We start from the raw sequence: 288,358 nt of genomic DNA, 5'->3' as shown, positions 1-288,358 counted from the left end.
AACTTCATGTCAAAGACATTAACTTTTTCTCCTTTGTAAAAGTGATAGAGCTTGATTTAAGATATTCTCTACTCCCTCAGGATTATTTTTGTCTGTATCTATTTAGATAAACTGTTACTGAGCCAAACTCAGGTCTGTTCACCCACATGCAGTAAAGCCAATCTACTGACACTGGGCTGTGTTGAAGGAAAATGCAGTATTTATTGTAAAGGCCCCAATACAAGAAGGACAGGTGGCTCATGCTCTAAAACCCCCAACTCCCCAAGGGGTTTCAACAAAGCAATTCTAAAGTCCAGGTGAGGGAAGTGGGGTCACAGGATATGTGATCTTCTTGTGCACAATTCTCTGATTGGTTGAGGTTTTGGTATCAGTCCTTAGGCACCAGTAGTTCTGAGGGTTCATGGTCATCAAGTAGTTAATTTCTTCCATTTGGTGGTGGTTTCAGCATCTGTAAAATAACTCAGGAAGTGTACATCAGATACTATTATCTGGGTACTTCAGAAAGGAGCTACAGCAGAGGATATAGGGGAGGGGTCTGTCCCTGTAGGATCCAATAGGGTTCTGCTCAGTTACAAAACAAGAATTGACATGATTTCTGTTCATTCATACCTGCCCACTTTATTCCTTACTGGTCTACCAGGAGTGAGTGAAAGAGGCTGCTTGCCACGAGGTGAGAGAAATAAGAGGAGAGTGGTAATGCAATGAGTTCTGGGTTTCAAATGCCAAACCTGGGACAGCCAAAATTTCCCTGAGTGATTTAACTATCAGTAATATTGATTGGTAGGTGAATTGAGGGGGATGGGACTAGATCTCAAATCCTGGCCTGTAGATATCTATGACATTTAGTATTGGTTCCCTTCAAGTAACTACTGGGCATTTCCTAGAATAGTTCTCAAAGTAATACACCTTATATTATGACCTAGGGCACATACATACATACATGACTGAATCAACACTTAGCCTGACATCATACAGTGCATTCTGTTATTTTCTATTCTATTGTGTTTGTTTCTTCTTTGTTTTTTATTTTTTATTTATTTATTTTTATTTATTTTATTTTTTTTTTTTGCGGTACGCGGGCTTCTCACTGCTGTGGCCTCTCCCGTTGCGGAGCACAGGCTCCGGATGCGCAGGCTCAGCGGCCATGGCTCACGGGCCCAGCCGCTCCGCGGCATGTGGGATCTTCCCAGACCGGGGCACGAACCCGCGTCCCCTGCATCGGCAGGCGGACTCGCAACCACTGCGCCACCAGGGAAGCCCTGTTTCTTCTTTGTTTTTTAATTCTTGGCATCCAACAGCAATTTAAAAGCATTCTTGAGGTAGAGGGAATATGGCTAGCAGCTGTCTCCTTCTTGGATCTGGGTTATGGATTTTAGAACAGATGTTTGTTATTCACTTCCAATCTTCCTAGGCAATTTGCCAGTGCGGTTGTCCTGCTGTTGGCCTTTGAGTTGATGGCCCATCTGTCCTGGATCTTGATGAGTGTGGGGGTAGAAGTGGGGGACTCAGACAGAAAGCTCATTAAACATGACCTTGTTCTAGGATTCAGAATATGGTGGGTCTGCACTAAATCACCCTGTCAGATAGGTAGTTATTTAAAAGAACTTTGGGGGAATTCCCTGACAGTCTCGTGGCTAGGACACCGTGCTCTTGCTGCTGAGGGCCCGGGTTCAATCTCTGGTTGGGGAACAAAGATCCCACAAGCCATGTGGCTCAGCCAAAAAAAAAGAAAGAAAGAAATTTAGATCTATGATTTTTAAAAATTCTTTTAAAAAATTAAACAATTTAGAAATGTAGTCATCTCCTGCTGTGTATCAGTAATCTGTTACTGAAAGTTAGTTGTTCTGCACAAAAATGCTAATCTGGAGCCTGTGTACATTTATTTTAAGTAGGAAAAATTATGTTACTATGTCAACCCCAAGCCCTCAGCCAATTTCTTAAACAGGTTGCTAAAGGGTGGTAATGCACCTATACATAATTAAAAATCCAAACCATCTTGTTAACTGTCAAGTGCTTAGAACTTTGTTTCTTTCTCACCAAATAATTAATACAGTTGATAACAAACAGCAGGCTTTGTGCAGGAGAAGGCCACTGACCAAGATGGCTTTAATGTTCCCCTCAGTCTGACTAAACTTAAACTGTCTTCTTTATGACTTGAGGCCCCTGAGCTCCCTTTACTTTAGAACACTTGTAATTATAAATTTTTTCTCTGCCCCTTTGAGATGTAAATCTTTTTAACAGCTTCTTATCAGTTTTACAACCAGGAAAGTCTTCCTCAAGAACCTGGGAGCCCTCGTTGAAATGTAATCAGCAAAGGAGATGCACCCCTATATCACAGCTTCTGAGGGAGGGTAGGCGCCAACTCCAAGGCTCCTTGCTCCAGGTTGCAAAACTATCTCTTGTCATAAAGACATGAGAAAATTATTTTTCCTTTGGATAAAGTCAATTAGCAAACATAGATGGCCTGTGACCTCCCCATAACGTCCTCCAGTACTTTTCTACTAGCTCACCCCAGCCATTAAAAAGCATTACCTCTCCGCTGCCATGGATTTGAGTTCAGACTTAGTTCTGGCCTCTTCTTCCCATTGCAGTAGCATTGGATAAAATCTTCTTCATCTGTTTAACTTTGTCCAGTGTAATTTTTGTTTTAACACTGCCAATGGTCCTGTACTTCATCCTTTTTGTGGACACTCAATTTCACAATTTTCAAAAAATTTTTACAGGGACTCTATATTAGTTTTCTGGGGCTGTCAAAACAAAGCACAAGAAACTGGATGGCTTAAAAAAAAATTTATTGCCTTACGAATTTGGAGGACCAAGCCCAAAAGCAAAGGGGTTGACAGGACCATGCTCTTTCTGAAGGCTCTAGGAAAGAATCTGCTCCATGTGTTTCTCTTAGCTTCTGATGTTGCCAGTAATCCTTGGTGCTCCTTGACTTGTAGATGCATTATTCCAGTCACTGCCTCCATGGTCACATGGCATTCTCCCTGTGCATGTCTCTCTCTGTGTCTCTTCTCTTTTTATAAGGATACCAGTCATATTGAATCAAGGGCCCACACTACTTGACTATGACCTCATCTTAACTTACGTTTTAATTATGTCTTCAAAGACCCTATTTCCAAATAAGGTCACATTCACAAGTACCAGGGATTAGGACTTCAACATATCTTTTTCAGAGGACACAAAGCAACCCACAACTCACTCTGAAGAAACATCAATAATATTTAGAATGAAAGGCTTTTCCTGCATTTCATTTTGTTAAAATATTGTATTATGCTTAAATGTAAACAAAAGATTTGTCTATATACATGTTGGCTGAAATGTTATATTGAGAAATGCATATGTCTATGAAGTTTGGGTATTAAAAATGAAGAGGTGTCTATGTCTTTGGGGAGGTTTACCCAGAAGACATTGTGCAGGGTAGGTAGTACTCTGTCTGCCTGGATGACAGGCTTAGTTCTCATGAGGGTGAAGCTTCTTTAAGGAGGAATCAAGGAATATGTCACAGACAAAACAAAGTAAGTAAGGAGATTGACTTTATTCAGGCTGACCTTGAGTGGCCTCAGCCTGCAGTGACTTGAAGCAGGATTTTGGTTCCCTGCCAGAGATTGAAGCCAGGCCACTGCAGTGAGAGTGCCAAATCCTAACCACTAGACCACAAGAGGCCAGTGGCCAGTGACAAAGCCCTGGCCTGTCAGCTGTGCAGAAATGAATTTCCACATAGAGATGGAAAGTAGTGAAACAAGTAAAGCATTTACCAGGAGGAAAAAGAGTACGTGTGAATAGACACATGGGTGGGCTCAGAGAGAGTGCCCTCAAGCACCCCCGTGGTAGTTTGAATCACTTTTATGGTGCATTTTTTTCTGGGTTTCCTTTGGCCAATCATCTTGCTTTGCGTGGTTCTGAATCCGTATTTGGTTTATCTCAGGGTCCTCCCATGTATGTGTGTGCATCTCTTAGCCAAGATGGTTTCTAGTGAAGAGGCCTATGGGTAGGTTGACATCACTTACTATGAGGTGATACCCCCTCCCTTTTGACCTCTGAGGAGCCTTTCTGCACATGTGTAGTTGGGAAGGTCTCCTTGACTTCGAGAATGAGGAATATGTGGTCTTTTATCTCTTATCTGGGCAGAACTTAGCTTCTCCTCCCTCCTGCTATTTTGGAGTATCCGTCCACAGGGGACAACTCCAGCTGCCCAGCCTAGGGCCCATCTATCTCCTGCCTCAAGACTATTGTGGTAAGGAGAGCCCCCAGATCTGACATCAGAGTGCCTCTGCAGGGTGGTTTTGCCTTTGACTTACATAGGGAGGGGACATAAACAGGCCATAGGTGGAGGGTTTTACAGTTAGGGTTGTTCTGTAAGCAGGAGAAATCTCAGTCAGGTAGCTGAACAGAAAATGTTTTTCTCTGTGGTTAACTAGTTTCAGGGGAACAAAAAATAGCTAATCGATTATAACAAAGAATGGGAAGTTGGAGGATCTGTGTCTGGACTTGTCAGCAGGTTCTGGCAAAAGGGGAAGGAAAGATCTGTGTTTGGCCTTGTCACAGGTAAACAGAGGAGTCATCTGCAAGGATTATGGGAGTCATGAGAAAGAGTAGACAGTGGGTTTTATGAGTCAAATGGGGGAAGAGTGATTCTTTGAGTAAGCCCTTTCCTAGAATACAAAAGAATGGGGGGGATTTTGGAAAACAAAAGGTTGGAGGAGGTGTTCTTTACCATTGCTGCTTTCCAGAAGCACAGGGTAAAATTCAACAATGTCAGTTGTCAGGAGGAAGGACCCATGGGTGTCTGACTGCATCTTGTCATTGCCTGCCTTTAACTATTTACAGTTCTCTTTTAAGAAGCCGCTTACTTATCCCTGCAAAATGGATCCCACAGTTGCAGGCTGCTGCTGCCACCAAGTGGTGGTACCCACCTACTGACTGCCAAACCTCAGACTCCAGTGGGCTGGGTGTGCCCCAGGAGTGTGCAAGAAAAAACACTGGGATGCAGAGTTTTACTTTATTTTTATCAAAAAAGCAAGCAAGAATTTAAAATTTAGTACCGAAATTTAACATACCAGTTTGTGCTGGGTTCCTCACTCTGTATCTGTCATAAGTCACCTTCCCGGGAAAGAGATGAAGCTTCACATTGTGGTAACTTCCCTTTCTGAACCTCTTCAGAGTGTAGTAACATATTGCAGACTGTAAGTGCCTGATTAAGTGCAGATAATATATTATCTAGTTTCAACTAAACCTATCCTTACACAATGGACAAGTAGCTTTAAGAGACTCCTGCAGAGAAACTGTTGGTTTAAAAAATAGCACAAATAGTGCATATACCAGCAAACAGGAATCCTACAACAGTAGAAGCTCTTAGACAGCTACTTGACAAAAAAAAAAGTCTAGCATATTTTTACAAGAAGTTGATCAAAACATTCAAAATTGTCAATACTGTTTGAAATATGGCTTTAATTGTTAATCTGAGCCTCATCCTAATTGTTGTGTATGAAGAGGTTTCATGAGATACCTGTTTTGGTTATTACAGCCACTTGCCCACCAAGATTTGAAATTAACTGAATTTACAACTCTATTTCATAGTGCTAACCTAGCCTTTTCAAAATTCGTGAAATGCAACATATATAATCACTGGTCCTTTTCCTGTTTTAGTGGAGAGGACCTGTGACTAGAGTCTATGTTTGCACACTTAGGAGATATAAGTATAAACTGTAGGTAAAGCAAAATTTTCAAAAACTTAAAATCATGAATCTCCGGCAAATATAAAGTGAACACATGCCAGAGATTTAATTAACTCATTGATTAATAAAGGAACCAATAAAGATTCTATGACCAATTCAAAGAGCATATTAGAAGCAAGGATATTTATAGGATAAGATTTATAGAATATAAAACTGATTAATGCCCAATCGGCCACAAATCTTTGGAGTTGTATTTTCTACCAACAGAGTTATTTGCAGCCCTACCAGACAAAAATCTCCAAGTTAACAAGTAACTTCACTAATTCTGAGACTTTTAATCAATAGTAAATAATGGGATAAACTTTATGTTACCATGACCATCTGGCCAAATCCACTCCATGTATTTTGTAAATAAATTTTTATTGGAACTCAGTCATTTCCTTAGTGGAAGGTCTGAGTACTCAGAGTCCTAAAGCCAACAAAACCCGTAATATTTACTATCTGGACCTTTACTATCTTGTCCCTTGCCCTGGACAATCCTTGGGTGGGCTTTGCCTCCACATGGTATTGAAAGGATGTTCTACTCATCTTTTTTGCCTTATTTCCAAGTTTTGGATAATTTTCTTGGCAGCTACTTGAGAACCCTTAATATGTAATTTATCTGTTTACACTATCTTCAGATAGGTCCTTTGGTTCAAGTTCCCTATGTTTTATTTTTTTAAATATTTTTCCCCTCAAAATGTTTCAGATATTTGTTTTCTTTTATGCTCTTTTATTTACAAGTAATTTACTTTTATCTTTTTAAAAGAACTGCAACATTTCTTTAAATATAAAATTTTGCATTTTTTTACTATGAAGTTTGACCACATCATGATAAATATTGTTGTAGTTGTTAATTTCCTTTTCTTGGGGCACAATGAGACTCCCCATCTGCACATCTAATAGCATTCAATAACATTTCATTTGGTATGTTTTCTTGAATTTACATACCCATCATTGTTCTGTAAGTATTCCATTGTCTATCTTCCATTTCTCTCATTTTCCTTTTATGTCACTTCAATCACCTTGTGCATTTTCTTTACAACTGATGTTGTTTCCACAAGCCTCTCCCCCAGGTTATTGCTTTACATTTGTTACAATGTCACATTTATTTGTATAATCAAAACGATTTCAGCAATAGCATTAACTTTACCTTAATTTATATACTTAGCTCCACCAGCTCCTTGTTTTTTTTTCTGGTTTCGTGTTGTTTTCTTAACTCATTCTTAATCAAATATTTAATTGTGTCCATGTATTCTTTAATTTTCCAGATCACTGGTTCATTATAAAGGGATATAATTCAGAACCAGCCAGAAGGAAGAGATGCACAAGGCAAGGCATGTGGGAAAGTGTGCGGAGCTTCCATGCTCTCTGAGTGCACACCTCTCCCCAAATCTCCACATGTTTACCAACCTGAAAACTCCAAATTCCCTAAGTCATTATTCAACAAATGTTTATGGAACACATACTATGAGCCAGATGGATACTGCAATGAATAGAACCTATCCCCATCACTTTCACAGTATAGTGAGGAAGTCAGGCAATGGGAAGCTAGGTTGTTTTGCTCAGTACCTTAAAATGCCTTTTCATGTGCCTCCTTTCAGTAATAAATATGTTGTAACACCCATTCTACTACACATCTACCTATATACACAGTTTTAACAAAAATCAGTATAATGCTTAAATTGAAACACACGGGGACTTCCCTGGCAGTCCAGGGGTTAAGACTCCACGCTTCCAATGCAGGGGTCATGGGTTTGATCCCTGGTTGGGGAACTAAGATCCCTCATGCCTCTATGTGTGGTCAAAAATAAATAAATATATATTTTTAGAAAATTATTATAAAAATAATATATAGTTAATATGTAAATGTTTGCTATGATTACACTAGAAGGCATAATGAATAGTGAGATGCTTGGGCCTCTATGTAGAATAATGAAAACACAATGAATACAAATGCATACAGAAACAGTTATGATATGTCACCAACTCAAATATCATAACTGGAGTTTCCTTCAGAAGAAATAATTTTCCAAATTGGTGAGTAACACAGTAAAATCCTTGGCCAAGTAAAGTACAATCTTTCCTAGATTTGCACAGTGGTTTCATTCCTGGAAAATTCAGTGTCTACTAAAAACATGCAAAAATAATTTGATATATGTAAAGCAAAGTTAGGTTTAGGGACTTCCCTGGTGGCACAATGGTTAAGAATCTGCCTGCCAATGCAGGGGGCATGGGTTCGAGCCCTGGTCCGGGATGATCCCACATGCTGTGGAGCACCTAAGCCCATTTGCCACAACTACTGAGCCTGTGCTCTAGAGCCTGCAAGCCACAACTACTGAGCCTGCGTGCCACAACTACTGAGCCTGCACACCTAGAGCCCATGCTCTACAACAAGAGAAGCCACTGCAACAAGCCTGCGCACCGCAACAAAGAGTAGCCCCCACTCGCCCCAACTAGAGAAAGCCCGTGCACAGCAACAAAGACCTGAAGCAGCCAAAAGTAAAAGTAAATTAATTAATTAATTAATTTAAAAAAATTTAAAAAAAAGAAAGATGAACATGAAACATGCAAATTTAGGTTTAAGCTCAGATAATTATAAACAGACTTTTAACCTCCATAAATACGTGGAAGGATATTAGATGTTCATGCTGGCTGAGGAACAGGTTTTCATTGTGAGACTATTCTACACATTGTATAGTGTCCTTGGCCCCACTTACTAAATGACAGAAGTGCCCATTCAAATACCTTCACCCTCAAATTCCATTCATTGGGACAATCTGAAAGACCTCCCCAAATTTCCAAATTGCCCTCTAGGGAGCAGTACAGTTCCTGTGGAAAATCACTGAAAACAGAACAAAAGATCTCCTGCAGGCTAAAACTGCCTTGCCTCTGGGGTTTGGGTAGGGCAGCATTATTCTGTTGCCTGGGAGGCTGGCTTGGGCTGAAGGTGAGTGGTCAGATCAAAGGTATATGTTTTCTTCTGGCTAGCCCCCAGGGAAGGCTGGAGTGTTGGGGCTTCTACAAAAACGAAAGGCAAAGGTAACATTTGACACCTTTCTCCTGCATTTTAAGTTTTCCTTGATCAGTTTGCCTGGCATAGAAAGCTAGGGTCAGAAACCTCTCCCTACAAAAAAAGATGGAATAAATGTGGAGATATCTATCTATATCTATATCCATATCTATATGTGTGTATACATATATGTATATTGTATATGTATACTCACATGTTTATTGTGTCGTTGTGGAAAAAGTGAAGGCAATCTAAATGTCTACATACAGGAGAGTTGATTTAAAAAAGAAAAAACAGGGACTTCCCTGGTGGCTCAGTGGTTAAGAATCCACCTGCCAACGCAGGGGACACAGGTTCGAGCCCTGGTCCAGGAAGATCCCACATGCCGCGGAGCAACTAAGCCCGTGCGCCACAACTACTGAGCCTGCACTCTAGAGCCAGTGCGCCACAACTACTGAAGCCCGCGTGCCTGGAGCCCGTGCTCCACAACAAGAGAAGCCACTGCACTAAGAAGGCTGCGCACCACAACGAAGACGAAACACAGCGCAAATTAAATAAATAAATAAATTTTAAAAATGAAAAAAGAAAAAAAAACCTATGGCACATCTGTAAAATGAAATTCAGGCATACACTGAAAATATTTCAAGTACTGTAACTGAAAGTGGGGGTCTGGCCACTCGCTGCTCAAAAGCCAATAAAGAGGGAAGGTTGGTGGAAAGTGCTTTATTTAGGAGGCCAGCAACCTGCAGGGGAGGGCGGACCAAAGGCCAACTCCCCCTCGCCACCAACAATCAGTGGGCAAGAACTTTTATAGATAGAGGGAGGGGGCTACATGCAGAAACAGCGCAGTCAGCTCTGACAGTCATTTTGAAAGTAGTCATGCAGTGGCCTGATCAGCGTCATCTTGACTGTTCTAAGTACAGTTAGTCTTCAGTTCCAGGGTCGGTTTGTTCACATTTATCTGAGGCCAGTTCTCGGAATTGTGGCAGCTTATGACATGGCTGCAGTCTGGTTATCATGTAGTTAACTTCTTCCACCTGGTGGAGGTTTCAGTATCTATAAGACAGCTCAAAGGGTATGACTCAGAATATTATCTATAGCCCTCAAGGAGGAAATAAAGGCCCTTGACTTTGCTTAATGACTGAACTATTATTATTGTCTCCTTTGACTGTTTTCTTTTGTTTCTGCATTTTCTCACTTCTCTGATTAAATTTATTCTTTGGCTAAAGTTTTTCTACAGACAAAAGGCAGGCTGAGGGCATGAGGGGCAAGGACCATAGGGTCCTGCTCTGTTTCAGTACCGTTCCAGACCACTGCAATAAAGCAAGTCACATGAATTTTTTGGTTTCTCAGTGTATATAAAAACAATGTTTACACTATACTGTAGTCTATTAACTGTGGATTGGCACTATGTCTAAAAAACCAATGTACATACTTTATTTTAAAAATACTTCATTGCTAAATATGAACAGACCAATCACAAGTAATGAAATTGAAACTGTGATTAAAAATCTTCCAGCAAACAAAAGTCCAGGACCACATGCCTTCACAGGTGAATTCTATCAAACATTTAGAGAAGAGCTAACACCTATCCTTCTCAAACCCTTCCAAAAAATTGCAGAGGAAGGAACACTCCCAAACTCATTCTATGAGGCCACCATCACTCTGACACCAGAACCAGACAAAGATACTACAAAAAAAGAAAATTACAGACCAATATCACTCATGAATATAGATGCAAAAATCCTCAACAAAATACTAGCAAACAGAATCCAACAACACATTAAAAGGATCAGACACCATGATCAAGTGGGATTTATCCCAGGGACACAAGGATTCTTCAATATATGCAAATCAATCAATGTGATACACCATATTAACTAATTGAACAAGAAAAATCATATGATCATCTCAATAGATGCAGAAAAAATTTTGACAAAATTCAACACCCACTTATGATAAAAACTCTCCAGAAAGTGGGCATAGAGGGAACCTTCCTCAACATAATAAAGGCCATATATGGCAAACCCACAGCAAACATCATTCTCAATGGTGAAAAACTGAAAGCATTTCCTCTAAGATCAGGAACAAGAGAAGGATGTCCACTCTCACCACTATTATTCAACATAGTTTTGGAAGTCCTAGCCACAGTAATCAGAGAAGATAAAGAAATAAAAGGAATACAAGTTGGAAAAAAAGAAGTAAAACAGTCACTGTTTGCAGATGACATGATACTATACATAGAGAATCCTAAAGATGCCACCAGAAAACTACTAGAGCTAATCAATGAATTTGGTAAAGTTGCAGGATACAAAATTAATGCACAGAAATCTCTTGTATTCCTATACACTAATGATGAAAATTCTGAAAGAGAAATTAAGGAAACACACCCATTTACCATTACAACAAAAAGAATAAAATACCTAGGAATAAATCTACCTAGGGAGACAAAAGACCTGTATGCAGAAAACTATAAGACACCGATGAAAGAAATTAAAGATGATACCAACAGATGGAGAGATATAACATGTTCTTAGATTGGAAGAATCAATATTGTGAAAATGACTATACTACCCAAAGCAATCTACAGTTTCAATGCAATCCCTATCAATTGCCAATGGCATTTTTTACAGAACTAGAACAAAAAATCTTAAAATTTGTATGGAGACACAAAAGGCCCCGAATAACCAAAGCAGTCTTGAGGGAAAAAAATGGAGCTGGAGGAATCAGACTCCCTGACTTCAGACTATACTACAAAGCTACAGTAATCAAGACAATATGGTACTGGCACACAAACAGAAATATAGATCAATGGAACAGGACAGAAAGCCCATAGACAAACCCACACTGCTATGATCAACTAATCTATGACAAAGGAGGCAGGGATATACAATGGAGAAAAGACAGTCTCTTCAATAAATGGTGCTGGGAAAACTGGACAGCTACATGTAAAAGAATGAATTGAGAACACTCCCTAACACCATACACAAAAGTAAACTCAAAATGGATTAGAGACCTAAATCTAAGACTGGACACGATAAAACTCTTAGAGGAAAACATAGGAAGAACACTCTTTGACATAAATCACAGCACGATCTTTTTTGATTCACCTCCTAGAGTAATGGAAATAAAAACAAAAGTAAACAAATGGGACCTAATGAAACTTAAAAGCTTTTGCAAAGCAAAGGAAACTATGAACTAGATGAAAAGACAACCCTCAGAATGGGAGAAAATATTTGCAAACGAATCAACAGACAAAGGATTAATCTCCAAAATATATAAACAGCTCATGCAGCTCAATATTAAAAAACAAACAACCCAATCCAAAAATGGGCAGAAGATCTAAATAGACATTTCTCCAAAGACATACAGATGTCCAAGAAGCACATGAAAATCTGCTCAACATCACTAATTATTAGAGAAATGCAAATCAAAAGTACAATGAGGGGCTTCCCTGGTGGTGCAGTGGTTGAGAGTCCGCCTGCCCATGCAGAGGACATGGGTTTGTGCCCCGGTCTGGGAAGATCCCACATGCCACGGAGCAGCTGGGTCCGTGAGCCATGGCCGCTGAGCCTGTGTGTCCGGAGCCTGTGCTCCGCAACGGGAGAGGCCACAACAGTGAGAGGCCCGCGTACCGCAAAAAAAAAAAAAAAAAAGTACAATGAGGTATCACCTCACACCAGTTAGAATGGGCATCATCAGAAAATCTACAAGCAACAAGTGCTGGAGAGGGTGTGGAGAAAAGGGAACCCTCCTGCACTGTTGGTGGGAATGTAAATTGATACAGCCACTATGGAGAACAGTATGGAGGTTCCTTAAAAAAGTAAAAATAGAATTACCATATGACCCAGCAATCCCACTACTGGGCATATACCCAGAGAAAACCACAATTCAAAAAGACACATGCGCCCCAATGTTCATTGCAGCACTATTTACAATAACCAGGTCATGGAAACAACCTAAATGCCTATCGACAGACAAATGGATAAAGAAGATGTGCTACATATATACAATGGAACATTACTCAGCCATAAAAAGGAACGAAACTGGGTCATTTGTAGAGACATGGATGGATCTATAGACTGTCATACAGAATGAAGTAAGTCAGAAAGAGAAAAACAAATATCGTATATTAACGCATATATGTGGAACCTAGAAAAATGGTACAGATGAACCGGTTTGCAGGATAGAAATTGAGACACAAATGTAGTGAACAAACACATGGACACCAAGGGGGGAAAGTGGTGGGGCTTGGGGGTGGGGGTGTGATGAACTGGGAGATTGGGATTGACATGTATACACTGATGTGTATAAAATTGATGACTAATAAGAACCTGCTGTATAATAAAATAAAATAAAATAAAATTCAAAAAAAAAAACCGTCATTGCTGGGTGTTCCCTGGTCGTCTAGTGGTTAGGATTTAGCGCTTTCACTGTTGTGACCTGGGTTCAATCCTTGGTCAGGAAGCTGAGATTCCACAAGCCGTGCAGTGTGGCAAAAAAAAAAAAAAAAGAAAAGAATAAAATGTTCATTGGCTACATTAAAAAAAAACACAAAAAACTTCATTGCTAAAAAATGCTACCCATCATCTGAGCCTTCAGTGAGTCATAATCTTTTGGTTGGTGGAGAGTCTTGCTTGTTGATGGCTGCTGACTGATCAGGCTGGTGGGTAGTGAAGGCTGGGGGTGGCCATGACAGTTTCTTAAAATAAGACAACAATGAAGTTTGCCACATCAATGGCCCCTTCCTTTCATGAACAATTTCTCTGTAGCAGGCGATGCTGTTCGATAATAGTTTACCCATGATAGAACTTCTTTCAAAATTTGAATCAATCCTCTCAAACCCTGACACTGCTTTATCAACTCAGTTTATGTAATATTCTAAATCCTTTGTTGTCATTTCAACAATTTTCACAGCATCTTCACCAGGAGAGACTCCATCTCAAGAACCCACTTTCTTTGCTCATCCATAAGAAACAACTCCTCATCCATCTGAGTTTTGTCATGAGATGGCAGCAATTCAGTCACATCTTCGGGCTCGGCTTCTAATTCTAGTTCTCTTGCTATTTTCACCACATCTGCTGCTACTTCCTCCACTGAAATCATGAACCCTTCAAAGTCATCCCTGAAGCTTTGAATCAACTTCTTCCAAATTTTTGTTAATGTTGATATTTTGACCTCTTCCCATGAATCACGAATGTGCTTCTTTTTTTTAAACATAAGCAGTCAGTCTCAAGCACCAGCTCATCTAGATAAATTACTAGATAAATTACTAGTAGGACTGAAGCTGTCATTCTTTTTTATTTATTTTTTATTTTTATTTATTTATTTATTTATTTATTTATTTTTGGCTGTGTTGGGTCTTCGTTTCTGTGCGAGGGCTTTCTCTAGTTGCGGCAAGCAGGGGCCACTCTTCATCACGGTGCGTGGGCCTCTCACTATCGCAGCCTCTCTTGTTGTGGAGCACCGGCTCCAGATGCGCAGGCTCAGTAGTTGTGGCTCATGGGCCTAGTTGCTCCACGGCATGTGGGATCTTCCCAGACCAGGGCTTGAACCCGTGTCCCCTGCATTGGCAGGCAGATTCTCAACCACTGCGCCACCAGGGAAGCCCACGAATGTTCTTAATGACATCTAGAATGGTGAATCCTTTCCAGAAGGCTTTTAATTTATTTTGCCCAGATTCATTAGAGGTATCACTACCTATGGCGGCTACAGTCTTACAAAATGTATTTCTTAAATACTAAGACTTGAAATTTGAAATGACTCCTTGATCCATGGGCTGCAGAATGGATGCTGTGTTAGCAGACATGAAAATAACATTAATCTGGTTGTAATACAGCTCCATCAGAGCTTTTGGGTGACCAGATGCATTGTCAGTGAACAATTATATTTTGAATGGAGTCTTTTTTTCTGAGCAGTAGGTTTCAACAGTGGGCTGAAAATATTTAGTAAACCATGTTGTAAACAGATGTGCTGTCATCAGGCTTTGTTGTTCCATTTATAGAGTACAAACAGAGTAGATTTAGCATAATTCTAAAGGACCGTAGGACTTTCAGAATGGTAAATGAGCATTAGCTTCAACTTAAAATCACCAGCTTCATTAGCCCCTAACAAGAGAGTCAGCCTGTCTTTTGAAGATTTGAAGCCAGACATTGACTTCTTTCTAGTCATGAAAGTCTTAGATGGCATATTCTTCCCACAGAAGGCTGTTTCATCTACAATGAAAATCTGTTGTGTAGTGTAGCCACTTTTGTTAATGATCTTAGCTACTTCATCTGGATAACTTACTGCAGCTTCTGCATCAGCACTTGCTGCTTCACCTTGCACTTTGATGTTATGGAGAGGGCTTCTTTCCTCAAACCTCATGAACCAACGTCTGCTAGCTTCAAACTTTTCTTCTGTAGCTTCCTCACCTCTCTCAGCCTTCACAGAACTGAAGATAGGGCCTTGCTCTGGATCAGGCTTTGGTTTAAGGGAATGTTGTGGTTGGTTTGATCTTCTATCCAAACCACTACAATTTTCTCCATATCAGCAATAAGCCTGTTTTGTTTTCATACCATTGGTGTGTTCATTGCAGTAGCACTTATAATTTTCTTCAGGAACTTTCCCTTTGCATTCGCAACTTGCTAAATGTTTGGCACAAGAGCCCTAACTTTCTGCCTGTCTCAGTTTTTGACATGCCTTCCTCACTAAGCTTAATCATTTTTAGTTTTTGATTTAAAGTGAGAGACCTGTGACTTTTCACTTGCACACTTAGAGGTCATTGTAGGGTTATTAACTGGCCTAATTTCAATATTGCTGTGGTTCAGAGAATAAGGAGGCCCAAGGAGAGGGAGAGAGACAGGAACGGCTGGTCCATGGAGCAGTCAGAACAAACACATTTATTGATTAAGTTCACCATCTTATATGGACGAGGTTCATGGTGTGCCAAAACAATTACAGTAGTAACATCAAAGGTTACTGATCACAGATCACCATAAAAAATATAATAATAATGAAAAGTTTTGAAATATCACCAGAATTACCAAAATGTGATATAGAGACACAAAGTGAGCAAATGCTGTTGGAAAAATGGTACCAATAGATTTGCTGGATGCAGGGTTGCCACAAACCTTCAATTTGTAAAAAAATGCAGTATCTGCAAAGTGCAATAAAGTGAAGCACAATAAAATGAGGTATGACTGTATCATAGTAGCCATTTTTTTTTTTTTTTTTTTTTTTGCGGTACGCAGGCCTCTCACTGTTGTGGTCTCTCCCGTTGCGGAGCACAGGCTCCGGACGCGCAGGCTCAGAGGCCATGGCTCACGGGCCCAGCCGCTCCACGGCATGTGGGATCTTCCCGGACCGGGGCACGAACCCGTGTCCCCTGCATCGGCAGGCGGACTCTCAACCACTGCGCCACCAGGGAAGCCCCATAGTAGCCATTTTTTAAAAAAGTTATGTAGATCAATTCTCCTGCCTTGAAGAAATTTCTCAATAACAACAAAACTATAAATTTAATGTGTATAGAAATAGAAGTGAAACATTACAAACTAACATATTATTAGTGGTTATTCTGGAATCTGAAAAATTGCAACAAGTGTTAGGAGTTTTACAGCAGAACGACTCCCTAAGTCATGACTGCAAGCTACGAAAGCCGTGTGTGATATCCTGATTTCAATCAGGTCTCTATTTCTCTCTCTCTCTCTCTTTTTTTTTCTTTTTCCAGTGTTTCTCAAGTTTATGTGACTGTGAAACCCTATTTTCATGTGAAATATTTTGGAAACTACTTTGCTACACCTTTCAGAGAAAGCAGTATTTGGAGAAACTGATAGATAGTGTGATAAACATGTGCATGAGTTTTCTTGTGAAATAATACTGTAAGTACACAGTTCTAATTTTGTGCCAGGTATCATTCTAGTGCTTCACAAGTATTCACTCATTTAATATTCATGACAAGCCTATGAGATGAGTTACTCTTATGGTCTTAGATAGATCCAATTTCATAAATCTTACTAAAACTATTAAGTGGTAGAGCTGGGAGTTGCACCTGAACAGTCTGGCTCCAGAATCTACCCCACCTGGTCTCACCTTTTTTATGGTTGAGTAGTATTCCATTGTGTGTGTGTGTGTGTGTGTGTGTGTGTGTGTGTGTGTGTAACTCTGGTATATATATATATATATATATACCAGAGTTTGTCCATTCATCCATCAGTGGACACTTAGGATATTTCCATGTCTTGGCTATTGTAAATAATGCTGCAATAAACATAGAGATACAGATATCTTTTTGAGATAGTGGTTTCATTTCCATCGGATAAGTACCATGAAGTAAAATTGCTGGATTTATGGTAGCTCTACTTTTAATTTTTTGAGGAATCTCCATACTGTTTTCCATAGAGGCTGCACCAATTTACATTTACAAGGGTTCCCTTTTCTCCACATCCTTGCCAACATCATTTTCTGTTGTCTTTTTGATAAAAGCCATCTTAACAAGTGTGAGGCGATAGCTCATTATGGTTTTGATTTGCATTTCCCTGAAGATTAGTGATGCTGAGCACTTTTTCATGTAGCTGTTGGCCATTTGTATGTTTTGTCTGGCAAAATGTCTAGTCAGATTCTCTGCCCATTTTTTATTTCTATTGAGTTGTATGAATTCTTTTTGTATTTTAGATATTAACTCCTTATCAGATATATGATTTGCAAATATTTTCTTCCATTCTATAGGTTGCATTTTCATTTTCTTGATGATTTCCTTTGCTGTACAGAAGGTTTTAAGTTTGATGTAGCCCATTTGTTTATTTTTGCTTTTGTTGCCTTTGCTTTTGGTGTCAAATCCAAAATAAATATTACCAAGATGTCAAAGAGCTTACCCCCTATGTTTTCTTCTAGGAGTTTTATGGTTTCAGGTCTTACATTAAAGTCTTTAATCCATTTTGAGTTGATTTTTATGTATGGTGTAAAATAGTGGTTCAGTTTTTTGCAAGTGGCTGTCCAGTTTTCCCCAACACCATTTACTGAAGAGACTGTACTTTCCCCATTGTATATTCTTGGCTCCTTTGTCATAAATGAACAGACCGTATATGTGTGGGTTTACTTCTGGACTCTCTATTCTGTTCCACTGATCTATGTGTTTATTTTTATGCCAATACCATACTGTCTTGATTACTAAAGCTTTGTAATATAGTTTGAAATCAGGAAATGTGATGCCTCCAGCTTCGCTCTTCTTTCTCAAGATTGCCTTGGCCATGGATTTCAGTGTCCAGATATCATTTTTTATTCATTTTTCCTTTTTTACAATGGAGATAAATCCAACTTATTTCTTCTATTTCATTTATCAACTTTTTTTCTGTTAAGAAAACTTACCTACAACCTGAAGGTAAAGCAAAATTATGACTGTGTACTTTCAAAGTTATACTAGAAGAAGCTCTGCCAAGTATCACCTAATATTCTGGGGCAATGGTTTTCAAACTTGTTGGCCTTACACCTCCCATAAATTCTAAAAATTATTGAGAACCTCAAAAACTTTTGTTTATGTGGACTATGTCAATCAATATTTAATGCATTATTTAAAAACAATAATAAACTCATTCCATATTAGCATAAATAACATACATTATTAACAGATAACTCTATTTTACAAAAGTAACATAATTAGTGAGTAGAACGGCATTGTTTTACATTTTTTTCAAATCTCATTAATGTCTGGCTTTATAGAAGGCAGATGGGTTCTCACAACTGCTTCTTATACAATCTGCAGCCAATATCACATGTAAAAACTCCACTACACACTTATAAAAGAAGGAGAGAGCAAAAGGCAAATAATGTCTTAGTATTATTACAAAAATAATTTGACCCTGCTGACCTCTTTAAAGGATTCTGTGGCTCCCCCCCAGCAAAAGTCTACAAGACCACACTTGGAGCCCCTGCTCTAGGGGAATGCACAATTAGGACTGAGACTCTGTGAAGTTAAATGTTAAGTGGGTGGAAAATTTCCAAACGATATTTTTTCTAGTACGTATTTAAATGATTTCTGTGCAGTAGAAAAGATAACCCCAAAGGTTTCAATGTTCATTTTAATTAAGTAGTTTTGTATCTAATTTAGTAATCATATATTGCATTTTTTCCCTTAGTGGTTGTGTGTGTGTGTGTATATATATATATACAGTCCCTCAAATTCTCCTTTAACCAGTTTTTCCACCCAGCTGCTCCCCTTCATTAATGAGTTAATTAAACTTTTAACCTAGATTCACCTTTGGCACTTTCTCACCTTATATTTCTGAAAGTCATGTTTTTAAGTTTTTGAAAGTTATACTTTGATATTTCTCAACTTTTTATCTTGAAAAATTTCAAACCTTTAGAAAAGTTTCAAGAATACTGCAGTGAGCACTCTTATACCACTTAGATTCAATCATGAAATTTTTACCACATTTGCTTTAATTAATTCTCTCTCTTTCTTTCCATTCATCCATTATTCTATTGTAAAGATAATTTAAAAGATGAATTTTCCCAGTTGCCAAGAAGGAAAGGAAAGAAATTTGTCCCTATTCCCCTTCTTAGAGCATTTCTGTGAGAAAGCTTAGTGGTTGTGAATCCTTTCTCTAACTTTTTTTTTTAAATAAACATTTTACTTTAGATGCTAAATGTAAGGGCATTCTCCTACGCATCCAAATACAATGATCTCACTCAGAAAGTTTAGAATTTATATAGTAAGCCATCCTCTTATCTAACATATAGTTCATATTCCAATTTTCCCAATAGTTCTAATAATGTTCTTTATAGTTTTCTTTTGTTTCTTTTTGCTTCAGGATCCAACCAGCATTACACATTCCTTCCTTAGGAATTTAAACCCTCCATTGGCTTGGTAAGAGCTTACAATTTTAACCTTTCCTCAGTCAGAGTTCCTGCTTCTTTTCTGTATGTAAGAAAGAAACAGGTAGATAATAGCTTGATGTACTAGATTCAAATCTTTATATTTGCAAATTATTTAATTTCACTAAGCCTCAGTAAATCAGTTAGATGCTTTTGGTTGCAAGTAACAGAAAATCCAAAATAAAAATGACTTAGTTACACATAATATTTCACATAAAATAATTCTAGAATTAGAGTAGCTGCTCAGTGATATCATGTAGAAACCGGGTTTCATCCATCTTTCCATTGTGCCATTCTCAGCATATTGGTTTGGCTGGCTCCCCTAATGGTTCCAAGATGGCTGCCACAATTTCTTAGTCACATAGGAATAATAATGTTCAGAGGCAGAAAAAAATGATATACCTCTACCTGACTCTCTTTTTAAGAGCTAAGAAAAGCTTACTAAAATTTCCCCCTAGCAGATTGCATCGGCTAGAATTTCATTCCACACCCTTGCTCAAATCAGTCTCTGGGCAAGCATCATGAGTGCTCAGGCCAGTCAAGATTTATCTCTTATAGCTAGTGGGAAGCAGCTGCATAGCACAGGGAGATCAGCTCGGTGCTTTGTGACCGCCTGGAGGGGTGTGATAGGGAGGGTGGGAGGGAAGGAGACTCAAGAGGGAAGAGATATGGGAACATATGTATATGTATAACTGATTTTCACTTTGTTATAAAGCAGAAACTAACACACCATTGTAAAGCAATTATACTCCAATAAAGATGTAAAAAAATAAATAAATAAATAAAATCGATGCAAAAAGAAAAAAAAAAAGATTTATCTCCTAGTCTCCGGGGGGGCAGGGGAGGCAGTCAGACATCCACGAAGGATTTGTCTGCATGATGAACAATATCAGGCTTAGGAAACCTGACAACAGTGTCTGCTACACTCAGTTTTCTCCCTTATCAAAAGGAGGATGATAATATCTACAGAAGGTTGCTATGAGTATAAAATGAAATAATATATGTGAAATTCCCTCAGCTAGTGCATGGCATAAAATATGTGTAATCAACAATAAAATTTCTTTCCTTAATTTCTTCTTAATATTTTCCACTGTTGTTCAGTCAAAAGGTGGCAGCAAAGGGGAAAATATTCAATTGAATAGTTTCTGCCAGCAGTTACCTAGAAGAGAATATTAGTTCATCTAGTTCAGTGGTCCAAAACATTTTTGGCACCACGGAGTCGTTTCGTGGAAGACAATTTTTCCACGGCCGTGGGTGGTGGGGGCAGGGGATGGTTCAGGCGGTAATGCGAGCAATGGGGAGCGGCAGATGAAGCTTCACTCACTCATCCACCTCTCACCACCTCCTGCTGTGAGGCCCGGTTCCTAACAGGCCAAGGACTGGTATCAGTCGGCGGCCTGGGGGTTGGGGACCCCGATCTAGTTCATTACAGTATCTATGTTAGAATTTATCTGAATCTTTAAGCACTCTGAATTTTAATATTGCTAGCAGAACAATCTTTAACAGGTCATGACTTGCATTTTTAATGTTATAATAACTATTCTTGAAATCACATAATGTTTCCACATACATCAATCACTTTAGAAGAAGAAAATACATTGCAGTTACAATTCTTAGCTAGGTGAACAATTAAATAGACTGGAAAACATGCAGCTAAAACCACCCAATTCTCCAATTACCTATATTTGAGGGACAAATCACTTAATAATTTCACAATGCCTATATCAACATATATTAATCAACCACCAACTGATTAATACTTATATCTTCCAGTGGAATTTGCTATAATGACTTCAGTTCAGAAAACATTTTTAAAGCACCTGTATAAACTCTGCTCCGTGCTTCCTTGGAAGAGTCTACTGATTTGGGCAAAGGCGTGAATAGATATTCCAACAAGTAAGGTAAGTGCTAAGGTAAATTTTTGTACCTGGCACCATTAGAGCAATGTGAAGGGTACTAAACCAAGCCTGGGAGATCAGGGAAGTTTTTCTAGAGCAGATGAGATCTGAGCTGCTGTTCAGTAAATGGGCTGGGTTTAGAAGAGCAAGAGTTGGCTGAGCAAAGAAAATTGGGAAGACATTGCAAGGGGAGAGCAATCACAAGCCATACCATGAATCTCAAGCTTACAGTGGCATGTTGGAAGAGGGAGAGCTATGAGCAGCTCCTGCAATAGTACCTGCAAATAAAGTTTATTATAGGAAGAAGAAGGAAACGAAACTGGGGACCTGGGGAGCTCAGTTCATTGAAGGCTTTGCAGACTTACTGAGGAGAATTATTTTTAATTAGTAAACAGTGAGTGAGTGTCTAAAGGGTTTTAGGCAAAGAAGTAATATGGTGAAAATTTCCACTTTAGGTAGATCAATCTGACACATGTGGCAGATGGGCTTAAGGAAGATAAGAGAAGCAGAGACATCAGTCATCAGGCTATGGCTATTTTCTAGGTGAGAGGTTACTTGAGCTTGAACATAGGGATGGTAAATGGAAAGGAGTGTTTTAATGATTGGAGAGAGTTAAAAATTTTTGGTTAACTGAAGAGGATGAACCAACAGATATGGAGAAGTTGAGGATATAAATGAATGAGGAACAATTAATGCATAAGGGTCCTGAAGGAGACGTTTCATGTCACCGTTCCTACCCATAGCTGTACATAGCTACGACTACTCATTCAATTCTTCTTGCAGAATGCTTGCAAGGAGGCTCTGGGTGGTAGGTTTGTCCATTTTTTTGGTCCACCCAGCAACTGAGCTGCTTGATATATTTGGGAGAAATTCTCCAATGAGTCTTAGTTGGAGGCAGAGATGACCTTCCACAACAACATGACAGATACTAGATTTTCCCATCCTGTGTTACCTCTAGTGCACAAACATGTCACTGACATGTCTGGCAATGTTCCAGTTTGACTTTTGATTTTTTTTCATAACTTCATTTTTATTTATGAAAAATTCAATATGTGAATTTTTAGAAAATGTTGATCTGCATTTTAAAATCCCCCTAAAATCTTCCAAAACTAGCTGCAATAATTTCTTTATTTTTCTTTAATTTATTTATTTTTGGTTGTGTTGGGTCTTCATTGCTGTGCGCGGGCTTTTCTCTAGTTGGGGTGAGTGGGGGCTACTCTTTGTTGTGGTGTGCGGGCTTCTCATTGTGGTGGCTTCTCTTGTTGCGGAGCACAGGCTCTAGGCACGTGGGCTTCAGTAGTTGTGGCTCATGGGCTCTAGAGTGCAAGCTCAGTAGTTGTGGCACATGGGCTTGGTTGCTCCAAGACAAGTGAGATCTTCCTGGACCAGGGCTCGAACCTGCATTGGCAGGTGGATTCTTAACCACTGCGCCTCCAGGGAAGCCCAATAATTTCTCATTCTACACATCCTTCTTAGAATGTGACTTAGAAATTCTCTCCATTCAGAGGTGAGGTCAATATTTCCTCTCCTTAAATCTGGACAGGGCTGTAAGTATGAAAGATATGATGCTGTGTGACTTTTGAGGTAAGATCAAAAAAGGCTGGTACATCTTGTTCCTACTTCTCTTGGACTTTTGTTCTTAGAATCCTGCCTCTGTGCAGTGAGGAAGACGAAGCAGCCTCTGGAGGGCTGTGAAGAGGACCCAATGGAGCAGGGACACACTGCTCTGCGCCAGTTCTAGAGGCTGGAAGTCTGGGGTCAAGGTGCCAGCGTGGTTGGGCTCTGGTGAGAGCTCTCTTCTTGGCTTGCAGATGGTTGCTTTCTTGTTGTGTCCTTGCATAGCAGAGAACGAGAAAGAGAAAGAGGAAGAGGAAGAGGAGTAAGAGACAAAGAGAGAGAGAGCTGACTTTTGATTTTAGAGTCAGAGGAAACAGGTATGATGAACTCTCTCTAGCGCCTGCTGGCTGCATGGTTCTCTAGCCCTCCAAACAATTATCTGAGAAATGTAATATCGGTTGAATAAACTTTTTTACCTGCTTAAATCAGCCAGAATTGACTACTGTGGCTTGCAAAAGGAATGCCAGGTGAGCAAAAACTCTCTCCAATGTCCTTGGAGCCCTTACTAGTCACTTGCTGAGAAAACCACTCTTCCTCACTTTGTTCAGCCAAGGGCTTATCTGAGAATCCTATCTCCTGTGTGTTCTGTCCCCAGTCGCCCCCAAAATGGAGATGGTTCACCCATGGAAAAGCCTCTGAGAACAAAGTCAACACTAGAGAGCAGGAAAAAGTAAGTGGAGATGCCTGGTCTATGGTGTCAAATGAAAATAATATTCTTAAGCATTTATGGCGCTCTGAGCATAGGCCAATCTGTATCAAACATTACCTTATTTAATCCTCCAACACTGTGAGGCAGGAGCCTAATTTACAGACCAGGAAAGTAAGTCTTATAAAATATGAAGAGGTGGGACTGGGATTTCAATCCAGACTGTGTTTCTGGAAACGATTGACCATAATTTGAAACCCTACAACCTCCAAAAAGAGTATGACAGAACAGTGTTTGAGGGATTTTTACCAGGTTAGTGTGAAGAGAGGAACTGTATGTGAAAGATAGGCTGTGTTGAGGTGTGTACTGAAAGGAGCCAGAAGCACAGGGACAGAAAGAATATCTCCCCGTGTATTTTGTTGTGCTTCAGAGATAATCTTCCTGTACTTTGCTATATACTCTGCTTAAAAGTTGTGTGATCAGCGTGGAAAAAGAGTAGCTTGGACTTAAATGCCTGCCTATGTTAGAGGGGCTGTTCAAATGCACAATAAGTGGATTATTTGAATGGGAAGGCCTAGCGCTAAAGTTGGGTGTCTCTTGGCTGCCTGACGCCTGGTTCTTACAGGCACAGCAGGCATAAGATTTTGTCATATGCAAGGTACTTGAATAAACCAATTTCCACGGCTTGAATTTGTTCCAGCCCAAATCTGTCCTGTTGATATTCAAAAACCCAAGCTGATGGATGCTGGGGCATCTCGTGTACATCAGCTGGAAGAGAGATACTTGCACATTTGCTTCCTGCTTCATATCTTAAATCCAGGTAAATTCAACTGTCCTCAAGGATGAGTTGGGGGGATGTTACAAAGACACAAGTGGAAGGAGATGTGGAAGTAATAGAAAAAAACCAACATAGGCATGTGAAGCAGGATTGAGCATATACTATTGCATATTAGCCTGGCTCCTCTGAGATGCAAATGTCAAGATGGGATTAAACATGAAGTATTTTATTAGAGAAAATGCTAGTGTGAAAGGAAATAGGGAAGGAGTTGAGGAAGACAGAGTGATCAGAACCATCAGATTGATGCAAGACTGACCCGGAGTGAAGGAGAGGGAGAGAAAAGTTTTGATGGAAGCATCTTAGTCTGCAGCATAAGTATGGTTCAGCCAAGCCTTTGAAGAGTCCTTGAGCTAAAATTAACAATAATCTTTTAATATCAATACCCATACTCAAATTTCTACTAGTAAGTCTTTATTCAAGTTTTTCCAGGGGTCTAAAAATATCTTTATATTATTTTTTTTTGAATTATGGTACAAAAAAATGTCCACTTATCACTTTTTTTTTTTTTTTTTTTTTTTTTTTTTTGCGGTACGCGGACCTCTCACCGTTGTGGCCTCTCCCTTTGCGGAGCACAGGCTCCGGACACGCAGGCTCAGCGGCCATGGCTCATGGGCCCAGCCGCTCCACGGCATGTGGGATCCTCCCGGACTGGGGCACAAACCTGCGTCCCCTGCATCGGCAGGTGGACTCTCAACCACTGCGCCACCAGGGAAGCCCTCACATTTGTTTTTTGTCTCTTAAAAATGTTTTGAAACTTGTTGGGGAAACAAGAAATTTAGACCCAAAGGAAGATACACATTCATAAACATAGAATTAGCTACGTTTATCATTTTTTAAAAATTAAAAAAAATTTAGTCATCTTTTTTCAGCTTTATTGAGGTATAATTCACAAATAAATCTGTAAGATATCTAAAGTGTATGTGATAGTTTGATATACGTATACATTGTAAAAGGATTTTCCCCATCAAGTTAATTAACACACACATCACCTCACTTTTTTTCTTGGCATGAGAGGTCTTACTTTTTTTTATTGAAGTATAGTTGATTTACAATATTGTGTTAGTTTCAGATGTACAGCAAAGTGATTCAGTTATATGTATTATATTTTTTCAGATTATTTTCCATTATAGGTTATTACAAGATGTTAAATGTAGTTCCCTGTGTTATACATTGAATCTTTGTTTCTTTATCTATTTTATGTATGGTGGTTTGTATCTGTTTGTCCCATACTCATAAATTATCCCACTCCCCCCCACACACAACCCGCCACTGTTAAGACTATTATTGATCAAAAAAAAAAAATTCATGCATTCAGGTAGCACACAAGTGATTATAAACCTTGGTGGATTTTCAGCTATGTTTACCTGGAATTAAAGTTGTTATACATCATCCTACTATTGGTGAACAGTCAGTAGTTACTCAGTTTACAATGTTGCATTAACATTGTAACATTGGACGTTACTTTGATGTCCTATTTTTATAATTTTTTACCAATGCTTCCTACAGTTGCCCCTGAAAGTGCATCTACTTGACAGTATATGTGGTCAGTCACATTATTCAACATTCCTCAGTGAAATTAGATTGCATTCAGTTTCCCACAGACTCTTTTGATCTATCATAGCCCATCACTTAAAAAAAAAGATGCCATTGACTTGATTACAAAGCCAGGTAAGTTGTTCTGCAGAATGTCCTAAATTCTTGTTTTGACCCAAGGTTCATCCTTAACTTTCTCCACTATACTCCATGTTTCTTGTAGACATCAGGCTTGATTAGATTCAGGTTCAAGAGTTTTGTTTTGTTAAGACCATTTCATAGGTGATGCTGTGTACTTCATATATATATATATATTTTTAATAAATTTATTTTTTTTTTATTTTTGGCTGCATTGGGTCTTTGTTGCTGTCTGTGGGCTTTCTCTAGTTGCGGTCAGCCAGGGCTACTCTTCATTGCAGTGCATGGCCTTCTCATTGCGGTGGCTTCTCTTGTTGTGCAGCACAGGCTCTAGGCACATGGGCTTCAGTAGTGGTGGCACGCGGGCTCAGTAGTTTTGGCTCACGGGCTTAGTTGCTCCGCGGCATGTGGGATCATCCAGACAAGGACTCAGACCCGTGTCCCCTGCATTGGCAGACGGATTCTTAACCACTGAGCCACCAGAGAAGTCCATGTGTGCTTCATATTGCATTATACTCGAAAGCATGTACTATCTGATTATTTCACTTTTAGTGGATGATAAGATTGATCAGTAAATTCAAGTAGGGGCAATCTGATCCCTTTATTGTAGTTTTCCATTTACCTTTTACCTAATGATTTTATCCGTTGTTAACCACTGTTTGAGTCATTGCATTAGGAATTGCAAAATGTTGATTTTCTAATTCTAGTATAACTCTTATCCAGTAGAGCTATTTGATTTCCAGGAAATACTATTCATGCTGCAAAGGCAATATAAATTCTCAGTTCTTTCCCTCTAATTAGAAATTTTTTAAATAATGCGTTGGTGCCCAGCAACCTTTAACTTTGTCCATGAAATCTTATTTTTTTTCCTTTCTCCACTTTTTATGTTTTTAACTCATTTTAATCACTTGGAATAATAATGCTTTTTGATCATCAAATCATCTCATCTTTGACCAATGTGAGCCTTCTCAATCTGGCTCATTGGTTTTGTTTCTGTTTTTGTTTTTGATAGAATCTTATCAAAACATTATTATTAGCCTTTGATAGAATCTTTGCTTTCTGGTATAACAATCTGTTCCAAGCTCATCTTGTACATTTTCTGCCCCACACATGGATCAAACTTGGTGCTTTTTAGTGAAAAATTGTATTTAATTTTAGCTATTCAAACGGGTGTATAGTGGTATTTCATTTTGGCTTTAATTTGCATTTCACTGATGACTTATGATTTTGCACAGCTTTTTGTGTGCTGATTGACCACTCATATATCTTCTTTGGTGAAAGTGTTCAAATCAATCACCCATTTAAAAAAAAATTGGGTTGTATTTTTATTATTAGGTTGTAAGAATTCCTTTTTAAAAAATGTATATTCTGAATACAAGTCCTTTGACAGATATATGTATTATGAATACTTCCCCCAGTCTGTGGCTTGCCATTTAATTTCCTTAATTGTATCTTCCTTTTTTTTTCAAATTTTTGAATTTTATTTTATTTTTTTTATACAGCAGGTTCTTATTAGTTATCCATTTTATACATATTAGTGTATATATATCAATCCCAATCCCCCAATTCATCACACCACCACCACCATGCCCCGTCACTTTCCCCCCTTGGTGTCCATACGTTTGTTCTCTACATCTGTGTCTTCATTCCTGCCCTGCAAACCGGTTCATCTGTACCATTTTTCTAGGTTCCACATGTATGCGTTAATATACGATATTGTTTTTCTCTTTCTGACTTACTTCACTCTGTATGACAGTCTATAGATCCAACCACATCTCTACAAATGAGCCAATTTCATTCCTTTTTATGGCTGAGTAATATTGCATTGTATATATGTACCACATCTTCTTTACCCATTCGTCTGTCGATGAGCATTTAGGTTGCTTCCATGACCTGGTTATTGTAAATAGTGCTGCAATGAACACTGGGGTGCATGTGTCTTTTTGAATTATGGTTTTCTCTGGGTATATGCCCAGCAGTGGGATTGCTGGGTCATATGGTAATTCTATTTTTCATTTTTTAAAGAACCTCCATACTGTTCTCCATAGTGGCTGTATCAATTTACATTCCCACCAACAGTGCAAGACGGTCCGCTTTTCTCCACACCCTCTCCAGCACTTGTTGCTTGTAGATTTTCTGATGATGTCCATTCTAACTGGTGTGAGGTGATACCTCATTGTACTTTTGATTTGCATTTCTCTAATAATTAGTGATGTTGAGCAGTTTTTCATGTGCTTATTGGCCATCTGTATGTTTTCTTTGGAGAAATGTCTATTTAGGTCTTCTGCCAATTTTTGGATTGGGTTGTTTGTTTTTTAATATTGAGTTGCATGAGCTGTTTATATATTTTGAGATTAATCCTTTGTCTGTTGATTCATTTGAAAATATTTTCTCTCATTCTGAGGGTGTCTCTTCATCTGGTTTATGGTTTCATTTGCTGTGCAAAAGTTTTTAAGTTTCATTAGGTCCCATTTGTTTCTTTTTGTTTTTATTTCCATTACTCTAGGAGGTGGATCAAAAAAGATCTTGCTGTGATTTATGTCAAAGAGTGTTCTTCCTATGTTTTCCTGTAAGAGTTTTACAGTGTCTGGTCTTACATTTAGCTCTCTAATCCATTTTGAGTTTACTTTTGTGTATGGTGTTAGGGAGTGTTCTCATTTCATTCGTTTACATGTAGCTGTCCAGTTTTCCCAGCACCACTTATTGAAGAGACTGTCTTTTCTCCATTGTATATCCTTGCCTCCTTTGTCATAGATTAGTTGACCATAGGTGTATGGGTTTATCTCTGGACTTTCTATCTCGTTCCATTGATCTATGTTTCTGTTTCTGTGCCAGTACCACATTGTCTTGATTACTGTAGCTTTGTAGTATAGTCTGAAGTCAGGGAGTCTGATTCCTCCAGCTCCATTTTTTTTCCTCAAGACTGCTTTGGCTATTCAGAGTCTTTTGTGTCTCCATACAAATTTTAAGATTTTTTGTTCTAGTTCTGTGAAAAATGCCGTTGGTAAGTTGATAGGGATTGCATTGAATCTGTAGATTGCTTTGGGTAGTATAGTCATTTTCACAATATTGATTCTTCCAATCCAAGAACATGGTCTATCTCTCCCTCTGCTGGTATCACCTTTAATTTCTTTCATCAGTGTCTTATAATTTTCTGCATACAGGTCTTTTGTCTCCCTACGTAGGTTTATTCCTAGGTATTTTATTCTTTTTGTTGCAGTGGTAAATGGGAGTGCTTCCTTAATTTCTCTTTCAGGATTTTCATCATTAGTGTATAGGAATGCAAGAGATTTCTGTGCATTAACTTTGTATCCTGCAACTTTACCAAATTCCTTAATTAGTTCTAGTAGTTTTCTGGTAGCATCTTTAAGATTCTGTATGTATAGTATCATGTCATCTGCAAACAGTGACAGTTTTCTTCTTCTTTTCTGATTTGGATTCCTTTTATTTCTTTTCCATCTCTGATTGCTGTGGCTAAAACTTCCAAAACTATGTTGAATAATAATGGTGAGAGTGGGCATCCTTCTCTTGTTCCTGATGTTAGGAAATGTTTTCAGTTTTTCACCATTGAGAATGATGTTTGCTGTGGGTTTGTCATATATGGCCTTTATGATGTTGAGGAAGGTTCCCTCTATGCCCACTTTCTGGAGAGTTTTTATTATAAATGAGGGTTGAACTTTGTCAAAAGCATTTTCTGCATCTATTGAGATGATCATATGGTTTTTCTTCTTCAATTTCTTAATATGGTGTATCACATTGATTGATTTGCATATATTGAAGATTGATTGCATCCCTGGGATAAATCCCAATTGATCATGATGTCTGATCCTTTTAATGTGTTCTTGAATTCTGTTTGCTAGTATTTCATTAAGTATTTTTTCATTTATATTCATCAGTGATACTGTTCTGTAATTTTCTTTTTTTTTAGTGTCTTTGGTTTTGCTATCAGGGTGATGGTGGCCTCACGGAATGGGTCTGGGTGTGTTCCTTCCTCTCCAATTTTTTGGAAGACTTTGAGAAGGATGAGTGTTAGCTCTTCGCTAAATATTTGATAGAATTCACCGTTGAGGCCTTCTGGTCCTGGACATCTGTTTGTTGGAAGATTTTTAATCACAGTTTCAATTTCATTACTTGTGATTGGTCTGTTCATATTTTCTGTTTCTTCCTGGTTCAGTCTTGGAAGGTTATACCTTTTTAAGAATTTGTCCATTTCTTCCAGGTTGTCCTTTTTATTGACACAGAGTTTCTTGTAGTAGTCTCTTAGGATGCTTTGTATTTCTGCGGTGTCTGTTGTAACTTCTCCTTTTTCATTTCTAATTTTATTGATTTGAGTCCTCTCCCTCTTTTTCTTGATGAGTCTGGCTAATGGTTTATCAATTTTGTTTATCTTCTCAAAGAACCAGCTTTTAGTTTTATTGATCTTTGCTATTGTTTTCTTTGTTTCTATTTCATTTATTTCTGCTCAGATCTTTATGATTTCTTTCCTTCTACTAACTTTGGGTTTTGTTTGTTGTTCTTTCTCTAGTTCCTTTAGGTGTAAGGTTAGATTGTTTATTTGGGATTTTTCTTATTTCTTGAGGTAGGCTTGTATTGCTATAAACTTCCCTCTTAGAACTGCTCTTACTGCATCCTATAGGTTTTGGATTGTCATGTTTTCATTGTCATTTGTCTCTAGGTATTTTTTTATTTCCTCTTTGATTTCTTCAGTGACCTCTTGGTTATTTAGTAACATATTGTTTAGCCTCCATGTTTATGTGTTTTTTACATTTTTTTCCCTTAATTGATTTATAATCTCATAGCATTGGGTCAGAAAAGATGCTTGATATAATTTCAATTTTCTTAAATTTACTGAGGCTTGATTTGTGACCCAAGATGTGATCTATCCTGGAGAATGTTCCGTGTGCACTTGAGAAGAAAGTGTAATCTGCTGCTTTTGGAAGGAATGCCCTATAAATATCTAATTGTATCTTTCAAAGAGCAAACCTTTTAAGTTTTGACGAAGTCCCATTTATTAATTTTTTTTGCGGTACGCTGGCCTCTCACTGCTGTGGCTTCTCCCGTTGCAGAGCACAGGCTCCAGATGCGCAGTCTCAGCAGCCATAGCTCACAGGCCAGCCGTTCCATGGCATGTGGGATCTTCCTGGACCGGGACACGAACCCGTGTCCCCTGCATCGGCAGGCGGACTCTCAACCACTGCACCACCAGGGAAGCCCTAGTTATTAATTTTTTTTAATTAACTAAATAATTTTTGGCTGCATTAGGTCTTTGTTGCTGTGCATGGGCTTTCTCTAGCTGTGGAGAGAGGGGGCTACTAGTGCACAGGTTTCTCATTGCAGTGGCTTGTCTTTGTTGTGGAGCACCAGCTCTAGTTGCATGGGCTTCAGTAGTTGTGGCACGCAGGCTCAGTAGTTGTGGCTTGCGGGCTGTAGAGTGCAGGCTCAGTAGTTGTGATGCACAGGCTTAGTTGTTCCATGGCATCTGGGGTCTTCCCAGACCAGGGCTCAAACCTGTGTCCCCTGTATTGGCAGGCAGATCCTTAAGCATTGCGCCACCATGGATGTCCCTCCTCACTTATTAATTATTTCTATTATGGTTTCTGCTTTTTTATGTCCTAAGATATTTTTCACTACCCTAAGATTCTAAATATTTTTCTCTCTCTGTTTTCTAGAAATGTTATAGTTTTAGCTATTATCTTTAGTTCTATGATCCATTTGGAGTTAATTTTTGTGTATGGTATGAGGTAAAATATTGAGGTTTCATAAAAAGAAACGAAATTGTGTTATTTGTAGTGAGGTGGATGGACTTAAAGTCTGTCATACAGAGTGAAGTAAGTCAGAAAGAGAAAAACAAATACCATATTCTAACACATATATATGGAATCTTAATTTAAAAAATGGTTCTGATGAACCTAGGGGCAGGACAGGACTAAAGACGCAGACGTAGAGAATGGACTTGAGGACACAGGGAGAAGGAAGGGTAAGCTGGGACTAAGTGAGAGAGTAACATTGACATATATACACTACCAAATGTAAAATAGATAGATAGTGGGAAGCAGCTGCATAGCACAGGGAGATCATCTCTGTGCTTTGTGACCACCTAGAGGGGTGTGATAGGGAGAGTGGTAGGGAGACGCAAGAAGGAGGGGATATGGGGATATATGTATACACATAGCTGATTCACTTTGTTATACAGCAGAAACTAACACACCATTGTAAAGCAATTATACTGCAATAAAGATGTTAAAAAAAATTTTTTTTAAAAGATTGAGGTTTATATTTTTCCTGTATGGATATGCTGCTGTCCCCACATCACTTGTTGAAAAGACTCTTCTTCCCTCATTGAATTACCTTAGCATCATTTTTGAAAATCTATACACCACATACATATAGCTCTTTCTCTAGACTCTCTATTCTGTTCCATTGTCCTATATGTCTACCTTTACGCTAATATAAAATTGTCTTGATTACTTTAGCTTTATGGTAAGTCTTGAAATCAAGTAGTATAAGTCTTTGAACTTTGTTTTTCTTTTTCAAAATTGTTAGGTTCTTTGAATTTCCATATTAGTTGTAGTTTGTTAATATCTACAAAAGAGACTCTTGGAATTTTTATTGGAATTGCATTGAATCTATTGATCAACTAGGGAGCACTGACATTTTAATAATATTGATTGTTCTCGTCTATGAACATAGTGTACATTTCCATTTATTTAGATCTTTAATTTCTCTCAGAAACGTTTTACAATTTTTAGTGTACAGGTCTCATACATATTTTGTTAAGATTTTTTCTAAGTATTTCATGTTTTGGTTGTTACTGTAAATGGTATTTTAAATTTCAGTTTCCAGTTATTTGTTGCTAATACATAGAAATAAAATTGATTGTTATATAATAACCTTGTATCCTGTAACTTTGCCAAATTCACTTATTAGCTTTAGTTGCTTTTTTGCAGATGAGGAATGATATTTAAAGACTGCAATCTAGATTTTAGCAATGTTCATTGCTACTGCCATTGTTTCTAGGGCTTTTCATTGGATAGCACCAGAAAGAAATTATGATATTTCCAAGTGAAGTTTTAGATTACTGTGTTCTTACTTAAAATGTTTGATTTAATTTACTTGTATCTCATGTTGAAAACTCTGGTTCCAAACAACATTAGCGTAATTATTTGTTTTAGCCTACAATATATGTATATGTGTACAAAAGTATCAATACAAATATCATTACTAACAATAAGAATATTGAATGAAGTTCAAGATTTTTTTTTTCAGTTTTTTTTATTCTTAGAATATATCTCATTGAAGTTGCTCAAAGATACTGTGCAATATAGATTCATTTGTTTTGACTTATTTTCAATTTCTGGACCTTGTTATTTTTTAAATAAATTTATTTAATTATTATTTTATTTATTTTTGACTGTGTTGGGTCTTTGTTGCTGCGCATGGACTTTCTTTAGTTGTGGAGGGAGGGGGCTACTCTTTGTTTCTTTGTTGCGGTGCATGGGCTTCTCATTGCAGTGGCTTCTCTTGTTGCAGAGCACAGGCTCTAGGGGCACAGGCTTCAGTAGTTGTGTCACGTGGGATCAGTAGTTGTGGCTCACGGGCTCTAGAGTGTAGGCTCAGTAGTTGCAGCACATGGGTTTAGTTGCTCTGTGGCATGTGGGATCTTCCCGGACCCGGGCTCTAGAGTGTAGGCTCAGTAGTTGCAGCACATGGGTTTAGTTGCTCTGTGGCATGTGAGATCTTCCTGGACCCGGGCTCATTTCCCTTGTATTGGCAGGCAGATTCCTAACCTCTGTGCCACCAGGGTAGTCCTCTGTTTATATTTTTAATTGAGGTTATCACATTAGCAAGGCAAACAATCACTAGCAGAAAGAGTTTTCAGTCACATGGTAGGTAACATGGACAAAAAGCAAAGCCGCAATCACAACTGTTAGAAGTATAGACATCTGCATGACAGTTTACTATTAATGACATATGTTGCCAGCTCTCTTGTTCTCGATGTATACTGATTACCAGTTAACCAGGAAATGCCCATATTTGCCAGAAGAATATCAAACTCTGAAAACCTAACTGGTAAGATGCAAAGGTTGGGGACAGGAGGCATATGTAGGATGCTCCAGCTGACTCTCCTGGTACTAGAGTAAGAGTAGCTCTAGTTGTAGCCCTTGCCCTTTGTGAGATGGTGGGCACACTCTCTGAGAGGCAGGGGCACTAGTTTCCTGAAGTTGTCATGGTCTTAATGTGAGTGGTTCTGTCTCCTTAGAAATCTCCTGGAACAGTCTCCTGACTGAAACTTTCCCTTTAGACTATCAGGTCTTTGAAGACAGGGCTTATGTCTTGCACACCTTTAATCCCTACATGAGACTCCTTTCCTCCCATATCAGGGGTTGCTGAAGCCTTGGTAAGTTGTGGCCTTGGTCAGTAGTTATTGTTCAAGGGAAACCAGTGAACTCCATGAGGGCAGGGATTATATCTGTTTTGCCTTCTACTGTATCTCTAGCACGTAGAACAGTGTTTGGAGCTTAATGGATGTTCAGTTTGCTGAAGGAACAAATTTCCCTCCTTCAACAGCTGAGTATCACAACCTTGCTCTACAGTTGCACAGTCTCCAAGTCCATGAAAAATAAATCTGACTAGATTAGGACCCCCCAGTATCTCACACGGGTAGGATCTGGAGTTGATTTGCTTAACTGAGCCCAGGGTAAAGTTCAGATGTACAGCTTTCCTCTTTTCCCTTCCTCACTCCATATTCTATGTGTCTAATTTGATTGAATGGGATTCTTCTTAAATGCCTACTGGGATTTGAGTCCTACCATTAGCCAGTCCATTTGGTGATGGAACAGATCCCCTGCATAGCTCTACTTAGCTTTCCTCTTTTCTTCCTAGTAGAATTGGCCTCAGCTCCCAGATAACCCAGCTTTGTCCTGTGTCTTGGCTATTCTTGTGTCCACAATGGTGCTGTAATTTTGACAGCAATTTTTGCCAGTACCCATTGACTCTTTTTTTTTTTTATGTTGGGGGTAGGAGTTTATTAATTAATTAATTTATTTTTGCTGTGTTGGTTCTCTGTTTCTGTGCGAGGACTTTCTCTAGTTGTGGCAAGCAGGGTCCACTCTTCATCGTGGTGCGTGGGCCTCTCACTATTGCGGCCTCTCTTGTTGCGGAGCACGGGCTCCAGACGCGCAGGCTCAGTAGTTGTGGCTCATGGGCCTAGTTGCTCCACGGCATGTGGGATCCTCCCAGACGAGGGCTCGAACCTATGTACCCTGCATTAGCAGACAGATTCTCAACCACTGCGCCACCTGGGAAGCCCCCCATTGACTCTTATACTGAGGTCCCTGTCTATCAGAAGGGATTCCTTAGCTACTGATTCCAACGTGGATCAGACATGAATCCATCCCTACCCCCACAACACACACACACACAAACACACACATACACACATACACACATACACACACACACATACATACACACACACACAACTTTGGACTTCTTAAATTTAAGATACTGTCAATATTTTGGGGAGTGGTTCTATTATCAGTATGCTTCCTAGTCACAATTCATTAGTTCCTGGAGCTTATATTCATCTCTCTGCCAGTTCATGCTGGATTCCCAGCTGATCTCAAGGCCAGGGCTATGTATGGTTATAAGAAACACTCCTCTCCTTGGCACTGCACAAGAACTTCCAGAGATACGTAGAAAAAAAACCAACCCTGCTTTTATTGCTTCAATTCACCCTTATTTGTCCACTTCTTTGAAACAAGAATGTCTTGCTTTCCCTTTCTAAACCACACAGCTAACATGATATTTTTATTTTATTTATTTATTTATTTGGCTGCACTGGGTCTTGGTTGCGGCACTCAGGATCTTGATTGTCACGTGCAGAATCTTTAGTTGCAGCATGAGGGATCTAGTTCCCTGATCAGGGATGGAACCTGGGTCCCCTGCATTGAAAGCCTGGAGTCTTAACCGCTGGACCACCAGGGACGTCTGAGCATGATATATATTTTTTTAAGGGCATAAGCGGTGTGTATTAGTTTGCTACAGCTACCAAAACAAAATACAACAGATGGGGTGGTTTAAACAACCGAAACGTATTTTCTCACAGTCTGGGGGCTAGAAGTGCAAGATCAAGGTGTCAGCAGGTTTGGTTTCTCCTGAGGCCTTTTCCCTGGACTTGCCATGGCCACCTTCTCACTGTGTCCTCAAGTGGTCTTTCTTCTGTGCAAAGGCATCCATGGTGTCTGTGTGTCCTAATCTTTTCTTTTTTTTTTTCTTCACACACACACACTGTATTTTATTTTTACAAGAGATAAATAGACTGACACCAAGCATTGTAAATGGATGACCACAACAAAAGTGACAATGATTGCAATTACCAAACACGAAACACACTCACACTATGTCATAATATTGACATTCAGTCCAGTAATCCTCCACGGTAACAGCTCCTTTACTTTGCAGTGAAAATCGATTTGTATATTTTTTGCCTCTGAGTCCTTCTGGGATTTTGTTTTTATTATTCAGACAGAAAGTCATAAAAATTATAATCATCCTCATCAGTTCACTCAGTTAACTCAATTAATTTTTTTTCATCTTGATCTTTTGTTAGCACTTTTATGAGTTCATCAGTTTTCCATTAGAGTTCTGAAAATGCTTATTCATTCAGTTCAGCAGTATACTCAGTTATCAGAAACCTGTACTTGTCAGAGTCTTTTCCATGAATTCCTTGAAGATGAAACCCTTTTATATAGGAACATATTTGCAAAAGCATCAGAGTACACCCAAAACTGTCTGTAAATGACAAAAGACTTAAAAATGACCACAGTTAAAGATTTGATGAAAGTTCATAATAATACAATTGACAAGGAAATTTAGTTATTTCTGAGATATACATTTTAAAGTAATAACTAGAATTATGACTTATAACATTATACCAGAACATATAAGATTTTTAGAAATTTCATGTAATGTCTGAAACATTTATATTAACATATTTCCATACAAATAACCCAAAGAAAGTTTAGTATTAGTTGTTTTGTTTGTTTGGTTGGTTTTTTATACTGCAGGTTCTTTTTAGTCATCAATTTTATACACATCAGTGTATACTGGAACATAATATTTTTAAAAATTAAAGTGCTCCTATGATTTTGTTCCCTTGGCTAATAATTTATTTAAAGTGGATACATGAGCCAATTCTGGCAAGTGAGATGGAAGTAGAGCTGACCTGGGAGGGATGCGTTTCCTGAAAAATAAAACAAAGATACAAAAGGAAAATTCTCTTGCCACCTCCCCCTTTTACTGGCTTGAATTTAGGGAATGCCTGGAGCAGCAGAAGCAGCCCTCCTTCAACATTTTGGTGACAAGCCTGAGGACAAAAGCCAATGATAAGCACAGCAGAGTGAATCCCAGATGGCATCATTTTGCAGCTGAACTGATGCCAGCAGCAACCTACCTCTGGTCATGTTTTGTAAGAAAATTTATGTTATTTGTTTAAATGTGAAATTATATTTTCTTTTACTAGCAAAAGCATGCATTCCTAACTTATAGTTCACTTTCTCTTTTTAGCACATCAGTCTGGTCTTATTTCTAAGCATTATCTCATCTGACACTGTGACCCCACATTCACAAATTCCTGGCCCAACCCTCCCCTGGAATTTTATTTTTCCTTTTGTCCTAGTTTGAGCTTTTTCAGCTTTTTCAACTTTTTTGAAATTTATACTTTTCCCTGCCCACCACTGTATGTCTTTAAACAGTTTGGTAGTCTACTCCAATAGAAACACCATATGGTTAACATGTAGGACACAATGATGTAGGGAGGACCTACTATGTGTCAGCCTTCCCTCATCCCCAGCCTCCCACACCAGTTATGTTATAGACATCACCTCACTGACTCTTCACAGCAGCCCAGTGTGGTAGGTATTAGCCTCCTTCCTTACCCCGTTTTATAACAGAGGAACTTAAGCACAGAAAGTTTAGGGAACTTGCCCAAGGCCTCTCAGCTATCAAGTCGTAGAGCCAGTTTTCACATCTAGGTCTACTGGACCCTCAAAATGCCCTTGCACTTAGGGCCCAGGCTTGTATTTGTCAGGGTTCTTAGTTGAAACAAAGTAGTACACTGTTCCTATTTATTTCAGGGTATAGAGTAGCTTATAGAATTTCCAAGAGTGCCAGGGACCAAGCTTGAATGCTGCACAGCTCAAAGAAATACCCCACCACACCACGGACTGTCAACACTGCAACCCCACTGCTACTTGTACGAGTAAGCACTGGGTGTCCAGGACTCTAGGAGTTGGTCAGCAGAATCTCTGCCACAGCAGCTCAGGAAGAATCAAATGCCTCTGCAACAAGGGCCAGTCAGCCTCTGTGCAGTTGCCTCCTCGTCGGACTTTTGTCACCTTCGAGTCTCCCAGGCTTGCTTGACAAAACCTGGGTCGTATATGTAACTGTGGCCTCAAGGGAGTCTAGAAGACTGAGTTCTTAGTTTCCCAGCATCTACAGTGCAGGATGGAAAGCTAGAAGGGGTTGGAACTGGCACTGAATGAGCCAACAGGAGGATCTCCCACAGGATTCCCTAAAAAAGGATCTTTCTTTACAGGAGATACTTCCTCAATTTAGTGACTGCCACAAGGCAGAGAGAGCAAATGGACTGCAATTCAGTAGCATCTCTGAAAAACCAGTAGTGTTAGAATGACTGAGATAGAATTTCAGTAATGTCGGCCATGATGAATGGATGATAACTTCCCTGGGCTGAGGAGGAGGAAACGTGGATTCTTGCCGTAGGTTAAGGAGTTAGTTATTCCTGAGAAATTTCCTTTACGTAGCTCAGTATATAAACTTATTAAAATATTTATATATTTTAAAATAATTGTAATATAATTATATAAATATAATATATAAAATATAAATATAATTAATATAGTATTTTTAAAATAAGATGATCTACTTCAAAGAAGTTAAATACTTACAAATTTTGTTTTAACTTGTTTTAAATTTACTTCTGAAGCAATATGGCCAAATAAAGCCTTTCTTCTGCTCCTACATTGAGTATATGGAAAATCCAGCCTGTGGACATCCCTATTGTGTTGCTGTGATCTTGTATGAGGTGTTAAATAAAAGGTGTTCGAACTGGTTGGTTATGGGAAGAATGCTTTCCCACACTCAACACCTTAGTAATGGACACATTTTAACACCTAAAAAAACCACAAAAAAACTGGAAGTTTCTTCATTGATTATTCTGTGCTAAACTGTTAGTTCTGTGTGTGTTTCTTTCAAGGGCAATGTTCATTAATTTAGTGCCACCAGCTATCTGACAGGTTGTCCTACAACCTGTCAAGGGCATTGACAAGTGACAAAGATATCCTTTTCCTGAAGGATTCTGGGGGGCTTTTCACCCCCATGCACAGAGTACTGACAGCAAAGAATGTCAGTCCACTGATGAGGAGTCTCCAAGTGGCAGATTGAACATTTCCTGCTGCTGCCAGAAGGCAGATACCACAGAGTGAAGCTCTTCTTTGCATTCAGTACCTCCCCTGTTCATTCATTTTCAGAGCCTGTTTTTCCTTTGACAACACTTCTCAGAGAGAACTGTGACAAGTGTACAAATGAACTTATTCCTGCTTTGCAGTACAACAACATGTCTACTATCTTAAATCCTCAAATTTAGCAGCTTCTAGTTCATTTTCTTCTTGTATTCATACATTCATTATGTTTCAAATAAATTGCACAACCATTTATTTATGGCTGCATTGGGTCTTCGTTGCTGTGCACGTGCTTTTTCTCTAGTTGCCGCGAGCAGGGGCCACTCTTCATTGCGGTGCGTGGGCTTCTCACTGCGGTGGCTTCTCTAGTTGCGGAGCACGGGCTCTAGGTGCGTGGGCTTCAGTAGTTGTAGCACGCGGGCTCAGTACTTGTGGCTCATGGGCTCTAGAGCGCAGGCTCAGTAGTTGTGACACACGGGCTTGGTTGCTCCGCGGCAGGTGGGATCTTCCCGGACCAGGGTTCGAACCCATGTCCCCTGCATTGGCAAGCAGATTCTTAGCCACTGCGCCACCAGGGAAGTCCCCCAATCAAATTTTCTTTAGTGAATATCTCAGAAGATAAAGTGTGTCTCTCTGCAGGATCGTGTAGCTTTCATAGAGTTTACTATGAACTTACTTGAAACTGAATCATGCTTTTCTTATTAACATCATCTTACAAAGGAAGAATTTTGTGTTTATAAAAAGACCAGTTTCAATATACAAATAGAAATACCCAACAGACACAGCAAAGTATGAAAAAGATTTTTAAAGGAAAAATGAAGAACACCAATTATAACAATTTTAGCACATTTCGACAGATAATCAGATTCAGTGTGTGTTGAACTCAAATCATATTATTTGAACGTTAATCCCTCTTGTTTATTAGGCCTAGTTAATAATGTCAACAGGGCTTCCCTGGTGGCGCAGTGGTTGAGAGTCCGCCTGCCGATGCAGGGGAAACGGGTTCGTGCCCCGGTCTGGGAAGATCCCACATGCCGCGGAGCGGCTGGGCCCGTGAGCCATGGCCGCTGGGTCTGTGCGTCCGGAGCCTGTGCTCCGCAACGGGAGAGGCCACAACAGTGGGAGGCCCACATACCGCAAAAAAAAAAAAAAAAAAAAAAAAATGTCAACAAAATTTAATCAATAGTCTAAGAAAGAAATGGGAATTTTTTTTTTTTTTTTTTTTTTTGCCGTACACAGGCCTCTCACTGTTGTGGCCTCTCCCGTTGCGGAGCACAGGCTCCGGACACGCAGGCTCAGTGGCCATGGCTCACGGGCCCAGCTGCTCCGCGGCATGTGGGATCTTCCCGGACTGGGGCACAAACCCGTGTCCCCTGCATCGGCAGGCGGACTCTCAACCACTGCGCCACCAGGGAAGCCCAGAAATGGAAAATTTTATTTCAGCCAAACTGAGGATTATAACGTGGGAGACGGTCTCTGAGACAGCTCTGAGAACTGTTCCAAAGAGGGATTGGAGAGGTCAGTATATATGTGATTTTTGTGAAGGGGTATGTGCAACTAAGCACACGTCTCAGTGGAAGGTTGCTGCTAGCAATCAGGAACAGATATCTTAGTTAATGGTTTTAGTGCTTTTCTAAGTATGGGAAGATACAAGAGTCCAAGTTTACAAAAAATTTCTCCTGAAATATTTCTACCTACCTAAGGGCCTCTTCTTCTGTTTTCCCAGAGCAGAAAGTGCCTCATCCTTATCTTTGCCCTGAATTCCTTTTAGGGTGTGTATTGCAGGTCACTGACTGCAGTGGCTAATGACTTAATTCTTGTAGAACTGGATGGTGGGCAACATCCTTTATTTTACAATCCCTTCCCCTTCAGTCTTAATATTGACCAAGGTTTGGGAAGCATTTCATGACCAATTTGGCCCACGGTGCTAGGAATGCTTATTCCCAGGTCAGGTGAAGATTTCATTGATAAGCCACTCAGTGTGCTTATTGCTGGACTAGGCCCTGTTAACAGTAGCCAAAAGCCTCTGGACCACCTGCTTTACTAGTCTGTATGGTCCTGGAAATGGTTCCCTTTTGTTGCTTCTTCCCATATGTAGAATTGCAGTGTTACAATCAATCTTATAGAACTACATATTTGATCAATCATTTCGAGTAACCTTATCATCATTAATTTTATCTGAAGCTCAGTCACACATTTGGCAATGCAAGAAACAATAATCTTGTAAAGTAGGCAGAATACAAGTAATATAGCTAGTAACATTTATAAGGTCACAAGTAACTATTTAAGCTAAGAACTTCCATTAGGTGTGGCCCAGTGTCTCCCCAGGCCGTCTGACCAGTCTGCTCTGCACCAGAACTGCTATCTTTAAGCGAAATGATATATTGACATTCTTCATAAAGTTCACCAAAGATGTCTGCACATACAAGGCAAGTGTTGGGTCACTGTGACCTCTCACAGAATTCAGAAAGGAATGTTATCTTCTATCGAGTTACACGGCTGGTGTCAGAAAAAAAACTTTTGTGAACTTTATGTTTGAGCGGGTATTTCTGCCATTGGGGAGGGCTGGTTAACACACAAGGCAGATGTACAATTCATACTAGAGGGAGGGAGGAGGCCCAAATGGGCAGAGGAAAATTTCATGTTTAAATTTTTCTTGCCTGGCCTTAAAATGTGAATTTTTACTTCATCAATAAGTAACCCTTTTGGGACTTCCCTGGTGGTCCAGTGGTTAAGACTCCACACTCCCAATGCAGGGGGGACCAGGTTCAATCCCTGGTCAGGGAACTAGATCCCACATCCGCAACTAAGAGCCCGCATGCCGCAACTAAAAAGATCCCACGTGCTGCAAATAAGACCCGGCGAAGCCAAATAAATAAATAAATATTGTTTAAAAAAGTAACCCTTTTAAAATCTCAGATCTATTGTTCTTAGACATTTTGTTGCAAAGGAGTTTGTGTTTTGCTGTTTGCTCATCAATTTGATTTATTTTGTTAAAGGCTCTGTTTGTACAACAGGTCTCACTACTTTCAGAATATCTAATAGAAAAAAATGCTCCACTAGTGGTGTCTTTTGTAAAAGTTTTATGCTATTTTTGGTAAGACTGAAACTTATCTCCAGAACCAGGCCTGCTGCCTGTGCCATAATACATTGTTATTGCTGTGAAAATAATCACTTCCTTAATTGTTTTTATTTCCATAAGTTTGTATGTCAGCATAGGAGGCTTTATTTAAATGGAGTAACAGTAAAAGATGAGGTAAAAGTGAGGAAAAAGAAGAAAGCAGATCACTGAGAAGAAAGAAACTCATAAAATGTTTAATTGATAAGTTACTGGTTGAGGACTGGTTTAGTCCAGAGCAAGGGTTGGCAACTATGGGTTTTTAGCCAAATCTGGCCCAATGCCTATTTTTGTTTAGCCCATGAACCAAGAATGGTTTTTATATTTTTAAATGATTGAAAAAAAAGGTCTATTTTGTAACATGTGAAAATTATAAAAAATTCAAATTTCAGTGTCCATAAATAAAGTTTTATTTGAACACAGCTGCTCTGTTTGTGTAAGCATTGTCTACGGCTGCTTTCACACTATAATGGCTGAGTTCAGGAGTTGTGACAGAGATCATGTAGCCTGCAAAACCTAAAATGTTTACTATATTTGGCCTTTTATGGCAAAAGTTTGTTGACCCCTGGACTAGACTTCTGAATTTAAATTTTGATACTTCTCTCTTCTTCACTTCTCCTTCCCTACATTCCTCCTTTTCTAAGTACTTCTTGGAAAGCCCCAATCTGATCTCAGAGGTGGCAATCTGGTTAAAGTGAGGGTCTGGGTTTAGACCTAAGTCTGAAGAAGAAGAGGCTCAGAAACAGCAGAGAACTTGATAGAAGACAAACCTGGGTTTGGATTCTGGCTCTGCTGGTTGTATATCTTTACTTAATGAACATCAGTTTTGTCATCCGTAAAGCAGTAAAATACTTCATAGATGTGTACTGTGTAGTCAAAAAACTTGAATATGTACAGCCTGATATACACTATGTTCTCAAAAAAACACTAACTTCCATTCTGTTTCCCTGTGCTCCATGCTCGTGGTTGTTTGCCTAAATTTGTGGAGATGGTCTGGGGGCCAAGAATTCCTTACATGGAGTAGGTTTTTCCTCTGGTTCCTCTCCTGATGGGTTGATTAAAGCAGCCTTCCTGGCTTAAGTGGAATTTCTCTCAATACTGCATTAGGGCACCTTCAGCCTAAGGTCTCAGAAGGTCTGCCTTGCGAAGTAATATTGTGGCTGGTGTAAAGAATCTGTGCTTTTAATGAATTTTCATTGTTTTACTGAAGTTTATCAACTTTGCTTTCATATCTATTTAGCTCTCTTTTAAAAAAATAAACAAACAGTGTATGTCTAGATTTACATTTATAATGAATCTCACTATCCTATACTATTTCTTTTTTTGTGGAGATCCCTAAAACAAGATCCTGGTCACTCTGTACACATTTTTTTACCAAAATGCTCTGAAATTCTTTGACCATATGCTCTTAAAAATATACTGCAAACATTAAGCAATTTGCCGTGTTTTTTAAGTGTTACTCTTTTTTGTTATGCAAAATGTAAGTATCTATTAAAGTTCTTGCTATTAAAATGCTTCCATGATTATTGTTATATCTCAACTTTGTTTTTGTTCTGGATAGAAGCCACAGTGATGAGTTAGTTCATTCCATCAACCCTGAGTCTATTTTGCTAAAATAGACAACAGCTGAGCCATATTTATGTCATAATCTAATGAACTAACAGTGTATAAAATAACATTATAAATCTGATTCCTTCTTTTGAGAAGGAAATTTACTTAAAATACAATTTCCTTTTATACTATCAAAAGCTTGCACCGTATGATTTATATATATATATATATTTTTTCATACTTGATCTCTAGAGGTAAATATTAAATTTTGGAGAAGCTTAGAGTTTTTGCTAAATAGACTCAGTTCTGGTGTCAAATCTAGGCTTTGACAATTAAGACAAGCCTCCCTTTTTCATCTTTATAAAGTGGGAATGAATTTAATTTCACATTCTTAGTCCCGGGTTCATGACTGCATAAAGGAAGTGCCAAGAGCAGAAGGAGGGAGCCCTTTACGTTTGGAAGGAGCAGAGAGTGAGTGTTCCTTCACAGCTGGCACAGAACATAAATCTCCTCCCTGCAACACCGTGGAGGTGGCAGTGCTGTTGATGGGGCTGGTCATGGGTAGCTGGGTATTGTGCCTTGAGTGCCATGGTGTGGGACTGTGGGGAGGTCACTGGAGAGCAGCTGATTCTTGTTCTTTGCCTACTTTTGGTCCAAGGACCTGAGAGGATGATGATCTTATGACAGAAAACCAGGTACAGAATTTATTGATATATTTTTTTCTTAACACTAAGTGTGTTAAGGTAAGGCCACTTGCTTCATCCCTTATATTCTTTATGTGGATTGGGTGTGTTGCCTGACTGGTGAGCAACAGCCAATGAGCCTCATTTCTTAACCAGGTGAAGTTCAATTATCCAAGGTCCTAAACATGGGAATTTTGGTCTCTTTCTTCCTCCCTCTTTTTCCAGCCCAATGTGTGTCTGCTCTGCTGTCCCAAACTTTCCCTCAGGGGCCTATTCTAAGGTCTAGACTGGAAGATGAAGAGTTAACAAATTATTTTGTCTTCCACACAAAGCTTCATTTTCCAAATTACACTTAATCAGCACTAAAAGTAATATTTGGGTTTCTATCTGCCTTATTCCTTTGTTATATTTCTCAGTTGGTCCAGAACCCAGGTGGGAATAGAAGGACTCTTCATGTGTTCCCTTCAAAGATTTAATCAAAAGCGACCCCCTGGAGTAATCAATCTCCCCAAAATATCATGACTTTTACACAAAGGAAGAGGAGTAAAATGAATATTGGACATAGTTGTTAATTGATGTACAATAATTTGGACTTAATTTTTAGGTTATTTCTTTTTTAAAAAAATTTTATTTATTTATTTATTTTTGGGTGTGTTGTGTCTTCGTTGCTGTGTGCGGGCTTTCTCTAGTTGTGGCTAGCAGGGGCGCTACTCTTCGTTGCTGTGCGTGGGCTTCTCATTGTGATGGCTTCTCTTGTTGTGGAGCATGGGCTCTAGGCACGCGGGCTTCAGTAGCTGTGGCACGCGGGCTCAGTAGTTGTGACGCATGGGCTTAGTTGCTCCGTGGCATGTGGGATCTTCCTGGACCAGGGCTCGAACCCATGTCCCCTGAATTGGCAGGCAGATTCTTAACTACTGTGCCACCAGGGAAGTCCTTTAGTTTATTTCTTGATAGACATTGGTTCACTGCCCTTAGTTAGAGGTGGGTCAGGGTTAACTACTCCCTATCCCTCACTATCAGATTATAACGAAAGCAAGTTTCAGACAAAATTAGACCACGCACACAGATGTTATGGAGCAAGAACTTAACAGCAAACAGGCACGCAAAGTTCATACAGTCGGTCCTACTTGGTTAGATGAAGGCCCAATCTGCTTCCTCAGGTGCTGAAGCACTTCTCACATGAAAGTTTCATACTGAGGCGAGGTGTCAGTATTCTGGAGGCAGGATGTGGGTAACTTCATCATTGCCCTCAGGCAACTGAATCCTCTGAATCAATGGCTGAACACAGGAAACAGAGTCAACAACTGGGCGGCATCCCTTAGGCACAGGCTTCAGAACATCCTAGATTCATTTTTAATTTTTAAAATTCTCTAAAAATTTTTTAATTTTTATTTTTTTACTGAAGGATAGTTGATTTACTATATTGTGTTAGTTTCAGGTGTACAGCAAAGTGATTCAGTTATATATATATATATTTTTTCAGATTATTTTCCATTATAGATTATTACAAGATATTGAATATTGTTCCCTGTGTTATACAGTAAATCTTTGTTGCATATCTACTTTATGTATAGTAGTTTGCATCTGTTAATTCCATACTCCTAATTAACTCCCCCTTCCCCCCACCCCCGGTCCCAGCTTTCCCCTTTGGTAACCATAAGTTTGTCTTCTATGTCTGTGGTCTGTTTCTGTTTTGTATATAGATTCATTTGTATTATTTTTTTAGATTCTACATATAAGTGATATCATATAATGTTTGTCTTTCTCTCTCTGACTTACTTCACTTAATATGATATTCTCTAGGTCCATCCATGTAGCTTAAAATGGCATTATTTCATTCTTTTTCATGGCTGAGTAATATTTCATGGCATATATATATATATATATATATATATATATATATATATATACCCCACATCTTCTTTATCCATTCATCTGTTGATGGGCATTTAGGTTGTTTCCATGTCTTGGCTATTGTAAGTAGTGCTGCTATGAGCATCGGGGAGCATGTGTCTTTTTTTTTTTTCCAGCCAAGCCATGTGGCATGCAGGATCTTAGTTCCCTGACCAGGGGTGGAACTTCTGCCCCCTGCAATGGAAGCACAGAGTCTTAAGCCAGGAAAGTGGAAGCCAGGGAAGTCCCCTGCATGTGTCTTTTTGAATTAGAGTTTTTGTATTTTCTGGAGGTATGCCTAGGAGTAGGACTGCTCTATCAGATGAGAATTCTATTTTTAGTTTTTAAGGAACTTCCATACTATTTTTCATAATGACTGCACCAATTTACATTCCCACCAACAGGGTTCCCTTTTCTCCACACCTTCTCCAGCGTTTATTGTTTGTAGACTTTTTTTTTTTTACATCTTTATTGGAGTATAATTGCTTTACAATGGTGTGTTAGTTTCTGCTTTATAACAAAGTGAATCAGTTATGTTTGTAGACTTTTAGATGATAGCCATTCTGACCAGTGTGAGGTGATAGATCATTGTTGTTTTGATTTGCATTTCTCTAATAATTAGCAAGAACATCCTAGATTCTTATACTCTGTTCTAGCCAAGAGTGACTAAAACACTTTAGCCACTCCACATTTCTTGACTGCCATCAATTCTACCAGTGAGAACTCTTCTAACATGAAGATGCTAATTAACAAAGTCTCCTGCTTATTAAAGATAAAGAATTTGCAGGGTGTACTTTCTGACTAGCATGCTGGCAAGGCCCTCTGAGGGGGTGAGGGAGTTCCAGAGAAGGGCATCTGACCTGCATCCATCTCGTTCTGTAGAGCACACAGCCTCTGCAAATGGCTGGTTCAATGTCTTTGCAGCTTCAATTATAAAAGTGAAGGACTTCACAGAAACTAACACAACACTGTAAAGCAATTATACTCCAATAAAGATGTTAAAGAAAAAAGTGAAGGACTTCAAAAATATGCCGATTTGGGTTATTGACTATTTTGAGCTGAAGGCACTTGAAAAACAGAAAATGTTAGAAGAGGCTTTCTTTGAACTCCCCTTATCTGCCTAAAGACAGATCCTCCCAAAGGAATACAATGGTCTTAGATTCTCCTCCCCCTAGTTTCATCAACCAGAGAAGACTTGAAGTCGACACCACACCCAGACACATTTGTCACAAACTATCATATCTCCCATCTGTTCTAAGGCCCATTCATCTTTCCTAAAAATCACTTACTCTTTCCTAAGTGGCTTACGTCCCTTTCCCCTTGCCCTGTAAAGACTGTATATAAGCTCTCAGATTGCACAGCTTTTGGGGGTATTTACTTTTTTCTCCCGGTGAGGCCCCTGTGTCTGTAATATTAAAAATTAATAAATCTGTGTACCTTTTGTTAACCTGCCTGCTGTCAGTTTATTTTATAGACCCAGATATAATACCTAGAAGGGTAAAGAGAAAGTCTTTCTTCCCCTACAAAGGTTTGTAAGCTTGCATTTGCCCACATATAGAAGAGAAACACAATAACGAGTTTTCTATTTTCATACATATTTGAACTCTCCAATAAAGAGAAAGTATAAAATTTATAAACAATTACATTTTTAAATTTATTATTTGATCACAAATTATGTTATTCTTTTTTTTTTCCTTCCCTTTCAGTATTTGAACATATTCCTTATTATCTGCTGTAAACTGAATGATTTAGGATTTACTTAATGCCGCCCCCTGCCTGCCCCGGACCTTTTATAATTTTTCCTCAGGCCAACTAGTGGTCATAGTTCAATTTTCCACTGTAGACTTGGTTGGATATCATTATTATCATAACTATCATTTCATGGGTTCCCCTAACTCAAATTATTCCGTGTTCCATCTTTTTTCAAAAATTATAACATTCTGGGCTTCCCTGGTGACACAGTGGTTGAGAGTCCGCCTGCCGATGCAGGGGACACGGGTTCGTGCCCCGGTCTGGGAAGATCCCACATGCCACAGAGTGGCTGGGCGCATGAGCCATGGCCGCTGAGCCTGCGCGTCTGGAGCCTGTGCTCCGCAACAGGAGAGGCCACAACAGTGAGAGGCCTGCGTACCGCAAAAAAAAAAAAAAAAATTATAATATTCTGCACAGGTTTTAAAAGTGGTAAGTTGTGTCCCCCAAAATGAGTGATCTACAGGAGCCCAAGTTGTGAACTGCTGAGCTCAATGAAGACATAATTAAAATAATTCCCTTTAGGGACTTGTTGTATCTACAATGTTTATTTGTCAGTATCCATCCAGAAGAGCCAAATATGGCACAGGCCAAACACTATGAAGTAAACAGCTGTAGACATGGTTTGGTGGATTAATAATCACTCAACATCCTTCATTACAGGCTGTGGATATATTTGGAAAGATTGCTAACAGAATTCTTTTTAGGGTAAAAGGAGAAAGTAGTGTGGCCTGGTACAGGGACCATCCTGGTGACTAAAATTTCTTCTGCTCACCTCCCTTGTTCTCTACTAGGAGTCCTTCTTAGCCCACACCCTGGCTCTGATAGAAAGACAAGCTTTGAGTGCTCCTCTACCTCTGTCTGTTCAAAGCCACATTTGAAAAGTACAACAATTATATTATGGAGAATGCTTTTCATGGAGTAAGATGGGTCCTGAAAGCATCAGCCTTGCCTGAGCCACATGTGAGATGAAGCCAACCTCACTCAACTCATCTCATGAGAATTCTGCCTGTCACATTCAGGTAAACAATCAAAAGAGTTTGGGATTTCTTTATTTTTGTCTTGGAGATAAGTGACAGAATTTCTGGTCCTGAAGTGAAAAAAATGATTTTTAAAAATTAATTTGGGGCTTCCCTGGTGGTGCAGTGGTTAAGAATCTGCCTGCCAATGCAGGGAACATGGGTTTGAGCCCTTGGTCCAGGAAGATCCCACATGCCACGGAGCAACTAAACCCGTGCGCCACAACTACTGAGCCCACGTGCTACAGCTACTGAAGCCCGTGCACCTAGAGCCCGTGCTCCGCAACAAGAGAAGCCACCGTGATAAGAAGCCCACACCCCGCAACGAAGAGTAGCCCCTGCTCGCCGCAACTAGAGAAAGACCGTGCGCACCAACAAAGACCCAACGCAGCCAAAAATAAATAAATAAAATAAATAAGTTTATTAAAAATAATCAATTTGATGTGTTGTGATATGAACCACATACTTCAACTAGTTGTCCTTTCTTGGGGCCCTACATGTTCAGCTTCATTATATGTTTCCATAGTCTGGAAAGCCTGCCCCTCATGCCATTGCTACCTCCTGTTTTCTGTAACAATTGCTTTAATGGTCCATTTCACTTTTTAGTTGTATTAACTGCTTCAGAAGTGATATTTGGAAACATGAACAAAAATCATCAGTGATATTTCACTTGACTCATTCTTCATTGCTTAAAATGTATTTCCTAATTTGTGGTTATATAAGTTAGGGGTCTGGTTTTTGGACAATCCACATTTCTAGTCTTTTCATTGGGGTCTCTTATTATGCCCTTGGTCTGACTGAGCAGGCAAAGCTTAAACCAGAACGATTGTCAAAACTAGTTAAGAAAAGACTCCTGTGAGCCGTGGCCACTGAGCCAGCGCGTCTGGAGCCTGTGCTCCGCAATGGGAGAGGCCACAACTGTGAGAGGCCCGCGTACGGGAAAAAAAAAAAAAGAAAAGACTCCCAAGTCTCCCAATGCAATGGGAAAAGCCAGTTATGTCTCAGGATGTGTCCATTGACCAAAGCAAATTATTCTCACCAGGCCATGGCTTGGGACACATGTTGCCACCTTCAAGGCCTGTGCAGTTTGTTGTTCCAACCACCAGCACTTCTCTCTTTGGACTGTGACTAGTGGACAACAGCATGACAGATCCATTCTTGAATCATGCCAACAGGTATTTATATGAGCGGGGTGGGTAGGACCTACCTGAATGACCTCAGAGAGTTGTTGTAAGGATTAAATGAGATAATGCATATAAAACTCTTAGCACAGAGCCTAGAACATAGTAATTGCTCAGTAAATGTTATCAGTGATTATATTAGGACACACATACATCTTTCAAAACTTAACTCCAATATCGCCTCTTCTGTGAAATCTCCTTGACAATTCCTAAGAGCACGGATATAAAAAGTCATTGGAGGGCTTCCCTGGTGGCGCAGTGGTTGAGAGTCCGCCTGCAGATGCAGGGGACACGGGTTCGTGCCCCGGTCCGGGAGGATCCCACATGCCGTGGAGCGGCTAGGCCCGTGAGCCATGGCCGCTGAGCCTGTGCGTCCGGAGCCTGCGCTCCGCAAGGGGAGAGGCCACAACAGTGAGAGGCCCGCGTAACGCAAAAAAAAAAAAAAAAAGAAAAAAAAAAAGTCAGTGGAGGGACTTCCCTGGTGGCACAGTGGTTAAGAATCTGCCTGCCAATGCATGGGACACGGGTTCGAGCCCTGGTCCAGGAAGATCCCACATGCCACGGAGCAACTAAGCCTGTGTGCCACAACTACTGAGCCCGCACCACAACTACTGAAGCCCACACACCTAGAGCCCGTGCTCCACAACAAGAGAAGCCACCGCAGTGAAAAGCCCGCGCACCTGAGCAAAGAGTAGCCCTCCCTCGCTGCAACTAGAGAAAGCCCGCGTGCAGCAACGAAGACCCAATGAAGCCAAAAATAAAAATAAATAAATAAATAAATAAATAAATGTGTATTAAAAAAAAAAAAGTCATTGGAGTTGCTCAGGACTTTTCACCTTACAAAGACCTTTCATCTCCATCATGTCATTTGATTTTTATGACTGCCATGGGAGGTTATGCAGGTATTATTATTATTCCCATCTGACAGATGGTAAAACCAAAGCCCAGCAGGATTTAATGACTTTACTAAAGCCACATAGGACATGAATCCAAGTCTTGTGACTACCAGTCTACTGTTTTGTCCAAATGTTTGCATTTTGGTAGAGAACATGATGTGTAATTCTTAATTGCTCCTTGGGGATAGAGGAGGAAGTGGTAGAAAGTTCAGTGGGAGAGGAGTACATGGCTTAAGAGAGAGGTTTATATGAACAGTTGATGAACATCATTTGTCAGTTGTGAGACTTTGAGCAAGGTACGTAATCTTTCTGTGCCTTCATTGCCTCATCTGTAAAATAGGAATAGTATCATTATCATTATAATTACCCTCAATCTCCTGGGGTTGTTGTAAGGGGTGAATTAGTTAATATATGTAAAACACTTAGAACAGGGCTTGGCATAGAGTGGTGTTCAAGACGTGCTACTTTTTAAAAAAATTTGAAGAAAAAAAATGAGTTAGGAAGGAATCAACCTTTATATCTGTTTACCAAACTGGACATCAAGAGCTTGTAAATGCGTTTTCCTTAAGTACCCAAAGACTGTATTTGTGCATGAAATAAATTGTCAATGAGGTTTGTGTAGCTCTGTCCAGTATGTGGCCATGGACTGGGCATAACATCTTTTGTCTCTCAGAATTCTCAGTATATATACAGGGACTTTATTAGGAGATATCAGAAGACAGATGAGAGAACTATTATAGCATGTGCTTTGTACTCATTAAGAATTTTTAGGAAAAACAGAAAAAGCTAAAATGTCACAAAAGAGAAGTTAAAAAGTTGAGTTGGGTGTCCAAACAATGCCAAACCATTTAGCTTGCCTCCACTGGCAATGAGAGAAAGCATTTCTAAGATGAAATTATTTTAGGGGAATTCCATGGCAGTTTAGTAGTTAGGACTCTGTGCTTTCACTGCCCTGGTCAGGGAACTAAGATCCTGCAAGCCGTGAGGCCAAAAATTAAAAAATAAAATGAAATGATTTTAGTAGATATAGTGATTTGTTTGACTTGGTTACTAAAAATTGTCTGTGCAAGCTGGTTATGTAGCCATGGCATCAGTTGTGTTTCCATGGTTACAAAAAATAATTAATCTCCTACAGTTTTTGCAACAGAGAAGTGTTTGTTTATGATCTTACAATTGCTTTGTAATTCAAGGAATTTTATTTCAACTTAAAGAATAAAACTTAATGTTTGACTATTTTTTTCTGGAATTGGTCATGTTTTAAAAGGAAAAGAGGAGAGAGATTATGGAGATGTTCTATTACCTGTGTGTAGTGCGTTTTGCTTTTAGAACGATACACATCCATCCTCAATTAATAAGATGGCAGTTTACTCTGCAGGACCCACATGCTGACCCAGAAATCCATTTATGTGTTCCTGGTTGCCCCTTTTCCATTCCCTGTGATTATTACTTCCCTCAAGTCCCTCTACTCCCCTACTTTCCCCTCTCTCGGCAGATGACTGGAGACAGAGAAAATAGAGTCCCTCATCTTATTTATTTATTTATTTATTTATTTTAAAATACATTCTCTTTTAAATTAATTAATTGATTTATTTGCTTATTTTTGGCTGCGTTGGGTCTTCGTTGTTGTGTGCGGGCTTTCTCTAGTTGTGACAAGCAGGGGTTACTCTTCCTTGAGGTACATGGGTTTCTCAGTGCGGTGCTTCTCTTGTTGCGGAACACGGGGTCTAGGCTTGCGGGCTTCCGTAGTTGTGGCACGTGGGCTCAGTAGTCGTGGCTTGTGGGCTCTAGAGCTCAGGCTCAGTAGTTGTAGCACATGGCCTTAGTTGCTCCACGGCATGTGGGATCTTCCCTGACCAGGGCTCGAACCCGTGTCCCTGAATTGGCAGGTGGATTCTTAACCACTGCGCCATCAGGGAAGTCCCCTTATCTTATTTAAATAGAAAAAAAGACAAATACAAAGACCTCAATAAGAAACTTGCAAAAGATGAAAAGAGAGAGAAGAAATATAAATGATAAATAAATAAACGTAGTAGTTTTGGTCAAAAGGTTCATTATCATTAGTTATCAACAAATTGTAGATTGAAATGACAATAAGATGATACTCTTTCTTTGCCTGTTAAATCAGCAAGGATTTTTTAAAATAATAGTACTCAGCACTGATAAAAGTATGGTAAAATTGAAGCTTCTTCCACTTCAATTGATGTGAAATTTAGCACACAACCTTCAAAACATGCATGCTCTTTGACCCAGTAATTTCACTTGGAATAAGTTCTGTATAAGGTAAAACTCCAAAAATAGGAGAATGATTATAATAATTTTTCTTCAGTTGTTTACAATTTCTTTTAAGCACTTGACTGTGAGCTAAGGACAAATCTGAGGTCTTTGCATTTATTTTGTCATTTAGTCTTCATCAGAGCCCTACAAGGCAGACACTATAATTCCTTTCCTACAAATAAGTACAGAGAAGGTAAGTAACTTACTTGCCCAAGGGCACACAGACAGGAAGTGGCTCCAGCTCTAGAGCCAGACCCTGAACCACTATGATCTACTGCCTGGTTCTAGAAAAGACTTAAGGCAGCAGGCAGAGTTATATAGTGAACAAGATAATTTCAAAAATTCCATAGAAGAAAGAATAAACAATGGTGGAGACTAAAACAGCGCTGGAATGAGGCTGAAAATACATATTATGAAACCTATACACCTGCTAAAAGAAGGTCACAAATTTGCCTAGATGCTTTCTAGCAGCCTTGGATAAAGGAAAATCTGATCAGTTATACAATTCACAGTACTCATGAAATAAAAGCAGATCAATTTCTCCAGAGAATACCAACTATTCTTGGTAATAAGAACAGACACAGATTTATTCCACAGAACACAGAAGGTTCTCATAAAAAGAGACAGTATGTAAGGTCATGGCTAGTGACCTCAACAGCATCCTTGTGTAGACAAGACAACCACTTCTGGTGGGATGAGTCTCCCACCGGACACTTTTCTCATAGGGCCTCATGACCCAACATCAAAACGTGGTAACAGGCAAGCAGGATGTGGGCCAGGCATCTTGTTCTGTACTGGTCTAAAGATTATAGAGTACCTGCGAGAGAATGGGCTGATAGTCTTTAAATAATCCCCCCTTTGATAAATGTGATTTATCAAAGTTCTGAAATTCAGACTGTACTTTTCAACAAGTACCTAGAATTCAGTACCTATTTTGTCATACAGTTTTTATTTGCATTAGGACCACTGGATTGGAGTAGGAATGGTTAAAAAAATATTACAGTATGACATGGTAAATTATGCAGGTTTTAAAGATGATGCTTAGGAAGTATTTTGATAATATGAACATTTTTTCAGACTATAATATTAAATAAATAAAGCAGGATACAAAACTATGTATAACATGATCTCAACAGTGTTTAAAAAATATAGTAGCAAGATAAGAATATTCACTTTTTCTTAATATAGAATCTTTTTTTTCCCACTTATTTATTGCAATAGAAGAATGGAAGACACTTTCTAGTTGGATTGGAATATCTCAGAAAGAGGCACTAGTTTCAGTTCCTAATTGCTTGGGTCCTAGGTTTGATTTATCATCAAACCAAGGGGAAAGAAGAAGATGGATATTAATTTGATTTGATTTATTTGGGGTGCAGGAGAAAATGGAGGGAGGCATAATGACAACGTGGAGGAAACAGATTATGGAGAAAGGTAGCAATAAGCAAGATTTCCAGAGGGGCCTTCAGAAGCCTAGAAGCTGATCCCTGAAGTTGCCCACGAAGTGAGGGTCCAGGGCTAGGAGATTTCTGTGCTCAGGAGAGGTTGGTTACTGAGCCCTGATATCCCATCAGATAAACCCGCACTTGAACAACAGCATGCTCACCAGCACCCTACGGTCTACACCAGTTTCTTCTCAGAGATATAGAGATATTGCTCCTTCCTGAACTTGCATTAAATTGATAATTGCCTCACCACAAGGCATTGCTGACTCCCTCATTCATTATCCTGCATGAGCATCCTCTGTAAACATGCCCTAGGACATCAGTACAGGAGGGGGGTGGGTGAAGGGGGGAAGCTCCTATATCTAGAGAGAAAAAGTTAAACTAGACAAGCTTGAGATTATTTTAATAGTGCTTACACGTGTGCACGTGAACGCACGCACACACACACACACACAGAGGACACAGAGTACTGGAAAAAACTACACCTCCTTCAAGGATTCCACCTAGCTTCCCCTCCTGCCCTCTAAATATGTGTGTTGCCCAGGATCCATTCTCAGCCCTCATCTTCATTATAGGTAATCTTGCTGGGCTATTTTGGCTTCCACACAAATTCTTGTGCATATGAAATCCGAAATCTCCAATATGAGCCTTCTTATAGTTTAATGACATCCATAATAGTTACCACATAAGAAGCACATGTAGTTTCCCATCTATAAACATTTTATCTTTGTTTTTGTCCCTTAATCTCTAAATTCTTTTTTTTTTTTTTTTTTTTTTTTTGCAGTACACGGGCCTCTCACTGTAGTGGCCTCTCCCGTTGCGGAGCACAGGCTCCGGACGCGCAGGCTCAGCGGCCGTGGCTCACGGGCCCAGCCGCTCTGCGGCATGTGGGATCTTCCCGGACCGGGGCACGAACCCGTGTCCCCTGCATCGGCAGGCGGACTCTCAACCACTGCGCCACCAGGGAGGCCCAATCTCTGAATTCTTGATGAATATTGTTCTACTGTAAGAAGGAGGGTCTTGGGAGGGAAAAAGAAATTACCACTCATAAACCTCGTAACCACTCTATGAAGGAAATATACTTATTCCTATGTATAGATGAGAAAATTGAGGCTTGGAGCAGGTAAATACCTTGTACAAGATCAAAGAGCTTGGAAGGAAGATGACTAAGGATTAAAGTCAGGTCTATCTATTTACCTAAGAAAGAAGGTTGACGGTTTCATGTTGGGGAATCAAACTTCTTATTCCCAGGATTTGGGGTAGTATGCTAACCAGGAAATACTAATTCTCCCCCCAGGACATGTTAGTGTGTGAGACTAAGTCACCATAACCTTTTAATACTCAGTAAATGCTGTGAACTTCTAGCTTCATCTACCCTCTGATATACCTGGGACCTCAGGCTATCTGGCAAAAAGTTATATTACAGGACTCACACTATAAAGAGAAACACTCCTCCTCCTGTGTGTCTCCTTTACCCTCACATTACTACCATACTACTGCACTCCTGACACCAGATGTGTCAGTTTTCCATACATCAAGCAATTCTGCAACACCAGCTGGGTGTCCTACAACTTAACTCAATTCCGACACTACCTACCTGGAGATAGTATCAGATCCCACAGGTTAAAGGCTCAGTCCCATAAAACTGTCCTCTCTGCCCCTCATTTCAGACACGAATTGAAAGTCTAGGTTGTTACCCACGCTTCCCACTGTTGCTGAACCAAAGTTCATGTACTCGAGGCACAGTGATTTCAAACAAACTGAAACGTCAGTTTGGAGCAGAGAAAGGTTTATTGCAGGGGCCAACCAAGGATAATGGGCCACAAGTGCTCCAAAGACTGAACTCTCCGATGGGTTTCAGGGAAGAATTTTTAAAGGCAAATTTGGGGTGAGGGCTGCAGAGTATGTGACCTTCTTTTGATTGACTGGTGGTGAGGTAACAGGGTAGTGTTCCAGGAATCTCAATCCTCAGTCTTCTGGCTCTGACCAGTCTGGGGTCCACGTACTTATGCTCAGCCTGAAGTTACCATTCTCCACCTGGGTGGGGGCCTTAGTTCCTGTAGAAGAACTCAGAGACGTGTGTCAGATTGTTATGTATATATCCCTTGAGGAGGAACTAGGGCTCTGTTTTATCAAACTGTTTGAATCTGTCCTTTGGAACTCACAGAAGGTCTAGGAGGCTGAAGCCTTTTTCCTACAAACAAGAAATTGGGGACATGGTCCTGCTTGGTTTCACCACCAGCTATAAATCAGAGGTTCCCACATCCCAGTCTTTGGTTTGGATTATTTTGTTAGAGCAGCTCACAGAATTTAAGAAAACAGTTTACTTACTAGATTACTGATTTATTAAAAGGATATAAGAAAGGATATAGATAAACAGTCAGATGAAGAGCTACAAAGGGCAAGATCTGGAAGCGTCTCAAACACAGGAGCTTCTGTCCTCATGGAGTTGGGGTGTGCTACCTTCTTGGCACATGGATGTGTTCACCAGCCCAGAAGCTTCCTCAGCCATACCCTTTTGGGTTTTTATGGAGGATTCATTACATAAGCATGATTGATTAAATCATTGACCAATAGTGATTGATTCAACTTTCAATCCTTCTCTCCTCCTTGGAAGTGGGGAGGTGGGGCTGAAAGTTCCAACTCTCTAATTTTGATTGGTCCCCTTAGCAACCAGTCCCCTCCTTAGGAACACTTCAAAAGTCACTTACCTCATTAACATAAACTCAGATGTGGTTGAAAGGGGCTTGTTATGAATAACAAGACACTCTTTCACCTTTATGGATCTGGAGCTATTCAGGAACTAAGACCAAATACTATAACGAAAGATGCTCCCACTGCTCTTATCACTTAGGAAATTCCAAGGGTTTAAAGAGCTCTGTGCAAAAAAAAAAGGGACAACCAAATATATATTTCTTATTATAAGTCACAATATGACACATTTCTCATTTCAAAATTTACTATAGAGCAACAATAATCAAGACACCATGGTACTGGCATAAGGATAGACATATAATCCAATGGCATAGAATTGAGAGTTCAGAAATAAACCCATATGTCTATAGTCAGCTGACTTTTTTTTTTTGCCATAAGCGGGCCTCTCACTGTTGTGGCCTCTCCCGTTGCAGAGCACAGGCTCCGGACGCGCAGGCTCAGCGGCCATGGCTCACGGGCCTAGCCGCTCCGCGGCATGTGGGATCCTCCCGGACCGTGGCACGAACCCGTGTCCCCTGCATCGGCAGGCGGACTCTCAACCACTGCGCCACCAGGGAAGCCCTAGTCAACTGACTTTTGACAAGAGTGTCAAGACCATTCAATGGGGAAAAAAATCGTTTTTAACAAGTTGTGCTGAGACAAATGGATATAAAAGATGAAATCATACCCTTACCTCACTCAATATATGAATATTAAATTCAAAATGGATCAAATGTTAGGGGACCAAAACCGCCCGCCCTAGCCAGGCAAGATAGTAGACACTTGCACGAGTTGCCTTAACAACAGGAGGTCCTGGTAAGGAATGAGGAACAAGCTACCATCAACTGGAAGAATTCGGGAAAGGTCAAAAGGAGAGGGGAGATGCCAGCCCATATGTCCTACCAAGCTCCCAGAATCCTTCTCGCTGGAATCCATCTTGGCTGAGTGATGCATTCACCACCAGGAAGGACCCTGAGTCAGAGTGACTGGCCAGAGACACCCCAGAAACTAACACCATTACCATAAAATCTGAGACTGTGAGCCATGTGGCAGAGCAGTCCTCCTGGGTTCCATTACCTTCCTGCTCTCCACCCGGGTGCCCCTTCCCAATAAAGTCTCTTGCTTTGTCAGAACGTGTGTCACCTTGGACAATTCATTTCTGAGTGTTAGACAAGAGCTTACTCTTGGGCCTTGGAAGGAGTCCCTCTTCCTGCAACACAAAGACCTAAATATAAGAGCTAAAACTATTAAAATGCTTAGAATAAAACATTGGTCTAAATCTTCACCACCTTTGATTTGGTAATGGATTCTTAGATATGACACTAAAAGGAAGGGAAAGGGAAGGGGTGAAGGACACTTACTGGCAGTTGTACACACTTTTTAAACCCAGTTAGCCAGATCCTAGTCACTGGCAAGTTACTTAATGTACTAACTTAAATGGCCACATTTATTACATGACCATGCACACAGCAAGAAATTGGAGATGCAATCATTATAGAAGAAGGGAGTAGATGTTGAAAGACAGGTAGCAGTTGGCCATATGCCATGATTTAACTCATCAGCTGTCTTTTCATTAATATCCTCAATTTCCTTATCTCCTAGTCCTCTTACACACTCACTGACAAAACTCTAATCCTAAATTGATACAGCTACTGCCATCTCTACTCTTATACTTGGTCTTCTGAAAAAAGCCATAAAACTATGTGGCTTTTAGTGTCTCTATAAATTCATGATTTTTAACTTTGGCTGGGCTTTTTGACTCAGGTGGGTGACAAAAATTTATTCAAAAACAATCTTTATAATTCTTTGATTCATAGCACCTTGTAAAACCTTAGATGGATTTATCACTTTAACTGCTAGCATATAGGGGTTTTTAAAAATTAATTATTTATTTATTTTTGGTTACGTTGGGTAACATAGTTTTGCTCACTAAAATGGTCCTCAAAATAAACTTTATAAAAAAGAGGAATTAGTATTCTGAAACAGGTGACTCAGAACATTGCCTCAGATCAAGAAAATCAAGGCTGGTCAGTGGACAAATTCTAAAGAAATAATACCTGGTAGTCAGAATTTTTTAGTCTTCTTTTAATGAAAGAATAAGTTATATTAGCCTGTGTGCTGCAGTGTGCTGCAAATTCTTCTGGTTCTTTCCAGCCAAAATAAACAGAGGGTAGATTTAATAATGAAGAAAGAATTAATGAGGTGAAATTGTCCCCCTAAATAGGCAAATGCTGATAGCAAAAATGGTAAAATCAAGAATTTCGAAAAAACATCATTTAGAAAGTAAAGCAAAAAACAGATGGAAAAATGCAATCCCAACTAAAATTAAATTGAGTGCTATGAGATTACCAGTGCCTTTCTGGTGGGAAGATGACAATTATACAGGCTGTGGCTAAGAAACAAACCCAGAGAATCTGATCGCCACTGATTTTGAAGATATAAAACAGGGAGAGGACAGCTATGTGGCTGGTTTTTTTCCCCTGACACAAAATACTCCAGCTTTTATTAATTAACATCATGCATCTTAGAAGACACAAAAGATGAGGTAGCAGAGCTGGGAGAGCTCCCTGAATAAACACACAAAACAGAGCAGACGGGCCTCAGGAAGCCATGTGAGCAGAGGGAGGCAGCATCTTCTGGGAGTGGGCTTAGACCCAGGGTTGCTCCAGGATCTGGGCCAAGGGCAGCCTCCCAGAAGGCTAGTATTTGAGCTGCTTGAAAATCAAGTCCTGGCTTCAGAAGGCATTGATGGGGGAAAACTCACATCTACCTTTAGTATGCATTTGGAGGTCTCAGTGAGTGAGGTGCTTTTGAAGGGTGGATTTCCCACCAGCAGTTCATAGTAGAGCATTCCAATGTACCACAGATCCACCATCTTATTGTATGTTTTCCACCATCTTATTGTATGTTTTCCCCTCTATTGTTTCTGCAGTCATGGAGTTGTCTGCTCAGGCTGTCTCCACATTTGAAACTTCTCTTCATGCTTTAATCTACTACAATCTGGTTTTCACCCTCTGTTCCACACCAGCTACTCTTGCCAAGAACATGCACCTTCGAGGGATGTAATGTACAACATGATAAATATAATCAACACTGCTGTATGTTATATATGAAAGTTGTTAAGAGAGTAAATCCTAAGAGTTCTCGTTTCAAGAAAAAAATGTTTTTTCTATTTATTAAATTTTGTTTCTATATGAGATGGTGGATGTTCACTAAACTTATTGTGTTAATCATTTCATGAGGTATGTAAGTCAAACAATTATGCTGTACTCCTTAAACTTATACAGTGCTGTATATCAAAGTTATTTCAATAAAACTGGAAGAAAAAATAAACTTCTGGGAAAAATTTTTTTAAAAGACCTATAATCTGAGAACTATAAAACATTGATGAGGGAAATTGAAGATGATTCAAAGAAATGGAAAGATATCCCATGCTCTTGGATTGGAAGAATTAACATTGTTAAAATGGCCATACTACCCAAAGCAATCTACACATTTAATTCAATCCCTATCAAATTACCCATGACATGTTTTCACATAACTAGAACACATAATCTTGAAATTTACATGGAACAACAAAAGACCCAAAATTGCCAAAGCAATCCTAAGGAAAAAGAACAAAGCTGGAGGAATCAGGCTCCTTGACTTCAGACAATACTACAAAGCTACAGTAATCAAAACAGCATGGCTTTGGCACAAAAACAGACATATAGATCAATGGAACAGAATAGAGAGTCCAGAAATAAACCCATACACCTATGGTCAATTAATCTTCAACAGAGGAGGCAAGAATATACAATGGAGAAAAGACAGTCTCTTCAGCAAGTGGTGTTGGGAAAGCTGGACTGCCTCATGTAAATCAATGAAGTTAGAACACTTCCTCACACTGTACACAAAAATAAACTCAAAATAGTTTAAAGACCTAAATGTAAGACCAGATATTATAAAACTCCTAGAAGAGAACACAGGCAAAACATTTTCTGACATAAATTGTAGCAATATTTTCTTATATCAGTCTCCCAAGGCAAAAGAAATAAACACAAAAATAAACAAATGTAACCTCATCAAACTTAAAAGTTTTTACACAGCAAAGGAAACCATAAAATAAACCAGAAAAGACTACATGCACCCCAACGTTCATAGCAATACTATTTACAATAGCCAAGACATGCAAACAACCTAAGTGTCCATCAACAGATGAATGGATAAAGAAGATGTGGTGTACATATACAATGGAATATTACTTAGCCATAAAAAAATGAAATAATGTCATTTGCAACAACATGGATGGACCTAGAGATTATCATACTGAGTGAAGTCAGACTGAGAAAGACAAATATATGGTATCACTTATATGTGGAATCTGAAAAATAATACAAATGAATCTAATATATACAAAACAGAAACAGTCTCACAAACATAGAAAACAAACTTATGGTTACCAGAGGGGAAACTTGGGGGGGAGGGATCAATTAGGAGTATGGGATTAACAGATACACACCGTTATATATAAAATAAACAACAAGGATTTCCTGTATAGCACAGGGAACTATATTCAATATCTTATAATAACCTATGATGGAAAAGAATCTAAAAAAATATATGTATAGCTGAATCATTTTTCTGTACAGAATTGTGAATCAACTATACTTCAATTTAAACAAATTTAAAAAAGTAAAATAAAGTGTATTATACTGAAAAAAAAAGAAAGAAAAGAAAAAAATAGAGTACCCTCTTCTGTGTTCCAAATTCGGTGACATTTCTGTGTCCACATCTTACTCGACTTTGATCTCTCAATGGCACTGACTTGGTCCTTATTCTTTCACCCCTCAAATCTTCTCTTCTTTTTTTCCCTTCAGATGTTTCTCTCCTGGTTCTCCTTCTACCCACACTGACTGGTCCCTTCTCTGCAGGCTTTTCCTCTTCAATTCAGGCTTTTTCTAGGGGTTCCTCAGGGATAGGTCCTGGATGCCTTCTTTTCTCTATTTACACTCTTTCCCTAGACAATCTCATTCATTTTCTTTGCCTTAAATACCATGTAATGCTAATGATTTCCAGAGGAGAATTGTTTATACCCCCCAAGAAGTCTTTCTTAATTCTGGTCTTACATCCAATTTTCTGCTTAACATTTCTATTCAAATGTTTCAAAACTGTCTTGAACTTAATATGTCCAAAATAGAACTCTTAATCTCCTGAAACTCCCTCCTAGTCTTTCCAATCTAACTAATGGCAAACCATAATCCCAACTGCCCAAGTCAGAAAATTAGAGTTTATTCATGATTCCTTTGTTTTTGCTCCATCCTACATCCAACCTTCAACCAAGTCTTGAGACTTCTTCCATCCCCTCTCCCAATATATCTTGAATCCATCCACTTCTTTTTCCTACTGCCACCACCTCAGTCCAGGTCACCATTTTTTTTCTCCTGGACAATCACAACAGCTTCCTAACTAGTGATCCTACTTCTATCTTTTGATACCGCCAAACTTTTTTACTCATAGTAGTGATAGTCTTAAAGTATAAATCAAATAATTTCATTCTTGACTAAATAACCAATAACCTCCCGCTGTGCTGACAATAAAACCCAAATTCCTCATTTTTTTTTTTTTTTGGCTGTTAGGCAAAGGAAATCTTCTGAACAGATTCAGGATCTCTATATAAATTCCAGGGCCATCAAAAACCAAGAGAAGTGGAATATTTTAGCAGAAAGAAGCAATTAAGAATTCTATTCAAGTCTTGAAGAGTTGAGTGCCAAGCCAACCTTAGGCACAAATGTGAATCAGATATTTGTGTTCGGTGTTCCTAGCCTTCTCCTTTTCAACCATTTAGTTCCTTCCTTGGTGTAACTCTATCAGAATCAGGAAAAAACAAAAAGCAAATATAACTGTAAGTTTAAGTTTACTAACTTTTTGCTTTTAAAACTTACTTCTAGGCGCTTCCCTGGTGGTGCAGTGGTTGAGAGTCCTCCTGCCAATGCAGGGGACACGGGTTCGTGCCCCAGTCCGGGAAGATCTCACATGCCGTGGAGCGGCTGGGCCCATGAGCCATGGCTGCTGAGCCTGCGTGTCCGGAGCCTGTGCTCCACAAAGGGAGAGGCCACAACAGTGAGAGGCCCGCGTACTGCGAAAACCAAACAAACAATAAACTTATTTCTAATTATTAGATGATAGACTTTATTTATTACCAAAGAAGTTTCAGACATCATTGAGGAGGATTAGAAAGAAGGACAGAGGATTTAAAAAGTCCTTTCTGGGAGGCTCAAAATCACAACTCATGACCTATCAGCTCTTCCGACTTTAAGGCTGATTCAGTTAGTAGGGCTATTTAAAGATTTTTCTAGTTCATGCTGAGAAGCTACACAGAAGTATCTTGTCTCTTCTTGTTTCTGTGTGTTGTGAAACTCATTTCCCTTGGCAAGATTTTTACTCTGTGATTGTTTGCACTTTGAAAGACCAGATTCTTTTTTTTTAATTGAGATATAATTGACATATAACATTATATTAGTTTCAGGTGTGCAACAGCCAAATTCCCTATTCTAACCTGCAAGGTAGGCACAGTATCTGAGTATGTCTCCAGTGTTGCCTATCTCTCTAATGTAGTCTTAGGCCATCTCCCTTTTGCTTAATCAGCCTCAGCCTCTGATTTTTATTCTTTGCACTCACCAAGCTCTTTTCTGCCTTAGGTTTTTACATAGGCTGTTCCCGCTCCTTAGAAAGCAATTCCTTTACATTTTGCATATCCGGTCCCTCTATGTTCCTTAGATACTAATATAAAATCACTTCTTCAGAGAGATCTCCATTGATTATCCTGTTATTTCTTTTTTCCACCTCAATTTTATCCTTATTTTTCTTTAAAAACTTTAAAAAACAAACACACAGATGCTGCTTATTAGGTGTTAAATACTATTCTATTCACAACAATCTCATTTGTAGATTAAATTATTATCCCTTCTTTAAGGATGAGGCAACTGGTGGTCCAGTGGGTAAGACTCAATGCTCCCAAAGCAGGGGGCCCGGGTTCAATCCCTGGTCCCTGGTTGGGGAACTAGATCCCACACGCATGCTGCAACTAAGAGTCCACATGCTGCAACTAAGAAGCCCACATGCTGCAACTAAAAAAAAAAAGAAAAAAATGCTGCATGCTGCAACTAAGACCCGGTGCAGCCAAAAATAAATAAATTTTTAAAAAAAAAGAAGGATGAGGCAACTGAGGCACACACAACTAATAAGTGGCAAATTGGGATTTGACCCAAGTAGACTAAGCTTGTGCTCTTAACCACTATGCTGTATCCTGCCTGTCAATGTCACAATTTGGAATTATTGTATTAATTTGTCTTTTTTGTTGTTGCTGTCTGTTTTTTATTCATGTTATTGTCTGTCCCTCCCAGAACATAAGCTCCATGAGTCAGGGACCCTTGAGCACTGACATGTTATTGGTCATTGATTTCACAACGCCTGGTGTTGTATCTAGGACATAGTGGGTACTTTATAAACATTGGTTTAATGAATGAATGAGAGCAAGAGAAAGCAATATTCATGCTGACAAAGTTGGTGAAAAGTTGGTTTGAGGTAGTAGACCACAACAATACAATTTTTCCCTAAATATTTGTTAGAATGTTGCATAAATGATTGGAGGCTGCTAGGATAAAGAAATATGAGGGAACCCTGCTTCTAGGAATGATTTAAGAAATTATTTTCTAGATATTTGTCATTGATTTATATACACATATATATGTATGTGTGTATATATGATATGTATGACATAGAAAGAGAAATATAACTGCAGTACTGGAAGAGTATGATGTATAAGGAAATGTTTACTTTTTTTCAAGTTTAATACGAACATAGAAAGGATCAAAGTTGTAATAAACAAAATCTTAAAGTATTAAAATAGTGTACATGTCTGAATGAAGTCAGGCTGAATATATTAACAAAAATATATCAATCAGAAAAATGGGGCAGGATGGAGCATAGGGAATGGGTGGCAATGGAAACTCAGAAAAAGAAAAGTCACAGAAGAAAACTCCATTCTTAGTTCTATCCAAAGGAAGGGGAAACACAAGCAATCTACTCCAAGTGTTATGACGCCTTTGAAGGGCTATGCTTATACTTTGTGGAGTGAGGGACCTCCAGGGCATCCTGGGAAGAAGACAGTTTTAGCTAACTGCAATTACAGGCTTCCTCTCTCTTCAGCAGTTCATGGTCATTCATCACTGTGACAGAGAATGGGCACTATAGGAGCACACAGGGATGGGGAGGGGCTTCTCAACTGTAATGAGGGCAAGGCTGCACAGGTGGAATGGAATTCATGGTGGTCCAAAGTTTCAAGTGTTTTCTTTCTTCCTTTCCCCCTTTCCCTTCCCTTCCCTTCTCTCTCTCTCTTTTTAATCAATCACAAGAGAAAATTCTGTTGTAATTGTGAGCACGTGGAAGGAACCTTTTTTTGTCTGTTTTCAGAGACGGTGAAAATCACATCCAGAGAACCTATTAGTCAAGGCTTTGTAAGGACACTGTCATTTGCTCTTCCACACCACCAACCATTTTTTTTTTTTTTTTCCCTTTACCCTGGACACAACGATGGGAGAGTCCTGCATTCTAACTCAGAAAGAGCGTGTGTGTGTGTGTGTTTGAACACCTCTTGGCCACTGAGAAACAGCTCTGTGACAAGTGCCACCAGGAGACAGGGAAGGAACTGGTCAGATCCTTGATCTATCGATCCCACAGCCTATTAGTTACACAGAAATAGCTCTTTTTCTGCTCCTATTGCTTCCTTTCTTCTTGGTTGTTCTCTATTCTCATCTCTTCTTCATTCTTTACTCTCTTTCATTCTGACTTTGCCTTCATCTCCTTTTGTGACTCTTCATCATCACTCTTTGCATTGATTAAAGTGGTCATTTTATGAGCATATAATATGTAGTTATTGGTTTTGTTGAGTGAAGGTGAAGCCAACATAATGATTCAGGTTATGGCTGTGGAGTTATGGTTAAATTTTGGCTTCTCCAGTTAAGAGTTGCCTGACTTTGGGCAAGTCGTTCAACTTTCCTGTGCCTTTCTTTCACCACCTGTAAATTGAGGATAACGGTTCCTACCTCAAAGAGTTGCTGTTAGGATGGGAGAAACTTCATGTACCATACTTTGAAGAAAGTTTAGCACGTGGGCTACAGAACTATTAGCTCTTATTATTTTAAGAATATTTATTGTAGGGTACTGTTGATACTGTATAGAGGGAATTTCATGCAGTTTTCCTTTATTGAAGAATCCGTAGAATAGAACTACTGGGGCAAGAAATAATTGTACCCAGAGACTTCTGGGTGCATGTATTATAGAGATCTTTTTCTGAGTAGTGATGTTGTGATAAGCTGGGCACAGAAAGCTTGGGTGAGGGCAAGCAATCTTTAGCAAAGACTGTCCTGTAATAAGGTTATTTGGAGAGAGCGTGAGGCGAACCAGGCCATGTAGGGAAAGGAGGGGAGAGATGGGAAGAGGAAGGAGGCGGAAGGGGCGGAAGCGGGAGCGTTGGGCGGGGGCGTCTGGAAGGCTTTGGAAGCACAGTGTTTGGGTGCAGAAGGCCAGGGAAGGATGCCGCGAGCCCAGGGGGTGAGAAGGAGGATGCGCGGGCCCCGAGCGCGTTAGTTACTGTTTGCTTCTCTTTGAGCAAGGCGCCGATTCCAGGCAGCTTCCTGAGCTTGGGCTCACGTCGCAGTGAGAGAGCCGGGCGCCTAAGCCATTCTCCGGGGGCTAGACGCCCACCCGGGCAAAGCCCTGGGAGGAACTCCTGCCGGCGGCGAGCCGGGCGGGGCAGGCCAGGCCTGGCTGGGGGTCCCTCCCCGCGCGCGGGGCCCCTCCCCGCGCGCGTCCGGCCGACTCGGCATCGGTCCCGCGCACTCGCGGTGCAGCCCGGCGGGAGGCGCCTCCGGAGGTTTCCGTCTGGTCCCTCCCCCTCCCCCCGCGCCGACTCCGTCCGCCTCCCCGCCCCCCGTTCGGAGCCCTGGCCAGGCGCGGAGGGAGGGAGAGGGCCGACGCTGCATCATTCCGCACCCGCTGCAGCGCGGCCGGACGGAGCAGGTGGAGCGGGCGGGCGCGGCGAGCCGGGGCGCGGGGCCCGAGGAGACTGCAGTGACGCTGCCCGGAGACATGGCGGCCGTGCGTCTCTGAATAAGCAGAATCGGAGCCCCTCGCCGCCTCCGGCCGCCGCAGCCTGACCATGCCGCACGGCTGTTGACCGCACGCAGGGGCCGGCCCGGAGGACACATGCCGCAGCAGCTGCCGCCTCGCCCCTGATCCTCTCCCCTGCATTCTCCATGTTGCATTTCTCGCCGGTTTCTCAGGCGGTGTAGCCGCGGCTGCCGGAGGGGCAACCGGGGCATTGCTCTGCTCGTACATCCAGCCACACGTTTCTTTTCCATTTTCATCCTTCCCTCCTTAGTTCCTTTTCCCTTCCCCCGCCTGCTTTGCATCCATCTCCCATACCCCGTTACCCCCTCCTGCCTCCATCCGCCGGGGCTATGGCCGCGGAAGAGGTATTGCAGACTGTGGACCATTATAAGACCGAGATAGAGAGGCTGACCAAGGAGCTCACGGAGACGACCCACGAGAAGATCCAGGCGGCCGAGTACGGGCTGGTGGTACTGGAAGAGAAGCTGACCCTCAAACAGCAGTATGACGAGCTGGAGGCTGAGTATGACAGCCTCAGACAGGAGCTGGAGCAGCTGAAAGAGGTGAGTTGCCTGTCACCTCTTCCCTGCTCGGCCCGGTCCCCCTCCCTCAACTCCCACTCATCATTTATTAAGAAGTCGGAAAGGATGCTATTGAAAGGACTGTTTCTTCCTCTTAGAGCTCTTTGTAGATAAGAGAAGATTGAAAGAGTCCATTGTTTTACCCCCAAGGGAGAAATTGCCCAGGAAATGAATGTATAAGCTGGAATTTGGGAGGCGATGGCTGTTCAGGCTGTGCGGGAGGGAGATTCATAAGAGTCCTCAAGCCTCAGCACTCTAAGGCAACATTCAGCTGGGTTGGAATGCGTAAATCAAACTTCTCAAAACTGCTGTTATATCACGTCCAGGTTTCAGTAACAATCCCATAATCCACAAAGTCGATGAGTGGGTTTGTGTTGAGGACCCACGGTTTCAGGTTGTGGAACCTATGGTACCTCAGCCTTCTGCTGAACATAATCACTCCTTGATGAGATTGGGAACTGTTATTAGGAGAACTCCTTGCCAATCCCGTTTGACAAAGACTTGAGCAATCTTCATTCTCCTTGTCTTTGGTTATTCTTGGCATCCGGCAGCAGGAGAAAAACAACTCTACTGCTGGGTGTTGCTGCTGCCTTGATTTCACCTCTGAGTGAGGGTGGGCCATGCCCAAAGTCTTATAAGGTCACCCTGAACAGGGAAAATTTAATTCCCCTACAAATGGTGTGAAAGAATGGTATATATCAGATGAGTGGGTAGCCGTGCATTTCACGTAAGGCTCTTCTGTTTGAAATGACTGTATGTATAAAACCAGAATGTCACAAATGGGCCATGTATATATAACACTTGTCCTCTTTGATCTTTTGGTATTTGGCTTCTTTTAAAGACTGGCTAATGTATTAGAAGAAAATAAGTAGTGAATATCAAAAATTTAGAAGAATATACATATTGTTGAAGGAACTCAGTCTCTTTTACCCAGTTCCTGGGGTACTATGGGTAGCATAAATGTAAATGTACACACCGCTTTTCTATGTGGCATGTCTTTATTTTTAGGTGCATATTGGCATTTAAAATATTATTTCTAATTTGCTATGTAATGTTAATCAAACACGTTTTTATTCTTATAATGTACTCAAACAGTTTTTCAAGGGGTGTCTTGTTTTGTGTATTACATTTAAAAAACATGATTTATGACAGATCTAATCAATTTACCTTCTAATTTAGTACATAATATGGTAAGCATTTATAGTTTCAGGTATGTCTTATTTTTATTCTGATGCCTAGATGCCAGAAAATAAACATATGGTAAAAACCCCAACTAGAAATCTGATTTTTTGTGCGTTAGGCTGTACATTTCTAGTTCATTTTGTTGTTGTTTTTGTTGTTGTTTTGTTTTGTTTTGTTTTACCATGTACACGTCTATTAACTACAGCTGGACTTAATGGTATTTTCCAACTTAGATTAGGTCTTAAGCTGATATGTTTAAATTCAGTGATGCTAAACCTTATGAAGTCAGGAAGGTGATGGTAATTTTCAGAGATGTTTTGTTGTTGTTTACACTTATCAACACTGCTTTACCAAGACAAGGAAGTGCAAACCAGGCAGTGTTAGCTACCACCTCCTTGATAAAGGTGGTAGACTTAATTTAATGAAATGGACTATAACTGTTAACTGACCTTCCTGCTTGATTCAAATAACCCTACTAGGGTTTTTCTGTGTCATTGTATTCATCGTGCATAGTAAACCTTAATGCAATTGTCTTTTGCCTTCACTGGACCATGAGCTCTTAAGGCAAGGAATCTGTCTTAATTTATATTGCATCCAAAGTCTTTAACACAAAGCCCAGCACATAGTGAGCATACAATAAGTATCTTATGAAAGGATAAATTTATACTGGAAGAAGATATACTTTCAAGCATTCACTAGTCCATATTGGTTAGTGTTGGAGAAAGACTAAGAAAATTGAGAAGTATAGGAAGTGATTAGTATTAAACACTACCTGTATTACTTTCATCAGCAGTAATAGGAAAAATGACAAAAAATGTTTCGTAAGAATAGTGTAACAGTGTTTTATTAATAGAGAATAATGCAAATACCAATTATAATTTTTTTCTATAAAACAGTGAGGTGTATTTTGTTCTGTACAGCAGGAGGTTAATAAAAGTTTATCAGGATTATTTTCGCCAAATGATACTTGTTTACATATGTATTTTGAGTTGCATTTAGCATAAGTATAATTTAATTTTATGTTCCCAATGAACTGGCTTATACTATTATATAAAAATGTATTTTAAGGTAATAAAAAATCATTATATTGATTATTTGATAGTGAGACCTGTGATTTTGATCCTTTAAACATGATGTATACTTTAGTTGGGAGTATTATTTAAATGAGCTAAATCAGTCTCAGTAATGTTTCCTGTTTGAAAAGTAAATCCAAAATAATTGTGCGAACTAAGATATTGCAGTGATGATATCATATAGAAGCCATTTTTGAAAAACGTGTTTTGTTAGTGCTCTGATTTTTCAGAAGGAAGTTTTGTTCATTTGCAGGTATATATAGGAAATGATGTTCTTGCTCTATACTATAAAACCAAGTATAAAATCTTTGGTTTACTTCCAGGCTGTTTCAACAGATATGATTCATTTAAAAGTAATTGGACCAGTTTATGGGAATGTCAACAGAAAAATACTGTGCTAAGTCCGAGCTGGACGTTAGTAATTTGCAGTGTCGTGACACGGCTGTCTTTAAGGTCATGTTGTTTTCAAGAGTCAGTACCCAGCAATGCTGCTGCCCTCTTTCCCAGGCTGTATACAGCTCTGACAGTAATGCAGGTGAGCAGTATTGCTGAAGATGTGTAGAATCAAGATGATGAATTCATTAATTTTTTTCTAGTTATTTTCTTCCCTAAGTCTGGATTGCTCTTTGGCTTGGCCTCGTATCATTAGGGCTCTGCCCTGTGCCTACATGACTACTGTAATTCTGAAAGAACACAGTTGAAAGGAAAGTACTAATGATGTGAAAAGAATGACTTCTGACATCATCATAATGTTCTGCTTTTCATTATCTTTGGGGAGCTGGACAAAGCACATGTCCACTAGAATACTTAATCACGGCTTTATGATTTCATGAATAATGCTTGCTTTTCAGTGGCCTGGGGGGCACCCATGCCCAGTTATGTTCAGGGCCTGGCTGATTGTATGTTTGGGATGTGTGTAAATCAGCAGTGTGCCTGTCACCCAGGCCAAAATAGTGTTTGAAGAAGAGTCATGGCTCTACAGTAACTTGAAACTTAAAAATAAACATTCATTAAAAAAAAAAAAACAACCTAGAATTTAAGGTGTTTGTTTTGTTTTGTTTTTTGTTTTTTTCCTTTAAAAATGTTTTAAATTTAAAATGTAGGAAAGCTTTAAAAGATCCCCTTAGAAAGAAATGATTCAGCATTCCTGGTAACATTTTAGAAAACATGTCCATGTGACAACTTTAGAAAAGTTTTGCAGCTGGGATACAATGGACTGTCTACTAAGAATCTTCAACTCATTTTCTTGCTCATTTTCTCAACCTGACACTAAGGATAGACACCAGCTGCTGAGGAAGCACTTTGTGGACACAGAGCAGCTTTTCCTCTTAGAGCCAACTTGATGCTTTTTCAGGACTATAGTTAAATCATTCAAGAAATAAACACTGAACTTACATACTTTTAGAGATTGTCACATTAGGGACCTGACAAAAGCCATTTAACTACCTGAATTCATCTTTAAACAGAACTAATTTTTTTCCTCTTATGCTTAGAAAGATTGTTAGTTTCTCTTCTCTTTGTAAATTCTAAATCATAAAATCATATGGGAAAAAAACCCCATATTTCTTTTCCAGTCTATGAATAAACATAGAGAAAGTTAATATTGAATTTATTTATCTAAGCTAGTATTTTTATCTCTTGTTGTTTTTAAAGAAGACATGTTATACTTATCACATTTATTATCAAATTAATTAAAACATCTAAAGTATATGGACATATACTTTTGGAAAGTGTTTATAAGCAACCTCAACAGGCAAACATAGTCACTTTAATCATATTTTTTTTTGACCCAGTTTCTCTAACTTGTACCATTTTTCCTTTTTATTTCAACTCAAGATTTCATCCCTGGCAAAGTTATTTCTCAGATACCATTTAGCAAGATTTTATAATCTCTCATCACATTAATCATATTTGCATGAACATGTACAGCAGCCATAGTTTGAAGATTTTTTTCAGAATTTCATGCTTACAAATATTCTTCCCTATCTTCCCAGTAAATACACTTGTACTTTATGGATATTGCATTCCAAATTTGAAAATATGATAATTAACTTGCATGTTGAAATATATAGAAAAGACTTTCTTACACTTAAGATTTTACCTGTAAACATGGCTTTGAAGCAGAGAAGGGCATGAAGAGGTGCATAGTCTGACTGTGCACCTAATTCATTATGCTAGACTTCCCTGGCTCTCCAGTGATTAAGACTCTGTGCTCCCAAATGCAGGGGACACAGGTTTGATCCCTGGTCGGGGAAGATCCCGCATGCCGCATGGCATGGCCAAAAAAAAACATACAAAAAAATTTCATTATGCTAAAGGAGAAGTAGCAGGAGATGAAATTGGAAAAGTGGCAGTGGCCGTATTTTGTCTTGGGGATGGGGAACCATTAAAAGGAAATGAAAGGAAACAGTAACTGTGTTTGGTGCCTTACATTTTATCTCATTTAATCTTCAAAGTAACTCAGAGGCTTATTGCCTTTTTTTACAGATAAGAAAATAATTAAAGCAATAAAGCATTGAACTATGTATACAGCCCCATTTAGGACTAGGCACTTTGCATGCCTTATCTGTAATTCTTATAGCAATCCTTTTGCAAGGTAGATATGGCTTGCATCATACAGAAGAGAAAACTTGGTCTTAGAGAGGCTATGGGTCCTTCTCAAGGCCACAAAGCTAAGTGGTGAAACCTGGTTCAGGAAGAAGCCCACTTTCTTTGCACCTTACTACCCTGAGATGCTCAAACACCTCAGTCAACATGCAGTTTAGAAGGTCATGGTATTGGTTGTAGAGGGTGGATTGGAGCTGTGCAGGGGCAGTAGGGGTAGTGAGGGGAGGACAAACCTGAGGGCTGTTTAGGAGGTGTAGGGTGGAACGCGGTGTTGGATGTGACTGGGTGTGGAATGTGAGGAAGAGAGTAGATTTGAGAATATCAGGATGGATTAGAAGGTGGTTCCATTCACAAAGGAAAGTTCTAGGGGGAAAGAGCAGTTTCAGAGGGTAAAGTCGATGCCTGAGTTACATGAGGTTTTTAAGTTCATGTTTTCTTTTTAGGGGAGGCATAAGTTGCATGATAAAATACTCAACTCTCAGTTTAATAAAACAAATGAATAATTTGTGCAATTGGTTGTCATTTTATTCAAACCTAATTTCCAGCATATGGAATATATGAACAGTTTAATGATGTTTTCACAGTTAGTTTGACTGCATTCTTTTTTCTTTTTTATTATTTATTTATTTATTTATTTATTTTTGGCTCTGTTGGGTTTTCGTTGCTGTGCTCGGGCTTTCATTTGCGGTGACCGGGGGCTACTCTTCCTTGCGGTGCGCGGGCTTCTCATTGCGGTGGCTTCTCTTGTTGTGGAGCATGGGCTCTAGGCATGCGGGCTTCAGTAGTTGCGGCTCGCGGGCTCTAGAGTGCAGGCTCAGTAGTTGTGGTGCACGGACTTAGTTGCTCCGTGGCATGTGGGATCTTCCCGAACCGGGGCTTGAACCCATGTCCCCTGAATTGGCAGGCGGATTCTTAACCACTGTGCCACCAGGGAAGCCCGTTTGCATTCTGAATTGAGAGATGTATAAACTCATAAACAATGGGCAAGAAGCTGGCCTGGCACAGTGAGGAAAACCAGCCCTTGCAGAACGCTAGGGTTAGGGGTGCTGGGAGCAACAGCATTCACCCCCCACTGACTGATACTTGAGAGTACATTACCACTTTTACTTTTTTCTTTCTTTTTTTGGCCGCAAGAGTTTGATTGCCCTTTAAAAATTACCACTGTGGGGCTTCCCTGGTGGCGCAGTGGTTGAGAGTCCGCCTGCCGATGCAGGGGACACGGGTTCGTGCCCCGCGGCTGGGCCCGTGAGCCATGGCCGCTGAGCCTGCGAGTCCGGAGCCTGTGCTCCGCAACGGGAGCGGCCACAGCAGTGAGAGGCCGGCGTACAGCAAAAAAAAAAAAACAAAAAAAAACCCATTGTGTAATTATGACAATTTGTGGCAACAATCCCAGTTGGATAAAAGCATAGACAAATAAATAGTTTCACCTTCCTCTCCTCCCAGTTCTGTCTCTATTGCTAATACTTTGGTGAGTATTCTCTTATACTTGTTTTAAATAACTTTAAACATGTGAATCCATATGCAGGCTTCTTTTTTGTTCTTACTCTTTAGTTTTTATAAAAATAGACTCATGCTGTATGTATTACTCTGTAATGTGACATTTTTTATTTAATAGTGTATCCTTTCAAAATGCAGATATTTTTAGGACAGGGCTGTATTTTTAAGGCACTGGCATTTCAAGCGTGAAGCAAATGGGACTGATTAGGGAAAAAGACCAGAGAGCCTCAGGGAGTATGGTCGGCACTGGAGACCACGAGCGGTGGGGAGGTGGCCCAGGGTCTGCCCTCAGGATAGCTTGGGTGGCCCCGTGAGAGAGAAAACTAGTGTAGGTGTGTGTGAAAGAAACTGATGGGATTTGTTTGGTTGCCCCATGGCAGGCCTGTGATATACCAAGGGAAAAGATGGGAAGTTTTATGGGTGAACTGGAAGCGATTTTGATTCCTTGTCTACTTGGCTGGTGTCAGACCTACGTGGACACCATACTAGGTGGCTGGTTTCCAGGGCCGGCAAGAGCTGGTCCTGCAGTGTGGCCACATCCTGTCCATGCTGGGTCTTGGGGAGAAGCCAGGATGATGCAGGGAGTTGGGCCTCATTACGTTAGCCCATCTTTGCCCTGTGATAGTTGAGTTTTTTTGTTTATAACTTTTCATAAAAAATTATTTTTATTATTATACTATTTTGGTTGTAATTGTAAAGATAATTTACTTTTATTGAAGACAATAAAGTACACAAAGGTATGAAGAAAATTAAAACCACCCATAATTTTTATTAGTCCAGTATTTTTAATCTGCATTGTCAACTATTTTACATTATATACCAATCAGAATTTTTTTTTCTTTAGATTGTCCATTACTTCTTTTTTTTTAAACACCACCTTCATCAGATGCATGTCCGTTACTTCTTGTTCTGTTACATTTATTCATTCAAAAGTTTTTCTGAGTGGCTACTATGTTGACACTATGCTGCTTGCTGAAGATAAAAGGTTGAGCAAGACAGACAAGATGGAGCTGCCTGAATGGAGCTTACGGGGAGATAGTCAGGAAGCACACACGCACGTCAGATGTGAGAAATGCCATGACTGAAGAGATGGGGGCTGGCTGGGGAAAGCATGATCAGGAAAAGCCTCTCCCAGGAGCTGACGTTTGAGCCCAGACCTGAATGATGAGAACAAGCCAGTCATGTGGAGATTGAGGGAAGTGATTTTTTAGGAAGCGGGACAAGTACAAAGATTGTGGAACTCTGTTTGTAGCTGTTAGGGGAAATGGTGGGTGACAATGCCCTGTAAAAATAACCATTCATATAAAGAAGATGTGGTACAATGGAATACTACTCAGCCATAAAAAAGAATGAAATTTTGCTGTTTGCAAGAACATGGATGGACCTGAATCAGGGTATTATGCTTAGTGAAATAAGTCAGACAGAGAAGGACAGATACTGAATGTTATCATTTATATGTGGAATCTAAAAAATAAAATAAATGAATGAATGTATCAAAACAGAAACAGACTCACAGGTATGGAGTACAAACTAGTGGTTACTAGTGGAGAGAAGGAAGTGGGGAGGGACAAGACAGGGATAGGGATTAAGAAGTACAAACTACTATGTATAAAATAAATAAGCTATAAGAATATATTGTACAGCAAAGGGAATATAGCCAATATTTTATAATAACTTTAAATGGAGTATAATCTATAAAAGTTTTGAATCACTATGTTATACACCTGAGAACTAATATAATATTGTAAATCAATTATACCTTAATAAAAAAAGGAAAATTAAAAAAATATCACCATTCATTTGAAAAATGACCATCCATAAAGTAGTGTATTGCCTTTAGACTCTTCAAATGAGATTTTGGAACTGGACCTCAGAAGTATTTGTGCAGAGCCTAGATCCCTCTGAGGTCTTCTTTTTGAAGAGGTGACTTTCAATACAGATTACTCATTAGGATCAGCTGGGTGATTTATAAAACTACTGCTGCCTGGACCCCACCCTGAGACAGTTCAAACAGTCGTTGGAGGTGGAGAGGGGCTTCAGTATATTAACCCCACTCCCCTCATAGGTGCAGCTAGGGCTGAGAGCCTCTCTCCTAGAAACTTCCAACTCTAGGAGTAAATGACTCCATAGGAATAGAAGTGTTTGGTAAGAAAAGCTGGGAAGTCATGAGCCATGAGGTATGTAAACCTCAGTGGCACAGTCTTTTTACTTCTCTGTTTTCTATAAATGAAGACACTTGGGAAAGCCTTTCAGAAAACCAACAAATGTCATCAAAAACTTAACTATGTTAAAACGTAAAATAGATAGCTAGTGGGAAGCAGCCGCATAGCACAGGGAGATCAGGTCGGTGCTTTGTGACCACCTAGAGGGGTGGGATAGGGAGGGTGGGAGGGAGACGCAAGAGGGAGGAGATATGGGGATATATGTGTATGTATAGCTGATACACTTTGTTATAAAGCAGAAACTAACACACCATTGTAAAGCAATTATACTCCAATAAAGATGTTAAAAAAAACAAAAAAATCAGAAAAACTTAACTATGTTAGACAATTAAGATGAATGCTAAAAGTATATAATTTTCGATCCTTCAGGGTTGTTTGAAGTTTCCTTTAAACGTTATTTGTCTCCTTTGTTGTGTCTGTTTTGTTGCTCTATTCTGTTTGCAGTTGTTTATGCCAGCTTTACAAATTCATAAGTAGAATATTAGAAAAGAATTGCTTTGATGGATTGATCTTTAACTTCTGGGGTTATTTTCACTTGTTCTTTTGGTTATACATGCTTACTGTTTTCAAATATTATTTTATGGAGAAAAAGCACTACACTAAAATGTAGTATTTATCTGCTATGTTTCTATCTTTATATTTAGAAATGAAAAAAAGAAACCTGTTTACATTTATGGGAAGTACACAGTAACAGTAGCAATTTCCTTAAGAATGTTTTGTTGCGCAGTTTGGTGTGGGTCTGTAAATAGAAGGTTCAGGATGATGGGTCTTTGTTTTTCTCTGGCATACTGCAGACTAATGTGGAATCAAATGCCACTGCTGAAGAGCTCTTAACCATCAATTTTTGAAATTGAAAGAGGTTTATATTATAACATGAATGTGCTTTGTTGATAAGCCTCACTGATTGCCATTCTCTAGATAGTTTTAGGAGGTTTTTTGAAGTTGACCTCCATGTGAGGTAATTAGATGGAGACAGGATAAGTTTAATCTTGTACATGGCTTCTTTTGATGAACTGAAGGTACTACCATCTTACAGATTATCTTTGTGGCATACATGACCATTTTCCCCCCTTTAAATCATAATCTGACATTCTTTCTGCTAATGCTGGTATGTGTGCAGAGCCTTTAATCTCAAAACCTCAAGGAAATATAATTAGGAAGAAAAAGCAACCACTAGAGGGAGAGAAAAAAGGATATAACACTTGAAAACTAATTATAAATGCTTTTAAATTGTTGGCCGTTTGGATTATATTTTTAAGTTGATAAATGTTATTAGTGTTGGTGATTCACAATTAACTATGGTTTAATGATCTCATTCTAATGATCTGAACAACAAAAACCCCTTTCGTTAATATTTTAAAATAATTTAGAACTAAGACCCTTTTTAAAAAATATTTATTTATTTATTTTGGTTGCGCTGGGTCTTAGTTGTGGAAGGCAGGCTCCTTAGTTGAGGCTCGAGGACTCCTTAGTTGTGGCTTGCCGGCTCCTTTAGTTGTGGCACATGTGCTCCTTAGTTGCGCCTGGTGGGCTCCTTAATTGTGGCATGTGTGTGAGATCTAGTTTCCTGACCAGGAATCGAACCCACGTGCCCTGCATTGGAAGGCGGATTCTTAACCACTGCGCCACCAAGGAAGCCCCACAATTACACTTTTAGACAATGGTTATAGTAAGACATTTCAGGAAATGACAATGAAAAGAACTGTCATCATTGATCAATTCCAAGTGAAAACTTTTTAAGTTGCATTTTAATTTGTGATGCTAATGTGATTTAGAAATATGGACACCAAAGTAGATACCATGAACAGGTAGGTCATTGCCTAAAGCTAACTAAGGTTCACTCATTCTTTCCTACAAAAACAATATATTCAATACCTCCTATGTGTTAGGCACAGATCTAGGTGCTGAGAATACAGCAGAGACTAAACCCAACAGGAATATCCATGCTCATGAAGCTTACATTCTGTGGGAGAATGGAAGGGGAGACAATAAACAAAATGAATAAGTGAAATAGAATGTTAGATGGTCCTAAATGCTATAGAGAAAAATAGAGCATGAAAGGGGGGAGATGGCCTGTGAAGTGGGGAAGGATCAGAGAAAGCCTCCTTGAGAGGGACGGGCAAAGAGGCTGCGTGGCTCGAGGGGTTGGGGTGCGGTGTGAATAGTAGATGAGGTCAGAGAGGGAGTGGGTGTCAGTGATGCAGCAGCTTTTAAATTGTTACCAGGACTGTGGCTTTTACTCTTGAGTGATAGGGGAAACTTTTGGAGGATTTGAGAACAGGAGTCTGTGTCCTACGCCTTTTTTCCCCACCTGTGTGTACATTCAAGGAGACTGTAACCTCCTTCAGGGAAAAGGAGTTCAAATTAACCTGGTAGCTCATGAGATTTGTCGCATGCTTCTCCCTGCCTCCCCCACAGCGAGTGTGTAAGAGATGTCTGTGGTATTGTATTCATTTAGGCTGGAAGAAAAAGGTGAAGTAATTAAGACAGTTATTTTGAAAAGAGGTTGAACTAGACTACCTGTTTTAAAAATAACCATTTGTTTGACCAATTAAATCCATTTACTAAAAAATATACTGTGTTGACTTGCCTGGGTCCTTGAACCATAATCTTTACTTAACTTTCTTCTACTCTGTCCCTTATTCTGGACGATATGAGCCATTTAGTGGACCTTAGTCTAATGTGACATAAGGACAGTTTAACATTGTATTACTGGTTCTGTGCCACAGTTGATATTCTAGTTCCTGAGGGACTGGAATGGATGCTGGTCATTCATGCATTCATTCATTCATGTATTAAATAGTTAGAGAGCATCAGTTATATGCCAAGTTTATGCTGGGTGTACAAAAATGAGGAAAACGTGGTCTTTATTTTTAAGTTAGTTATTTGCTGTTAGAGGCAAAAGACATGAACAAATGTGATTAAGGTATTTTATTGGAAAGATCATGGGTTTTTGAGTCAGAACAAACTGTATTTGAATTTGGTTAGTAGCTCTGTGATCTTAGGCTAATACTTAAAACCCTACGAATCTCACTTTCCTCCTCTGTAAAATGGAGGAAGATAGTAACTATAGATGTTAAAGAAAAATCCATCTAAAGCATTTATTACAGTCCCTGACACCTAGTAAGCACCTGTTAAATGATGGAGGTGATGGTGATAATAATTCATAATAATAACAAAATAGTAAAAACAATAATGTGTTGGCTGTGCTTGATAGGACACCAAAGTGGAGGGCAGCAAACTCAAAGGAATCAGAGAAGAGTTTCTGACCAGGGCGACGTGTGAAGGGGCATGAAGAACAGGGGGAATTTTCCAGGCAGATGAGGGGCCGAGTCCTTCGGGAAGAAGAAACAGCCTGCAAAGGAGGGAGGATTGGAGAGACTGTTGCTCTTCAGCATCTGTGCTGTTGCAGGTGGCATCTGAAATGGGATGACGGGTGGGAGATGGTTTGGGGCGAGGCGATGAAGGGCCTTGGAAGGAGGCTTGTCGGTTCCCCCACCTCGGCTCCGGCGTGGCTGACCATGGCGACGTCTGCCCGGGAAGGCTTTGCCCCTGAGCGCCAGGCCCCAATGACAAGATGAGAAGTACCTCCAACTGACAAGGGGTCTGGAAGTCTCAGCTGCTCCTGTGCCCCGTTTGGTGTGTTTTCGGGTTTGTTTTAGCCTCCTGGCCTCTTGTGCATTGGAGAGTGGCAGCTTCCCAGTCTTACCCCATTGTGACCAGGTTGCCTAGTTGCCCCTTCAGTGAGGGTCCTCAGTGCCACTGTCCTTCCGTGTGGCTGGGCTGCTTCTGCTCCTGAGAGCCCTCATCGCTCACCCACCCTCTGATTCCTGACTCCCTCGGCTCTGAGAGCCACAGGCCCTGCGATCTTGACGTAGATTCTAACCTGTCGTTCAGACCCCTCATGTTGAGCTCTGTCCATACTAGACTTACTATTTCCTTGCTCATTGCCTTTGCTGTTTAGGTCTCATGGCTGTTTTCCTCCTCTCTTGTCTTTTGTCTCAGTTGCCATTGATTCAGCTTCAACCTCCATTTTGCTGCTTTTCTACGAGTATCTCCCTTATGCCTCTGCAACGGGGTCAGGCCACTTGTGGGACTGCTAAGGAGCTTGATCTATATACCATGGGAAAAGCATCGACAGTGTCAAAGCAGGAGAGTAATATCATTAACTTTATGTTTGAAAAGAGTGATTTTTGGCTTTGGATTCTGACAGTACAGTGGTCTAGGACCTCTGACTAACCCTTCTGCTGGGAACAATTAAAAATGCTAGAAAAAATATAAAACTAGCCTTTAAAATGCATGAATGAATTGACTTCTTAGTAAGAATGCTCAGAGGCTACAACTGAATAAAAGCAAGAACCTTTAGATGTAAGCAGTACATCAGCGCTTTTGCCTTGAGTGCATTTATTACCTGTAGCTCTATAAAAATTCCGCCCTTGGTTATTTTGTTCTTACCAGAGTCACTGGAAAAATAAATTTCTGCACTAATTCCCAATTAACTGGTCTATTTAATAATAAATAATATCATACTCCTGTAAAATTTCAAACTTTTATGGAAAAGGCTCAGATGAACTATTACCTAAGCTGGAATTCATTTCTTTTTATCATCTTATATTTTTTCATTTTTCATATTATGAAAAATGTAATTCTTCCTCTTCTTAGTTAAAAAAAAAACCCTTTATAGTGTTATTTGTGTTCAGATAGTTTTAAATCAATAATCTTCTCCTTATGTTTATAGCTTAATTATATTTTCAAGTCAAAACTATTTGAGGTTTTTCCCCTTTATAATCTAATATTAACAATATGGAGAGTAAAAATTCAGCAATCCAGCATCACATTTAAAACTCCCTGTTTAACATTAAAAAGTAAGACTTCTCCAGTCTCTTTTTCTCCTTGTATACGTTTCTTTCTCATCTTTTATCCCTTCACTTTCCATTAACTTTACACCAGAATATCAAGGATTTAATGGATCATGAAAGAATGAACTCTAATTAGGAGAAAATTCCTGGGAACATTTATTAAACGTCAGTGTGGAGGAAATCTTCCTAAGCAAGATATAAAACTTAGAATCAAAAGGCAAGACTGACACATTTGGTTACATAGAATTTTTTTTTTTTTTTTTTTTTTTTTTTGCGGTACGCGGGCCTCTCACTGTTGTGGCCTCTCCCGTTGCGGAGCACAGGCTCCGGACGCGCAGGCTCAGCGGCCATGGCTCACGGGCCCAGCCGTTCCGCGGCACGTGGGATCTTCCCGGATCGGGGCACGAACCTACGTCCCCTGCCTCGGCAGGCGGACTCTCAACCACTGCGCCACCAGGGAAGCCCTACATAGAACTTTTTTTGAAAACTGAGGTAAGCACCACAAACAAGAGTGGAATACAGACAACAGATTGGGAAAAAAAAAGCAACATGATTGACTTACAAAGGATTATTATCCCTAGTATACAGCTACCCTGAGTTGATTGAAAACAACAATAATACCATAGAAAAAGGGGAAAGACTATAAGACAAACAGAAGAGGGTTTACAAATAATCAATAAACGTGTAAAAAGATGCTCGATATCGGTAGTCAGTGAATGCAAATTAAATAATAGTGAGTTTTCACTTTTTTACCAATCAACTTAGAAAAATTTTAAATATTGATAATATACAGTGTTGCCAAGCGTGTGGGAATGTGAACATTCTTATACATTGTTTGTGGGAGTATGAATTGCTACGAGCTTTGAGAATGTGATTTGGCAGTTTGTATTAAGATATAAAATGCACACAATACTTGGGCCCAACAGTCTCTCACAAACCATAGGTAATTGTATACCAGTCCTCAAAAACCATGCATCAAAGAGAAGCACTGGTTAGCATTTAGTATCTAATTAGACCCTATCTAAATGTGTGGAACATAAAAGGAATCAGATTATACTCATTCTTGCATAACCTAACAGATTTCTATATGTTTAAATAAAATCATATCTTAAAATCTAGATGTAATTCCACACATCCCCTCTTATCACTTCTCCCTTAGCCCATTTCATAGACCTGGTTTGAACTTTTGACTTAGTGCTCTTGAAGTATGATTTTTTTTTAACGTCTTTATTGGAGTATAATTGCTTTACAATGGTGTGTTAGTTTCTGCTGTATAACAAAGTGAATCAGCTATATGTATATGTATATCCCCATATCCCTTCCCTCTTGCATCTCCCTCCCACCCTCCCTATCCCACCCCTCTAGGGGGACACAAAGCGCCGAGCTGATCTCCCTGTGCTATGCAACTGCCTCCCACTAGCTATCTATTTTCGAAGTATGATTTTTTTTAAATTTATGTTGCATTATTTTTCAGCTCTTCTTGGTCTTGAAAATATGTTTGTGAACATTTTTGACAAAAAGTGATGCTTATTCTCTATTCGGGTGGATTCAGGAGTTGCTCCTCTCAAAGTGAAGGGACCGCCACCACCTATGCTTATTGTTGTCCTCAGAAGCAGTCATGCCATTGGACTCCTGACCCTATTGGCAGAAGAAGTAACACATTTACTCCGAGGTTTACAAAAATACTCATAAGAAAACCCTCTTTCACATTCTGTGAATGAGTTAAGTGATGAGTTGGGAATTTTAAACAGTTACCTCTCCGTATTTATGTATTTATGTAAAAACAAAAGTTGTGGCATGTAAAAAACAACTCTTTGAGGGAGAGTCCATTGCAAAAACGGAAAACGACATAGGAAAAAAATAACTAGAAATGAAGGTTAGATGACACTGTATGTCAAAAAGAAGCTTTTTAAAAAGTTCCTAATCGTAAATAAGAAAAATTACTATGGACATTTATTTATTTCACAGATGATTATTGAACACCTGCCATGTCCCAGGCATTGTAGTTAGGTGCTGGGGGTACAAAGTTCCTGCCCTCAGGGACTTGACTTACCAGTGGGGGAGAAAAGCGTAAAAGAGTAAGGAAATAAAGAAATAGTTTTGCGTAATGACGTGTGCTAAAAAGTGAAGAAAGCAGGGTAAAGGAATAATAAGACTGGCAGGTATGCTGGGTAGGCTATTTCAGAAATGAGGGCCAGGGCTTCCCTGGTGGCACAGTGGTTAAGAATCCGCCTGCCAATGCAGGGAACACGGGTTCGAGCCCTGGTCGGGGAAGTTCCCACATGCCGCGGAGCAACTAAGCCTGTATGCCACAACTACTGAGCCTGCGCTCTAGTGCCCTCGAGCCACAACTACTGAGCCCGCATGCCGCAACTGCTGAAGCCCACACGCCTAGAGCCCGTGCTCTGCCACAAGAGAAGCCATTGCAATGAGAAGCCCGCACTCCGCAATGAAGAGTAGCCCCCACTCGCCGCAACTAGAGAAAGCCCGTGCACAGCAATGAAGACCCAATACAGCCAAAAATAAATAAATAAAATAAATAAATTTATTTAAAAAAAGGGAGAAATGAGGGCCAGACATGGCCTTTCAAAGGAGATGACATCTCAAGTGATGAGAACGAGCAAGGCTGGAAAAGATTTCAGTGTCCGGGGCTGAAAGTAACTGCAAAGGTAAAGACCTTGAGGTTTGAATGAGCTTGGTGTTACTGGCATTTTGGGTGCAGTAGTCCTTTGTGGGGTAGAACTTTGCTGTGCATTGTGGGGCTGTGGGGTTTCCTGGAGGGTGGTGAGCATCCCTGGCCCTGCCCACAGCATGCCAGCGTATCCCCACTCTTAGGTCATTGTGATTACAAAAACACTGTTGCTGTACATCATGGTGACTATAGTTAACAACAGTGTATTATATATTTGAAAGTTGCTAAGAGAGTAGATGTTAGTTCTCATCACAAGGAAAAAAATGGAACTATGTGAAGGTGATGGATGTTGACTTATTGTGGTAATCATCTTGCAATTATACATGTAACAAATCATTTTGTACACCTAAAAACTGGTACAATGTTATGTATCAATTATATCTCAATTTAAAAGGTAAAAAATAATAAATAAATACAAAGAATAAACCAAAAAAAAACACCCTCACACCTTCCAAACACCTCCTCTCCCCCGAGGATGGAGCCATACTACCCTCAATAGAGAACCCCTACAATATGGAGGGAGGGGCTGGTGTGGATGTTAGAGAGGAGGATGGAGCAGTGGACAGCACCCAGGACCTTGAGCCCTGGCAAGAAGTCTGGACTTTATTTTAAGCATAACGGGCAGCCTCTGGAGTGATGTGATCTGATAAATATTTCAGGAAGATCACTCTGGCTCTTCCTTGCAGACTGTCGAAGGAGTGAGCCAAGTGAAGAGGCTGTTGCAGTAGTTGCAGCATTAGGTGATGGTGGCTTGGGCTGGGGGAGATCTACTTGGGGATGAGAAAAGAATGATTCAGGATGCATGATGAAGGACTTGCTAATTGAGCGGAGAGCAAAAGAAAGGGAGAAATCAGGATGGCTCCTGTGTTTCTTTATAACAAGCTAATAAGAATATAAAGAAATCATATGATGAGGTATGAAAATGAAGGAATAAATATTTCCTGATTAAATTTAGGAGATCAAATATTCCATATTTATTTGAATTTGAAAATTCTCACAGATCCCGATTTTGATGCTTTGTTTAAAAAAATTTTTAAATATGTCTGCCAAAGCATTTAACATTTGGAAAGGATTCATGACTTTGACAGAAAAAGAAGCATCATCCTATAGTTATTATACTCTGTGATGTAATTTACTGGACTTAACTTGGCTGCATTTCATGATACACATTGTGTGTAGTCATATTTCCTCCTTTTATTACGAAGCTAAAATGTTGTCATTTTTCTTCCTAAAACTAAAACAAACTAGCCATATATATACACTTCTGACATTCTGTGAAGGCAACCAACCCCCTCCATTTACTAAAATGGATGTCAGTATTTTTTAAACTAAAGAGTTAATCATTTATAGGAAGCAATGTGTGTACTGTAGATTAGAAACATGGAGACTGGGGCATAAATATATCCTTAAACTGAAATTAAAGTAAAAAATGTGACTGGTACAAATAACAGCTTTCTTTCCCCTCTGCTGTGGATCTTTCTTGACTTCGCTTGCAGTGCTAGATCACATTGTAGTCCCTGAGGGCCAGGGAGGCAAGTGTACCAGACTGTGAAGAAGCTGATGTGACCTTAGTCTGCATTAACAGAAACACTGTCCAGAATGTGATGGTAAATGTCTGTCCATCCGCTCCTGGAATATCGTGTCCTAGGTATAATGATCCACGCACCAATGGGTGGCAGATATGAGGATACAGAGCTCAACTTAATATGAAGAAGGACCTTCCTCCATGGAAGGCTAAGAGCAGAGGGAAAAGTAGCAGGTTTTCTGAGGAGTGAGACTTCCTTGTTGGCTAACGGAGATGTTTAAGCAGAAGCCAAAAAGCTGTTTGGTAGGGATATTAAGGAAGTGAGTCAGGCATTGATGGATTTTGGAACGGAGGATGTCTAAATTGTTTTCAGCATTGTAACTCCATCATTAAACATGGCTGTCTCACTAGTACTGCAGAATTAGAATAAAGTCCTGCTGACAACAGCTGCGCCAGCCCTGCTGTTTGTTTTGCAATGGCTGCTTGGTTGTTAAACTCTGCAGGTGAAATACCAGAGTGATGGAGAGCAGTGCCAGTGAGATTGGCTGCCTCTCATCCAGAGTAGAGATCACAAACTGGTACCCCATAGGCAAAAGCCAGCCCAGTGATTTAGAAACATCTGGTGTAGGGAGCTTCTTTTTTTACAATAAGGAGAGTCATGTAAAAAAATCTGGATTTCAGAGCCCTCTCAAAAAACTGGAAGATTTCACAAAGCCCTGGGCCCACATTTGTTCATGACATCCATGGGCTGGAGCTGAGTCCCTCTTCCTCAGAAAGGGCGTGAATCTCCAGTTCACCACAGTCCCCACCATTCCATCTCATCCATAACACCTTACTGTATCATCTGTCCCTTCCTTGTTGACATTTGAGGTTTTGTTTGTTTGTTTTTTGTTTTGGCTGTGCGGCTTGTGGGATCTTTTTTTTTTTTTTTTTTTTAAGTTTTATTATTTTGGGGGCTTCCCTGGTGGCGCAGTGGTTGAGAGTCCGCCTGCCAATGCAGGGAACACGGGTTCGTGCCCCGCTCCGGGAAGATCCCACATGCCGTGGAGCGGCTGGGCCCGTGAGCCATGGCCGCTGAGCCTGCGCGTCCGGAGCCTGTGCTCCGCAACGGGAGAGGCCACAACAGTGAGAGGCCCGCATACCGCAAAAAAAAAAAAAAAAAAAAAAAAAAATTATTATTTTTGTGTGTGAGTGATTCGCGGGCCTCTCACTGTTGTTGCAGAGCATGGGCTCTAGGCACGTGGGCTTCAGTAGTTGTGACTCGCAGGCTCAGTAGTTGTGGCGCGTGGGCTTAGTTGCTCCGCGGCATGTGGGATCTTCCTGGACCAGGGATCGAACCCGTGTCCCCTGCGTTTGCAGGCGGATTCTTAACCACTGCTCCACAAGGGGAGTCCCCAAATGGAGTGAATTTTGAGAGTGAGGGAGGAGAGAACAGAGAAAGAGGAGATGACTGGGCATCTCCTTCCTTCCCCGTTTCTCGGGTCCCCCTCCCCTCCTTCCTGGATCCTCAGTGTCCTAGTTTTGCCCTGAACTCCAATCACTCTAGAAGGATGTCCACCCATACTTACCGGACCACTGTGTGCCCAGTCTGAACATTCTTAAATTAAGAAAGTGGTTCTTTCTTAAACATATCCCAGTTCTTCATTTAAGAGCTTTATTATCAGGTTTGCTTAAGACTCCTGAAATAGTTACTAATACCTGGAGGTATAGCACTGTTTTGGTTTATCATGACTCTGGTTTTCACTGAATACTTAGTATTTTAAAGTGGTTGTTTTACTAACAAGTTATTTTGCTTTTGTGACCTGAAACAGTACTCTCAAATATTTACTGTGGTGATACATTACTCAGATATATAATTTTTCTATATTTTTCAAAAAGGAAAAAAATCATAGTAGAAAAAAGAGAACAAGGTAGCATGTTTGGTGGTATATGTTTCAGCAGGAGCATCTGGCCTGATTATCTTACAACATATAAAGCCTTTCCATACCTAATGTCAGCATGTGCAAGCAATGTTACTTTTTGTTACTATGTTATAATAATACTTGGGTGTATCTGTTTGATTAAATGGACTGTTTCTATGTTTCCTAGCAGTGTGGCTGTAGAAAGTGTTCTAAACACTTTTGTCAGGAAACCTGAGTTTTAATTCCAATTCCCTATTTACTGGCTAGGAGCCAAGACCAAACATTTAAACTGTTATAATTGCTAAATTGTGTTCACCCCCTACCACATACAAGGTAGTCTGCTAAATATGTAGTCTGTCTGATCTCAACACCCTCAGTAGTCTACGAAGTAGATGTTTTTATTATTTCCATTATATAGATGAAAATATTGAGTCACAGATGGATTAGGTAACTTGTCTGGTTAATGATGGAACCAAAATTTGAGTCAGGCAGTGTGACTTCAAAACTTGCATTTTTAACCATAATAATAATATCAGCAATAATACTACTGTAATGGTAGAAGTAATAGCTTGGACTTACATAGTGCTGGTTGTGTGACAGGCAGTTCTCCAAGTGCTGTACATTCATTTAATTTATTCAAACTCATTGAGCTGTGTTTTCTTAGTTCATGGACTTGTTATGAGTATTAAATATGAATTGTGTGTGCTATAGAAATTGTAAATTAACTCAATTTATTGGGTGGCATTATTGTACATTCACACATAAGAATGAAGAATTTTATGACTTTTTTTTTTGAATTTTATGATTTTGAGGGGAATTCCCTGGCAGTCCAGTGGTTGGGACTTGGCGCTTTCGATGCCATGGCCTGGGCTGGGGTTCAGTCCCTTGTTGGGGAACTAAGATCCTCCAAGCTGTGGTGTGGCCAGAAAAAAAAAAAGAATTTTATTATTTTGATTAATGCACATCCTTTAAAGTGACCAGGAAGGTAGAGTTTGCTGTGTGCAGAAAGGCTGCATTTGTGTTTATTTAATAAAACAGTATGATAGTAATAGCTTGGTCCTTCTTTAGTAAGTTTGTAGTTAAATTTTCATTTTCCTTAAAACTTTTTATAAGATAGAATTTACTCTGGGCTGTTATTTAGTGACTGTATTATAACTGAATAATTGGAGGGACTAATTATCTGTCTTGTGCCCTAGTCCCTGTGGTTGCTGTGGTGACTGCTTTAACAATGTTCAGTTACCTTGACTGCTGAATTAGGCTTCAGTGCATCATCCCTTGTTTAAAGCCATGTTTTCCAGGGTGGAACCACTCTGTTTCTGTAAATTTGTGTTTGTTATCATCTGAAAATTTTTAAGGCAGTCGTTTTATGGCCTCTGATGTAATTTTGTGTGTGTGTGCAGCATGATGAAAAAAATGAAAAGCCCTTAAATTAAATCAGAGTTTAATCCATGTCCTTAAACTAGATGGTAAGCTGCTTTAGGCCTTTTCCTATCCCTTACACCCAGTCCCAGCTCAGTAAATCTTTGCTGATTGACTCTCAAGTTAAGGATTATTTTTATAGTAGCATATGGTAGGCTTAAAAAAAAATACTGGTAGTTGAAAACTTGTTGGCATGTATCCATTTTCAGATTTTTCTAGGTCTTATACCAAATGAGAAGCAGCAGAACCATCTGTCCCTGAACCTCGGGTGGATGTCAGCGGTCTCCTTTCAGTTGTACTGTCTTTGTAGTGGATTGTCTTGCTGTGCTGTAATTACGTCAGCCGGTAGGAGTCCCTGTATTGAAGGGGCCCTCTCCCTGCTGGATAAGTACCGCTGCCTTTGTGTTACATGCCATGTTATTGTGAAGTGGATAATTTTTTTTCCTGCATGGGTCTTGATTTAATAGCAGGATCCTCTGAGCTTCTTCCAAGAAGCACCACATCCCCCTGAAAATAAATGGAGGATGAATTCTTTCTTGAGATCCTGAAGACTATTAAATAAAAGCTTTTCTTTTTCTCATGTTCAAAAATGCTAAATGTTTATAATTATACTCCCAGTGAGTAACTTGGTTCACTGGCTTCCTTCCTGCTCTGGCAAAGGTAGTTTTTTTTATGGCAGAGAAATTTTATAAAAGTGTAATATTTTAAAAAATGCCTAAAAGTCGAGAACATAACATCTTTATAAGCCTCTCACTATGGGCTAATAAAAGAAAGGCTATAAATGAGACTGTTATGCTTGGATTTGAATATCCTTTATTCATCTTTTCTCTTATACTTACCTTCATAAAGCCTTGTGTTCCCTCCTACAGGCAAGCCTCCCTCCTCTCATCCATTCTCTTACCTCCTCTCCCCTCTCCTGCCAAACATTCCAGTTATCTGTTTGCTGCTCTTCTCCGTGGTAAGCACACTTTCTTGTATCTTAACCTCCTCCCAGAATATTCTTTCTGTCTCCTCGACTGGGCTTACTTGTCTCCCCCTGCAGCCTCCTGTAGAAGATATTGCTTGTTCTCTCCCATATCCTAAAAATCTAAGAATCCAGAGCCAGTGGCATATTCTCCCCCCACCCCATTGCAATCTCCAGACCATTATTCTTCTATCATTGCCTCTATTTTTGCTATGCGTCCTGTCTTTAGTCTGTTTTGACTGAATAATTCAGTGAGAAAGAATAGACTCAAGGAAAGAGCTAAGATGAGGAGACACAAGTGGGGAGTTCTTCAGCAAATATGTTATCGTGTGATGCTTTTAATTTTTTTGTGAGAACCTATAACTGCATTCATAAGCACACAATTCTTTTTTTTTTTTTTTTTTTTTTTGCGGTACGCGGGCCTCTCACTGTTGTGGCCTCTCCCATTGTGGAGCACAGGCTCCGGACGCGCAGGCTCAGCAGCCATGGCTCACGGGCCTAGCCGCTCCGCGGCATGTGGGATCTTCCCAGACCGGGGCACGAACCCGCGTCCCCTGCATCGGCAGGCGGACTCTCAACCACTGCGCCACCAGGGAAGCCCATAAGCACACAATTCTGACTACATGGCTGAGTACAAAGCAGCTCCAAGAATAATAATATAAAGTTTGGATATTTAACTTCAAGGTAGAAATAATATTAGTCCATGGGTAAGATGCATAATTTTACCTTGAAATGTGGTAAATCAAGTCAAAATGGACCTCAGTTTTCCAGGAAGCATTTTACAGCACTTTCATTTCTTGCCAGAAATGTTCCCAGGCCTGACCTTTTGAAGTCTGTTATTGCTCTGAGGATGTATCAGTAGAAACAAACATATGATTAGAAATGTAGATGATTAAAAATGCTGGCATTGGGACTTCTCTCATGGCGCAAGGGTTAAGAATCCGCCTGCCGGTGCAGGGGACACGGGTTCAAGCCCTGGTCCAGGAGGATCCCACATGCCACGGAGCAACTAAGCCCGTGCCAATGAAGACCCAACGCAGCCAAAAATAAATTTAAAAAAAAATGCTGGCATTTATTTGTGGTCACAAGTGTTACTGACCTGTATTTATAAGAAATAGAAATCTACGGGCTTCCCTGGTGGCGCAGTGGTTGAGAGTCCGCCTGCCAATGCAGGGGACACAGGTTTGTGCCCCGGTCCGCGAGGATCCCACATGCCACAGAGCGGCTGGGCCCGTGAGCCGTGGCCGCTGAGCCTGCGCGTCCGGAGCCTGTGCTCCGCAGCGGGAGAGGCCACAGCAGTGAGAGGCCCGCGTACCGCAAAAAAAAAAAAAAAAGAAATAGAAATCTACTGCCTTCTTTTCCAAAAATCCTTACTTATTGGATAGGTAAAACATAGAATGTCATACCATTTTGAATTTTTACATTATTAATGAAGTTGAAGGTACTTCCCTGGTGGTCCAGTGGCTAAGACTCTGAGCTCCCAATGCAGGGAGCCCAGGTTCGATCCCTGGTCAGGAAACTAGATCCCACATTCTGCAACTAAGAAAAGATCCTGAATGCCCCAGCGAAGATCCTGCATGTGGCAACTAAGACCCGGCACAGCCAAATAAATAAATAAATATTAAGAAAAAAAGTTGAACAACTTTTTTCATGTTGTTTACCATTTTAAATTCCTCTTCTGTTAGATTGTTTTGGAGGGGGTGTGTCCTTTGCCTTATCAAACTGCATTTCCATGCTTCCATTGAAAGAAGTGCCATATAGTTTGAGAGGACCTTTATTTTCTAAGCAGACTATTTGATTAAATGTTTATAAGAACTAGATCTACAAATAAGAAGCAAAATGTTGGGTTTTAATTTCTTTGGATAAAAATTTTACACATATTTCCTCATTTTCACAGGGTTATATAAGAGTGTGTAGTTTTGGCATTTGAGGAAGCAGAACTGAAAAAAAAGACATTAATAACTGCATTAACAGCATGGTATATACCGGAGGACTATAAAGGTGGTGACTTAAATTCAGTGATTGGAAATTTAACATTTTTCATTGTAATTGAAATCTTCCTTAGAACATACGTGTTTCCTTGACTCAGAAAGGAAAATACGTTGAGGAAATTTCAGTAGTTACCTTATAATTCTGTAAAAATCTCTGTTACCTTTCGAGGGTATAAAAGTTCAGAACCAGGGTTCTCTGTTTTGCTTCTTTGCCCTGAGTGAGTGGTTACCTTTTATGAGCCCTTGGCTTTCCTTCTGTGAACAGAAGGCACTCCATCTGCTGTTTTAAAGTGGAGATTTACAATTCAAACAAGACAATGTTTTGATCTTATACTCGTGTGTTCTAAGATAGCCACTTAAAATTAAGAAAATGATATTATTCAAGACCTTACTATCTTTTTTGTAACCTATTTAGAATTTATATTTTTGATTTTTTTTGTCCTGATATGTGTTTTTTGACCAATTTGTTGTGTTTTTGTTGTTAAGTTAAACATGTATGAAAAGATGTCTCAGAACAGTATCCTATATTTCTAATGCCCAATGAGAAATTTGATTTGGACCCCCCTTCTTCAGACAGACTTTTGAATAGCACTTACCACAATATCCTGTACATGTTGGTTTTCTTACCTTTTTTTATTCCCCATTCTTTGTAAACTTCGTGAGTCAGTAGCCTTGTCTTACTTGTTTTTGTCTTTCTCCAGGGCCTAGCACACAGTAGGTAGTCAACTAATGTTTGTTGAATGAAGACCTAAATCATAGTCTGGTTTTTAAAAGGTATAAATTTTATCATGTTTTCCATTTTGCTGAGGAGATAATGGATTCCTTTATCCTATTATTCCTATATCTCTAATGGGAAGGAAAAGTTAAAATTAAAAACATAAAAGTCTCTTCACCTTCCTCTGCATGATGGTCAACTCTTCAAGCATCACCAGGCAAGACCTGCACCGTGAGCCAGAGGACACAGCTTAGACTGTGGAGCTCACATATTAGGATGAATTGTATGAAATTGCCAGTTTTGTAGATCAAAATGACAGAATATTGTAATTCCACATGGTTCAGCCTAATGTATTAAACAAAAAGGTATGGGTGTGAGGGCTTAAAGTTTAATCCATTTTGGGAATCTATATTATCTGAGAACAACTGATATACACAAAAAGTCAAAGCAAAATTAATTCACTTAAGAATTAGGACCAACATTTCATAGTGGATAGTCAGGAAAAAAAAAAGAATTGATTGGAATTCTTTATTCTTATTTTACATATGAAACTATGCATATATTTGTGAAAATATGTTGGAAAAATAAAAATAAACTAATTCTTCAAATTGAAAATGAATGGTTTATTGTTACCTATGGTTTTTTTTTTTTTTTTTTTTTTTTGCGGTACGAGGGCCTCTCACTGTTGTGGCCTCTCCCGTTGCGGAGCACGGGCTCCAGACGTGCAGGCTCAGCGGCCATGGCTCACGGGCCCAGCTGCTCCACGGCATGTGGGATCTTCCTGGACCGGGGCACGAACCCGTGTCCAGACAGACTCTCAACCACTGTGCCACCAGGGAAGCCCCCTGTGGTATTTTTTCTCCACAAAAAAGGCACATTACAACAGCCTTCACTTCACATCTGACTCTATGAGCATTTCGTTAAAGAGATCTCAAACTAAATTTGAGGACTTCATTAACTTTCCAGGGGTTAAAAAAATACTTAACTCATTATTTTCTTATGAAGCATCCAAAATATAGACAGGCTTTCTTATTTTCTTTTTTTCAATTATTAACAGTCTAAGGCTGTAAAATTCTTATCTATCAGGGATTTGGGGTGTTATCGGAGCCATCTTTTGTGGATTTTATGAAATCCTGCATCTTTTATGGACCTTATGAAATCCTGCACAATTTGAAATTTTATAGTGAATTCTGTTTGCATTGCCTTTGCTGTGTCCACAGCAGTGTTCCATGAGACAAGTACAGAGACACCGATTCTCCAACTATAAATAGTTCTCTCAACTCTACCCAGTCCCCTTATCCTGCTTCCTTTTTCTTCGTGGCAGTTATTATCTCCTCATTATATTTTTTGTTTGTCCTTTGTCTTCTCCCATAGTTTCCAGAACATCTAGTTTTATATGTCTGCATAACCTTTTTAAAAAACATCTTAAACTGTGAAATATGATATATATACAGAAAAAGTACACAAACACAAATGTACAGTCTAACAAATAATATAAAGCCACTATTCGTGTAGTCATCACCCAGGTGGAAGGAATAGAATATATGAGCACCCCAGCATCTCCCTTTGTGCCCCTCCTCCATTGCAACGCCCCCACCCCAGGTAATGCATAATTTTGGATTTCCTGTTTTATGAAATGCCTATTTAACTCTTTAGCCATTTGAAATATTGGGTTATCTGTCTTTTAAAAACATGGTATATAGGAATTCTTTATATATGTTCAGAATCCTAGTCTTTTATCATTTGTATATGTTGCAAATATCTCCTTGTACACAGTGATTTGTCTTTTCGATCATAAATGATTCTTTCCAAAATGAGTATTAGCATCTCACAATAGGACAATGGCTTTTCTGCTGGCAAAATCTAATACTTCCCCTTTCTCTTCATGAAAACTTTTTTGCTACAGTACCAGTGAATATACCAGAGGTATAAATCCATGGCAGGTGTGAATGCCAAAGATTATGGTTTAAATCAGCAAAATATACCTTCTTAGATACTAGAAACATTTTGTTAAATGGCCTCTAGCTTTATCTGGGCCACTTGAAGAGTCACCAGGAGATGTTATACAGTAAAGTTAATCCACTTAGGGTAACAGCATTTAGTAATTGCTTTCATTAATCAAGGCAGGTTAATTTACTGTCTACTTGAATAATAATGTCAAAAAATCTGTTATCTACTGAAATCTTTTTTTTTTGTGGTACGCGGGCCTCTCAGTGTTGTGGCCTCTCCCGTTGTGGAAAACAGGCTCCGGACGCTCAGGCTCAGCGGCCATGGCTCACGGGCCCAGCCGCTCCGCGGCATGTGGGATCTTCCCGGATCGGGGCACGAACCCGTATCCCCTGCATTGGCAGGCGGACTCTCAACCGCTGTGCCACCAGGGAAGCCCTCTACTGAGATCTTTTATACAGAAAGTTAAGTGTCTGTTTCCTTCATTAAGATTAAGGTTCAAATACTAATCCAAATTACTCAGAATCACTTTCTCTTCCTCACCTTTCTGACACCCTCTCCCCACTCTCCTACGAGAGGCCAAACTGCATTATCAGCCATCCCAGAGCTCAGAGCTCTCTTCTTTTGTATTTAGATACCATCCATTTACTTTTATGGACAGTTACCAATGGCATTACTATGGGAGGGGGCACGTGAAATTGTCTCTTATCTAGAAAAAGAGTTGGTTGTCTCCTGATGGTTGAGTGATATACATAGATGTTGAGGGAGACATAAGTTTTTTTGAAAGCAGTTTTCCTTAATTCTTGTCAATGTTTTCATCAGTACCACTATGCATGTATTATCTCTGCATATCTTAGCACTATGTTTTGGACATTTTGGTCTTTGCTTCTGCTAAGGGGCCAAGTAAGAGAGGAACAAGAAAGTAAAGAAGCCTTGATGCTAAGTACATCCATTCTGTGCCCACAGCTACACATAATTGAAATCATGAGGAATGCTCTCTGGCACAAGTTAATGGTCATGGATATGACAAAAGTGGTAGAGGAAAAGGCCATGGAGAGGTACAAAGTAGGAGGGATGAAAGGATTCATCCTTGCTATCAAAATCTTATATTTATGTTCCTAAATCCCATTTCTTCTTTCTTTTGACTATGATTTACTGATTACCAGTTAAATTACCAGATACTATGTTATTACACAGGAGATCCTGAATATCTTTAAGTAGCTCCTAGTCTTAGAAGAGGAAAGGAGGAGGGAGATGCTAAAATAATTATAATATACTCTTACAATACATGATAATATGCAGAATGTGTTGTGAGCACAGAGAGCCAGTAACTTTACATGGAGAAAATGGTTTTTGAGCTGATCTTAGAGGGCCAGGTTGATAGACTTTGATGTTCAGTTAGATTTGAGGGGTTAGGGAGAGGGAGTTTTTCATTTGTTTGGTTGTTTTAAGGCTAGATGAATATTATTTTTATAAATGACAGAAGTGCTAGAAGACAGCAGATTTCTGTTTTCTGTATATTTATACAGTATGACAGTTCACTTACAGACACACTCATCCTTGTACGTAAATTATTCATATAATGTTTACCTTTCCCCAGTCTGAGTTGGCAGCTTTGGGCACAGAGATCAGGGAGCCAACTCCTCCTTCAGTGGGTGTTTGGGTGGAATTCTTTCAAAGAAGTTCCTTTCTCTTGGTTCTTTTTTTTTTACCCCCGAGTTCAAAGATCTTGATTAGACATTTCTACTTGTGTCATACCTTCCTGATTTATTGATGTCCAGGAAATTTGCTAACAGACATTTTAGACTTGTTTAATCATTTAAAGGAGCTTTAAAAATAATAAATGACTCTCAAGACCAGTTTAGTTTTGCTGAGGTAAAGATCACTATTATAATCAGAGTCTTTGATCTAGTGAGGTAGAGAAATTTCTGGTCAGATGATGAACTGAAGACTCAACACATGTGCTCAGAAAGTTTTATTTGTCCCACTAGACATCTTTCCTTTTTTTGTGGTGGTATTAGACTGATATTATATATTGGCATTCTGTAAGCCTACTTTGATAAATCAAAGTAGAGATAAATTGTGTTTTCAGCTAATTGTGTTAGCAATTGTGTATCCCAGCAGGTGTTTACTAAGTACCTACTATATGTGAAACACTGTATAGGTGCTAGCCATACAAAGATGAGCAAAACAGGTATGGGTTCTGTCTTCATAGCACTTAGAGTTTAGTGAGAAAAAATGGAATTAATCAGTTTCCCATATTTATAATTACAAATGACATACACATACAACTAAAGGCTCTCTCATAATCCATTCATTCTTCTCTTTCACTCTTCTTCCTAATTATACCATCTGCATAAGTTAACAGTCATTTGTCAGGCTTATTTAGCAACCAACTTTGCAAGTTTCTCTTGCACATTTTTGTTAGCAATTGCCGTTACAGAATTACTTTTACATGTTGGCCAATAGTGCCTCACAGCCATGATGGCTTCCAGATATTCAACTTGGGAAAGCATGTGGATGGAGAGGCCATGAACTGAAGTAGAGAACGTAGGAGAAAAGATTTGAGACTGAGAAAAAGAATGTTTTGAACACATGGAGTTTAAGGGAACAATAAGACATCGGAGTGGAGGTACTCAACAGGCTAGCGCAAATACACTTCTGAGTCTCAAGACTAATGAAAAAGCAAGAATATTGACAATAAGGAACCATTAACATGTGTCTTGCTCTGCTTGTGCAATATATGATGTCAAATTATTGCATATAAGTAGTTCTTGAAGCCATGGGGGTGAATGAGATGAAAGTAGAGGAAGAAGGAAAAGAGCTGTGGATGGAGTCTTGGCGTCACAGCTCTCAGGACAGGCAGAGGAAGAGGGTGCAGTGAAAGCAAGAAGCGTGGTGGGAGAGCTGTGAGGGGGACCAGCAGGGAGTGGTGAATGGAAACCAACCTGAGAAGTGTTTCAAGAACGAGAAACCAAAGCTGAGGGAGGCCAATAAAGACTGGAGCTGGGAAGCAGCTGGATTGGAGGTTCACAGGAACAAGAGCAGAGAATTTTGAATTCTTTTTTTTGCTCTACGAGGGCCTCTCACTGTTGTGGCCTCTCCCGTTGCGGAGCACAGGCTCCGAACGCGCAGGCTCAGCGGCCATGGCTCACGGGCCCAGCCGCTCCGCAGCATGTGGTATCCTCCCCGACCAGGGCACGAACCCGTGTCCCCTGCATCGGCAGGCGGACTCTCAACCACTGCGCCACCAGGGAAGCCCGAGAATTTAAAATTCTGAAACCGACAGCTCTCATTTCACTAAAAGGGCAGTTGGGTGATGATTTTTGTTTTCCTTAGCCACCATTTTGGATATTTGATTACTTATCAGACAGCTAAACTTCTTATTTCTTGGTAATGAAGATTTACCAAGAAGAATTTCTATGCTATTTAAAGTTAAATGATTTGTGATTAAAATCATTCAAGTTCATTTTTCACTGCTCACTCAATTTCTGTTTTATTTTGTTTTTTAACGTCTGCTTCAAGGCTACTCTCTTTATAGTTTCTATGGTGATAATTTTTTAAAAACTTTCAAGTTTTCTTGAAACATGAATAAGCACACAATGACTTAGTGAATGTGGGCCGTGAGTAACTGGCTGTACGATTAACAGCTGCCGTCTCAGGCAGCACTTACAATGCCGGCAGCATTTTGAGAGCAAGTCTGAATGGACCCACTTGTAATCTGCTATGAAAAACCATTGTATATAGTGTGTTTCATTTTGTAATGTGTAAAAATAAATAAAATTAAAGGATTTCTGTATAAGTCACATTAGGTTTTGTTTTAAGTTTTACTAATTTCTATATGTAAAAAAAGATGTAATGATTATGCAAATTGAAAGTTTTTGACCGCAGCTGTTAATGATTGTGCAAATTGAAAAACAAAACACTTAAAGGGCTGGAGGAGAGAAGGAAAAATCTCAAAGAGACAGCATGGCCAGCAAGCCTTGACAACAATCTTAAGAAAAAATAATATCTGTACCGACAGCAGCAATCCAAGGTAGCTTTGTTTAAAAAGGGAAGCAGGGCTTCCCTGGTGGCGCAGTGGTTGAGAGTCCGCCTGCTGATGCAGGGGACATGGGTTCGTGCCCCGGTCCGGGAGGATCCCGCATGCCGTGGAGCGGCTAGGCCCGTGGGCCGTGGCCGCTGAGCCTGCACGTCCGGAGCCTGTGCTCTGCAACGGGAGAGGCCACAGCAGTGAGAGGCCCGCGTACCGCAAAAAAAAAATTTAAAAATAAATAAATAAATAAAAAGGGAAGCAAAGAACCAAGAGAAACTGGAAGCAGATGTTTGCCGTGTCCACCCAAGCTCTGAGCAGGGGTGGGCACCCTGCCTGGACCCTGTAGTGGTCAGCTCTCCTAAGAGGCCTGTGCTGTGGAGACAGGCGTACTGTGTTTTCAAGGCCTGATGCAATTACCTTCAAATCAGGAAAATCTCATGTTGACTCTGATCCATGCTCTCCCAGCCCATGCACCTGGTTAACTGGTTGCTGGAGAGCTTGCCTTTGAAGACAGAATGTGATTTTTCTCCTGATCTCTTTCTCTGGCCTCTTGGCAGTTCTGTAAGATTTATTGTAAAATAAATGTCTATTCTGATTCTGTGCATCAATCTCCTGTGGGTTTAATTAATGTGTGAGAGTATCTCAAGCCTGAATGAGTCTGGAAAGGGATAGTTACCTAGTCCATAGCTCATGACCTGAATCATATCCGATTCACCAAGTTGTGCTCCCTGTTAAGGTCTCTCAGCCTGCAGGCAGGTAGGCACTTTCCTGGAGAGACTCCTCCATTTCACCATAAGGCCTTCCACTGGGCAATTACACGTTACAGTTATTTTTCTAAAAATGATAAAATTTAATATAGTAAGACAATTCCATAATCGTAAAAATGTGAAACAGATATTACCTAATGAGAAATGAATGACTCATCAGTTGTAAACATCATGATTGTTCCCATATTGCATTGCGTCTCCTTGTGCTCAATGACATGGGCCAGGCCATTTCTATAGCGTGGTCCTCTGAATAAGGAACCATGATGCTCCTAAAGATGTATTAAGTATAGGTCTTGGGTAATATTGGAGTCAATGTTGGTCATCAGTAAAGATTTTTTCTGTGGTGATGGGCTGGTCTCTTATGAATAACAGCATTAATACAACTATCAGTATATGTTCTTGTATGTTGTACATTACTTAATAATGCATGTAGCTTTATAATAAGCTGCATAATCACACAACGTATGCCAATCTGCCTTTTATATGATTCTATATGTGTTATAGGAGAAATCGTTTTTTATTTTTCTGAAGTCAAGAAATACATATTGTTTTATGTTGCTCAATTTGTGTGCTTTGTCAGAGAAGTATTGCTAGAAAATTGTCTGAAATGTAGAACAATAAATTTGGGGCTTTAGATGATTTAGGTGAACCAAGCAAAAAACTAGTGTCAAAGTTAAAAAGATGTAAAACAAGAATAAAGGCAAGGGCTTCCCTGGTGGCGCAGTGGTTGGTGGTCCACCTGCCGGCGCAGGGGACGCGGGTTTGTGCCCCAGTCCGGGAAGATCCCACATGCCGCAGAGCGGTTGGGCCTGTGAGCCATGGCCGCTGAGCCTGCGCGTCCAGAGCCTGTGCTCCACAACGGGAGAGGCCACAGCAGTGAGAGGCCCGCGTACCGCAAAAAAAAAAAAAAAAGAATAAAGGCAAAACATTGACCCTATCTGAAGAATTCTGGTCACATGATCACAAGGAACATGAGTAACCAGTTTGGGATTCTGCAGTAGTCCTAGGAGATCATTTTGGCCTGTCTGAAAATTTTCTCTAGAGAAATGAGAGAAAAGCACACATTTCCTTCTTGACCTTGAGAATTTATCCTGGTTTGCTGCATACAAACAGGAAGATCCCAGGAGTTGCCCAGTCAGTTTTAGAGAGGCATGTGGATGAAGATAGGGATTAGAAGAACTGGGCTTTGGGGCTGAACAGAGAGAATGATGATGTGAAAGCACACCCAGGAAGATGCTTCTCTTTAGCTGTACCAGTGTACTGCTTATTAACATCCCTGAACTCCTGTTTTTGCTTTTCCACGCTGTAGATAGGTAATTTCCAGGGCTGCTGTGTAGTACAGCTTTGGAGAGTAGTGATGGAAGTGCCACCACTGATGTTATGCAGTGCAGGTCTGCACCTCCTGACACAGAGGCCTTGGGTTGGTCCATGATGGTGCTGAGTGTATGATAGTCTGATATCCCACTAGAGTAGAGGTTTTCTCGTATCATGTGAAATAGATAAGAATATGCAAGCTGTTATCCAGAGACAGTAGTCGAAAGAGGAGAAACCTTTCCATAGGTAAGGAGGCAGACAAGACTCGTGGTAAATTCACTGACTCTTCTTTCTGAGCATTTCCCTGTCATTTTCATTATGGCCCTTCCTTGTAATCTTAGTATAAACTGCACTCTGCTTCTCAGCAATTCTGGTAAATCTTTGTATTTCAGCAAACATTCCAAAACATGTAGGGTGCACTGGCTTATGTCCTTCCTGTAGGCATCAAAACAGACGGTGGTGGCATTGTTAGAAAGATGGTAGCAGACACAGTTGCCTAAAGATATAAAATTTCCTTGCTGTAAAAGAATACTGAGGGCTTCCCTGGTGGTGCAGTGGTTGAGAGTCCGCCTGCCGATGCAGGGGACACAGATTCGTGCCCCGGTCCGGGAGGATCCCACATGCCGTGGAGCGGCTGGGCCCGTGAGACATGGCCGCTGAGCCTGCGCGTCCGGAGCCTGTGCTCTGCGACGGGAGAGGCCACAGCAGTGAGAGGCCCGCATACCGAAAAAAAAAAAAAAAAAAAAAAAAAGAATACTGAGATTTATGTGACTGGAAATTCCTGCTCAAAGCATGTGACAGTGTAACATATTCCAATACAGAAGTATAGGGTCCAGCTTTCCCACAGCTCCTTGCCACTCATGGAACCTGCACAGATTCCACCAGTGGACAGCACCTCACTTTCTTCTTTCTTAGGCAGCCTTTTTACCCTGACAGCCCTTCTGACTGTTTTGGAGCATTCTGCTGCATGCCTCCTGCTCACCAGGTACAGCTCATTAATTACTTGTATACAATATGTTGATTGCATTATGGTACAGCTTTGCCTAAATCACGTTTTTCATTCTTATTAATTTGGAGACATGTATGTGCCGACCCAAGCATAGTAAGTGGCACAAGTGGCACAGTATTTATTGCAAGACTAGATGAATTAAAGGTCATGTTTCCAGGCATTCCCTAGGCTTTTAACGTACATTATGGTTACTTAGTATTGGGTAATGACTAGCCAAACTTTATCAGATCCTCCCCCTGGGAGTTTGTGAGACAGGGAGGAAGGAACAGAAGTGCCAGCAGTGGAAGCAGAGGCAGCAGAAGGAAGACGAGCAGAGTCTGAGAGCAACTCAGTCACAAAGTGAGGGATATCTGAGTGGACTCAGGTTGAGGGGCATCCCTGCCTCTGCTTGCACATCTTCTTCTTTCTTCCCTGCCTTTGGTTTGCCGTTTTCTCCTTTCCGTATGGCCATGGTGGAAAGTGGATGTTCCACAGTTCCTGAGATTAGATGTCTTTAGTTTAAGCAGTCAGCAGAGACTAGTGTGTTTAAATCCCAGTTGCAGCTGCCAAGGAGAGAGAAATGGATTGGCCCACCTGGGATCAGGTGTTGCTCTTTGTCCATTTGGCTATAACCAAAGAGATTTATGTGTGCAAACATGGCTGCTGGGACCCAGTTCTGAGAAAACAGAGATATGAGCAATGTGAAAATAAGTTCTCCTATTTAAGGAGTTATTCTATAGGAATATATCCTAATCTTTTATTTATTTTTTCTTTTAAAGAAACCTACTTCATATAGTAATAATATTGAATAGCATCAAAAAATGCACAGCTACATCTGGTTAGATTTGATTGCTCATCTGACACCTGGATCTGAGAGAGGATTAGTCAGTTCATTCCAGAAGCTTCAGTAGTAAAACTGCTCTTAGTAAGTCAGTCCACAAAGGCCCACCTGACAGAAGAGGAAATTCAAAACCTTAAATCAGTTAAGACTTATCAGATTCCCAGTGCTTAAAATCAGAAAATGGATTCAAGACTCACCCAGCTCTAAGATTTTTTGATGAATTCTCCAAGTTCATCATGGACCTTACCTTAAAGTCAGTAATTTTTTTTTCAGTGTTGAGTATTCTGGACCTAATGCTGTAAAATTATTTCCTTCTTCTCTGGGCTTCTGTGACACTCTGTTCTCCCCATTCTCTTTGTCACTCTCTTCCTCCAAAGTTCCCCAAATGCTCTTTATTTCCCCACTCTGTGAATAGGGACCCAGGTTAGTCCTTGGACTCTGCCCTTCTTTTTCACCCTTTTTCATAAGTTTTTCCAACGTCTTGGTGTTGACAAGGCATGTTTCTAGCCTTGACCGCTCATATAGCCATTTTTTGTTAGACACAGTTGCCAACTGAGTGACAACTCAGTGGCTTCATGTAGCACAATCACTAGTATTCCCATAATTTTGTCAGTGTCAGTGAAATTCTTCCATTTCACTAGGCTTAACTCATTTATCTTTGACAACTTTTCCTTCACTGAGTCCCACTACCAAGTCCAGTTGAGTTTTCCTTTGCAGCGACTGTAGGAATAATTCCTTCTTCTCCATTCCTTTTGTTTGTTTGTTTGTTTGTTTGTTTTGCGGTACGCGGGCCTCTCACTGTTGTGGCCTCTCCCATTGCGGAGCACAGGCTCCGGACGTGCAGGCTCAGTGGCCATGGCTCACGGGCCCAGCCGCTCCACGGCTTATGGGATCTTCCCGGACTGGGGCACGAACCCGTATCCCCTGCATCGGCAGGCGGACTCTCAACCTCTGCGCCACCAGGGAAGCCCTCCATTCCTTTTGTCATGACCACAGATTCTCACTGGAATATCTTCAATATTCTCCCAAGAAGGTTTTTTTGTTTGTTTGTTTGTTTTTTGGCATTTGTTTTGTTTTTTAAAACTTTTATTTTAATAAGTAGTTCACAGACGGGAATCACACTGGAATTACTTGAAGAATTACCCCACGCTCCATAACAATCAGTATCTGAAGTGGTCTGAAAATCTTGAAACATAAAGGCAAGATTTAGTGTAGAATGTTCCTAGGTGATTCTGATATGTACCCTTGGTTAAGAATTACTGCTCTGTTCTTCCCTCCAGTTCGTCTTACTCACCACTGTTAGATCAGTTGTTTAAATACCACTGAAATCCTTCCTTTGTCAGCAGCCTCCTCAAGTCTGTCAGCTCAAGGTCAAGCTCCTTAGTCTGAGATTCAGCACTGCTCACTATTCCTCCAGGGGAGCCCTGAACTCTGAGCAGCTAGTATTTCCTTTATCTGTCACATTCATATTCACTCTTGTGAGTTTACTGGTCTCAATAAAGTAGGTCTTTCTTAACTTCCTCAAGACCCACCTTCTCCTCCAAGCCTTCCCAATGAATGTAGCTGACTCATATTATTCTTTCCTTTCCCCAAATTCCTGTGCTCTTATGGCCTGTACAGCTTATAACCCAGTACTTAATTATGTACTGTCTTGTATGCATGACATCTTTTCTATCAAAGTAGATTTTCAGTTTCTTAAGAGTAGGGAAGTATTTGATATCCTGTACACAGTCAAGTATAGCCTGGCACTATAAATCAACTTAATCATACACTAAATAATGTCTGTACTGATGGATTGTGGATAAACCTCCTGCTTTATCCTGTATCCAATTAAAATAATCCCATTTAAGGTTTTCCCCTTCAAGCATTTTACCCCATATTGTTTCTGCAGTTAGGCAGAGAGGTGAGCATCTGTGAAATCTCCATTTTGCATTTCTTACTCAAAATGTGATTTAAAAAAAAGTTTTGGTTTTCTTAAAATCAAGTATCTTGAATGCCATTTATTATTTTTTTCAGTTAACCAACATATTTTTAAATTTCTTTAATCCACAACGCAGAAAGGGCCCTAAAAGCAAATGTGCACTTTGTCCACAGCTGTACGCTATCAGCCACTAGCAGTCTGATTGCATTATTTCAAAGGCATAGCAATTATTTACACTCTCTATTACCCAGGGGCATTTCAAACTGTTACTGAAATGCATCCATCCCTGGAGTAACCATCTGTGAATTGTAACACCATAAGGTAGAATGATGAGCAGCTACATCTAATTGATATGCAAAAAGGAGTTTCAGCTGTCCAGCTAGGGAGATTAAAATTCATCCTTTAGTAGGCTATTTCAGCTAAATTTTTGTTTATCATATTATCTAGTTCAAGGACCTATTGTTTTAGGATTCTCAAAAAGAGCCCTCTTCTGCACCGAGATAAGAACATCTCAAAATGAAAATATCTTCTTTAACAAATGTTTGTTGTAAAAAATTCAAACTCTACAGAGAAAGGAAAGTTCTTATAAAATGCAAGGAGCTTGCTATCATTGTTGTAGAATAGCACAATAGCTGTACATTTCTTTCATACATTTGCTTGCACTCCAAAATTCCTGAGAGGCAAAAAAAAAGAAAGAAAAAGAAAATGCTTTATTTCAATGTTTCAACTGCATTAAAATAAAAGAAACTATTGGGAGGAACATGTGTTAAGATAGTAAGATATTCCCTGTATTAAATGGGTTTTATAACAATGACTTAAAGTCACTGAAAATTTTCTCCCCCTTTATTACAACATGTAACCCTGATGGGGTCTCTTAAATTAGCTGTCTGGCTAGAGGTACTAAGCCCTCCCACTGACGCCAGCCCTTTTGGAATTATCTAGGAATCCTACAGACCAGCTCATACTTCAGAAAAGTTGTTCTGTGGTGATTTATAGTCTGTGTGGAGGATAACACTTTTAAAATGTAGTGAGGTCTTGAAATAGCCCTGCTGTTGCCGCCCACTGAAAGAGAACTACTCTCCTGAGGTCTGCCCCAGTGGCTGGAAGGAAAATAGCAGCTCCTTGTCAGTCTGTGACAGGAGTGGATTATCAGACATTTGTAAAGAGACAGCAGCAGACTCAGGCCTTTCTGCAGTAAAATTGCACTTAAAAATAGTTGCTCCTCCAGGGTTTTTGTGTGCAGTATTAAGGCACACTGCAGTCCAGGCAGCAGGCAAACAGCTCTCCTTGAATATCTGTGTGTGCGAAGTGCCTGCGCTCGTCCTGCATATGCCTGCGAGGACGCAGGGCCATCTTCTCTGCTGCTCAGCACTGCTCAGTCCCAGCCCCTGGGGTGAATTAATAATGGGATATAGCCGAGAGCAGCTTTAGCCTTGGCTTGGGTTCCCAGCTATCATGCTGCTGAAGTCTAAGGATGCGCTTAAAGTAATTGAAGCAAAGCACAGCAGGGATGTATTGGCTCAAGATGAGGCACTCTGGGAGATCACTGTTAACAGCGTTGTGGGAGTTATTTGGCACTGGAAACCTAGACCATTTCCTAAAATTTCAAATATTTTTTGGCATTTTGGGCTCCAGATATTTAGTATTCTTTCTGGAAGAGCTGTTAGCTGCCAGGCAGTTTACATTTTGAAATTATGCTGTGATGTCATCTCTAAGCTTGTCTTGGTGTTACTTACCACAAGCAGGACATGTATGTATTTAAGAATACGTATGTTTAGATAAACCAGGAGAGCTGCTGTGACACAAACCTGGAAGCAGTCAAAGCAACTTTTAATATTCTTAATAAATTATTTGAAAATTACTTGTATTCAAGAAAAACTCCAACTATTTGAATTCTCCTCTGCAAACAGAAAAAATTCTACAAAAATTGTTACGTATACATATATACAAACACACATATAAATATAAATATGAGCATGTGAGAGATTTTGTTTCCTGTCATATAGTATGTGATAACTGTGTTTGTGATGTGTATGTGTGGTGCTGTTTACCAATGTGTTTTTGATTCTGTGTCTTAAGATTACTACCCATTTTACAGATGAACGGGTTTGCAAAGGAGAAATAGAGACACAGATGTAGAGAACAAACGTATGGACACCAAGGTGAGGAAGCAGAGTGGGGGGTGGGATGAACTGGGAGATTGGGATTGACATATATACACTAATATGTATAAAATAGATAACTAATAAGAACCTGCTGGATAGCCCAGGGAACTCCACTGTACAGTAGAAACTAACATAACATTGTAAAACATTGTAAAACAGCTATACCCCAATTAAAAAAAAAATTACTACCCATTTGACAGTATTGACCCTGTAAAGTTGTGATCTAAGAACAAATCTCAGGAAATCCTTACATTTTAGCTCTCAAAACAATTTCTCAAAATGATGGTACTGTTTTATACTGAATAAATGTTACTGCCTATTATAGAAACAATAATTTTGACATTTACAAATCAGGTAGTATTTTTGTAGTCAAGCTAATTCTTTGACTTAACAGATTACTTTTTACAATCGTTTAGTCCTCAAAAGTATCCTGGGGCATAATTGTTATCTTTGTGTTTATAACATTGTAAAAATTTTGCTTCAGGATGCACAGCCAGGAGAAGTTGGACCCAAACCCAGATTTCTCAGACATCAAATATTGTGATCTTTTGTACCATGTTGTCTTCCCAGAAAGAGAGTAGTAGACTCTAGTTTAGACTTTTAAATTATTTATTCCTTAAATATATTCCTTAAATTATATTATATAGTGTAGTTCAGTGTTTAAGAGCATGGCTTCTAGAGTAAAAATATATGGGTTTAAGTTTTAGGTCCGTTACTTGCTAAACTGTGTGAAGTTACTTAACATCCCTGTGCTCCAGTCTTCTCATTTGTAAAACGTGTGTGTTATCTTGTGGGGTTTTATGTATTTGTTTATTTATCTGTACATATTTATCTGTGTATACATTTACACATTCTTTTTTCCTCTCTCTCTATAAATGTCTAATAGAGATATATGTACACACCCGCACCCCTAGGGGTGTATACCTATACAGAATGAATTAGTATGTATTCATGGTTCTTAACTGGGAGTAATTTTGCCCTCTCCTTTCCCATCCCCCACCTTGGGAGACATTTTTGGCCATCACAACTGGAGGTTGCTATGGCATCTATTGCATACTACTAAATGTCTTATACTGCATTGGACATCCTTTCAAAACAAAGAATTATCTGACCCAAAATGTCAGATAATTCAGGGCTGAGGTGATTATCTCTGGATTAGTATAAATTAGCTATTGTCAATCTGAATACATTTGTGTGTATTATATATACGTACATATATAGAGAGACAGAGAGACAGATACACACATATGTATGCTAAATGAGTCAGTAAATATAAAGCACTTTGAACTGTTGCCTAGAATATAATTACAGTAAGTCCCCTACATATGAACCTTCCAGTTTTGAACTTTCAAAGATGTGAACATGCATTTGCATGTCCAGTCACATAAGTTAGTTCACGTGTCTGGCATACATTGTCACATGTGTGCATCCTTTACAAGTGGTTGTGCTTTTGTGTACTTTACTGTATAGAGTACAGTAGTACAGTATCTTTATTTCAAACCCAGGATACCCAGAAGCAAGTGTAAAAGCAGCAGTATATAGCCGTTTGTGTTAGTTGGGTACCTAGACTAAGTTTGTTGGACTTATGAACAAATTGGACTTCTGAACGTGCTCTCTGAACATAACTCATTCATATGTAGGGGACTTACTGTACTAGTATGTATGTGTTAGTCATAGTTATTGTTTTTCTAAACCAAAGGTCTGGTTTTCACAGGCTTAAAACCTAATAAATATGGATGTTAATTGGCATATGTTTTTGTTATTGTTGTTGTTGTTTTTGCGGTATGTGGGCCTCTCACTGTTGTGGCCTCTCCCTTTGTGGAGCACAGGCTCCGGACGCGCAGGCTCAGCGGCCATGGCTCACGGGCCCAGCCGCTCCGTGGCATGTGGGATCTTCCCGGACCGGGGCACGAACCTGTGTTGCCTGCATCGGCAGGCGGACTCCCAACCACTGTGCCATCAGGGAAGCCCGGCATATGTTTTTTAAATATTAGATATTGATTCAGCAGGTGAAATTCTTTAGAAATTACTCTTGTCTAGTATTATGATTATTTAGAGTCTAGAGCCTTATTTTTATTTAATTAATTAAATTTATTTATATTTATTTATTTATTTATTATTTTTTGGGCTGCGTTGGGTCTTCATTGCTGTGCGTGGGCTTTCTCTATAGTTGCAGTGAGTGGGGGACAACTCTTCGTTGTGGTGCGTGGGCTTCTCATTGCGGTGGCTTCTCTTGCTGTGGAGCACAGGCTCTAGGTGTGCGGTCTTCAGTAGCTGCAGCATTTGGGTTCCGTAGTTGCGACATGTGGGCCCTTAGAGCATGCGGGCTTCAGTAGTTGTGGCACAGGGGCTTAGTTGCTCCATGGCATGTGGCATCTTCCAAGACCAGGGATCGAACCCATGTCCCCTGCATTGGCAGGCGGATTCTTAAGCACTGCGCCACCAGGGAAGTCCCTATAGCCTAATTTTAGAGATAAGTACTTGATCCCTGCCTCTATGTGTCAATTTGAATTTCCTTTTTTAATGTTTTTTCCTTTTTGTGGTACCCTTTGATGCAAAGGTTAATGAAGGACCCAGGCTCACTCATATGGATGCTAAGGAATTTACCTTCTCTAGAAGGGATGAAATGTCAATAGGACAAACCTCTTTGCCTAGGAGCAAATTCAGGTGTTGTGCTATTATTTTGGATAGTTTGTATTAATAGATTTTCAGACCTATCTCTAAGCATTTTGGGGGCCTAGGACAAGAGGACAAATGGAAGCTTGCTCAATCTATATCCAAATATTAAAAGTGATAAATCAATGGTGCTCCCCACATTTTCTGTTTATTCTGGAAGGAAACAAGATTCCTGGACACTCAAGGGTACCTACTGGGTGGTACTAGGAGGCATCTGATCCCAAATCTTCTTGCCACCGTTTCTTTGTCTTCTCAGTATGACAGTTTATTTCCTAGGTATTCTCTCAATCTCTCTCTCTTTCTCCTTTTTTTCCTGTCTTCATTGGTCACAGCTTAGTGAATTTCACCTTGGAAATTTATTTTTTCACCTATTCACACTAAAAAAAAAAAAAAAAGTTTTTCACATATTCACTTCACTGTCATGATTAAGAGCATGGGCTCTGAAAACTGACTGTCTGGGCCAAATCTACTGTCACACTGGCTGTGTGATTCTGGGCAAGTTTAACTTCCCTTTGTGTCAGTCTCTGCATCTGCAAAATGGGGATCATAATAATACTTCAGAGGGTTGTTCTGATGCCAAATGAAAATATACATGTGAAGTTGGTAATAAGGGTGGCCTTGACTACAGCGGTACCTTCAGTACCTGAAAGGCCTTTGGCCAACAGATGTCACAAAGTTTATTTAATTTTAATTTGACCATTAATTATTGGGTGCCTTACTATGTGCTGAGGGTTGGGGCAGTGATATAGTTAAGTAGTTAAGGTGTGGGATTTGGAATTAGACTGCCTGGTTTTAGATCCTGGCTCTTCCACTTACTAGCCGTGTGACCTTGGGCATGTTATTTAACTTCTCTGTGGCTCAGTTTCCAGATGTAAAAGGAAAATAAAAATAATAGCAACACGTTAAGGTGTTGTAAGAACTAAATGAGTTAATATGTGGAAAGAATACCTGTGGCACATAGTAAGCATTCAACAAATATTAGCTATTCATCTTCTTCAAACTCCTATGGTGGCACATTTGGCCCCTGTCCCCGTATGCAGAGAAGTTCATGTACTTTATTTGCAAACAACCCTCCATGAGTCTTGTGAGAGCTTCGCTTGCGACTCTGTGCAACTTTCACACTTGTACAGAACTCTGTTACAGCCTCTGTAATATCCCAAAGTGTCATTTTATAGTACCTCCTCTCTATCCCCACTGGTTTATGAGCTCTTCAAATGCAGGAACTTGGTCTTTGGTGTTCTTTTCCTAGAACTTTGTACAATGCCTGACCCTCTTCATTAAAAATGCTTAAGAAGTGTTTGTTGTATGAGTGAATAAAAAAATGGGACCAGTGCTATGGGTATAATTTGTACACCATCAAACAAGTTTGGTTTACGAGTCTTCTAGCATATAGATTAGCTGGTAAGGTGTATGTTTTTGGAGAGGCCAGATGGGGAGAGAAGGGGACAGAGAAGTTGCTAGTCAGGCATACTGACAGCAAAAAGTGACTACCAGTAGGAAGGAAGTCAGGGAAGGAAGGGAGAAAAACTACAAAAAGTATAGTGATCTAGGCTATTTATTGTATGTCAGTAATGCTACACATCCCAGTAGCCCTGTTGGGCCTTGCTGTAACGTCAGTAACCAAAGTGTCACCTGTGTCCTCCCAATCCTGTTAGCTTCAGCCTTTACTATTTTTCATCTGTTAATGCAGCACCAACAACTTGGTCCCAAGAGCCTGTCCTGGCAAGAAGTGTTCAGGGAGAATCAGTTCACCAGCAGGTGGGATTCTGGGATTGTCCTGCTGCCAAAGAGCCAGTATTTGATGTGTCACCATCATTGCTGCTTATATATGCCCCCAAGCAAAAGTCCCCACGTTAACCATCCTCTTGCTGGGGACTCTGGCTTGAACTCTGTCTCTGTGCCTTTTTTTTTTTTTTTTTGCGGTACGCAGGTCTCTCACTGTCGTGGCCTCTCCCGTTGCGGGGCACAGGCTCCGGACGCGCAGGCTCAGCGGCCATGGCGCACGGACCCAGCCGCTCCGCGGCATGCGGGATCCTCCCGGACCGGGGCACGAACCCGCGTCCCCTGCATCGGCAGGTGGACTCTCAACCACTTGCGCCACCAGGGAAGCCTTGCCTGGTGTTTTGACAGTCTTCCCCAGTTATCTTGCCATCCCCCTGCCCAGAGAGGAAGTAGGACAGTTAGTTCCTACCTATAGTTGGGGTTCCCCTTCAGCAGGAGTCACACGGCTGCACACTTTGAACACAGAGCTTTCCTTGTGTAGGATGGGTTGGGCCTAACAGGCTGAGGTTCGAATCCAAGCTCCACCATTTCCCAATTGTCACTCTTGGAAAGTATGGATCTCTCCGAGCCCCGGATTTCTCACCCACAAAATGGGGACGATATTGCCCAGTTGTAATGAGTTTAGATGACATGTATGTATGGCATCTGACACATACTAAGCACATGGTTTAGTTCGGCACATACTTTGTATTCAACAAAGGGTAGGTTATTGTCCCTCCCACTGCCGTGTCCCAACCACTAGATTTGCTTGCTCTGGATGTTATCCTCTTCTGGAACCAAGCCTTCCTTTACCAGGCAGCTTTGGCTAATCCCCTAGCAGTAAACTTTGCAGCATGCCTTACACTGCCCTTTTTGACAAGAGGTGTATAATACCCTGTATTGTTAAGAAATGGCTTTATCTTTAAAAAGCTAAGCTATTTCAAGCTAAGGTATCTCTTAAAATCTATCATACACTTTAGTAATATTTCCATAAATATGGTTAAAAGTAACCGCTCTTATTGGGGTTTTTGTTCATTTATCTTGAAAATGGAAGTGCCTCACTTTAAAAAAAATTTGGGGGGGCCTCAGTATAGATTTTGAACAATCAGGAAGCATCAGTTTTTCAATATTAAATCTGGCTAAGGGGCTTCCCTGGTGGCGCAGTGGTTGAGAATCTGCCTGCCAATGCAGAGGACACGGGTTCGAGCCCTGGTCTTGGAAGATCCCACATGCTCGCGGAGCGACTGGGCCCGTGAGCCACAACTACTGAGCCTGCGCGTCTGGAGCCTGTGCTCCGCAACAGGAGAGGCCGTGACAGTGAGAGGCCCGCGCAGCGCGATGAAGAGTGGCCCCCGCTCTCCGCAACTAGAGAAAGCCCTCGCACAGAAACGAAGAAAGACCCAACGCAGCCAAATAAATAAATAAAATAAATTTATTAAAAAAAAAAAATCTGGCTAAGAAGAGCTAGCTGATTCAAATTAGTTTTAATTCTTATAATCTGGTATGAAAATCTAAATTGTCTTGAAATACAGTGGTGCCACTAAAATTGTTTTTGTGTTTCATATTCATTCATTCATGCAACAATCTAAGGTTTATTAAGTACAAGAAACTGAGATGGGTAGATTCTGTTAATGATGAAACATATTTTTGTATAATTAAGTTTCAGATCTTTCTCTCTCCCTCTCTCTCTCTTTCTCTCTCTCCCTCTCTCTTTCTCTCACACACACACATACACATACACACACATATACATATATGTACTAATTTTTCCTTTTTCCCCTTATATAGTTAAAAGTTAAAACAAATGAAGGTAGATAATATTTCACTTGTACTTAAGCTCTATCCAAATTTGCTTTATTTGCAACAAGACTATGATATAACCTTATAAATATCTAACATCATTTATTAAAAAAAACTTTTTACGGGATAGGTTAACTCTATGACTCGATGAGCAATATGTTTATCTTTTGTCTGGAAGCCTTAATGGTACAGTAATACCCAATATTGCCCATAATCTGCTCAGATCCAGAAAGAAAAATGATTTGAATATAATTATGTCTTCAGATTCCCCTAAATCCAATCTTACATGACTTCCTCAGCACCCCCCCCAACATGGTAAAAGATATGAGCCTGAAGACACCCGTTGCCAAACCATTACTCATCATAATGCTGAGTAGTAATCCTTCCAAGCTGAAAGATGGCATACCATATGACAAGTGAAAGGGAGCTGACACTAGAAAGAACATTAGTGAAATCAATATTATTCAACCAGAGACATAGACTCCATTAACAGTATGTCAATATGACCAGTTATTTTCCACAGCACTGACATCATGATTGTATTTTTTTTCTTTGTCTTTAGGAGAGAATAGTTTTGCTTACGGTAATTGTTGAATTGTAGCCATTTGCCAGAAGATCTTCTTGGAAGTTTTGCATCGTCATCATTACTGGTTTGAATTTGTCTTTATTTGATATCTAAACTCCTGATTGTAACTTACCTTAGTTTGAAGATTAAGATCAATAAACAGGACTAAATATTCAGTACGTTGATGTGAATTCTAGAAATTCTTGATGATTTTCACTGCCCAGGGAATAAGATGAAAGGCAAAACTTTGAGTAATCAGAATTTGTAAATAAATATTTATTTGTATAATTATTTTGTTAATTTCTGCTCCCGCAACTAGGCTGTAAGCTCCCTAAGTGTGGGGACATGTATATTTTGCTTGTCATTGTATTCCTATTACCTAGTACTATATAGTGTCTAGCAAATAGAATGCTCTGGATGAATTTTTGTGCGTGTGTGGTACGCGGGCCTCTCACCGCCGCGGCCTCTCCTGCTGCGGAGCACAGGCTCCGGACGCGCAGGCTCAGCGGCCATGGCTCACGGACCCAGCCGCTCCGTGGAATGTGGGATCCTCCCGGACTGGGGCACGAACCCGCGTCCCCTGCATCAGCAGGCGGACCCTCAAGCACTGCGCCACCAGGGAAGCCCTGGATGAATATTTTTTAATGCATCTGTGACTCTTCATGGATTTTTGTTCAGTTTTCTGATATTGGGAAGCTGTCAGCTTCAGAGTTATACCACCACCACTATAGTAAAGAAGACGCCATCATCAGGAAACTGCAGATACTGTTGCTGGTTCCGGAACCATGCCCTGCCTGCTATAATATGCACAGTAAATGGATGTCCCATATCACACCCTTCAACAGCCATGAAGTGAGGGAGTTGACACTGCAATCTCTGGTAGGACTGTAACCGAGAAGGAAAATTCCTCCATGACCATGCTGGATAGCAGAAACAGCCGTAACCTTAGCCTCACTTCCCCTGGCTAAATCCCACACAGGTGTGTCTACGGTGACCCTAAATCGCACTCAAAAACCTACCTGCAATACAGTCTTAGAAAATGCAAATTTTAATATTCCAGCTTCTGCTGGAAAGAAGGCTCATTAGAAAGAAGTTAGAATGGATGTTAAGCACCAATCTGCTGTATCCATTCTACTTCTTAAAAGTTTACATTTGTTTAGCAATCTTTGGAAGAATGCAATGTAAATTATGATTTTTCAATGTCAAAAAATAATTGACATGTATAGGGTAGTGGTTAAGAGTGTGGGTTCCAGAGTCATGCTATCTGAAGTCAAATCCTCTTTCCCCTCTATGTGCCCAAACTTCCAAATCTGTAAATGGGTATAATCTTGTTTCAAAATATGAATTTGAGGAATAAATAAGATAAAGAATGTGATATGCTTAGCACATGCCTGGCTAATGGTAACTTGCCAATAATGTTACCTGTTTTAATTCTAACCCTTATTCATCAAAGCTTTGTCTTCTAATAGGAAAGAGAGATTCTTTGATTAAAAAATAAAATTTGGGGACTTCCCTGGTGGCGCAGTGGTTAACAATCCACATGCCAACACAGAGGACACGGGTTTGAGCCCTGGTCTGGGAAGATCCCACATGCCGCGGAGCAACTAAGCCCCTGTGTCACAACTATTGAGATTGCCCTCTAGGGTCCGCGAGCCACAACTACTGACCCCGCGTGCCACAACCTCTGAAGCCCACGTGCCTAGAGCCCATGCTCCACAACAAGAGAAGCCACCGCAATGAGAAGCCCACGCACCGCAACGAAGAGAAAGCCTCACTCGCCGCAACAAGAGAAAGCCCACACGCAGCAATGAAGACCCAACACAGCCAAAAATAAATAAATAATAAATAAATAAATTTATTAAAAAATAAAATAAAATAAAATTTGAATTCCATTGTAATAGAATTTTAGGTAAGAATGTAACAAATCTCATTTAATTCTTCCTGTTTCCATTTCATTCATGCAGTAATTGAGAGTTTATTATGCACAATGTACTGAAGTAGGTTGATACTCTAATTTTATTTGATTGATATAAATTCTTAATACATGCTCATTCTGGAGAATTTGACAATAAGGAAGTATATAGAGAATAACATTACATTACCTATAATCATACTATACAGAGATAACTGTTGGTAACAAACAACTACCAGCAAAGTTGTTTTCCTGTAGTTTTCTTTTCTTTAAAAGATAATATATATTCAGTTTGTATCTTGCTTGTTCACTCAAGGTTATATTAGGAGCTTGAAAAACTTTTAATGGTCTTGATAATAATATTTAAATGGAATATAAAAGTTGCTGTTTTCAGTTTTTCAGTATTATAGTAATATCTTTTAAACATGGATTCTAGTGCTTACCGAATACTCCATGTGTCCCTTACATTTCCCAACTTACTTTTATTTTTGCGGTACGCGGGCCTCTCACCGTCGCGTTCTCTCCCGTCGCGGAGCACAGCCTCCAGATGCGCAGGCTCAGCAGCCGTGGCTCACGGGCCCAGCCCCTCCGCGGCATGTGGGATCCTCCCGGACCGGGGCACGAACTCGTGTCCCCTGCATTGGCAGGCTTATAAGCCAGCATGTTTCCTTTGTCCCTTTCTTCCCCTAATGAAATGAATTTGGAGGGGTGTGGTCCAGATGACATAGCTGGAGGAGAGCCATCCAATCTACTTTTGACTTAACTGAGTGAGAAATAAACATTTGTTGAGTTAAACCGTTTAGATTTACAGGTTTGTGTATTATAGCAGCTTCTGTTAATTACTCTGATAATTCGTAGAATTTGTCTTGTTTTATCAATAGTATTGATTTACTATTATACTTTTTTTTTTTTTTTTTGCAGTTTTAATGGCCGGGCTATTATGCACTAATTCTCAGGAGTTCAGTTAACAGTCAGTTCTTTGCACTATGTAAACTGAAGATGAATCAGAATATATGGTTCAAAAGTGAGACTAAGGATAGTTGACTGCCACATAATCTATTTTGTCTTTTTTCTCTTTCTTATTGACATCAAACGAGGTGGTATTTTAGACTACAGAATGTTCACTGCATGGAAGAGGGTAAATGGACTGGGAAACTCCCTGTTGTCAAATGAAACTTTATGGTATTTGTTATAGAAGTAATTGGGGTAATTAGAGAAAGCCAAATATAACCTGTCTCTATTTCTGTTCCTTAGTTGTGAGAGTCAAAGTGGGAACACTGCAGTGTGGATTCAGAAATCCCTTTCAATAGCACATTGATAAAGAGAAAGATTGTTCTTCAAGGACCTCAGAGGACAAAAGTGAATCCATTAACACTCTAGAAAACAATTTGACTACTGCAGTGGGGAAAAAAAATTCAAGAGGTAAAATGGATTTTAGAAGGTCACTGGAGCTAATTGTCAGTATTTCTGCTCTTCATCAAAATTATTTTTAATGAGCTCCCTGATAGAGAAAGATCCAAAGGGGGGGACTGTGACAGGTTAGACAAAGCATTCCTTGGGAGCTTGAATTTTACTTCAGACTCAGAGGAACTGCAATAAAGATGAATTGGGTTCATGAGTATATATACTCATGATATCAAATATATAGAGAGAGTATATATACTCATAGAGTATTATGAGAACAAAGACTAGAATTACTAGAAGAGATGTTTGAAAAGAGACTGCAGGAATTGACCAGATTTGTATAAAAGTATTTGAGGAGATACTCTGTTAAAATTTATTTTTTAAGAGGATTCGGCAATTAGCCTCAAGCTAATTTATAACTTGACTGATTTGAAGATTTACAGGGATTCAACTATTCAAAAACAAAACACAGTAAACCCATGCAGAATACCTAGAAACTAGAGAGAAGTATATGTGGACCCCTTCAAGAATTCTGAAGGGGCTCTTTGTAAAAGGAGATTCATAGGGCTTCACTGGTGGCGCAGTGGTTGAGAGTCCGCCTGCCGATGCAGGGAACACGGGTTCGTGCCCCAGTCCGGGAAGATCCCATATGCCGCAGAGCGGCTGGGCCCATGAGCCATGGCTGCTGAGCCTGTGCGTCCGGAGCCTGTGCTCCGCAGCGGGAGAGGCCACGGCAGTGGGAGGCCCGTGTACCACAAAAAAAAAAAAAAAAGATTCATAGATAATCTTTATTGAATTGTTTCTATGAGAAAATTGTATCTCAGTTAACAGACTAAATCAGGCTACGAGTTTTCAAAGATTGTTGCAATTTATGAAACTGCAGTAGCTCTCAGATGGGGGCTGTTTTGTCCCCCCTCCCCCTCCCTCAGTGCCTGGAGACATTTCTCGTTGTCACAACTAGGGGAAGGCTATTGGCATCTAGTGGGTATAGGCCAGAGATGCTGCTAAACCTCCAAACATCCCACATTGCACAGGACAGTCCCCACAACAAAGAGTGATTCAGCCAACGATGCCATTACTGCCCAAGTTGAGGAATCTTGAGTTAAAGTAAACCAGGGAACTTGTGTGTAAATGAAAAAAGGGATAAAATTGGGGGAAGTGAAAGCTAACCATATTTGTTAAGCCTCTACCCAACACAGTGCCTAAAGCGGGGTTATAGATGGGGTGCCTGCCTCATTGGGATCATAGTATCAGCAATCCCTATAGTCCTAGGTTGGAACCCTTGGCTGAGGTTTCTAGACCTCTCTACTCTTGTTACCAAAAAATTGAGAATAATAATAATATTTGCCCCGTAGGTTTTTATGAAAATTCCATGAGAAAACATAATAAGTGCTTGGCATGGTGTCTTACAATCTTTAAATGCCCGGTAAGTGGTAGCTGGTATCAGCATAGAAATAAATTAAAAAGCTGTATACCACAATGTTTGCATTGGTTATCACTGGGCCAGTGATATAAGAAAATAATAAACTTGTTTTAAATCAATTCAAAAGGAAGCTTCAGATTCCATATTATAAATTCTAAATATTCTTTTCTTTTTTCCAGAGTCAAGTCTAGGTTATGTAGATCACCAAATAATCAGATATTTTCAGCTACTATCTAATTCATAAATGTATGAAAGCTGTGTTATTGGAATGAAATGAAAATAAGAAATAAAATTATTGTCAATATTCTGAGATAGAGAAGCAAAAATGCATTTATGACAGACTGGAGAATAGATAACAGGATTTGGGCCTGTTGCAGTTGTTCATATATTCATGTTTTGCTCAGACTTTAAAATTATTTCTCCTTTTACGTGCACATAGCAGTTATAGGGAAGTAGCTGAGAATCATTCTTACTTGACATTGATCTTCCTAATGTCAGGTCATATGTGAAACCCAGAAAGAGTCTTTCGTAGTGTTTAAGAGCACAGATTCTGCAGCCCAGCTTCCTTGCATCATATCCCAGCCTTGCAGGACATTTGGTTTTCTCCAAAACGTCCATAAGCCATTTGGTCCATGCCAAAAAGTGCTTGAAATTTGATCCAGAATGTCCGTGAGCATATTCGGTTTGTGCTAAGTGGTTTGAACAGGACCAAACATCAAGGACCTTTTGGCGTGGACCAAATGGCTTATGGACGTTTTGGACAGAACCAAATGTCCGCAAACCAATCTCAGCCCTACCACGCATGAGCTTTGTGATCTGCGGAAGTAACAACTTCCTTGTGAGTTAGTCTCCTCACCTTTAAAGAGGAAATAATAATGTACTCATAATATTAAGGTTAAAAGGAGGTGGCATGTATTTATATTTATATAAATAACTATTTTCTTCCCTCTAAACAACACCTGGCTCATAATAGGGCCTATGTAAGTGTTTGCCGTTATTACTGAAAGTTGGATATATTTTTTAATGTCTATCTTTTATACCTATTACGGAGAAGAAATTCACAATACTAACTGATAAAACAAAGATAAGTTTGATAGACACTCTTCAACGTGTAAATGAGAAGTATCAGACTGCTCTGATACTTTATTAGTATTAATTAGTTCAGTTACAGGATTGCATTCTATGGCTTATTCATGCTGTCAGTTACATCAGATTATGTAATGTATTTTATTTTATTTTTTTGCGGTACGTGGGCCTCACTGTTGTGGCCTCTCCCGTTGCGGAGCACAGGCTCCGCACGCGCAGGCTCCGCACGCGCAGGCTCCGCACGCGCAGGCTCCGCACGCGCAGGCTCAGCGGCCACGGCTCACGGCATGTGGGACCTTCCCGGACTGGGGCACGAACCCGCGTCCCCTGCATCGGCAGGCAGGCTCTCAACCACTGTGCCACCAGGGAAGCCCTGTAATGTATTTTAGAACTAGCTACTAACACATGACTGAGCTTTTGCAAGCTATAGTTCTTGGTCAGACAGCTTCCTTGCCTCCCACTGTTTCTCAAGGAGGGCCTTGCATTTACATTTGAATAGTGAGATAAACCTGAAAATGCATACTTTTGTGTTCCTGGTGGGAGAGTGAAGGATTCAAAGTTCCTTTTTTCCTGGTGCAGTTTCTTGTTCCTTGTTTTCTACTTACCTGGTAGGACTTGGCCTCAGTGAGCCTTCTGCTTTAAAGGGCCCTGTTAGGGACTGAGGAACAAGGCCTGGTGAGGGTCTAAGGGCAGGGAATGGGAACCAGCTGCTAAGGGTGGCTCTATCCTGACCTTGAGGGAGAGGAGTAGGAGGTGATGCGAGGCAGTCCTTGAGACTGAGGTGAGAGCAGTTACCTGGCATTTGGCTGACAGGAGCCAGAAAGTCAAAGCAGTGGATGGTCACTGGTCATATCGGTGCTGAAAAAATTTCTAGGCTCAGATTGCCTCAGCAATGCTCAGCAATGTAGAAACTTTGGATGCGAACCAATCACTATGTCAGGTTCCTGAGTGGATCCAAAACAGATTCGTGAGAAGAATCGTGACTTTGTGCCTGTCTGTTCTGAGGAGATGGGACTGCCTTGCACCTGGATGTGAATCCTGGTCAGGAGCTCTCATTCCTTAACAGAAGATGAACTCTGTTAAGTCTAAGGAACTGGGCTTAATTAGCGCTGCAGGCTCTGTCGGAATTGTACTGGGTGCTGTCAATTTTCTCATTAAAAGTTTAACTGGAAAAATTATTTTTATGAAGAATAATATATAAAACAATAGGTACTCTAATACTTAGCAGGAGCATAACATGTATTTGTTGTATTGTTGAATCTATTCTAGGCATTTGAAGTTTTATTCTCTAGGTTAGTGGCCTTTTTTTTTTTTTTTTGGCGGTACACGGGCCTCTCACTGCCGTGGCCTCTCCCACTGCGGAGCACAGGCTCCGGACGCGCAGGCCCAGCGGCCATGGCCCACGGGCCCAGCCGCTCCGCGGCATGCAGGATCCCCCCGGACCGGGGCACGAACCTGTGTCCCCTGCACTGGCAGGCAGGCTCCCAACCACTGTGCCACCAGGGAAGCCCCAGGTTAGTGGCTTTTGAACTCTGTCACAGGATCCTTCTGAGGAAGAGAGACAGTGATGGGAAGGAGAGGTGCAGCTTTGCATCAAACTGCTGTATATACAAGACTTCTCTAGAAGCTTCTCTTCTTTGAAGAAAAGTTTTCTCTAGCAACCACATTTTGAAAACCACTCTTGCAGGCAAATGACATCTCATCCTTGGATCACCTTGGTCATTGTATAGCTTTTATTGGAAAACTACCGATGTTGCTTTAGCTTCCCAAAGAAACACCTTCACCAAATTGTGTTTAAAAGTTATGCTTTTAAATTATATTTAACTATTATATAAGAACTGCCTTTTCCTGTGAAACCATGGAATATGGGTCCTTCTTACATGAAACATGTCTCTCAGTTTAATCCTAAGAAAAACCTTGTTTCTCTAGAAAATATTTTTTCTTCTCTGACAATGCAAATTATGTAGCTATTTTATTTCCAACTTTTCCTTAGACATCCTGAAATTCTGAGCTACATTTTATGCACAGTCCCAGACATGATACTGACTTTTATGATTGGAACATTTGTTTCTTCTTGTTCGTTACCTATTTCCCCCTATTTTTATTATTTTCTTTCCATTTTTATTATGTATGCCTCTTTGCAAGCTGCCTCAGATGCTTTTGGAATGAGGCAGGATGTAAATTCAATAAATAAAATAGGTCCAAAACACTTACAAACAAAACCTTATTGGGATGGAGCCTAAATATTACTTATATAAAAAGATCTAGTTCCACACCTTCTACAGGAATATTGTTTTCTCATTTCCCTGTAGTGTACTTTATTCTTTAAATATTACAGAATTTTAGTTAGTGTAATAGAAGTTTCATGTATCTAGATTCTGGGTTTACAGCAAGTGAAGCCTTACTTTCAAAGTGTCACTTTACAGATTATAGTTATTTCCTAGACTGGCATATTTTGTGTGTCTAAAATTTGGCAAAGGGTCTTACTGGTTTAAGCATAGATTAGTGGAGCATTGATTTTTAGAATTTGAAGAAACGTAAGAGACCATCTAGCGCAGTGATTCTCAACTAGGAAGACATTTGGCAGTGTCTGGAGACATTTTTGTTATCAGATCTGGGCTGGGTGCTACTGGCATCTAGGAGTGGAGGCCAGGAATGCTGCTAAGCACCCGGCAATGCACAGGGCAGCCGCCACACCCAAATGTCAATACTGCCGCAGTTGGAAACTCCGATTTAGTCCCGTCACATAATATTTCAGCCAAATTGAGGCCCACAGAGGTTAAGTGACTTGTCCTTCAAATATAAGATTTAAAATAATCACCCAAATTCATTCTTTTATTTTTTAAAAAATTTATTTATTTTTGGCTACGTTGGGTCTTCGTTGTTGTGTGCGAGCTTTCTCTAGTTGTGGTGAGTGGGGGCTACTCTTCCTTGCGGTGTGCAGGCTTCTCACTGCAGTGGCTTCTCGTTGCAGAGCACGGGCTCTAGGCGCGCCGGCTTCAGTAGTTGTGGCACGTGGGCTCAGCAATTGTGGCTCGCGGGCTGTAGAGCGCAGGCTCAGTAGTTGTGGCTCACGGACTTAGTTGCTCCGCAGCACGTGGGATCTTCCCGGACCAGAGCTTGAACCCATGTTCCCTGCATTGGCAGGCGGACTCTTAACCACTGTGCTGCCAGGCAAGTCCCCAAATTCATTCTTAAAATAGTAAAATGATAAGAAAAAAACTTTTGAGACTGAGATCAAAACAAAGATGTTCTCTATGGAAGACTGTTCTAAGAAATTCCGTGCCCTCTCTGTGGGTGCCTCTCTACAGGAACATTGTACATTCCTGCCCTGTTGAAGTCAAACATGGCTCCTTGACTAGTTTGGGCCTCTGAAATGTGAGACAGATGTTCTTTTCAAGTGGGAGACTTAGGGGCACTTGGATGATATGCGGTGTTCTCTCTTCCCTCTGCCAGCATGGTTGGCAGTGCTCCAGGCAGGGCAGGTCTGTTAACCCTACTCTGAGAGCCATAGCCAACCCCTGATGGGGATGTGGTGGGAACTAGAAATTAAGCCTTTACTGTCATTTTAAAAATGTAATCACATCATAAATTAGGTCCCTAGGAAGTATGATATGCAGTATTCCCACATAGAACAAGATTTTGATGCTTTCCTTTATAACTTAAGATCTTGCACACACAGCATTCAGTACTTTTTTCTTCTTGCACATTACCTCACCCAGGGCACCCTTTATTCTTACCCATCTAGAATAAATAGTAAGGCTTATGTCACAGTTATGGATGAGCTAGCAATATAAATGCTTTTCTTTTTTTATTTGTGTATTTGTATTTTTAAACTTATAGTACTAAAACTGCTGGACCTGAGCACTAGTCCTTAAGACAGAGTTTTCCTTCCCTTCTCCTATCTTTGCATCAGTTTTCCCTACCTTCTTCCTTTCCTTACTTTAATATTTGTTTCTACTTATGCTGAATGCTAACGTATTCATTACTGGCTGGCTTTTATCTGCCTCCATGTGGTAAGTCTAGAAGGACCATTTACCCGAGGAGGACAGAGTAAGCGGCTGGTTATCCTGATTATTGTTAGCTGGACTCACCAAGCTGCTGGGATCTTTGTGGGAGGGATTAGTTTGCTTTTATACTAGGTACTGGTGATACAGAGATGAAAAGACAAGGTTTCTTCACCCAGAAACCTTAGAGTCTTTAAGGGAAATAGACTTACCAGCAAGCTACTTTGTCTCCTTATCCTTAAACTCACTCTTGAATCTCTTATAACACTTTTTTTTAACATCTTTATTGGAGTATAATTGCTTTACAATGGTGTGTTAGTTTCTGCTTTATAACATAGTGAATCAGCTATACATATACATAACATCCCCATATCTCCTCCCTCTTGCATCTCCCTCCCACCCGCCCTATCCCACCCCTCTAGGTGGTCACAAAGCACTGAGCTGATCTCCCTGTGCTATGTGGCTGCTTCCCACTAGCTATCTATTTTACATTTGGTAGTGTATACATGTCCAATGGGCCTAACCCTGGTTTTCTGGCTGGAGGAGTGAGGATGGCTAAGGAGAAATGGAAGGAGTTGAGTTTTTTTTTGTTTTTTTTTTAAGGGAAACGAGTAAAAATATATTGAAAAAAGTGATTTTAAAAGAGTTTAGGGCTTCCCTGGTGGCGCAGTGGTTGAGAGTCCGCCTGCTGATGCAGGGGACACGGGTTCGTGCCCCAGTCCGGGAGGATCCCACATGCTGCAGAGCGGCTGGGCCCGTGAGCCATGGCCGCTGAGCCTGCGCGTCCAGAGCCTGTGCTCCGCAACAGGAGAGGACACAACAGTGAGAGGCCCGCGTACCGCAGGGGAAAAAAAAAAAGTCTAAATATTTATGTAAAATAATATTATTAGAAAAACTACATATGATAAAAATTTGTAAACAGTATAAATGATTAGCTTAGTGAAATTATTTGCAGCTGTTAAAAATAGTGATATAGATGTGTTTAGAATGTGTATCAAATAAAAATTCAGATTGCAGAAGTGTATGCATATGATGACCCTGTCTACAAAGTAGATATATGCATATGCTAATGTGATTGTGTGATGATGGGCAGTTTTGGGTTTGTTTTTTTTATCTTATGGAGAAAAACAGGAGAAGTTATTTTTACGGGTATCAATTACTAAACCACTTACAGTGTGTATTACCTAAATTATACTCTTCCTGGTATAGCTGTAATTTCATGAGATTTAGTCATATCTTTAATTAGATCGTAGGCTGATAGAGGGGAATAATCGCTTCTTATGTGTCACTCTCAGAACTCAGAGTAATTCTGATTCATAATATCAAGAGATCACCATTGAACACAGCCTAAATGAGAGAATGGGGTCAGCATCAAAGAGGTCAAAGCATGAGCTTTAAAAAGAACAGGCCATGGTCAGAGTATTATCCACTTGACTGAAATGCTGGTTGCCTGCCTGCTGCAACTAAACAGGCTTGACCACAGTTCTCGCTGGGACTTAAGCTGCAGTTTCCAGGAAAAGGACAGAAAGGTGAGATAGGACAGGACCAGGGTTAAAGGGAACTAATCTGGGCTTCCCTGGTGGCGCAGTGGTTGAGAGTCCTCCTGCCAATGCAGGGGACACGGGTTCGTGCCCCGGTCCGGGAGGATCCCACATGCTGCTGAGCGGCTGGGCCCGTAAGCCGTGGCCGCTGAGCCTGCGCGTCCGGAGCCTGTGCTCCACAACGCGAGAGGCCACAACAGTCAGAGGCCCGCGTACCGCAAAAAAAAAAGGGAACTAATCTGTTTGCTAGATCAGCAAATCAGTCCCTGATTTACAGAAATTTAAGATTGGATTTGATTCAAATTTGATTAACTTCGGTTTGATTCATGCTGGAGACTCTGCTCCGGGATATCCTGTCTGGTAGACAGACCACAGAAGCAAGAATCTCATGACTTATTAGAAAGTCAGAAATATTAGAAAGTCAGGCAGGTGGCCACTTGTTTGGTTCTCAGTAGTCTCTAAAGCTGTGCAGGAGCCTGGCGACTGACTGACTGGGTAGGTAAAAGGACAGGCAGCTCTCCCCGCTGCTGTTGTAGGGAGTTGCTCTGTTACCACTGCCGGCTGTCCTGGCGCACTGCAGGCTGGCATCTGGGGGTCGCTCAATTCAGCACCTTTCAGCTGGGATGAGGGAGGTTTTGTCTTGCATTTTAGTATAAGGGGTTTTATTTCCAGGAAAATAGCTGTTCCTTAGTTAAAACAGCATTCCACTTGTAACAGAAAGCAGCCTCTTCTCTCCACATGGGGATAGGTTTTGGAGAGTGTAAAATATTAACCAAAAGAACGCGAAGTACTTCATAGTTCTTTTAAGGCCACTGAAAAGTAAATAATCCTTTAAGAGGGGGTTACTCCACAAGTGAAGGGACCATGCTTTGCATTTTTTCTGTGTAAAGTAATCTGTGCCTCTGTAGAAACTGCAGGCCACACCTCGAGTGATAAAGCAATTCTGCAGAGAAACCCATTTACACCAGATCCTGGATGTCATTTCCACCAGAAACAATTCCAAGAACATACTTATATTTTAAATAAATGATAAAAGCAGTTTCTAGATGAAGTGGATATTACGAAGTAGAAACTTTCGTTATTGGTATATTTATCAACCTATATTAACCTAAGTTAAAGCTAATAGAAAAATATTGATCCCTTCTTAAAATAGATAAAACACATTTTGAGGTAAGTTGTTTTTCTTCCTATTTGTGACAGTGCTTAAAATCTAATGATACGATAAGCTTTCCTCAACCCTCTTAGGGTCCTTGACTGGACCTGAAAATTAAACTCACAAAGACATTAACAATATAAATTTTATGTGATACTTTCATCAGGAAGTGAAGACCCGAAGAAACTATTAAACCTTAGTATTTTTATAATGCTCACTATTTTGAGCAAGTTTGATGAAGAGTGGACATTTGTGGAGAAATACAATGGGTCAAAGAGTATGAGATTACTGAAGTAAGCTGGGGGAAACTTAGCAAGGCCTGATTCTTTGGATTTTTCTGTGTCCCTCTCTCTCCAGAATGAAGGATGTGCCTTTCTTCTCATATGAGGAGGGCATGTCTCACATGAGAGTTTTATGACCTTCCTTGCCTCTGCCATTTTTTCAAACTCCTTCATCCTAAAATATTTGATATGCCAAGGTACTATATTTTGGGGCAGCATATCCTGAACCCCAACAGTAGGTTAAATACTAAAGGAATCTAAATTTCTACCTTCTTGATACCAAAACTATGGAAATAAGCAAAATATTTTCATAGCTATACTACTGATTTTTCAAAAAATATATGTGCAGTTTGTGTGTTAGGCTGAATTCATAGTTTTGTAGTAGGATTAAAGGGGAACCTAAAGTGGAGGATTCCCCTGGGATTCCCCAGGCAAAGAAGCAAAGCCCTATTTATTCACTGAGCCCAGACTAGAATTTCTTTCTTAGACGTCCTTTCCCTTATGCAGTGCACAGTGAGTGACGTCTAGATGAGGACTTCAGTGTTTCTGAACTCCTTGGCCCGATAGTCAGCTCTAGTGATCTGCTCAGAGAACCCTGAGGGTTTCTGTCTGGACCTTGCAGTCACCCACTGAGACATGTCTTCTGGGTCTGCTTTCCCACCTTCTTCATAGATATGTGGGTGTATTCTCTAATGTCTTCTGGAAGAGTCTGAGCTGCACTTAGCCTTCCATCTAAAGATGGATTCAAGATGCCTTAAAATAGGCACCCGTCACACATCTACTTATGATTCTGGAGTGAGGCCTTTCTCTTGATGTTTCCTGTGGTCAGATTTTTTATTTCTTTACTTTATCAGATTTCCAAATATGCTTTTCACTTGGGTCTCTTCATTCCCTTCTGCAAAGGATTTCCTATGCAAGGTTACCCTCATCCTGCTGCAAGTACACGGTCCCCTTGAGGAGTCTAAAATAGAGCCTTTCCTTCAGTAATTCACAACTCTGTTCTCAACAGGTTACATTTTCCTCCTAATATTGTCCTGCTAAATCAAATGTCATGCCGTCTTCCAAAAGATCACCATTTGTAAACATTTTATTAATAATAAAATTTGCATTTATTGGACACTTATTTTTTTTCACGTACATTATCCCATTTAATACTTACAGTAATGTTATTAAGGGACATTCGCTTTCTCAGTTGGGGATGTCAGTGACTCCTCATCCCTGTGTATCCCAGCTTTTAATAGATTGTTGCTGTTGGTTCCTATCACGTTCTCTTGTATGTACATGTGTATGTATGTATCTATTAATACATACACATTTAAAACTTTATTCGACTGTAGTTTCAGAGGAGCTTCAGGAGGTAGAAAAAATAAATGTTTTCAATCCATCTTTACGTGGAAGTTGGAAAATTACTTTTTACAATGGAATCACAAATGAATTTAGGAATATTTTTGGCATTTGAATAGATGCATAAAAGAACTAAAGAGTTGTTTATTAAAAATTCCACTTTTTACTAATTTGTCATATTGAATGCCATGGTGTATAGAAATTCTGGCTATGAAATGAAAACAGTTATTTTTAGACTTGATTTTTTTTCTAATTAACATTTGAAATCATTTAAAGTTACTGTTAGGAGCCCTTCATTTTATGCATATAAATGCAACAAAACAGCTGGTTATCTTATGCATTACAGGAAGGATTATGTTTTAGCACATTTTCAGATTCAGCTAAGCTAATTATCAAAAAATATTTCTCACTCACTGGCTTATGGAACATAATTCAATTTTCTTAGCAAATTTTGCTTATTATTGGGATATACTTGTTATAATTCTAACAGAAAAAGAACACTGACCTATGTAATTTTAGTGTCATTAAATTTGTCTCTTTACGTCTATATGTACCTCATCAATTTAGCCAAAGCAAAAGCAAAGCTAGAAGTCCCTGCACAGCAGATTGCAGGGGAAGAGGTGTCTGCTGATGTGTCTGCACTGTAAAATCCTGCTGTCTGGTGGAATTATGATAGTAATTGCTCTAAGATGCATCCTGTTTACAAAGACTAATGTTGCAGCTGCTTTTAATTAGCTGCTACAAGTGAAAAATAGCCAGTGTATGCTTATTAGAGCTTCTTAAACTTATTCCATTCCAAATAAAGGAGAATTTAAAGATAGCATCGTATAATACGAAACTGTTCATTAACAACCAAGTTCAGAGAGGTGGTGGTAAATATCTGAACGTATCCTTCTGATTTTATGGCAAGGAGAAAAACTCAGTTTCCTATGGTACAGACAATTACATTCTGTATTGTAGTTTTCCAGTTTTTTCTTATATCTATATTTCTGTCCTGAGCAGATGATTCATTCCCGAGGAAAAGGCTCTTTGCAGTCCCCACTCTTTGGCACTGTGCATAGAAAATACTTACATGAGGTTTGTAGTACTTCCATTCATAAAGGTTTTAGAAATTGTTTTGAGAAAATCAGTAGGTTAGAAATGAAGGAGTGTCAAAAGTGTTATCATGAAGTTTGGTGACTATCATTCACAGAGATTTGTTCAGTGGGTTGGAAAAATCTGTGTTAATTTTCTTGTTTTCTTTGCTTCTACAGGCCTTGAGGCCATTTTGCTATTAGTTTTAAAATGGTAATATTGATGCTCATGGTCAGGACCATTGAAGAAAGCTGACGTTTTATTTTACTTTTTAATTAATTTACTTAATTTATTTTTTTATTTTTGGCTGCATTGGGTCTTTGTGTGGGCTTTTCTCTGGTTGCGGTGAATGGGGGCTACTCTTCTTTGCAGTGTGCAGGCTTCTCATTGTGGTGGCTTCTCTTGTTGTGGAGCACGGGCTCTAGGCGTGCGGGCTTCAGTAGTTGTGGCTCGCGGGCTCTAGAGCGCAGGCTCAGTAGTTGTGGTGCATGGGCTTAGTTGCTTCGCGGCATGTGGGATCTTCCTGCACCAGGGCTCCAACCCGTGTCCCCTGCACTGGCAGGCGGATTCTTAACCACTGCACCACCAGGGAAGCCCAAAGCTGAAGCCCAAGAACATTTTAGGTTCTTGTAAAGAGTTTAAATCATCTGTGATGGTATCTAATGCAGTGCCTTGCATAGAGAAAACATATTTATTGATTAGATTTCATGGTACACTGATTACACTGATCTCTTGCTACTCTGTGGCCTTGAATAATCAGTAGTTGACTGTAACTGAAGTGTTATATGACAGATGGTTGTTTTCCATCCTAGGTGAAGACCTAATGAGAATTTACTTAAAATAACAGCAAAGAAACTTAGACTTTAGAAAAGCAAAACAAGGATGATAAAAATCCTTTTGCTATAAGACTCCTTTTGCCTGAAACTTTGGAAATAAGTAGATAAATTAGATAGATAAATTCTTTCAACTTTTGATTACTTGATTTTCACTGTTGTTTGCAAAGTTTATGAAACCTAAATTTTCTTCAATTCATAAAATGTGTTTATGGTTTAATAGAAAAGCCATAAACTTTTCTATTCCTTTTAGCTACATTCCTGCAGAGCCACATTTTTGGTTTTCAATATGATTTGTTGAATTCCAGAAATTTATCTATAAATCATTTGTTAGGAACATGTTATTATGTATAAGTTCCATCCAGATGGAAGTCTCTACCCTTTCATGGGCCTGGACTAATAGTGCCAGAGAACACAGAGGCAGACCCACCCCAGGCAACCCCCTCCTTCCGGGCCTTCACTCTCTGGCACAGCAAGCAGTGACTCCACTATCTCAAGCCACTGGTAGAGTCCCTTCCCCAGGACCTGGGAAGTAATTTTAGCCCAAGGTAAAGGTTGTGCCTAATTCAAATGATTGCTTTTGTCACATTCTCTACATTCACAGGAATGTTTTATTATTAATCACAAATCATAAGCAATTCCTATTCTTTTTAAATGCTTCTAAAGAGCTACATCCACTGCTATGATTTTGATGCCTTATTAGTCGCTTAGGCTAAGCGGTGCTCTGGTCAAAAACAACCCCCAGCATTTCAGGGACTTGCAACAGCAAAGGTTTATCTCTCACGCTATACCTCCATTGCAGGGAACTAAGATTCTATTCCATGTCACTGTCATTCTGAGACATAAGCTGAAGGAGCAGCCCCTCTCTGAGGCTTTGCTAGTCCCTCAGCAGAGAGAGAAAAACAGAGAAGAAACCTACGATGGATCTTAAAGCTTCTGCTTGAAAAGGATGCATGTCATGTCACACACATTGTACAAACCCAGTCAGATGGCCGCTCTGGGAATGTGCAGTCCTGCAGAGAGGGCCACCACAAGCCATACAGCCAGGCCTGGCGTCAGTGAGGCAGGGATGTATAATCATTCTGTGGTGAGGGGCGAGGAATACTTTTGAATAATGTTACAGTCTATTACAGTTATGAAATCTTGAGACTGGCTGTAAATACATTCTCATCTGTTTCTGTGATGAGGTCTGAACGTTGCTGACTTCTGGCAGAGATAGCCCTCTGTACTCACCATCCCATTTTATTCTCTTCCTGGGGCTATAGGAAGATAGCCTTTCTCAACCCCTTTGCATCTGTTTGGGGCCAGGAGACTATTTATACCCAGTGGATTATGGGGAGAAGTGATGTGTGGCATGTCCAGACCTAGCTCCCATGCACCTGACAAAGTCCATTCTCCCTCCCTCCCTCCCTCCCTCCCTCCTTCCTTCTCTCTCTCTCTCTCTCTCTCAACATTGACTGGGTGAATACAGGGGGTCCTATCTCTCCAAATCACTGCTCAGAGGCAATGTATCCAGGAGAACCATCTATTCAAAACATCTACTTTCAACTATGGGTTAGAACAAATGAACCTTTGTTGTGTTAAGACACTGAGATTTTGTGGTTCCATGTTTCTGTGTTACCCTGTTCTGACCAGTATAACCTTCCTTTTTGGTTTACTTAATGATGCACGTTTACTAGAGTGATGTACGTTTTGTAGTGAAGTGGTCAAATACAACATAACACCTGAAATTGCTGAATGTACACGCACAGTTCTACTGTGGAAATATAAATACGTGACCAAAGAACTGATTTTAAAATTTTATTTCATTTTAATTAATTTAAATTTAAATGGCCACACATGGCTAATAGCTACCTTATGCGACCACAGAACCTTGAGAGTAGAAAGTTTTTTCGGCTATGTGGTATATTATATAAATCTTCCCACTATCTCAGCAATCCAAACATAAAACCAACACACTGTCTAAATTAGACACTTTCTGGGTGACTAAGAGACATAAAAATGAGCAGCAGAAAATAGCTACATCTTTATATAGTGTTTCATTGGTGATGGTTGCGACATTGGAGTACTAGTCAGAGTTCTTTTCTAGTACAAATTGAGATGGAGGGTTCATGTTAATAGCTTCCAAATATAGAGTGCAGAAGAACAAATGGTGGAATGGACATTTTTTGTCGAAGTATAAGTGTGGTCTTTAATGACATAAAATAAATGTAAAATGAACAAGATTTCACATTCATTTCTGAGTTTCTTCATTGAGATTTTTGTGAGGTGTGTTAGATTTGATAACTTTGCAAATGGTGTGCCTTTGCTTAAATCTCTGTACTACATTTGCAGAGGTGCTTGCAATGCTGGGAACCATTTACAGGTGTTATAAAAGACTAAGTTTTTCTATGTTTAAAGGACTATTTCAAAGAAGGAGCTGAGTCACATAATGAAAAGAACATTGGATTCGGAGCAAAATGTCTAGATATTTGTGTTGTCCACCCTCACTAACTGGCTATATGAATTTGGGCAGGTTATTTAAACTCTCTGGGTCTCAGTTTCTTCCCCAGTGAACTTATGAGCTTGGACTACTCACCAATCTCTAAAACTCTATGGCTGAACGTCCCTCTATTTCAGTCCTTTTTTTTCTCCTTAACCATTTGTTGTTCACATGTGGAAAGGAGGTAGTAGAATGAGCCCACTCATGTCAACATGACTTAACTCTTTGCTCCAGGAAATTCTTGCCCAGAAAGATGAGACAGTAAATTAATAAATAGCTTCACTATTTGCTTCAGGGAATTCTGCAGATCAGTTTATCAAGACAAACAGTTTGTGCATCTGGGCAAACAGCTCTCTTATTAGAATAATACATCATTCACCTGGGCAAACAACTTGACGAGTGCATGGAAGAATGACTTTATGCATCGTGGTCTTGAAAGTGAATCTGCTGTAAATGCTATCTTATTTTACTATCTAACTGGCAGGAAAATATCTTAGTATGTGAGTCTAGCATGTATTTCCTATCTAGCATGAGACTCTACATAGTTTGTATATGAATGAGGTTAATTATAACGAGGTTAATGAAATCATAGTCACTGAGTTAATTATAACAAGGTGGGTGAGCAAAATCAGTTTTCTATGTCAAACAGTTTACACCTTTATATAAAACAATCACTTGTCTATAATATACATTCTAAGAAATTCAGTTTTCTATGACAAACATACATACTCTTAAAGTTACAGCTTAAAGCCCTTGTAATTTGAAAGTGCAGACCACAGAGGCCCCCTGACATTACTTACCCAACATTAAGAGCTACTTATTAGTTTAACAAGAGACAGGGCATGTGCAAATTTAAACTTAGAGCAGAAACTTGTGCCTTTTGCTTAAGTGTTCTTTGTTCAATATGCTCTGTTTTGTTGTTGTTGAGTTTTTTTTTTTTAACATCTTTATTGGAGTATAATTGCTTTACAATGGTGTGTTAGTTTCTGCTTTATAACAAAGTGAATCAGTTATACATAAACATATGTCCCCATATGTCTTCCCTCTTGCGCCTCCCTCCCTCCCACCCTCCTGTTCAATGTGCTCTTAAGAAAGTACCCTGAATTCTTAAATAACCTGTGTCAAAGTTCTTTTTCTTGAAGTTTCTCACTAAATACCTTTATCACCCATGAGTTCTCTCATTAATTTTAACTAAGTTTGAATTAAACTATTCTCAAGCTTATGATTTTTATTTCTTCATGAAGCCCAATAGGAAAAACTTTGTCTTTAGGTTCACAGTTTTACCTCAGGAATTTCAATCACAGATCTGAGAGCAGCTTGTTGAGGATATGAAGTTAGAACTTAGAATGTGCCCTGAGAAAAGGGTCCCGTGACATTCACATCTGTTGCTTTGACGTGGCCATTTTGATGTGGAAGCATTTGATATAGACTGAAAAGGACACATTTTCAGTTAAAAGAAGTTACCAAATAATGTACAAAGTGGACACCCTAACCTTCCGAGCCTCCCCCCCACTGTTGACCAGCCTGTCTGTTGTATTCTCTTTCCCTTCCTCCCTCCTGTTCCCCTACGCCCTGCCCTGCCCTGTCCATGTTGGATACTGTGGCGGATCAGAGATGTGGTGAGGCATAAAATCAAAGGGAAGCGTGAGATGGGTTGAGGGTTAACTAACATCTGTCAGGCCAACCACGTGTGACCAACATTAGAAGTTTACCAGCCGTCTTCCTCATCTCAGGAAAAGCCATCTGTCATTCAGAGCAAAGCATCTTCTCCTTTCTGAGATTTTACCTGTATCTTTGATGTCTGTACCTCAAATTCAACTTCTCTCTTTTCTCCCTAAAAGTTAAAGGTAGTGATGGGAGTAGGGGTTAGGGTGGAAATGTTTGGGCCTGTGGAAGAAAAATTCATCTTAGTATTGGTTCTAAGAAAAGAATCTGCTTACGGTTATCAGATTACTACAGTCAGGCCGAAAGGACAAAACCTTTAATGTTTTCTTATTGACAAAGGAATTTTCAGCACTTTACCAAGGAGGGTACGTATAGAGACTTGAAGACAGCTTCCTTGACAGCCAATTGGTATGTATACCTTCAAAATGAATGACTATAGGGCTTCCCTGGTGGCTTAGTGGTTGAGCGTCCGCCTGCCGATGCAGGGGACGCGGGTTTGTGCCCCGGTCCGGGAAGATCCCACATGCCGCGGAGCGGCTGGGCCCGTGAGCCATGGCCCCGGAGCCTGCGCGTCCGGAGCCTGTGCTCCACAACGGGAGAGGCCACAACAGTGAGGGGCCTGCATACCGCAAAAAAAAAAAATAATAATAGTGACTATATTTCCCAAGAAATAGGATTAACCTTATGAAGTCTGGATGTCTCAAAGTAACTTGCTACAAACTAGTTAAGACACTTTTATGATGACAAGGTACAAATCAGCCATAGGTAAGAAAGAGCCTTCAACAGCATGAGTTAGGATTTATAGTCTTAGCATCTTCCAGTCCTAGGTATTGTGACTAGCCTCCACCTGTATCATCGAGCTGTAACTTTCTAACACAAATCTCTGAGGAACAAGTATGCATCATAGTTTTAAAAATCCTTTATAATGATGATTTTGGGGAAAGGACCAAATATCCTTGAAGTTCTCACAGACTTTTTAATACATTTTTTGTGAGGAATGATTATTCGAGTAACACATTGATAAATGCTCCAAAAATACTGAAAAAAATAATGAGGAGGCTAAAAGTCCTCCATAGTCAGAGTCAGAGTCAGGGATGAATGTTGCATTACTTGATAATAAAAAACAGCAATTGTGCATTTTGACAAGGCTGTCTGAATACCCTGCTTTGTAGCGGGGTGCTCCCACTTGTAATTCTGTTTCCCCACCCACATCCTTCCGATGTGGTGGTTGAGAGATACCTCTAAGCCTACTTATTTCATTGTCTCACACTTCCCCTTTAGTTCTTTGTACTGCACCAAGCTCTGCTTTTCTTAAATTGGCCCCCATTCTCGTGGCCTCTGATGGTCCGTAAACAAGAACTGTTCATCCTCTTCCCCTCCCTCCAAGGCCTTTGCTAAACCTATCACCCTCAGCTTCCTTCTACTTCCTTCTGGCCAGTTCACAGTCAGTGGCTTCCTTTAAGACCAACATCACAAAGGAGCCTTCAGCTTTGAGCTGTGGTTTCATCAATTACTGAACCTGTGTTTCTAGACAAGTTCCTTTTTTTTTTTTTGCGGTACGCGGGCCTCTCACTGTTGTGGCCTCTCTGTTGCGGAGCACAGGCTCTGGACGCGCAGGCTCAGCGGCCATGGCTCACGGGCCCAGCCACTCCGCGGCACGTGGGATCCTCCCGGACCGGGGCACGAACCCGCGTCCCCTGCATCGGCAGGCGGACTCTCAACCACTGTGCCACCAGGGAAGCCCCTAGAAAAGGTTCTTAACTTTAATTCCCCGTGGTCTTTTTTCCCTTTGATATCATGGGTCAAGCTATTGCTCATTTCTGCCTTTATTGATATTTCAGTTTTTTTCCATTAACATTATATACTGTGAACCCCATGAAAGGTCAGCATTACTATGCTCCTGAGTAGGACTGAAATTCATGTCTTTAGAAAGAAATGGATTTGATGCTAGTAGGGATGAGTTGTAGAGAGAAGTAAATGGGAGGAAAAAAGGAAGTTATTGTGAATTAGAACAAAATTTAGGAAGAGTTCTTATAAATTTCTGGCAAGAAAGTGTTGAGGATAATTAAAAGTTTAAAAATTATGTAAGATACTATATCACTTAGAATTAGGATTCAGCAACTTTTCACAGAAAACTCAGACAGGAATTGTTTAAACATAAAATCCAGAGGTAAGTAGTTCAGGGCTAATGTGGCAATCCCATAGTCACAAGGGGCTCAGGCTCCTTCTTACCTTCTTTTCTACCATCTTTAGTGCTGGTTTACATGCCAAAAGTCTCCCCATGGTCACAAGATGCTCCTGGTGCTCCAGCCATCATGTCCACATTCCAAGCTGAAAGAAAATAGAATGGCAAAAGTGCACATCTCTCAACTGATTCAGCCCTCTTTGAAAGAGATTCCCTGGTTTCCACCTACTTGACTTCTGCTTACATTTCCTTGAATATCCCTAGAAGCCAAGGAGGTTAGGAAAAGTAGTCTTTAAGCTGCGCACATTGCCACTCCAAATGACATCAGCATTTCTTACTAAGAAAGAGGGAAGAGTGGATATTGTATAGGCACCTCACAGGCCCTTCCACAATAGCAAACTAGGGCAGAGATAACCAGATGATGATTTTGCTCTAGTTTAGGCTAAACAAGCTCATATCTTTCTCTGCTTAAACTACTTCAGTACTTCTTAACTTCCTATAAGTTCACAGCAAAAGTTTCATATTATTTTATTAATGCTTCTTATTATATTCCTTAATTCTAATTTCTTGCTGCAGTTCTGCTATACAGAGTGTGGGATAGTTGATGACCATTCACTGGGCTTTGAATCCTGGCCATGCCACTTACCAGCTGGTGACTTCAGCAAGTTACCTAAGCTTACGTGCAAAATAGGAAATGTCCTTTGTTGTTATAAATAATGCTTTTTAGGCTGAGACAATTTTTAATTGATTTTTTATTGAAGTGTAGTTGATTTACAATGTTGTGTTAGTTTCTGCTGTACAGCAAAGTGATTCAGTTATACATATATATATACTCTTTTTCATATTCTTTTCCATTATAGTCTATTATAGGATATTGGCTATAGTTCCCTGTGCTATACAGTACAACCTTGCTGTTTATCTATTCTATAAACAATAGTTTGCATCTGCTAACCCCAAATTCCCAATCCATCTCTCTCTCGCATCCCCACTTCCCCTTGGCAACCACAAATCTGTTCTGTATGTCTGTGAGTCTGTTTCTGTTTCGTAAAAAAGTCTATTGTGTCATATTTTAGATTGCACATGTAAGTGATATCATATGGTATTTGTCTTTCTCTTTCTGACTCACTTCACTTAGTGTGATAATCTCTAGTTCCATCCATGTTGCTGCAAATGGCATTATTTCATTCTTGTTATGGCTGAGTAGTATTCCATAGTGCATATATACCACATCATCTTTATCCATTTATCTGTTGATGGACATTTAGGTTGCTTCCGTGTCTTGGCTATTGTAAATAGTGCTGCTATGAACATGTATCTTTTTGAATTATAGTTTTGTCTGGATATATGCTGAGGAGTGGGATTGCTGGATCATATGGCAAGTCTATTTTTAGTTTTTTCAGGAACCTCTGTACTGTTCTCCATGGTGGCTACACCAATTTACATTCCCACCAACAGTATAGGAGGGTTCCCTTTTCTCCACACGCTCTCCAGCATTTATTTGTAGACTTTTTTTTTTAACTTTTATTGGAGTATAGTTGATTTACAATGTTGTATTAGTTTCAGGTGTACAGCAAAGTGAATCAGTTATATAATACATATACATATATCCACTCCTTTTTTTTCTTTTTTAGACTTTTTTCCCATGTAGGCCATTACAGAGTATTGATTTGTAGACTTTTTAGCGATGGCCATTCTGACCAGTAGTTTTGATTGGCATTTCTCTAATGATTAACGATGTTGAACATATTTTCATGTGCTGCTTTATGGCCATCTGTATGTCTTCTTTCGAGAAATGTCTACTTAAGTCTTCTTCCTATATATATATATTTTTTTTTTTTGCGGTACGTGGGCCTCTCTCTGTTGTGGCCTCTCCCGTTGCGGAGCACAGGCTCCAGATGTGCAGGCTCAGCGGCCATGGCTCACGGGCCCAGCCGCTCTGCGGCATGTGGGATCTTCTCGGACCGGGGCACGAACCCGCGCCCCCTGCATCGGCAGGCAGACTCTCAACCACTGTGCCATCAGGGAAGCCCCTGCCTATTATTTGATTGGGTTGATTGTGTTTTTCTTATCAAGTTCTGTGAGCTGTTTGTATGTTTTGGAAATTAAGCCCTTGTCAGTCGCATTCTTTTTTTTTTTTTTTTTTTTTTCACACACACACACACACACTGTATTTTATTTTTACAAGAGATAAATAGGGGCTTCCCTGGTGGCGCAGTGGTTGAGAGTCCACCTGCCGATGCAGGGGACACGGGTTCGTGCCCCAGTCCAGGAAGATCCCACATGCCGTGGAGCGGCTGGGCCCGTGAGCCATGGCCACTGGGCCTGTGCGTCTGGAGGCTGTGCTCTGCAATGGGAGAGGCCACAACAGTGAGAGATCCGTGTACCGCAAAAAAAAAAAAAAAGAGAGAGAGATAAATAAACTGACACCAAGCATTGTAAATTGATGACCACAGCAAAATCATCAACGATTGCAATTACCAAACATGAAACACTCATACTATATCATAATATTTACATTCAGTCCAGTAATCCTCCACTGTAACAGCTCCTTTACTTTGCAGTGAAAATTGATTTGTATATTTTTTGCCTCTGAGTCCTTCTGGGATTTTCTTTTTTTTAAATTCAAATAGAAAGTCACAAAAATTATAATCATCCTCATCAGTTCACTCAGTCCCAGGTAATTTATTTTTATTTTCATCTTGATCTTTTGTTAGCACTTTTATAAATTCATCAGTTTTCCATTAGAGTTCTGAAAATGCTTATTCATTCAGTTCAGCAGTATACTCAGTTACCAGAAACCTGTACTTGTCAGAGTCTTTTCCATGAATTCCTTGAAGATGAAACCCTTTTATAGGAACATTTTTGTAAAAGCATCAGAGTACACCCAGAACTATCTGTAAATGACAAAAGACTTAAAAAATGACCACGGTTAAAGATTTGATGAAAGTTCATATTAATGCAATTGACAAGGAAATTTAGTTATTTCTGAGATATACGTTTTAAAGTAATAACTAGAATTATGACTTATAACATTATACCAAAACATATAAGATTTCTAGAAATTCCATGTAATGTCTGAAACATTTATATTAACATATTTCCATACAAATAACCCAAAGAAAGTTTAGTATTAGTTGTTGTTTTTTTGTTTGTTTTTTTATACCACAGGTTCTTATTAGTCATCAGTTTTATACATATCAGTGTATACATGTCAATCCCAATTGCCCGATTCAGCACACCACCATCCCCACCCCACCGCGGTTTTCCCCCCGTGGTGTCCATATGTTTGTTCTCTACATCTGTGTCTCAACTTCTGCCCTGCAAACTGGTTCATCTGTACCATTTTTCTAGGCTCCACATACATACGTTAATATACGATATTTGTTTTTCTCTTTCTGACTTACTTCACTCTATATGACAGTCTCTAAATCCATCTATGTCTCAACAAATGACTCACTTTCGTTCCTTTTTATGGCTGAGTAATATTCCATTGTATATATGTACCACATCTTTATCCATCCATCTGTCAATGGGCATTTAGGTTGCTTCCATGACCTGGCTATTGTAAATAGTGCTGCAGTGAACATTGGGGTGCATGTGTCTTTTTGATTTATGGTTTTCTCTGGGCATATGCCCAGTAATGGGATTGCTGGATCATATGGTAATTCTATTTTTAGTTTTTTAAGGAACCTCCATACTGTTCTCCAAAGTGTCTGTATCAATTTACATTCCCACCAACAGTGCAAGAGGGTTCCCTTTTCTCCACCCTCTCCAGCATTTGTTGTTTGTAGATTTTCTGAGGATGCCCATTCTAACTGGTGTGAGGTGATACCTCATTGTACTTTTGATTTGCATTTCTCTAATAATTAGTGATGTTGAACAGATTTTCATGTGCTTCTTGGCCATCTGTATGTCTTTGGAGAAATGTCTATTTAGGTCTTCTGCCCATTTTTGGATTGGGTTGTTTGTTTCTTTAATATTGAGCTGCATGAACTGTTTATATATTTTGGAGATTAATCCTTTGTCCATTGATTCATTTGCAAATATTTTCTCCCATTCTGAGGGTTGTCTTTTCGTCTTGTTTATGGTTTCTTTGCTGTGCAAAAGCTTTGAAGTTTCATTAGGTCCCATTTGTTTATTTTTGTTTTTATTTCCATTACTCTAGGAGGTGGATCAAAAAAGATCTTGCTGTGATTTATGTCAAAGAGTTTTCTTCCTATGTTTTCCTCTAAGAGTTTAATAGTGTCCGGTCTCACATTTAGGTCTGTAATCCATTTTGAGTTTATTTTTGTGTATGGTGTTAGGGAGTGTTCTAATTTCATTCTTTTACATGTAGCTGTCCAGTTTTCCCAGCACCACTTATTGAAGAGACTGTCTTTTCTACATTGTATATCTTTGCCTCCTTTGTTATAGATTAGTTGACCATAGGTGCATGGGTTTATCTCTGGGCTTTCTATCTTGTTCCATTGATCTATGTTTCTGTTTTTCTACCAGTACCATATTGTCTTGATTACTGTAGCTTTGTAGTATAGTCTGAAGTCAGGTAGTCTGATTCGTCCAGCTCCGTTTTTTTCCCTCAAGACTGCTTTGGCAATTTGGGGTCTTATGTGTCTCCATACGAATTTTAACATGATTTGTTCTATTTCCGTAAAAAATGCCATTGGTAATTTGATAGGGATTGCACTGAATCTGTAGATTGCTTTGGGTAATATAGTCATTTTCACAATATTGATTCTTCCAATCCAAGAGCATGGTATATCTCTCCATCTGTTGGTATCATCTTTAATTTCTTTCATCAGTGTCTTATAGTTTTCTGCATACAGGTCTTTTGTCTACCTAGGTAGGTTTATTCCTAGGTATTTTATTCTTTTTGTTGCAGTGGTACATGGGAGTGTTTCCATAATTCCTCTTTCAGATTTTTCATCATTAGTGTATAGGAATGCAAGAGATTTCTGTGCATTAATTTTGTATCCTGCAACTTTACCAAATTCATTGATTAGCTCTAGTAGTTTTCTGGTGGCATTTTTAGGATTCTCTATGTATAGTATCATGTCATCTGCAAACAGTGACAGTTTTACTTCTTCTTTTCCAATTTGTATTCCTTTTATGTCTTTTTCTTCTCTGATTGCCATGGCTAGGACTTCCAAAATTATGTTGAATAATAGGGGTGAGAGTGGACATCCTTGTCTTGTTTCTGATCATAGAGGAAATGCTTTCAGTTTTTCACCATTGAGAATGATGTTTGCTGTGGGTTTGTCGTATATGACCTTTATGATGTTGAGGTAGGTTCCCTCTATGCCCACTTTCTGGAGAGTTTTTATCATAAATGGGTGTTGAATTTTGTCAAAAGCTTTTTCTGCATCTGTTCCGATGATCATATGGTTTTTATTCTTCAATTTGTTAATATGGTGTGTCACATTGATTGATTTGCGTATATTGAAGAATCCTTGCATCCCTGGGATAAATCCCACTTGATCGTGGTGTATGATCATTTAGTGTGTTGTTGGATTCTGTTTGCTAGTATTTTGTTGAGGATTTTTGCATCTATATTCATCAGTGATATTAGTCTGTAATTTTCTTTTTTTGTAGAATCTTTGTCTGGTTTTGGTATCAGGGTGATGGTGGCCTCATAGAATGAGTCTGGGAGTGTTCCTTCCTCCAATATTTTTTGGAAGAGTTTGAGAAGGATGGGTGTTAGCACTTCTCTAAATGTTTGATAGAATTCACCTGTGGAGCCATCTGGTCCTGGACTTTTGTTTGTTGGAAGATTTTTCATCACAGTTTCAATTTCATTACTTGTGATTGGTCTGTTCATATTTTCTGTTTCTTCCTGGTTCAGTCTTGGAAGGTTATAACTTTCTAAGAATTTGTCCATTTCTTCCAGGTTGTCCATTTTATTGTCATAGAGTTGCTTGTAGTAGTGTCTTAGGATGCTTTGTATTTCTGTGGTGTCTGTTCTAACTTCTCCTTTTTCATTTCTAATTTTATTGATTTGAGTCCTCTCCCTCTGTTTCTTGATGCCTCTGGCTAATGGTTTATCAATTTTCTTTATCTTCTCAAAGAACCAACTTTTAGTTTTATTGATCTTTGCTATTGTTTTCTTTATTTCTATTTCATTTATTTCTGCTCTGATCTTTATGATTTCTTTCCTTCTGCTAACTTTGGGTTTTGTTTGTTCTTCTTTCTCTAGTTCCTTTAGGTGTAAGGTTAGATTGCTTACTTGAGATTTTTCTTGTTTCTTGAGGTAGGCTTGTATAGCTATAAACTTCCCTCTTAGAGCTGCTTTTGCTGAAGCCCATAGGTTTTGGATCGTCGTGTTTTCATTGTCATTTGTCTCTAGGTATTTTTTGATTTCCTCTTTGCTTTCTTCAGTGATCTCTTAGTTATTTAGTAACGTATTGTTTAGCCTCCATGTGTTTGTGTTTTTTACATTTTTTTCCCTGTAATTGATTTCTAATCTCATAGCTTTGTGGTCAGAAAAGATGCTTGATATGATTTCAATTTTCTTAAATTTACTGAGGCTTGATTTGTGACCCAAGATGTGATCTATCCTGGAGAATGTTCTGTGTGCACTTGAGAAGAAAGTGTAATCTGCTGTTTTTGGATGGAATGTCCTATATATATCAATTAAATCTCTCAGGTCTACTGTGTCATTTAAAGCTTCTGTTTCCTTATTTATTTTCATTTTGGATGATCTGTCCATTGGTATAAGTGAGGTGTTAAAGTCCCCCACTATTATTGTGTTACTGTCGATTTCCTCTTTTATAGCTGTTAGCCGTTGCCTTATGTATTGAGGTGCTCCTGTGTTGGGTGCATGTATATTTATAATTGTTATATCTTCTTCTTGGATTGATCCCTTGGTCATTATGTAGTGTCCTTCCTTGTCTCTTGTAACATTCTTTATTTTAAACTCTATTTTATCTTATATGAATATAGCTACTCCAGCTTTCTTTTGATTTCCATTTGCATGCAATATCTTTTTCCATCCCCTCACTCTCAGTCTGTATGTGTCCCTAGGTCTGAAGTGGGTCTCTTGTAAACAGCATATATATGGGTCTTGTTTTTGTATCCATTCAGCAAGCCTGTATCTTTTGGTTGGAGCATTTAATCCATTCACGTTTAAGGGCATTATCGATATGTATGTTCCTATGACCATTTTCTTAGTTGTTTTGGGTTTGGTTTTGTAGGTCCTTTCCTTCTCTTGTGTTTCCCACTTAGAGAAGTTCCTTTAGCATTTGTTGTAGAGCTGGTTTGGTGGTGCTGAATTCTCTTAGCTTTTGCTTGTCTGGAAAGCTTTTGATTTCTCCATCGAATCTGAATGAGATCCTTGCCAGGTAGAGTAATCTTGGTAGTAGTTTCTTCCCTTTCATCACTTTAAGTATATCATGCCTCTCCTTTCTGGCTTGTAGAGTTTCTGCTGAGAAATCAGCTGTTAACCTTATGGGAGTTCCCTTGTATGTTATTTGTCGTCTTTCCCTTGCTGCTTTCAATAATTTATTTTTGTCTTTAATTTCTGCCAATTTGATTACTATGCGTCTTGGCATGTTTCTCCTTGGGTTTTTCCTGTATGGGACTGGCTGTGCTTCCTGGACTTCGGTGGCTATTTCCTTTCCCATGTTAGGGAAGTTTTCGACTATAATCTCTTCAAATATTTTCTCTGGTCCCTTCTCTCTCTCTTCTCCTTCTGGGACCCCTATAATGCGAATGTTGTTGCCTTTAATGTTGTCCCAGTGGTCTCTTAGGCTGTCTTCATTTCTTTTCATTCTTTTTTCTTTAGTCTGTTCTGCAGCAGTGAATTCCACCATTCTGTCTTCCAGGTCACTTATCCGTTCTTCTGCCTCAGTTATTCTGCTATTGATTCCTTCTAGTGTAGTTTTCATTTCAGTTATTGTATTGTTCATCTCTGTTTGTTTGTTCTTTAATTCTTCTAGGTCTTTGTTAAACATTTCTTGCATCTTCTCGATCTTTGCTTCCATTCTTTTTCCGAGGTCCTGGATCATCTTCACTATCATTATTCTGAATTCTTTTTCTGGAAGGTTGCCTATCTCCACTTCATTTCGTTGGCTTTCTGGGGTTTTTCTTGTTCCTTCATCTGGTACATAGCCCTCTGCCTTTTCATCTTGTCTCTCTTTCTGTGAATGTGGTTTTTGTTCCACAGGCTGCAGGACTGTAGTTCTTCTTGCTTCTGCTGTCTGCCCTATGGTGGATGAGGCTACCTAAGAGGCTTGATGGTAGGGACTGGTGGTGGGTAGAGCTGACTGTTCCTCTGGTGGGCAGAGCGCAGTAAAAGTTTAATCCAGTTGTCTGTTGATGGGTGGGGCTGGGTTCCCTCCCTGTTGGTTGTTTGGCCTGAGGCAACCCAACACTGGAACCTACCTGGGCTCTTTGGTGGGGCTAATGACAAACTCTGGGAGGCCTCACGCCAAGGAGTACTTCCCAGAACTTCTGCTGCCAGTATCCTTGTGCCCGTGGTGAAACAGAGCCACCCCCCGCCTCTGCAGGAGACCCTCCAACACTAGCAGGTAAGTCTGGTTCAGTTCCCCCCGAGGTCACTGCTCCTTCCCCTGGGTCCCAGTGCGCACACTACTTTGTGTGTGCCCTCCAAGAGTCGAGTCTCTGTTTCCCCCAGTCCTGTCGAAGTCCTGCAATCAGTTCCCACTAGGCTTCTAAGTCTGATTCTCTAGGAATCCTCCTCCCGTTGCTGGACCCCCAGGTTGGGAAGCCTGGCATGGGGCTCAGAACCTTCACTCCAGTGGGTGGACTTCTGTGGTATAAGTGTTCGCCAGTCTGAGTCACACACCCACCAGTTATGGGATTTGAGTTTACTGTGATTGTGCCCCTCCTACCGTCTCACTGTGGCTTCTCCTTTGTCTTTGGATGTGGGATATCTTTTTTGGTGAGTTCCAATGTCTTCCTGTTGATGATTGTCCAGCAGCTAGTTGCGATTCTGGTGTTCTCGCAAGAGGGAGTGAGAGCACGTCCTTCTACTCCGCCATCTTGTTTTCGACATCTGTCTGTCGCATTCTTGGCAACCATTTTCTCCCAGTCTGTAGGCTGACTTTTCACTTTGTTTATGGTTTCCTTTACTATGCAAAACCTTATAAGTTGGATTAGGTCCCATTTGTTATTTTTGCTTTTATTTCTACTGCCTTAGGAGACTGACCTAAGAAAACATTGATACGATTTATGTCAGAGCATGTTTTGCCTATGTGTCCTCTTTTTGGAGTTTTATGGTGTCATGTCTTATATTTGAGTCTTTAATAAGCTGACGCAATTTTTAAAAATTCAAGTGAAAGATCACATTGCTTTACATGGGGAGAAGACACATTAAAAACATATGTTTCATTCACTTTGGTAACCAATAAGAACTGTGTCCACGTACAGAGCAAAGGAAACATGTCCAAGAAACGTTTTTCTTTTCTTACTTGATTAGAAATAAAAGTCACTTGATCTTTTCTCTTCCATCCTAGTCACAACTAAGTTTTAAGAAAATCCAGGTCATATTGATAACTCCAGGTCAATACTGCTTTTTGCAAGATCAGAAGTGTTCCCTCATTACATTCGTCTTTAGGTTTCAAAAAGCCTACTGTAGTTATTCTCCTGGAATAGTGTGAAATAACCCTTTCCCTGAATGAAAAGCTTCTTTCTACAGTTCTTTCTTCTGAAACAAGGCTTTCCTTTTCTGAGCCCTGAACTGGAATAATTTCCTGGGGATCCCTCTTATCTAGGGGGATTGTAGTGAGGTCACTGCCTGAGCTGATTTCAATTCATTTTCTTGAGATGAATTATATGAATGCCTTCACAAGTCATCTTTTAAAGGGATAGACTTGCATAAAAATAAAACCACCAGATTTCTTCATACAGTATAATGAGGTCTTGACATTCCAGAGATTTGGTACCTAAATGCATAGACACTCAATGAATGTTTGTTAGAAGGAAGGCTGGTGGAAAGGAAGAAAGGAAGGGAGGGAAAGTTAGAAAAAAAATTTTTTTTTCACTGGAGATAAGTTTGATTTTTAATTGGGAAAAGGAATGTGAAATTTATTGTTGTTATACTTGTGAACCCAGAATATAATTTATGATGACTTAAGAAGTAATTGCCTTTTATCTACATTTTAATGCAAAAACAGTCATTGGACAAGATGCAGAAAAACAATTTACCTATATTTTATACATGTTTTGTTCAAAAAACCAGAATCTATAAGAAATGTTGAAGAATTTCTTTGTGGTTATTATACTCATAAAATGTGTGCATTTGAGTTTTGCTTCTGGACAGATATGTTCTGCTTGACAGTCTCTTTTGAGGTCACTTGCTGAGCACATATATTTTTCCTTTTGCTGATTTTAATGTCTCTGTAGTTTGCTTGGTGGCTGTTGTAGTAAGAGACTAGCTTCTAACCTATCCAAAGGAGGCTGAGATGAACGATTAGAAATAAGATTGACCAAAAACAACACTTGGGGGACAGTGCCTGTCCCACACTTTTTAAAAATAAATAAATAAATTTATTTATTTATTTGTTTATTTATTTTTGGCTGTGTTGGGTCTTCGTTGCTGTGCGCAGGCTTTCTCTAGTTGTGGCGAGTGGGGGCTACTCTTTGTTGCGATGTGTGGGCTTCTCATTGCTGTGGCTTCTCTTGTTGCGGAGTGTGGGCTCTAGGCGCACAGGCTTCAGTACTTGTGGCACACAGGCTCAGTAGTTGTGGCGAGTGGCTCTAGAGCACAGGCTCAGTAGTTGTGGTGCACGGGCTTAGTTGCTCCACGGCATGTGGGATCTTCCTGGACCAAGGCTCGAACCCATGTCCCCTGTATTGGCAGGCAGATTCTTAACCACTGTGCCACCAGGGAAGCCCTGTCCCACACTTTTGATCCCAAGATTTCTTAGGGTATGTCTCACTCTAGCAACAAAAAGAAAAACTAGGAACACCAGGAGGGCCAAGGGAGAGGGAACATGGGTGGCTGCCAGCCTGGGCAAATGCAGTCCTTTTGGTTGAGCCAAATTCATGAGGGTAGAAGACCAGATCCTAGCTTGAGGCCCAAACCCTGATGAGTCAGAACAAGTGTTCAGGACCTCAAGGGCCTGGTAGGCAATGGTGGGCAAAGATTTGGACGTCCTGAACTTGCCTACATTGTGGAGGTGGGGTGCAGTGGGTAATTTTTTTTTCTTTTTCTGCTTTTTGGTATTAACTATATTTTCTTTAATAATCACATATATTACTTACAAAAAGGAAAAAAACCCTAGGTTTTATGTATTCACTGACTAAATTTCAAAATCAGTATGGATTTGCTCCTTTTCTAGGAAGTATGGTGTTTTCATTTAATAGATTGCCGTTAGTGTACTTTAGAAGCAGCATCCTGTTTGATGGAGATATTTCAAGGTTTAAATAACTTAATGAATAAGGTTTTGTTGATGCAAGGTACCCCTTCTTTCTCAGGGGACTGCTCCTCACCTCAATACCTTATGAATATCAATGGAGCATTATGGGATAGCCTAGAAACAGGCACAGTTATGTCAGTATGATGTATGGCTAACTTGGCACTCGACATCAGTGTAAAGGAGGGGCAGTTCATTAAATGGTGCCAGGGAAATTGATTATTCATATATAAAATAAAGTAGATCTGGACTTCATTTCATACACAGAAGTCAATTTCAGGTGGATTAAGAGACATAAACATGAAAGGCAAAACTTTTAAACTTATGGGAGAAAATATAGAATAGTTTTACGACCTTGGAGGAGAGAAGGGTATTAAATGAGACACAAAAAGTGGTAGCCAGAAAGCAAGAGATTGGTCATTGGACTACCTTAAAATCAAGGACATTACTTCATCAAAAGACATCACTAAAAGAGTTGGGAGAGGCAGAAGCCATGAACTGGGAGAAAGTATTTGACATACATATAACTGACAAATAATAAGGAAACAGGAAACCATCCTTTAGACAGTGAGACCCCACTTCATCAAAAGATACTGTAAAATGAGTGAAAAATCAAGGCATAAATACTAGGGGGAGATATTTGCCATGCGTATAGCTGACAAGTTATTAAAGGGGGTAAAAAGCACTCTGTAGAAAAATGAAAAAAGCCTTTAATAGAAATTACACAGAAATGGAAATGTGAATGGCCAATAAAAATATGAAAATGCTTAGCTTCATTAGTAATCAGGAAAATGCAAATTAAAACCACCAGAGGATACTATTTCCCACTCCCCAGAGTGGGAAAAACTTTAAAGTCAAAAAGTCAAGTAAGAATGTGGAACAACAGGAACTCTTAGACACTGTTGGTGGCAGTGTGAATCAGGGCAGAGAACTGGAGAACAGGCACAGTAATGTCAGTATGATTTATGGCTAACTTGGCACTCGACATCAATGTAAAGGAGGGGCAGGCAGAGAACCCTGGAGAACCCTACAGTCTTTTTTTTTTTTTTTTGCGATACGTGGGCCTCTCACTGTTGTGGCCTCTCCCGTTGCGGAGCACAGTCTCCGACGCGCAGGCTCAGCGGCCATGGTTCACGGGACCAGCCGCTCCGCGGCATGTGGGATCTTCCCGGACCGGGGCACGAACCCGTGTCCCCTGCATCGGCAGGCGGACTCTCAACCACTGTGCCACCAGGGAAGCCCAACCCTGCAGTCTTGTCAGGAAGTGTTGATGCTGTGTGTGATCTATAGCCTAGTCATTCAGCTCCTGGCCCACACCTTAGGGCAGTGGTTCTCAACCCTTCCTTATGTTAGAATCTAAAAATGAGCATGTCAGAAATAGGCCTTATCCCAGACGTGTGGTTACCAAATTGTATACGTAGGTGCTCAGGGGCACCACCACACACCCACAGAGGACCGTGGGTATTTTGCATATTCGAGGGAACACTGTGATACTTGGCATCTGCTGGACACTGTGTGAACTACTAACTCAAGATAGTTCAGTTCACAGTTTCCTTGTTAGACTTGCTCCATTCTTTTCTATTATGCAATATTTTGCAAAGCTAGATTTTTCAGTGGTTGCTCTAATAAAAAGCAGATAGGAAACCATAGGAAAATCAATGTGGAACAGGAAATGAAAATGGCAGGGTTTGAGAAGCTGTACAGAGCCTAACAGGTGCACCTATCCCATTCGAAGTAATTGTGGTTACTTAAGAATGAAATTAAAATACTTTTTCTTTCAATTTTTGCACATTAGTTTTTCAGACAGCTAGTACATTATTTGGACATAAAGACTTAGTGAGTTGTTTGGAACTATTTAGAAAATGGAATTGTTTGGTATTTCTTTTGTCCTGGGAGTGCCATTAAAAAAGTTTTGAGACATCAGGTGGATCTTGAACCAAGAATGTTTGAGAATCTCTGTCCCAAATTAGTTAACTCAGAATATTTGGAGTTGGAGTCTGTGTGTCTTTGTTTTTAAAAACTTCCCAGGTGATTCTAATGGCCCCTAGAGCTGAGAAGCACTGCTAGGGAAACTCTTACACATGTGACTGAGGATAGTGCTATTCAAAGTGTATCTGGGGACCAGCACTGGCTTGCACATTATTTCCTACAGGTCTTCGTCAAGATGTAGTTTATATTAATCACATGTTCAGTGAATAATGGTACAGTTTTTGTAATCTTTTTTTACCCCTATGTTACGTTTGTTCTGGTTAAATTTATTGAAATATAATTTTCTGTCTGTTAAATCTAATAATAAAAAGTTGGATAATTGGATTCTGCTGAGGATATGGAGCAACATGAACTCTCATTCATTGCTGGTGGGAATGCAAAATGCTACAGCTATTTTGGATGACAGTTTGGTGGTGTCTTACAAAACTAAACATACTCTTACCATATGATCCATTAATCATGATCCTTGGCATTTACCCAGAGGAGTTGAAAACTTATATCCACACAAAAACCTGCATACGGATGTTTGTAACAGCTTTGTTCATAACTGCCAAAACTTGGAAGCAACCAAGGATGTCCTTCAGTAAGGTGAATGGACAACTAAACTGTGGTACATCCAGACAATGGAATACTATTCAGTGCTAAAAGTAAGTGGGAGACCAAGCCAAGAAAAGACATAGAGGAACCTTAAATGCATATTACTAAATGAAAGAAGCCAATCTGAGAAGACTCCATACTGTATGATTCCAACTATATGACATTTTGGAAGAGGCAAAGTTCTGGAGACCGTGAAAAAGTCAGTAGTTGGCAGGGGATTGGAGGGTGGGAATAAATAGGCAGAGCACAGAGAGTTTTTAGGGCAGTGAAACTACTCCATATGATACTATAATGGTAGACACATGTCATTATGGCTATGTCCAAATCCACAGAACGTACCACACCAAGAGTGAACCCTAATGTAAACTGGAGTTTGAGTGATTATGATGTGTCAATGTAGGTTCATCAATTGTAGCAAAAGTACCTCTCTGGTGGGGGAGGCTATGCATGTGTGTGGGCAGGGAGTATATGGGAAATCTCCGTACTTTCCTCTCAATTTTGCTGTGTACCTAAAACTGCTCTAGGGCTTCCCTGGTGGCGCAGTGGTTGGGAGTCCGCCTGCCGATGTAGGGGACACGGGTTCGTGCCCCAGTCCGGGAGGATCCCGCATAACGCGGAGCAGCTGGGCCCGTGAGCCATGGCCACTGGGCCCGCGTGTCCAGAGCCTGTGCTCCGCGACGGGGGAGGCCACAACAGTGAGAGGCCTGCACACTGCAAAAAACAAACAAACAAAAAAACTGCTCTAAAAAAAGTCTTTAAAAATCATTGGAGCTTATATTTTGTGGTTTTCTTCTAATATTTTTCTAGTAATTTACTATTTACACGGTTTTATTGAAGTATAATTGACATACAACAAACTGCACATATTTAAAGTGTACAATTTGATGAATTTTGACATAAGTATAATTTGTGAAATTATTATCGTGACCAAAATAATGAACTTATCCATCAGTGCCTAAAATGTTGTTGTGCCCCATCATAATCCTTCCTTTTTCACCTCCATACTGCTTCCTCAAGCTCCCCACCTACACAGACACACACACACACACACACACACACCCTCTCCAGGGTAACCACTCATCTGCTTTCTGTCACTGTAGATAAGTTTACATTGTCTAGAATTTCACATAAATGGAATCTTACAGTATGTACTCTTGACTGACTTATTTTTCTCAGCATAATTATTTTACGATTCAACCATGTTGTATGTATCAGTAGTAGATTCCTTTTTATTTCTGAGTAGTATTCCATTGTATGAATATACCACATTTTTTTTATCCATTCACCTGTTGATGGACATTTCAGTTGTTTTCAGTTTTGACTATTACAAATAAAGCTGTGAACATTTGTGTACAAATCCATATGGAATGAAATGGCTGGGTCATGTTGTAGACGTATGCTTACAGTAACCCATTTTTATTGTATTTTGCAAAAGTGTTAGTCCACCAAGGATTGGACATAAAACTGTTTCTTCACAAAATGTATTTTGAGAAGTACTAGCCAGGGAGATGTGCAAAAAACTGGATGCAGTGGATCCAATCATCCATTGTTAGGAGAATGGATTATTAAAATGGGGTATATATTTATTCAGAAGACTACTTTATAACAATAAAAATAGATAAACGGTAGCTACACTAATCAAAATGGATAAATTGTAGAAATTTAAAGTTGAGTTTAAAAAGCAAATTGCCAAAGAATGCCTATGGAATGATTCCATTATACAAATTTTAAAAACAAACCATATTAAATAATGTTATTTACAAATTCATACATATATGGTAAACTATAAAGAAAAGCAGGAAAATGGTAAATACAAAATTTAGGATAGTGCTTACTTGGGGAGGGGTTGGGGTGCAGCGAGGGAGATAGGATGGGTAGACAGAAGCTTTTGAGGCTAATGGGTCATGGTCTATTTCTTAAACTACAGAAATTCATTTTGATGTTATTTTTTGTGCTTATATTTTGTTATAAATTTTCTCTGTGTATATTCAATATATAACAACAAAATTTAGAAAAATCTCTGAACAGTTGAAAAAAGAGTTTGTTAAGCAAGACAGAAGGTACCAATTATGAACCATCAAGGATAGAAAAAAATCCAGGCTTTAAGTAAATATATATTTGAATGATAGGCTATTAGGTATTACATTTGGAAAAATCAGGGGCATTAAACCAAACTATCATAGAATATTTAGTTAAGAAGTATAGAAAATATGGTATGTTATTTATTAGAATGATGCCTTGTAGCCCTGTAATATGATGATTAAATCAGTTAAGGATATGTGGTAGATGTTTAAAAACACCTATGGTCAGTCACATCAAGTTAAAAATGCATGTTTTTAATTTTTGTGATAAATGAAAAATGGTTTACAGAATGAAAAATCAGAATCAAAAATTGGTAAATGAAATAGCCTATGTTTCCAAGATGGATGGAATGTATAACTGGGTAGGAGTTAGGTTAAAAAAGCCAGAAAAAAAAATGGGGCAAGTTAAGAAAGAGTTGAAAATTCTCACTAAGAGAAGATAAAATGGAATTCTTTGATAAAATCAACCTTAAGGCCTATGCCTTGAGAAATTTCTGTGTTTTGTCTTTTTACATTTTTAATGGCTTAATAAGAAAAAAGATACATCAGAGTTCCCTTTCTGGTAAGAGGTTCAGTGTTTCAGAAATGTGTGGGCAGCTGCTCTCCATGGAGAGGTGAACGGCCTGCTGAGTCATGCACAGGCCTGGGAGAACCTTCACACAGGGACGCAGCAGCCTGTCAGTGTTGGGTGGGGAGAGAGGGTGGGGACTGATATTAATAAGCATTTACTGTGGATTTTATTTATACCTCTTATCTGATATCCTTACCTTTTAGACCTAGTCTGTTTTTACTTTTTTAAGGTAGACATTATTATGCATTTTCCACATTTGGTAACTGAGACATAGAAATTCAAAACCTTGCCAAAGATTGCAGAGGAGGCAGATTTAAACCCAAATACATTTGATTCCAAAGCTCATCTTTTTCCCACAATTAATAGCCAATACTTACAGTGAACTTACTGTATTTGTACCAAGAACTGCTCCAAGTGATACACAGATTTTCTCTAATCCTCACAACAACACTATCAGATAGAAATTATTATCCCCATTTTACAGATGAGAACACTGAGGCACAGAGTGTTAAGTAACTTCTTCATTGTTAAACAATGAGTAAGTGGCAGAGTTGGTCCAGCTCAGGAGCCCATGTCTTTAACCTCTTTTGCCTCTTATGGGTACCTGTGCCTTTCAAGGATCAGGCTTCATTCTGTCAGGGAAACCTTATGGCTCCTAAAAAGGTTTGAGCCATGTGAGTCATGGAAACGGATTTCTCCCAGCTGGTTACTTTTGGATTGTCTCACTTACAATGATCCCTTCTTTTCTAATTGGACTGTACCCTCTAAGACACTTTGCTGCTGGAATATGGTGGTTTGGGAAATGTTTCTTAGCCAGTTCAAACAAGTTTAGCTAGTTTATTCCTATTTTTTGTGTGTGTGCTTTATGAGGTCCTTTGGACTCATTGTTTTCCTCAGAATAAGAATGAATCCTTAGTAGAGCTTTTAGTCCTCTTAAACTCTCAAACTTCATTCTTTAACTTGGACTTTCCTTAAGACTTCATTTAAAACAAATGGTAATTAAACATCATTTAAACCATTGATGGGATTATACCTTATATCCTTTCTACTCCAAAAGTATTTGAAGCAGATTAAAATAAAAGAAACCAATACAGTAGGGGTAAATACACCTCAAGAGTATAGAGAAAACAGGAGATAGTTATACCAGAAACTTAAGATATTTTAGTTCATTGCTACAGAGCATTTAACGCTGAATTTCCTGGCAGCTGAGGCAACAGAGAAATACAATTGGTCAAATGATTTTTATTATATGTTCAAAGAAGATAAAGTAGTTCCTTGGGGAGGATGGGTTTTAGTGACAGGCCATTTGACAACCCTTTCCTTCCTCCAAGTTAAATTATGTCTAAATATTCCCTGGAGCACTCAGCTCTTAGTGCTGTAGTGGAGACTTTAAGGAACTGCCTCAGATACGTCTTTAAAGACACGCCATGGCTATGCTGTAATTCTTGCTTAGCAACACTTCAGTTTAGCTTTGCTCCTCTGGGGAAAGGCCAGGTTCTGGCTCACCCCCTCCTTTGTTCGGGTCTCTACTCGAAGGTCACCCCCTTCTCTGATCGTCCTCTCTAAATGAGGCTCCCTCTGTCCACACCTGCCTATCCCTGCGCTGTCCAACATGGAGGCCACTAGCCATATGTGACAATTAACATTGATTACATTACATAAAAACAAAAATTTAATTCTTTGGTCATATTGCCACATTTCAAGAGCTCAATAGCCACACGTGGACAGTGGTTACCATACTGGACAATACAGATATATCATTGTAGAAAGTTCTATTGGGCAGTGCTGTTTTATACTCTTACTCTGGATTTCATTTTCTTTTCAGAACTTTTCCAACATTATGCTACATACTTATTGATTTATGTTCCACTAGAATGCTCCCAAAGGCAGAGATTTTTTTCTAGAATATTGCTAAATCCTCAGGGTCTAAAGCAGTGCCTGTTACAGTTCTCTGTAAATACTTACTGAGTGAATGAACAAACGAATGAATAAATTTTAGTATTTCAAATAAGAATATTTTGTCTAATGTCCTCGAGTGACCTAGTATACTGTTCTGTCACAATTTTTAAGATGAAGGAATGAAGATTCTGTAACCAAGGATCATATTTTAAAGATAATTTGATATTATTAAATATACTAGCCGAACTTTTGTCTTTCATATTGTGAAGGATAATAAGCATGAAAATTCCACTTAACAGTTAGCATATTGTCCTGAACATGAAGGTAAAAAAATACCAATTTTCTTGGGATTAAGAAGTCCTGTGAGTAGAATGAGAAAGAAAGGTGCTTATTATATAGCTAAATGGACTTACACTGGCATGTAACTGAAAGCAACTGTGATACATTGTGATGGAATATATTAAAGGTGATAATTGTGCAATTATAGCTACACACATGATAGAAATCATAATACATTCTAAAATTGTATAGAAATGTCAGTTTACCTCAATTAATTTCAAATAAAACTTATTCATGAAATGATTGCAGTGCCTAAAAGGAATTTGCTGTCTGAACAAAATATAACTAGAAGCATGACTGCCCGAGGTTTGCCTATAAATAGACAGCAAAGCTAGTTTTGTGATTTCTGCCAAGTGTGCAGCTTCAATAGCCTTGGAAAAGATTGTGTCTCGTCTCTTGAGTCCAGCTTTGTTAGGAGATACTTGGAATGGTGGTGGAGGAGGGAGGTACCCGGCAGAGCCAGACAGGTCTGGTAAATCAGCTTCAACAATTAGCCAAGTGATAGTTGACAGTTGGCTGTCATGCCCAATTCCAGTTACCAACATTAGGAATTGGGTAAAGTAGGAGTGTTTCCTCCTTCACCCTCCCTTTCTAAAATGCAGATATTTTCTGTAGTGTTAGTTCTCAGTGGATTTGCAAATGCAGATCATGGGGCATCTGTAGCCTGTGCTGGATTGGTATTATTTTTCTATTTCAAGTTAAAAAAAAAAAAAAAAAGCACTATGGTAAATGTCCTTGGATAACCTTGCATACTTTCAAATCAGGTCCAGTGAAGGGCCATGTTCCTCATAAAAATAATGACTAACTTTGGAAACCCCTATGTTCAGTTAAGTTTTCTGAGCTGCAATAAATATGAATTAAGGATTCATCAAAATGTTAATATTTTCAATTTCAATTCTTGACTCTACTTTGAAGATCTATTCTGTGTATATGTCTGAAATTTTTTATTTCCTTTGGTGCAGGATCCAGAGTACAATTCTTAAAACTTTACATCAAGAGTGGAAAGATAAATTCACTTGCTATTAAGACATTAGGGGTTGTTTTAGCCACCAAGAGAGCATTGCCTGTGTGCTGAGAGTAATGTGAGAACCATAGGTTGCCTTAGTCTGTTGATCTTACTCAGGCAGAGTTAAGAAAATGGCCCTGTGAAAGTTTTCTGTTACATAGATGTGGGAAAGTAGTTGTGAAAAAGAAGCAAGTTGTCGTGCTTGACACACAGTTCATGCTAATTTGAAATTTTACTAATACTTAAGTATGATAGTCAGGGTTCCTTTGCCAGTGTGAGGGTCTACTGAAGACGTAACCAGGTCACCATGGGGAGATGTGCTGCCGGATGTCTCCCCTCCAAAGATTTTTTAATGGGTAATGAATTCAGAATTGACCTCACAGAATCTGATCATCACTGATAGAAAAGCAAGGTAAACATCACTTCCAAAGACAATTTTTCGTCTGTTCATAAATCTTATATGCTTATTATCACATGTAGAAGCTTGGCTACTCAAATAAGAATTTCTTTCTGTCCTGAGACTGAGCAAGCCAAACACCAAGAGTATTCTGCTCTGTATAGATGAACAATACTGAAATATTTCTTTCTCTGTTGATGTTTAGGAATCATCTGTTGATTTTGATCCATGTAGAGATTCTAAGAAAGATAGTTTATTGAGACATAGGCTTGTAGGTTATTAATTTTTTAATTTTCTGTTTCTGTAGTATAATTTGGAGATGAATACCAGATTGTCTTTAAAATCACTAAATCATGCTGTCTCCACCTAACTTTATGATGTCCCTTTTAATGATTAACACAAAACTTTTCTGCCTTCAAGTTTGTAACAAGTGTGAAACTGAGTTTCAGAGGTTAATTCCAGCCTTGTTTCTTTATGACCTGTACATAGTCCAGAAGCATCATTTTATGACACTTAAAATTTTAAAATGTATATCACATCATAAAGCCATAGCACTTCTAATTGAATAGTGACCCTTTGGTGTTCAAGTACACATGTTCTTTATAACTGTATGTCCCAGTATTTTATCAAATCTATCAAATCCTTGAGGGCAAAGACTACATTTATTTACCTAACTTTTTATTTTGAAATAACTCTAGACATAGAAAAAGTTGCAAAAATACTACACTGAATTTCATGTACCCTTTACACAGCTTCCCCAGATGTTAACATCTTACATAACTATAGTACAGTTATGGAAACCAGAAACTGACATTGCTACAATATTATTATCCAATATAAAGAATGTATTTCGGGACTTCCCTGGTGGTCCAGTGGTTAAGACTTCACCTTCCAATGCAGGGAGCCATATTGTAACAAATTCAATAAAGACTTTTAAAATGGTCCACATCAAAAAAGAAAGAAAAGGGCTTCCCTGGTGGCGCAGTGGTTGAGAATCTGCCTGCCAATGCAGGGGACATGGGTTCGAGCCCTGGTCTGGCAAGATCCCACATGCCGCGGAGCAACTAGGCCCGTGAGCCACAACTACTGAGCCTGTGCGTCCGGAGCCTGTGCTCCGCAACAAGAGAGGCCGCGATAGTGAGAGGCCTGCGCACTGCAATGAAGAGTGGCCCCCGCTTGCCACAACTAGAGAAAGCCCTTGCACAGAAACAAAGACCCAACACAGCCATAAATAAATAAATAAGTAAATAAATTTAAATCATATGGGCTTCTAAGAAGACCTCTGCTTAAAAAAAAAAAAAGAATGTATTTCAGTTTTGCCAATTGTCCTAAAGTCTTTTTTTCAGGTCAGAGTCCAATCCAGGATCCCATTCTGCATTTAATTGTCATATTTTCTTAGTCTCATCTAGTCTGGAGGAGTCTTCCTCTATTTCTCCTGACTTTAATACTTTCGAAGAGTCCTGGCCAATAATTCTGTAGAATGTTCCCATTTGGGTTTGCTTGATGTTTTCTTATAGTAAGAATTGGCTTACTCATTTTTGGCAGAAATACCACAGAAGTGACGCTGTTCTCCCCTCAGTGTGTTATATCAGAGGGTACACGATGTTAGTATGTCTTGTTGCTGCTGAGCTAACTTTTGGTCACTTAGTTAAGGTCTGCCAGGGTACCCCACTGCACAGTTACTATTTTTCCCATTGGAATTAATAAATATCTTGTGAGGACATGCTTTAAGACTATGCAAATATCCTGTCTCTCATCATAGTTTTTGCCTATTATTTTATATTCCACTGATAATCTTTACCTGCAACTATTATTACTTGGTGTTTGCCAAGTAATATGCTGACGTCAAGTAATGCTGATGTATTTGATTTCTATTAGAATTAAATGATTTGAATCCTACTGTAAAGAAGAGCTATTCCTTCTCTTATTTATTCAGTTATTATATCAATGTGGGCTCATGAATATTTATTTTATTCTATGGATTATAATTCATTACTATAACTATTTTGTTTCCCCAAATTATCCCAGATTTGGCCCTTGGGAGCCCCTTCTTGTAGGCTCTTGTGTCCTTTGACATATCCACAACATTTTTTTTTTTTTTTTTGAGGTACGCGGCCCTCTCACTGTTGTGGCCTCTCCCGTTGAGGAGCACAGGCTCCGGACGCGCAGGCTCAGCGGCCATGGCGCACGGACCCAGCCGCTCCGCGGCATGTGGGATCTTCCTGGACCGGGGCACGAACCCGTGTCCCCTGCGTCGGCAGGCGGACTCTCAACCACTGCGCCACCAGGGAAGCCCCACATAATTTTTTTAAAAGCATTTTGTTACTTACTCTTTGGCACCAAATGATGCACCAAGTTCGTTTTGCTCCAGTGAGAGACTCCATCATTTCTTCAAAGAGCCCTAGTTCTTTTAATTGGAGATTGATATTTAGAAACAAAATTTGGCTGCAGGGTTTGCTGACAGAGCTAGGAAATCTGTATACACACACACACACACACACACACACACACACACAAGCACCTTTCTCTCTCCATCTATCGACCTGTCTATCTCCCTATTAAGACTATCCTGATAATTCTAATTACAACCCAGTACCACTAGTTTCCTTCTAGACTTCTCCCTTTCCTTATTTGTAATGCCTTTCTCCAACAGGGAGAAACCTGTCTTTCATTATCCATAATATATTTACTTATTTCCTCAGCCCTAGTATACATGTAAAGAAGTTTCAGAATTGTGATTCCATAATCCCTGTGAGAAACAAATTTACTAACTATACTATAGTGTTTGGGTACAGTTCTTTTTGTTTTTAGCTTTACTGTGTATAGCAAAAATACAGATTTCCCAAATCAGTTTAGATCTTTTCTTCTCAACATTTCGGTGTGGTCCTGTTCTTCATTTGCAGTACAGCTGGGTTCATTTGTTACTATTTGTGTTCCTTTTGGGTACCTGGACACATAGAGGCTGATTTTCATTATTATTTATTTGGGAGGTATGTGAAACCTTACTGTAGTTTTAAGAGTCAGAGCGATATGAAAAGGCATTCTCAGAAAAGTGTGACTCCTATGAAATGTGATCCCTTGTATAGCATTTCATTCCCTCATTCTCTCTACCCCATTCCCACTCACCCCCCGTAGCTTACCAATTTCATTACTTTCTGGCTTATTTTTCCATATTTCTTTTTCCATAGATATGTTTTCTTATACGTTGATTGCATTTGAATGTCTTTTTGTGGTACCAGGCAGTTTGAAAGCTGTTTGGTGATTTTTCTCTCTTAAGGATATTGTTCATAATTGGTATATTCTTACCACTAATGTATTAGAAAGCTAATGAAACTTATTTTCTTTCTTGAAAAATTTTTTTGGGATTTTTCCTGGAATGAAAATGAGAATATGAATTTTGAAGGGCTCATTAGCACTGAACTGTCTATTCCTTAAAAAGATTTGTCTAAAAAATGGTAACATAAAACAAGCAGCAACGTTTTTCAAGTTTTAACCTGTTATATATATATTTTAGCAAGATACTTAAAATTTTTCTTTCTCCTTAATTGAATTTGAATTATTTCAAGTGTCAATGAGAGCTGCTAGCCTGTTAGATGAACTATGTATTTTTTGCTTCTGGAAGTCTTGCAGAATACCTTTTCTTTTACACAAAGTAAAACAAATCATGTTCCCAAGTCTGTTGAATAGTGCAGTGGTGCATTTCACTGTGTGCTCTTTTTCTTTCCAAATCCTCTGCAGGCATTTGGGCAGTCCTTCTCCATCCACCGTAAGGTTGCTGAGGATGGAGAGACTCGGGAGGAAACACTTCTGCAGGAGTCAGCATCAAAGGAAGCTTACTATCTGGGGAAGATCTTGGAGATGCAGAACGAACTGAAACAGAGCCGGGCTGTGGTGGCCAACGTGCAGGCAGAAAATGAGAGGCTTACAGCCGTCGTGCAGGATCTGAAGGAGGTAAACAAACAACAAACATATTCCCTGTGAGAGAGCAGTGGGAGAGAGAAGTAAGATGAAATTCTTCCTAGGAGAGAGGAATAAAACTTTTTCTCTAATCAGAGGAGCTGTATTAAACAAGAAGCACTCGATGCCGATGCTAGCAATTTTTCTGCTTTTTTAGTGAAATGACAGCTTGTTCTGAGATGAGCTTTTCTCTCTCTTATTGTTCGTTAAGAATTAAAGTCTTTATGTATTGAGTACTTGGGAATTGGCCTTGCTATTTCTGCAGAGGTGTTTAAAAAATACAGCGACCCTAAGGTCACTTCCTCCCCTTTACCTGTTTCAATACAGTGTGGAGAGGAACTGTGAATGTGGTGTTAGCACAGGACTCTCCTCACTGGGGAGAGAGATTCTGGGGGAGTGTTCTGAGGGGTCTTACGAGTCTGGTGATGCAGAACCATAAACTCTTTTTCTGGCTGTAGACAAGCAGCAAATTATGGCTGGACTGAGCCTTCTTCAGTCCCCGGGCCCTCCCTGGACTCACTCTTTCCCTTCAGCTTTTCACGTAGCAGCGTCATATGCCAGATGGTTTCAGAGTGGCAGAGTCATTCTGTCCTGGGGGAAGGAGGTAATGTTGGGGACAGAAATAGCCAAAAGCAGCTTCATCCACCAAACCCTTTTAAGAGCATTTTTGAAAACTTCATATTAAGCCGTTCACTCCATTTTTTGATTAAGAAAGCTGTAGAAGAGGTGCAGATTTCCTCTAATTCCTACACCAGTGCAGTGGAGGTTGACAAACAAATACCGGGTCCACTACCAAGTGGGCTCATTAACTGAGCGATTTTTTTTTTAAATTTATTTTTGGCTGCGTTGGGTCTTGTTGCTGCACGTGGGCTTTCTCTAGTTGCAGCGAGCGGGGGCTACTCTTCGTTGTGGTGCGCGGGCTTCTCATTGCGGTGGCTTCTCTTGTTGCGGAGCATGGCCTCTAGGCACGCGGGCTTCAGTAATTGTGGCTGATGGGCTCAGTAGTTGTGGCTGATGGACTCAGTAGTTGTGGCTCGCAGGCTCTAGAGCGCACGCTCATTAGTTGTGGCGCATGGGCTTAGTTGCTCCGTGGCATGTGGGATCTTCCCAGACCAGAGATCGAACCTATGTCCCCTGCATTGGCAGATGGACTCTTAACCACTGTGCCACCAGGGAAGTCCCTAACTGAGCATTTTGTTAATAGAAAAAGGTCAGATGAAAAAATTGTTTGATATTGTGAAATATAACCAAAGTAATCCACTGATACGTTTCTCTTGACATTAGTGACATATTAGAAATAAAGTTTCTTTATTATAACATATAAGTTGTTCAAAATTTACTGGAATTTAATCAATAATTTACATTTGCCTGTGTCCATATTACAATGAACTCAGTGAATATTGACAGTAAGATTTCTGCTTTACCTAGTTCATTGTCTTTGCACATGCCCCAGATATGACTCTGGAGACAAGGAAAGGAGCCAACCAAGGGGAATTTAGTGTTGGGTACCAAAAAGAACATGAGAGTTTTCAGGATGCCCTGCCTCATTTCCCTCCACTGCAAATGATTGTTAAAAAACAAAGCCCATCTCCAGTTCTTCATTTGATGCATCTGTATGTGCTGGGTCATCACTTGCTTATCCTTTGGAGTACCAGACCTCCTCCTCCAAGTGGACTCAAGGTCATATAGTGCCATAGGCCACCTTCTTGGATTAAGCAAAGCCCAGAACATCCACAGGCAGAGGCCTCAGCATCCGTGGGCAGCAGGTTCACATGGCAAGTTGGCAGAGAGGCTGTGATATGGGCAACCTGAGGGCCATGGGCACCCACATGCAGGTGGTTTGTGTATAAGGACTGCAATCAATGAGTCAAGCAGTCTTGATTACCAACTGGATGGATCCTCTGAAAGCTACACAACCCCACTGTGCGCGGCAGTTGCAGCTGAGGAAAGAACAGCAAAGGTTGAGGAAAGGGTACCACAGATGTTTTCATCTTGGGGCGAGACAGTGGAGATTGATGGAGCATCCTCACTTACATATGCCATGCTTGAGTGCAGTTTCCAAGGAATAGATTGATGATAAGCAGCAGGAGTTGATTATTAAGAATGAGGATGGGGGCTTCCCTGGTGGCTCAGTGGTTGAGAGTCCGCCTGCCGATGCAGGGGACACAGGTTTGTGCCCCGGTCCGGGAAGATCCCACATGCCGTGGAGCGGCTGGGCCCGTGAACCATGGCCACTGAGCCTGCGCGTCCGGAGCCTGTGCTCCACAACGGGAGAGGCCACAGCAGTAAGAGGCCCACGTACCGCAAAAAAAAAAAAAAAAAAAAAAGAATGAGGATGCAAGTTAGGAATAAACTGAGGTCACAAAGGAAACAAAATGCTGAGAAGCCCTTCATTCAGATCACTTCTCAAATTTTAGTGAGTACCAGAATCACCTAGAGAACTCATCAAAACACTAGTCTTGGGCTCCACCCCCTAAAGTTCTGATTCAGTGTACTAGGTGGAATCCAAGAATTTGCATTTCTAACAAGTTCACAGCAGGTAAAGACCACACTTTAAGAACCACTAATTTAAACTTCTTTGCCTGGCTTAAAGCTGGGCATGGGAGTATCATAAGGCTCACAATTTGGGGAATTGCTGAATGATCCCTTGGTTATAATCCTTTGATTTCTATGCATTTTCAGTAGTTGATTTGCCGTAAGAGAATAACTTGTTATGTCCAAATTTATGTATTTTTAAAATCTAAAACAGCTCAAGGCAGTTTAACCATTTGGGTTTGTCAATAACTAAAAGAAAAAAAAATGGGTGGTCAGTTTCCTGGTCTTCTAAGTGTGCCAACAATTTATCTGTTAATATTCTTTCTGATGGGCTGAAAGGTAGTGAGTGGTATTACTACATCTCAGAGCCCTGCTGTTTTTCATGCAGACATTGTTTTAATGTCGCTAATAAAATTATTATTAGCATGTAGGGCTGAGGACATTTGTAAAAGGAGAAAAGGAATACTATTTCTTGGTATGTTGATACAGACTTTTGACGGCTGGTGTTAAGTTCAAATCCCAGATTTGTTTTTATTGTAGGCTAGTTTTGTTTGTCTTTTTGTATTCTGGGTATTGATTGGTGCATAGTGACTGGAAGAGAGACGATGAAACAGAAAAATCATGACCTGATGGACATGAAATAGACAAGGATAGACAAGGATAACCAATAAAAAGCGTAGTAAATCACCAGCTTGACAGATGCTGTGTGAGTTTTTTTTTTCTTTTTGACCGTGCCCCACGGCCTATGGGATCTTAGTTCCCCTGTCCAGGAATCGACCCGTGCAGAGTCTTAACCACTGGACTGCCAGGGAAGTCCCTGTGTGAATTTAATAATTTAATTAATGGAATTATTTTTATTTACTAAAAGGACTAATCTCTAATTTCAGTAGGATCATTGGTACGGGCAAAGGTGCCCGTGTGTGTATATGTGCTGTGTGTGTTATGGAAGCTTTACAGTCATATATGTGCACATGTGCACACGTGTGTGTGTGTGTATTTAATTCCACAGCCAAATTCTTTTCCATATATGGTATGTATAGGACAGTATAGTGGAAAAAATGGAAACATTTCTGAATTAGGTATTAGAAAATCAATATTCTAGTCTCAGCTCTGCTAACAGTTTTAGAATTATACTCATGGTATTTGTCAAAGATTAGTTTAGTATATAGTAAATACACAATAAACATAAACTGTTATCATTAATAATTTTCTGCATCCTCCATAGAGCTATTGTTGAAAATATCATTTATTATGTAGATCCATAGTCTTAGGTTAAAGAAACATTAGGTAAATACCTCTTTGAATTTATTGCCTTGAAAATTCTTTCTGTTGAGATATGAATCAGGTGGTAGGAATTATAGTATGTTTTGTTTGTTTGTTTGGTTGGGTTTTTTTGTTTTTTTTTTTTTTGCGTTATGGTGGCCTCTCCCGTTGCGGAGCACAAGCTCCGGACGCGCAGGCTCAGCGGCCATGGCTCACGGGCCCAGCCGCTCCGCGGCATGTGGGATCCTCCCAGACCGGGGCACGAACCCGCATCCCCTGCATCGGCAGGCGGACTCTCAACCACTGCGCCACCAGGGAAGCCCCTATAGTATGTTTTTATTATTGCTTTGGTTGTTAAAAGCCTCCAGCACTATGTGTCACTGTAAAACCTAACTTAGATTTTTCATATAATTCTCATTTTTAAACATTTTCATCAGCCTTATTGTATATGTGTTCCTAATGGTAAACTGCTTTAAATAAGATTTTTAAGTACAGGGAGTATAAAGAAAAAGTGTCACCCAATCAAAGAACCAAATCAGAGTTAATTTTAAACAAGTTAGGTGTTAATCCTACAGGTCTAGTAACAGGCAGGGGATGGGAAGGGGGGAATCCTTGGGTGACCTTGACCAGCATCATTTCGGTGAGAGCTAAATGAGAGCAGATCGATTACTGTAGAGCCTAAGCAAATACTGAGTAAACAAGTTTGAATTTCATTTTTTTATCTCAACCTATAGGTCTAAAATACTAGAAGATATCCTGAATTTCACTGTACAGCCATGTCACCTTAGCTACCAAGAGCACATGGCTCCCTCTTCTGAATCTTTCCTCGAGTTAATGAAATTTCTGGCACAATACATGAAGCTTTAATACAATAGCTAAATTTCTAATTTGTAACATTTTATTAAGATATGGCCATTTTATATTTCAAAAGCTGCTTAATCCATATGATCTTTATCACATTTGAAGCTCCATTTTTTTTCCCTCATTGAAATATACAACCAAACTTTATAATACACCAGCTCAATTTTTAGGAATCGATTATAGCCACATCTATAAACTTTTAGGCCATGAAGGCACCTAGTGATTATTTGGTAAAGCCTACTCCCAGATCAATAATTCTTTCTCCAGTAACCTGGAATGGTCATGTAGCCTTTACCCAGACATCTCCGTCACTACGGAGATGGTAATCTATGAGTCCTTCCAAGGAAGGGACTGTCTTTTGTTTGTCATTTATCTTGGTATCCCCAGGACTCAGCACAGTGCCTGGTCAAAAGCAGACATTAAAAAAAGAATGTTTGTTAGTTGAACTGAACAGAAATAACATACTTTAGGAGTTAGCTACCTCTGGTTTGAATTCCACCTGTGCCACTTACCAACTGTGTGATATTGGACAAGTTACTTTTGTTCTGTAAGTGTCACTTTCCTCACTTCTGACATGGAGATGGTAATACTAATGTACGGGTTCTATGTCAAATGCCGTGCACAAAGGAGATGTTAAATTACTGTTCATTCCTTGTCTTCCAGCTCCCTCCCAAGGCTGCCCATCCTGTTGCTTGGCAGCCTTAATTGTTAAACTGCCCTTTTTTGTTCAGTGAAAATTGACTCCCTGTAATTTTCACCAACTGGCCATATTCCTAGCCTCTAGATCTACAGAGAATACATTTTTTTAGTTTTCTATTCCACTTGACAATTTTAGCCCATGCCCAACAGCTTCAAACATTTGGAAAGAACTATCTTGTCTTCCCTTTTTCAGATTAAACATATCTAGATCAATTAGCACTTCCTCATGTGACATGGTTTCAGGATGCCTCAGCATCCTGTTTATTACCTTCTTAGACTGAGATCCAGTGTCTCTTAAAAATGTCTGCTTTTTAAAAACAGACTATTGACTGTCTTTACCCCATTGGAAATTTTTGAAAATGTGAACTGTTGGATGAAGGGTTTGAGTTTCTCATCTTAGGGTTTTCATCTTTTTGGATTTTCCACTTTGCAGTCATACATTCATTCATTCAACAGAGGTCTCTTCAGTGCTTGCTATGAGCCAGATGCTTGGGTGCTTGGAAGCATCAGTGAACAAAAAGTCAACAAGGAGTGGTTGTTTTCAATGTTAAAACAACTAAATGTGTTCAGAAACTATTTCCTTCTACTCTTTAGTATCTGTGGAGATAGTGAGCTGTGTTTTAGACAACATATACTGTAGATTGAATGTTTGTCTTCCCCAACATTCATATGTTGAAACCTAATGCCCAAAGTGATGGTGTTTGGAGGTGGGGCCTTTGGGGGTGATTAGGTCAAGAGAGTGGAGCCCTCATGAATGAGACCCTATAAAAGACACCGCAGGGCTTCCCTGGTGGCGCAGTGGTTGAGAGTCCGCCTGCTGATGCAGGGGACGCAGGTTCGTGCCCCAGTCCGGGAGGATCCCACATGCCATGGAGCGGCTGGACCCGTGAGCCATGGCCACTGAGCCTGTGCGTCCAGAGCCTGTGCTCCGTAACGGGAGAGGCACAACAGTGAGAGGCCCGCATACGGCAAAAAAAAAAAAAAAAAAAAAAAAGAAGACACCGCAGAGAGCTCCCTTACCCCTTCCACTATGTGAAGACACAGCAAGAAGATGGCCATCTATGAACCAGGAAGTGGGCCTTCACCTGACACTGAATCTGCCGGTGCCTCGATCTTAGACTTCCTAGTTTCCAGAGCTATGAGAAATAAATGTCTGTTTAAGCTGTCCAGCCTATGGTGTTATTGTTATAGCAGCTCATATGGACTAAGACAACATATAACATTTCGTACAGTAAATTACACTCATCTTAGTCTCTCATTAAAACTACAGATAGGTGGTACCTGCTGTGACTAAGCAAAAAACATCTAAACAGTCAGATTAGATGCCATGGACCTCAGCCACCAGCACATAGTCACTTTATTTAAGGAGAGTCCTTCAGCCACTCTTTAAAAATCAAATTGCTTCCACTGCATAAATAGGTGGTTTGGTAATAGTGTGGAATTAGAAATCAGGAAATCTGAGTGCAGGTCCTAACTTGACCATTTTACTAGTTCTGTGATTAAACTTCTCATTTTCCATATAAACATTATAATAACACCTCTCCTAGTCCTCATGATTTTTATGAGGAGAAAATATTTTTCATGAAAGTGCTTTACAAGAAGGAGAGGACTATGTTAGTGTTATTTATTGTTTTAAAGTTTGTAATTGGACTTATTCATACACAGCAAGACAAAAACAATAAATTTAGAAAGATGTATTGGGGTCTACTGTCAGAAGGCCCCAGCACCTTCTGACAGTAGCAAGAAGTAATGGCTGGGGCTTCCCTGGTGGCGCAGTGGTTGGGAATCTGCCTGCCAATGCAGGGGACACGGGTTCGAGCCCTGGTCTGGGAAGATCCCACATGCCGCGGAGCAACTAAGCCCGTGAGCCACAACTACTGAGCCTGCGCATCTGGAACCTGTGCTCCGCAGCAAGAGAGGCCATGACAGTGAGAGGCCCGCGCACTGCGATGAAGATGGCCCCCGCTCGCCGCAACTGGAGAAAGCCCATGCACAGAAATGAAGACCCAACACAGCCAAAAATTAATTAAGTAATTAAAAAAAAAAAAAAAAGAAGTAATGGCTGACACCGTGACACCAAAAGAAGAAACAACACATGTTTAAAAGCCAGTAGGCTGAAAGAGGAGAGCTGTCTGGGTGTTCTTGCTATCAGTGTAAATAGCCTTTCATACCTGGCTGGTTCTCAAAAGGGTCACTGCATTATTTCTCAGTACAACATCAAATGTGCTTACTGATGGGGAGAGGTTAAACTATTTAAGTAAGTCATCCAGTAATAACAAAGCTTTTCTTATATTCTCTGAGGTTTCTGGTTGAGTGATTGGTCATTGAGAGCTGTGTTTACGCATAGCTGAATGAAATTGACACTTCCAACTGAACGATGATTTTCCTGTTCTGTAAAGGCATGGCTTGGCTATAGCTGGAAAGTTATTTCCCTGGCATGTCCCAGTTTCTACTTGTTGGGAATGGACCTCACACCTCCCTGGAATGATGCAAAGTGTCAAACAGTGAAGAAGTATCACTCTTTAATTGGTTTAAATAACTAACAATAATATCATAGCTAACATTTATGAGAGCTTATCATGTGCCAAGCACAATACTCAGCATCTTACAATCATTATCTCATCTAATTCTCTTAAACTTATGAGGCATGTACTGTTTCTATCCCCCCTTTACAGATGAGGCAGAGATGCTGACAACTTGTCCAGCAAGCAGTCAGGCTGGTGTCCTAAACCAGGCAATCTGACTCCAGAGTCCCTGCTCTTAACCATGTTAGTGCCTGCTTATTTGTTTATTGATTCCACTGGAGAGAGCTTTTTTTTTTTTTTTTTTGCGGTATGCGGGCCTCTCACTGTTGTGGCCTCTCCCGTTGCAGAGCACAGGCTCCGGACGCACAGGCTCAGCGGCCATGGCTCACGGGCCCAGCCGCTCTGCAGCATGTGGGATCCTCCCGGACCGGGGCACGAACCCGTGTCCCCTGCATCAGCAGGCGGACTCTCAACCACTGCACCACCAGGGAAGCCCTGGAGAGAGCTTTTTTGTCAAAAAGTTCTTTCCAACACTTGCTGAGCTGCAGCAAACAAACATCCCTATTAACATCATAAAGGAATTTGAAAGCAGTTTAACAATATACAAACAATTCACCTTTGAATAATTGTGATTTGATTGTGCCTTTGGGAAAAATAATTTACATTAATGGATTTGTTTGTGGGACTAGTTTAAAATTACAGGCTCATAGAATTTTTTTAATGTGTGTGCGTATAGTTCTGTGAATCTTAACAAATAGAGATTCATGTAACAACAATTATGATGCAGAAATTTCATCATCCCCAAAACCTCCCCCTGTGTTGTGCTACTCCTTTGATACCCTTCCCCACCCCAGTCTCTGATAATCAGTCATCTGGTTTCTATCACTATAGTTGCCTCTTTTCAGGAATGTCGTGTAAGTGGAACCATACAGTATTTAACCTTTGAGAGGGGGTCCTTTCCCTCAGCATAATGCCTCTGAGATTCATCTAAGTTGTTGCACGTCAGTTGTTTCTTCCTTTTTATTGTCAAATACTACTGTATGGATATACTACAGTTTGTTTTTTTTTTTTAAATCAATTCACCTATTGAAGAACATTTGGGTTATTTTCACATTTTGGCAATTACAAATAGAGCTACTATATACATTCATGTACATTTTTATTTTTATGTGAACGTAAGTGTTCGTTTCTCTACGGTAGATGCCCAGGAAAAGTGGAGTTTGTGGATGCAGATGTGGTACGCTGGCAGATGTGAATGCGGAGAGTCTTTGCAAGTCCTCTTCAGGTTGCTTCAATTTTCTCACTGAAGGAAGCAAGGCCAGCAGCTGACAGGGAAGATGGGGGAGGTGTTGGGGATTTGAGGAGAGACAAGTGGTGAGATAATCACTTAGAAGAGTGAGTCACTGAGGTATGATCATAGGAATGAGCAGCTGAAGCAGGGGAAGGTCCCTCAAGAGAGAATTTCCAGGAATTGAGATCACCTTTGTGCATATTAAGAATGCCAGAAATTGAGACCAGGAGTTCTGGAGACATTGGCAGTGAACCAGGAGCTGAAGTCTTAGAGAAATAAGGGGGAATGAGTTGATGTTTACTAAGTGACAGTAACAGTGCTGAGTAGTGGGTAGTATGCAGTGTCTATGCCTACTCTGCTGCTACCTTGTCCCCGAGGAAGTTACTATTAATTTGTTTTGTTTTAATGTACATTTACTAAGTAAAAAAAAAAAATCTCGGTATTCCCTGGTGGCGCAGTGGTTGAGAGTCCGCCTGCCGATGCAGGGGACATGGGTTCGTGCCCCGGTCCAGGAAGATCCCACATGCCGCAGAGCGGCTAGGCCCGTGAGCCATGGCCGCTGAGCCTGCGCGTCCAGAGCCTGTGCTCCGCAACGGGAGAGGCCACAACAGTGAGAGGCCCGCGTACCGCAAAACAAAAACAACAACAACAACAAAAAATCTCATGATGACATGAGATTTAAAGCAGAGGAATTTTAAGGGTGGAGGAAGAAGAGGTTGAATGCTCTGAAAGCAGCCATGCGGAGCAAGATGGGCACCCATCTCACCTCCAGGCCTGTACTTGAGAGAGTTGCAGGGGAAACAGTGTCCCCAAGGGAGAATCAGTTTTCCATTTATCGAGGAGTACATTATACAAATCTGTAAAATCACCATGCCTGCTATAATCCCATATGCTCATAGAGTCAGTGAATATTGATTAAAATGCATGCCTTGTAAGGAGTGTATACATTTAATTTCTCTTTTTAAGGGTTGGAAGTACTTTTTTTCCCATGATTTGGAAAGTTGGGTGGTTGTATTTGTCAATGAGAAATAATACAACAGCTTTTGAATAGCTCTTAAAACAACGTCAGTTGATCTTAGTCAAAAATATCTTTAGCCTTTCTGAGCTTATTTTGGGCAGGCAATAAGGACCTGCATCTCCATAATCCCAAACATTCTGGGGAAAACTTCAAAAATGAAAGCATACGTAAATGTTTCCAACATCCAAATGTTGGACAGCATTTGGACACAGCTTCAAAACAGTACCGTTTTCATTTGTGACTCTCTGCCTTAGACAATGAGAAGGGGCATAAACTTCTGGCCTGATATGACAGTCGCATCAACTTCCTGTGTAATAGCCAGCCACTAAACTAGTGCCAAATGGAGAATTAAACGGGAAACTGCAGGGAAGGACAAGCTAAAGTTAGAAATGGTGAGAGAGCTTTGCTTGGGGCAGGATGCAGAAATGGCAGTTCTGGAGCTGACATAGGTTAAAAAATAAAAATCTGTTTTTAAAGTATTCATGTGTAGTTTCTTTACTTTTTTTTTTAAAGGTAATTTTCATCAGTTATCATTCATCATTTAAAAATAGTAAGCAGCAAAAGGCAGCCAACTTTTTAAAATGTGTGGTATATACTTGGCGCATATATCATATATATATGGATTATACATATGGATTATATATATATGGAATATGTATATATAATACATATGGATTTCTTTCCTTTCCTCTCTCCCTTACTCCTGGCCTTCCTTCTTTCCTCCTCCTACCTCCCCTTCCTTCCTTCTCTTTCCTATCTTTTGAATTAGGGTCAAACACCAGCTTTCTACCTCTTGGAACATAAAAATAAAGATCTGTGCACAATCCATTTTATACACATTGATTCTTGAACTAAAAATAGCTTGATTCAGTTTCAAACTTTTTCTCCTACCCGAAGCTCAGGTTTTGCTCCCTGTGCGGACTGGGTGGAAGGAAGAGTAATGCACAATCAGCATTTCTGCTAGAATGCTTAGTGGACAATTTTAATCTTTTTTTACATCTTGACCTCTTTCCAAAGAACATCCTGGTTGGCAGATCTAGCCTGATTAAGATTCTCTTCAGGTATTTAATTCTCCTAAGGGAATTTATAGCTTAATCTAACAATCAACGATACCTGAATCTACTCAGAACTTAATTTCTTGAAAGTTATAGGAAACTTATACTTGAACAAGGTAGAAAGAGCAAACTAATGAGTGAGCTTAGTGATATAATGAATTTTGATATGTATCTTGAATTATACTTTTTAATGCTTAATCAACAAAGATATTTAAAAAAATACTATAGACTGAATTATACTAGATGCATTAATATACCCAAACTTTAACTTTCAGTTTGAATTAAAGTAGAATGCATCCCATAAGAAAGGCTGTCCATTGGTTACCTACTTAAATAGCTTTCTCATCATCACTTGTTCACTGATATTAAAAGTAAATTAGGGCTTCGCTGGTGGCGCAGTGGTTGAGAGTCCACCTGCCGATGCAGGGGACACAGGTTTGTGCCCCGGTCCGGGAAGATCCCACATGCCGCGGAGCGGCTGGGCCCGTGAGCCATGGCCACTGAGCCTGCGCGTCTGGAGCCTGTGCTCCGCAACGGGAGAGGCCACAACAGTGAGAGGCCCGCGTACCGCAAAAGACAAAGAAAAAAAAAAAGTAAATTAGGGCTTCCCTGGTGGCGCAGTGGTTGAGAATCTGCCTGCCAATGCAGGGGACACAGGTTCGAGCCCTGGTCTGGGAAGATCCCACATGCCGCGGAGCAATTAGGCCCGTGAGCCACAACCACTGAGCCGGGGCGTCTGGAGCCTGTGCTCTGCAACAAGAGAGGCCGCGATAGTGAGAGGCCCGCGCACCGCGATGAAGAGTGGCCTCCACTTGCTGCAACTAGAGAAAGCCCTTGCGCAGAAATGAAGACCCAACACAGCCAAAAAATAAATTAATTAATTAAAAAAAAAAAGGAAATTAGAAATAGTTTTCTGATAGAGTTTTGGTTTCACTAAAACAATTTTTCAAAAAGCAGAATTATACAGTCTCTTCTGAGGCTCTCACAATATTCATAAACCTTACTGTCTGCATTACATTTTTTAAAATCTAGAATATTAAAATGTATTTCCTAATGGGCTTTGGCACATAATTTCAAATATGCACATTAATAGATTGACACTATTTATGGGCCAAATTATTCCTGTGTCTTGTTGTGGCATACGGGAGAGAGTATCTGTCTAAAAATGAGGTAGAGATTTGGCTACTTGTACAGAGAAGAGGCCAGCAAGTGTTTTCTGGAAGGTAAATTCAGTTGTTAGAATGAAAAGTATAAAAGAACCTGAAAGGATAACAATATCTATCTTGTCCCAACTGCTAATGATAATGAAACTGGGCCTTGAGAGTAATAAAAATCTTGCAACATTATTTGAATCAATCTTTCATTGGCAGTGCTTGCCAATAAAATGTTGTTTTACAACCTTTTTTTCTTTTTAACTCCTTAAAAGAGTGGTTCAGACATTTTTTCCCTAATTGCCACAAAACAAAATACTGAGGAATAAGATTTTGTAGGGTAGTGTTGAGCTTGGGAGGATCACAAACCATTGTAACATATAAGATTTTTTTTTTTTTTGCTTCCCAGGGATTAATTTTTACCCCCTTGGGGGCTGCTTTAACAAAATACTTCAGATTTGGTGGCTTAAAACACAGACTTGTTGTTTTATAGTTCTGGAGGCCAGAAGTCTGTAGTTTACTGGGCTAAGGTGTTAGCAGGGTCTTCTTCCTCTGGAAGTGCTGGAAGTGTGTCCATTTCCTCTTCTAGCTTCTAGGACTGCACTTCTTGCATTCATTGGCTCATGGCCCCTTTCTTTACGTTTCAAAGCCTGCACAGCCTAGCATCTTGTTTCAGTGTCATATTGCCTTCTTCTTTTGTGTCAAATCTTCCTCTGCTTCCCTCTGATAAGGACACTGTGATTACACTTAGGGTCTACCCAGATAATCCAGGATGATCTCTCCAACTCAGAAATCATAACTTAATCACATCTGCAAAGTCTCTGTTACCATATAAGGTACCACATTCACAGGCTCTAGGGATTAGGACAGACATATTTTTGGAGGCTTATCACAGGGGTGATTCCACCCCCTACTGGAAATGCATATTCTACACCATTAAGAAAAAAAAAAATAAGAAAGAAGAATAAAAGATAATAAATATGTAACTTCTGCTAGTAATCAGTCTTTTATTACATCCCAATCTACTCGGGGCACTTGCCATTAGAACAGAGTATATGTTTAAAATTAGTAAGATTCAGAAGCCCTAGAGTTGGTGACGCCCATCTTATTACGATGTACTAACCCATCCATTTATTTTGCGTCACCCTTTCTGCTGGAGCCAGTCAGCAGAGAAGGGCATGAGTCACTCCAAGGTCAGACAGTGTTATTACCTAACTCTTATTGTAATGGGCAAATCCACCATTAAGCTTCAGACTGAGAGAAATACTATTGAGTTGGCAAAAGCTTTTCATGTGTATGTGCAGATAGTCATATGTAACCACAATTTTTCAGACTCTGTGGCAAAGAGAAATGAAAAATCTGTGCTGTATTTTAATTTGCTGCAGAATTTCTCCTTCAGGAATGACCATTCTATTGAGCACCACTCTGCGCCAAACACTGCTGGAAATACCAGCATGTGTAAGCAACGTCTGCCTCTGTTAGACTGTTCAGAGGAATAAAATGAATGTATAATTAATTCTAGTACTAGAAGGCACATCTCTCCCCCTGGGCTGCTTCTCTGAGCACAGCTGCCTGAATTAAAACAGGAAACACCTACCTGACATCCTCTAAATACACAGCCGATTAGAGCCCTCTGAGAAACATCCAGTGGATACCACTTGGCTCTGCAGCCTAAGTATTATTAATTAAAGACTCGATGCCAGGGTCTTCTTTGTTTATTGTAGTGGCTATCTTAGGTGGCCTTGAAATTGATCAGTTCTCTGTTAACAATCCATGAGTTGTACTCCCATTTGAAATGAGTAGAGGTTATCCTGGAAGTTGAATAATATATTTAATATAATAATAAAGCTTGAATTCAACAACAATCCTTATGAAGTCCAACTGGATTCTTAGTGCTGTGCTCCAACTGCTTTTGGACTTTCCCTGACACATTCTACCGAATCATGGGCTTAAAAACAGTTGTAGGGACTTTCCTGGTGGCGCAGTTGTTAAGAATCCGCCTGCCAATGCAGGGGACACAGGTTCGAGCTGTGGTCCAGGAAGATCCCACATGCCATGGAGCAACTAAGCCTGTGCGCCACAACTACTGAGCCTGCGCTCTAGAGCCCGCAAGCCACAACTACTGAGCCCACGTGCCACAACTACTGAAGCCCACGCACCCTAGAGCCTGTGCACTACAACTATTGAGCCCATGCACTGCAACTACTGAAGCCCACGTGTTCTAGGGCTCCCGTGCTGGAACTACTGAAGCCCGTGCGCCTAGAGCCCGTGCTCCACAACAGGAGAAGCCACCACAATGAGAAGCCCGGGCACCGCAACGAAGAGTAGCCCCCTCTCGCTGCATCTAGAGAAAGCCCACGTGCAGCAACAAAAACCCAACACGGCCAAAAATAATAAATAAGTAAATAAACAAACAAATAAATAAACCTTCTTTAAAAAATAAAAATAATAAAAACAGTTATATTTGCCCTTATTCTTGGGCAAATAGGACCTGAGCATCCTAATCTTTTTTAAAAAACAGGATTGCCAGAGAATGTTATTGAAGGCTAGTAATATACCATTTCATGCTGGATAAAGCAGACGCACAAAAGAAAAATTGTTTTCAGTAAAATTCCTTACAAATTGTTTACTTAAAACTTTGCAAATAATTGAAGTTAGAAACTTTGGATTTTGTTTTTAGAGCTAAGTGCAGATTTTGCAAGTGTATTCATCTCCGTATTTGCCAGGGTTTAACACTGGTATGCACATAATTAGCTGAATAAGCTTACACATATGATTCTCCTTTCTGGACCTCAATATTGTTATCTATTAAGTGGAAATAAAAGTAACACCTACCTCTGGCAGCTGTTGTGAATCCTTACATGTGACGCACTTGGCACATAGCAGGCAGTGACTCAGAGCTAGCTGCATTATTGCATTGCATTATTTCATTGCTGTTTGCATATATTTTTAAAATGTATTTAGGGTTATTTCTTTTTTTTTAATTTTTATTATTTATTTTTGGCACGTGGGCTTCAGTAGTTGTGGCACGCAGGCTCAGTAGTTGTGACTCACTGGCTTAGTTGCTCCGCAGCATGTGGGTTCTTCCCGGACCAGGGCTTGAACCCGTGTTCCCTGTACTGGCAGGCAGATTCTTAACCACAGCACCACCCGGGAAGTCCCTAGAGTTATTTCTTAAGAATAGCATTCCAGAAGTAGAATTACTGGATCAAATGGTACAAGATTTTCTTGTTTGTTTGTTTTTAGATCACACACATAGTTATATTGCTTTTATAGAGGATTAAAGCAATTTATGCTTTCATTAGTAATAGAAGAGAATTCCCATTTCACTGAGCCCTGGCAAGCATTAAGCTCTTTCAGGTTGCTTACTTGATAACTGAATGGTGACATTTCAGTATTAATTTATAAGGTCATTATTGGAAGGGACATGGTTTATCTTGTTCATCAATATATCCTAGCATAGAGCTTGGCATATACTAGACACCCAGGAGAACAAATGAATGAATAAGAAATTTGCCACTTTCATTAATTTGTGGAATAATAAATGAATAAATTCATTAATTAAGGGGTAATTTCTGTACCTTAATTTTTTGCACATTTATTAGGTTTTAGTTTTCCTGTTATTTATGTGTGCTCCAAGAAAGTTTTGATTTTTTTTAATGATTTGCTATGAGTATTTCCCCCAGTTTATTTGCCTTTTGATTTTATTTTACTTTTAACATATTGAAGTTTTGGCAGTTCTGTTTCTAAATCTACTGCTTGTTTCCTCTGAGATTCCTTTTAGTGGTTTTAAGCGCAGATGTTTCTTCTTCCTTCTTCTCCCCTTCAGTCTTCTCAAAACTATAAAACTGTAATGTTCATTTATATCAGTTTTTATGTTTTAATTTTTACCTTTAATGTTTTAGTCTATATGAGATTCAGTTTCATGTGTGGAACAAGGTGAGAGTTTAAATTTAAAATGTTCCCCTAGGACTTTGCTGGCGGTCCAGTGGTTAAGACTCCGCACTTCCAATGCAGGGGGCAGGGGTTCAATCCTTGGTCGGGGAACTAAGATCCCACATGCCGCATGGCGAAGCCAAAAATAAATAAATAAATAAACTAATAAAGAATAAAAATAAAAATGTTCCCCTGAATGGCTAAATGCCCCGACACCATTTACGCCATGAGGCTCCTCTTTTAATAAGAATGTTAAATTCTTATCTATACTTTGTGTTGAAACTTATCAAAACAGTTTAAACTAAGAGAATTGAAATAGATTACAGTCTCAAAAAAAAAAAAACAGAATATTTTTATAGTGTTAGAGAGCAAAATAAATGAAAAGAATGAATTATTATTAAAGTTATTTTCAATTCAAGGAATGAAAATAGGCATATTTAATACATTATTACTATTTCCAATAATATACAACTTTTGTGATTTGACATAGATCTTTAAGACATGATTTATAAACTTATAGAAATGGCATAAGTCCTGGGGTTAAAGGTTTACGTTTCTGATGAGTCTCAATATTTTTACTTTGAATATCAGGAAAATACAAGAGTATAATCAAATTTAATCTTATTTTCCCCAGCTGGATTGGTCAGCACTAGGATTTGATGAGCTTCCTGCAACCTAAATATTCAGTAGCCTAAGGGTTTCTTATCAGGTTTTTGAATAAATAAAGCATTTTTTTGGTCTGAGTGGGTTTCTCCATAATTTCCCTTTAATTAAAATTGATTCCTTTTTTAAAGACACTTGTATTTTCTTTTCTAAAAGAACTCCTACATTATTCTGTCTTCACTGTATTGTGTTTTTATATCCTGTCTGTCCTATTTCTGGCCTATTTTGTCTTATTTCTATCATATTCGGTTATTCTTTCTACCTACTCTTATGCCAGAGATTCACTTTGTAATTACTGCCATGTAGCAATATGTTAAAGATTACTGGTACTATTTCTCTCTCTCTCTTTTTTTAATGTTTCAATTATTTTGGTGGCCCTGTCATTTTTAGTTCATGTTTAAATGGTCAGGTTCAGTTTTTAGATTATCAGTATGCCTGTATTCTTGATAGTTAGAACAATTTGTAAGACAGGCTCGGGCTCCCCCCCCCCTTTTTTTTTCCTGTGCTGATTTAATATTTTTTCTAGGAGAGACTTTAAAAATTCATTAGTTCACTTGTGTCCAGGTAAGAAAAATTCTCCTTTATAAACTGTTCCAAAATTAAAATCATCACTTTCATATACATTCTCTAAAATGAAATATGGAAACCAAATGATATTTACAACCAGAAATTGCAAAAATCAATACTAAGATTCTTTTGTATTTGAAATAGAGAACTAGTAATATCTACTCATAGAATTTTCCAATCTAATCTTTTTCCTGCTAATGGATGCTCAGTCTGACAGAACTCTTAAGGACCATTTCACCCTGTGTCTCTCTCTTTGCCCTTCCCCCTTATGCAAATAAGATGACCCTTACATCCAATCAAATCATCACAACAGGTTTTTCATCATTTTTAATGGAATGTCAGCTTTGCCACCTACTTGCCTGATACCCAAAGCCTTTCCATCTCCCTTCAATCTGCAACAGAGAATAGTCATCAGAGGCTGTCATCAGAGAGAGTTATCTTCAATTGCCTACTTGTTATTCTATTCCTGTCAAACACTCAGCTGACAGATATTCAAGGGTCATAGCCCAAGTGACAGGCAATCTGCCAATTCCCACATTTTTCCTTAAGTTTTAGCCTTCTCTTGATATAAAGTATTAGAAAGCTGTACACAGTTATCAGCGGTATGATGTGATGTTTTAAAATAGGGACTCAGAAGCAGATAAGGGTTGAGTTCAAATTCAGGCCCCACCACTTGCTTTCCAGTGGAATCTTGTCTAAATCTCATAATCTTTCTAAGTCTTGTTTCTTTATCTTTACAATAGGGATAAAAATAATGGTGAAGGAATACATTTCTCTTGATAAACCAATGATACTTTTTTAAACCAGATAACTAGAATTCAGTGACTCTTTTGTGTTTCCTTTTTTACTTGTTGTCTGGGAAACAGAGAGCTCACTCAGTTTAAAGCTCAATTAAAATGAGTACTTGGGCTTCCCTCGTGGCGCAGTGGTTGAGAGTCCGCCTGCCGATGCAAGGGACACGGATTCGTGCCCTGGTCCAGGAAGATCCCACATGCCGCGGAGCGGCTGGGCCCGTGAGCCATGGCCGCTGAGCCTGCGCATCTGGAGCCTGTGCTCTGCAATGGGAGAGGCCACAACAGTGAGAGGCCCGCGTACCACAAAAAAAAAAAAAATGAGTACTTGAGACCTGGTCAAGATATTGCTATTTGGTACAGGAGCTATTTGCCCAGGTGAGCAGTCTGTTGTCTAAGATCAGTTGATTTTCTTAAAGCAAACAGTGAGTTGAATTACTGATTTTTATAGTCTTATCTGCCCTGAGCAAAGTTTCCCTGGAACAAACAACTAAGTCATGTTGACACAGAGGTCTCAGTTCTCAGTCCCAATAGCTACATCATGTCAGTGCTTATAGTCATGCTTCTCAAGGATATTTGCTGCTTCTTTTTTTTTTTCCTAAAATTTCTTGTTTTTTTTTTTTTTTTGCGGTACGCGGGCCTCTCACTGTTGTGGCCTCTCCCATTGCGGAGCACAGGCTCCGGACGCGCAGGCTCAGCAGCCATGGCTCACGGGCCCAGCCGCTCCGCGGCATGTGGGATCTTCCCAGACCGGGGCACGAACCCGTGTCCCCTGCATCGGCAGGCGGACTCTTAACCACTGCGCCACCAGGGAAGCCCTAAAATTTCTTGTTTTAACTGCCTTATTATGTAGACATATTTTATTGTAATGGCCTCAAAACATTTAAAGCAGAAGGTATAAATAGTAATAATAATAATAATAATAAAATAAAAATGATAGTATAATCCAAATCATCAGCAGGGGTAAAGAAAGCAAAAGAGGCTGTGTAGTGTAATGGTTAAAGCATGGGATCTGGGTCAGACAGACCTGGGTTTTAATCATGGCCCTGAGCAAGTTATTAACCTCTTGCTGTCTCAGTTTCTTAATTTGTTAGATGAGCATAATATTGCCAAATAGGGTTACTTTGAGGATTAAATAAGATAGTGCAAAGCTCTTGGAGTAGTTAAGTGCCCAATAAACAGTAGTGTAAGAAAAAAGGATGAAATCACAACTTGGAGCCACAGACATTTTAAAGATTGAGCATTGGGTTGAAGCAAAATTGAGATTTGGAAAGAAAAATTGTCCCTTGGCATTTTTAAATAAAGGAACATGAACTACAGTAGACAAAAAGTGCCTAACTTTAACCTGGCACCTGTTAAGTTTAAGGATTATTTAAAGAAAATCACAAAGCCCTGATTTGGTTAAATTCTCTGAGGTCTAATTCCAAATTCCAGAGCTGGAGATGGACGTGGTAATCACTTTAGTCTTAAAATTAGGACATCCAAGGAGCAGCCAACATTGCTTCCATTTCTCTCTCTAGTAGATGGAAAGACTTTTGCCAGCTGAGAGGCAAGGGTGGAAAAGGAATATTAAAAATACCCACTGGTCTCATTTTATTTTTAAGTCAGAAGGGAAAATTTATGAACTGCTGCCTAACTTGACTTTTCCATTTTAGAGTAGAAGGAATGTTCAGATTGAAAAACAACTACCCACTGGTAAATAAGGCAAATAATACCTTTGAGTCTAGGGACACTTAAATGGCCTTTTAATTTGTAGTTATTTCTCTTCCTTCTCAGGATCACCTTCTCAGGATAACTAGGAGAAGGATGTGGGAGAGATTAGTCTCTAAAGAGGAAAAGAATTTATTATCTCTACCTTCAGAAATAACGCTATAATTATATGGCAGATTTCCACCAAACCACTTTTTTAAAATACACTTTTCTACTGATTAGGAAGGACTATTAAGAAGGACTTTATAGTTATTTCATATTTGTAGTTTTTTCAAGTGCTTATTGTTTTTGCTTTCCTCCTCCCACTATTCTGCATTCATCAAATATTTATTGAACACATTTTATTGCCAGGTACTGGTGTAGGCACTGGAGATACAGCAAGAAACAAGACAACATCCTTGGTCTTGTGAAACTTATATTCATGTGAGTCAGATGGACAGTAAACATAATTATAATATTCTGTCACATTGTAAAATGGGAAATCTTCATGGAGGGACTGGGTTCGTTTGTTGGGGTGGGGTGACATCAAGAGTTCTGTTTTGATCATGTTTGGTTTGAGATGCCTATTAGATCTCCAAGTGGAGAAGACAACAAGTAGAGAAGAAGATAATTGGACATGTAAGTTTGGAGCTCAAGGTAGAGGCTGAGGCTAGAGAAAGGAATATAGGAGTTATCAGTGAATAGATGACAATTCAAGCCATGGGTCCAGATGGGATCACCTATGGACTGACAAGAGTCAGACCTCAGACACTACAATATACAGAAGTCAGTGAAGAAAAGAATGAGTCATTAAAGGAGACTGAATCCTAGAGATAAATGTGTTTCCAAAAGGAGGAAATGAAGAACTGTGCAAGGAAGATGCAGCTAAGAATTGATCACCGATTTGGCAAGATGGAGGTTGCCGATGACCTTGGCAAGAGATTTCCCTGGAGTGGAGGGAACCAAGGCCTGATTAGAGTAGGCTGCAGAGAGAATGTGAAGAAATGGAGATAGCAGGTGTAAACAAACTTAGTTCAGGATTTTGCCATGAAAGGCAGCAGAGGGATGGGGGTAATATTATTTTTGCTTTCTTTGTTATTAGTTCCTTCTGTGGTGGTGGTTTATTTTAATGGAAGATGTGTGTTTGTTAACTGATGAACCTTAAAGAAGGATAAATTGGTGATGAAGGAGAGAGGTAGGAGGGATAATTGCAAAAGTGAAGTCCTTGAGCAGGTGAGATCTGCTTTCCTGATATGCATAAAGATGCAAACCTTAAAATGAAAAAAAAAAAAAAAGACTGTGCTGATTTCAAGAACTCTAAGTTAGGGGCTTCCCTGGTGGCGCAGTGGTTGAGAGTCCGCCTGCCGATGCAGGGGATACGGGGTTCGTGTCCTGGTCTGGGAAGATCCCACATGCCACGGAGCGGCTGGGCCCGTGAGCCATGGCCGCTGAGGCTGCGCGTCCAGAGCCTGTGCTCCTCAACGGGAGAGGCCACAACAGTGAGAGGCCCACGCATGGCAAAAAACAAACAAAAAAACCAACTCTAAGTTAGAATAGGGAGAGGGTGGTATGGGTAGGGGAAAGGGGGAACTGGGAATCTGAGGAACCTGTATGTTAGTAACATTTTCTAGCAAGAGGAACCCCAGGTGCATAGGGTAGACTATAGTAACAGCTGGCCAAAAAAAAAGGATTTGAACAAGCGAACTTCTTGGTGTCCTGGGATGAAAAAGTGAGCCTGGCAGGAAGCCTGATGTGTACAGGCATTTCTTTAAAACAAAATATGGGCAGGGCTTCCCTGGTGGCGCAGTAGTTGAGAGTCCGCCTGTCGATGCAGGGGACATGGGTTCGTGCTCCAGTCCAGGAAGATCCCACATGCCGCGGAGCGGCTGGGCCCGTGAGCCATGGCCGCTGAGCCTGCGCGTCCGGAGCCTGTGTTCCGCAACGGGAGAGGCCACAACAGTGAGAGGCCCGCGTACGGCAAAAGAAAAAAGAAAAAAATGTTCTTATATGTGTGTTCTTTTAAATAGTTTAATTGATCCTGTACTGTGGTTAACAATATATAAATCTACTTTAAAGTAAGTTATTGATTTGTCTGTGAATTTGTCTGTCTTTCCTCTTCCCTCTTCCTCTCTCATCTAGAGTTAAAATAAGAGAGAAGAGAGTTTCTGGTTTTATTTTCACAGAGGAAGATGATACAGATCATTATGGCTGGAGAGGGAGGGAATACTAGGTGTCCCTGACAACATTCAAATGGAGTCTAAGTTAAAATGCTGTGGGTTTGGGACTGTTTTCTTAGAGATCACTAAGGGGTTCAGGAGCCTGCAGATGAGTTTGTTTGTTTGTTAGTATTTTAAATTTTATTTGGTTAATTGGCAGCATTGAACTGAAGTTGTTCCATTATTTTATTTTGTTCATTTTTATGCACAAGTATCTTCCTACATGACTTGATAATATCAATCATTTGCAAGTGATTCTGTTGCAGCACCAGGTTGGGTCCCCGGAATGCTGAAGCATGGGTCCTACAATAGAGACTTGAAAAGGACATAAACGGTATTTAATAATAAATGCTGTCGAGGTTGGTATACCAGACCATTTTGGTGAGTGACCCACTCCTTGAAATAGGAAACACGAGAAAGATTGTTTGGAGAGCCTGTATGATAGAGAGGCCTAACTATTTGAATGAAAATACTAAAAAGCATATCATTATGTTAATTCCACAGCCTTAGATCTTCGATGCTAAAAGGACTGCTAAAACCAAAGCTTGTCCTACACTACATTAATCACAAAGAAATTCTGTTTAGACATTGAGTCAAACTTTCCTGACTATATTGCATACAGGTAGTATTGTGCACTCTGCACTTTCGCCCTTACTGTTTAAATCTGGGTTTCACCACTTATTAACTGTGTGGATTTTGGGCAAGTAACTCCTTTGTGCCTCAGAGAAATAGGCACGATAATAGTGCCTACCTTAGTGGGGTATTGTGAAGATAAAATGCAATGCATATAAAACAATTAGAACAATATCAACAACATGGGTTAGATGTATTTTATGATTATTGCATTGTGATATAATAAGATGACTGTCTAGAAAACACTGTCAACTTGCAGTCTTAATTAATTTTAAGAGATAGTGAAACGATAGGGCAATGATGGCAAACTTCTTGACCACTCAGGGATGAGAAATGAAACTCAGGTGTTATCTTGTTTTTGCCTTTCACTAGGTATTCTGCCTACTTTTCAAAATTGTGTTACTTTAATCTTTATTACATACAGGCATATTCTCAGTAATTTTAGGCCACCTTATGTAATTGTAAGGATGAAACTGCAAACTCAGTTTCTAGTCCTTTTGAGTTTGTTAGAATCAATACAAATTTTTCCCTCTTTGAATTTTTTCTTATGTTTACCTCACTATTTCTGGCTATAATAGAAAATTTTCTTTAAAGTTATAGCCATTACAAAGGGAATTATAGTTCTCAAAATGCCAATTAAACACAACCCTTCATTGTTGTTGTTATATATTTTTAAAGTTATATATACATGTTAAAATACTTAAATGGGGCTTCCCTGGTGGCGCAGTAGTTGAGAGTCCGCCTGCCAATGCAGGGGACACGGGTTCGTGCCCCGTTCCGGGAGGATCCCACATGCCGCGGAGCGGCTGGGCCCGTGAGCCATGGCCGCTGAGCCTGCGCGTCCAGAGCCTGTGCTCTGCAACGGGAGAGGCCACAACAGTGAGAGGCCCACATACCGGAAAAATAAAATTAAAAATTAAAAAAAAAAAAAAAAACTTAAATGAAGTGAGATGACATACAAACGAAATCTTTCTTCGCACTGCTCAACCTCCAGCCCCACTCTATAGAAGTAACCACTTCTATTAGTTTGCTGTAACAAATTACCACAAACTTTGTAGATTAAAAAATTCTTTATCTTACAGTTCTGTAGTTCAGAAGTCTGAAATTCATCTCCCTGGGCTAAAACCAACATGTTAACGGGGCTGTATGTTCCTTACTTGAGGCTCTAGGGGAGAATCTTTTTCCTTTCCCTTTTCAGCTTCTAGAGGCCGCCCACATTCCTTGGTTCATGACCCCCTTCTTCCATTCCCAACATTGGCAACATCAAGCCATCTCACAACATCTCACACTGCCATCTCTCTGGTTCTCTTTCTCTCTCTTCCACTTTTAAGGACCCTTGTGAGTACACTGTGCCCATCTGGACAATCCAGTATAATCTCCCTATTTTATGGTCAACTGATTAACAAGCTTAACTCATCTGCAACCTTATTCCCTTTTATTACCTAGTTTTCCTCTAGTGCAATTAAAAAACAGCAACGACCCAGTAGATAACATTGCTTAAAGAACAATTTCCTTTTTTGTTCTCCTCGTTTAATTGTCTGATTTTCTTCACTCTGAGCTCGAGAGGCATTTTTTTTCCTACCAAAGCAAAAGCATTAACATCCATTCAGTGCTTTAATTGAGACTCACTCCCTCTTCCTTAGACTAGATCTTGGCCACTGTATTAGTCTTCTCAGGCTACCATAACGAAATATCACAGATAGGGAGGCTTAAACAATAGAAATTTATATCTCACAGTTCTGGAAGCTGGAAGGTCCAAGATCAAGGTGCCAGCCAGTTTGGTTTCTGGTAAGGTCCCTGTTCCTGGCTTGCAGATGGCTGCCTTCTTGCTGCATCCTCACATGGCTTTTCCTCTGTGCTCCCACAGGGAGAAAGTGAGCCAGCTGTCTGGTGTCTCTTATAAGGGCACTAATCCCAAGACCACAGCCCCATCCTCACGACGTCATCTAACTCTAATTACCTCCCAAAGGCCTCATCTTCAAATATGGGGTGTTAGGGCTTCAATGCATGAATTTGTGGGGGAAGCAATTCAGTCTATAGCAGCCACAATGGGCCAGTCATCTGGATGGAGTTTGAGGAAGCTCTATCCATGCCAAAGCTGTATCTCTTTTTTAAAATAATAGAGGCATAAAGGCTAATGTGACCCTTTTAATGACCATTTATTCTACAAATATTTCTTGTTTGTGTCATATCACTCACTGGCTTAAAAATCTCCTAATGAGGGCTTCCCTAGTGGCGCAGTGGTTGAGAGTCCGCCTGACGATGCAGGGGACACGGGTTCGTGTCCCGGTCCGGGAAGATCCCACATGCCGTGGAGCAGCTGGGCCCGTGAGCCATGGCCGCTGAGCCTGCGTGTCCGGAGCCTGTGCTCCGCAGCGGGAGAGGCCACAACAGCGAGAGGCCCGCGTACTGGGGAAAAAAAAAATCTCCTAATGATGAAAAGCACTGAACTGGAGAACATATCCAGTCTTTCTCCTGTGCTCTACAAGGCCATGATCAGGCACCTGACTACCTCCCAAGTGTAATATATCACCCTCCTTCACCCATACTGGCTCCCTTGCTGCTGCTTTCTTCCTTAGGGCCTTTGTTCTTGCTGTTCACTCTCCCTGCAATGCTTTGCCCCAGGTAGCTGGCTTATTCTCATCATCCAGGCAGAGAGAAAAGAGAGGTGGCAATGCAGTGAATCACACACAAGCTGTTAAAGCTTCTGCTTAGAGGTGGCAAGCACTTCACTTCCACTCACATTTCATTGGCCCAAGCAAACCATATGTTCATGACTAATGTCAGTGAGAGCATTGTATGATCTTCTACAAGGGAGAGGCTCAGAGGAAAGGGCATTAAATATTTGACCACAAGAGAGTGACCAATAACATCTCTTTCTGCAGAGTAGGTTTATAACAGTATTACTCTAGGATGGAACACCCAAACTGTTTGTCTATGGGCTGTCTTCAACACACATACTTGTGCTGCACCTCTGTTTTGTTTTGTTGAACTAGTTGCCACCATTTAAAAATCATGACATTTCACAAAGATGCAGATTTCTGGCTTCTCTTTGAAATCTAACTTATAGCAAGAACCATTTGGAGCTGAGAGGCATCACCATTCTAAATGGGATATGCACTGCAGTGGTGCCTGTCAAACATTTTTGACATCACCCACAATAAACAATACATTTTACATTGCTACCCAGCACTCACGTGCATGCATATGCAGGTGTACACACTTGTGTACAGGTATACACATGCATATACATTTCCAAAGCAGGAGTCCAAGAAACAGTGCTTATTGTTTCTGCAGTGCATGCTGATATCATCTATTATATCCTACTTTACCTTTTTCTTTCCTTTTTTCAAAATGTGGAATCAACCCTCTAAATTGATTTCACAAACCACTGCTAGGTCACAGGCCACAAGTTGAAAACATTGCTCTCGATCATATTACTTGTCTGCTGCTCCGCTGAATGCTACTGGTTGGTTTTCTAGACTGAATTTCTGTCTCAGCGCTTCCGGATTCCCAGAACAGTTTGTTGTGTGGGTGAGCAGCAGCTGTTTGCCCTCACAGATTTAAGGCCGTGCCGTTACTGGCTTTGCCCACGGGTCTTAAATAAAACTTACAGCCCTTGAATACCTGGAAGTTTCTATTATTACCCTTCCCTTATTCGACTTTCTAGTTCAATTAAAATAGTTTTTTACTGCCTGGTCAGGGCCGTCGCGGGTAGGAGGCGCAGTCATGCCCGGATATTACTTAAGTCCAGGAAAAGCGGGTGGGCGGCGGGTGCGCGGGCGTGAAGGAGGACCTGGGGCGTGTCTGACCCCGTTTGACTACGTGCTCCAGGAAGTAAAATCCGCTCTGCCGTGTCTGAAGGAAGAAAACTGCAAAGCTTTGAAATATTCATTTTTTGAGTGTAAAAGATCAATGTTGGATGCCAGATCAAGATTCGGGGAAAGAAAAGGATATTGATACTACTGTGTTGAAACCAAGATGAAAACAACAGAGGATTTTCTCTGGTCATTAAAACAGAGAAGCCAAAATAAGAGACATACTTTTTGTTACATCTGTTCCGTTGGACCAGTTTTTTCCTCCATGGAACACTGACGAAAATGTATGAGCTCTGGTTTTCAATATGTATAAAGTAAATGATTCTCTTGCTGTAAGTTATTTTTGGAAGAAAATTTAATTGAACACTATGGGGACTTCCCTGGTGGTCCAGTGATAAAGAATCTGCAAAAAAAAGAATCTGCCTTACAATGCAGGGGACGTGGGTTCCATCCCTGGTCAGGAAACTAAGATCCCACATGCTGCGGGGCAACTAAGCCCGTGCGCCACAACTACTGACCTCGCACGCCTCAAGCAGAGAGCCTGCGTGCCACAAACTACAGAGCCCATGTGCCCTGGAGGCTGCACGCCACAACTAGAGAAGAGAAAACCTGTACGCCACAAATAGAGAGAAGCCTGTGTGCTGCAACGAAGAGTCCACAACTAAGACCCAACGCAGCCAAAAATAAATACTAAATAAATCTTAAAAAAAAAAAGACAGCTGAGGACATAAGAGATGTATTTTAAGAATTGTTCTGAAGCACAGAGAATGGAAAGACTGTTATTTTCAAACTTGACTCTGCAACCAAATGACACAATCTGTACATCCATTGTGAAGGCCACTTATGGGACTATTAAAATCAATGTGGAACCTGGTGAGAAAATGTCTATCTGGAAAGTTTAGGATAAAACTTTCTTTTATTCAGTCTGTACTATTCAGTTCTAAAACAAATTGTGTTTGATTCCTTAGAGAAGGAAAAAAATAGCTTTTTAGGCAAAGAGACCTCTGATTCAAAATATCACAACTTCCTGGCTGGGCTAGGGAATAAAAGACAAATGTAAGTGAGTCTTATTGTAGGTGCAGGAAGGAACATTCTCAGAGGATGAGTGCTGTGAATGGTGACTTTATTACCTAGGGAGGCCCAAGTACACGGTTTCCACAGATTGATTCCTCTATCTCATGCATTCATTTAACAAATATTTATTGATCACCTGTGTGTCAGGCCCTGTGCTAGGGAACTCATCCAAAACTTGTACAAAGATCTCCTAGATGCACAGAGTGTAGATAGTAATCATTTATTTCTGTGTTCTATGCCTTCCTGTTTCTTGTTTTCTTCCCTTGACCCAGAAATTCATCCATTGTCAGAGGGCAATTCTGGTTAAATGTTTGTCACTCAGATGTGTCCTCCTGCTCAGATCTTTGTTGATTCTTACTGCTGTCTGTATGTATATGTAATGGGTTTATGCATGCTGTTGTAGGGAGAGGGTATGGGGATGATGAGACACTAAGTAAAAGTGTCTCGGCCACTATGACACAAGCAACATTGCTATAAAACCAAGTGGAAAGAGGTTATGCTAAAAGGAAGGAAAACAGTGTCTGCATGTTTTCATGGAGTTCAGTGAGGCTTTCCATTTTGAGGACCAGTGCCATTTTGATACTGAGAGGATTCCACCACTTCCATGGTGTTGGTCCCTCGAAGAGATTCAACCACCTAAGTAGTATCGGCACCAGGTGTACCCAGCGTAACCAGGCAGCAAGGCCTTGTGGGACATGGCGGGAAGGGGCTTATCAGGATCTTCCAAGGCAGTAGTAAGGCTCCTTCATCCCAGTTGGGAGGCAGCAGAAGCCTCACAGTGGACATTGCTGGATGGTGCCGGAGCAGGAGAAGAAGGAAATGGTTAACATGTTTCTGAGTCCAGGAGGACAGCTAAAAGAGACTCCCAGAAATAATTATGAGGATGAGGTGAGTTCATACTTAGAGATATTGCAGTAGCTGGTAGACACAAGAACCAGTAATATATAGCTTGTTACTGTTAAATGTGACCCCAGGTTACGTCGTGGGTTTACACAGCAAGGTTATTTTTCCTTTTCTATGTATGTGCTTTACCTAAAAAGTCCTTTTATAGAAGCACGAATGCAGCTCATTACCAAAAATCCTTGAACACTGGCTCCAAACCTTCCCCGTTGCCTTAACTTTTTTTTTTTGTCTTTCTGTTAATCTTGTCTCCTTTTCTGCCTACCCTATTCTTGTTCTCTTGTGTCTATATCCAAGCCTGAGAAGAGGAGAGTCATGAAATCCTTGGCTGCTCTGTTACCTGTGTCTTCTGTTTCTATCTTTTTTCTACTCATCCTCCCATTTCCCTCTCCATCCCCATTCCTTTTACTAGCAAGTCCCTCCCTGATGTCCTGGTCACCCACCCCCTTTAGCTGCCTACCACCCTTAGCGGTAGCAAAACAGCAAAAAATAAGAATAACTGAAGGGGGTATAGTTGACTGAATTATGGCCCCCCAAATATATGTCACATAGCTCAATACATGCTAACCTCTAGTAGCTCAGAATGACTTTATTTATAATAAGGGTCTTTGCAAATGCAATTAAAGATCATGAGATAAGATCATCCTGGATTAGAGTGGGCCTGAAAACCAATGACAAGTGTAGAAACAGATAAGGAGAAGAAAGACAGAGACACAGGGAAGAAGGCCATGTGAAGACAGAGGCAGAAACTGAAGTTCTGCTGACCCAAGACAAGGAATGCCAGGGGCCACCAGACACTGAAAAAGGCAAGGAAGGATTCTCCTGTAGTGCCTTCAGAAGGAGTGTGGCCCTGCCAACTCCTCAATTGCAGACTACTGGCTCTAGAACTGTGAGAGAATAAATTCTGTTGTTTAAGCCAGTAAACTTATTGTAATTAATTATGGCAACCCTGGGAAACTTAGACGGTGGGAGACCAAACAGCACCAAAGAGACATTTATTTCACAATTGGTGAATATTTTAAAATAAGAAAAATATTCTAGAAAGGAATATAAAAATATTTTCAATCATTAATAAATAAAAGAATGCTTGCTAAATAATTATTTGTAGCACATTTATAGAGCCAGTTCTCACCTGGCAATAAAGTGCTCCTAAAGTTAACACATAAACAAATTGTTCGAGACTCATAATACATTTTTTCCTACAGGAGTCATGTGATATGGATATTTTCAGATATTAATCCATAATAATTGTTTTAATTTTAATCATATGTAGACTATAAATTTCCTGAAGCTCGGGATTGTCCTGTACACATATAAATTTCACTGCCTAGCAGACTTCTTTGCATATGATAGGCCCCCCAATAAACACTCTGAATTTTTAAGCACCATGCAGTAGTGTTTAATAGCAGCTGTTCTGGAGTCAGATTGCAAGTCTAAAAATCCTGGCTCTGCCACCTATGGAATGTAAGTCATTAAGCAAATTATCTCTGTGCCTCAACTTATTTGTTTAAAAAATTGGAACAATAATAATAATAATACCTACTTCATAATGTTGTGAGGAGTAAGTGAATTCTTACATACGAAGTGCTTAGAATTAAGAACAGTACTTGCATACCAGGATTCAATAAATGTTAAATATTATTAGCTCTAAACACGTCTCCCCAACTAAATTACAAACTCTTTGAGATAGAGAAAATGTCCTATGCTTTTTATAATCTCAGAACCTATACAATTTTTGCATAGTATATTCATTAAATGAGTATTTGTTGAACTAATAAAAGGGATGAATGAGTGATTACCTGTTTATAATACCTTCTCCCCCCAAAATCAAATACATACAGAATCAGTAAAGTTCTAACATTTGTTTCAGTAAAAATGTATTCAGAAATTAAACAAACAATTGTCAAAGAACTACAAATATAATTAAGAGAAGAAAAGAAAAGAAAATTACTACCAATTGTGAAATTTCTCACGGTATTTTAGCCCCTGGAAGGCAGTGACCTTGTCCTATGTTTCTTTGTAATTTTAGATTTGTGCATCATGTTTTGCTTCCTACCCAAGAAGAACACGAGGAAGCACTTACACAGATTTCTGGAGGTCTTTCTCTATGTAGATCACTCCTTTCCAGAATTCTACCCTGCAGCTTCCGTTCACCTCAGCTTCCTGACCTCTGAACCCTTCACCTCAGCGGGGCCTCTGGGTTCTCTGGGTTCCCCCTTCCTGCACCTGCAGTCCAGGAATTGCCTCCAGGCAGAAAGTTGGGGTGTTCACAGTACTCATCTCATCTGTTTCCCTTCTTCCAGAGATCAGTCTTACAGGCTTCTTAGTCAGTGTCTGAAAACAGCTGTTTCATATATTTTGTTCAGTTTTCAAATTGTACACAATGAGAGGTTAAGTCTTTGTTGCTTTATCAGGGCTAAAAGTAGTTCTCAAGCAAGTGTCTTGGTTAAAAGAGAAAAAAAAAAAAGGTAACTATAAACTAAGACATTTAAGTTCATTCCACTGGTTCTTGTTGGTTAAGATTTACAGTGCCATTCCACAGTTTTGAAGAGGTTCTGCTAGGCAAATTTTCAGTCTCGGTCAGCAGTTTGCTTCAGGGGTAGACCCTTCCATCTTCACTTCTGGCTTAAATGAATTAGAGTGAAGAAGAGAATTCTAAAGTATAAAGAATGTACACCATTGCCTGCCCCAAAGCACATATCTGATAGCTTGTTAGGCAGGATGGTAAGAATGTCATCTCTCTCCATTTATTTGAGCGTCCATTCTTATACCCTTAGTCTATTAGGATCCTCTATTGCTTTTCACAGATTGGTTTAAACTTTTAACAATGGTATATACAGATTTCCTCATCTAAGCACAGAGGCCATTTCTATTTAGGTTATTTCTGTGCAATTAATCGGTTCCCCTCCAAGATCATAGCCCTATAGTTGTGTCATACATAAACAATCCATTTTAATAGAATGCCATGGGGGATGGGGGAGGGCAGATAAGAGTCATTTCATCAAAGACGTGCGTTATATCTACTGGAGGGCCTTCTTGTCTGAGAAACACTCCTGGAATTATGTTTTGCAAAAATTTCAAATTTTACTAAAATTGTCAATTTTATTAACAGATGAGTTTCTTTTCAACATAATAATTATCTATTGTGATAGCAGCCGGACCACATTCTGAAAATTCATTTCCTTGTTAATTTTGACCTGATTCTTAAAAGCTCCTTTATGTAGCTGCCAGGACAGCAGTTGAACCCCATCAAGTAAAAGATATTTGGGGACCACCTATGGTCCAAAATCCAACATAATCACAGCTGGGATAGAAGAATGGACAAGAAGTTAATGAACAATACCTCAGTCACTTCAGGGAAATTAAGCCCTGCCCAGAGAACCCTGGCCCTGAGGCTTGAAATCTGTTATCTACTGACAGGACCCTCCAGTATCCCAGTACCTTCATGGTTCCCTTGTGTTAGCACAAGAGTTGCTGGTGACAGAGACTGGCAGGTGTCAACTGTCTAAGGCATTCTGTCTGCTGGGTTGTTTAGTGTCTCTTCCAGGGTAGATGTTTTCTGATAAGTGTTAATATGCAGTACAAAGATCTCCATACTGCATGACTACTACCATAAATCCATCCATACGCCTCTTGTCCAGACCTCCCTGTCCCCAGTCTTCCAAACTTTCTTCTGGGCGTGTATATATATATATATATATATATATATATATATATACATACACACACATACATATACATACATATATATATATGCACATACATATACATATTCATATGTGTGTGTGTGTGTGTCTATTGTAAGCAAGGCATGTAAGTTCAAGAGAGCAGAGATAGTCATAATTTGTTGTTGTTGTTTACTATATCCCTAGCACTTATAATAGTGTCTGGCACATAATGGGCACTCCATGAGTAGTTGTTGAATGAATAAATACTAAACACAAGTCTTTGTCAATATGTGTGAGAAGTATATTCCTAGTTAGAGGCTTGCCTTATCGTTTACTTTATTGTAAGTGATACTTGGAAGAAGAGAAGTATTAAATTTTAATGTAGTTAAATGTATCAGTCTTTTTCTCTACAAGTAAGCCATCTTTGTTTCTTATTTGAGAAATTCTCTGCTGCAAGGTCATGAATATATTCTAAATTTTCTTCTAGCCCATCTTTCCCCTATGGATCTGCAGTGACATCTCTGTTGTTTATTAAGTTTCTATATAAATGTGAGTCTGTTTCTAGGCTCTTTATTTTACTCCATTGTTTGTTTGTCTGTCCTATTCATTTATTTGTAAGTGCTGGACAGTTATGTCATTGAGTAGGTAATAGACCAACCTGCTATGAGCATCTCTTTTCTGGATGAACTTCAGCTGTTGTAAATTGATTTTTTCAATCTGGACCAGTGGTTGTCAAACCTAGTGTGCATCACAATTGCTTGTTAAAACAGATCTCTGGGAGCTCCATGGTGGTCTAGTGGTTAGGATTCGGTGCTTTCACGTCCGTGGCTGGGTTCAATCCCTGGTTGGGGAACTAAGGTCCCACAAGCTGTGTGGTACGGCCAAAAAAAAAACACCCAAAAACACAGAAACAAAAAACCTAGGTCGCTGGAGTTTCTGATTCAGTAGGCCTCGGGTGGAGCTTGAGAATTTGCATTTTTGACAAGTTCCCATGTGTTGTTGTTGCTGCTGGTTCTAGGACCACACTTTGAGAACCTCTGTTATCGATAATATGACTTCAAAAGAATTCTCTGACAGTCCATTGGTTAGGACTCCACGCTTTCACTGCCAAGGGTGTGGGTTCAATCCCTAGTCTGGGAACTAAGATCCCGCAAGCTGTGCAGCCAAAAAAGAACATAATAATATGACTTCAAGTGGTCATTATTTATTTCTTTTCCCCTAGAATTAATATGTCACTAGATTTAAATAGTAATGTATATTAATATTGAACATCATGTTAGGAAGGCAGATTTACTTAAAACATAATATTGGAAATAGACATGAATACATAATATTTTGGACTTACAGTAAATGTTGCTGTGATTTTTTTTTTAAAGAAGTGTAAATATGAGTGGTGTCCTCCCAGACTTTGATAGTAGGACTTGCTGGGTTTTTTTTTTTTCTGTAAATTATCTTCTTAGACTGAAAATGTAGAGCATATTCCTCTTCAGACCTAAGTACTATATAGGAACTATGAGTTGAGTAATTTAACAGGATATTCTCCATATGCAAAAAAATGACTAGTATCATTTTTACTAGTCTGTACAGCTTTCCGATTTGATATTATCCAGAAAGAAACAAATTATAGAGAAAACATATCAGAAAAGATAGGTAAATAGTGCATCATTTTAGTATTTCTAACAGTTTTATAGATGAAATTTTAAATTCTCTGGATTTATAACACTTTAAACTTGCCTCTGAATGTCACCATAAATCTGATGGCTGAGACACTGGTCAGTAACTTATTAGGAACACATACTAAAATTATTTGCTTTGATTTTTTATAAATTTTTTTTGCTTTTATTTATTTTTGGCTGCGTTGGGTCTTTGTTGCTGTGCGCAGGCTTTCTCTATTTGCAGTGAGTGGGGGCTACTCTTCGTTGCAGTGTGCGGGCTTCTCCTTGGGGTGGCTTCTCTTGTTGCGGAGCATGGGTTCTAGGCGCACGGGCTTCAGCAGTTGGAGCATGCGGGCTCAGTAGTTGTGGCACACGAGCTTAGTTGCTCCATAGCATGTGGGATCTTCCTGGACCAGGGCTCGAACCCATGTCACCTGCATTGGCAGGTGGATTCTTAACCACTGCGCCACCAGGGAAGCCCCTATTTGCTTTGATTTTTTTAAATGCCGTTTAATTTTATGTTTGCTTAAAATTGACTTGTTTTAAGCCAGTCATATGGTGGGCCCCAGGCATATATTAAATTACAATTGTGATTGATCCAAAATATTATTTAGATTTATATCCTCAATTCACTAATGAAAGATATTAAAGTAATGATGAATAAAATATATGGATAATTTAAAATAATACAATATATCTTCAAAATCTGAATATAACTGATAACATATTTGTGTTATGGCTGATTCTTTACAAAAAGCAGTTCTGGTTTACTGAAAAATTCTTTTTTTTTTTTTTTTTTTTTGCGGTATGCGGGCCTCTCACTGTTGTGGCCTCTCCCGTTGTGGAGCACAGGCTCTGGACGCGCAGGCTCAGCGGCCATGGCTCACGGGCCCAGCCGCTTCGCGGCATGTGGGATCTTCCGGACCGGGGCACGAACCCGCGTCCCCTGCATCGGCAGGTGGACTCGCAACCACTGTGCCACCAGGGGAGCCTGAAAAATTCTTATTTTAAAAGTCTGTCAGTCTGATTATTTCTGGAGAATGTGAGCTTTACTGAAAGTATAAAATTTAATAGGAGTGGAATTAAATAACTAAGGTACCACCAAAGAATCAAAGATATCTCACACATACTTTGATTAATCAAATGATGAGTGGGAACATATTTTATCTCACTATGTAACTCAGTGAAATGTTAAATAGGTAAAGCAAAGAAGGTAATTATCAGGAGTTTTTAAGTAAGATTAAAAATATATGAAACTCCAACAGAATACTCTTAGGAAATATTCCCCCCACATACACACTGAGTTCATTTGGCTAATAGTGATTCTTTTTTTTTTTTTTTTTTTGCGGTACACGGGCCTCTCACTGTTGTGGCCTCTCCCATTGCGGAGCACAGGCTCTGGACGCGCAAGCTCAGCGGCCATGGCTCACGGGCCCAGCCGCTCCAAAATTCTTTCCCAGGGCGGGGGGAAGGGAACCATCCTTTGAGCTCCTCTATGGGACTCTGAGTTTCATCCCCCATTCACTATTTTCTCCCTGAATTAGTGTGCTTTGAAACTTTGAGCCAAATAAGATAGTACTCAGAGCTTGAGGCTACGGCCCCTTAGTTCTCTGTTTCACAGTGCTCCCAGCCTCTTCCCAAGTTTGGAGGCCCAGAAAATGAGGAATTCATTTTGATTTGGAGAGAACTCTTCATTTTCCCCTTGCACATTTTATTCTTTTTGTTTCAGTCTGTTTTCTTTGGCTTTCTGCCAGAAGCCAGGAGACAAAGCCAGGGTGTCTTAATGAAAAGAGCTCAGAATTCGGATCTGGGGTACCTGGGTCAAAGCCTAGAGCTATAATTTCCTACTTCTGTGACATACCCCAATTTCCTTTTATCTCTTTGGGCCTCAGTTTACTCATTATTATAGTAAAATATACACCACAAGTTCTTTTTATTTAACTATTTGTACTGTATTTAATTACCAACAATTAATATTATATATTAGTTATATATAGTTGAATCATAACATCCTTTTGCTGTCTTTTTTTATGCCCGAGAAATTTCTTTCCTATGTCTGATAAGTAATATGTAAGCAGCTAAAACAACTTTTATTAAAACATTAAACAATCAAGATTTCCCACTTCAATAGTACTATAATTGATTGAAAAATTCACTTTGAGTGATTGTAAAATAAGTAATGACAGTAAAGTAGTAGTTATTTTCATGTAAGAGAGAAAAACCACAAGACTTAGAATCTATTTACCTTCACCTGCCAAGAAGGAAAAATGTTATTGAATATATTTATTTCAATGTATGTATATCTTTCCGATATTTCAAATATAAACTGAATTTCTGCCAGGAGAGTAGTATTCAGGTATTCCTTTTGTTTATCTTGCCTTATAGTACTTTATTTGGTTTTAGAAGTCTAACTGCAAAGATGCAGCTTGTAGATAAATATTCTATTCCAAATGTTTCTTACTGCTACAGAGTGTGTGAAGAAAATGCCTCAGAATATTCTCCTAGGAAGGCAAAAAAATTCTGATGCAGCTTGTAGCCTTGACACCTCTGTTTCCTTTCAGGACTGACTAGTATGATCTGCCTTCTGGTGACTGAGCAGTTCACTCTCATCTGAGTGTGCAGGGTGTGAACGAGGGGGGCTGCACCTTGTCTTCTGTGTAGTGTCTTCCTGGATGGTTGCTGGAATTTATGATTATTGCACTCCGCTCTCCTAGCCTCAATTTCTGTTTTTGTTTGCTCTTACTGAAGTTGGAGCAGTTACACAGGGTCAGATAATTGAAATGACTCACAAGATTCCAAAGGGTATACTCTTATAAGACTTCGTAGGGGCAGAAAACTTTTTCCTTCTTCCTTTCTCGGTTCTTTGGCAGGTCTCATAATTAAATTGACATAAGAGAGATTCACAGGGGAAGAATATAAGGGGACCCCATAAAATATGAGACTCCCCAGCGGCCAGGTAATCGAGGCTTATGTACCATCCTGAGCTAAGAAGGAGGAAGTTGGGGTCTGGAACTTCAAAGGAGAGGAAGACAATTCACAGAAGCTGAGAAGAGCAACTGTTTGGTAAACAAATGTTTGCCATGCCACGCAGACAAGTCTTTCTGACATAAAAAGTTATATCTGGTAATAGCTCTCTTCCTGGTACAGGCCTCGGATCTAAATTCTTTTAGACAATTAAAGAGGGAGGTAAAAAGCTCCTCCTAAATCTGCTGGACCCCAATGTCTTCAGCTCAGAATAATCCACATGCCAAAATGGCATATACTGGGGTGGCTTATTCTGCTCTCCCTCAGCTTTGATAAGCTAAAGGATTGGTACAGCAGGAAGAGGAAACAAGCAGACAGAGGTCTGACACTTCAAGACCCAGCTCCAAGACCCTTTCTTTTTTTGTGTGTGTGTGTGGTACGCGGGCCTCTCACTGTTGTGACCTCTGCCTTTGCGGAGCACGGGCTCCGGACGCGCAGGCTCAGCGGCCATGGCTCACGGGCCCAGCCGCTCCGCGGCATGTGGGATCTTCCCGGACCGGGGCACGAACCCGTGTCCCCTGCATCGGCAGGCGGACTCTCAACCACTGCGCCACCAGGGAAGCCCCAAGGCCCTTTCATAATACTACCTGATGTGTCTTGTGTTCATGTTGTGAACAACTAAGTTACACGCAAGATACTTGTTTTCAGGGAAGTTTACAGAAGAGTCTTTTATACCTGGCTGCTCTTATAGCTAAAATTAGACAATATAAACTATGGAGCCAAGTACCAATCATCAACCTATAGATTTTCTATAAATAATGTAGACAAACTAGTAGAGTGTGTGTCAAGGGAGTTTCAGATTTAAGCAGCACATTGTAAGTCACTAGTTACTCCATTTCATCCTATCAGGGTCCAGGGTCAGTCACAGATGTCTGTGATCCCTGGAGATGAGCTGAGAATGACCTTTAACTACAGATTAACCCCAACCTTACACAATAGTCCATTTTCTTTGCTAGTATTGCTTCCCTCTCACCTGGACCTTTTCACTTTTAAATTTCACTACCTAGATTTTCACCTATCTCTCAAGTTATCACTCCTGCCACGCCAAAATTCCTTTCTCTAGGTTATTCTAAAGTTCAGTTTCCACTTATTTCAAAGCAAGGGGGAAAGCCAATACCAGGAAGATGTTGGTAAGGAGAGTTCTGTTTGAAACTTTAATGTAGATTGTAAAGGTAGAAAATTGATCACCTTTAGTAATTACCTAAAAGATACATCTTGGAATTTCTTAGACTTTTAATATAATTGTTGAAATCAGAATGCCAGTCAACTTAAGATAGATCAATACTTCAGGGTTTGGAACTTACATTTTAACAAGCACATATACAACTGGATTCCTGTAGCACTAGTTAGCCTGTAGTACTCACACATCCAGAATATCAAAAGCCTTCATAGAGGAAAGATTCTGGAAACAGTGTAACAGTCAGAGTAAAAGTTATAGCTTTGCCTTTGCAATGAGAGCTTTTACCTACTTAATAGGCAATGAATGTTCAAAATGTGGGCACCTCTTGCTAATATTACATCATTATCTCCAGAATCATATCTGAGGAAATTTTGCAAGAAGTTATGTATTGAAAACAATAAAATAATTTATTTTTCAGAAATAGCACCCACTAACTTATTATACACTGGGGAAAATTTACTAAAGCATTTATATTTCTATTCATTCCTTATTTCATAAAGGGAAGGAAACTATAACGTAAAGAGAGAGTTTACAATAATCTTGAATGGATGGATGGCTACATCCATTCAAGCAACAATTCATATAATAAGCCATTTTTAAGGAAGCAGAGCTTAGTGGTTAAGATCATGTGTTCTAGATTGAACTCCTGACTGCACTTATTCTTGAACTTTGGGGAAATCATTATATAACCTACCCATGCCTCAGTTAGCTTAGCTGTAAAATGGGATTTTACAGCTCATAGAATTGTCATGTGGGTTAAAAGGTTAAAAGTTTTATATTTCTAAAATGCTTAGAATGGTCTTGGTACATTGTAAACATTATTTAAACGCTTATTAAATAAATAAATTCTGGCTTGTAACTGAAGAATGCTATATGAGATACAGATTCTAGTGATATGTATGTGTATCACTAGGCGTGATGTATGTGATATATATGTATATATATATATACCACATATATAAGTAAAGTAATTTTGTTATGATTAGTCCATTATATAATTGTGTTAACCATGTTCATTTTCATGTGGGAATAAGTTGGCTCTATAGATAAAGTTTGAAAATAAGCAAGATGTAAAGGAACTCTGAAAGTATACATAAGCTACTAAGAACAGTGGGTTGGGGGTTGAGGGGTGGGACAAGTTGGGAGTGAGATTTTTACTCACTGCATATATTTTTATAATATCTGGCTCTGAAATCAGTATCCCCTCATCTTTTTTTTTAATTTTTATTTATTTATTTTTGGCTGCGCTGGGTCTTCGTAGCTGCGGGGTCTTTCTCTAGCTGTGGCGAGTGGGGGCTACTCTTCACTGCAGTATGCGGTCTTCTCATTGTGTTGGCTTCTCTTGTTGCAGAGCATGTGCTCCAGGCACGTGGGCTTCAATAGTTGTGGCATGCAGGCTCAGTAGTTGTGGCGCACGGGCTTAGTTGCTCCGCAACATGTGGGATCTTCCCAGACCAGGGCTCGAACCCGTGTCCCCTGCATTGGCAGGCGGATTCTTAACCACTGTGCCACCAGGGAAGCCCTCCTCATCTTAAATTATTCATATGATGAGCTAGAAGCATGTCTACACGTTGACTGTTTTTTCAAAGAATCTTCAAATGGTTAATGATAAAGAACATTCTGAAGGATCTCCAACAATGTCCTACAAAAGCTTTTTTTGTTTGTTTTGTTTTTCTTGTTGTTTTGTTTTTATTTTTGTTTTTTGGCCACACCATGCGGCATGCAGGATCTTAGTCCCCCCTGCAGTGGAAGCACGGAGTCTTAACCACTGGACTGCAAGGAAGTCCCACAAAAGCTTTTAACTGATATTTTAAAAACTACCTCTTAATGAGGATGTAGGATGGCTCATTACAATTTACAAACTGCTTTTAGAAATGTTTGCTCATTTATTTATGACGACTCTGGAGTTGAGTAGAAAGCTATATTTCTGTTTTATTTTTAATTTTTATTTATTTATTTTTTGGCCACGCCATGCGGCTTGCATGATCTTAGTTCCCTGACCAGAGATTGAACCCGTACCCACTGCAGCGGAGTCCTAACCACTGGACTGCCATGGAACTCCCTATTTTTCTGTTTTCAGAGGTAAGAAAACTGAAAGTCCTGGAAATTTTTTGCTGTAAGACAGCATTCGAATCCAGGTCCATGTCCAGAACTATTTTTACTCTTCCACCCACCTCTTTGTAAAATAGCTGCTTCTCTGAAGCTGTTATTTTTTATACTATTCCATATATTGAAGACTTAATTTGAGTAACTATATCCACTAATAGTTTAAGCTTTCTTCTTTATTACCAATGTTTAGGCTAAACTTTGTTTCCTGGATAATAAAGGTGTTTTGTAGTATTAAAAATAAACAACCAAGTCAGACCAGCCAGATATCCTGTAAAAGTTTCAGAAACTATCTGGATGAATAACCAATCAGTCAGCCTCTACTATATGCACATACCTAAGGAATAAACAAAAATAGTGTCTCTAATGACCTTTAGTCCCTTAAGGGGTTAACTTGTATCTTCCAATCAAGTTATAAATTATATCAATACCCCCACTTTCTGTGCAGCCTTTTTTCCTCATGATACTTATCTCGCATTTTGTCATTTTCAATGCCTTCTCCTTTCTCATCCCTCAAATTTTTTTCATTTCAATGTTCACTTCCATTTTTTAAAAAATCACTTTAAGTACATACCATTACTTCCATATTTAATCACTTCTTTCCCTTTCATGGTGTTTCTTCTCATTAAACATCTTTATATAGTGTGTTCCCATGGTGATAGGCAGTAAAATTAATTATTATAATGAATGATTTTGAGACTATTGATGCTGTTTATCTGTTGGGTTAGATCGTTCTTTACAGCAAGTTCACAATAAAGTCTTCAAAGCTGCGGTGAAAGGATATTTGCTAGAGATTGAACTATTTCTGGAATATTTGTCAACTCATGTTTATTGCACAATCTAGATTTCAAATCTATTTAATGTATTATCTAAATTTCCCTTTTCCCTTTTCCATTTAATAAATTATTATAGTAATTGTGTAATCAGGGCAGCATGGATATTCATAATTATAAGGAGATACTATCAGTAAAGAAAAATTGTCCTGCCATCTTTAAATTTAAAAAAGAGAAATTTTAAAAAGAAAAATCAAGCAAGTAAGCAAGGGGTAACTAGACTATTTTGGGAAATGATCGTGGTTTCCTGACTTCAAGTTTGATTATGGAAAGAAGAAAAGATTCCAGTATTTTATATCTGCAAAAGCTCATTCCAGAACAAATCAGTATATTCAGGTTACAATACCCAGGTCACAAAGCCACACTTTCACTGATTATAAAATAACTTCCAGTCCACTGAGTGAACTTAAACGATCATACTACTTTGTGAAACATAATAACTCAATTACTGGATCTGATATATGCTAGATACTGCCAGCACAATTTGCTTATTATCATGTGAAATACATTCATGCTGCAGCAAAACTGTCTATAGACTTTGCAAAACAAAGATATTTTATCAGCAGTAACCAAACTATTAAAAATCTTACACATAGTCTCAAAAGACCACATACTTGATTCCATTTATACAAAATGGACATGGATTTTTTTTTTTCCTGTGTCGAGCAGCTTGTGGGATCTGAGTTCCCTGACCAGAGATCGAACCTGTGCCCTCGGCAGTGAAAGTGCAGAGTCCTAACCACTGGACCACCAGGGAACTCCCTGTAATTTTTTTTTGAGGTGATGAAAATGTTCTAAAATTGATTGTGGTGATGGTCACAACTCTGTGACTATATTAAAAACTATTGGGCTTCCTTGGTGGCGCAGTGGTTGAGAGTCCACCTGCCGATGAAGAGAACGCGGGTTCGAGCCCCAGTCCGGGAAGATCCCACATGCTGCGGAGCGGCTGGGCCCATGAGCCATGGCCGCTGAGCCTGCGCGTCCCGAGCCTGTGCTCCGCAACGGGAGAGGCCACAACAGTGAGAGGCCCACGTACCACAAAAACAAAACAAAACAAAACAAAAAAACTATTGAATTGTATGCTCTAAATGAGTGAATTTTAGGTATATGAATTATATCGTAATAAAGTTGATACCAAAAAAATTTTTTACACAAAATGTTTTCTGTAAAACACATGTTCCACCCAACTAAGATGCAACATAAATGTTTATTAAGCTATTTTTTTACTTAGAATAAATATGTATTATTTTAATGTCCTTTTATACAAGTAAAAGAAGGAAAAAATGATAAATCAGGTTATAAGAAAATCAGTCATATGTTATTTATTTTGTGCCATTTGTTTCAAATGTTTACAATAAAAGGGCATATTTTATGTTGCTGTCAAGATTTTGCTTATGAGAAATGTTTGAAATGAGGCATTGAAATGTGAACTGCTTATGAAATGTCTGGTCCTTGATTTCTAATGGAGGCTGATATCCCATGGGAAAGGTGCTGATATTGCTTCAAATTCAGTCAAAGATAGTTAACCCTTCATGGTGCCGCTTTCTTCAGAACAAGATTTGCAGATACCTTCAAAGTGAGAATTACGGAGTCTTGCTTTCGTTATGGCTTTATTACTCTTGTATAGTCATTGCTGGTCAGGACCTGATCATCTTGTTTCACCCATTTTTATGTCTGTTCACTCCTTTGCTTTTAATTTTATGTCATTATTTAAATCTCATGATCCATTCAGCCCTCAGCAGTTGGAAGGGATCTGGAGTTGTGCTATAAAGAGCTTGGAGGTTTACCCCAGTCAGCTATACAGATACTATCATTTTCTACTGTCTCAGAGTAACATTTTCCAATGACTTGGTCTGTGGATTGATCAAAATGCTCCTTTTAAAAGGCAGAGATCTTGTAGTCAAAAAAATTTAGCAAATGCTGCATACCACGTTTTACTCTTACAAAGTCTCAATACATGCTAGCATATTAAGGGCTCTGAGAAGTCCAGCAGAAAAAAATACATGTGTAACTTTTTTCTTTTTTTTTGGTGGTACGCGGGCCTCTCACTGTTGTGGCCTCTCCCATTGTGGAGCACAGGCTCCAGACGTGCAGGCCCAGCGGCCATGGCTCACGGGCCTAGCCACTCCACGGCATGTGGGATCTTCCTGGACCGGGGCACGAACCCGTGTCCCCTGCATCGGCAGACGGACTCTCAACCACTGTGCCACCAGGGAAGCCCTACATGTTTAACTTTAACTTATATTTCCTAAACTTATGTTTGAGCAACTCCCAGTAACCCTGCACAGAACTAGCCTAATGCAGAGCTCACTATGGGCAATGCTGTCCTGAAGTGGTAATCCTCTCCTCCTTTACTACTCTTTCCCAGCCATGGCAAATCTCTTTTTATCCTTTTTCTCACTGAGCATGTTTGTTTTAAGCCACATTTCAAACTCACCTTGTTTGTTTGTCCTAGCTATTTCCCAGTTATTAAGTCTGGATTGCACTTGGAGATGCTGCCTGTATGGTGCTCTGGATACCTCATTTTCTTCATCGATAGCTCTCCTGAAGACTGTGAAACCCACATGACTGCCTGATAGAGCAATTGGTCTTCCCTTATTGTGATTTCGGAAGAAGATCCCAGTGTCCATCAGCTTATTATTGGCTGATAGCATGGAGACATCAGTGTTGATGTCCCTCATTAATTGTACCCATTCTTAAGCGAGAGAGTTTAACAAGTCGTGTCAGTCCTATAGTATATATCTATGTCTGTAGGAGATGTTTATCGAACCCTCTTCTTGGTACAAATTTCTACAGAGATGGGATAAAGTATACATATGCATGGAACGTGTGTCACCAAAAGGGTTTTTAAACAGTGGAGAATTTCACCTGGGGCCTGCTTTTCAGGTGTGCTTTTTTTTTCCCCCCAATCTATGAACATATATGAAACGTACAAATACACCTGTACTTCTTTGGCTATACCCAGCTAAGCTCATCCTTCAGAGACTTCCCAGCTTTCCTCACATTACCACCAGTCCAACTCAGGCTGGAAGTGATGAGTCTGAGCTGTGGGATACGACTACCGTGAGTGACAGGCTCCCCTGGATTCTGGGATACTGTGGGGATGAATTACTGACAACTAGTGAAGGACATCTGTTCCTTCTGACATCTAGTGAAGGAAAAATAGCCAATATCCAGCAAACAAATAAATCAAATAGTGATAAAACTTTTCAGACCATTAAAACAGGGTTATGTGAGTGTGACTGGGCAGCTACTTTAGACTGAGTGGTCAGGGAAAGCTTCTTCTGGAGATGACACTTAAGTTGAGATCCTAATGAAGAGACAGACAATGTGAACAAGGAGAAGGAAATCCAAGCAGAAGAGACAGCTGGTGCAAGAACTCTAAATCAGGACCCAGCTTGAGATGGTTAAAGAACCAGAAGTTCGGGGATCGGGGGCATGATGTGTCCTTGGGTGAAAGATGCAGGATGAGCACTTTATGTGAGGCAAGAGTCAGGTCCCATAGGGTTCTGTTAGGCCTGGTGGGGATTCGAGAATCATCAGCATATCGGTGGTATATTTAAAGCTAGAGGCCTGGATGAGGTTGCCTTTGGAGAGTAGCCAGAAAAGGGAGGGGCTCAGTATAGATTTTGAGCACTTGACAGTAGAGGTTGAGCTAAGAAGGAGGGGAGCAAGTCAGAAGGGACTGCAAAGAAGCAGCCAGTGAGGTTAGAGTTTAGATGTCTGGAAAGCCAATAGAAGAAAAAGAGTTTCAAAAAGGAGGGAGGGGTAAACGCTGTTGAAGAAGTGAGGTAAGAGGATGGGACTTCCCTGGTGGTCCGGTGGCTGAGTCTGTGAGCTCTCAATGCAGGGGGCCCGGGTTCGATCCCTGGTCAGAGAACCAGATCGCACATGCCGCAACTGAAAGATCCCGCATGCTGCAATGAAGATCCCACATGCCGCAACTAAGACCTGGCACAACCAAATATATAAATAAAAATTTTTTTTTTTAAAGAAGTGGGGTAAGAGGAAAACACAGGTGTGGCCACCAAATCCAGTGGCAACAACACAAGTCATTGATGACTTTGACAAGGGCAGGTTCAGTGTTTATTGGAATGGATTGAGAAAGGGCGATCATGACTGTAGAAACAAATATGGATGTAAAGGTCAAGTTTTGTTTTAAGACTGGATTTACTATCTTTAAACTGTATAAAGTATTGATAGATTAGAAGAAAGTAATGGGAATGGGAATAGGAGCCATACCTCCTTCTGCTCCACCTCCACCCCAAGTAAATATGAGACAAGATTCTCAGGGAGAGAAGAGACTGATTGTATGAAGAGAGAAGTAGGAAACTTACTACACTGTGGATATACGGTATGATCACTAGACAGTACCAAAGGCCTGTTTGAGATTCAGGACTTCACCACTCATATTAGGCACCATTCTGATCCACATAACACCTGGAGGTTATTCCTCTGACAGGAAAAGAAACAGGCATGGAGAATTAGTAACCTTGGCCAGCGTTACTAAGTGTTGGAGTAGGGGTTTGAATCCAGGGAAGTTTGGTTCCGAGTCTGGACTCTTCACCACTACATTCCACTACCTCTTTGTGAGTTGTAATTGAAACCATGTGGCATGGATTTGTATTTTCTCCAGTTCTGTTTAGCTTTGGGCATAACAAGGCAGAAAGTTAGGCTCTATGATGTGTTTGCAAGACAGTAAGTATGTGATGATAGTACTGGGTTGGCCAAAAAGTTCGTTTGGGTTCTCCATAAGATATTACAGAAAACCTGAACACACTTTTTGGCCAACCCAGTAGAATCAAACCTGGGTAAGGAGGGAAGTGAAAACCCAGGGTTGCAGATAATGAGCAAGTTGGAGATCAAAGGATAGCAAACCTTGATGAGGTGGAAGAATGGCTGGGTTGGAAGAACTGGAGATGATTTGGAAGAATAGGAGGTAAGTTATTGGTAATGTGGGTTAGAGAGTAGTTCACCTGAGTTGAGGACACTGAGGACCTGAGAGGTCAGGCAAGAATTATGGTCCACTCCTCTCACCAGCAAGAGAAGAGTTAATCTTTGGCCAAAAGAAGGAAAATAAATACTATGGTCTTAAAGTGCCAGAACTGGACAGCAGTGGCAACTCTCTAGGAGAGAAGTGAAAAAGTCAGTACTGCATACCCCATCCTTTCCCTTCTCCATCTGTCTTCCTTCACTCCACTCACAGATCCAGAAATTCCTGGTTTGACTATCCAAATTAACACTACCTGTAATTATTAATAAGACACATCTTTAACTCTCACATTAACTTTATTGTAAAATTTCTTCCTTTCTTACAACTCCATTTTGATACTTTTATCCTTATTAGGCCATTGTTTTTTGCTCTTTTTCTTCTTTTTTTTTCATTTATTATTACATCGATCAGTGACTAAGCCCTGTTCATCCTGAGATGTCCCTCAAAATTCCTCATCCTTTTCCTCAAGTTAGGGGGCTGCTTAGCTTGTTCTCTGTCCACCCTTCCAACTCTCAGAGAGACTTTTCAAAACGTAAGTCTGATTACATGGCTACTTTGTTTAAAAGACTTTGATGGTTCCCAAATTCCTTTTTTTAATGTAGAATTTCCTGCAAAATCTATCTCAAGTTACTTTGCTCTAGCCACACCCAACTGCACTATTTCCTAAACCACAGCCTGGTTAAGAACTTGAAAGCTTCCAAGCACTGTAAATATTTTGGTTCCTCCTACTACCTCAAAGGTTAACCACACTAGACTGTACTTTAACATTTTATTTTATGAAATAACACCAAATGTAGACATAAGCGGAAAATAATTGGCTATTTTCTAGATTTTTCTGAATTTCTCTCTTCTCTTTCTCTCTCTCTCAGTGCTCCAGCTTCACTGGTGCCCTAAGGAAATGCTTGGTCTGGCTATTGGCTATTTTAGCATTGCCCTCAAACAAATAGGTCTCTCCTTTTGTTCAAAAGTTTACCTCTGGCTGGAAAGTCCATCCACCTCTTTACCCATTTAGTCAACTCTACTTGTCCTTCAAGGTTCTACTCAAATGTTACTTACTTTATAAAGCTTTTCCTGACTCAACCAGGAGTAATTAGCAATAGTAATACTTACTCAGCCTTTAGGTGTGAACCTCTCTCTGTAAGAGCATGTGTTCCACTGTGTTACAGAAATTTATCTGTGTGTCTGGCATCTCTGCTCATTTCCTCATGTTATATCATTAAATTATCACAATTACCATATAATGTTAAGTATTAGGATCCCCATTTTACAGATGAGTAAGCTGTGGGCAGGGACCTGTCACCCAGCTCACACAAGTTATTAGTAAGATCTGATATGACAATGAATATAATTAAGTTATGAAAGGCTAAGAGCTGTATAACTGGAAGGCACTATATTATTTTTTGTACTTTAGTCTGTGTGGTAATAAGTGCTTATATTTTCTAACTTCTGGCCAATAGTAGAGGGAATTTATTATTCCCACATAAAGAAATCCTCTTAATGTTTTTTAAATTTATTTATTTATTTATTTGGCTGTGCCGGGTCTTAGTTGCAGCACGTGGGATCTTCGTTGTGGCATGCGGGATCTAGTTCCCTGGTCAAGGGGTCGAACCCGGGACCCCTGAATTGGGATTGCGGAGTCTTAACCACTGGACCACCAAGGAAGTCGCCTCTTAATGTTAATTAAAATAAAACTCTCAAAATGCTGCTATACTCAAGTGCAATGCAAACGGTGAGGATAGTCTACCCCAAACATTTCAGGGAATCCTCTGTCCTCTGAGGAGAAGCTGGGGCTCAGGTCTCTGGAGGCGAAAGGCTAGAGTATCTCCTGGTTGCGCCATTTTCTCCCCTTTCTCTCATGCTTTATTTTTCTCTCATTATTCTTGATGAGGGTTTCTTTTTTTTTAATTATTAAAAATTGTTTTATTGTGGTAAAATATACATCACATAAAATATACCTTTTAAACCATGTTTAAGTGTACAGTTCAGTGACATTAAGTACATTCACATTGTTATGCAGTCATCACCACCATCCATCTCCAGAACTTTTTCATCTTCCCAAATTGAAATTCTTTTTTTTTTATTATTAGTTTCTGCTTTATAACAAAGTGAATCAGTCATACATATACATGTGTTCCCACAACGCTTCCCTCTTGCGTCTCCCTCCCTCCCACCCTCCCTATCCTACCCCTCCAGGCGGTCACAAAGCACCGAGCTGATCTCCCTGTGCTATGTGGCTGCTTCCCACTATCTATCTACCTTGCGTTTGGTACTGTATATATGTCCATGCCTCTCTCTCACTTTGTCTCTCTCGCTTACCCTTCCCCCTTCCCATATCCTCAAGTCCGTTCTCAAGTAGGTCTGTGTCTTTATTCCTGTCTTACCCCTGGGTTCTTCATGACATTTTTTTTCTTAAATTCCATATATATGTGTTAGCAGATGGTATTTGTCTTTCTCTTTCTGAGTTACTTCACTCTGTATGACAGACTCTAGGTCTATCCACCTCATTACAAATAGCTCAGTTTCGTTTCTTTTTATGGCTGAGTAATATTCCATTGTATATATGTGCCACATCTTCTTTATCCATTCATCCGATGATGGACACTTAGGTTGTTTCCATCTCCGGGCTATTGTGAATAGAGCTGCAATGAACATTTTGGTACATGTCTCTTTTTCAATTATGGTTTTCTCAGGGTATATGCCTAGTAGTGGGATTGCTGGGTCATATGGTAGTTCTATTTTTAGTTTTTTAAGGAACCTCCATACTGTTCTCCATAGTGGCTGTACCAATTCACATTCCCACCAGCAGTGCAAGAGTGTTCCCTTTTCTCCACATCCTCTCCAGCATTTATTGTTTCTAGATTTCTTGATGATGGCCATTCTGACTTGTGTGAGATGATATCTCATTGTAGTTTTGATTTGCATTTCTCTAATGATTAATGATGTTGAGCATTCTTTCATGTGTTTGTTGGCAGTCTGTATATCTTCTTTGGAGAAATGCCTATTTAAGTCTTCTGCCCATTTTTGGATTGGGTTGTTTGTTTTTTTGCTATTGAGCTGCATGAGCTGTTTATAAATTTTGGAGATTAATCCTTTGTCAGTTGCTTCATTTGCAAATATTTTCTCCCATTCTGAGGGTTGTCTTTTGGTCTTGTTTGTGGTTTCCTTTGCTGTGCAAAAGCTTTGAAGTTTCATTAGGTCCCATTTGTTTATCTTTGTTTTTATTTCCATTTCTCTAGGAGGTGGGTCCAAAAGGATCTTGCTGTGATTTATGTCATAGAGTGTTCTGCCTATGTTTTCCTCTAAGAGTTTGATAGTTTCTGGCCTTACATTTAGGTCTTTAATCCATTTTGAGCTTATTTTTGTGCATGGTGTTAGGGAATGATCTAATCTCATACTTTTACATGTCCCTGTCCAGTTTTCCCAGCACCACTTATTGAAGAGGCTGTCCTTTCTCCACTGTACATTCCTGCCTCCTTTATCAAAGATAAGTTGGCCATATGTGCGTGGGTTTATCTCTGGGCTTTCTATCCTGTTCTATTTTTTTTTTTTTTTTTTTTTTTTTGTGGTACGCGGGCCTCTCACCGTTGTGGCCTCTCCCGTTGCGGAGCACAGGCTCCGGACGCGCAGGCTCAGCAGCCATGGCTCACGGGCCCAGCCGCTCCGCGGCATATGGGATCCTCCCAGACCGGGGCACGAACCCGTATCCCCTGCATCGGCAGGCGGACTCTCAACCACTGCGCCACCAGGGAGGCCCTATCCTGTTCTATTGATCTATCTTTCTGTTTTTGTACCAGTACCACACTGTCTTGATTACTGTAGCTTTGTAGTATAGTCTGAAGTCAGGGAGCCTGATTCCTCCAGCTCTGTTTTTCGTTCTCAAGGTTGCTTTGGCTATTCGGGGTCTTTTGTTTTTCCAAACAGATTTTGAAATTTTTTGTTCTAGTTCTGTGAAAAATGCCAGTGGTAGTTTGATAGGGATTGCATTGAATCTGTAGATTGCTTTGGGTAGTACAGTCATTTTCACAATATTGATTCTTCCATTCCAGGAACATGGTATATCTCTCCATCTATTTGTATCATCTTTAATTTCTTTCATCAGTGTCTTATAATTTTCTGCATACAGGTCTTTTGTCTCCTTAGGTAGTTTTATTCCTAGATATTTTATTCTTTTTGTTGCAATGGTAAATGGGAGTGTTTTCGTGATTTCACTTTCAGATTTTTCTCGATGAGGGTTTCTAATAGAGCTCAGTGCCATCTTTTCCCAGAAAGAAAAAAATTGTCAGAGATAAATGTATGATGAGTATGCAAAAAACAAAAATAGAAATTTAAAAAATTTATTATGGAAGCAAAGAACACTGCCCATAAAATTTAATCTTTGGCAGTTCAAAAAAAAAAAAAATGGGGCTTCACTGGTGGCGCAGTGGTTGAGAGTCTGCCTGCCGATGCAGGGGACACGGGTTCATGCCCCAGTCCGGGAAGATCCCACATGCCGCGGAGCGGCTGGGCCCGTGAGCCATGGCCGCTGAGCCTGCGCGTCCGGAGCCTGTGCTCCACAACGGGAGAGGCCACAGCAGTGAGAGGCCCGCATACCGCAAAAAACAAAAAAAACAAAAAAAACATGGGTTTCGGACTTCCTTGGTAGTTCAGTGGTGAAGAATCCGCCTGCCGATGCAGGGGACACGGGTTCGAGTCCTGGTCTGGGAAGATCCCACATGCCGCGGTGCAACTAAGCCCGTGCGCCACAACTACTGAGCCTGCACTTTAGAGCCCGTGAGCCACAACTACTGAGCCCATGTGCCACAGCTACCGAAACCCGCTCGCCTAGAGCCCGTGCTCCACAACAAGAGAAGCCACCGCAATGAGAAGCATGCGCACCGCAAGAAAGAGTAGCCCCCACTCGCCGCAACTAGAGAAAGCCCGCGTGCAGCAACGAAGACCCAATGCAGCCAAAAATAAAAATAAATAAATAATTTTTTTAAAAATGCTTTTAAAAAAAGGGGGTTTCTAACAAAATAAATGAGACCAGTTTTCTTCCCCTGCGTCCCTGGGTCTTATGTCTGTTTTATTGCTAGAGAGTCTTTCAACTTAACCTGTCTCCACACCAAGCTCTTCCTTTTCCTTAATTAACATCAGCAGTTTTCATTAGCTATTTTATGATTTATCTGTTGGTGATCCTCATTAGCTTTGCCATGGTCTTAAATTTGTCCTGACATTTACTATCTTACTATATAAGGTTTTATGATTAATTCTGAGTGTATACGAGCTAGGTTTGTGGTCATTAACATTTTTTACATTGTATATATTCACATTTTACAGAACCTCTTATATCTTAACGTTTTTGTTTATAATTTTATATAAATGACTGGCATCCAATTTATTAGCTTCCTCATATAGTCATGCACATAAACAAGGAAAACTAAATAACTATACATCACCCATTCAGTTAATGGTAGACCTTTAAGAAACAGAAAATTTTAAATTAAGATGTCCTGTTTCTGCAAAATAAAAGAACTTAATGAAATATTGTAATTTGGCTTTGTAACCAGACTCTACTATTTTTCATTGTACACTTATTGAACACATATGCAAAATATTGTCCAAGGAGCCGGGAATAAAGTAATGTTTCTGCCTCTAAGTAGCTTGACAGTATATTGAAGAACTGTAATAAGTCCAGTCATTTCACAGATTTAGGTATGTTTATTTCAAAATGTGTTGTTCTCCCTTTGTTCCTCACTCTAACAATGCAGACAAAAAGCCATAAACCCTACAATAAATTTTTACAACGATTTTTTTTAGATTTTGTGTTTAGCCATTTGTATAACTGTTTTGTTATTCATTCCATGGTTATAAGGGCCTAAAATATGACAGGTATTAGGGACCCATAGGCAAACACTAAAGGTTCATTATATTCAGATGGAAAAGGAAATTTAATACATGTAAAAAGTGTAAAAGGTAAATAAATTACTAATTTCAAGTAATGTTTAGTGCTATTCTTTCAATAGTTGTTTTCTAAGTATCTACTCTATGCTAAAATTCTGATCTATGAAGGAAATCATATAGGATGATGGGAGACTGAAGGGCACAGGTTGGGGAGCTGTCTTATAGCAGCTGTTCAGAGAAGGCCTCTCTGAGGAGGTGACATTTGAACTGAGACCTAAATGACAAATAGAAGCAGAAGAGTTTCCTAACTTGGGTCCTGGGAGTCTGTGGATAGAATTCAGAAGGCCTGTAACCTTGGAGGGAAAAATAATTGCATCTCCATTTTCTCTAAACTCAGACTAAAAATTTAGCATTTTCTACCATTTGAATGAGGCCACAAACTTCAGTAGCATTAGCAGCACCTGTTACTTTGTGATCAGTATTTTCATATCACATCAAAGTTCTTGCAGGATCTTGAAATATCATCATTTCTTTGAAATTATGGTATTTCTTAGATCTGCCACTAGATCTGAGTATACATTCTGCTAATAAAGAAGCACATGTGGGCTCCCCTGGTGGCTCAGTGGTTGAGAGTCCATCTGCCGATGCAGGGGACATGGGTTCGTGCCCCAGTCTGGGAAGATCCCACATGCTGCGGAGCGGCTAGGCCTGTGAGCCGTGGCCAATGAGCCTGCGCGTCCGGAGCCTGTGCTCCGCAACGGGAGAGGCCACAACAGTGAGAGGCCCGCGTACCGCAAAAAAAAAAAAAAAAAAGCACATGTATTATTGCATCAATTACATGTTACTGTGTAGCAAATCACCCCAAATTTAAGGGCTTAAAATAATACCCCATGATTCTATGGGTCAGCTATTTGAGCTCTACTCAGCTGGGCAGTTCTTACAAACTAACATGGGGTCACTCATGTGGCAGCCATCATCTGGCAGCTCAACTGAGCCAAAGAGTTCAAGATATTTCACTCCCCTGCCTGGCAGCTGGTGCTGATTATGGGCTGGGCCACGTGCTCCAGCAGGCTAGCCTGGGCTTCTTTACATGGTGGCAGTGTTCCAAGAGAGAAAGAACAAGAGCTACAAGGCCTCTTATTTACTTATTTGGCTGTGCCATGTCTTAGTTGTGGCACATGGGATCTTTTAGTTGCGGCATGCGGGATCTAGTTCCCTGACCAGGGATCAAACCCAGGCCCCCTGCACTGGGAGTGTGGAGTCTTAACCACTGGACAACCAGGGATGTCCCTACAAGGCCTTCCTAAAGGAAGGCCTTTAGCCTTCCAAGCTAAAGCTTCCACTGCATTTTGTGGGTCAAAGCAAGTCAGAGAGGCCAGTTCAGGTTTGACTTCAGACTCCACCGGGTGTGGCCACAGGGAAATGTGATTAATTGGGGGCCACTACCATAATAATCTACCTGATTACCATATCATAATTTTGTAAAATATTATATTAACTTAATTTGAGCATAATCAGTGTCCTTTGTAATCTTGTCTTTTACACTGTAAGGGAGGAAAATTTCCTTCTACCTTCTTGGGTTCTGTGACAGGGATAAAGAATTAAACTGACATAAAACAGATTAATAAGAAAAAAGCATACAAATTTAATTTTTTACAAGTACATGGGAGTCTTCAAAAGGAAAATGAAGACCAGAAGTCATTAGGCCCAAAAGCTTGTATACCTTTTTACACAAAGAAGGATAAATTGTGGGGCTGTGACAAGACAAAGGAGCTTGAGCTAGGGGCAGTATATCGTGGAACAGTGACTAGGAACTAAATGGGGGAAACTAATGGAAGGTCATTTTAGTAGATGTGTTTGTACAGGTCCATTTCAGCATCGATTCCTAGTCTCTGGTGATAAGAACGTTCTCTTCCTGGTATAGGAGGGGCACTTTTCTCAGGGGAAATTTCATGTCCTGCTTTTAGGTAGAAAGGGGGAGGGCAGAGAGCCCTTCCTGCATCTGCTGTTTCTCAAGTGCCTTCAGCTCAAAATAATCAATATACCAAAGTGGCATATGTTGGCATGGGAGGTTCTGAACTCTTTCAGTGCCCTTTAAAATATCATTCTGCGAAGAGCTCCATCAGCTTCACCACGTTGTCAAAGAGGGTCATGGCGCAGATGAGGCTAAGAACCCTTGATCTGGAGACAGGGAGTCGGGGAGGGGGAGTGAAAAAGCCTGAAGGCGGGAATGAGCGGCCAAGTCCAACGTGGTAGGGGGCAGAAGGAAGCGTCTGTGGCTGAAGCCAGGGGACCGAGGCCAGAGTGTCTGGACCAAGTCAGGGTTAGACCACATGGCTTAGTTGGAAGATTTTGAAACTTGCAGAGGGACCCCCCCGGAGTTTGGAAAGTTGGTATTGTATGCATACTAATCTATAACTTTCTTTTATATTTCATAATGCATTGTGGCTCTCTTTGCATTTTAGTGCATAAAGCTCCTCCTCATTCCTTTCTCCTCATTCTTTTAAATAATTTTATAATGCTTCACTAAAGGATGCATAATAATTTATTTCATTGTTCCCCCATTAGCAAACATTTAGACTGTTTCCAATTCTTTGTGTAAATATACATGAATTTATTTTTCTTTTTATTTACCTCTAAGAAAATATGCTTAAGAATGATTTTTAGTTGTAGAATTGCTGGGTCATGTGTATGTGATTTTAACGTTTGACAGATATCATTAAATTCTTATTCAGAAAAAGGTGGTACCGATTTACACTCCATGAGATGTTTTTATTATTACTTTTAACTACCAAGACTTTATCTACACTTCATAAAATCTAGAATAAGAAAGTTTTGTATTTACTGTTTATTCTCTTGTTTCAGAACAATGAGATGGTGGAGCTACAAAGAATACGGATGAAGGATGAAATCCGAGAATATAAATTCCGAGAGGCCCGCCTCCTTCAGGACTATACTGAACTAGAAGAGGAAAACATCACGCTGCAGAAACTGGTGTCCACATTAAAGCAGAACCAGGTGAGGTTGAAGAAGATTTTTGGTTACACTCCAGATGGATCTACTACACCTTCTGACCATTAAGGTTAAATCTTCTCTTTACTTATCCGAAAAGAAACTGTCGAAATTTGCCTCAATCTCCCAACATTAATTATGTGCTGAAATTTCCCAACCCTCCTATTTCAGCTAAATTTAAAAGGCAAACCTAGAAGTAGTATAATTACCAAAAAGCTTTACTGGATAAGAAAAATCTTACTTTATACTTTAGCTCTATGTTAATTTATTTCTGGAGTAAGTTAAATGTATTATAATCAGTTTAGCCGCTGACTTCTCATTAAAGCCTGGGTTTGTAAGCTTGTTTTGTAATACAAGCTTAACGTTTCCCTGCAATCTCTATCAATCTCTCTCTCTGTAAACTGCTTTCAAATCATACAAGGAAGGGGATTACGAAATATAAATCAGTACGAACAACATTATAAGAAAAAAAAGGCCTTGGGCTTCCCTGGTGGCGCAGTGGTTGGGAGTCCGCCTGCCGATGCAGGGGACACGGGTTCGTGCCCCGGTCTGGGAAGATCCCACATGCCGCGGAGCGGCTGGGCCCGTGAGCCATGGCCGCTGAGCCTGTGCTCCGGAGCCTGTGCTCCGCAAGGGGAGAGGCCACAACAGTGAGAGGCCCGCCTACCGCAAAAAAAAAAAAAAAAAAAAAAAAAAAAAAAAAAAAAAAGAAAAAAAAGGCCTGATTTCTTTATTCTGCTGTAAGCTGACTAAAAAGATTGCATGTGTACATTTAAATAATTTTGTGGGTAATGAGACTTAGCTTAATTGCTGAATTTTCCTGATCAGTTTGCATTGTGGTTTGTTATAGTTATTAGTAATAGCATTCTTGAATCTGTACTTTTGGTAGAATTTATTTATGAATAAAATTCATAGGTAGTTAAGCAAAGGTGGACTGGATTTCAAGGTCTTTTCAAAGGTGGTTCCTCAACCACAACCCAATTCTGGTCTCAGCGCTGTTATAACCTCTCAGATCAGGTCATCAAACTGTGCCAGGCACTGTGCTAGGCTACAGAGGTACCAGAATCCAGAGGGTACGATTCTTGCCCTCTGTCAGCTTAGAGGGCAGCCCAGTTGTATGCTTCCACCTCTCTCCCTTCCCAAGTTGGTATCTCCTTCCAGAACTGTTTCAGTCAGCCCTTCATATCTATGGGTTCTGTGTTTGTAGTTTCAACCAACCACAGACTGAAAATATTCTAAGAAAAGAAATTCCAGAAAATTCCAAAAAACAAAACTTGAATTTGCCTCACAATGGCAGGTACATAGCATTTACATTGTATTAGGTATTATAAGTAATCTAGAGATGATTTAAAGATGAGCCAATGTGCGTGGTTATATGCAAATGCTATGACCACTTTAAGGGTTTTGAGCATCCAGATTTTGGTGTCTGCCTGGGGCCCCTGGAACCAATACCCCACAGAGACTGAGGGATGACTGTGTGGTTTTGATAGATATAAAGATGAAAAGGGGAAAGGAAAAATCCAGAAGAAAACTGACACAATTGAAATTTTCTTTTTTTTTTTTTTGTGGTACGCGGGCCTCTCACTGCCGTGGCCTCTCCCGCCGCGGAGCACAGGCTCCGGACGCGCAGGCTCAGCGGCCATGGCTCACGGGCCCAGCCGCTCCGCAGCATGTGGGATCCTCCCGGACCGGGGCACGAACCCGCGTCCCCTGCATCAGCAGGCGGACTCCCAACCACTGCGCCACCAGGGAAGCCCCTGAAATTTTATTTCTGATCATTTCCACTTCTCCCCAGCTTTGGAGTGCTGGGGGGCAAAATGTCTACTAAAGAGTGCAGGGGATGGTTCCAGACCATTAAAAAAGGATTATCTGGATATCCCATGTGTTTTTATCTCATTCCTTCCCCGTTAAGCTCTGAATCACTGTGTGTGCTGAGGGCTGGCAGTACCATGAGACCCCAGGTCTTAATTTGTCTGGGGACAATGAGCTCACAGTGGGGAAAATTAGAAGATTTTTAAAAAATATATGTTTCTTAGAAATAAGAAGGGTATTTTTTTGTTGTTTAGTTATTTTGGTCGTTGATGAATAATGTAGAAGACTTGAAGCAAGTTTATGTGATGTGAAAATATTTAAAGTGGTCATTTCCCCTGATTCCTACAGGTCCTCATTGCTCTCTGCACAGGCAGGGGTGCGGAGAGCATCCATCTACACTGTAGGGTTTCCCATCACTGCATGTGGTAGACTAATTTACTCAGGAGGTTAATTTAGGCCAGTATTAAGTATTCTTGAAAGACTGCCAAGGTATCCTGTGAGTATTCATTAGCCCAGATGCCATTTCTGTGGGAATTTGTACTACTAGTCTGGCTGATTACTGTTTACAGTTTACCCATACCCTCCCACCAGTAACTGAAACATGGAAATCAAATGCTTAACTCAGAAGTTTGAAAAAACAAACAAAAATGTATACATCTTTTAAATTTTATTTTCTAGATGTAATATGGTAATTATCCCAATTAAGTGTCTAATTAATTAATTTGAAATCATTTTCCTTACAAAGGGCCATTCTGGTTTATTTGCTAACAAATGGGTGCACTGTAGTGTCACAAGTCTCTCCCAATTAAGTAAATGCTGGGGTTTGTTTTTTGTTTTTTTCTTACTATTGGCCTTTATTTACAGGATTTAGCATATATCATAAACTTTCTTACTAATGAAGTATTAAATATAATACTTTACGTATAAATACCAGATTTTTTTTCAAAGACATGATGATGGCTGGCTTTCAGTCTAAAAATTGGTCTGAATGTTGCTTTGTACTGAAGCTTCCTATACAAATTATACTCTTCCAGCCTGGTTTGAGGTTTCTCTAAATACGAAAGCTACTAGAATTGTAAAATGTTTAGTTCAAAGAACTAGAAGATGCTCTTCTTCTGAAGTCCCATTTTCCTGTTAAATGTTGATTATTTTCTAAATAATTGTTTAAATAGCACTTCTTACTCCATATGTAGCTTCTATATATTAGTTTGTTTCCATCTCTCTTCACTACAATATAAACACTTAAAACAGGGGCTGACCCATTGTAGGCATTAAATATTAATAAATACTTGTTGAAATAACAAATAAACTTTTTATCTTACATCCACAATTCAACTTACAGAGGAAACTAAAATTTAAGATTATAATTAACCATACCAATTTTTATTTGTGATCCTACGCCAAAGAGTTGACTCTGAAAACTTTAGCCACATTCCTCTGTGTGCTGATTTGGTTCTGTGTCTAAAATAAAATTAGACCCAACCTTATAAATGTTTTATACCTTTATACTTTTCAAACCAAAATATCTGAAAGAAGTGCAGTAAGCAGCAGTAGCCATAAAAAAGTGTCAAGTCAACTGTCAGTTCCCCAACAGACCATCAGAAAAATCTGTTGATGAAACAAAGCTGTTTGTTAGACCTCTTGCAGTAAGATAACAGCTCAACAGAGCCTTAGTAGTATCTCAAAACAGGATGTCAACAGGAAGGATATTCATAGGATTTGAGGATCTGGACTGGTAGGTCTCACATGGTGGGAAAGTGGTTGGGTTAGACAGAGTTTATGACATAGCTTTGAGTTGGGAGGTACAGTAAAGTGAGGGTCTTGATGCAAGTCTTGAGGAAGCTGTTTTAGTTGAGTCTTATCTTCCAGGAGCAAGTTTTTCCCTCAAGCAGCTAAGTTTTTTATGCCTAGTCCCAGTATCAGTTAACATACAGGCAGGACCCAGTACTACTTAACATAGGACAGGAAATCATGCTCAAGTTTTAGAGATGTGATGGCAGGAGAGAGAAATAATACATTTCATGTCCCTAATATCTCATATATTGAGCTAAAGCATTCAATATTTGTTACCTAAGCATTGAAAACCCTAGTTTTCAATTAATAATACAATCATTTTTATTATGAAGAATATTTCCTCTAGGGATATATTTCTATTATTATTGATATATTTCTATCAAGTAATAATATCAAAAGAGATATTAAAGATATTATTTCCTGGGATCAATTCCATTTGATTTCATTTAACCAGTATTTCAGGGGTTGCTTTCTATGAGGCCATGTACTTTTTAAGAACAAAAAACGTGGTCACTGGCTCAAAGAGCTCATGGTCCCAGTAGGGAAGGCAGGTAATAAACTCAGCCATCCATGTAATTGAAGAGTAAAGCTATGTGTTAGGTTTGGCAATATGGGTACAAATTAAGATCTTTAGAGTTCTAAATAAAACCCAAATGGAAAACAGCAAGAAAAAAAAAAGATCTTTAGAGTTTCTAAACTCTGAAAATATTATGGTACTTATTTCCAACCCTCATTAAAAATAGAATTACTAAACTATGAAATTGCTATAATGAATCACAACAAAGTACTGATTTTTCTCATGGTGACTACTTTGATGCTTTCTTTAACATATCAGATACCAATTTTTAAGTGCCTTCTCATTCTATTTCTTGGTGCCTCCACTTTGCTGGGGCTCTAATCATATGATAAAGCCTTGCAATGATGGTACAAGAAAGGAGTGATCTGTTTGCCTGAGTGGGTCAACAAAGACTTCAATTAGGATCAGAGTCTTGACTTGGGTCTTGAATGATGAATAAGAGTTTTCCAGATGACTCTTTGCCTAGGCAGAGAAACATGAAACAGCTGGGTGAATAGGAACCACATTTGAGAGAGTGGAATGAGTGAAGCTGCCCAGCTAGAAAGAGGTCAAGTCCCTAAACACAGTTTATTATTAGTATCTAATATCATAATTGATGTTGTTATATTTTTTTCTATTTTATTTTTTCATCCACAAGTTTATTCAGCAAATACCTATTAAGAGCAGAATTTTGTTGAAACACTATGAAGGAATACTGGAGCACTGTGAGGGACACCTGGGTGCGTAAAAAGTATTTCCTCTAAGTAGTTGTGGAGAATATTTATTAAAAATATTTATTAAAAGGTGGCATGTGGTAAGAGCCATGGAAAAGGCCCCAAAGAAGGCATTTGGGCGCAGAGCGGAGTTCTCTTTCACCTATAGACTTTCATGACCAAGAGAGTGTTTGAACAGGCTCTTATTTGGTTGTAATTCAAGAGTAATATATTGATAACAATATATATTATTTTTCTTAAAATCACCTTTATTCCCACCACTAAAGAACTATTATTAACATTTTGTTAAATTTCCATTTGATCTCTTGTATTCCACAGTCGTAATACATTATCCTTTTTCACTCAGTTGTATTTATTTCCTATAACATTACAAACCTATTGTTGACATCGTTTTGATAACTAAGATTATATCATATTCTTAAGAAATTATTCGTTCAAGGGATTATAGCTATGCCTTTTAAAAAAATTATCTCTTAGAGATAGATACTAAAGTATGTGATATCTAGGGGTTAAAATAATCCAACTAGGGGAGTGAATGGAAATATAGATGAAAGCAGAGTAGACAGGAGTTGATGACTGTTGAAGCTGAGTGGTGGGCTCCTGGGGGTTCATTGAACTCTTCTTGCTACTTGGGTATTTTTACATTACCCACAATAAAAAGTTTTTTAAAAAAGAAAAACATCTCATCATGTGATGGTAAAAATATGTGGTAGATTTAGATTGTTCTCAATTCGTTACTCTCTCCCTCTGCCACGTAACCTGGCAGTGCCCTAGAAAGGGCAGAGTAAATTGGCCAGCTCCATTGACCTTGGTCTTAGTCATGTGACTCTCTGACCATTGGAATGTTAGCAGACATGATGGAGCACAGATTTCAGACATACTACCTTGGTTTGACTAATCCCCTTACCTTCATGCCCCAGGAAGCGTGACCCTTCAAGTTTGGTCCTAAAACAAGACATGTGCAGCTGACCTGAACACAGTCTGAAGCCTGAAGCCAAGTCTATCCAACTGGCAGCCTGAAGCAGAGCTGCTGGTGCTGGCATACAATCACCTGGTTATGTGGGGATCTTTCTTGCAGCTTTGCTTGTGTAAGAGATCTTCTGCCAGTTTCCAGTTGGTTTTCTGTGAGAATTGTTCCACATGTAAATGTATTTGATGTGTTTGTGGGGGTAGGTGAGTTCCATGTCCTCCTACTCCACCATCTTGATCCACTTCCATGTATTTTTGTTTTGGGGTAATTGGTACTGTTATTCCAGATTCTATCCTTAACCACATGAAGTTTTTCTTTGCTTTCTCATCTTACTCTCAAATATATTTTATTGAGATTATATTCTTATTGTGATCATTTAACTAACTTAGCCCTGAGTATAAAAATTTCCTCGTTATTAATAATTAAATAAAACAAAGTAATAGTGATAAAAATCTTTTCTTGGATTGTGAATATTCTGATAAAATATTACAAGAAAATATTCTTGATTTATTAAGCAAACAGTGCCCCCTTTTGACCACTGGACTCCATAAAAGAAATCCTGAGAGAGGTACCTTTTTCATCTCTGCTAGGAATTGAATTTATATGTATGGATATCTAAAGAAACCATCCTGTGTTACCTTAATGGTGTATACACCATGTGCTTTTCAGATTTATTTTATAGCGTTTTAATTTTTAAATGTTAGGTCCACTAGAGTGTTTAATGGCAGTTTTGTTAGACCCAAATTTTAGTTTTATGGATCTTCTTTATCGTATCTGATTCAGGTTGAATATGAAGGTTTAAAGCATGAGATTAAGCGATTTGAGGAGGAGACGGTGCTGCTGAACAGCCAACTGGAAGATGCCATCCGGTTGAAAGAAATCGCCGAGCACCAACTGGAAGAAGCCCTTGAGACCTTAAAAAATGAAAGGGAGCAAAAGAACAGCCTGCGGAAGGAGCTCTCCCAGTACATCACCCTCAATGATAACCATATCAGCATTTCAGTCGATGGACTCAAGTTTGCAGAGGATGGAAGTGAACCCAACAATGATGACAAAATGAACGGGCATATTCACGGGCCCCTTGTGAAACTGAATGGAGACTATCGGACTCCCACTCTAAGGAAAGGAGAGTCTCTACACCCTGTTTCTGACTTATTCAGTGAGCTGAACATCTCAGAAATACAGAAATTGAAGCAGCAACTTATGCAGGTAAGAACTTTGTTTAGGGCTGTTAGAGTGAATATTTTGTAAGTTACGTGTAGTGTGTTGTGGGATTTCTTATTGTCACATTTCAGTTCTAGATTTTTAAAATATTCTTTAGCAACTCTGAAAGTACAATAGTTTAGAAAGACACAAAAGAGGTGTTGAAGCGAAATCTCTCATTTGCATTGCTTTACGAAATTTATCTCTTAGATAAATTAGATAGCAATCGAGTGTGAAGGGAGAAAAGACAGCATCTTGATGCATTTATCACAAAAGACTGCAAAAGCTTTATACACAAGAGAAATGACAGAAAATGAAGTTTGCTATCACAAGCAACTCTGTGTATAGCTTCAAGATAAATAGTTATACTTCACAGCAATATTTTAAGCTCTAAAAGACATGAATGACATGGAGAGGGGGAAGGGTAAGATGGGACAAAGTGAGAGTGACATGGACATATACACAATACCAAATAGATAGCTATTAGGAAGCAGCCGCGTAGCGGTGCTTTGTGACCACCTAGAGGGGTGAGATAGGGAGGGTGGGAGGGAGGGAGATGCAAGAGGGAAGAGATGTGGGGGTACATGTATACGTATAACTGATTCACTTTGTTATACAGCAGAAACTAACACACCATTGTAAAGCAGTTATACTCCAGTAAAGATGTTAAAAATAAATAAATAAATAAATAAATGAATAAATAAATACGTCAAAGACATGAAGGACTTTCTATATACAAACTAGCAGGATATCATGTAATTATGATCATATGATTAAAAATACAGAACAGGTATAAATCTGAAACCAAGGATTTCTTCTTCCTACATGAGCTAGGCCTTAAATTTTTAGCATCTTCTAATCAAATGTCTTGGGGAGAGTCCCGCAAGCTTATCTCACTGTGAAATGGCTTTCTAATGTAGTCTTGCTTCCCGACCATACATTAATCCAGTGATGATGGAAATGATGTCAGAGGAGCAGCATCGCCACCACCATCATCACCTGTGGGCTGCTGAGGGACAAATTGTTGGGCTCCCCACAGATCTACTGAGCCAGGCATCTGCTTCAACAAGCTTGTTAAGTGACAAGTTTGAGGCTTGCTCTTCAGTCTGTTATCCCACCAAGGTTCTTTGCATAAAGCTGATAATTAAAGGCCTTAAGACGCTGGCAATCACTTTTTTTTATAGCAAACAGGGCTTATAATTTTCTTTTCTATTTATTTATTTAGTTATCTATCTATTTATTTATGGCTGTGTTGGGTCTTCGTTGCTGCATGTGGGCTTTCTCTAGTTGCAGCAAGTGGGGGCTACTCTTCATTGCGGTGGCTCCTCTTGCTGTGGGGCACAGGCTCTAGGTGCTCGGGCTTCAGTAGTTGTGGCACATGGGCTTAGTTGCTCTGCTGCATGTGGGATCTTCCTGGACCAGGGCTCGAACCCGTGTCCCCTGAATTGGCAGACAGATTCTTTTTTTTTTTTTTTTTTTAATTTTTGCGGTACGCGGGCCTCTCACTGTTGTGGCCTCTCCCGTTGCGGAGCACAGGCTCCGGATGCGCAGTCTCAGCAGCCATGGCTCACGGGCCTAGCCGCTCCACGGCATGTGGGATCTTCCCGGACTGGGGCACGAACCTGTGTCCCCTGCATCGGCAGGCGGACTCTCAATCACTGCGCCACCAGGGAAGTCCCAGGCCTTATAATTTTCTGCCTCTACAGAAATGATGACTGAAAATGTAATTAGCAGAAGTAAATAAGACTAGAGAACCAATAAAATTAATATATTATTAGGCTTATTTTTAATATTATATCAAAAGTTGACATACCCTTTAACTTTTTTAAAAAATATTTATTTATTTATCTATTTATTTATTTTTGGCTGCGTTGGGTCTTCGTTGCTGTGCGTGGGCTTTCTCTAGTTGCGGTGAGTGGGGGCTACTTTTCGTTGAGGTGCACGGGCTTCTCATTGCGGTGGCTTCTCTTGTTGCAGAGCATGGGCTCTAGGTGCGCGGGCTTTAGTAGTTGTGGCTCGCAGGCTCTAGAGCGCAGGCTTAGTAGTTGTGGTGCATGAGCTTAGTTGCTCTGCGGCATGTGGGATCTTCCCGGCACAGGGATTGAACCCATGTCCCCTGCATTGGCAGACAGATTCTTAACCACTGCACCACGAGGGAAGTCCACCCTTTAACTCTTAACTTTACCTGCCCAGTGCTTTTGGCTGCTGAAAGAGAATTAGTGAGAATTCATTTTCTCAGTGTTCAATTTGAATCAAGGTAAGAGGGTATGGCCACTGGAAGAAAATTAATTTCATATAGATTTACCTGACTGCAAAGTGCAGTTCTGTGTAGGTGATACTTGTTCATGTCTTTTTGCTCAATTTATACTAATACAACCAGGTGGATAGAAAACACATTTCTTGTGAAAAAAAATTTTTGTGACATATATTTACAAGAACGTATGCCCTCAAATTAAATAGAATTAATGTAAAATTTTTCTTAAACTATCATGTTGGTTTCTTTAGGATAAAACTTTAGTGGTTTGAAGCTTTTGTTTTTTTTTTTAATTTTGGTGGCACTGAGAGTATATGAGGAAGAGGGGGTTTTATATGTAAACAGCCCAATAGTTTTCAGCCAGGTCAACTATTGGTTGAAAGCTCAGAGCAGTTCTCAGTTTTAATCCTAGATGTAATCTGAGCTGGGGAATACAAAAGTCCAAAAGAGAGGAGTAGTTTAATCAAAAGAATGGTGAAGAACAAGTTCTCAGCAAGAGAGTGGTTCTCAAAGGGAACCACCTTGCAGCACTTGGGGTGGGAGAGTTCCTCATTGTCTGAGTCTGTCTGATGAGTTACAGGAGGTTTAGCATCTCTGGTCCCAACCCATTAAATGCTCATTACATCTCCTCATAGATGTGGTGACCAAAAATGCCCCACACATTTCAAATGTCCCAAGGGTCAACCCCTAGTCAAGAATCATTCTTAGAGGGACAGCACTTTACTCTCCCATAAAATGGGGATACATTTTACCTTCTTCAAAGTGTCATGAAGGTTTTTGAGTTAATGTACACAGAGTGCTTAGAACAGGGCCAGGCACATGATAAATGCTCAATAATTATGAACTATTATCATTATTTCAACTCCACAGTGCCTTTAATTTGTTAAGCACTCCATTTATTTAGCTGTTATTAATATAATTAACTGTTATTGTTGGATGATTAGCTCAAGGATAGTCATCTCAGATGGGAGTAATGTGGCTGCTGGTTAAGTCTCGGGGTGTGAGACAGTCTGAAAAGGGATATTCATTCAGCAAAAAGTTAGAGTGAGAAAAACTTGGCTGGATAAACCGTCCCTCAATATATGAGAAAACTGTGTACCTTTGAATCTTTCATTAGCACTTAATTAATGCTGACAGTTTATAAAGATGTAGAGGGACACAGGAAGGGCCTTATGTCCCAAAGTTTGCTCTTAATTTAGTTGTAAAAAACAGGCTCCACACAGGAAGGGCTTTGCAGTGTCCAGTCTCACACTCGGAAAACTAACTACTAATTTTGTTGTAGGCAAAGTAACTACCTCTTTTCTTTTAACCACCTCTTTTCTTTTAATCAGCATTTTTTGTAATATATCTTATTCAAACTGTTGAACACTAGTATAGCAGAATGTATCTTCTCATGCATAATTTCTTTATAATCTGAGTTTTTCCTTAGCTATGTGTCCCCTTGTGTTTAATTCATATAAATAAATTATAAAAACATTACAGGAGGGCTTCCATAGTGGCGCAGTGGTTCACAATCCGCCTGCCAACGCAGGGGACACGGGTTCGAGCCCTGGTCTGGGAAGATCCCACATGCCACAGAGCAACTAAGCCCATGCACAACAAGTACTCAGCCTGCGCTCTAGAGCTCTCATGCCACAACTACTGAGCCTGCGTGCCTAGAGCCCGTGCTCCACAACAAGAGAAGCCACCGCAATGAGAAGCCTGTGCACCACAACAGAGTAGCCCCCACTCGCCGCAACTAGAGAAAGCCTGTGAACAGCAACAGAGACCCAATGCAGCCAAAAATAAATAAATTTTTTTTTAATTACAGGATACATTGCCTAGAAGTTATTGCAGTTGATGTGAATGAGCCTTGAAAATAATATGGCAGTTCTAATAAACAACACTTACGCACACCTTGCAGCACATACCATGGCAGTACCATTGTTTTGGACCTTCTGAGGGAGCAATAAAATGCACTTTCACTATGACTATCTGGAACACTTGGGGCCAGATGTATTTTGAAATTAAATATTCAGAATATAGAAAGTGTAGGCATAGAGAAAATTTCCCCTCTTCCCTTCTACGTTCTTTGGCTGGCCTAATAATTAAATTGAAGACAGACTAACAAGAGAAAAACAAATTTAATTTCATATGTAGAAGGGCAGAGGCAGGAATGTAACACCCTATACCAGGGAATATGCAGCTTTTAAGATTTTCTTTCTTAGGATTAAAGAAACCCTTTGAGGGACTTCCCTTGTGGTCCAGTGGTTAGGAATCTGCATTCCAATGCAGGGGACGCAGGTTTGATCCCTGGTTGGAGGCTAAGATCCCACATGCCGTGGGGAACTAAGCCTGCAGGCCACAACTAGAGAGCCTGCGTGCCGCAACTACTGAGGCCGCGAACTCTGGAGGCTCCCCACCTCAACTAGAGAGAAGTGAGTGGGCTGTGATGAAGAGCCTGTGTGCCTCAACTAAGACCCAATGCAGCCAAATAAATAAATAAATATATATTTTTTATGCTTTAAATATACTTTTATTTCTGTTTTTTAAATTAGTCCAAAATAAATACTTTAAAAAATAAAATAAAAAAACCCTTTGAAAACAGCATACCTGAGTCAAAGCCTATCAGCCTCTTCTTATCTTGCAAGATTCCATCTATGCGTGTAAATTACATTTTCCCCACTAAGGATACTTACTTAACCTGATTCCAAAAAGAAAAAAACTATGTTTATGCCTTGGGTATCAGGAATGTTGGGTTAATTGCCTCACTTCTCTGAGGTGCATTTATAAAAGGGAAGGTGAAAGGTGATAAATTAGCCCCATCACTAGTCTCTATGATGCCTTTGTTGGAATTAGGAAAAAAATTAAAAAGTCCCCTTCCTCAAGATATCATACTGCCATCTGCTGGAAAATGGTAGTAATATTGATAAATATAAAAACCTACACTGACTACAATTTAAATAGTGCCTCCTAGAATTGGATCACCCTCAAAACCCAGTTATTTCAAACAGGTTATAATAATAATAATAATTCCCAGTGACAAGTACTTTAGTTCATTTTATTAGAATGAAAATAAGTAGATCCTGCCTGGGAACACTAAATAAATTACATAGTCTATTTAAAGGAGTCTCTATGCTTGTGCTAAAATTTCTACCTTTGACAAATAGCCTCTGTTTAACTTCATATCACAGAGAGTAAGACTAAGCAGGAGAAAACTCTTTGCATTGTTTTTATCAGTATCATACTGGCTATATAATTTCACACGTAATGTGAGAAAATAGTAACATTTCTGTAAAACTGAAATTTATAAGTTTTGTTGTATCCTCGTGGATGTGGAAGAAATAAAGATCCATATTGTGTTTAGATATACTCTATTAAAGGCAATTTAAAATTTTCCTATAATGATGGTAAGTGGTCAATTTGCTGCATGTCCCATAAGAGTTAAAAGCAATTTGTATATATTTGCTTAATTGGTGGATGCTTATAACCCAGGTAGATAGTGTTATCCCCATTTTACAGATAGGAAAACTGAGGCACAAATATGTTATGTCATTTGCTCAAAGCCAAAAGCCTAGGAAGTGGATTGCTACACAGAGAAAGAGAGAGAGTCAAACAAATGAAATATTATTTGTGCTTAACAAAGACTCACAGAATATTTATGGGATGAAATTAGTAAGACAAGGCTGGTCAGTTCCTAGTTTTTAAAAATGTGACAAATACAATTTCTTAGGACAAAGTTGACAACTTAAGTTGTCAAACTATTATAAACTTTACAGTTAAAGATTACCTTTAAAAGCTTTAGGCAGGGCTTCCCTGGTGGCGCAGTGGTTGAAAGTCCACCTGTCTATGCAGGGGACATGGGTTCGTGCCCCGGTCCGGGAAGATCCCACATGCCGCGGAGCGGCTGGGCCCGTGAGCCGTGGCCACTGAGCCTGCACATCCGGAGCCTGTGCTCCGCAACGGGAGCGGCCGCAACAGTGAGAGGCCCGCGTACCGCAAGAAAACAAACAAACAAAAAAAGCTTTAGGCAAACACATTTCTCAGAAGCCTTATTTTTTTTTTAAACCATCTGTCAGTAACCATAATAAGAGCATCCATAATCACACGACAAGGGGTGAGTCTATGTAGTTTTTTTTTTTTTTTTTTTTTTTTGCGCTATGGGGACCTCTCACTGTTGTGGCCTCTCCCGTTGCGGAGCACAGGCTCCGAACGCGCAGGCTCAGCGGCCATGGCTCACGGGCCTAGCCACTCCGTGGCATGTGAGATCTTCCCGGACCGGGGCACGAACCCGTGCCCCACACGAATCTGCATCGGCAGGCGCACTCTCAACCACTGCGCCACCAGGGAAGTTCTATGTAGTTATTTTTTAAGAACAGCTTTATGGCAATTATTCACATACAATCCACCCACTTAAAGGGTATAATTTGGTGTTTTTTAGTATATTCACACAGTTGTTCAATCACCACCACAGTCAACTCATTACACCAAAAAGAAACTATGTACCCATTAGTAGCCACTCCAACCGTAGGCAACCACTAATCTACTTTATGTCTCAGTAGATTTGTCTATTCTGGACATTTCATTTAAGTGGAATCACACAATATGTGGTCTTTTGTGTCTGGCTTCTATCACTTAGCATAATATGTTCAATTCATGTTGTAACATATAGTAGTATTTCATTTCTTTTTATTGCCAAATAATACTCTGTTATATAGATATACCACATTTTATTTATTCATTTATCAGTGATGGACATTTGAGTTATTTCCACTTTTCAGCTATTATGAATAATGCTGTTATGAACATTCATGTACAGGTTTTTATGTGCACTTATATTTTAATTCCTTTGAGCATATACTTAAGAGTAGAGTTGCTGGGTCGTAGGGTAACTCTATGTTTCACCTTCTGAGGAACTGCCAGACTGTTTTCAAAGCAGCTGAACCATTTCACATCTCCACTGGCAGTGTATGAGGATTCTGATTTCTCCACAGCCTCACAGACATTTATTTGCCTCTTGACCATAGCCTAATTGCCCTGGCTAGAACTTCTAGTACAACGCTGAATAAAAGTGGCAGGAGCAATCATTTTCGTCCTGTTCCTGATCCTAAGAGGAAGGCATTCACCATTAAGTATGTCATCTGTGGGTGTTTTGTAGATGCCCCAGCAGGTTTAGGAAGTTCTCTTCTATTTCTAGATTGTTGTCTGTTTTCATCATGAAGGGGTATTGAATTTTGTCAGATGCTTTTTCTGCATACATTGAGATGATCGGTGGTTTTGTCCTGTGTTCTGTTAATACAGTGTATTATATTTATTGATTTTTGCATGTTAAGTCAACATTGCATTCCTAGGATAAACCCCACTTGGTCAGGTTGTCTAACACTTTTTTATATATTGCTGGATTCAGTTTTCTAGTATTTTGTTCAAGATTTTTGTGTCTATATTCATAAGAGATACTGGTCTATAGTTTTCTTTGCCTGGTTTTGGTATCAGAGTAATACTGGCCTCATAGAATGACTTGAAAAGACTCCCTCCCCTTCTTTTTTTTTTTTTTTTTTTGAGTCTTTGTCCAGCTGACTGACTTTTGCATATACGTGTGTGTCTGTGTGAGAGAGATAGACAGAGAGAAGAGATTCCTTCTCACCACACTCTCCAAAATATATTACCTTCTTTTCCAACTGCTGGATTCCCTCACCTTGTGTTTCTTGGTTGTAGGCTGATCTTTTTTCACAGCTCTCATTCATCAGGGCACAGATTTGCCAGTGTTACTTCACTTGAAGCAGAGAAGAATGTTATTTATTTCTGAGTTCTATTTTACATACTCATACTATGTATAACATTACAAAAATCACACCAGTCATTCAGGTGTCAAACTGAAAGTCAGATGACCAGGATAAAGACTTTATAGAAATTAATAATTCATAAAACAGCTTTTATTTCTTTTCCTATAAAAGTCCTAATATAAACATGCAAATTCTGCTGTCTTTTCTTTTGTTCCTTCACAAAAGAATCTATCAGTACTCAGTACATGTAAATGTGTTTATTTAAAAGTTAAACACTCAGCGAAATGAAAAATAATTTCTATGGTGGTCCAGTGGTTAAGACCCCACGCTCCCAATGCATGGGGCCCAGGTTCGATCCCTGGTTGGGGAACTGGATCCCACATGCATGCCGCAACTAGGAGTTCGCATGCCACAACTAAGAATTCCACATGTTGCAACTAAAGATCCCATGTGCCGCAAATAAGACTCGGCGCAGTCAAAATAAATAAATAAATAAATAAATATTAAAATCGTCCCCTCCCTCCAACCGTCATTCCAACTGCCTTTAAAAGTAATAATAATAATAATAATAATTTCTATGGGATGGGATTTCGCTGGCGGCCTCCGTGCTTTAGGATTCCGTGCTTCCACTTTGGGAGCACGGGTTCGAAACCTGGCCAGGGAACTAAGATCCCACACACATGCCGCAACTAAGAGCCTGCATGCTGCATGGCCAAAAAATAATAAAAATTTCTATGGCACATAATTATAACAATAATAATAATATATATTGTGTACTTATACCAGACTACAGAGTTTACAAATTATGCATTCAAGTTTTCTGGCAAAACAACCAACCCTACTATGCAAAGTAAAATCTTCAGTTTCAGACAGAAGACAGAGATTGTAAGAAGAGAAATAAGGCAACTATTCTTAGTCACTGTAGAAGATTATATATTATTTATATATAATTATAGAAGATTACAGTTAACTCAGCAAGGCTCTCTTGAATAAGTTCTTCACAAATGGAGATTAAAATATACACTTAAAATGAATAGTAATTTTAATCTTTAAGTGCTTTGCATTTAATAATTCAAAGTACCATGTATCTTAAATAGCTTAAGCCCTGCTGTCTGAAATCCAAATACAATTTAAGGTACTTCAAGCCTCAGTAGCTGAGGGAAAATGTAATGGCAGAGTTATACAAAATTATCCACAATTTAGTTATCTTTTTTTGGAGGGGGAGGGCAAACCAACCTCACTTGTCCAGAAAAAATATATATACACACACACACCTGTATGTATGTATGTGTGTATAAAATTTGGACATCATTCCCTATTCAAATGATTCCACCAGAAATGTATTGAGTGTGGAAATTAGTACTATATGTGGAACATATACATATGAAGGAGACTGTTCTATTTGATGTTTTCTGGAGGTGCTATCATGAAGAAACTGGTAGACATACTTTGGGGCTTAGAAAATGTTCATGTTAAATGGGAATTGGCAAAGTCCAGGTTGGAAGCTCTCCTAAAGGCATTATCTCATTTATCGTAACACTTTTGCCTCTAAAACAAACCTGAGACACGTTCAGTACATTTTGTTCTCGTCCAGTTTTTAGTTTTATCCAAAAGTTTTTCCTATTGAAGAGCTTTTTGAAATCAGCTATGTGTATTGTATTCATGTATACTAATCAAATGATATTTAGACTTTTCAGAGCAAATTTACTTAATTTTTAAGAGAAAAAGAAAAAAACAGTCCATTTCATTGAGATTGTATACAATACCAATAATAGAATATTTAGGAGACTTTCCATCACTTTTATCAAAAATTCAAATGTCTTGGCTTTTCATCAAATACTGTGTTGCATAATTACCTGGATTTTCACTTAAAATTATTGCCCAATAGTCTGGGTAAGTCAATTCATCTTCAGCTGTAAGCAAGTACAATCTATTATACATAATGAAACCCAGCTAAGAGGATTTGTATTCAAATATATCCTGACTCTGAGATGAAAGAGTTGCTTTTGCACATACAAATACAAATTTGTAAAGCAGATGTGTTTGCCATGTAGAAGCATTTTGGTCGTGGGAATTGGACCACAGTTACCCAAATGTTAACAACAGCTAACATTATAATACCTTGAGCATTAAATTCACTGTCCTACTGAATCATCCAAATGTCCCTATGAGACAGGCATTGTTATGCTCCTTTTATACGTTATTAAACTGAAGCTTGCCCAGATTTGACTTCTGTATAATGCATGAGAATTTAGATGGGTAAATATGCAGAGCATAATTCTTTTGGAATGATGTACTTTTTTGATTGACTTACCAGTGCTGCTGAAATAAGAAAACACACTCCAATTCAACTTGTAGTAATGGAAACATGGGCTCTTCTGCATTTTTAAAACATATACATGTCCAAATGTGAATGGGTCAAGCTCATCACTGGCATTGCCTTGAAGTCATTCAGAGACTTTCTTTTGCCCTTGCAGGTAGAACGGGAGAAGGCCATTCTTCTGGCCAATCTCCAGGAGTCACAGACGCAGCTGGAACACACCAAGGGGGCACTGACGGAGCAGCACGAACGGGTGCACCGGCTCACGGAGCACGTTAATGCCATGAGGGGCCTGCAGAGCAGCAAGGAGCTCAAGCAGCTGGACGGGGAAAAGGGCCAGGACTCGGGAGAGGAGACCCATGACTACGAGGTGGACATCAATGGCTTAGAGATCCTTGAATGCAAATACAGGGTAGCAGTAACTGAGGTGATCGATTTGAAAGCTGAAATTAAGGCCTTAAAGGAGAAATATAATAAATCTGTAGAAAACTATACTGAAGAGAAGACTAAGTATGAGAGTAAGATCCAAATGTATGATGAGCAGATTACAAGCCTTGAGAAGACCACCAAGGAGAGTGGAGAGAAGATGGCCCATATGGAGAAGGAGTTGCAAAAGATGACCAGCATAGCCAATGAAAATCACAATACCCTTAATACAGCCCAGGATGAGTTGGTGACATTTAGTGAGGAGCTAGCTCAGCTTTACCATCATGTATGTCTGTGTAATAATGAAACCCCTAACAGGGTCATGCTGGACTACTATAGGCAAAGTAGAGTCACCCGTAGTGGCAGCCTGAAAGGGCCTGATGATCCCAGGGGACTTTTGTCTCCACGGTTGGCCAGGCGGGGTGTGTCATCCCCTGTAGAAACAAGGACCTCACCTGAACCAGTTTCAAAAGAAAACACAGAGGCCAGCAAAGAACCAAGTCCAACCAAGACTCCCACCATCTCTCCTGTTATTACTGCCCCACCATCATCTCCAGTATTAGACACAAGTGACATCCGCAAAGAACCAATGAATATCTACAACCTTAATGCCATAATCCGGGACCAAATCAAACATCTGCAGAAAGCTGTGGACCGGTCCTTGCAACTGTCTCGTCAAAGAGCTGCAGCACGGGAGCTGGCCCCCATGATTGATAAAGACAAAGAAGCCCTAATGGAAGAGATCCTCAAGCTTAAGTCCCTGCTGAGCACCAAACGGGAGCAGATCGCCACACTGAGGGCAGTGCTGAAAGCCAACAAACAGGTGATCTCATTCTACTAATGAGCCATGCTAACCAACACTTTAACTCGTTTATTCCTAAATGTTTTTGAGTGTCCACCACCATCAGGATGAGAGTTCAGATTCCTGGTCATAGAGGAATAAAACAAACTATGGCCAGAGCCAGATCAGAATGTAATAATTTCTTTGAAGTGAATGGATGAAACAGGAGAGTAGCTATGTCCTACTAAGTAGAGGTAGAGGTGAGGAAATTAAAGCAGGAACAGAGAAGATCCAGCTGCAGATGTAGAAAGGCAGTCCAGGCGGTACTTACCTGGAGCCCAGCGATCATTGAGTGTAGAAATAGGAGATGGGGGAATGCAGAATAGTCTGGCATGGAAGCTTACACCAGGCAGAGACTGCAGCAAGAAAGGCACCCTGGTAGGCAGCTAGAGCAAACAGAGGGGAGCTCTCTAGAGAGAGAGGTAGAGATAGAGATAAAATAGAATGTGCACTAACTCTGCCACTAACCACAGATCTGAAATTTAGGTCCACTTGGGATGTTAATTCACCTCAGTGAGAGCTTAAGCAGTAGAGAATTTTTCCTAACCATAGATCTTGTCCTTCTGGCATAAGTAGGAATGCTACCACATGATCCTACCTAACTCCTAGATCTCCTTGATGTCTGAATTTGGTTTTCACCCTCAAGCTTTACCTGGATGACAGTGCTATGACATATAGGTGGGAAAATATTTTTAACCTCTGTTATTTTCTCTGGAAAGTGAGACTTGAAAGATACCTTTGAGAAGGGTGCTGAATAAAGGGTATTGATAAAAAGAAGCAACAAAACATCAAATACCTTCCTGCAAATGTGAGCAATGCTAGTGTTGGAGAGTGAAAGTTAATTTCAGATTCAGACTTCCTTTCCCTTTTGCCTTTAACTGGGGGAAACCATACCATTATCATGCTGTCTACATTGCAGCTTTCTACCATCTTTATCTTCAGTTCCCATAAACCTGTTGATAGAATTTGGAGGTCTATACCACAAGCAGTAATAATCTTTGCACTATATAAACATGTTTTTTACAAATCTAAAGGCAAAATAGGACCTTATTTTTGTGCTATCACTTCAGGGAATTAGAAAAGATTAGGGTGAATGAAGAATTAGTGAGAGATCTGATTCCAGTTTGAGGTCAGAATAAAGAATTTGTTACCATATCCTTCCAAAGACCCAATGATTTAGTGGTCATGAATAACTAATACCGTATTAGATAAGGCTTAGAAGACCTTCATCAAGGACATAATATCCTGGGCATTCTTGGTCAAGCCATTCAAATAACTTCTTTGACTTCTTCCTGAAGTTTGAATATTACTGACCTAGAAACCTAGATCTATAGAAGTGTCAAGATGCTTAATTGACATAGAAGTACAGATAAGCATGGTTGATCAGCCAAGAGAGACTAATTTGTCAGTAAGCATTCATTGATTCCATATTTCATGGCAGGTAGTAAGTAGGGATGCAAAAATAAATGACTAGTAATCTAGTAGAATTTCAATACATGCCTGTAACTATTTACAAGATAGTACCTATCATCGAGCATTTTAGAGTGATATAAACAGTGCCATAGGAATTCAGAGCAGTTCAAAGCATTCCTGGCTGAATTTTATTTTCATAGTAGTTTGTGGTACCATTTGCATTACATTAGTGTCACAGCCCATATGGTCTCAGTAAATTAAATGTAAACACATTTCTAGCCATGCCTCTAGTTTACATTTTAATGATGTTAGGGCTATTGCTGTGATGCTGTGTGCCATAAATAGTTCAGGTCTCTACAGATGACATCCACTATATTTAGACGTTGTGGAATATTTATTATTAAGGCTAAGCTAAGAATTCTGTCATAGAGGAAAAAAAGAGAATCTTCCTGTTTTTATTAAAACAGGCATTCTGCATTCTCTATGACTTTTAATATACCTTAAGGTTTTTTGTAAGCACAGTGTCTTCTGATAAGTAAATGTTTACAAAGAACCATCTGTATACTAAACTGTGATGGATGCTAAAGATTCAAAGAAGGCCAGTATATGGTCCCTGCCTTCCAGAAAAAGACTCACAGACTTCTGGGGATGTCAGAATAGAACAGATAATTACAGTTTGATATTGTACATGCTGTAATCCAATTTACGGGAACATTGCAAAGGAAGTAACTAATGTATCCTAGATCTAGACCTCTGTGGCTGGAAACAAGATTTTTTATTTAGAAAATCAACTTTGGGAGAATGTGGTGAATGCAGACGTCAGCAAATCTGCTAAAGGGTTAGAGATACTTACACTTTCTTAATTCCGAAAAAACTTCGTGCAATCTTGTTGACAAAAATCTACAAACATTGCTGAGTCCTTTGGGGTATTTTTCACAATAAATGAGTTTGTACGTCTGTTTCAGATCTTGCTCTTCTGTCACTTCCCTCTCTTTTCCCCTTAGATAACTCACCGTGTAGCTCCACGTGTTTACAAACTTGTTACATCTACATTTTCACAACTTAAACTTAACTATCTGTTCTAAGTGATTATGTGTCTAAATTTTTAAAAAATTAAACAACTGCCATTTTTCCCCAGGTCGATTTCTGCATTCTGGATAACTTTCTGAATCTATAACATTTCTAAAGTTTCTACTGAGTTATAGCACTACAGAACATACTAAACTATTTTATGAGTAACCTCTCATTTTAATCTGAATTTAAATACAATCAAAACTATTAAGTTACATTAAAAATAAAAATTAAAAAAACTATTAACTTACGACTTTGGAATAAAAACATTAACAAACTACCTTATCCAATAGTGTTTTAATTAAAAAAGAATCCATTTATCCCTATAAATGGATTGGCACTTTGTAGAAGAAAGTTGAAGCACTTGAAGTCCACTTGAAGTCCACTTGAAGCACAAAAAGAAATGTTAAAAAACCACAGTAGTCTTCCTGGGAAATCCCATTACTAATGAATTTTTTTCATTAGTAATGGGCTTTTTTCATTAGTATTGAATATTTTTACACACTCTGAAAACTGTAGTTAACAGTTTGTAAAAATGGTGTGTTTCCAGTTTGGCCTCAATGTGAATACCATGGGGGCTATGCATCAAATAGGCAGTCCCTAAATATACATTGATTTCATGCATTGATTTAGCCAACATTTTTTGTTTGTTTGTTTCTATTTCCTACTGTGTGTCAGGCTAGTTCTCAATTTGAAACACTCTTAATTCCAAGAACTTAAACATGCCGAAATCCCAAATTCAAACAAATACTTTAATTCATTCAATATTTTGGTGCCTGCTTTGGCAGCATATATACTAAAATTGGAACGATACAGAGAAGATTAGTACGGCCCCTGCACAAGGATGACACGCAAATTCGTGAAGCATTCTATATTTAAAATATATGTATATATTTTTTGGAATCTGATTTTATGGAGATTGTGAAGAAGAATTTGACTATAATTTATTGTTTTGAAGAAATTGTATACAAAGACTTAGGAAATAATTGATTCTTTGTTAATTCTTTTCCTTAAATATATAATATGGATTTATAGTTTGTCATACTCATGTTATAAATTGCAATGACCTGTGTCTTTTATTCTATATCTTTCAGACCCACCAAGCACAGGTGACAAAATATTTGAGTTCTATTGTATTTCGACTGGGAGCTGTGCTTCTTCACTAACTTCTCCTTGATAAAACCCTTCTTGTATAAAGTTTCATTTTGGCTCCCTTCATATCTGAAAATCCCACACTCAATCTGCATTAAATATTTACTGAACTACTATCATTCCCTTAGCTCTTGATAGTGACTGGTTCACAGCTGGCTTCTAGGGCAGTTTATCCACATTATAGATTCACTTTTATGTTTTGACATAAAAAAAATTGCCCTTTGTCCAAAGTACATATATATGTTTATATAAAATTCAACCTAGACAATTTCACTTTTTATTTATGAAAGAAATAGACCCAGCATGAAGAATCTGTATGATAGATTTTCCTGATATGAAAATTGTAAGCATTGTGATTTTTCTGCTTTAGACAGCTGAGGTGGCATTAGCTAATCTCAAGAACAAATATGAAAACGAAAAAGCAATGGTGACTGAAACTATGACGAAACTTAGAAATGAACTGAAGGCTTTGAAAGAAGATGCAGCAACTTTCTCATCCCTGAGAGCAATGTTTGCAACAAGGTAATAGTTTTTCTTGCAAGATTAGCTGTGGTACATGGGGAAAAGACTTCAAAATGCACATGTTCATCTTCGTGCATCGTGAGTGTTACTTAGTCTGCCATCTAAAAGGGCAAGGTGTAAAGAAAATACATGAGATTCCACTCTGACAAATCTAAGATAAAACCTTTTGTGCTGTTTTCCAGAGCCATCTACTGGACACACTGGGTCAAGCAATTCTTCTACATACAAGTGTTCTTATTTATTAATTTTTAAATTTTTTAATTTTTTGGCCATGCCACACAGCTTGCAGATCTTAGTTCCCCAACCAGGGAGAGAAGCCGGGCCCCCAGCAGTGGAAGCAGAGTCCTAACCACTGAAATCCCAAGAAATTCCCCATACAAGTGTTTTTAAATTAATAGATATTTTTTCTAGAGACTTATGTGCCCAATAGAATTAGACCAAAAAAAAAAAAGACCTCCAATAAGGGGGAAAAAACCCACTTCCTAAAATAGCTAAATATTACATTATCACCACTGACATTTATTTCTGTATACATAAAAGTGTTTATCATTAGCAAGTATTTGTGTGAAAAAGATACTTTGTAATGAAGATTAATATTCATATCAGCTAATTACTTTAATATAGTGTGAATTAAATTATAATTTCTAAAATGTAATTATATGTAAACAAATTTTTCACACTGCCCAACTAATTATTTAGACAAATATTAGTTACTACCTCCCCCCACCAGTTTTGTTATGAAGCACCACTATATTATTTTTTAGACTTGAAATGATGGTTAAGAATTACTGATTCAACGTTTTCAAAATCTTGAGGTGTTCAATATAGTGTTGCAGTTTCCTTTTTGTTGTCACAGTTCAGTGCCAAAACAAAAATAGTTCTATAGGGCTTCCCTGGTGGCGCAGTGGTTGAGAATCCGCCTGCCAATGCAGGGGACACGGGTTCGTGCCCCAGTCCGGGAAGATCCCACATGCCGCGCAGCAGCTAGGCCCGTGAGCCATAGCTGCTGAGCCTGCGCGTCCAGAGCCTGTGCTCCGCAACGGGAGAGGCCACAGCAGTGAGAGGCCCGCGTACTGGAAAAAAAAAAAAAAAAAAAGTTCTATATTTTATATGATTCAAACTTGGTACAAAATTCACAAAGCATAACTATGCTTATGCTTTATTTACAGATTCAGTAAATTAATTACGTGTAGCTGATAAAAAAAAAAATCCTGGGCCCTGGAATCTGTCCAGCTTCCTTTTAGTGTCAGAAGAGAAAAGGCTCAAACTCAAACTTTGTTATTGACTCTTGGAAATGGCAGTGAGGTGGCCGAGTCCCTAAGAGACCACAAGGTTACAGGAGGACTGAAGGGAACTGACTTCTGGGTCTGAGCACAGTAGAGTTTGGGGAGTAGAATGTGCACACCTCTGGCCACTATGGCGGTGGAGGGCGGCAGGATGGAGAATGGGTTTGGTGCACAATGCCCTCCTCTTTGAAAAGGAAATCAAAACATTTTTAAAGGGACATTTAACGTCTCGATCTGGTTTATATAAGAATTATTATCCTCAAATAATGCATTTTCACAGAAATTTGTTTTTTCAGGTATATTAACTGCCTTACTCCATAGTATTTTTAAAAATATTTTTTTCTAACCAATTAAAATAAATCCAGGGTCCTGAAATCCACACTTTATTTTACTAAGCCCTGATTTTTCTTATGATATTCCTACTATGCTTCTCGACATTCAGTGTTAAAGAAAATGGAACCCAGGAGATTGGGATTGACATATATACACTAATATGTATAAAATAGATAACTAATAAGAACCCGCTGTGTAAAAAATTAAATTAAATTATATTTTTTAAAAAAAGAAAATGGGCCCCACCTGGATCTCAAGTTCTTTCACTACAAAGTCTGTTCTTTCTTTAAAATACCAAAAGTCTTGTGTTAATTTCAAAGTTTGTACAATACATTTTGGGTAACTCCAGAAAGTCATTAACTATCTTCTGATTCATGGAGAGTTCTTACTATCCTAGTGGGTAAATAAATGCAGAAAAAACTCAATAATTGTGTGAATAATTCTTCCTTCCAAATGTACATATGACCACTGAGCTTATCCTCCTGCTGCAGCACAAGTATCAAGTATCAAACCTGAGTAAAGATGTTCCTGACAGCCGGCTATATCTGTTTTGAACCCTATGCGAATCTTGGTTTTCTTTGACACCTATTGCTTTATCATCTGGTTGGGAAATCATTGAAGATACTCAGGTTTCTAATTCAGGCATATCTGCCATATTGAAAACAATAGCAACTACAATCTGTACTCAATTAAAATAAAACCTATAAATATAAATAAAGAAGTACATATTTTCTTTACAAATATTATTATTCCTTTGCATGTTACAGGCATAGACTATAAAGCTATTGTACCACATCTACAATGCTGTGAACATTACCTGAGACTTTACTGTTGGTTCTTCTGCAACCACAATAACTGTCTCTGGGGTTTAAGATACCACCTATTAAGAATGTCCCCATATATACTTCATTGTATAGATTAACTATCAGTTATTGAACCTGCTCTGTTTCCAGTTTTCTACTGTAATAGATTACTTCCATTGTGATCTAGGAAGACCAGTGTTCCAAATATCTAAATTCCAGTAAAATTCATTACTTTCAACTTAAGTTCCAAACTTAATTTCACCAAGATTTTCTCCTGACCACTTTTCTGTTGTGGTTCCAGATGTGATGAATATGTCACACAGTTGGATGAGATGCAGAGACAGTTAGCAGCTGCAGAGGATGAGAAGAAGACTCTAAACACTTTGTTACGAATGGCTATCCAGCAAAAACTCGCCCTGACCCAGCGGCTGGAGGACTTAGAGTTTGACCATGAGCAGTCCCGTCGCAGCAAAGGCAAACTTGGAAAGAGCAAGATCGGCAGCCCTAAAGTAAGTGGGGAGGCATCAGTCACCGTGCCCACCATAGACACTTACCTCCTGCATAGTCAGGGCCCACAGACACCCAACATTCGGGTCAGCAGTGGCACTCAGAGGAAAAGGTATGCATGCAGCGATCTTCATAGTATGGTGCAGTGGCCAGATTTTAGTTAACTGCAAAAGTTAATGTGCTCTTATTGTGGAGGATGGAGGAAGGAAAGGAAGGGAAAAACTGGGAGTGGGTGTATAAATGGGCCTTGCCCATGTTGGTTTTTCCAAATTAAAACCTTTGGATACTTGTGTTTATTTATTCCTTTCTGTCCCCCACACCCCATCTCTTGGTTAACCATAATATACTTTTCAAGTGTCTGTTAACATTTTTGCTGTTCCTTGTATGCATAAATATGCCTCTCCCTTACCTCCAACCTAAAAATTGGTAGACAAAAAGGTCAATATTAAGAATGAAGCTATGTTTTACATGGGTGATAGTTTTAATGGCAATGGTGCTATTTACCAGCTTCTCTCTAACGAGGCAAGGATATGAATGTGTTCTCTTAGGGGAACTTTTGTCCATATTCCGAAAACTGATGACTGACTGAAAGGAGATGTCTCTATTTAGGTCAAATAGAATGGAATATGTATAGTCTTTTTCTTAAAAGCAGGTTTTTGTGCTTTTTTCATTTGGTATGTGAATATTGTTCAAAAGTCACTTGTATGGTTTTTAATGGTTTGATTTTATGACCTTTTTCCAGAGTCCTGGATGTTGAATTACTTACCCTGTATTTTCAGTTAATAGTAAAGTTTTTATTTTAGGAGTTTTCAGTTAAGAATCAAACAATATAAATATTTTCTATTTGTGGTTCAAACTGACTAACTATAATAAATCTCTTTTCCAGTATCCAGTACAGTTTCCAAATAGGGTTGTATCCTGGTATGGAAACTAAACATTTAGTGAAAATCTTGATTTACTTGTTAAAAGATTTTAAATGCCAATATAAATAATGTTGTCACTGGTGAGGCTTTGAAAGGTAATTAAAGTAAAACTTTTTTGTTTCCTATATGTATTTTCTTGGATCTCCTGCAAGACAATTTTCACCTTCCCTTTGTGATCAGAGCCGTCCCAGGACTTCAGGGGCTTCCTACCTACAGAATTTATTAAGAGTTCCCCCTGATCCCACCTCCACAGAGTCATTTCTTCTGAAGGGCCCCCCTTCCATGAGTGAATTCATCCAAGGGCACCGGCTCAGCAAGGAAAAAAGGTTAACCGTGGCTCCACCAGGTAAACATTTTTTCCTTGGGTGCATGTGATGCAAATGATGAGTTGAATAGACAGCTCTCCCCTTCCTTCCAGCCACTCACTCCCACCCATCCGCAGAGTCTAACTTTAATGACGGTAAATTCCTATGGTTAAAGTAAAAATGCCTTTATACCTCTCTTTCGGTTTCCTTCTTTACTCAGCCACACAATCATTTCTTAGGAGTCTCCAGCGACCTCCTTTTAACAGCCAAGGATGGAAAATGAGAGTTGGAAGGAATGGGATAGCTGAAGGGAAACTAGCAACAGGCACAACACAGGACACACACAGTCAGGTCCTACTTGCAGTTTGGTAGCTCATAGCAATTCCGTCTTGGTCAAATTTTGTCATTTTCTTCTGATCATTTTTAATGTAATTTCAGTAAAGGGAGCCATCTTTATAAAAAGCCTTTTGGGCTGACCTCCTTTTGTAGTGACTCAGAATGTCTCCTCAGTTATAGAGAATGTAAAAGTAAAATCCTCTAAGGTTTTGCTCCTCAGGAACATTTAAGGTCTTAGTGTAATGTTCTTATAGTTTGTAAGCCCTTATTGATTTGTGCTTACCAGCATGCTCACAACTTACTTTAGCTTCACTGTTTAGCGTTTTTCTTTTTTCTTTTTTTAATATTTTTTATTTTTTCTATGAAAGGCCTCAATTGAAAATGTGACTCCTGGCAGATAAAGATCATCCTTTTGGGAAATCCCTGCCTGCATGCTAACTATAGGTCAGAGGTGGTACACAGGAATTCTGTGAAACAAAATAAGCCCAAAGGCAGCTGTTATTAGGCTATTGCAGGGAATGAAAAATTAAAAGTAATTCTAGTTAGTTGTCAACAGTTAGAAACTCAGGAGATTTCACCTGAACACCTGTATTTCTGGGCTCCCTTGAAGGATTCTGAATATCTGGCAGCCCTAAGTGTGCATTCATGCATGTCAGCAACCTGTCGGATCTATGTAGTGCCTGCTGCTTTTAAACAGGGCAAACTGCAGTTTACCACAGGGCCCCTCACTCCCAATTCCTTACATCCAGCCTGCTGCACTTGTTTCTGTTATCTTCCGGCCCCTACTGTAACCTTTGAGTTTGCCACCTTTGCCACAGAATTTTTTTAATTTACTTCAATTTTACCTTAATTCCTTTTTGGAAACCTCAGCCTTTGGATCTCTAATACTGTACTTTCCTTATGTGATTCATAAGTCAGCCTACTGATCGGGATTAAAAGATATGGTGTGGAAACTTATAGCAGAAGTTAAACATTCTAAGAATGTTTGAGGACATAGGTAGTGATAAGGAGTTAGAAGAGCCTTAACAGCCAAAATGTACACCTAAAACAAAAGGCAACAACTCTCCTGGGCGATCCTCCTTTCATAACTCTTTTCCTCTTCTTTTAGACCCCTTTGGAAGTATCCGTGAGTCACCAAAGTGGTCTTGATTCATCAGGACACCTAACTTAAATAAAACCCACAGGTCTTTTTGTGTTCCAACTGGACTTAGTAGCACTATCTTCTAGAACTTAGAAAAGAAATTCTGTGATTAATAAGTAACCCTATTGTATTTTAATTTTAAAAGTGATATATCAGTAAGATTAAAATTAATAATAAATATTAATAACTATTTTCATTTTATGTATGACTATTTGATGCATGTTTACATTAATATCTATTTTACATCATTGTCATTACATTGTGGAAACCACTAACAGATATCATAAACTTTTCTATGTTACTGCCTAGTCTTATTTTTATTTTTAAAGGTTGTATCATAGATTCTATTTCAGATATTGTTATTGCATTAATCACTACTTCCTCTCGTTAGCCACTGAGATGGTTTTCCATTATTTGTTATAAGATGCTGTTAGGAATAGCATGCATTCAACTTCTCATCTATTTCATTTTCTTCTCAAAAGTGAGATCACTGGGTTAAAGTATGAACATCTTTATGTTTTTTGCTCCATTTTGATGTGCTGTCAAAAAGGGCATATCATGTACTAAAAGTCCGACATTTTCACACATTCTGACTCTTTCTACAACTTTATAGACACTGTACACATCTTGCAACTCTAAGGCTAGTCAGCATACATGAATGAGAATACTATTATGTGGTCTTAAATTCTTTAGTTGTGAATAATGAGAAAATGCCATAGGCCTTAGAAATGATTGCTATATACAAGATTAGAGAGAGAAATAATGTGGAATTCAGAATCGTCATTAGGCCAGAAAATCATTTTAATGACAACTTAGCATATTGATAAACCTTATATTTTTAACCATTTATTTGAAGTTAAAATAATAAAAGCAGGAAGGAAGTAAAGCTGTTATTATAGCCTGAAGAATTTTTAACTGGATATCATGGAACCAATCAGATTAATCGTTAATAAATCCTTAAATCAACCCAGCAACATTTTCTAAAAGGTTCTGGTTAAATGAATTACTATAGAAACTGATTAGCCATCTACACCAAGTTGTAGCTTCTAAAAATATTTGCACTATTGACAATATATTATTTTTCCTAGGCTGAACTATATTGTATAAAACATATTAAACATTATTTGATGCTTTTACTATATAAAATGTTTTCATTAAGCTGAGGAAGGGAAAATATGCCGTATATATCCAGTCCTATGTCCTATGCAAGAAATATCTTAAAGCCATGGGAAATAATAGGTTTTATGAGTTTAATATGTTATTATTATACATTTACTTGCTGGTAACAATATATATTCATCACTTTAAAAGGACAATTTCCTGTTAATTTATCAGAATGTTTTTTGATAGGCATTGTTTTCAAAAATATATTTTTAATATATCTTTTTAGGTGATTTTAATTATTCTAATCAGCAGATATATAGGTTGTTTTCTATTGTGGATCATTGAAGTAATTAAATCAATAGAAATGATATTAGTTTAATTTGTTTTGGATCCTTTGGTTGAGGAATTGGAAGAGGTATAAATCTCATTTAACTTTTAAAACAGTTATATAAACAGAATATAAAATATTATTTACCATATATAAGGAATATTTTCAAATAGATTTCACTTCTATGAGATGGTAAGCAGAAACCACATCTTCTTCAAGGCAGAATTTCTCAATTTCTGGAAAATCAATTCTAGGATAAGGCATTGATTTTCAAAATTAGTAGAATGTTTTGTGCTAATTTGTTAGTACATTGTACTGATTGATTTCCAATATTACTAAAACCTTGTGGAGGAAAATTCTGGCTATGGCTCTGTCTCTGCTACCTCAGCCCCTGAAATCCCAGTTTCCAGCCACGGCTTGCTGACTTTCTTGTTCTTGACTTTATCCTTATCTAGCATACAAACTCCAGCGTCCTCCCCCATGTACCTACTAGCTTTGATGAACTTGAATCAAAAGGGGCCCTTCTGATATCAGCAAGTTTGCAATCAGTCAGCAGATAGTATATCTTCATAATATCAGTGGTTATTTTGTAGCCAACATTGTATCTCAATGCCTTCTCTACCTAGGCCTATATAATAAAAACTTACAATTTAATCAACAATTTAAATCAGTCTACCAGAATATGTGAAAGGAATCTATGCAGTTCATAGGCCAGAGATGTTATTTTTGTAGTAAAGACCTAAATGCATCATTTGTACAAGTGAATTAGGGACCCAAGTGCAACATGGGGGGCAGGGGGGTGCTTCCCCACACCGACCAATTCTTTGACACCAGCTGGGTGCCCTATGATTCAACTCAATTCTGACACTATCTACCCGGAGATGGCATCAGATTCCACAGGTTGGGGTTTCCCTGGTGGCGCAGTGGTTGAGAATCTGCCTGCCAATGCAGGGGATACGGGTTCGAGCCCTGGTCTGGGAAGATCCCACATGCCGCAGAGCAACTGGGCCCGTGAGCCACAACTACTGAGCCTGCGCGTCTGGAGCCTGTGCTCCGCAACAAGAGAGGTCGCGACAGTGAGAGGCCCGCGCACCGCGATGAGGAGTGGCCCCCGCTTGCCACAACTAGAGAAAGCCCTTGCACAGAAACGAAGACCCAACACAGCCAAAAATAAATAAATAAATTAATTAATTAATTAAAAAAAAAAAAAAGATTCCACAGGTTGAGGACTGAGTCCTACAAGACTGCTCCACCCCCCACTTCATACACCAGTTGCAAGCCCGGGTCATTACCTGTGTTTCTGACCCACCGCAATAGATTGGGCTTCCCACGACCCCTCCTTGGATTCCAGGCGCCAGTCCAAAGTCCAGGTTGTTACCTTACTTCTGAACTACTGGCTATAAATTAGAGGTTTCCATGACCCGCTCTTCAGGTTCAATTAATTTGCTACTTCCTTGATCACAAGTTTAGTATAAAAGGATGTAACTCAGGAAGAGCCAGACAGAAGAGATGTGGAGGGCAAGGAATGGGGATAGGCACACAGCATTTTTTGCCTGCTCTCCTAGGGCGACACTCTCCCCCAGTCTCCGTGTGTTCACCAACCCAGAAGCTCTGTGAACCCTGTCCTTTCAGATTTATATGGAGGCTTCATTAAAGAAGCATGAGTTTGATTAAATTGTTGGCCGCTGGGTGATTGATTCAACCTTCAGCCTCTCCCCAGAAGGTCAGGGGTTGCAAATGAAAGTTCCAACTCTCTAATTCTGTGGTTGGTTCTCCCAGCAACCAGCCTCCGCCCTTAGCTGGGGTCCTAAAGTCATCTCATTAACACAACAAGAGACACTTTTGTCATTCTCAGCGCTTAAGAAATTCCAAGGGTTTGGGGAGCTAGGGGTCAGGAATCCTGGACGAAGACCAAATATACATTTCTTATAAATCACAATATCGCAACAGGATAAACAAGAAATCTGAAACTTGAAAAAGCAAGTTTGAACTCCCTTCTTGAAGTAATAGCCTAAGCAATTTGCTTCTCGTGAGCCTGTGCTTTCCATGTAGGAGCTTTTTCTCTTGAATGTTCTGCTTCCCCATTATCATTTCAATTCCTCTGTCCCTCCCTAGCTCTCTTTTCCTCGCTCCTTCTCTTTCTCTGAAACCATTACTGAACTAATGTGAAAGAATGGTATTGTTTTTAAATCTGAAAATTTTCTATATTTTAGATCTTAACGATTTTTAAAGCAGCTCATAAATGTATTAACCTTAGTATGTAGTCACCCCTTTAGTAATAGATACAAACACGTTCGTTAGTGAAAATTGTCTTTACATTTTCGTATATTCAGACAGTAAACATGTATTTGTGTTTGTTATATTGCAAAGCCTTTTTTTTTTTTTTTTTTTGTTACGCGGGCCTCTCACTGTTGTGGCCTCTCCTGTTGTGGAGCACAGGCTCCGGATGCACAGGCCCAGCGGCCATGGCTCACGGGCCCAGCCGCTCCGCGGCATGTGGGATCCTCCCGGACCGGGGCACGAACCCGTGTCCCCTGCATCGGCAGGCGGACTCCCAACCACTGCGCCACCAGGGAAGCCCTATGTTCTTAAATAAGTAACAAAACCACATTTCTTTCATTAACTCATTTACTCATTCGTCAAAATTTAACAAAATATATTGTGCATCTACTATGTGTCAGGTACTTTTTTTGGCTTTTGGTGTAATGTAATGATATTCAAGTAAAACATCACCTCTGTTCTCTCCTTTAAGGGGAAGTAGGCAAATAAGTAATGATATTAATAAATGTTCCTGGTAAATAGAAGAGGTGGAGTGGTGAGGAAATCCTCGCAGAAGAAATGCAAGCACTGGTCATGATAGGTAACTATAGACCTTAATAGGCAGAAGGTATGTTACCGAGTCCAAGTTCGCTCTGCTTGCCGCACGACAGGCCAGTATATCAGGAGATGAGGTGTTGAGGCAAGGAATAACGATTTTATTCGGAAAGCCGGCAGACCGAGAAGATGGCAGACTAGGGTTCCCAAAAAACCATCTTATCGGGGTCTGGATACCAGTTTCTTTTATAGAACAGAGAGGGGGAGGAGGTGAGGAAGTAAAAAGACCATTTATCTTGCAAAATAGGAGGGATGTGTTAATTTCTTCTTTCCTGCGGCCATTCACAGGTGGGCAGGGTCAGATTGTCTTCCTATGAGCTGAACAAAGGCACTTTAACGTTCAGGCAGAGGGGTAGGGTTCCCTGAGGCAGGCCATTATGCATGATTATAATAACAAAAGCAATGAAAGGCAAAGTTTAAAGTCAAAGAAAGATCCATCATGGAGTCCGATTTAGCTCTTCCCTGTTACATTTCCCCACTGTCAATGTCCATTCCATAATCTTGTGGAAAAGGGGCGATGACCATTCTAACTGTTTCTTGCTGTGTCTCGTCACATGGATCTTTCTGGGAATGTCCACCATAGGTGCCAGTTGTTTCGAATGTTGAAATTTGTCTTTAAGGAATTGAGGGCTTTTCTATGTATGGGAAGATGCAAGAGTCTGGGCTCACTGAAATCATTCCTTTGATATGTGCCTCGGCTATCTGGGGCCTGTATCCTGTATTTTCACATTCTGAGTTTCCTCAGGGCTCACCATAGGGAGTGGCTGTAGTCTGATGGCTGCTAGATGGCAGGTATTCTTCTCCTTCCTGAGTTTCCTCAGGGCTCACTGGCTCACGTTGGAGGGCTTCAATCACTGATGCCGTTTCTCAGATCCTCCCCTCTTTGTCAGAAATTTGACCAATATTTGGGAGACATTTCATGATCAACTTTTGTCCCACAGCGCTGGGAGGCTCATCCCAGATCAGGCGAAAATTCTTGACATGCCACTCCAGGTGCTAATTTTTGGATTAGGCCATATTGATAATTAAAGATTCTCCAGATCCTCTGTCTAATTATAATCCAGGAGACATTTTCCCTTGTTGCTTCTACCCATACCTAGAAGCACACTATTATTATTATTATTATTATTATTATTATTATTATTTTGCTGTACGCGGGCCTCTCACTGAGGCGGCCTCTCCCGTCGCGGAGCACAGGCTCCAGACGCGCAGGCCCAGTGGCCATGGCTCACGGGCCCAGCCGCTCCGTGGCATGTGGGATCTTCCCGGACCAGGGCACGAACCCGCGTCCCTTGCATCGGCAGGCGGACTCCCAACCACTGCGCCACCAGGGAAGCCCTATAATTATTTTATGTTATAAATGTGATCTATTTCCTCAAGATGTTTAGCCATAGAGGTTTTGTTGGAGGACTGGTTACACACTGGGTACTGTAAGAGACAGCAATCTTATAAGGTAGACAGGATATAAGTAAATGCAGCTGGTAACACTGACAAAGACATAGTGCAGCAGGGAGGCACAAACAATTTGGAAACAAAGAACACATTAAAACAATGACTAGTATAACTAGTTGTAATCCAGTTGCAAGAATTAGCGACCAAAGGAACCATAACTGATTTAATGAGCCATTTGCAGATTCACTGTACTGGCCATGTATGCACAGCTTAATCTTTGAGACAAGCATATGCTACTGGTGGGATCAACCAGGTAGAGAGAAAAAGATAAATGTTTCATCTTTGTTTACAAAGGCATACTTTATCAACTTGTTGTAGGTCATAGCATAAGAGAAAAGGTTTTTTTCTGAAAAACAAAGATTAAAGCCAGTATATTTTCCAAAGTCATAAAGTTATAAATCATATTTACATTCAGTCCCATGTAATTAATTCCTGTTGATCTGGATGAAGTAATCAGGTTTTTCCATTAGGTTTGTCATTTGTTACCCAGTCCAGTGATATTATCTAAAGGCTATCAGAAACTAATTGTTAAAAAGTTCCTTTTTATGAGTCTTCTTGAAAATCTTCATTTTGTAAAAACATCAGAACAAAACTTAAAGTAGCCTGGTTAAAGATTGGAATACGGGCTTCCATGGTGGCGCAGTGGTTACGAATCTGCCTGCCAAGGCAGGGGACACGGGTTCGAGCCCTGGTCTGGGAAGATCCCACATGCTGTGGAGCAGCTAAGCCCATATGCCACAACTACTGAGTCTGTGCTCTAGAGCCCGCGTGCCACAACTACTAAGCCCACATGCCACAACTACTGAAGCCCATGCGCCTAGAACCTGTGCTCCACAACAAGAGAAGCCACCACAATGAGAAGCCCGCGCACCGCAATGCAGAGTAGGCCCCGCTCACCACAACTAGAGAAAGCCCGCTAGTCGCAACGAATACCCAACAGAGCCAAAAATAAACAAATAAAATAAATTTTTAAAAAAAGATTGGAATACAATGTAATTAGCAGGTGTAAGGCCTGGCCGTAAAGGATGGCACCGTGAAACAAAGAGCTTTAAATTAGCTTTATTTGGGAACGCCCCCAGGCGAGGTTCGCTGGTCCAAAGGGCAGGGGCCAGAGAAGTCGCGCCCGGTTGGGGGCTTGGGTGGGATTTATAGGGGGGTAGAAAGGAAAGGGTGGGGCAGATCTTTCTTGGTGTAGATTAGTCCTCATTTGGCGGGTTTTCTTTGGGTGCCGTGGCAATATCGGACACCAGTTGCATCAGTTGTAGGACCGTTAGTTCCATCCCTCTCAAGAGCGGGAAGGCTGAAAGTCCCCGGGCTGATGCAACTGGTCAATTTGTTTGCAGCACCTGCCTCGGGCCAGCTGACCTTACAAGCCCGTGCGCCACAACTACTGAGTCTGCGCTCTAGAGCCCGTGTGCCACAACTACTAAACCCACATGCCACAACTACTGAAGCCCATGCGCCTAGAGCCTGTGCTCCACAACAAGAGAAGCCACCACAATGAGAAACCCACGCACCGCAATGAAGAGTAGGCCCCGCTCACCGCAACTAGAGAAAGCCCACGCACAGCAATGAAAACCCAACAGAGCCAAAAATAAACAAATAAATAAATTTATAAATAAATTAATTAATAAATTTAGTTAATCCTGACCATATATAAAACTTTCTCAGTAAAATGTAATTCCATTCCTCATACCTTAACTGAAAACACATTCTACCATACTGAAATGTTTTATTATTTTCAGTAGCTTTAAATATAAATTAGAATCCCTGACTCTTAAAAACCTTAATTTCTATTGAAAACCAAGAGGCAAGTAATAGTTACCAAAACCTGGAGAGACTATCTTAGATTATTTTTAGAACATAAATATTCTTATAGAGTTTACCTAAAAGCTCTTATTATCTCGTTACATTTACTTTAAAGTTTCATCATATCAAGTTATTTTTCTTGCTGACAAATTTGCAACAGATATAATAAGATTTCATTTAACTTCTATTAAACCTAGGTGCAGTGAAAGTATTATACTTAATGTTGATGACTCTAAAGACATGTCTACATTAATTAGATCAATAAACTTAAACAATAATATCAGGTATTAATTTAATACTGAATATTTCTCAGTTCACATGAACCTGAAATTCACTTAGCTTAATTTCTCTTGTATTTAGAATTGTTTGATTTGTAAGCGCTTACTTTTCTTTTTTTTTTTTTTTTTTCTTTTTAGCGCTTACTTTTCTTTAAGCCAATTAAATAGAGCTTATTTACAAGTTAACCTCAGCAATGTTATCCAAAGACAAAGACACACACAAACAGAGAGACCTCATGGTTCTCATTTCAAAATTTCAGCCCTGGGCTTCCCTGGTGGCACAGTGGTTGAGAGTCCGCCTGCCGATGCAGGGGACACGGGTTTGTGCCCTGGTCCGCGAAGATCCCACATGCCGCGGAGTGGCTGGGCGCGTGAGGCCCGCGTACCGCAAAAGAAAAAAAAAAAAAAAAAAAAGTTCAGCCCTGAGTCAGGTACAGCCATGTAAAACCCATCAGTTTACAAGAAAGTTTGGATTAAAGTTGGGTTTCTGGCAGATGGAACAAATCAAGCTCCCTTGTCTAGATGGCTAAATCTTAAAAGACACTTAGGATTTCTATTTAGCCTTGACAAGTCAATTTCTAAATTACTTTACCCTCTTTTCAAAATTTGCATTTTAAAATGATGGCCGAGATGAGGGTTCCTGAGAAGACCAAATAGGACATTTGCATCTCAAAGATACAGGCAAGTTTCTCCTAGGATGACTTTGTTTCCTTCTCTGGGGTTTCCAGGGGCACCACTTGTAGGCTTAAAGCTTGCTCCAGTGGGACCCTGATGTCAGGCTGTTCTGGCAAAAAAGTTACTTGAGCATTTAATTTACAAAGGCAACCCCAAAGGGGTATTGGACACTCTGGCATATATAAGAAGCTATGTTTCAGGGTGAGGTCCCCTCGTTGGCATTCTAGACGTTTAAGAACAAATGGTTTTGTACTTCTCCAGAAACTCCCATGACCCAGATAGACTGAGATGTTTTCTGTGCCACCTTGGTGTTTACCACAGAATATGTGGCACCCGTATCTATTAGAAAGTCAACCAACTTGCTCGCCACTGTCAAAGTTATCCGGGGCTCCTCAGGGGAAATTAGAATCAGACGCCTCAAGTCTAAGGGAGTACCCTGGCCACTTACAGGATGTCAGCACAAGGGAAATTGCCCTTCTGTGGAAGTGACTACCAGTCCAAATTGAGTGCCCTGTTGGGTCTTAGATGGTGATACTAAACCAGGTCCCTGTGCCTTGGGTGTTAACACAGAAAATTTTATTCGATCCCTATGGGTAAGGGAAACAGGAGGCAGTGAATATGTTGGTGACATGGGGGCAGTTGGAACAACTGCTGGTGCAGCCTGCTTGGCCAGTGGGGAAGCTGTATGAGCCAGAGGGTTTAGGTTTTGGAGTACCATGTCCCCACTCTCATTTTCTCCCTCTTCCTCTTGTAGAACAGGTTCCCCTTTGGGTTTCCTTTTAGATCGCTGCACCAGAAGGTGGCAGTCCTCTGACTCCTTTTCCTCCTGATGCAATAGCATAAATTATTCTACATATGGAATCTCATCTCTTTTCCCTGTTCTTTTGCAAAACACTTCTACTGCGAGATTGTATAATAACTGAGTGAGCCATTCAGGGGCCATCGCTCTTCTGATCCTAACATATATTGGGTCCACACCCTATTACAATAGTGTATATGTCTTTCTTAGTCATAGGCTCACGGCTGTGTTTTACCCAGTTATCTAATATATGCCCCAAAGGGCTCTCCTTTGGGATAGATGGAGTATTTCCCATTTTTATAAGTTTGATAACACCAAAACACAAAAGACGCAAATTCCAACACAAAAGGCACAAATTCCAACACCGATGCACACAAAACCAAAACCAAACCCAACAAACAGGTTCCCAAAATTATCCAATGACAATTCCCTCTCCAACAGGGTACCCCAACCAAACAGATTGGCTTGTCCCATAAAGGAAAAGCCCCAATTGAGAGGGGTAATATATTCCCAGTGTGCACGCCAGAGCGACTTACCCTCCAAAATCGAGCCTGTCAACTTATAGAAGTTTGTCGGTTCCTTGCTTCGTCTGCCAAACGCTGGGGTAACCAGTGCTGTTTCAGGGAGTTTTGAAGGAAAGATCCTCAGGACAAATGGTCCCAGCAGCTGCTAGGACCTTGCCCCAATATTCCCTGACCAGGGCCGGCTAGCCACGAGCAGCAAGGCTCCTGGCTGGCTAAGCCAAATTTGTTACTGAGTCTAAGCTCGCTCTGCTCGCTCTGCTCACTACACGACAGGCCAATAAATTGGGAGACGAGGTGTTGAGGCAAGGAATAACGACCTTACTCGGAAAGCTGGCAGGCCAAGAAGATGGCAGACTAGGGTCCCCAAAAAACCGTCTTACCGGGGATTGGATGCCAGTTTCTTTTATAGAAGAGAGAGGGGAAGGAGGTGAGGAAGTAAAGTAAAAAGGCCATTTATCTTGCAAAATTTCTTCTTTTCTGCAGCCATTCACAGGTGGGCAGGGTCAGATTGTCTCCCTGTGAGCTGAACTAAGGCACTTTAATTTAACATTCGGGCAGAGGCGCAGGGTTCCCTGAGGCAGACCATTATGTATGATTATAATAACAAAAGCAATGAAAAGCAAAGGTTAAAGTCAAAGAAACAGATCCAATATGGAGTCCGATATAGCTCTTCCCTGTTACAGGCAGGGGTGCAGGTGTGGGTAATGAGAAAAGCCTTATAGGAAAGGAGGTCAGCTTGCACAAAGGCCATGAGCTTGGGGCTAGAAACTGGAGCAGGACTTGGGAGTGATGGAAAATGACACTGGAAAGACAGGCAGGGACTTGAAAACAGAGGGCCAGGTTAGTGAGAGCAGACTTTATTCCAAGGGCACAGGTAGCAGTTTTAAGAAGAGGAGCAGATTTTTAGTATGTAAGATCACCCTGACAGTGAGGTGGAGAGTGGATTAGATGTAGGTAACGTTACCCGAAAAACTGGGTTCACCTCTTGGTAGGTGTCCAGCCAAAAGACACAACCAAGCCAAAGACTGGGAGAAGGAAGGATTTATTACTTGCCGCAAGTAAGGAAAACATGGGGGATCTTTCCCAGAGCAGTGTCTCCCCAAACAGCAAAATTGGGGAAGTTTTAACAACAAGCATATTCATGAAGGGGCTTGGTTGAGTCCAAGCTTTAGTTGATTGAAGTCAGGAGGGTCAGAAAAGGTCAACATCATCGTCCCTTGGTTCCAGTTGATCTGGTGGTTGAGCACTTCAGGCTAATCTTTACCACTGAAGAAAAACTGGGAGTTTTTACAACTGATATATTATGTTTGCTATTGTTACTTCTCTTGCCTGATAACAGGCAATGTTTCTGCATTCTTTTGTTCCCTTAAGATTATCGAGAACTGTTCAAGGCCAGGCTTAGATCATAAAATGGCTTAGGGCAAAAATGGCTTCTCTTAGGTCAAGAAAGCCATGCCTGGTTCTTTCTCCTGGAACCCCCTGCCCCTAACTGCTTACAGTAACACCTGACGCAAAGCAGCAACTACAGAGTCTAACGAAACGTGAAATGAGAGGTGGTGGAGACTCGGAATCAAAACTGTGAGGAATATGAATGTTTACAAGTGTTTGAAATCAAAGAAGTTCAGCTCTACGCAAAAGCCAGCGTGTCCTGTGTACATACGTCCTGCTCTAACTGCCTGTGCTTCTTCATCCTCCCGTGGTTGGTCTGTGGAAGGAGCTCGGTGAATGCTAATTGAGCTGACTTCCTGAACTAACAGCCTCAGTGGTTTTTTGCCTAAAGTGTGTTTTTTCCTATAGAGGCTTCTCCATTTTTGTGTGTTCCACTTCCCCACATACTTTCTTTTTCCACAAGATTCAATTCTTGAAATAGTAGGAGTGAACAGCATTCTGTTGAAACGTGTAATCGTTTAGGGTTGTATTTGCTTTTAACATAGCTTCTACAGACTTTTCCCCGGCAGAGGAAGGCTTGAGCATTTTCTCATGCTAGAGCATGTTGCCCTTAGTTTGGAATCTGCTAAAACAAAAGTTAATTCAAAAATATTAATTCACAAAATTACCAACCACATGTTTAAAAATACATTTTTCTGTCTTGCCCCAGTGTAATATGCAATCAAAAATTTGTTCAGGGCTTCCCTGGTGGCGCAGTGGTTGAGAGTCCGCCTGCCGATGCAGGGGATATGGGTTCGTGCCGCGGTCCGGGAAGATCCCACATGCCGCGAAGCGCCCGGGCCCGTGAGCCATGGCCGCTGAGCCTGCGCGTCCAGAGCCTGTGCTCCGCAACGGGAGAGGCCACAACAGTGAGAGGCCTGCGTACCAAAGAAAAAAAAAAAAAAAAAAAAAAAAAAAAAAAAAAAAAAAAAAATTTGTTCAAATTTCCAAATTTTAGTGAATCATGTATGCTGCAAGAGTACTTTTCTCTTCTACTGGGTTAGCTTTGATTCATTTTACAGTGGAAATGTGCAACACCCTTAAATTTTGTTTCAATTCTTTCAGTGTTTCTTCAAGTAGCAATTCCATTTTTACAGGAAGTCTTTTAGTATAGAATGATCTTGGGTTGGAATGTGTGAAGAATGTCATCTGAGGAGCTATACTTCTTCTTTAGATTCTGTCCATCTCTGTAATGACAGATACCTAACTGAAAACTGAGAAATACAGGAATTTATCTCATTTTTTTCAAATAGCTCCATATTTGCTTTGTTTAGATAAATATCAAATATCCTCCAGTTTAGACGAGTGTTTTGATTTTCATCCAGATAACTAGTTTCATATAAAAATATTTTGGAATTTTAAGACTTTTTTCCCTTCCTTGTTTTCTTTTGCAAAGGTTTTAAGCTAGATGTCTCATATATACCAGTTTTACCATCGTGTGCGTAAATGCACAAAAATTATAAAGAGTTTTCTGATCCCTTGTCTCCACTGGGTAGAATTAGCCGCTTCGATCTCTACTCCTCACTACAGACAGTACAGTCACAGTTTGTCTTAAAATCAGATTTCTCTATGAGTCTGTAAGCTTTTGGGCAGAAACCTTACCTCTTTTAATCTCCAGGATCTTACACTGTACCTGGCACATAGTAGGCCCTCAGCTTGTTGGATAATTGGTAATTAGTCCAAATTTTCTACAGTATCTCAAAATATACAGCTTTATTGTGGTTTATCATCTCTATATATAGTTCTTCCGATATACAGAATTATAGTGCATTTCAGATGTAGTTTAAAGTAGATGATGTAATAAAATCTATATATAACAATTGCATTTGGAAAATATTCAAATGAGTTAGTCATTTCTCTTACTATTTAATATAGGCAGCATGTGTATCATTTGAAGTTTCTTTGTTTGGTTGTTTTAATATATTATGCCTAAAAATCAAGGCAATTATAAGAAAATATTCACTTTTCTTTGGCCACGCCCCACGGCTTGTGGGACCTTAGTTCCCCAACCGGGATCAAACCTGTGCCCCCTGCAGTGGAAGCATGGAGCCCTAACCTTTGGACTTGCAGAGAATTCCCCTGAAAATATTCACTTTAGAGGGCAAAATTTATGAACCCATGTAATACAGACCAAAATGTTGCATATAAATATATAGGCTTTCCTTACTTATTACTTTCTCTTATTCTTTTTTTAAAAATAATTTTATTTATTTATTTATTTGTTTGTTTGTTTGTTTTTGGCTGTGTTGGGTCTTCATTGCTGTGCGTGGGCTTTCTCTAGTTGTGGCGAGTGGAGGCTACTCTTCGTTGTGGTGCACGAGCTTCTCATTGTGGTGGCTTCTCTTGTTGGGGAGCACAGACTCTAGGCATGCAGGCTTCAATAGCTGCGGCTCGTGGGCTCTAGAGAACAGGCTCAGTAGTTGTGCCACACGTGTTTAGTTGCTCCGCAGCATGTGGGATCTTCCCAGACCAGGGCTCGAACCCTTATCCCCTGCATTGGCAGGCGGATTCTTAACCAGTGCGCCACCAGGGAAGCCCTCTTATTCCTTTTTAAGCATATATGATTATATATGCATCTAAAAAGGAATAAGAGAAAGTAATAAGTATACTTATAGTTTTTAAGTATATTTTTCGATAGATAATGATTGTTCAAAATTCAAAAGGTACAGAAGGGTATACAAATAGAAAGTAGTTCTCCCTGCCACAACTGTGCCCGGGCAAACTTGGGTATCCTTTCAGAAACACTCTGTACATATACAAACAAATATATATAAACATATGCATATATAGTCACATATATGTATTTATATATGTATTAACAGTAACACTGGCACAGCCACAAACATCATTATGCATGCTAATTTTTTTGTCACTTAATATATCTTGGCTTTTTTTTCCTTTTTATATTAATATTCATCTTTTTGTTTATTTTTAACTAGACGTTTGGAGGAGAAAGAAGATATACTTGAACCCTTTAAGAAAGCTTGAAATGTCTTTATGTGCAGAATTGACATATATCTTGTCAAACAATAAAATGACAGCTATAAGAATGTTTCACCATCTAGACCAAAGCTAGTCAATAGAAAGATGATATGAGCCACATGTGTAATTTTAAATAATCTAGTAGCCATATGAGAAAAAGTAAAAAGAAACAGATAAACTTAATTTTAATAATACATTTTATTTAACACAACATGTCCATAATGTTATGATTGCAACATGCAATCAGTAGAAGCGATTATTAATGAGATTTTGCATCTGTTCTTCTTAGTCTTTGAAATTCAGTGTGTATTTTGCGCTGACAGCACGTCTCAATCTGAACTAGCTATATTGCAAGTGCCCAATAGCCAGATTTGGCTGGTAGCTTACCAATGGTTTTAACTGGATATAATTTCTGCACAGAAATCTAATCATTAACATCTAATTTTAAAATAAGATTTAAGGTGACACATGTTTAGGTTTTCTTTTATTTTTTTATTTTTATTTTTTTGCGGTACTTGGGCCTCTCACTGTTGTGGCCTCTCCCGTTGCGGAGCACAGGCTCTGGACGCGCAGGCTCAGCAGCCATGGCTCACGGGCCCAGCCGCTCCACGGCACGTGGGATCTTCCCAGACCGGGGCACGAACCCGTATCCCCTGCATCGGCAGGCGGACTCTCAACCACTGCGCCACCAGGGAAGCCCTAGGTTTTCTTTTAAAATGAAACATCAGACCAAATGTTTGCTATTACAAATTGATTCTGCTTCGTCTGTCTTTGGTAGCAATATTCTTTTAAATATTATAGATACATATTAAATGTTTGTATACCTTTCTCTATACATCTCCTTTATTTGTTTACTAGGTCTCCTTGCCAGTATAAGAATTTAATTCTGGGCTTCCCTGGTGGCACAGTGGTTGAGAGTCCGCCTGCCAATGCAGGGGACGCGGGTTCGTGCCCCGGTCCGGGAAGATCCCACATGCCGCAGAGCGGCTAGGCCGGTGAGCCATGGCCACTGGGCCTGCGTGTCCGGAGCCTGTGCTCCGCAACGGGAGAGGCCACAACAGTGAGAGGCCCGCGTACCGCAAAAAAAAAAAAAAAAAATTTAATTCCTATTGTTTAGATATCCTAGGAAACCATATTTCTTATATATTCTTAAAATAATAAAACAACTTAATGATTTTTTTTTAGTTGGTGTAATCAAGCTTGTAAAAAGTCTGTGTTATTTATTCAAAGCAGGGAGAGCCTGGAAAATGTTTACAATGCATCCTGCCAATTTTAAATGGCAGAGTTTAATGACACCATATATAGACTGAAAACACATCAGACTATTCCAAGGTGGGTTCTGTGTGTTTTCCCATTTCCAGGATAAAAGAAAAGATAAAGACAATGCTAAGTAAACCATTCCATGGTACAGATTGGAGCCACTCAATAAATAATGCAATGATTCATGGAACATTTAATGACCAAGGTTCTATCAGCATCTTTGTTTTGTTTTATTTTTGGGTTTGTCTTCTACTCCCTCCTCTGTCAGGTATACTATCCAGAACTTGCATTTTCTTAAAAGATTTCATATTCAAAACCTGATCACTGTAAGCACAATAAACTATGATAAAATGATGGAATTATTTAATTACTGAGGGATCAACATGAAAACCAGCACTGCAGCAGTAATGTGCTTATTAAATTAGATTATATTTTTAATCCATGTTGACTCTTTTAATATAACTATGTCATATAACTCTTTTAGTATAACTATGCTTTGAAGTCTTTTAAGTTTTATTAAAATTTTAATAAACCCATGGAAATTAAACATTTTAAATTAAAATCCTCAAGGAAAAAAAACTACAATCTTTCTCTAATATATCCATTAAGTGAAAGAAAATATACTTATTTGATGTTCTTAATTGTTACATATTTAGGGCAAAAGTGATCACATCATGCTTGTGTCCACCAGGGTCCACCCATGTGGTGAAGAGAGAGGCCTCTAGAAGGGGGCTGAGTCTGGAGGGATGATGGGGAGGCACAGGTGGGCTGAGACACACAGAAGGCGCAGGATGTTGCAGGCAATAACTACCTTCCTCCCTTGACCCTGCCCAAATGATACTTCTGGCTCACTAAAAAGTATCAAAAGGCAGGTAGAAAACTCGAAAGAGTCAGGCACCTAGATCATAGCTTCTGATTCAGACTCACTGAAGTGACCAGTCTCTGCCACCAAAAGACAAACTAGTCCGAACACTGAATTTTAAAATTGCATGTTATCTCACCACCTTCTACCTGTTCATGCTCCCCACCCTCAAGTCAGAGAACAGCCTTTATTCCACCAAACTGCAGTCAATTACTTACCTACAGCACTTAACCCTTAGCTTCTTTGGTATCCTTTGTGCCAGGGAGTAAGGTGGGACAACCGTCTGTCATTGGCATGGCCCAGCCTTCAGATCCCAAAGCTTCCCCTTGCAAAGAAGAGGTTTAGTACTCTGTTGTGATGGGCAGCTGGGGGCTCTCCCTCATTGTATTCCAGGGGAAATGGCCATCAGCTATGCTATACTCCTCACTATTTAATCCAACTTGCTGGCACTAATCTATTGAATTCTACTGTTTGTCCTCACTATAACTACATAACGACCTCTATTATAAAAATGCTCTGATTATAAGCATTCCCTGGGATGTTATATTCAAACTTCAGCTTTCAAAGGGATGTCTTTTTTATCTACAAGGAATACTAAGAAAAACATAATTTAAAAAGCCACAGTAGATACTTGGGGAAGCCAATCTTTAGGTTAACAACTGTAGGCTCTCCTCTACATTTATAAGGACATGTGGACAGCTATAGTGAAGGAATACTGAAGGAGCTCTCTCAACTCTGAGTCTTTCTGATTCAACGAATACAAATTATTCTCTCCATGACTGGGACTGGAGTTCATTGTGTACAATCCATGTTTCTAAATACACTTGTAAGTAAATATATTAAAATATCTCAGCACCGGGCTTCCCTGGTGGCGCAGTGGTTGAGAGTCCGCCTGCCAATGCAGGGGACACGGGTTCGTGCCCCGGTCCGGGAAGATCCCACATGCTGCGGAGCGGCTGGGCCCGTGAGCCATGGCCGCTGGGCCTGCGCGTCCGGAGCCTGTGCTCCGCAACGGGGGAGGCCACAACAGTGCGAGGCCCGCGTACCGCAAAAAAAAAAAAAAAAAAAATCTCAGCACCGTATAGTATAGTTTTCCATCCAGAAAATGTAAAATTCCCATTATCTAACAAACAGAGCAAACTTTTTTTGGGACAATTTAACGTGTCTATGTGTTATAAACTGACTATACAAGTCAGGAAAGAGTGGAGCTCCAGAATTCACGCTGAATTCTTTCAGTGTGCTAATACTTTGCTTTCCTTCCCCAAATCGATGAGGTTCCATTTCTAAAAGTATACCTATATCATTACACTGGATATGGGGACCACTGATCTAATTGAGAAATGCTTCTCTGGTACCCATCAACATGGCAGCCAACCAGACTCTTCTGAGGCATATTAACAGTTTGGGGGTGGCCTTTGTACACGCTAAACCTGGCTTCAGTGGCTCTCCTGGGCTGTTAGCGAGTTGGGCAGGGTCTGAAGGAGCAGCCGAGTTCTGGCTGGGAGCATGGTGCCAATGATGAGTAATTCTGATGCTCACAGAAAGCCTATGCTTGCTACTTCCTATTCCTTTGTTTTCAATTATGTAGTGAAAATGTAGTTCCTTACACTTATACCTAGACTACTTAAAGTGACCTAGGCATTGAACCTAGACAGCTAATCAACCAGAAAGATTCACGGTGCACTGTACTCATTACATAACAATGAAGCACCCTGCCACCCTCTTGTTTTCTTCTTGCACAACTGTGTGTCGCTTCTTCCACACATCCTTCTCTTTAGTCATCTGTTGATGCTTGTTTGACTTTCTTGGCTGTTTCCCAGTGTATTATGCCTGAAAGATATGAGAGGAAAAAACAAAAAGCATGACTCAAAATGGTTGACTTTATTGCTTTCTATTGTTTACTAAAAAAGTAAAGTCATAAAGATGTCATATAACCATTAATTTCATTGTCACCTCTCAGCCAAAAAAAAAGTCATTGATGTACTCTCCATATCACAAATTTAAAGTTTTTGTGAACTGTATATGTAAAAGCCAAGTTTGTTTTGGCTATGCTCATTACTGGACTCTAGAGATTTTCTCCCTCCCTTCCTTCCTTCCTTCCTTCCTTCCTTCCTTCCTTCCTTCTTTCCTTCCTTCCTTTATGGGTTTTTTTTGTGTGTTTTTTTGGTGTATACATTATTTTTATGTCAGTTTAGTGTGCCCAGTTCACTAATCAAGTCTCCTTTTTGGGGACTGCTTCTTGAGCTGGGCCTGTCAATGTGACCTCAGTTGTCAGTGAATGTTCTCGAGAGTTGGACTAGATTAGATTGTTACTCTTAAAATAATTATTTAAAAGAAACTAATATAACTTCAAATATTTGCATTTATATGATTTAAAATTTTATATGAAAATATATACATTTACTTTGCAAGATAATGATTTAGAGCAGGACAGTCATTTTAATTAAACCTGCTTTTGGTGGATATAAAATTTGTACTTTTTTTAGCTGAAGAAGATATACTTCCCTCATGTTAAGGACTTTTTTGCTGCTCTGATGCTGTTCATCAACTACATTTTTGCTCTAAACTGAGCCTTACCTCCCAATTCTTCATTGCACTTAAGATTTTGTCTTACTAGCAATGGAAAATCAGTCTATGATCAGTTTGGGTCATAAGAACTGAAATTAGAAATTTAGAGTAGGAAGAGGTACCCTATATGGATGCTGCTTAGTTCATGTTAAATACCTATTTCTGGCTTTCCAGGCAGTCCCAGCTCCACCTCTATTCATAGGATCCTGTGAAAACAAAAAACAAACAAACAAAAAAAGTATACTAGAGTCATTTACTCCGAGTAGGTATTTATGGAATAAGCCATTATGACAGTAGAATCAGTTAAACATAAATTTTTTTCTCTTTTTATGCACTACTTGACATCAAAAGCAAAAAGAGGTAAGTTGGCTATAAACCCGAGTGAACCTTATTTTCTTTAATAGATTTATTTCTGAAGAGCTTTGCTTCAATTAAATTTCTACAAATCAAATACTTTTACATTAGGAAGCTTGTTATTGTAAATCTTTATTCTTTTCTTTGAGAACTGAATAAGCACCTTCTGTAAACTTGTATTTTAAAAATATTTAATATTTAAATATATTGCTTTTCCTTTAACCAAGTTATACATATGGTTTAATTTCCTTGGGAGGAATTTTGGTTTAGTTTTGGGGTTTCTGAGTTGTCCCCCCTCTCCAAAATATGGATTACATGTTATAAGTATTTCGTCTTTTCTTAAAAAAAAAAAAAGCCAAGAAACAACTGACATTGGTGATAGTCTATAATTTTCAGATCCATTGCTTTACAGAAGAGGATGCCCTGAACCTCTCAGGATATTTTCTAGTTTTGATTTTTTTTTGAAATGACTATGTATATATATTAAATAAGCAAATCAAACACATTTCACTGAGTGGTGTCTCAAATATTTTTCTTGTTTGGGATATATTTTCACTTGATCTTTTTAGCGGGTTCTTGTTTGTAGTTTAACTGATTTCTCTTTTGTTTCTTTTTGATGGTGAATTAATTCTGACATTCAAAGTTATAGCTGGTCTTCATCTGATACATGCTATTATTGACATTGTTTAATGAGAACAGACCATCATACCATCCTGAGTTAACTTTGTGCCAGCTGACATTGTCCTTGGGAAGGTCATTTCAGAACAAAACGTTATTTTCTAAAAGGTACTTAATTGGTGTAAGAATCTGGCAACAAAATGTACTTTTACCTCTTGGTGCCACTGTATTTAATTACCCTCTTCCCCTGTATCTTCCATGTCTTCCTACATAGGCTGTTAATTACACACATGCTCATGGTATAATTGTAAGTTGTCCAGAAGCAGAAAGTTGACGATACTGCAGGGTATTTTTATATTTCTCTTTTGCAAGGTTTGAAATAAATATAGAATTTTTAATATTGCTTTGTTTTATCAGCTAGTCATATGATATTCCTCAGGACAGCAAATGGAAAGCTCGGTGAAAGTTTTTGTCTAATCTGTAATCACTGAAAAGTCTAAAAACGCTCCTGCTCGTTAGCAAGACATGCTCTGATTCTACATTGTTGAAGACAGTTTTAATGCTTGTCCCCAAAGTATGATAAACTATGCACAGTTGTCATTTATATGAAGGCAGAGCCAGGTGTTTTTAAAGGTTTGTCACCAAGTCATATTTTTGCATTGTCTATCCTGAAATTTTTTTATGTGTTTCAACAATTCTGTCTGCATCATTCCCTGGAAATTTTTAATGAATAATGATTGTCTCTGACTATAAAGGGTATAAATAAATAATGGGATTTGCTGTGTTAAACACTGATGTAAAGTTAAAGCTGAAGTGTCTGTTGACATAAATTAGCAGATTACACCCCCGAGTAGCTGGAAATTGTTATTGTCTTATCTGTGGGTACTTTCAGAGAAACTCATGTGATATGTTTGGCAAAAAGGGATGAGATAGCCAACTCTATGTGTTTGATTATAAAACGCTAAAAGTTTTTCACAGCTATCCATTTTTACTAAAGCCAATGTACCATTAAATTCATCATTACGTTTTTGAAAATATTTCAGCTCTTCCTAACTACTGTTTATATTCATGCAAATGTTTCTATCTCATTAGTTTTCTTTATATAATGTTCCTATCTTAAAATTTTTCTTATCTTTTTCTTAAATTCTCTACTGCATATGTCTGTTTTTTCAGTTTATGTGTATAGGCATCCATAGGACTACTTAAGTGTTCAAGTTATTCCTGCGAGGAGAATGTATTTTGATGCTTCTCCATTAACTTTTCTGTTAATTCACTAACACACTATTAGTCATTTTGTGGATTTAGTGAGGAATAATTTAGTATTGATGTTATTTGGCATATTTTAAATAATGGCAATTATAATTATTTTCAAAATTTATACATCAAAGTCTTAAAATTATTGAAGAATAATCAATCACCTGATATCACTAAATTAGCTTTAAAATCTTTATCAGAGAGTATTTTCTCTTTCTTATTCCTTTTGTTAGGAAGATATTGTTATGATGACAGGAATGTCTAAATTGTACTCTTTCTTCCTCAAGTGGATCCATCACACAATGGCGACATTAATAATGTAACTAATAAACAAGTCTAATGATCCTTTAGGGAAGGCAAAGTCAGTATATTAGCAGGTTTTTTGTATCACATGCAAATTCCCGAAGGAAACTACTGTGGGGAAACAAAGAATTATAAGGCAGTGTCCTCTCTGCTGTCAACTGCATAGCGTGACTGAGGAATTTAGATACACTGCAAGAAACGCAGTGGTCAAAAGCTGTGTACAAGAAATGCTGAAGGAGATGAGATAAGTGCTAACCGAGTTTAGGGGAAGCAGACACTTCTTTCTTGGGTGGTCAGGAGTAAAGACTGAAACTTGTTAGTTCTGAATACTCCAAGAGAAGAGAAGTGCATTTTAGATGAACGTAATAATAGGAGCAAAGACTTGTTGAAATGATCTTATTATATGGTCTATTTGGTCTTTTTAATTTCATTGTTGTTAATGGCAAGGACTTTGTTTCTTGAAGCTGAAAATCTCAAGGTCATCTTGACTCCTCCCTTTAGCGCTCATGTCTTATCGATGACCAGTTCCTGCTCATGGATGTAAAAGAGGATGCTTTCACAAACATCCTCTCACCTGATCTGCAAGATTTATATTTAATGTCCTCACTTAACAGAAAAACTGAGACTCAGAATGGTGAAGTCACTTCTTCAATGTCCCTCAGCTACTGGTTGGTGGAGCAGGGATCTAAACATTAAGATCTCTCTGAAGGACCTAAATCTTATGCTGACATGGAGGAAAGTTGAAGAGCACAGAAGAGAGAGGATAGAGAATAATGAGGAAGGCAAAGAGACCATAAAAAAATTGCTGCAGAAGCATCGTTGGCAAATGGAAGGAAATTGTGATGTACCCATTATCCAGTCCCATGAATTATTGTGTAAAACCCTCACTTAAGACCTGAGTGTGTGCAGAAGTATGTCAGTAATTAATTGTGGAGAGCACCTTTGTGCTATTATCCACAAATATTCAGAATTTCTGAGTTGGGAAACAAAATAATGTTATGCAATTTTTCTGTCTCCACCTCAGTGCATAGTACATAAAAATGTATATTTTCTACTAACATAATTACTCAAATTTCACATTCTATTGTCAATTTGGTTTTTTCCAAGACTGATCTGACTGCTTTAACTTCACTCTAAAATGATTTTTGCCAAAAAGAAAGTCTGCTGAAATCTGAGTACAGATTTTCAGTTAGAATTTGTGCTTCTGTATTCCTTTTCCAGTGGGTTTCCTTAAATTAAAACATATTTATTTATTTCAACCCTTGGCCTGCTTAGAGTTGAGAAGAATCAAGGTCATGATGATCACATTTTCTGACTTGAGAGAGAAAATAAAAGGAAGAGGAAGTTAATATGGTAGATGACAGAATAGAATCTAAAAGATGCATCAGGTAGGAAGAGGTGAAACATTTTAGAGATTAACATAACGTTAAAAGTATATAAAATATTGCATTGAAATTCCAGACACCCTAAGTACAGGATGGAGGAAACGTGACTTGACAGCACCATCTTTAAACAAAGTAAGCCCATATGAGATAGCAGTGTGATGTGGCTGCCCAAAAACACCACGCAGGCTTCTCCTCTTTTAGTAGAATCAGGATGTCTCAGAGGAGCAGGACTCTGCCACCCCTGTCCAGCTGTCACATCTTAATCACTCATGATTTCCTCTCTGAGCACCTCATTTTTAGAAGGTTGTACACAAACTGGAGCATGGTCAGAGAGCAAAGATGTGGGTGTGGGAGGTTGAAATCGTGTCCTGTGAGGAAGAACTTGGATTATTTGGCCTGAGGAAAACTCGGGGGACAGAAATCGTTTTCATGGGAATGTGTGAAGCACTTGATGGAGTTTATGGTCACGAAGGAAGGAGATGTGGTGTGGAAAATAAGACATCACGAAATGGTTAGGATGCATTAGTTCTCAAGTCAGGAAAACCAGGGGCTGGGGTGCAGGCCATTCTGTAGAAGACTGTTAGCCACAAAGAGCGGCTGCTCTGCCCTCCTGAGAACATCCAGGCACCAAGGGAGCCACCCCTGCAGCAGCACACTGTCCTCATCAACTCCCTCCACTGCCATCTGAGCCATGTGTGGAGCCAAAAACATAGAAGTGTTCCCGGCCCCCCCACCATGAGGCTCTCCCTCCCATCCCAATCAGTCACCAGTGGGCCCATGCAGTCACTAAGGCACTGACTTTTAGGAAATGGGTTTGTTTTCTAAATTGCATCGAAAAGTTTAAAAACAGTAGACGCCTGAGGGAAAACCATATGACAAGACTTTCTCTTCCTGCCAATGAAATTCATTAATTTCAGCCACCTCTTCATAGAAGCTGGATATTATCCCCATTCCTGCACCTTTTATCTTGCTTTGTGTTTTTGAGGTGACTAGTTGCCTTCAAATTACAGTCAACTGTCTGATGAAGTTCTTATGTTTGTTTGACAATATGTGTCTGATAGTTTCTGATAGTTTCTAGACGTAGCTGGCATCAATTCGAGAGACAAACAGAGGAGTGAGTAGGAAATAGGCCTTTAGCATCGGAAAAGTTTCACTTTAAATCTTGGCTCTGCCACGTCTTAGCTGGTGATCTTGTATTAACTTAATCAGTGAATGTTTGCGGAGACCGTACTGTGATGCCAAGCTCTGTATTTGTTTTTGGTGGGAGAGATCATGAAAAATGTCAAAGAAAAAACTAGTCTCAGAATACATGAGATTTTAATATAGTCCCATAGATCAAAAATACTTATTTTCTTCATGATAGGAATAGTGCAAATAACAACTCCAGAGTGTTGCTGAGACTTAAAACTAATATAAAGTTCCTAGGAGAAATTACATCATGTTGATTCACCAAATAATTTCCTTCCTTCTTTCTCACCAAATAATTTCCTTCCTTCTTTCTCCCCTTTTCTACCTTCCTTTCTACTGGAAGCCTTTGTTTAGGGAGGAATGTCAAATAAGTTCCTGTGTATACCAGGACATATAGATGTGTTAAACAATAATATCCCTTATTCACCTCTGCCCTTGAGGCACTAACAATCTCTTGAGTTCTGTGACATTTCTCAGGCCTATGGCCTTATAATATAAATGTACAGTGTTATCTAATTCAGTTCTGAGCATTTCAAGTAAACACTTTAACTTTATAAAATATTTTATTACCAGTAGTAGTGGCCATAAAGAGTTTATAGTTGCTAAGAAGTTCTTTTGCTAATTTGCTCATTTGTTTTCTAGGTGTACAACCTAGATGTCACAACCTCCAGGAAGCATTTCCTGACTACTTAGATTAGTGAACTGTTTCTGCTCTGAGATCCCTACATTTCCCTATCATGGGAAGCATTGCAGTGAGGTGCCTTAAAATCTAATTCAGCCCTTGGATCATACAATCCTGGATTCAAATTCCAGCTCCACCTCTTAGTGAACTTTGGCAAGTTACTTAACCTAGGTCCCCCTTTCCTCATTCACAAATTGGGATTAATAAAGCGAGGTTAGAGGAGAGCACACATAGTAAGTGTCTGCACAGTGCCTGGCACATGGTAAGCAATGAACGAGTGCTCAGTGCTCCCACCACCACATCTCATCATCATCACCATCACCATCATCATCGCCATGACACTTTGTTTGTTGAATATGCTTGTCTTTCTCAATTGACCAGGGACCATGTCTTCTGTTTTCCTTTTATCTCTACCACCTAACACAGTTTTAGACACATAAGTGGAGTTTAGTAACTTGCTTGCTGAATGGTTGAAACAAATTCTGGTGGCCCCAGATGACAGCAGTGGCTTCTGGTGTTCTGAGATGCCTCCTCCTTAAGTCACATACTTCTCATCTTTTATGCCCTCAAAAGCAATGAGATGAGGCCTAGTTCCTTCAAGAATGAGTCTACCAGAGTAGATCCTACAAAGAACAGGTAAGATCATGTAAAGCCCACAGCATCTCATAGCTGGAAGGGACTTTCTCAATCTCTCAACCCACCCCTTTCATTTTACAAAGTACATGCTAAATACACATGGGTTAGCCAAGTCCATGACTGGAAGACTGTTGACCACAGAAGAGGAATTTAGAAGATAATTGAGTCAGAGCAATTAGCTATTTTTCAAATTTCTTTTTTTTTTTTTACTCTTTCACCATTTAATCTATGGAATTTGTTTTTATTCTTTAAGGATAGCCCTTAGCTAAGTACTTATAAATAATAAATGCAAAGTAATAATAATAATTAACCAGAGGTGATATAGCTAAAGAGGGAAAAACTGATATTCACTACAAATGTAAGAAATAGCCACCACATATTAAACAATTAATTAAGAGAGTGCATTGTGGTCCTGCTCACCAGTTTTCTAAGTTTCATCACAAAGCATATTTCAAATGAACAATAATCTGTGACTGCATTAACAAAAAGAAAAAAGAAATCTAATGTGAGAGATGGAAAAGAATTTAGACCATTTAAAAACTCTAATTACTCTAATTCTGGGGCTTACCATTCCACAGAGGTCAAAACTTTGCTATAAAAGAACAAAAAAACAAAAACAAAAACAAAAACTTTGCTCTAGAACAGCTTTATTTATACCTTCCTGGCAATAGGAAAGACAGGCCAGATTCCCAAGTGTTCACATTCATTTGTACTCATTGCATTTACTCAAATATAACAGAAGAGGGCAGCACACATCCGGTTAATTTAAACATGTCTGGTGGCCACATCAAAATAGTTGTCTAAATTTGTCCAACAATTCCTAAATTATCCCTTAGCACAGCCGTTGAAAAAGGTGAAAAGAGCATAAAGGAATTCATTCTTTAAGACTCCTGAGTTTCTACAAAAGGGAATCATTGAGCTAATCAAGCTGCAAAATGGAAAAACAAAGAAAAAATAGAAAGAATTCCCCAAAGCTAAGAAAATGGAAATATTTTTTACATTTGAAAGACTTTTACTGAGTATGATAATCTGAACACCAGCTACTCAACGAATCAGATCTTGCTCCTATTAAAAACCAATAATTAATAAGTTACTCTGCAGCAAAGACCACCTTATAAAAGGGTCTCTGTCTTCAGTGATGTTCTCTTGAATGAACTTAAATCAAGCCTATCTTATATTCTATTTTGCATCACAGACAACTTTAGTGTGTTTGCAATGTCTTATACAAAAGCATGAGCAATTTTCATGAATTTTGGTATTCTGGAGTTATACAAGCAGGTTTTGTTACAATAGAGAACATGTTGGCTTTTAGAACAAGTGATGCTTAGATTCAAGCCTTTGAATGTACATTTCAGTAGAGGCTCATTAATATGACTTTAAATCCAGAATTTGTGATAATTTGGCTTAAATATTACCTATATAACATATAGGGAAAGAGGTTTGCTAAGCAAATACATAGTCTAAGCAGTTAGCAAGAGGAAATGCTGCAATTATTTAAGAATAATTGAATTTTTAATTCTAATTTTAACTTTTTTGAAAAATCTTTTTTGTAGAAATATAATGTATGCATTTCTAACTAGCTTCGCAGGTGATCCTAGTACATCAGCCTGATGCCAGTAACCAGACTGCTCTTTGATGATTTTAGAACACCCAGCACATGGTCTTTCTTGGAGTAGATGAGTAACATAACTGATCAGCTAAAGCCTGAACTTTCACTAGCTAGTGCTTTGTCAACCTAGTGTGAGCTATAGTGTATGATTTTTAAATGACAGAAATAAAAGTAGATTTCCCATTCAGGTTAGCTTTCTCTGTCAATCCCAGTTACTGACAATTTAATATATATAAAATAAACATTCTAAGATTTCTAACAATTCTTGCTTTTGATAAATAAAACCTATTTTCAGAAAACTGTAAAGATGATTTCCTTCTCTAATATCCTTCTATTAATCATGGAAAAGTTTGTATTGCATGCTTTTCTCAATGTACCTATGGGATTGACAATATTCCAGTGTGTCCGACAATGCATACCATTTTGGAATAGCAAATCTAACTGCCGAGCAAGTAATTACCATCATGTTCAGGTTCAGAACTTGAAGATCTTTCATTATGTTAATAGATCCTTTATTTTTAGATGTAGATAAATACCAAATATGAATGGCCACGTATGTCCTAAGGTACTTGAGAACTCTCAGGACTAAGTTTGTGTCACTGATTTTTAAATACTGTATTTAATTAAGGAAAAAGCCTTGTCTTTTCTATTGGCATCATTCAGGGGGAAAAAAAAAGCTTAATCCAGATGTTTCTGTGTGAATTCACATTCCTCACTAAATCTCTCAGGCAGCTGCTTAAGTTACTGTTGCTAACACGTTGCTCTGTTGTCTCTTCGTATACGTGTCTAATTTATCAGTTTCTTATAGATTGTCAGCAGCCTGCTGCCTCCGTACCGCCACAGCGCTCACAACTAGCCGGGGGGCAAGACTGCCCGACTCTCAGGTAAATTCTGATGTCCCCACTCTTCCCACCCGGTTGCACATCAGTTCCATAGACCCCCAAGCTCTCCTTTCCCACATCATGACTGCCTATACATAATTATACTCACCACATTTTATTTCAAATATGGGCTACACAGACACACACTGGACTCCTGAAGTCCACACATGCCCACTGAAAATGCAAGAGAGCTAGAGTTCATTTTACTGGCCACTGGCAAGTAGCCTAAGGCGGCCTTCAGCTCCCCTGTGTGGGTAAATACTTGGTTAGTCCAGCGTTTCATTACCGTCCAAAATATAAAACCTGGAATTGCTTGTCTTTTGTCCTTAGAATATATTTCCCAGGCAAACAATTAGGAAGGATATAAAGCATATCTGATGTCTGTTCCAAGACAACTTTATGAAAGTGTTTCTGTTTTCTGTCCACTCAGTACGTTCAATGAAACTGAAATTGAAAGGTGGGGAAAACCTTGTAATTGGCATTCAAAAAACAATATTTGCAGTGATAGTGCCTTTTATGTAAGATTAACTGAAGAATTTTAAAGGCAGGTCTACATACTCCCTGGATGCTAAACTGGAGAGTTTGCTAAACAACTTCTTTTCCAATGAAAGCTTTGCAAATGCATTATGAACTTACCTTTATGGTAAATTGCACGGGCGAACTTCCACACCTCATCAGAGCACCCCATCAGGACCTAATCATTTTCTTGAAATCCTTCATCTCCAGTTATTTGGCCTCCGATGGTGTCTAGTTTTTATAGTCTGGTTGTGGCTGTTATAGCCTGCTTGTTGTTCTCTCCTTATTTTAATATAACTGTTGCTCTTCTCCCAGGGCAAGGCTTCTGTTGAGTAAGGGCAGGCCCAGACATACTTCCATGTATGTCTGAGGAGTAGATGTCAGTAGCAGGCTGCATGTGGTCATGGGTTAGAGCTGAGAGCTGGGGAGCCACAAGTGCTCCCTGGAAACACAGCAGCAGCCAAAGCCCCAGTGATGACTTGGTCTCTCAGGTGGTTGTGCAGCCAGCTATTTAAGTGGGACATCAAGTGAGCAGGAGAAGTTATGTGATTAAATAGGCCCCAAGCCAGCGTCTTCCAACTGATGTCTCAGCCTGCTGTTCCCACCACTTCCAGCAACAGGTTTTTACTTCAGGAAAGTTCTTCATTAACATACAAGTGTCATTAGTAATTTCAGTCATTAAGTAACTGAATATAATTATAAACGTTCAAACCCATTTCAGTGGGATTCTACGTGTGTAATGCAGAAGGACATGGGCTCTTAGCCTGCAGTCCGTTCTCCACAAAGTGCCCCCACCCCACCCAGGGCGTGGGGCAGTGCCAGGGCGCAACAGAAGTTCAGGGAGTGAATGAGCTCCGGAGTCACATGACTGGGTTTGAATTGCGCCTCTGACACCGACTAACTGCGTAATCTTGGAAAGTTGCTTTTGCTGGCTAAGATTTCGTTTCTTTACTTGTAAAGTGAGAAAGAGAATGGCTACTGGGAGGATTCAGCAAGGCACAGGCCTGGGCCACAGTGTGCTCTCAATAGCTGTTACTACCACTAACTGTTCTTAGTACCTAACCATTCCTTAAGACAGAAATCTGCTGTCTCTCATAACCTCTCTAATTTGCTTGGGCAAAGAATAGAGAAGGCTGCTGTATTAAGTGTTTCAATTAGATAAGAAATGGAAAGGCTAATGAGGAATCTTTTTAAGTTTAATTTATTTCACCTTGCTTTTTTTTTTTGAGAACCAGTTTGACTAAATGATTAGAACTTATTATGATTAAATGATTATGATTATTATGATTAAATTATTTGACTAGAACTTATCAAATACAGTATTCACATTCAAGAAGTGATTCCTCAATCTGTAAACCAAAAATATGGTTCTGTCACATAATATACACAGTGCAATTGTATTTTATGCAAATTAAAAATAGTAATACTATAATATGAACTATTTATAATCTATCACTTTAAGAAATCTGAAATAATAAAAAAATTTTAATTATCATGAAACAACACAATGTGCTGGGCCGAGCTATAACCCATGATTAAGCCATTACTACATGCTTCAGCTGGTCAAACAGAAATGCTTGCCTTCCTTTATCAAGAAGAGTATTGAACTCCATGGGTCTTCAAACACTTACGCCTCTTGTACGATGTGACCACCCTGTGCTACTTACCGTAACTTATGCTGAATAACATGTTTAGTCCCCTAAAAAGAAACTCATTCTAAATCATGCAGATTTAACAGAAAGAAACTCCGTTATGTCTGTGGGAAAGTCTATCTGCTGCTCTATTCCCCAGGCCATCTGACTCTTTCGGGAGGGTGGAGGAAGAAGCCTGCCATGCAGTATTTTCTTAGTCCTTGTGTTGAACCTCTAGCTCTCCCACGTTTACCTATCACATTTTAAAATAGATAGGAAAAGTCATTTTTATCAGTGGTTGTCCTAACTAGTGCAGAAGAGCATATCTCCATTTAAACTAAATTTATAGCAGTTCAAAGAGTTTGGGAAGTAAGGGTGACCCCAAGCAGAGCAGTATTGTACATAGTTATGATTCTGTATTAAAACTCAAGAGATAGGGCTTCCCTGGTGGCGCAGTGGTTGAGAGTCCGCCTGCCGATTCAGGGGACACGGGTTCGTGCCCCGGTCCGGGAAGATCCCACATGCCGCAGAGTGGCTGGGCCCGTGAGCCATGGCCGCTGAGCCTGCACGTCCGGAGCCTGTGCTCCACAAAGGCAGAGGCCACAGCAGTGAGAGGCCCGCGTACCGCAAAAAAAAAAACAACTCAAGAGATATACATAGTATACCAAAGATAAAAATTGTTTAATGCTCATTTTTAATGACTTGAATAATAGTGTTATTAGGTTTTTTAAAATTATGATTAAATTAATAAATAACAATAATAAACCTTGAATAGCTTTCTCACGTAACACTCCTGGCAGAAATTATTCTATGGTCCTGAGTTTCAAAGTATAAAGGAAAAAAGCAGAATTTTAGAAAAATGCCAATCTTTTCCAATTAAAAAAAAACCTATAGTGTGATTTTCCCCCTATTAGTCACATTTTAAGAGGTCTGAACCCAAATCTGTTTTGTAGTATTACTTTAGGAAATTCAGTGACTTTGCGTCCTTATTCTCCAATACTTTTCAGCAAGACGTTGATGAGCCTGAGCATCTCTGTGTTCATTTAAACTGGAGGCTCCCAGAAGTGGTCATTTTGGAAGCCTGCATTATATACTTGCTCTTCTGTCATATTTACACAACCAAGCTAAAGCAGGTAGGGGGAACCCTTAGAGCAGATCAGACTTCCACAGGCAAATTAGTTCTCCTATTGAATCTACCAGAGAACTGTAGAATCCTCTAAAGCCTTGGTCCAGCATGTCCGTGTCCCCAGGTACTTCTTTGAAATGCAGATTCTCAGGTCCCACCCCAGACCTATTGAATCAGAATCACTCCCGGTGATTGCTATGCAATCATTAAAGTTCGAAAAGAACTGATCTAAAGAAATCTTGCAACTAACCCAGAGACCTAGGGGAATGAGACTGTGTGAAGAAATTGAAAAGTGATTGCTGGGGAGGCGTCCACATACTATTTCTCCAGTGCGTTTCATTTTTCTTTCTGGGGGCATTTTTTTGAAAATCTACAGTTGTCTTGGCATGCTTTAGATTTAAGCCATTTTCTGTGCAAAATTCCTGTGAAGAGAATGTGTCTGTTGAACCCTTACAACTGTGTCTAGCCCCTTGTAAATGCATTTCTGGCTGACATGCTTGTTTCTCGTTTGCAGTCCTGACATAGCTCTGCCTGATGAGCAGCCACATTCCAGCTCGCAGTGCGCCCCTCTCCACTGTCTCTCCAAGCCTCCTTACCCCTAGTCTTCATCTCCCGTGGACGAATACCTGGGGTGAACGTTTTGTAGCCACACACAGGATACTGCCCAAGATCCAGCGGGTGTTTTCTTCTCGGTGGTTAGATGTTTGATTGAATTAATGGCCATCATTTTGCAAGATGAGAGGAAGTTGGGAAGAATAACACAAAGCACAGACTCCGGTGTGATAAAACACTTTATGGTTTCTCTAAGTCACAGATAAACTTCTGCAATCAAATGGCTACAGTTCAGTTAAATCAAAATAAACGAAACAGGAAATATGTATCTCAGATGGCTGGCTTTACCTCGATAGCTTAAGAGAGACCTCAGACAATGTAAAATACATATATTGTAAAATCATCTTTCCTTACACTTCAAATTCAGCTACAGAAGTTGATTCTAATTTTTTGGTCATTGATATTTACTTTGTACTTTACTTGCCACATGATTTATGTCTATAAAAATCATTTCTATGAGAGGTGAACTTCATTTATTTTAAAATACACATAATTTGCTCAATTAAGTATGATTTTAATTTAGTCTGAAATCTGGAATTGGCCAGACTGTGGTCATTTTTCTTGCACAAAATGATAAATGAGGTGCATCGGAATGTTAACAATAACTGTATTTTGCTGCTACACTGATATTGTTTATGCACTTACTTTCTAATTGGTAGCTCGTTGTCTGCTGTTTTTTCTGTTTTGTTTTGTTTTTTTAACTAGAATTCTTCACTGGACATTATTAAGTAAATCTAAAAAAGAGACTATGTTATGAGTCATTGACTTATTCAACTTTTGATGGCATCTTTAATTTTTTTTTAATTGCAGACAAGTAGATGCACTGGTGCTGCTCCTTTGTGTGTGTATATGTGCGTGTGATAATGTTAAAGAAGGCTAAATAACGTGAAGGGAAAAAAATGGTGTGTTTATTTAATGACCAGAATTTTTTTTACTTCTCCCCAATTCAGGGTCTACTATGAGTATTTCTTGTTACAAGATATCAAGTATAAATGGCAAAATATATGCATATGTAGATGTAAGTTAGCCTTTGGTTAATTAATTTACCCAGAAAGTGTTCAAATTCTGATTAAAATTGTATGTTTTGTTGTTGTTAGGTTTTTTTCATAATGCATCTTCCTTGCCAAAAAAAACAACAGGTAATAAACCTTAGCTCACTGTCTACTTTTGACAAACACTCAGGTGCCTACAATCATTATGTTATATTGAGACAATACATGTTCCTAGTTAATTTACAGATTCTGCTGAGTAACTTTTATGACTTAATTTAAGGCAGTGGATTTTCACAGCAAAATTTATTTTGCACATAATCTGACAAACAAGGAAAACAGCTAACTGAGCTGAAAGGTCTAACACTCTTGGGCTCCTTATATCAAGTGCTGCCCACACACCTGCTCCTATCCCTCATTCCTTGTCTAGTCAGGTAGCCTTAACTTGTTTAAAACCATACCGGTTTGACCTTTTCATGTAATGATATCTGTAACTTCTCTTTAAAACAAAACAATCCTCACTGTTAACACAAAAGGTAGTTAACAATGCAGGGCTCTAACAATGGTGATCCACTAGGAGCCACTCAGCTTACTTAGTGGAAGTGGTGGAGCACTAGTAGAGTGGCCCATCAAAGGTGGCAGCCAGTCGGCAAGTCATAAAGCACAGAGCAGGAGCTCTCCTCAGTCGTACACCTATTAAGTAGTGGTCACTGTTACCAAAGCAACCAAGGGATTTTGAATTCCTCATATGAGTGCTATTTTCAACAGTGTCATTTATTATGCAACTTGCAGTAGTTGGAAATCTTCACCAAAATAGGGATTCAGGTTAAAATACGGAAAAAGAAACAAAACAAATCTTCATAAAGCCCTGATCATGGCCACCTAACCTTCTACTCTTTCCACTTGCATTGCCTTGCTATTCCTAAACATTTTCTTTATTTTATTGGTGTTGTATCTGCCTGGTACCAGTCTTAGTGAGACTGTGTGGATTTTATTAGAGTTCAGTTAAAGGAAGCTCCCCCACCCCCATCCCTGCTTTTTCTTTTTCAAGCATCATGTGTTTGGACCTGAGAAGTGGCATAGCTGCTAAGTTGACTTTTAATTAAAAACTGTGCCTGAGGGAAAATAGGCCTTTTTAAAAAGTACCTCAGAACATTTTCCTATATTGCCTCATCAGTTTCGTTGGTGGTGCAGGGAATTCAGCAGTGAGTATTGTCTGTGTGTAACTATAGGGCATTTGTGCTCTCTTACACTGTATTTGTGACCAGCTGAAAAGCTGGGTCATAGACAAAACACTTATTTCTTCCAATAAAATGTTTATCATTAAGTCTATTATATACTAGTTTTATTTCAGTTCATTATATTAACAGAGTGGGAAATGCTTGTTTTGAAATAGTAATTCTATAAAAATGTTAATTTTAGCAAACTTTGCCAGAAAGATATAGAAACTTGGAAATAAATTTCTAATTTTCAGCACAAAACTAGATTGTAGTCCCTAAGCAGTAAGAGAGAGTTCCATGTATTTATACTGTGGCTTCACTTAGTATAGTTTAAACTGAGCCATATCTATATTTATTTATAGGCATTTAAAATGGACAAATGTGTGTAGCATTGATAAAAATCAGTACCTGTAAAGAAACATCAGGATTTAAAAGGAAACTGGAAAACTGAAGAACTAGTGAAAATAAAAAAGAATAAACCTCAGTAAGACTAGTTGAAGACAGACTTGGGGAAGAAAAACCAACTATAGAAGTATAATGACAATACTGGCTAATTGCAAACACAGTGGGCAAAGATTAAAGATAACTAGCAAGACTTTAAAAGTAAGCACAATTACCATACTGAAAAGAATAGGATGCAGAAATGCTTTACTACTGAGGATTTTTCTTAGTTAAAAAAATAAAATATTTAAAATAAAAAGGAGCAATAAATTGCCTTTGGTCTGGGTGCACAGGGGCATACAGGACCCAGAATTAATCTTTCCAGTCAACTCATGATTCATCATATCCCTTTTTCATATCCAGTTCTGTTTCAATAAGAGGAATTTGGAGAACTTGGTGAAAATAGAAAGTTGTTAAATAATTAAGAAAAGATCTATTTATAAAGATTATACTTTAGCCTAGGGAGGAAGAGGTACAATAGTGATCATCAAGAAAATTTAACAAAGGATAGGTATCAACTATGGCTGCCGTTACTAAGACTAGAATAAAAAAAAAAAAGTCTTCATTCTGAAGGATTTTATTAACTCTTGGAAGGAGATTTTTAACAGTGGGAAATTAATCATCAAAATTGATAATCATAAGGAAGATTTGTTTTTTAAGAATTAAATATTACTGGTTGTCTAGTAAGGATTAAGTTATGTGGCAAGAAATCTTACGATAATGTATTATAATTCTGGGATTCCATAATTCTATGGTTCTTTTATTTAAAATTTAAAAATACATTAAAGTTATACTGGTTAGTCATAAAATATTTTATCCCTTGAAAATAGGATAGCAATCTTAATTTTTCCAAGATATTTGGTAAAAAACAAGACAGGGTTGTCAGTATTATTTTTCCTTCCAGCTATATTTCATAATATCTTTAAAGTTGTCCAGAATGTAGTAATTTTACCATAAAAAGCCTCAATTGTCAGAGTCTAAAAAAACAAACGTCCTCAGGAATACTTCAGAAATAGGTATGCAATCCCTCAGGGGGGCAAATACTTCTCAAATTTTATCTTTTCTTAAAAGGATCTTCAATCTACAATATTTGCTTTTTCCATACTTTGAAAAATTTTCCTGTACAGATAGTCTTTCTGTTTCAAACAAGCATGAAACACCAGTCAAATTAATCAGCTATGAATGTGGACATTTCCTGATATTCTGTTTTAAATAAAATCCTTACAATTCTCAATTGGAAATTACAAAATATGAAAAGGAAGAAATTAAATATATTTTCTATTGAGTTAAGAATGGCAAATTTAACGTGTAATTGTTATAATCAATCAGCCAAAAGACATAATCTGTATCTCAGAAAGACACATCATGGGAAACTGATGGATTTCCACCAAGGAACTGTGCTGGTTCAACCCATGATGCCACAAATGTGTTAATATTGTAGATATAAAGTAGGACTAGATTCAAAAGGAACTCTTAGGATAAAGTTAATAATTTAAAAAATTTACCCTCTATGTTTTTTGTTTGTTTATAAACCAGAGTGATTTTAAATAGTCCTTATATTTAAGATTTCAAAAAATTTACAAGAATATGTTTTCATTAAATAGAATATAGTTCTTCAAAAAGCTGTTAAATTGAAGATGTGATAGATAACATGATCAGTACTGATATTGACAAGCAATTTTTATTTTAAAATCACTTTCTGTGGACGTACAAGACCAATCTAGCTCCTGAGTGACATTTTCCATTGTTTGTAATAATGCCCCCAGATGAGTTGTATCTGTAATTTAATTCATCTTTATTTGAATGACAAGTTAACTGCCACAGTCCTTGATACATTGCATTTGTATCCTGATCCTATTATGTTTACATCTGAAAGATTTCATCTAGACATCTCTTTTGTCCTTCTTACTCAAAGAATAACTTAAAAAGATATTTAGTATTAAGATATGTTCCCTAATCAAGGATTTTCCAGAAATAATATTCTACTTATGAAGAAGAGCAGCAATTAACTGCCTTTAGTGTAAGGGTGTGAGTGCATAAAAGTATGCCCTGTAAAATGTTTGCATGAGATATTTCACATCATGTAAGCTTTCCCATATTCATAATATGAACACTATAGAAAGTCTTATTTCTCTTGTGATCTCTCCATTAGGAATGTAAGGAGATTCTTTCCTATATCTGGTCTCCTTTCCATATTGAAATGCATGGCTCTAATCCCTGGTGTATTTTCATCCCTTTCCTCTGGAGTTATTTGAAATTTGCCCTATTTAAACTGAAGCCTGGATAAACTGCTGAGTCAGATTATTTCTGTGATTGGAGTTTAATTGCTATAGAACATTGGTTGAGAACACGTTTTTATTTTAACTTCTTTTTCTTTCAAAATTATTCCGTTATGGTTCTCTAATGAAAACACTGAGAAGTAAATCTGATGTTTTCTAGTGTGACTGTTTTTCTTTTTAAAAAGTCATTTTAAAACAAAGATCAGAGAACTATAAAGAGAAATGGCATCATTTTGTTGACAAATCATTATTCAGTGATAATGGAGAGACAGAATGAATCATTTTGTTGTTTGAGTTCAAAGATATGATTGTGCACCAATCTTAGAGGAAGTAAATGATTTTAACTTATTGTCACAAAGTTTTTAGCTGAATGGTTTGTTAGTCAATTAAAGAATTCTTTGAAAATATTTTATGACATTTTTGTAGTCTACTCAGTGTTTTTATTTGCATGATTATGCATATGTGATGAACCATACATAATTCTAACATTGTATTTCTTTCCAGTATTAACACTTGTGTAATGTGTGGCCAACCCTGATTTGTACACTGTATGATTATTGTTGTAATGATCCTGTTATTCCTACATTTAATTGCAATTTTGTTATTATGCCTTTTGGTGTTAAATGATGTGAAGTGTTTCCACCTAATGATAGTACCATATGAAAACTTGACTAAAAGACTGACCTAAGAAACTCTTTGTTGCTAATTATTTTTTTAAATCCAAATTTCATAGGAAACTTGTTCTCGAAGACAAATACCTTTATTTTAAATCCAAAAAATTATTTTATGAATTTATTTTTGCTTGTCCTTTTAAACTTTTTTGTTGACAATCCTAAGTGAATGTCTCATGGGAGAATCCATACAATATGTGCTTGTATTTGTATTTGATCATGCACTCAATGGTTGGAAAAGGCACTACAGTGCTAAGAAAATAACCGAGGCCAATACATCATTTCTTTTATCTTGGTTTATGTTACCAACTGCATATGGTGTAATGCATAACTCTTTCCAGTAAATAAACTGGTTATCTTTCATTCATTTCATCTATGGTACCATTTTATCAGTTTGAGCAGTGTGTCTGTATTTTATGTTGATTTGTACTTACAAAAAAAGGAAAAAGTTATGAATTTCTATGATTTATATATTTACTCGAAGTGAACACTTATTCAAACTAAAAACTGAATGCTTCGCTTTGACATTTCTACACAATCTTATTAAGAAATGTGTGTCAACTTTGCCCATTTTCTCCATTTATCATCATTCCTACTTGTAATCTTTTCTAAAAGGTTGTTTTGGCAGGAGGATACGCTTAGCTGAATTAGATTAGAAATGTACCAACATGAAGGAAATGCCTGTTCTTAAAAAAAGGAAACAGTATTTTAATGAAAGAAGAATGAAGCTTGTATGCTTTATTTTGGGAGACAATGCTTTGTCCTCTTTCATATGAAGAAACATCAGAGTCTCAAACCTGAGGAAAGTTAATTGGCTAGCCCCCCCCTTCAGATATGTGCTGTGACAAATGGGCTGCTTTGGGAGCCACCTGCTCTGACCTGGCTTTATTTCTGGAGGCGGGGAGAGCCAGAATATGGACTTAACGTGAGGTTCCGAGGAGTTGAAACCTCTAATGCAATCCTCGTTTTAATGAATCGAATTAACCCACCATGGGCACTGCAACGGTCCCAGCTAAAGTTGCCTGCTTACCTGTTGAATAAATACAACACTAGAAATAATAGTGTAAACTTCCCTAAAAATCTTTTTTTGTCTCTGAAAGCTATTGTTTTTCTTTGATATTATAAGTGTATTTGATCCTTGATCTTCTCATATACAATAAAGCTGATAGCCTGCTATATTCAAAAGCTAGAACAACTGGATCAGCCTCCAGGAGCATCAAGGTCTCTTGTCTCATCCTACATTTTGTAGGCAACTGGGATAACACTATACAGAGAGCAATGTGAAGGTTTCCTGCAACCCCACTGAGGATAAGAGGCCAGAGTTGATGGGATTTCTTAGTTTTTGGTTATACACACATTGACTAGCACATTGTAGGAACTCAGTGCAATCCCTTGGCTCCTTTCCATCTAGCTTTTCTCATAACGTGGAATTTTTATGGAACCTAATGTCACCTACTATAATATGAGCAGGCACTAAATGCCAACTCACTGGGGGAAATGGTCTTTAAATGAAGTAAATGGCTATTCCTATCATTCTTTCCTTGTCAATCTAAAAACTGTATCTCTAATGTTGTATTTGAAGGAGCCTTAATGAGTACAGTGAAATAATCTGACTGAGTCCCTTCTTAAACATTTTATGAATCAACTATCACTTAAATACTTTAAGAAGAAACTCAGGATAATTCATCTACAACATAACTGTCAAGGAAGATAAATCTCACTGTAAAAAAATATTGCCAGTGTCAAAAGTAAACAAAATTTATAATGTAATTTAAATGTAAAAAACAATATAAACAAATCATAACTATAGTGACATCCTGTTAAATAGTAAAGAAATGTTATAATGGTCTACATAATTTGTGAGACCCAGTGCAAAATTAAAATGCAGATCTCCTTGTTCAAAAATTATTAAGAATTTCAAGACAGTGACAGCAGACATTAAACTAACAGGGAGTTCTAGGCACAGGGCCCTGTGTGACTGTAGAAGTCCACATGCCCATGAAGCCAGCCTTTTCCCAGAATATGCTGAAATAATGATTCAGAACCGCAATACAATGTAGCTATCCAGAACCTGGGCTTTATTTTTAACAGAATGGATTTTCCAGTTTCTGTGCTTGGAAGAAAAAATAATGTGCTTTTGTTCTGGGGAAAAAAATTAATGCTATTACCTCAAAGAGTTATAAATCAATCTTGCAATACTCCCGTATTCCAGCACAGTCATACTTTTCAACTCAAAACTTCTGAACTCTCACATACGTACCAAGTTGTACAGAGATTATAAAAATCATTAAAAGAAATCTTCAAAATGTCAGCAGTAGACATTTTTTTTTTTTTTTTTTTTTTTTTTTTTGCTGTACGTGGGCCTCTCACTGCTGTGGCCTCTCCCGTTGCGGAGCACAGGCTCCGGATGCGCAGGCTCAGTGGCCATGGCTCACGGGCCCAGCCGCTCCGCGGCATGTGGGATCTTCCCGGACCGGGGCACGAACTCGTGTCCCCTGCATCGCAGGCGGACTCTCAACCACTGCGCCACCAGGGAAGCCCAGCAGTAGACATTTTAATTAATGTATATTAAAGTAAAACTAATTTAAGAACCCTACTGATACCTTCATAATTTGACTTCCTTTGAAGTTATAAATTATTAATAATGTCAGTCAAATGTCACAGGAATAGTCACCTCATTTAAAAGATCTATTAGCCCAAGATTAATAAGTGATTCATATCAACTTTTCTTCTAAATAAATCAAAGGGGAAACATTATTTACCTCATGAAACCTGTTGAAACTGAAAATAAGCTACCCTATATGTAAGAAAGGGAGAAAATAAAATACATGTAATTTTTTCCTGTTTTGGATAAAGTAACAGTGGAAACCTATAGAAATGGTTATCTGTAAAAGAGCAAAGGGTTGGTGTAAGGGAACAAGTGGGGAGCCAGATTCCTCAGTAAGTGAGGACGTTTTTATAAAGTTTTCCTATTTCAACCATGGAAATATAGTATCTATACAAAAATGAAAAATAAAGAAAATAGGTGCTCTCAAACTTCTCACAATGAAGTCAGAAATTAAAATTAGCATAAATTCTAGAGAAATAATTGTTCTAAAGCAGGCTATGTCAGTAGAAGTATTTTCAAAAGCATGGAATTTTGTGCAAATTTTAGCTCTGGCACTTACTTACCAGCTCTGAGACTTTGGAAAGGTACTTAACGTCTCCAAGGCTCAACTGTCTCATTTTAAAAAGAGGATAAAAATGCTTACCTGGCAAGGTTATTGCCAAGATCAACATACATGACATCTTCCAAACAGTGTTTAGCCTTTTGTAGCTAGTATTATCTCCAATAACACAGTGCCTAGGCTACTGGAGTCCCATATGAATGAAATTCATTCATTCACTTATACAAGCATTAATTCAGCAAATATTTATTGAGAACGTATCTTGTGCCAGATACTGCTCCAGGAGCTTAAGATACAGCAGAACAAAACAAAAGAGGTTCATGCCTTTTTGAAGTTTGTTTCATTTATGTAGCATTGATGAGGGAGACATACAAAAGCCAGCAAACATAATAAATATGGAAATACCAACGTATGTTAGTGAATCTGTTACAGAAAAATTAAAAAGTAGAACAGGGAAAAGAGATTGTGCTGGGTTGGAGTGGGGAGAAAGTGAAACAGATTACAATATTAAATGGTGTGGTCAGGTTGGGCCTTATTAAAAAGAAGAATAAATACGATAAAAATCATTCTGTTTACATCATGATTGCTTCAGTTTTAAAAATTATTAAATTACATAGGTTGTTCAAATTTTTAGAAGTTACTATTCTAAAATATCAAACAGCAATGTACATTAAGCAATAGGATTTTCAAAAACTAGTCTTTTAAAATGTTCTAATATTTTGGAGTAACCATTACAACAATATGCATATACTTTATTTCATGACAATGTTGCTTTAAAATTCCAATATTTATTTTACAAATAGATATTATGACTTCTTGAAGCTGTAGGACATGTTCATTTGTGCTTCGCCAATAAAAAGTTGAGTCAATTTTATTCATCGGTCTTATTGATAATTGTCAATTCTAATGAACTTGTAATTGACCCTATAAATAATCCTTAAAATAACTTAAAGTTGTTTTTCAATATATAGTCAGAGATTAAGCTATTCTTTCTTCTGGTCCAACTCTCTCCTCCTTGAATGACCCTTTCATCCAAATTTTCTGTAAAATCAAGGGCATCTTTTAAAATATATTCTCACAGACTTTCTTCCTAATATAAAGGTAAGAGAGATAGTATCACATGGCTAAGCTTTGCATCAGCCTGCTGCTGAGTGTTACCATTTTTCTTAGATTTATATAGATCCGGAATTCAAGTTTGGCTATTTCAATAGAATTGCCAGAAAGTAATATATATTTAAAACTCAGCCTTCTGTCATGAGTAGTTGCCCTAATTCTGGGTTACCTTATTAGAAAATAAAGGCCACGTAACTAAATATATTTATGTGATATGGAAAGGATCTCATCAAATTACATACCTAGATAAGTATGCATACTTAACAAATATCAAGATGAAAATAAAATCCAACTGATAAAAATATTACCTATTAAAAGTGTTTATTATCTCCTGTGAAGTGGCCTTTAATGTCACTGCTTTCTAGCAGATGCAAAAATAAAGCTGACTTGAATTCGGGTATAATTATGATTATGTGATTTTAATTACATACATCAAACCAGTCAAAGGTTATCTTTTATTTTTATTTTTTTAATTTATTTTTATTTAATTAATTTATTTTTGGTTGCACTGGGTCTTCGTTGCTATGTGCAGGTTTTCTCTAGTTGTGGAGAGCGGGGGCTACTCTTCGTCGCGGTGCACGGGCTTCTCATTGCGATGGCTTCTCTTGTTGTGGAGCACGGGCTCTAGAGTGCAGGCTCAGTAGTTGTGGCACATGGACTCAGTAGTTGTGGCTCACCGGCTCTAGAGCGCAGGCTCAGTAGTTGTGGTGCACGGGCTTAGTTGCTCCGTGGCATGTGGGATCTTCCCGGACCGGGGCTCGATCCCATGTCCCCTGCATTGGCAGGCAGATTCTTAACCACTGCGCCACCAGGGAAGCCCAGAAGTTGTTTTTTAAAATTGTGCTTTATCTGGAAAGTGGCTGTTCTTTGGACTGGATGATGGCAGCCTACCATTATTTGTAATATCATTTGACTTCCACATCTAATGATTGATGAAAAAAACAAGATTTTTCTGAAATACTTCTTAGAAACACATTCTTATTGGATGTTGAATGTTCCAAAGTCCACATTTGAATATGTCATGCACATTACTATATAATTTCTATATATTTTATATTTTAAAAGATAAGTACCTTACATTAAAAGATATTTTCTTGTTCAGTGTACTTCATTAGAACTTTGAAGGTGAGATCAGATCAGTGAAATGGAGTAACTTCTTGTTTCTTCTGTTGAAATTAAAAACTAAATGAGCTCCATGATGTAAGTTCTTCTCTTATGTTCTCTTGATAATAACTTTGTGTATGAACATTAAAACTGCAGTTTTCTCTTATAAACAATTTAGTTACCACTAAAAGTTCTTATGGCAGTTAGTAGATGAACATTTATTGACTGCATACTACATGCATCAATAGAACCTCAAAGATTTCTTTAAGATTGCAACTGAGCAAAATTATAAAAGCTACCAAACATTAAAAACTAGAACATGTACTGACATAATGGCATTCTCCTGTCGTTTGCAACCCTACACTGAACAATACTGATGCTTCTAGAGCAGTCCTATTATTTAGGACATATGACTGCAACATAATATACTTATAATATGTACCAGAATACATCTGATAAAGTTTAAAAACAAGCACAGAGAGCCTACGACTGCATCTATTTTCAGGTGGAAAAATGGCATCTAAGATATTGAACAAATTATTCAAGAACTGACTGTGTTCTTAAATATTCTGTAATCAGCAACGACACAGGGTGATAACTGGCTGGGTAAGTGATGATCACACCAGTGAGGCTGTGGAGGCAGTGTCAGCTTTTTAAGTTCAAGATCCTGTTCACAGCCCAGCCTTGCTCATTATACTTGTCCCTGGCAGAGCTTCTCTTTACTTGGATGGGAGTTTCATCTCTCCCTCACTGCCAGCAAGTTTGGGGAAACCTGCTCAGTTCAGGATAAAAAAAAACCAAATCAGATTATTTTCCTTCAGATTAGTCATTGATGAGTTTCTGCCAACCCCACTCATTTATTTTCCAAATGTTTATTTCTCTTTTCCTAGGAATAAAAGCAACACATGCTTATTGTAGCAAAGAAGACAATAAATTCACCCACAATCTTATCTCTCAGTGAAAACTGCTGTTAACATTTTGGTGACTTTCCTTGAAATCATACTGAATACCTAATTCTGAATCCTGCAATTTTCTCTGAACATTTTTATGGCGATTTTTTCCCTAAGTTATCAAAAGTTTTCAACTACATTATTATTATTATTATTCTATTTATTTATTTATTTTTTTTGGCTGCACCGTGTGAC

The 288,358-nt window shown here is 39.5% G+C and overlaps 1 protein-coding gene across 10 annotated transcripts; it reads left to right on the top strand.

Moving 5' to 3' along the window:
- Positions 1 to 68,734: 68,734 nt before the first annotated feature.
- Positions 68,735 to 276,219, top strand: BICD1 (BICD cargo adaptor 1; the record flags this gene model as incomplete). Of its 10 annotated transcripts, none has more annotated exons than XM_079715426.1 (10): positions 68,735 to 68,947; positions 160,773 to 160,985; positions 215,881 to 216,033; positions 222,677 to 223,102; positions 233,590 to 234,681; positions 238,706 to 238,857; positions 241,581 to 241,788; positions 242,890 to 243,055; positions 272,272 to 272,347; positions 276,132 to 276,219. In XM_079715426.1, the coding sequence occupies 10 exons, from the start codon at positions 68,735 to 68,737 to the stop codon at positions 276,217 to 276,219; spliced, it is 2,787 nt and encodes a 928-aa protein (XP_079571552.1). The 10 variants fall into 10 exon arrangements, with proteins under 10 accessions (XP_079571552.1, XP_079571549.1, XP_079571551.1 ...); XM_079715423.1 differs by having other exon boundaries at positions 241,581 to 241,898; positions 242,862 to 243,055; XM_079715425.1 differs by lacking the exon at positions 276,132 to 276,219 and adding an exon at positions 272,470 to 272,502 and having other exon boundaries at positions 241,581 to 241,898; positions 242,862 to 243,055; positions 272,262 to 272,347.
- Between the last annotated feature and the right edge of the window lie 12,139 nt (positions 276,220 to 288,358).

This window comes from Hyperoodon ampullatus, assembly GCF_949752795.1.
Source record: "Hyperoodon ampullatus genome assembly, chromosome: 11".
Lineage (NCBI taxonomy): Eukaryota > Metazoa > Chordata > Mammalia > Artiodactyla > Ziphiidae > Hyperoodon > Hyperoodon ampullatus.
This window is presented reverse-complemented; position numbering and strand designations above follow the sequence as displayed.